The sequence below is a fragment of the Betta splendens genome, chromosome 2 (assembly GCF_900634795.4).
Source record: "Betta splendens chromosome 2, fBetSpl5.4, whole genome shotgun sequence".
Classification (NCBI taxonomy): Eukaryota; Metazoa; Chordata; class Actinopteri; order Anabantiformes; family Osphronemidae; genus Betta; species Betta splendens.
The window spans coordinates 11,413,032-11,689,344 of NC_040882.2; the positions used below are offsets into that span (position 1 = coordinate 11,413,032).

Sequence of the window (276,313 nt, forward strand, 5' to 3'; positions counted from 1 at the left end):
ACTGTGCCTACACACATTTTCAGATGACAATGTAGAGACTTAGACTCACATCCCAGTAGCTGCTACTCAACTGTGTTGTCTAAATGTACACCATGTAAACCTGCATTCGCACCAGAACCAACATTAATCTATATATTATTCATACAGAAGTAGACTCATCTTCAGAATGTGACTGCCTGATTATGTTACAGCATCTTATAGTGAGCAAGCCTCATCATTATAGTCATATTTGAGGCTTCAAACATTTTGAACATAACTGACTAAATATCAACATATTGTCATTTAACTCAACTAGATAAAGATAACCAAACTAATTAAACAGAAAGTCCAACTAATTCAAGATTCATAATCATTTGAAGGGTTTGAGGTTTTCACTATCATGGTCTAATCTTGATAACACGTTCTTTTAGAAGTGAGTCAAACTCGTACTTTTGCAACGTAACCAGTGAAGGACATTAGAGTTTGGTAGCACGATAATATGCTGTAAGAAGACTAAGTCTCTTCACCTGACAGCTGCTGCTACATTATTAGCACTTGGTAGGTTGCTCTGTTCACTTATGAAAAGACAAAAGGCAACAACAAAGCAGCGAGAATACACAACTGGCTAACTACGAAACACAACTACTTATTGGCTGTTTGTGCTTTAGGTCGTTTACTTGGCTGCAGCCTCATGTACCTTTGATGTCCAGGTGCACTCATGCCTCATGCCATGCATGGAGTCACATGGAAACGGAAATGCAGATCAGAAACTGAGAGCAGTTCAGACCGCTTGACATGACAAGATGCTGCTCATGAGCCGATCAGAATGTAAGGACACGTTGGGAGACTCAATAATGCAGCGGGGCCGTCACAAATGCAGTTTTTGTAAATGGAAAAGCAGATGAAGTGGGTTTATCTAAGTGCTGGCGGTAGAGCAGCAGCCTGATGCGGCTCCTGACTGGTCAGGGATGAGAAGAAGAGTCTCAGTGGTGCTTCTGCGGGTCAGGCTTTAGGGAAAGACTAGATGCTGCTGGTCCAGCAGGGTTCTGGTGAAGTTGTTGATTGGCCCAATGGCGCTGAGCGACATGGCGTTATCTCGTCCCCAGAGCAGGTTGGGTCCAAACACCACAGCCAGGTTACTGTTGGTCATCTTATTCACGCCACTGTTGGCGGACACCTGAACACACACACACAAGCACACAAAGAGTGGTGTAGGTACATGCAGACATAAAGCCTTCTACGTTTTATATGCGTGACAGCTTTACCTTTGCCAGGAATGTGATGAGGTATTGCAGCGATGCGTAGTTTTCTTCTGGCAGTGACTCTACCAGTGACCTCATGACTGATGCTTGGATTTCAGAGGATACAGCTGCAACACACCAAACAACAAGGAAGGTCAGAACTGATTTTAGAAGTAGAATATGTAGATGTAGCACGAGTTCTTTATACTTACTACTTCCTAATTCAGATTATACAGGAACAGAGGTGTTTTTGCATAAGCAGCATCAGCTGGTGTTAGTTCTAACTTACTAGCAAAGTTGACGATGTCATTGTAGAGCTGGTAGGTCAGCAGAGGCTCAGGTAGCTCCCTCAGGAACGTCTTGAGGATCACAGCTGCCAAGTGGACGTCTTCCATTTCTCTGAAATTCACTGGTTCGCCTACGAAACACAATCACAAAGAAACAAAGCTCACTGTAAACTGACACACAGTACAGCATCCTCATTCAAAAACAAACATGTTGCACTGCAAAACATCCAGTACATAAGACACAGAGTTCAAGGAAGGATCAGAATCAGTTATCAGTATTTTAGCCCCTACTGAATACATGGCACCCTGGATGGGTGCTGACATCCTGGATTAGCCCTGAACATTTCTATATATGCTAATGTGAGTCACAGTAATCATCAGAATAGTTTGACATCACTGTTATAGGTCCAATAGTGTATTTAGTGAAGACTAAAGAGTTAGAACTGATGCTGCAAACATTACACTGTACCTGAGTTGTATTTGCGCTGTACCTCCTTCACCAGAGTCACGTTAGCAGACCGTCTGAAGATTCCCTCAATCTCCAAACCTGATACGTGTCAACACATAGAAAAAAAGCACAAGGCTGTTTTTACTGAGACAACAGCTTAGTCAGGGAACAACAGTGAATTTATGTTTGTGCTCGTGATCCTGGCACCAAAAGAGAATCTTTACCTTGATCCAACAGGAAGCTAATGGTGTCGGTCATCACCACAGGAACCAGATCACCATCTGCACTCCTCTGTCTGAGCCTGAAACACACATACAGTGGTTAAGGCAAATACTCAGGATGAGTGAGTACTGATGGTGTGGTCATTAGCAGATACTTACAGAGTCAGGGGGACCCCAAATACCTGGTTGGGGAGGGGAGGGCTGGACGGAGGAGACATGGGAGGCTGGGCAGCAGGTTTCAAGGAGGCTCGCAATTTGTTATCGTACCTGTCAAAAAAAAAGACGTGAGACCCAGATGCAGAGCCACCTACCACAATGTTTCACATCACAACATCACTTTTGGAAAAAATGTGCAGACATGCAGCATCAACTCTTACTCTCTGACACGAGTAGGAATAATCAGCTGATCGCACTTCACCACATCCTCCAGCTCACTCAGATAACTCACGTAGTTGATCTTCCTGCCAAACTTAAAGCTACAGACAGGGGGAGAGATGAGATCAGCCTCAGTCATTGGTTGTCTGGTTATTCCCCATAGACCATGAAACAGTATATTCAAAGTGAAACAAAAAACTGAACAAATACAGATTTAACATTAAGTATGTGTGTATCCATAACAACACATTCTGTTTGTTTTGGAGCATGTGGTCGTGTGTTTCTGTGGCAGTTGATGTGTGGGATTAAAGTAAGCTGTACAGGTGCATCTGACGTAGTGGCCAGTGAAGGTTCCATTCCTTAGAAACCTGAGAAACTTTGATGCAACACAACAAAGTGTTCGCAGTACTGTTCAGATCAGATTATGATCAGATCAGATTGTGTTGGTTGTGTGTTCGTATCAGTGAATCTGACAAGGCTGTTGAATAGCAGAGTTTTAACCTAACAGGAGATGGACATAACAGGGACAAGAGGTGTCTCCTCACACAGCGGTTTCTCTTAAAATACCTGATGATTGGTTTGAAGAGGATCAGCAGAGTCTTGATGAACATGGTGGGGTGGACGATGTACAGAGCTTTGATGTTCTTCTTATACCTGAGAACACACACAGCTGACATACTCTACATGCTACCAGAGATAAAACACTTTATGAATGGTTATTTTGCTGCTTTACAGCTTTGCTCAAATCAAAGGCTGCAGATGTAGCCACACATGAGCAACTGTCTTCAGACGGAAGTAGAGATTATTGAGCTTTGACGTACTTTCTGTCAAATTCCCTGTACGCGTCCCGCAGCCAGCTGAGGGAGGGTTTGTTTTCACTCGTCAGCCCATGGTGGAAGTAGATCAGGGTGTAGTCACTCTCCACATACTGATCCAGAGTGCCCTTAAGATACCTGCAATGAAATGTATTGTACAGTAAATCAAATAAGCAAGTTTATCCTCTTCAGTGTCACCACAGAACCACAATCAAACCAATTTGCTTAGTCATGCTTAGAAAATAACAGACATTGTCAAATTGAGAGGAAAAAAAAGTGAAGTGGCTTTTTTTTCCTTTTATGAAACATGTCGAGTCAAATAACAAACAACAGAAACATGTCCAAAGAGATGAGAACTGGGTGCGGAAACAGCAGTTTATAAACAACCACATCTTCTCTATAGAACAATCCCTCTGTTGGGAAATGTTGGTTTCACTGCAGGTCAAGCTTTGCTACTTACTGCAGCAGCTTGTGATGGTCCAGCTGGTGCTGTGGGGGCATCCTGCAGGCATTGAACACGATCACCTTCCTGCCATAGTTATCATCACCTGCAGGGACGCAGAAAGACAGAGATAAGCCTCCAATATTAGTCCCACACAAATGAATTGCATCGCATTAAGCATGACATATTGGAATAGGCTGTAAATAAGAGACAGTTATAAATATCTCAGATTATTAGATCAGGAGGTTTGTATCTGACCTGCCACTTCAATGATCTGGTGCCTGGCGATGTCATAGAAAGGATGGTCCCAGGGCAGGTGGGGGGAGCTGGCATCAAATTGCTGGGAGACGTCTGTCTCTGTAACAGGCACAGTTCAGACCCCATGTCACCGTCAGCCTGTGAAGCTTTGATGTGCCATGATTCTGTACTATCCTTCATCCCTCACCTGATTTGGTGAGGCCAGACTCATCGGGGAGCCACTGCTGGTCCTCCAAGGTCTCCAGCTTCAGCTGGCCGATGTGCGCCGTGGCATGGTCTTCCAAATCTACCAGCAGCTCTGACGACATCACACCCGATATAGGAGGAAGCTACACGCACGCCTTGAATGCACACTCACTGCCAGACACGCGAAGCCGAGAGCCCCACGCAGAAGCAGCTGGAGCCTGCCAGAGAGGGAGAAACAGAGGCTGTACAGTCAGCGCTACATAACATATCTGTAATCCTGTTCATAACCGTTTGATTCACACAAAAGCCTAGAAACTAAATGCTACAACAGCATTAAAGACTAGACTGGTTCAGAACTGCGTACGCCCCCTCAACTGCCAGGTGAACACTTCCCACAGCCACTGCAGAACCTGTTACATAAACACAAAGCTTGCTCACATTCAAAAGGTTATACTCCACCACACTTCATAGCTAATAAAGCAGCCAAAGACTCTGCATCTTAGACTCATTCGTCTCTGCAGATGCAGCTGACAGAATATGGAAAGGAAAACCTCTAAACTGTAATAAGAGCAGTGGATGTGACGTAAGGAGGGTGGGGGTGGGGGGGGGGGGTCACACATAGCTCAAGGGCATGGTTGACACATGTACAGGCAACATTAAAGCAGCAATGCAGCTGAGCAGCAGTGAAGAGTATAGACACAAACACGCAACTGTGGACAGAAACAAAAAGGAGAAGCAGCGTAAGACAGTTTGATTGACACAGAGAACAAGTGAAGGGACTAAAACCTGCAATGGAACTTTACTGCTTGCACTTTTTAGAAGGCTTCCAGTCAGTGTGAACAATGCTTCGTGGAGGTGTGCGAGAGTCCATGCAGGTCCTGATGAGTTGTGGTTGTGGGGCAGACACCAGAGGACCCACGTGAAGAATGAATTCGCTTTGTTGCTGCAGCGTAGAGGGGAAGACAGGAGCACGCGGCTCCTGACAGCCTGACTAAAGCCCATCTTTATTAACTCTGCCTGTGGTGTGGCGATAAAAACCGTCCTCTCTGCAGCATAATGGGACCGCTTCACCTACCAACCACATCTTCCTCTTCTCATACTCACTCTCTCCTTACGTTCAACACACTCACGCTTCCTCTTTTATCTACCAACCCCCCACTTATTCAGCCGTCTTTCTAGTCCGTTCCCTCTCTCTCTCTCTAATACAGCCTCTTCTCTCGCTACTGTGATGTTATTCTGGCTGACAGCATGTTGCTTTAAATAAATACTGCTACTAACCAGCAGGCACAGTCAGCCTGCTGCTGCAGTGAGATAGGTTAGCGCACCGCCAGCAACCAAGACGCTATCGGAAGCTGAGGGACAGTGGGCAGGATTTTCGATGATGCGGACAGTAAAGGGTTCCTTTTTCCGTGCACTGCGTGTTCCTGAACACAGACCCATTGTGCCAACACAGCTGGTCAGCTAGTTGCTCATGCACACCAGCTGACTGTGAGCTCATCAATACACACGAATTAGCTCGACGGTTACTGTCGAAGACTGGAACAAGGGAGAATCAACAACTCATGGAGAAGACTCAGATTCACTGTTAGTCTGGATGATTCGCATGTGAGTGTGTAAATGAGTTATATTACAATCGTGGTCATGTGACAACATCAGCAGACTGAACCCTGGTGAATCAGCTGTGGAGAGGTCAAAGGTCATGGGTCAGTTGACCCTAACGATTAAGGATTCTTATCTGATACAGAGACCATCTCAGACAAACAGGGTTACAGGTGCCACACACAGAACCACCTTGTCCACACAAGCCACAGCAAGTGGGGGCCACAAAGCAGGATTTGCCTCATAGCGAATAAAAACAACTAACATCCTACAAAACACTGCGCATCCTTAGAACATAAATAACTGACTGTAGAGGAAACAACATCAACATCCGCAGGTTCGACCACTTAAATGTGCCAGGTTGCTGCATGTCTCTGTTTTTTATAAATACAAAATGAATGCTTTGGACAAGTTTCACTGACAGACCTGGTGCCAATTATAATAACAAATAAACACAGATATTATGTTCATTAGAGTGTGAGAAACAGGCCCTATAGCAATGAATATTATGGGCATTACTCATTCTGTTTTTGGTGAGTGAACAATTACTTAATGCAGTGTTAAACTTCACAGGCATAGAGATCCTTTTGGGCTGTTGATTTAGTCAGTCAGTCAGTCATTAATCAGATTGATAATCCACCCACCAACGATAGTTGATACTACATTACATGGTAAATGTTCAATCGGCTAGATAAGACTTTCACTGAGCTGTTCAGCTAGTCAGTCACTGCTACTGCAACAAACCCTAAACAAGTGGACTCATCTCAGCTACAATCTAACGTTTCTCTGAACCTCAATTTAACCTTGATGTGCAGTGAAGCCGCCTGTTCATCGTGAAAACTGTGTTTGCTCAGTTTTGTTTTACAGCACAACGCTGTTCCACATCCGGGTTTTTTTTCCCTCATCCCCACCCAGTGGTAACACCTGTCTACAGGTGTGAGTGTCTAAGGATCGCGTTGTGAAACAGCCCTGCGTGTGCATGTACACACACAAGGCTACTGTGTGTACATATGAACAGTTTACCAAAGGCTCCTTGTTCTCATCCTCTCGATCACAGCACTGCAGAGCAGCGGAGGAAAGCAGCTTAGGCAAAGTCTCCTCCAGAGGCAGGGAAGTGGTTCCCAGCAAAATGAGCTGCAGACAAAACCCTTCACAATCGCTCTGCTCCTGTTACTACAGAGATAAACCATGCACTAAAGCCTATTGCTGCTATCTCTGATCTCAATCTCTGCTCTGAGGACTGTCCTGACACGTGTGCACTACGCTGCTGCTTCAACGCACACCATTAATTCTGTGCCTGTATGTTAATGTTAATGAGCTGGAGGTTTCTGTGTATGATGGCACCGTCAGATAACACGGTTCTGCGTGGTCAGGAGGAAGCGGGGGGAGGAAATAACATGGGTGCATCTGTAAATAAACCTCTAACAATCGACTCGTGCTAACATGACTGTTCAACCACTCATCCTGACAACACACAGCAAAAACATAAAGAAAGTCTTTCCTGGACAGATCACAGGCTAGTAAGTGCTGAGTAACTAGGAACGTTATTCATAAATCAGTCAATTATTCCAATAATCACTACACTTACTTGTGTCGTTATAAATATAATATATTATTATTTATGCATTCCTGTACTTTCATTACATGCATTGGGTTAAACCTTGCAGACATCGTCTTGTCAAGCTTTTTGTGTCTAGTTAATAACTGCTTCCAGTCACAGATGAGGACAGTTTGTCAGGTTGTCCTTCAAGCTTCAAGCGCGCGCGCACGCACGTGCATCACGCCTGTCCTGAAGACAGACGTCCAGGGCTCTGTCGCTCACGTTGAGCTATTAATTGAATTTATTAATAGCCCTGACGTGGCCATAAATTGTATTAGGTGGGCATCAACGATCGTCATGTTATCTGTGTATAACTGTGCACTGTCAATTTTTAATTACTTGTTTAAAATTGGGTGGACGTTTAAAGCTGAACCGTCTGTTTAAAAAAGCCATGACGCAAAATACGTTCAGCTGATCTCACAGGACAAAAATGCATAGATGCGTTAAGAAGAAGTGCAGTTTGGCTTGCCGCCGCCTCACACAGGAGCTCAGCGAACCAACGAGCTACCGATAAAAGCAACAAGTGAGCAGCAGGTAACACTTTAACACACACCGTCCGGCAAAACACCATTTCAGTGGCTTTTTCACAAAAGCTAAAGCTAAAATTAGCTGACAGAGGCTAAAGCAACGTTATCTTACCTTCACTCATTCAGTTTGCTCACGGACACACGGATGTTTATTCACAATGTGTTGACAATTCCTTCTAATTTTAGGTATAAAAATGGAATTTAACATAAAATAAAAATTCATATGATTAAGACAGCAGCGTTGTAACAAATGGATGTTATCACTAAAAACTAGCTTCGTAATACGCGGCCAACAGCGCAACGGAGGACTCACGCATTCACTGAGCTTCCGAGTTAATTTATGACCTTCACACATCAACATGAATGGACAGCTTTATGCAATGTTTATTTACCGTGAGTATCTTTGCTTTGATTCAGCCTTCGCTTCGTGGCGTCTCCGTGCGACTCGCTCAGATCTGTTGACAGCAGCGAATTCGTCAACGCCTCTTCCGGTTGGATGTTTTTTTTTTTTTTTCAAAATAAACGTCACCTCCCCTGGTTGGGTTATACATGTACTATGCACGTCAAAATAAAATCCCTTCCGACTTTGCCATCTAGTGGTTGTTAACTATAACTGCAACAACCTCTTATTCTTTGCTCTTGTTCTTCTCTTTGTACAGATACATGTTTGCATTTTTTTCCAGTGCGCAGACCACAATGGCAAAACAATTCACTATAAAGTTGCAGTAAATCAAACTCCACCACTCAGTAGTAATTACACAGCAGTACTGACATGCATGGCTTCATCCTTCTCGTGGTATGTCGCATGTTGAAAAACTGGAAAAGGGTTTGTTCACCGTGTCTCTGTGTGTAATGGAATTACAGTTGTTGTGAAACTCTGTGGGACTGCAGCCGCTTGGACGTGTGAGAATGTGCTGCTGAGTTACAGTAAGTGATCGAGTTTCAAAAGCAAATGCAAGCGATGGGGCAAAGTGAAAGAGATTGTATAGATAAAGATACACATGTCTCAAATCTCAGTTTCAGTTGGTGATTGATTTAATCAGATAGATCTAATTATGGTTCAGTGAAGACCAGGCCAAGATAGGAACTCATTATGAAACAAATAAAACAGTATGGGCTAAAACTAGCAACGATGTGAATATTTTACTAAGAGCAAACAAATGTGATATAGTGCAAAAAACACTTTCTAAAACTAGTTTTTATTCAAACGTTTCCTAAAGGTGTGCGAGCCTGCAGTAAAATAATAGAACTACAGTGACGGTGTAGCCTGAGGGACAACATCCGTTTGCGGAAGTGCGAAGTTCCTGAAGTAAACCAGTTTCCACTTTGCCGAGGCGAACGCGCGCGTTTCTGACTTATAAAGTCTGTAAAGTCCACGCGTCACGATGCCCGGGGCTGAAACGACGGAGACATAAGGCTGCTGAGGCTCACTGTTCGCCAGAGGAATGGAGAAGCCGGAGAGCGGGTCCGTGAGCGCCGGTGCGCGGGCAGCCGCCGCCGCCGCCGCCGCCGCCGGCCGCTCCGGGATCAGGCCGTGGTCCGCGGCCGCGCTCTCCGTCCTGCTCTCCGCCGCGGCCGTGGTCGCGGTGGGCGGCGTGTGCGCGCTCACCTATCCGATACTTAAAGGTAGGAGCGAGCATGCGCGTTGGCGCACGCCAAGGCGTCTCGTGCGCACCAAGCTGTCTAAACTGTAATAAGTCACTTACGTTACTTGTTTAAAGATCACAGACTGCGATTTGCTGGAGTTTTTATTGTTTGTTAAAGAAGTTGCACTTCACAGCAGAGATTTCCAAAGCCACCCACCACCATCCAGGGCCGTGGAGGCGGGGGTGGAGGCGTGGGGGGGGGCTGCCCTTATTCTAAGCTCATCAAATGTGGGAGGGATTCTATCAATCAATCAATTAAATGTCTGAGTTTTTGTAAAGTAGTCAACATACTGTAACACTGACTGTGCTGTGATTAATCTAGATCTTAACACTACTATTTTTAGTGCAAATTACTCATATGACTGTGTTTGACCTCTTCCCATACTCGCGGTGTTGTCATTTACTTGGCTGTGTGATAGTGATAAGTTGCCAGTTTTGCTCATTAGTCATACTGACTGTTGCAGAGCTGCGAGCAGAGCGAGTGAGAGGGGAGAATGGGGCCGAAGAGAAGGTGCTGGGTGAGTCCTCATCTGTCTGTGCTTTGTGTGTCTGTAATCTATAGGTAACAAGGTAACACTACTGAAACTGGGCCCTGGGTCAGGTTTGTCTGTTTGTGTGCAGGGTTCTGGAGTATCACCATGCTCTCAGTGCTGGTAGGATGCATCTGCTCCATCTTCTCATGGACTCTCACCTACTTTGCCTCTTACAAGCCTGAGACGGTGTTTCCAGCACCACTGGCAACCACCCACTTCAGGTGAGAGTGCATCAGACTATATTGGCATTTACCCTAAGTTAAGTGTGAGTCAGTGTTTTGAATGCAGTGTGTGTGTGTGTGTGTGTGTGTGTGTGTGTGTGTGTGTGTGTGTGTGTGTGTGTGTGTGTGTGTGTGTGTGTGTGTGTGTGTGTGTGTGTGTCTTCATCCAGAGATGGAGCTGCTGGTGGTTTCCACATTGGTTATGGTGTCGCTGTCCTTAATGGCATCATGGCCATGATAACTGTCATCTGGAACCTTAACTGACCTACTCACATACATGTGGATGTTAATAACGACCCATCTACTATCAAGACATTCTTATTGCTGCATTGCCAAAACGTGTCTCTTAAATAAAAATGACATGAATGAATCTATCAATGCACCAATAAATACATTTTAACTGAAAAAAATACACATCATGCATAATTAAAATGTTTGTTGATAAATGGTATTTAGAAATGTATGTATTTAAAATTTATTATAGTTTTTATGTATTTTTTCCTTACCTACTTTTCAAGTTTTCAACACTGTATTTAGAACAGTAAAGACATCCTTAATCACTGATCTGGTTTTTGCTGAGCCTTAAATAAAAACTGATTTAATACTGTAAGCAAAATAAATGATACATTTTACTCCTTTGTGTAGATACTGGCACACCTTATGAAATAACAAAAGCAAATTAACACTATTTACTTTAGCAAATTATATTAAAATAATAAAATTTTCTGACAAAATAATGTGAAACGGTTTATTTCTCTGATGTTCCTAGTCTACTAGTATTTCTTTTAATTACTGTATTACATATTCCACATTTAGCATTTCTACTGAAGATTTAATGTTGAGGCCAGTGGATGTCAGTGTTGTGTCACCAGCCAGAGAATACTCATTTGCTCCAAGGATCTAAACATGTTCAATCATTACTTTTTTTATCCTCATTGGATTATTCAGATGTATTTTATTTGGTCTAAAATTAAACAAAAGTGTTCCCTTAATGTTACATCAACAGAAGCTTCAGTGAAGACATGTCACAGACCAAACACCTCAGAGTCCACAACTTCATCCTTATATCCTACATTTAGACTAAAGTGGATAATCCATCACTAATTACTATAGTGATTGTTCATTTTAGTTTAGCAGCTGTTGCACAAAGCTACTTTGGGTATTTGGAGTATTAATTATATGATTCCTGTAAATGGGAGCAGGTTCTGAAACCAGCATGTAAGAACAAACAAGTACTACATTGTCCACATTCTTGCTAGATACAGAGCTACAGTGTGAGACAGGTATGATGACAGCGTGACTCACTGTGTGCTTTAGCTGTAGTCGAGGGATGAAGATTTAGCTGCACCCTGTTATAAATGCAGTTTGCGGATTTACTCGTTTTCTAACTACCTCTACTTTTGTTTCCAAGACAACCAACACGTTTTTCATTTATCGGACTTGTCCGTTGAGTCACGCAACAATGGAGAGCAGACTTTGCACAGGATATACTAGATACACTGGATTTAACGCTTAAACATAGCTTGATTCTAAAGCCTGTTGTAGAACTGTCACTGTGAACTGTTATCCAGGTGTAAGTAGTGTCTAGGTCAGTATCCATTGTAGAGCATCTTATGGAACAACCTTTGAATGCAATGCATTAAATGTTAACAAAGAGGTCAAACCAAACCAACCGACCAACCGACAATTATAAGCCCACAGCACAGTCTGAAGTAGGAAGAGATGAGGCCAAATCAAGTCAATCAAGTCAAGTCAAATCAACCAATTTAAACGAATCCTATTTGATTTAAGAAAGATGTGTAAACATTTTGTGGTTTTTTTTCTAAGTCAGAAACGCATGCGTTTGTCTCAGCAAAGCCATGAGAGTTTTTTTGGGTCAGCCAACTAAAACTTGAAGAGATTTGAATGTTTTCATTCCTGAACCCAGAACACCTGCTTCTCAGAACAAGCCTCAGTTCATCCCTGAAATTCAAGCTAGATCTCAGTGACCTGAAAAACAAAGCCTGAGCCTTGAACCAGTTGATCTGATTGCAAAACAAAAGACTCAATGTTTAGTAATGCTTAACTCAGCATTTTCATATATTTGTATCTGTAATTAAATAATGTTCTGACGAAAAGACACAAGACGAGGGGTGCTTAAATGTATGTTTAAAAAAAAAGAAACTGTTTTACACATTAAACAGTGACATAAAATAACCTGTCACAATAAAACCACAAAACCATAACATAAAACATAGATAATAGGTTTTGCATAGAGATAGCAAATTTTTCAAGTACAGCAGTTTAATACAGGTTGTGATTGAGCCTGTTTTTCTAGATCATCCCAATATCTGCAGACGTTTGCAGGTAACTTACAGTACGTACACAGAACTTTACATACAGTACAGCTTCTAGGAACCGTGCTGATTTATTAAGGAAGTAACATCTTCTGTGCTGCAGAGTTTGTAAAGCCCCCGAGGCACATTTTGTTATTGCAGTGATACACATCACATGTTGACCATCTCAGAATTCGAACTTTCATGTTTGAGCAAAATTGCCGAGTGAGTTTAAGGCAAATTAAACTATTTTACAAATTTTGACATGATTTGACATGAAGGATGGAATCTTATATTTACTGGTTCATGAACTTATGGATAAAATACATTTAGAACCACATTTTCTCTGTGTACACATGATGTTCATTAAAAACCCAGGTCATGAACTATAAACTAACATTATTTTACTTTAACAATGTTAACTGAAAAGACAATGTGATTACGCTGCAGGACAAATCTTTAACATTAACTTTATTTCAAAACACGGACATGTGAACTTTATGACACTAATAAAACCAGAACCTGCCACAGTTCCTACCTGAATACAGAAACATGTACAGTACATGGATTAATGTTGAGAAGTAAAAGTTCTGTATATTTATAATATTTGGTTGATAAAAAAAAAGACGAACATTAGTTTAAGGTTTTTCACTGCAGCTACATAGTGTATCTATTATTTTTTAATTCCTTCAAAAAAAGATCGGTTTATAAAAAACAATAATTCTCACTACTTCTACACTTAAATGACTATCACAAGTAATGTGACCTCACAATCCAGCAGTGTGTGCATAATCAAAGCTTTTCTGCTGCCATCGATCTACACTGTTGTCCTGCAACTAATAAAAAAAAACACGTCATGAAAAAAGAATCCACCACTAAAAATACTGAACTTAATGCATTAATGCATTACTTTTCATTTGGTGTAAAGGCTGTTAAAAATGTCAGTGAGCAGCTGTTATAGGAAATTACTCAGCCTACTAAAACTATAGATTCTACAACCAGCAGGCGTATAGAATAAACCCAGGGGTTATTTCATACAGTTTTGATATTTGGTTTGGTTCTTTGCTTGAGATTTGACAACTCATTCTTCAGTACTTTAAGAAAGGTATTCAGACCCTTTTAGGCACTTGTTCCTGACACAATTATTCATTATTAATGAATTGCTAACACATAAACAAATGCATGAGGAAACAGCAGAGCAATTACAGTACACACAGGAGGAAATAGTAAAAGTAAAGTAACACAGAAGTAGTGGCACTAATGAGCTGCCATTCTCTGCATTTACTTCACACAAAGCTTAAGGCATCAACTTCAGTTAGCGGGTAAATGGACAGAAGTGAATTCCTGACCATTTGTAACATTGTGCGTCACATAAATCCATTTAACTCTGGTCACCAAAACGTGGCCAGTCAGTGCTGCTCTTTACATATTAAGTTGATCGTTTATTGTACAGTGTCTTTAATGGTACAGTAGTGTATAACACTTGAGTTTGGGCACATTCACACAATGTCCTTATTCTTATATTTGTAAATGGCTATAAAGACTGGAAAATGTTGTCTAATGTCTACTGTATACAGGCCCACAGACGAATCATCGCCTAGTGGCCGACTGTCTTTAGAGAACAGCGAGTAACAGATGACCTACAGTACCTAAACGCCTCACCAGCCCACTTGCTTCAAGCCACATGGTGATTTACTTATGACAGGTAGACAAATATCTGATTCTGCAGATTTAGGGCATCATGTCACCACATTTAAAATAGTGTTTAAACAAAACACTGATTTTTACAGATGAGAAGATTTACTTTTTTAAGCTAGAATATTTAGGGACATTTGAACCTACAATAAACCATGACCCAACTCTACATTTAGAAGTAGCCTTTCAACCTCTTTTCACTGTTGTGGACGCAGTGAACACAGGGTTTTGTTTAAAGAATGTTCTTCTTAAGTGCTTTCTGTTGTAAAAAGAAAAAAAGTCTTCGGAAGATGATTTTAACACATCGGTTTGAGAAGCCTTCCAGTTGCAGCTTAGGTCAAACACATTAGGTGTAATAATGATATAATGTGTCTTCAGTCCCCAATAATGGGGAAAAATATGCTTATGAAACGTAGCTCCCTGCTGAGTCTGAAGCATACCTTCTACTGTATAACATTTATTCTACAGAATAAGCAAACCATGTGAAGCTCACTGTGCTCACTCACCTTTAGTGTGAGGAGCTAATGAATATCACTACGTGCTATCAGTGATCGGAGGAGAGTGTGACGATTCAGATGGGTTGTTGACCAGGGCCTCAGAGCGCCTCCTAGAGGCCAGATTCCAAAGTCCAGCGATGAGGAAGACCACGGAAATGAAAGCAAAGTACCCGCTGTAGATGAAGAACTGTTGGATGGAGACAAGACACATCCAAATACGGAGGGTTAACAGACATTTATATTCACAACACTACTTTTAAAATAACTTTTAGGAGTGGAAAAAGAATATTTAATAGAACATCAATACTAGTGTAAAGAAAAGCCATCATCATCAAAGTCATTGAGCTACGTTTAGTTTCAACCTAAGATGGATACAGCTTGTTGGACATAATCACCTGAGTGAAGACATCGAGGCCGAGGCCTGCTGAGTCCACCACCACCAGAGTGAGCAGACTCTGAGGCAGCAGAGCCACAAAAGTGTTCACTCCAAACACCAAGGCATAACGCTGCACGTCCAGATTGGCTGCAATCTGATATCTGTTGAGTCAGAGGTCAGAGCACAGGAAAACTTCTCAGTCAGTTTAGCAATATGAGAGCCAACCTACTACACGGTGGTAAATCTTAGCCTGGGAGAGAGGTTGTTGAAGCTCAACTAGAGTCAACAAACACAAAGACAACACAAGATTCCCTCATGATCCAGCAGACAGCTTTTCAAACTCATGACTCAGTTCTGTTCCCACACAGGACTGAGTGGGAACAGAATACTTTATTCAGAGGATTTCAACTGTTTTACTTCATGCACTGAAACAAGCTCTAAAGTGTTTACACATCATGGTCAGAGGTTGCTGCAAGTTTAGCTACAGTTACTCAAGTTTCCCCTTTCTTTGCAAAACGAAAAAACCTATTACAAAAAACATTTTGCACACAAATTTTGATTCATTAAATCCATAGTTATACAGATTAAGTCTCTGAAGTTCAGAGGCTGCATTACTAAACCCTATCTACAGAAAGTTAAAGCCACCAGAACAACCTGGTACTTACGTTGCCACAGTGATGAGCAGCATGTAGATGGCTCTAAAGAGGATGTATGAGCTGTAACACAGCCAGATATTGTTCAGTGTGCCCATGACAAACACACACACAGCCATGAGCAGTGAGAAGACAAAAAGCGCCAGCTCCCCCCACAAAGCCCAGGACACAGGCAGGTACCCCACCAGCAGAGCGGCCAGAGCTCCTGTGGACCAGCAGAGTCCAGATCAGTTGTTAGAAATACTGATTATACATGACTGGTATGTAACTCCGCTGATGAAGTGGAAAGCCTCACCTAGCAGCGTGGACAGAGTCTCTACGTAACCATTGTAGATTTCATAGTCCTGGGAAGGACGGACCTTCTCCCACAGAGGTTGAGCGTAGTTGACAATCTGCAGGTAGCCGCAGGTGGCCAGAGCCCACCACAGCGACCAGGCCAGCAGGGGGCGACACCGGTAGCACTTCTTGAAGTCATCAAACAGCAGCCGCAACACCTCCATAAGACTACGTGTACCACTTTCCGTCTCAGGCGACCTCGATGTCTGTAGGTAAAATATAGGGAAGTGTCAGTGATTTAGCAGAAAATCAGACTCCTGGTTCATGAACTCGGCAGCAGGTCACTCACTGTAGAAAAGCCTGAGCTGTTCAGAGGAACTTTGCTCTCAGACTCATCCGCCTTCTCCACATAGGAGGTGCTGCTGTGCCGCCTCGCACCCACTGCACCTCGACTATTGTGGAAGAACAAGCTCCTCTTGGGCATGGGTAGGAACCAGGGAGCAACAAAGGCCACGGCGGCCGATGCCAGAGTGATGATGACCAGGTGGACCAGCTGGACTTTGGCCACAGAAAGCAGGAGCTGACCCATCAGACATCCAAGGGCTGATCCAAAAAGCGTGACGCTGCGGCAGTAACTCGTCACCCTCTGGTAGTGTGATGAATCCACGACGCTGTAGATGTAGGAGTAGTAGGCCACCTCCGACGCCGTGGCCAGGCCGAAGAAAAACTCCAGGAGCTGCATGGCGAGCAGCCCCTGCGCCTTGAGCAGCATCACGTAGGTCACTACCAGGCTGGTGGCCTGCAGGACCAGCACAGGCTTATAACGGAGGAAGTCTGTGGCCAGAAAGACGGGGAACAGCAACACCAGGTAGGAGTACGTCCACACGGGGTAGATTTGATTGACAACCTGCACGAAACAGAGGAACATTTAGAGGCACTGAACCTGAATGTGACGCTGTTTTCTTCCACCCGAAGAGTTGCTTTGTTATTTATTGGTAAAGGTGTAAAAATGCTACAACTCCACAGTTCAGTTCATGTCCGTTTTGTTGAGTTTTAAAAGACGGACGACCACTCTTCACTGTCAGTTAACGCCTCATTACGCATACAGTGTGTCCAGGTATGTTTGTGTGGTTGGTCTTGCAGTTCTGGCTGAGAACAGGCCCTTTCAGCTCATGCGTGCTTCAGACTGAATCATTTCTGCATGAACACAGCTCTACACACCTCTCAGGGTTCACTAGGGCTCCATTATCATCAGCTTTCCCTACAGCATTGTATTCCAATGAATGATCCCAATGTCTTGGAACTATTTGTCTGTCTCACATCTTGGAATAACAGTTAAAATGGTTGAGGAGAGAAAGAATTAACAACTCGACTAAAATCTTCAGCCAAATCCTGTGTCTGTGTGATTGTGTGAATGTGATTGTGTGACACCATGCACAGGACTGAATGTGCTCTGGCCTCTAATTTATAAAGATTTACTGTAACTTAGTTAAGGATTAATCATACAATCCCTGCATTTGACCATTTTTTCCATGGGAGATTAATCTGCATCAAGACAGGAATGTGAATAAAATTAAGAAGAAACAGAGATTAAAGTTGTCACATTTGACAAAAGTGAATTAATGAATCTGAGCCCAGCAGAGCAGCAAACCTCGCCTTTATGTTCAAGTCACTGCACATCAGTGTGAAAGGTTTTGTCACAAACCACAATTACATATTGTGTGTTTTAGTAGAGGAGTGGTTCCTTTGTCTCACTGGGAAGGTTGATAATAGAGTCTAGTCTGGTGTGAGACCTTGGTTCTTCTCACACACTCATGTATTATCAAACTATAGACGGCGCGTTTACGTCACATCTCTCTCTGCATCCGGTTCTCTCAGGGTCATGTGTGCTCATATGTGCTCTGGAGGGATCTCGTTTCTTCACTGAGTAACCACTACATAATAACATGCATGTATGTGTGCAAAATATGTCCATTCAAACATGAGAAAAACATGATGTAACTTTAAGCAGCACGTGAAGCTGAGCAGGTGTTTAAAAGTCATCCAAGAAGGTTAGACACGTTCACTGACTGTGTGTGGAGGTGAAGTTTCATCAGCTACAGAGTCTTGAACACATGATGTCGTAATGTCATAAGACGTCTGACTGTTTGACCGGTTCATTTTAAAATACTATTATTTCAACTACTAGAATAATCTGTTCTTTAAAACGTCGCTTTAAAACGCAGCTAATGAGGAGCTAGCACTGAGTATTAGCCTGGAAAAAGCAACATCGTGATAAAGACACTTAACGTCACGGCGGTTAAACGTTCACATACATCACACTGTGTCACAAGTTCCTGACATGCGGTCAGCGCTAACGCACGGCTTTAGCCGAGCAAGCTAGCTCACCTGGGTCTCCGTCAGGTTCTTGTCCGGTTCCATCAGGTAGGCGGTGAGGAACGGCTCCGACGGACGCATGTTGGAGAAGAAGCCGTAGACGCACAGCAGGAGAGTGGGGCACAGAACTGACATGTTTGGGCCGCGGACGTAGACTGCGCGACCTCCACGCGCGCACCATCTGACAGCATTCCGCCCGCTGATGACGCGCTGATGACGCAACAGACGCTGCCCATTGAGCCGGCGCTCACACAGCGCTGCCACCTAGCGGCCACAGAGCGTAGTATCAGGATCATCATGACATCCTCGTGTTGGAACGAGGAAACGTTCTTAATAAATTAAATTAACTAAAAATACTTAAGTCATGCTCTGAATTGCGGAAATTCAGTGATAGCTGTTGGTATATGCCTCAAGCTGTAACAGTTTTAGCCTTTGTTTTGTCTTCCTAGTTGTACCAGAACACAAACAACTTGGTTTCTTATATTTGGGAATCTCTTTATTGATAAATTTACATTACTTTGAAATTTTCCATGTGTTAACACTGAGCAAGTTACAATAAGAGCAACAGGCGGTACAGAGACAAAGAAATCAGAGCAAGAACCACTGAAGCTTGGTTGAGTTTAGTACGTTCTGGCGGAAACATGATGCTGTAACCAAGTGTGGTTTTTAATGCACAATCTTAAAATCAAAAAGGAAGGCCAGGAATTTATTGAAAGATTTACTGACACTGAAAGTCAAGATTTATCACAAGAAACATCCAGAACACAAAAAAAACATAGTTAGGGTTGAATGACAGATCTGAGCCGTCAACACATTCAGAGAATGAGGTTTTAAGACAAACCGGCACAGAGCTGATTTACAACAGTGCAGTTCAGCCACAGCTCCTGCAAGAGTGGAAGCAATAATAATCACAGCAGCGACGCACAGGAGCAATATTGGTAATAGTCAATAATCTTCTGTCAGAGCTGCTGATTACAATAAGTTCAAAAACATTTTATCAAGTCACGTTAGCAAGAAATGTAGTTCCTATCAGGATCTGTCCACATCAGTTAAATTTAAAACTATTTTCCTTATTTAACTTGTAGTTGTGCAAAGACACTGACGCAGATAGATTAGAGACAGAAAAAGTTCTCAAGGCCCATTGTCCACTGCCTGAACAGCCGAGCCACATATTTCCATAGGAGGTGGTGGAGACCAAACCAGATCTAAAGGGAGAATGAACATTGGACTTACATTCATCAAGTTGTCACAAACAAATGTTAATGTTCAATGTGTGAAAGCATCAATGTGTTGAGTTTCCTGGCTTGTTTTCCAGAGAGCGTCTGATTCTTACCACTTCATCCAGCTCAGACTCTACAATCAGGGTTAACTCCTTTTCACATTTGAAATGCTGGAGCAGTGTGAAATGAAACATCTGTGTTCTGGTTTTACATGTTGATTTAGCTTACGCTCCACTGTTGTTCAAAAACTGTTAAAACCTATATATCGGATCGCTACCTGATCTTCATGCTGTTTGTTTGTACTTCTAATTATTTTTATTTTGTCAACAGGTTCCACAAAACTAGAGTATCCTAATTAAAAGTATTAAAGAAATACTTAAGAGATTTTAGATCAACTTAAAATATTCCTTTTGAATGACACAATATAATTTTGTTAAACGTTAACCCAATAAAGTTAATTAAAATCAAAGTTGGTTTTAGTGCTATATAGCTCAAATAAAAAAATGCCTTTGGATCTGTTAAATAATTACAACTAAATAGTACAGTCACATTTCTCCTAGTGAGGTTTTAACAGATTTAAAGCAACAGTGTCATTTTACAGCATAGATGAAGAAGCTGAATCAGGTTCTGAATGCATAGATGAGCTAACAGACTGGTCACATCCATCTCTGTACTGGACACACAGAGCCCAGTTTTCAGAACCGACTGGGCTTCATGAAAAGCTTAATGGTAGATGTTTTCCTTAACAGACAGCTTTTGTCATAGACTATGAGTATTCCCCATGTTCTGCACCCATGCAAAGAGTCTCAAAGTAGCACACACATACGCACACATACGCGCACACACACTCATCCCTTGTAATTAGAGCTGACCAGATATAATCTCTGATGTGTTAGAGGAGGAAGGTAAAAGGTGATGAAGCTACATGGTGAAGTGTCGTGTGTAGTCATATTCTATAGTGGGGATGACAGCCTGCACAAACTTCAGGAAAATCAGAAGATACCTGAAAATAGGAGTTAAGGAAAAAGTGAATTGAATAATTACCACGTGACGCAGGCAATTACCAGTGTGCGGTTCAGTACCTTAAAAAACAGATGGTTGAACACACTGTAGTGCTGTATTAGTCAAGCAGAGGTCAACCATTAAAGGATACATATGCACTCCGAGCTCTCCGCCTCCTTCTGCCACGGTCTCAATGATCTTTTTCATCACTTCAGCGTGTCTGAAAGGAAACGTAACACTACTATTCAATGACCCCATATTACTTCACTCCACAACACAATCATAATTAGATTCTTATTGCATGTATACAACAGTAACCTCGAAAACTTTCTATCCATCCATTGATTTCACCAAGGTTTAAAATACTTCTTTTCCTATTTTTTTTTTTATATATGGACCCATTATCTTGGCTCTTGACTGAGACAGAGAGCTTGGTGTCCCTTGATCAACCAACAATTAGAAAGAAGACATCATCTGACCAAAACAACTGCTTTTCATGAAATCATTTGAAATGAAGGAGCCTGTCATATTATGGAGCTCTGATATAGGGATGCATGCATATCTTCATACAAAATAAAAGCATGGGAGTCAAGTTTAAAACAGGTGAAGTTGCACTTTTAACAGCTATAGACTGCGTGAACAGGGAAGTTTGTATGCAGTTAACTGTGTAATCATATTAGTGATTTTCTTGTGACTCTCTCACCTGCAGGGGTGGACAGAACACATAGCTGGTGGAGGAAGGTGGGGGTGGTTCTCGATGGTCACAGTTTTCTTCACATGGTCCTGGCTGATGTCTTCATACATCTGTTCTACACTCAGTGGTTGCCTGTCCTGGGAGGCACAACAGGTTCTAGTCTTCTTTCACTAAGTTTGGTTTGTCAGGAATTTCTCAGGAAATACATTGCATGGTAAGTTACACTTTGTCCAGGTACCTACTTCATCATACCCAAACAGCCACAGTCTGGGCGTCTGGTAGTATTTATCATACGTGATGTACAGGTCATATGTTCTTGTCTGAAGAATTGCGTCTTCACTCCCAGGCTCTGCCTTTGCTTTAGTTTCTGCTATTTTGCTGGTGTCCAGAGTGGCCTAAAGACACGGTGAATAATTAATATCATAATGACTGTTATTAGATCCCGACAGAGATTAACCTGCAGTATAGTTTTTTGTTACCTCGTCTGTTTCCAACAGGCCACTTTCCTCATACTCTAAAAAGACAACACAAGAGATGAGATGAGTTCCACTGCAGAGTGTTAAATAAAATCACTGCTTCCTACTAATTGAATATAAATACCTTCCATATCTGCTGCTTCACCATCTTCATCATCGTCGCCATCATCGTCATTGCAACTTGCTGCTGATGTGGCATTCATATTTTTATCCTGAAGGAAATTTATGAAATACGAAATATATTTGTATTATTAATCACACAACATGTTAACCCTGCAAACTCTCAGCCTGCATTGTAAATCCTATTTATTTCCAGGGTATTCTAGCAGTTAGTGTCTCATAGGTTTATTGAATTACACTGCTGACATAATAACGAATGAACTTGACCTCTGAACCCCCACTACCCCTTACAGTACTAGTTTCAGCCAGTTGGGGACAGCAGACACACAATGAATAATTGTTAACAAATCAACATTTTATTTTTTACATTGACAACCTGATATTTATGCTTTAACACTATATTCAACCAGACTAAACCTATAATTATCAGAAAGACAGCATACCTTACTGTTGTCCAGTGAGATTTCTCGTACAGCATCCGTGACTCCTAACACAGCTGCTGAAACACATTCAGCATCAGTGTTACATGCTCTATTTTGCACCTTTAAACTTATACTGTTTAGATAATCAACTGTTCGTATAAAAAGCATATTTCTACTTCCTCTGACTACTGGAAATCTGGGTGTAAATGCATATGCAATACAATGTAAGTGTGATCTGATTTCTCCTTTAACTCAGGGTTATTTGGGAGTTTTTACCTTACAGTTAAGTCATCACATAGATTCAGTTCATTTGCACTCAAGTAACCAGGTTACAATTCCTGAGAACACAAATTTACAGTCTCCAAACCTGAGTTGTGGTAGGTATCTACCCAGCCTCCGTCTCCATCGTCCTCCTCTATGATGGCTTCCAGTTCATCTGAATACTCCATCTGTTTACAGCGCTTGTAACAGGGAACTGCAAGACCACAAACAGAGTAAGTAACACAGAGAGGAAGGCTTACGTTAGCCTGGAATATTTAAATTTCACAGTCATCATTAAAAGCTCAGTTCTTCCTCTTTACAGTTTTTATTGATACTTCTCATGCAGCGTTAAAGGGCCAAATTGAAAGACAATGGAACATTTCATCACTGAGGAATTTCCTTAATTTATGAGGAAGTGGAAGAACCTGTTAACCACATTTTTGAGCGACGGAGTGAGAGGCTGGATCCTTTAAACCCCCTACTTCTTACCATTGCGTGTCAAGAGAAACTGTTTATCCTGGGGTAAGTATGGCTTCACTTTGACCTCTTCTCCTGTGGCCCTGAAAGAGGTCACAAACAACAAACTGATTCAAATTGCCAGTACTAAAAATCGAATCCACATCACCTTATTGGTTTTATAGTTTTACATTATATTTATTTTAAAGGAATGGCTCTAATGACTGTATCTGGTCCCACATGGATCAAATCTCACCATTTCCATGTGGGGCAGTGATGAACCAAGTGATCTCCGGCTGCTGCAAACTAAAACAAAAGGAAAGCAATAAATGACAAATATACTAACAGAGTATTTACATGAAGATGTATAGTTTATAAAACTAAAAGTGTAAAGAAGCAGATGTGCCTCTTTTGAGCATGTGCTCACCTCCTCCGGTGTAATGACCCCAGTCTCTTTGAATTTAGATTCCTACGGTCAAAAACGAAAGCAAAACTGCATGAGCGGAACATCTGGAGTGATTGTATATTTAAAGGCATCAAATGTACAGAGAGGTGCTGCTGCGCATTAAACAGACTGTCAATGCATTCAGGGAGGTTGGATATAAAGAATATGAGCTTGTATCTAGTTAGTTATATCTTCATACCAAAATACCACTAACACTGCATGTTACTGCTGTTACTGCAACAGTACTACTGTGTCCATGTGTCTGTGACATCTCCTGCTAACCAACACCTACCAACAAGCTAACGAGCTTCTGCTGTGCTAAGTTTACCTTGAGCACCGGAGTGAGGAACTCCGCCACGCCGAGCGCCGTGCCCTTCATCGTGTTTATGACGTTCTGCATCGCGTCGACTACTCCGCGGACAAAACCAGGCTTCTGCTAAAAACGGTCCAGTTGAAGCTAAAGCTCGGCTTGATTATTTTGACATAACCACTCCAGCAGAGAGCCAGTGAGAGCACGTCACCTGATGCGCAGGAATACTTCCGGCATGAGAGTCTCGCGAGAAGTGGAGATGATGACGCGAACGTCCGAGAAAGCAGACAGCGAATGGCGAGTAATGTCTAGTTTATTAAACACTCCAGGTTGCTAACTGCTAACATACTACTTTTAGCTTTTATATAAAACAAATGTATGTATGTTTTGAGGGAACCCTAGCAACCAGGCTAAGCTAAGCTAGCGGAGCGCGGGCTGTGAGACGATGTGGGGCTGCAGGTGGAGGTCAGCGCCTCGGACAGTGAAGCTCCTGAGGCGGGTGCTGAGCGCAGCTCCGTCAGTGAGCGGAGCCAGGCGGCGCTGCTCAGGTGGAGCCCGCAGCAGGGACACGGGGAGGGCGTGGAGGAGACCCAGCGGCTTCAACACGGGGGTGCATGTGTTCAACAGCCTGACCAAGCAGAAGGAGCCGCTCATAGTGGCAAGAGACGGGCTAGCCACCTGGTACTGACTCACGAACGTAGCACTGATGCGAACAGCTGAACGATGCGCTCACAGTGTGTGTTGCTACAGGTACAGCTGCGGACCCACCGTGTACGACCATGCTCACCTGGGCCATGCCTGGTAACCATGTCTACTTTGGACAGCTTCTTGTTCATATTTATTCGTATTAGGTGTTTATGTTTCTGTAAAGAAGTTGCCAGAGCTCCACATTTTCATGTGTTTTTCACAGCTCATACGTCAGGTTTGACATCCTGCAGAGGATCCTGTCCAGGCTGTTTGGAGTCACCGTCGTTCATGCCATGGTCATCACTGACATTGATGACAAGATCATCAAAAGAAGCCTGGAGGTATTAAAGCCCACGGAGTGTGTTAAATCAGTGATGTTTTTTTGTCAGGCCTTAAACAATTTTAGTTTGACAGGAAAACGTGTCTACGACAGTCACAGCCAGAATGTACGAGGAGGAGTTCAAGAAGGATATGATGTCATTGAAGGTGTGCATCAAAAATACTGCTCTGATCTGCTTTCTCATGTCGGCATCTGCATCAGCACCAGTTCAGTGGATTCTCTGAAGTTAGTTTATCTATGAGCATGTCTCTGTTTTTGTTTTTTGAGGTGACTCCTCCTGCTGTGTATTTACGAGTCACAGAGAATGTGCATCATATTGTTGGGTTTATTGAGAGGATCATCAACAATGGACACGCTTACGCCACGAAGGATGGTATGGACTATTCAGCAGCTCTTGCTTCTGAATCAGTGGTGTATCGGAAGCTCCCCAGTAAATGAATGAACTGCTCTCCTGCAGGTGATGTGTACTTTGACATTGGGTCCATTGGTGATCGTTATGGCAGGTTTGTGGGAGCTGTTGACACTCAAGCAGAACCGGGTGAGTGTTTGTCTCCACTTAAGTCATTTAATTAAAATTGGATATATTTAGTACTTTACTAACACTGTGGTTCTGCAGACAGGTCAAATAAACGAGATCCAAGAGATTTTGCGCTGTGGAAACCATCCAAACCTCAAGAGCCTTTTTGGGAATCTCCGTGGGGCAGAGGAAGACCCGGCTGGCACATTGAGTGTTCCACAATCGCTAGGTTTGCATTTCCTATCTACCTGCTTCACATAAAACAACTGCCAATTAGTACAAGTTATTAAATGATCAACGTGGGCTATCTCTGTGTTGGTGTCAGCTGTGTGTTTGGGAGTCAGCTGGACATCCACTCTGGAGGTATCGACCTGGCCTTTCCTCACCATGAGAATGAGATCGCTCAGAGTGAAGCTTATCATCAGTGTGGGCAGTGGGCAAACTACTTCCTCCACTCAGGTAAGTCCACAACTGTGGCCTGTTGAGCCACTTCAATTCTCTACTCTGTTGTTTCCCCAACTTAGGCTATGAATTTTCAGATTCGTAGACTAATTCTCAGTTGATTTCATTGATTGTTATTGTTTTTAGGGCACCTACACGCACAGGGCAGTGCAGAGAAGATGTCTAAATCATTGAAGAACTACATCACCATCAAGGTACAGTCATCTTGAAACAGTTTTTTTGAATATTAGAATATGTAACTGAATATACAAATCTTTTTTGTTATCTTCCACTAGGATTTCCTGGAGTCATACTCTTCCAACGAATTTAGGATGTTTTGCCTTTTCACAAAATACAGATCAGGTGAAAAAAATGAAGACACTGTCTTTTTTAATCAACTCATCTTTGTTTGCATCACTGATTTTCTGTGACGTCACAGGTATTGACTACAGTGACAGCAACATGTCTGAGGCTCGGACCTCTCTGAGAGCCATCTCTACCTTTGTCCATGATGCTCAGTCTTACATGAAGGGTCAGCTGCACTGCTCCCCTGTACAAGAAGCTGTTCTCTGGGAGAGGTAGTAACTTTGTTTCTGGGAAGCTTCCTAATTAGATTTTTACCTGTGGAAGTCAAACTACTTCTCAAGTTTGAACCATTTATCAAGCACCTATTTCTTAATAAATTAACTAGCAAGAGAATACAATGTACATTCTACGTTAATACGGACAGGTTGTGTTCTTGTGGCTCTTCCTCAGGTTGGCTGAGACTAAATCAAGTTTGGTAAAAGTGCTGGCAGACGACTTTGACACACCAAAGGCCATCGGTGCCGTAATGAACCTGGTTCATCAGGGAAACTGCCAACTCCAGCCTGTTTCTACGGTAACACAGCTTCATCTTGTACACTGAAGATAGATAAACAAAGTGAAGTTGCTAATGGATTGAACTATCATCAAAATCAAAGGGTTGAATTAACAGTCACATTCACTGGATCATATGTGTTCAGTCTGAGGGAGTGACCCGCAGCCCTGCAGTGTTCGGCGCAATCGTCAGCTACATTCAAGATGTTCTGGATGTTTTTGGGATCAGTCTGATGCACACAAAGGTCAGGACATGTGATAATAGGTGTATATATAAATCTTTCATAATTATCTACAGTGTGCTTTCTCTCTACACGCTCAAGCTTTGTGGGTGGTACAGACTGAACTACTGGTCTTAAACATGTTCTCTATGCCGTCTGCAGGAGGCTGATGCGTTGAGCAGCAGTGGACGTCTGCAGTCTGTTGTGGAACAACTAACTAGTTTCAGAAGTGAAGTTCGAGCATTTGCACTCACCCGCCACAGTGCTGGAAGCACCGGGTCCAACACCAAACCAGGGCTTCACCCAGACAGAATCCCTCTCCTCAAAGCCTGCGACAACCTCAGAAATGACCTGGCACCTTTGGGTGTTTTGATAAAGGTAAAAACAAAATAAAACTGTTACATACAGCAGTTCGCTGCAAGACTGGACTGATGTGGTCTATTTTTCCAGGACAGAGGAGCCTCCTCAACGTGTGAGATAGTGGAGGGGAAGCAGAGTGAGGAAAAGAGAGACTACAATAAAGACCAGGAAACATCCAGCTGAGATCCAGCTCTACCTTTAAGACTTTATTTAGGCTCATGGACTTTATCATGAACTGAGACCTTTAAGTCTTCCACTTCATGTTTCAGTATTAGACTGTGTAATAAAGATCATGTTAATTAGACTATATGTTTCTGTATGGTTGAAGTTTAATGCAGAGAACTGCTTAAACCTTGCCAGCAGCTGGATGATGCACATCACACCTGCAGATCAACCACAGGTTGGTCTGATGGGTTTAATAAGTTAAAATAAAACAGCAACCAGTATCAGATCTGAGATTTCAGATTCAGCTGTCCATCAGGCGTTGCTGCGGCTCTCAGGGTTCAGGTTGATGAGAGAGTTACTGGCTTGGGCCAGCTCTGTGATGGAAACCCTGCCTCTCTGTTTGATGAACCGAGCCACTGAGTCCATCTCCTCTGAAGTGATGGAGATAAACTTTCCTCTGTCATCAATCACTCCTGAAAGACAATAACACAGAAGGACACATTCAATGAAAGAAATAAACAAAAAGAACATTGTTTAAAATTAATTCTCAGAATGAGTGCAATCCATCTGAAGGTGACCCAAACCATAAAACAACTGGTAATGGCATTTTATAGCATGTGTTCAGTGCTAAACACATTTTAGTATTATTTTAATTACAAATAGCATTTCTTTCCTTTTTTCCACAGATACAAAAAGCTTCCTCTATGTAATTGGTTTTGAAACTTAAGCAGACCTAAAGTAAAGTCACAGCTCATATGTTAGCTGATCTAAATTCACCAAAACTAATTAGAATCTCTAAACATTTTTTTCTCATTATTATGAAAGTAGTGGAGCCTTAGTCTCACTAACCAGTAAGGGAACCGTCTGCTAGCAGGTCCTGTAGTCTGGCAATAGCATCCTGTGTCCTCATGCCAAAATGAGAAGCCAGGTCCTCCAAGAGAACCACCTTATTGTTCTGTGGGACAGAGGAGACACTGTTCAATAGACCTCCTTCGACTCCTTTGGTCCAGGACAGAGTGAACTGTAAAGTCAGTTTCACCTGAATGTACTGGATGAATTCTTGCAACAGATTTCGTGACTGAAAGTAAAAAAAAAAAAAGAGACAAATATTACTTCATTTTAAGCCTTATTTTCAAAAACCTCAGCCTTAAAAGGATTATTGTACCGATAGTGAAAACTAACCTGGTCTTCACTGAGCTGCTCCTCCTCTCCCTGGTCCTCTACGATGAAGGAGGCCTTAAGTTTTAGGTACTCCTCCTCCTCTTGTCTCTCCTGTTCTTCTTTGGCCCGACGTTCCATTTCCTCCTAAGAACACAAGAGGACAATGTCTCAGCTGCTTTTTATATTAGCATGCAGTGAGGAGGGGGGGCTTGTGAGAGGCAAGCCAAGCCTTAAACCTGTTTCTGTTCCTGCAGCCGCTCTCTCTCTTCTTCCTGTCGTCTCTCCTGCTCCCTAAGCTCCTGCATCCTCTTCCTCTCCTCCCTCTCTTCCAACTCTGCCTAAAAATGCAAAAACACACTTTTTAATTAAGCAACAACAGGACAGTGACAGTTTACACTGACGTTTAAAACCTTCACCTCTCTCTGGGCTTTCTTAGCCTGTTTCTCCTCCAGCTTCCTCTGCTTCTTGGCTCCTATTTTTGCAGTTGGTTGGAAGTTTTGCTGCTCCTCCTCCCCTGCCTCCTCTTCAGCCACCTGTTCCTCCACTGAAATAAACGCCAACAACAATCATGTTAGGATGTCATACAAGAGAAAATAAATATATTTAAATATAAATATATACAGCTGCTTCAACTACAAGGTCTTTAGTTTGTGAATGAATGCTTAATGTTGACTGTAGCATGTTAATATATACACACACAATATATATGGGTCATACCATGTTCCACAGCCTCTCTTTGTGGTCGCCTGTGAGCCATCGCTGTGGCCATGTTCCTCCTCCTGCGGGGCATGCCTTCTCCTCGCTCCTCTGCTGCTCGCGGAGGAGGACCCGCAGCTCGGACAACATCCCGCTGCTGCTCCTCATCAGCTGAGAAATCCACAAAATGATTAGTCCACTTCTACTACCCTCTATTTAGAAATATCAATATAAATCCAAATAATTTCAAAACACAAGTTGAGGAGATAATATTTGTCAAAACTCTGTGGCAGCTACGCATTTATACAAACTATTCAAGTGAGTCATGTGTCAAAAATCTGAATCTGCAAAATCTGCAGCTACTTCCTGTCCTGATCTTTGTGTGACCCCAATTTGGATCCTGATCTACATTTTCTTCTATATTGAGCTTTAGCACATTCAGACACATGACCAGGTGTATTTTAGAGACATCTTACACTTTTAAATGTCTTGCATGCATTATTAAAGTAGTTAAAAATGTAGTAAATGTATCACAAAATACATTCAATTTTATTATGTCGGTGTGCCAAAAAAGTATTTTATATGTTGTAGTAGGTTTCTTAAATGTTTTATACCACCGCTGCGGCTTCCGTAGTTTGCCAAATGACAGCTATGAGCTGACGTTGCCTAACAAGCAAAGCACTCTCGTGTCTCTGCAGCGTCTCTGCCTACACGTTTAGTAATATGCAAAAATTGCAAAAAATTGTAAAAACGTACAACCTGGGTGGGCTAATCGTATAAAGTACCGCTTCTGATCAACTCTGAGGTAACTGCTAAAATTAGCCAGCTAGCTCTCCTTAGCTACCTACCGTCCTGAGTTTTCCTCCGGACCTTTACCGCGAACGCAATGAGGACAATGAGAATAGCCGCCGCTATCAGATACAGCACTACGTCCATGGCTGCGGTCAAGCTAAGCTTTCACTCTGTGTGAAATATGTTTCAGAGTCTATTCCAGTCTGCCACTCTATACTTCTTCTTCTTCTTCTTCTTCTTGTTTGTGTTTGGCTGTTTCTTCTTCGTTGGTTAGCAGGGAAGTGACGTTTCATTGACACACTGCTGCCCTCTATGTTCTCCACTTTTTCATTAAGCAACAACAGGACATTGACTGCTTCTTTTTTACCAGTTATGCACTGCATTTTGTTTTGAAAGGAAATATTGCGCTAATTATTAATCAGCATACTAATGTTACACTATGTAGAGTAAAAGCTAATCCCCTAATTCCTCTCAGATGTGTGTAAAATCTTACTATTGATTGATTGTTGTCTCTTAATGACAATAATTAAATTAAAATTGCTTGATGGTATTGTCGTCAAATATATTTAGTAAATCCATAAAGCTAAAACGCAGTTCAGTTTGACGCTCACTAGGGGGCGAACACGCTGCCTCTGCAGGTAACTTCTCTACTGCTGACTCACTAATAAGTATGTGTGAAAAGCCTCTGAGAAAACATCATTCTCCCGTCTCCTTCCTTTCTCTCACACACATGCCTCATTTAAATGGAGCAGCTGAACCTCCATTAAGTCAGTAGGCAGGTCACATTCACAGCGCCGCTCCATGCATCACACCTAGTACTAAGCACCGTTACAAACCTGCAGCCATAAATCTAAGGGACAGTGGGGTTCAGGATTGAAGGTTTGACCTCTATGTAGTGAACCTTAAGTCTTTAAACACTTCAACATTGTGGAGACAGCCCAGTAGTTAAGTGAGAGCAGAGGCCGCCTCTGCAGCCTCATATGTGAATCTGGCCATGGTTTTGTCATGATTGAATCATGTGCTCGAGACAAACATGGAACAAAAATGGCATTGTCTTCATACTACTCTAGATACAGGATCCACCAACCTCAAATAATCAGGCTTACTGTACCTAACTTAAACAATTAACAGATGATTAGTTTGCCACTAGATGTCAGTGGAACCAAGCTGTGAACACAACGTGACAACGATCATTAGGTTGAAAGTTATTATGATGAACTGACCGACTAATTTACAGTTATGTTTTACAGTTACGGAGCATCACACGCACGGCACTGTGGGTTAGTGTAGTGCACATTTGCGTCACTTTGTGTGGTCTCTCCTCAGCAGTGGTTCACTGGAGGAGGTCAGACAAACACAGTCCCTCAGAGCTAAACCAGTCTGTCATCTTTTCACAGTTAAAATCGGCCTCTTGGCCAGAAAAACTGGTTGTAGAGTGACGCTAACTCTTGGCCTCATGTGTAAAACTGGGTATGAATTGATTCTATTAGTCACAAGTACCTGATGAAACTAGCACAAAATAAGAAACGTCAGCTCCATTTATTTTCATCTTTTTGAGTATTAATAGAGGCACGGGCACCAGTGAGCTGTTCATCTCAGCTCATCGTGCTTCATAAGACTCAGAAGGAGGCTCTGACCCCGATAATGTCACAGGTTGATGAGCTGCATGATGGGAAGTGTAGGTCTAATGAGTTCATCGTGACACATCATAAGTGAGCGTGTGCAGCGGGAGCCGGGAGAACGTCCCAGTCAGCAGTTTCCTCCGTCGGAGAGCCGAGAATAGAGCATCGCAGTCTCTCCCACAGAAGGATGTGATGCTCCGCCGGCTGTGACCGAGTATTTCCATCAGCGGCGACATGTAGAGGACACGGCGTCTGCAACCTGACTCCGTCCGCTCCTCTGCCTTTATTCATCCATCGCTCTGTTCCTGTGCGTTCCTATGCGTTGCTTGTGAAAACGTGTGCGAGTGTGTCCTCGCACCTACCGCCAGTCTTTGCAGACCTCTGCTCTGCCTTGTGTTTTTATGGAGAGCTGTAAAGGCAGATAAGCGAGAATGTTCCCGGTCACTGAATAATCTGCGTTGCAATCTTGCTGTCAGACGCTGTTTCGTGGTGTAAAGGGAACAAGCCCACAGCCGGGACGGTCTAAAGTTGAAGGTGAGCCGTGGAAGGACACCGCGCGTGCCGCAGTCCTCGCTTCCTGGTGCGGCGTTCAGGTGACCTCGGGGGCGGAGCTTGCCGCGGCTCCTTCACTGCGGGGAACGGAGGCGTGAGAGGATCCGAGCGACGCCCGCGCGTGCGGAGGTCAGCGTGGCCTCGGCGCGCGCGCGCGGGCAGACGAGCCGCTCGGCTGAGCGTGCAGGTGTAGCAGCGTAGCGCGGAGCCCGTCGTGCAGGTGCGAGGGAGCCGTAGTAGAGGAGGCAGGGGGGGGAGGAGGGGGGGGGGCGCGTTGTTCTGCAGGGACAAGGTGACTCCTCTGCAGGAAGAAGAGGAACGTGGGCAAAGTTCACGCGTGGGCAGAGTTAGTGAAAGTCACCGTGTCACACTTCATCAGTCTTTTATACTCAGCTCTTTTCTACCAGCACAGCATTTTGAGGTGAAGCATGAATTATAATAATAAATATTACATTTATTGACTCTCACACTTTATGGTCACGTTATTAGGTACAGCTGCACAGAGGCTCGCAGTGAGAAGTGAAGGTTGTTCTAATGTGTTCAAAAGGAACCAGGGCAACAGAATCATTCCCTAATGTAAAAGCCCTTCACATATTTAACCCCACGTTTACCAAACACTAAACATTGTAGAGATTCTGCTAATTCAGCAATTTCCTCTTCAAACTGTTTTTATGGCAGAAGGTGAATGACGTCATGATCTGTCTCATCTTGACAGAGAGTGATAAACTCCAGAGGCTCCGGCCTTGTCGCTCAAGGACGTACCCGAATTCACAATGTTTAAATTTGAATGGGAACATTGTGATTGTGAAACGCTTTCTTTGAACAGGAGCAATAAAAAACCTTGAAGAAAAGCTTTTAACTGGACTTTAACCGGAGGTCTCAATTATCATTTCTGTGTAGCTGCATTTCTGAGTAGAATCAAGGTGAAATGACTTTATTAGTATCACATTTCACCAGAGTTCACTCACAGGCTGCGGTGCACATACTGTATGATGTAATGACTAACAAGCCTCTGGTGCTCATATCAACTGCCTACAGTGAACGCCTCATTTAATTAGTCTCTTCCCACTGATATTGATCTAAAATAACTTCACTCTGGTTTCTGACAGATCTCTGTGTTGTGTTACATGGGAAAGATTTTATTATAAGTGCTTTGAAACGATCCCAGTGTGTGGTTCTCTGGAGAGCAGGACCCACAAGGCCCAGAAAATATGAACTGAAAGTTTGCTGGAGGGCGATGGAGAATTATTCTGCTTCCTCAGCCTCACCACAAGCATCCATTCAGCACAGATCAACCAGAGCATGCTGGGAGGGTTTCTCCTCACTCTGCACATGGAACACTGGCAGCGTGGAGGGAGCTCGACCTGAGAGCGAGTTGATCTTGGAAATGAGCTACTAGTTATTACATAAAAAGTTCCTAAACTGAGACATCCAGTGATTTTCACTTTGTAAATTTATAGAAGCAGCTGCTTCCAGCATATATTTTGTACTTTGTAACTCCGACTGTAGTTTCCTGATGATGATGTCCAGTCCTGCTCATGCTGCCAGCTTAGACCCTAACCGCTTCCTACAGTCGCCCTCACCTCCAGGCCGTTGCTCAGCAGCCTCATCCCAAGCCACAATCCTGCAGCTCCCACTTCATTGTCAGCTCCACCCAGCGGAATCATCCACATATATTCTTGCATTTAGTGATTCAGGTCAGATTGGCTTTTACTCCAGCGTCATGCTGAGTCAGCATTCAGACAGTGGTGAGGATCTGGACTAGTTTTTGCAAACTTTCCTGCACTATTTGGCGGCATGTTAGTGGTTATTCAGACAGTTTAGCCTGTTCCAGTGTGTGTCTCCACTTAAAATATCTTCCAGGACTTTGCAGACTTGTTACGGGGGATTGTTGTGCTGTGACGCTCTGTTGGGGGATGCGTTGCTTTGACTGGTGAAGTTAATGACAAATTAAAATGTCTAGTCAAACCCGGAACTGACTGGAAAACTTTGAGGTTATGTAGAAACCACAAGGACTGGTTGTTCTTTTTACTATTGTGAGCCTAAGAATCACAGCATTCTGCAAGGATTAATTTACCTGGGATATGAATAAAGAAAATTATACTTCTCTATAGTTTGTTGTTGTGAAAATGTGAAGCACCACACTCTGAGCTTGCATGAATGCATTTAAAAAACACTCACAGTCACACACTCTTCACACATCGACTGCTGTCTAAACATCAGGAAAACAGCAGCACGTATAATTTGCATAATAAAAGGCAGCATCCTGCCTAAATTAATTACATTACATGCGCTTTATTTCTACTGAATGGGCTCAGTGGGGTTTCAGACTTGTCTGGTATCACCAGCACAGAGCAAAAGCGTGTCTACGCTGCTTTACTGAAGATAAAAATCTGATGATGTCAAATCTGTGAAGACAAAAGCACAACGTAAAGACAGAGTGGACACAAAACCAAAACACGGTGCAGGTAGTGATCAGATCAGCTTGTGTGTGTGTGTGTGTGTGTGTGTGTGTGTGTGTGTGTGTGTGTGTGTGTGTGTGTGTGTGTGTGTGTGTTTAGGTTTATCTACAGGTTGTATCTCTGACACCTTTGTCCTCCTTTTCCTGGAAAAGCATCTGCTTGGATCAGACGCACTTTAAATATTCAGTCACTAAATGGGTTTAGAATAGTCACACTATTATGAGTATGTTCATTCTTACAGCTTTTTAGTCTTACTTATATTTTTATTTACTTAATTTCCACCCTTTATCATCTTTTCAGGAGCTGCAAGGATTTTAAGCCAATAAAGTCATTGGCTACTGAGAGTCCATTTAGGTGACTCCGAAAAGCAAAGAAGGGAGTTTTGTTCAGTGGCTAAAGTTTCATCATGTGACATGTCATGTCATGTGACTGAACTTCATCTAGGTTCATTCATGATGAAGCACCAGGACGGGCCCAATCACAGAACAGTGAAATACTAAGCCGCATGGCTTCCTGTTAAAGGAGCTGGTAACGAGGTGAAGGGCGAACCTGACTCAGACTGTCCTCTGAAAACAGCCTCTGTTGACACTGCTCTCAGCTGAGTGATGATCCGAAACAATGCCTTTGTCGTCACAATAGAAGCTGATGACGTCCCCTGATTCATGTACAGCTCCTCTCGTTGGTTTGGGAACAAAAACCCAGATACTCACGGTGAAATTTGACGCTCAGCTAATTCAGCTTTGGTTGTGCTGCTCTGTGATAAACCCCTTCTAACCTGTGTCTTTGTAAACACGGTGAGTCCAGGATTGTACGGCCCATTTTTGTCCTCTCCTTTCTTGCTTTATCAGTTCATCGGCGTCTGTTAATGGTTGTGTGTTTTATATGGCTGAGGCTCTCACCTTGTCCGTCAAGGACGTGGACATGGACTCAGGTGGACGCAATGACTCTCTTGTCTCTCGTGCTCAGCCAGATCCTCTGTTCTGCCTTTCAGCAGCTGTTAATATGAGGTTGGCCTGGCCCAGCTACTCTATGGGGCCAGAGCTTCAATGCAAAAACACACCGCGGACTCTGTGAGGCAGGAAACTCTGAGCAATGTCACAGAGTTAAGGTCAGGACTGTGTGACCCACCCACAGTCGACTTCTGTCCATCTATCGGCTCTTCACCACTCTGATCATCATCGCTTTGAGGATGAACACCTTCAATAGTGTCATTCCTGCTAATTGTCTTCTCGGTGTGGAATCAAAGTGCTAACAAACATGACATTCTGGCCTCACACAGTACAGAAAATGAAAGATTCAAATGCAATGAATTCTGGGTAATGTTTTTTATTGAATTAGTGACATTTGTCTAGTTTTATTTAAACACAAAAATCTCCCCCAAACTAAACTGATGAGTGTAAAATGCACGATTTTGCTGAGCTATAAAAGATTTTTTTTAAATAATAAATGAGTACTTCACTTGTTCAAATACAAGCTGACAACAGAAACCGTGAAGTGAAAGCAGGCGATATTACTGACAGCAACACTGTGTGGATCTGGGTTCAGGCCTCTGGACCCGTCTGCTGCTGCTCAAACCACAAACATCTGACTCTGGCTGAATCCTTCTCAAATCGCTGAAGTGCTCCACTAAAAGAGGAGTTCCCTTTTTGAAACTGGCTCCAGAGCCAGGCCTTCACCTCCAGACGGCCAGTTTCAAAAACCTCTCCAGTGTCAAACAGTTCCCGTTCAAAGAGGCAGAAACTAATTCCGTAGCCCGGGTTATCGGCGCCGCTCAAATATTAACCATTGCATGAATTATTGGGAGGAACGGGCACTAAACTTTGTACTGGGGTTAGCAGAGGCTGAATACTGTAGGAGCGAGACCTGGATTAATCTGTAACCAGTTCGACGTTTCACAAGAGCATATATTTCACCAGGGCTTCAGGAGACGCTCAGTCGGGACCCGGGCTCTGAGGAGGTTCGGAGTCTGGTGACACACGAGAGACAATGAAAGTTTAATAGGCAGGTTTTTATTACACACTGGACACAAGCAGCTGCTTCTATAAACTGGCACGCGACCAGTGTTTGTCCCAGTATAAGAGCAGCCCTACGCTCACTTCCTGCCTACAGTACAGGGGATGGGGCAACAGACGGACGGACGGACGGACACACACCTGGCTGAGCGGTGCAGCGGCGAAGCAAGACAAACACGCAACCAATCAGCGACGCAGCCCTGAAAATAGCTCACATGAAGTTTTTGGCAAAGGATCCCGTTCTGTGTTGTGGTGCCGTGTTTGGTCTGTGGGCTGAGTGATGTATCAGTGAATAACAGTACCTGTATTTTACTGGTTATTTATACTGGTCACTGTTTATATTGATGGTCTTTCTGGTAGTTTTCCTGTTCTTTTACAACAAATGATTTAAAACTTACTTCTGCTCATGTCACTGCATAAAAGAGTCCAGCTGCTGAAGAGGCCTGACTGCATTTCTTACCTGTCATGGGCAGAAAACACCTGGAGCATCATGAAGAACAAATATGAGACAGATAACATCAAACAATAAAGTTTTTTGTCCTTGTTTCATTTTGCTATATAACGTCTGTCAACAAACAAGTTAAACACTTCCTATTAGTCATAATGACTAAACTACACACAGACGACTATAGTAGAAATGTATCAGTAAAAAACAACTGTTCAGAGAATAGTGCAGCAGTATTTCACATTATGATGTAGAATAAACAGGAGAACTCACAACCTAAACCACTGATCCTGAGTTTGTTGACAAAGCAGGTGATGCAACACACACAGCTTCATGTTATTTCTATGTGAATATGGTTTTCCATATTTAACCCATATGTGGTTTAACTCAAACCATAGTTCAGTATGTCAATCAATGAATGGGAACTGATTGAGAGTGTATTACCTTCAGTATTGGTGTGAGTCTGTACGCAAACAGGAAACATGTCTATAAATATGTTTGAGTCACGTTTAGGTTTTATCAGACCTGTGCACTTTGTGCCTTCGGCCCATGGGACGGTGCTGTCAGTCAGGAGCCATTAAACCGTGTGTCAGGGTGAGTTTCTGATGACTTCTAGTGGTTTTGGTGACACTTGATCTGTCGGTTGAACGCTCACTCTGACACACACCACTGGGCAGAGACACACAACGTTGCATTAGCTGCCTTCAAACAGCATGAGGTGAGATAGTTCAGTTCAGGCACACTTCCTTCACTCCCACTACAACAAAATACTACACATGTTCTTTGACCCTCCGCTATTATCAGGGTTTTTACTGCTTCCTTTTCTTCATCCCCACACAACACACTTAGTGAGGTTTGATGCAACCACACATTCTCCTCTACTCATTAACCAGTGCCTTTGGGAGAGGACATTCAAACTTTCCATAATGATCCTCTGTCAATTATTGAACTCTGGGACATTACAATGTGGCCTTGGGTTGCGACTGACTTTACACATCACTGTATGGCACAGTTAAAGACACACAGGCTTTAAAGTGGGAGCGTGATCATCTCCCTCCTTCACTTTCAGTCTGGACGCTGCCATGAGTAGAGCTCTGGCTTCCGTTGTGATTGACAGGAACCCGATTTCAGGAGCAAACCCGGATCAGCTGCTGTGACAGGCAGCAGATAAAGTAATGCTTGAAGTCTGATCGTAAATCTTCCAATTTAGCCACTGCCAGTCAGGCTCATGAAGATGTTTGGTATTTAAGACTAACACTATTAGCAGACGATGTCACCCATTGAAAGAGGGACGCAGACCGAAAGATGGACGTTACCTGAGGGGAGTTTTGTTCATTCACCTCCAATCCGATGTGTCAGAGTATCCATGATCTCCTCTTTAGAGACAGATTAGAGACAGCAGCACAATAATAATCACGTATCACATCAGTCTGGGATATGACATGTTAACACTGATGGGTCGTGTGCTGGGTTTAATGTGGTGGGTGGTTGCCATGGCTACTAGACTAACAATGAAAGGGAAAAAAGCCCTTGACCCAGTGTTGGGTTAATGTAGCACTTACCTAGAACTAGGTTCATTTTACTTTGGGTAAAGATTTACTTAAAAATGTGTTCTTGAGATTAAAAATAACCACTGGGACTCAACAAAACTGGTTTAATTTTAGCCCTTTTTTTTCGATGTATTGCACTATGTCAAAGAAATGTCTGTCCCTGTTCCTTCTGTAGTTTGTTTGCTACACAACCAACCAAATCAGCAGTGTCCTGTAACTGCATGCACCTTGGTTTTTTCTCTCTGTTGAACTTGTAAACAGCTGCACAGTACATTGTGTCATGAGTGCACGACTTAAGGAGGTGTAGCACAGGTCAGACGCACTGGCAGAAAATCTCATGTGCTGAATATGTTAGTAAAATGAGAGCTATTCATTACAACCAAACAGTGTCTGGTTGAAGTTAGCGACATGCTGCACCTTTGTTCACATTTTAGTGTTTTGCTCAATTACTACAAATGTTTTGGAGATAATGTTCCATGAACATCAATCTCAGGTAACAGCAGAATGTGGCCCAGCTCGGCCAGAAGCCTGGAGGCAGGAATTGGTGGTGTGGAGTCATATCGTAGTGACAGCCTACTTTTACCCGTGAATCTAAGAGGAAGTCATAGGAAACAGAATGTTATAATCTGCAGCCCATTTGAATTAATTAGTAATTAACCTCTTTATTCCTAATAGACCCAGCAAAGGGGCCATTTGTACATCCTCATGTGACACAGACAGGTTAGGTTCAGGCTTTACCAACACTACAGTCTGTTGGAATTCAGTAAGAAGCCAATCATCCAATTTTATGCTTGAATATTTAATCCACTGGTTAATTTAACCACAACAACACCATCAATCAGTGAGATCCAGAACTGAATAGATTAGATTAACAAGCTGCCTGCAGGCAACACAATGTGATAATTTACAGCACTTGAATTAATTAGGCGTTATCTCGTTCATTATGTGTATGTGTCCAGGGTCATTATAAGGACCGTCAACCAGCTTCCACTGCACATGGTCTGTTTTGTGGATTCCACATTCCAACTCTGTTTTGTTCTATTGAATAATACATGTGAACCTTTAAATGGAAACCTGATTACAGACTGTTACAGAAGAAAAGGGTCATTAAGGCCTTCGTCGTTTGTCGTCCTACTCTTGTCAGACAGTCAGCTATAACTGTTAAACACTGATAAAAATGTTAACAACACTTTAGATTAAGCCTTAATTCCATTAGTACTGGCTGCCTAATTAAGCTCCCTGTTCACTCAATCTTCACTAAAGTAGATGCTACTCGTATACAGTAACTGTGCTTAACCCAGAACAGTAACGCTGAAAACCAATACATTATAAACCTGAATTCTAATAGTAAGCCATGTTACAACTGGATTAGTGATATTACAGCAGGCCGATACACTTTGGTTTTCATTTGGTTTTCATGGTCCTCAACAGTTTATTTACAATATAAAACACCACCGCTAAATGTATGTGGTAGGAATGTGCACACAATTAGCTCTGGATTACTGGAAACTGTTTGCTCTACTGGAAAGTTTAAAAATAGTCTCTGATAGATCTCTGTTTAAAAGAACATTTCAGAAGTGTAGTGTGTGTGTGTGTGTGTGTGTGTGTGTGTGTGTGTGTGTGTGTGTGTGTGTGTGTGTGTGTGTGTGTGTGTGTGTGTGTGTGTGTGTGTACTACATGTGTGTGTGTTACCACATGAATTAGAGTAAATGGACCAAAAAGCTTGGCAGCCTGTGACCTTTGCAGGCCTCAGACAGGAAGACTCACTTTCACCTTGAGTCCGCCCTCCCCCAGTCACCCTGATACCACACACATGTTTATTGTGTAGACAAGCTGCCTGGGTGTGGCTGCTGTCAGACACCAGGCTGTATCATTAGGAAAATAGCAGTCTTTGTGTCCCTGACTGGGATTCTAGGCTGATGGTTACCTTGACATGAGGCCCGTCACATAAACACAGGAAATGGGCATTGTTGTGTAAATTACAACCAAGACTTTATTTACTGGTGTGACTGTGACGGGAAAGTAATAACAGGAAATGACCGAAACCCCAGGAAAGTTAGGCTCATTGTCACGATTGGCGTTAAGGCCCTTGCTTGTGGCGCCACAGTGGTCCTGGTGAAGGAGGAGCAGGAACCTAATCGCTTCATGTGACCTCACCAGTTTCAATCCTGCCTTTTCAGGAAATTAAACCAGCAACGATGCTGTCACAAGGTCACAGATCAACTTGTGTCTAAAGCAGCATCTGCTAATGTTCCGTTAGCTTCACAAACACCGGTATGTGTACACCAGTGTTTGTGTACGCTCCTGGTTCTGTAAACAGGAAACAAACAAAGGGGCTTGGACCGGGTAGAGGGAGGAGAAGTTAAAAGCTGCTTTATCAGGCCAGCTACAAGTTCTACAGCTCACTTGATGGTTCAGTCTGTCACCTCTGCTGATGCTTGAAGAGTAAAACCTCAACAGGAAATAGCACAGAAAGAGATGAAGAGGCACTTTATCTTGGACAGCGGCTAACTAGGGCTAATTTGCACATGAACGCTGCTGTTAGAGCACTTGAGTTGTGACATGTGGTATGTGTGGTTAGCCAAATACCTTTTATGATTTCCTCTTTTGATAAGTGTGTTCATCAGTAATCTGTCTGTTTGTTAATTGGATTGACACTAATGTTTTGTGTGCTAATGCTCTGTACAGATGCCATGGGATTACGTGCAAATGGAGTTGGAGGACACTCTTTTTCATTGCACTTTTTTTGCTACATGGGCTAGCTTCGTTAGCATGGTGGAAGTTGGGACCAGAGCCACAGGGGGCGTTGCAAAAACAACCAATCAGAGAAATGGCGGCGCTTGCTCAGCTATGTACATGGAAGCGCATTTTCTGTCTGTAAGTATTGCAGTCAAGTGTGCCATGTTTGGTGTCTGGTGAGCTCTTTAAACTCATAAATCACACTGCCTGTGACACAACAAACCTCCACCAACACAAACATGAGTTCACTTAGAGCAGACATATGTGTCATTACAGCCTGATGCTGTAATAGCTAATGCAGGGTTCTCGGCTAGTTGCTGCTTTATATGGGGTTCAATGAAAGCATTAGGTGACACATGCTTATTCACTTTGAACCACATGTTTCTGAATGAGTCATAACAAAACCCATAGTGGGATCTGTGCTTTGTGGTCTGCGCACAACCTCTAGAAACGTTCTAGAAACGGTCTCTAAATTTCCGTCAGGTGAGTATAATTTGTTGTCAAACTCTCCTATCCACAAGTTGCATCGAGACAAATTTTGTGCTATTATTTTTTTTTACTTTTCCCACAAGAATGTTCTAGTGGGTAGCACAGCACTATAGTGGTTAGCCCTGTGTCTTCATACCATGAAGAACCTATGTTAATGTTCTGTGGTTGCCCAGGTTCCTTCCAGTGTGCTGTTTCCATGTCTGGGTTCTTCTCTCTGGGTACTCTTGGTTTCTCCCATAGACATAGACACACATTAATAATTAAAGACTCTGACTATGTGGCCCTGTGATGGACTGGTGACCTGTCTAGGGTGAGGACAACCAGCTTAAATAACAAAGGGCTTCCACTTCTACTGTACAACTGGTTTTAAGACTTTGAGGCAATTAATCTGTTTAGGAAAAAAGGTTATTATCATTATTATTATTATTATTATTATTATTATTATTATTATTATTATTATTATTATTATTATTATTATTATTATTATTATTATTATTATTATTATTATTATTCATAATAGTAATTATAATTATAATAATAATGTTAATAATAATGTTATTATATTTTTAGTTTAGGTAATTGCTCTAATTCAGATTAGGAGCTTTTTCTAACTGTATATCTGTGTTTTAGGATGAGTACTAATAGTAACTGTGGCTATTTTTGGGTTAGATTTGGTGATTTTTACAGTGTTTGATAAGAGTGATTTGACTTGTCCTTGAGTTGTAATTTAAAGGTCAAAACCCACATATGTGTAATTGGCCAATGACACCTACACACGTGTGTTTACATTCAAACAAATGCATGTGGCTCAAGAAATATTCTGATGTGTATGTTAACCAGCATGCATGTGTACAGTATGTTTGAAGGACACGCTGCACAGGCAGAGGTGGTTCTGGGCGGGTTTAGCAAAATTATGAAGCAAACTATGTTCCAACTGAATTTACGTGCAGCATTTAAACGGTCACAGAGAAGATAACAATAGAAATTAAAAGGTTCCTTATTCAGGCTCACATACACAACTGGGTCATGGCTCTGGGTCTGGCAGCAGCAATGTCCCATGGCGCTGGCCCTGGAGGAAGATTCTAGGCTGTAAGAGGCAGGATATATATACAGGTTTTAACTATGTGTATACTTGGCATTGCTGTGTCACTAGAGCTTATTATCCTCCTAGTGTGTGTGTTGGGGGGGGTGAGCAGAGGTCCACTGCACATAACAACACAGGACACCCACCAAGCAAACCTGGGAACCGATACTAGAGGGAGCCAGGCAGGCTTCAGCTATGCAAACTCTATCCTGTTAGTGAAGGGGATGAAATGATTCCATTGCTTATGCCATAATGACTGTTTTAGAGAAAGCGACTTCATTCAGAATTGTAGGTTGGTGAACTGTAATCTGGCGACCTGCGTGTGACTTATTGTAATTGTTGGCATGCAGTGACTTAGCCTCTACCGTCACGCCGAATAATAGGTCTCTAGCTGAAAAACTGAAAACAAACAAGATTGCATTTCACATCAGTTTCACAGGAAATGTCTGTGATATGTGAAACCTTACAAATCAGTATAACGGATGGATGATCCTGGATTATCCCAGGCTGGTGTCGCTGGCCTCATCTGGACCTAATGAGAGGAAGCTGATGGATCACTGGGCCAGGGTGCTGTTGGAGTAGCGTCATGGGGGTGTAATGATTCAGTGGGGGAGTGAGTAAAGAGCTGGAAAAATACTTGCTGTGCATGAGCTATTGTGATATTCAGAACCTATCATAACAGATCAGAATCACCAAGATGACCATAACGAGAAGAGTATCACTGAAAAGACACCATTATATGGCAAATAACACTCACAGAATGACCTGAAGGTGTAAGATAGAACCAAAAGGACACTCAATATAACTACTAAACAACAATAAATGACACACAAACAAATGCAAAACAAGCCAAAGGACACAAAATATGATGAAATTCCCAGGGTTTTAGCTCCTACACCGCTGATTTATTGAGATGAAAGGTCTTGGCCTTACATTAAGTCGCTATGTGTAGTAGCATTAATTCATAAAGCGAGCATTCCACAGAAGCAGCAGACAAAGACTAATTCTTCGCCTACATAGATGTGCAGAGCTCAGCCAGGTTATGTATAGCGCTGTCCTGCCCGTGTTTCTGTCCGTCTTCCTGACGTCACAGCTACGCACAGCTTCCGCGCGCTCTCATTGGCTGCCGCCGCTCCGCCCTCCCACTAGGTGACTTTACGGGGCGCTCCGGGCGGAGCCAGCGGAACTCGCCGGTTATATTGTGACCATTCCGGCGAAGGCGACTGGGTGCCTCTGCGACAGCTCCGGGAGTTGGTTGCCACACTGAGGGAGTCCGCGGACCAACGGCTACGGGAACGTCTGAGGGGGAATTAAAACAATCAACAATTACTAAACATGCCTGCAAACAAAGACGACGGTGGATGGAAAAAGTTCCTGTGGAATTCGGAGAAAGGGGAGCTGCTGGGTCGAACCGGCGGTAGCTGGCGTAAGTATGGCCGCTAACCGGCGCTAACTGCCGGCTGCCCGTGGTCGCCTCGTGCTCCTCACCCACCACCTGTTTGATTTGACTTTGCTGCATTCACGGACAGTCCGGCAACCCGGACGATTGTTGCGTCATTGGACGTTAACGCGCGTATTCGGCGAGTTTGACGCGACTCGCGCTGCCAGAGATAGTCCCCGGTGGTTGAAGTAACGGTCTCAAGTGTCTGTGTGTTGCCGTGAGTTGGGATATAAAGTTCTTATTGTCGATGCGGGCAGCGTAGACGCTGCGGTGCTGCAGAGGCAGCAGCTGATTGGACCCCGGTCGGTGTGTTGGGGTCTGGGACACGAAGTTCACTTAGTAGTTAGTTTTTAGCGGAAAAATGCCAATCAAAGGGTTAAAAATGCATCATAGTCCAAGGTGAGCGAAGGTGAGCCGGCCTGCTAGAGAATAGGAGAAAGGACTATTGATCCGTGTCGGGTTCCCTGATCGGATGTCGCTGTAATCTACCGAACAACACCACTCATTAACTTGTCCGCGTCTCCTGCTCTCCATCCGGCAGCGGCGGCGCCCTCGTCCCGGTGGTTCCTCCTCAATGTCACGCTGCCCTCCACGCGCTCCCCGCGGGGGGCTCGGAGCGGTCCCGGTGACACCGGGTCGGCTGTGCCCCGGTCCGAGCCCGGAGCGGGGGCAGCGGGACCGGGAGCCGCACAGCTGTGGCTGCTGCGGGGGCTCCAGCTGACGGTGACGTGGTGCAGAGGGAGGGCGCGGGGTCGTATTTGTCCTTCTGGGGTCATCCAAAAAATGCTGATGCAACCAGGAGGGCTTGAATACAGTTGAATTGGATTTTTAATCATTTATTAAGCGGGCTTTATTTAGAGTGTAATGCAAAGTGTCCTGCTTAGGCGCTATAGAGTGTCAGGTTTAAAGGGCTTTGTCATTGTTTGTCCAGTGAAGCATCTCGTAATAATGGGTTTGGGTCGTTCTGCCGCCGCCTCCTGCAGCAGCGGCGTCGGCTCCAAGGTTAACTTTTTCCCTGCCGTTTATTGCCTGGCGTCCGATAACAGAACTTTAAACCTTCATCAGGGTGTAAAAATTGATCAGGGCGCGCGATCCCTGTGTTCTCAGGATTTACAGCCGAACTCCGGTGAACCTGTGAAGACAAGGCTGCCTCTGTTGGCCTTTTTTTTTTTTTGTTATGAATGTTGGCTTTGTGGCTCCTTAACGCGGGCCGACAGGAGTAAAGGAGTCGGATCCGACTACGGGATCAGGTGTGGGTGCAGCTGTGTGGGTGCGTTCTCTGCTGACCTTTCCCCGCCGCCACAGCAGCATCCGCACACTTCACGCTGCAGATGCCGCTTCCCCTCATGCGCCAATGTCCAAAAAGGCCTGTGTGACTTGTTCACACGTTTGAATTTTCCTGTCTCGTGAGACCGTATCTCCGACAGCTCCTGGCAGCTGAGCTGTCATGTGAGCCGTGATGGGTCTCCCACCGCCACGGAGCCCTGCAGCTGCTTGGCCCACGAGCGTGTGCGCTGCCCTCGTTTGCTTCCCCGCCGCACGTGGGATCGAATTAAGCTTGTGTTTAATAATGAAGCACCTGTCCACACCTTAATTACATACAGGCGACGTGTCCAGCTTTTATGACCTGCTTTATTCCTGTTTTGTAACTGAACATGCTGGTGCATGCTGAGGTGCCTGCTTATTTGTTTTGGCAAGTTCGGGTGTTGAACCGCGATAAAACACGATTGTTAAGGTCCAGTGTGATGAAAACCTTTTTATAGACGGCGTCGTTACACGATTGCGTTACAGTTATCAGTTGTCATAGTGTTGCTCAATAATAGCGTACATCTCGTGGGGTTGACTTTCCTTTTACCCCCACACCTCCACGTTGTCAAAACTGATGATCCATGCAGTAAAAACATCTAAACTTAGCCTGGCTCGTGGGTTATGGTTCCGCCTTCCACTGCACTGACTGTCAAGCTGATTGGTTTTCTACAGATGCAGAGATATCATCAAGTCATTTTCACTACTAAGTCACATTTCCTTTTTTGTCTTCTACAGTGAAAATTATTCTATTCTACGTCATCTTCTATGGCTGCCTGGCTGCCATCTTCATCGGCACCATCCAGGCCATGCTGCTCACCCTGAGCAACTACAAGCCCACCTGGCAGGACAGAGTCGCACCCCCTGGTAAGTGGTAATACATGGGATGCTAAGTATGGAGAACCAGCCAGAGGCCTTGCTGGGCCTCAGTCTAGGTCATTCAATTAACCTGAAACCAATTACCAATGTGTTACTGTTAACAACCGAGCCTGAATGAATGGAAAAAACACTCAGCAAAGATCGATAAAGGTTCTGGTATTTAATCAAAAGCCATTAGTGGCTGTCGCTGTATCCTACCTTCATTATGTCTGAATACAGTAACTGAGAATCAAATCAATATAAAGTTAAAACTTTAAAGTTAAACTCCAGATGAACGCCTTCAAATAACATTATTCAATATGTTTACTGAACTTGTTATTCATCTTAGGTGACTGTGTCTAGTACACATTATATATAACTGCATATTTTAATGCGTCTGTCATCAGGACTCCTGACATGGAGTCACTGGTTATATAGAAACATACAGACTGATAAGAGCAGTTCAAGTGTTGTGTTCTGCCTCCTGCAGCACCTTCTTTAGGAAACACTTGTGTTGGTACAATAGGTCACTCGGGCCTTGGGTAACATGGCTGCTCATTGTTTTGGCAACAAACTCTTAATATATCTGGACATGATGGTCGCAGCACAGCCTCCCCTGTGTACACAGCACAGCCTGGTTTCCATGGTGAGGGAGGCCAGCTGGAGTTTAGCAGGCCAAACCGGGCATGTGCAAACTGCAGTAAGACGTTTCATGAAGCACTCGTTGGTTCTCACCCAGAGTCACACAAGATCCATGGGTTTAGTCAGAGTCCAGTTCTGAAACAGATGCTTTGGGTGTTCTTTACCCTGGGTTAGCACAAAGACTGCGACCAGGAGGAAAGGGCACCTGAATCCTGATACACCGATATCATGTTGTTCAACTCTGCAGAAACCAGCAAAAATGTGCATTAATGTGCCTTTACAGCAGAGTCAGTGCTCCTCAATGTGTTGCAGTATCTGAACTCGCGTTGTGCATTCTTCTGCTGACTCAATAAGCAGATTTTATTTTCATGGCTTCTTTATTTTCTTCAATCAGAACATTCATACATTTTTTTTCAGTGTGCAAATCTGAAGTCTCCACGTTACAAATCAAAGGTGTAATATGTCTCTGCAGGCCTCTCACACACACCAAAGTCAGAGAAGGCTGAAGTTACCTTCAACCTCAATGATGTGGAGACGTACCTGCCTTACGCCAAGGCTATGAGGGATTTCCTGTCCAACTATGACGAGGACAAACAGAAGGACCAAATGAAGTATGAGGACTGTGGAGGTAACTTTCATCGCAGATCTGATGAAAAGTCATCATGGTGAGACACTCAGTCCTATCCCAGGTTAACGTTTTCCCCCCACCTCCAGACGACCCTGCGGATTACAAGAACCGCGGCGACTTGGAGAGTGACGTGGGCGTTAGGAAGGCCTGCCGTTTCAACAGGAGGCTCCTGGGACCATGTTCCGGCATCGAGGACCGCGAGTTCGGCTACAAGGAGGGAAAGCCCTGCCTGATCGTAAAGCTCAACAGGATCGTCAATTTCCGTCCAAAGGTAAATGTGAATGCCTGTAAATGTTTAGGGAAAAACGAGGTGTACAGCTGTCGGAAGAAGTTGAGCTGCAGCCTGAAAATGTCCACTGCTACAGCTCCACCTGATGAGAACGCACATAGTTAATGATGCAGGGACTGAGCTAATGTTAAACTAGACACTGGCCGGACCTTTGCCTCACTAACGGCAGAGGATGGCTCCTCTCCATTACAGTGCAATCTCCTGCCTGGGCTTGTTACCTGGATCCAGGCATGAGATCAGAGCTCTGCCCTGTGATCAGGTCTCAGTATGTGGTAGGCTTGGATGGCAGCCCGTGTTACAGGGACATGTTGAGGTGCTATTTTACTGAAACAGGTGGAACTCTAGGCTACTTTGTTTTCACTCCACCTCCTAACGTCTGTTCTTTGCGCAGCCTCCTAGCAGTAATGAAAGCATCCCTGAGGATGCTCAGCCCAAGGTTCAGCCCAACCTCATCCCTCTGTACTGCACAAACAAGGTATGCACTTGTTACGGAGAAGTCTTCACTCTCTTCACTTGTTCATGAATGTGTCATTGATGAGTCCATGCTTCTGTGGTTCTTGCAGAAAGAGGAGGACGCTGGTAAAATCGGGGAGATTAAGTACTACGGCATTGGCGGCGGTTTCCCCCTGCAGTATTACCCGTACTACGGCAAGCTGCTCCACGACCATTACCTGCAGCCGCTGGTGGCGCTGCAGTTCACCAACCTGACCATGAACACTGAGCTGCGCATCGAGTGCAAGGTGTTTGGGGACAACATCGGCTATAGCGAAAAGGACCGCTACCAGGGACGCTTTGATATCAAAATCCAGATTAACGATTTATGACCGACATCAGGACCATAGCACTTTCACCTGATTGCCCCTTCCCCATCCTCCTCTTTTGCTCTTAACTGAGTCCCAACCAACGTAGGAGATCATAAGCGAGGGGGGTTAAACTGTAGCGGTCAGTCAATCAACATTAGTCTTGAATGAATGAATAATGAAGGAATAGACCAGATAGGGGACCCTTGTGTAATCGCTCATCTCTTGCTTCTCCACCTCTGTCTAGAATCTAATTTAGGGAATGACTAGCAATAGGCCTAATGTATTTATTCAGCTGTAAATGAGACTTTCCCACAAGCCATGGGACAGTGTAATTCCATCTCCGACGCGTAGCGAGCCGTGTTCATGCCCTCCGCATTTCGCTGCCTTGTGTGGTTTCACTAGTTTTGGAGTGTCCTTCTGGTCCTTCTTCTCGTTTTTTCTTTTGAGAGCGAGCTTTAGCAACACGGTTAGATGCGTGTGTGTCAGACAGCATACATGCAACCATTTACTGAATGCAACCGTTTGATATGGTACACTCTTCTGATCTGTTTAAGGAAAAGGCTGCACTCCAGGAAACTTCTTTCCACTTTTTTTATTTGTCTTTTACATCTGATCACTGGAGACTCTTTTTACTTTGCCTTCTTATTGTGCTTTATTAAATCATGTGTGAAGGGGTTTTATTACTTTGTATGACTTGGTTTCATGCCTTTTGCCTTTGATTTATTTTTTGCCTTGAATGTAGAGTTGTGTCCGGCCTGTTAGACACTCTGGCCTGCTGCAAGGGCGGTGGTGCTAACTTGAGTTTTTAAACCTCCTTGTTTTTGCTGGATTCATCACAGCATTGTGGTGTACGTTTCTGAATGTTTCAGCCACTAAACACGGTGGAAGAAGTTTATATTTATGCAGTTGTACATTTTGTTTCATTGCAGGATATTGTAATGTATAAATGCAAAACCAAAGTGAAGAGTGAAGAGAGTCATTATCAGAAGCAATGCAGTACTCCTTGTTACGATCATGTGCTAAAGTCAGTGGCCCGCCTTGCAACCTTTTCATAGACGACTTGATTTGTGCTCTGGCCATGGATGTAGTTATTTGTAGAGTGAACAGGTAACCAGCTGTTTTATTTCCAGTGACCTCATGTTCATGCGTTTCAAAAGAAAAAGACAAGTTCTTACAGAACTTGAGGCTTTAGATGATTAATGATGTTGGCTTTAATATTCCGTAGGATCTCATGTTAATGAGTCGACTTTAACGTGAGTCAGCCGTTCATCAGTTCATCCACGTTGGCATTTAATCAAAGATAGAAACTAATAAAGTCCTACTGGATCTTTCTCTGTGCCTCTGGTGTCTGCTTTTTCTTTTACATTGTTTTCCAACCATGTAGGAAAACGGTCAAATCTGAAAATAACACGAGCTTCTGATTCATTTTTCCCAAAGTTCTTTCAAAACCTTGTTTATATGTATATAAAACTAGTAGTGGAATTAGCAACAAGAGAATAGTTTGCAAATGTAGGTTTATCTGAGATACAGAAATTATGGTTAATATATTTGTGAGAATGAAAAAAGGCCACTGATGAATTTAGAAGCATCTCTCTTTTAGCTGCAAAACCAGTTCAAAAACCAAATGTGATAATGGAGATGAGCTGTGAATCTTGTTACATCCTGTACCCTGTGAGGTGGAGGCCTGTGCATGAGCTTCATTAGCCTTGGAGCCAAGCATAGTCTGAGTGGAGACAAGTCATCGCAAGGAGGTTGTGTGATTGGCGATGTAGATACTTTGATCTTTGAAAAGTATGTGCACAGAATATGACTATATGAATTAATACAACTTTGTTTTGGACAGTCTTTTATTTGGTCAAAATGCTGCCACACATCTTAAAGTCCTGAATCTGGAACAAGACATGAAAATGAATCAAATATCAGAGTAAGAAATCATTCATAACTGACCGGAAATTCTCAGTTACACGCTTTTGGTGATTAGGGACTAGAAGTTGGAGCAGTTAATTAAGATTCTTGACACTCCCGACTCCACTAAATGTGGGCGAGTTCTGAAGTAAGAACACTGAACCCATTACATAGAGACTGAAAAGACAAATCTCCTCTAGCAACCAGCAGAACGCATGCTGCCCACAGAGACCGCCGCCATGAACGGATGATTAGCTTTTATGATGAACGCTGCAGCTGCTTGGGGTTTGTCACAGCAGACGGATAAGACATACAAATCCAGCTCTGATGGAACCGATAATACACAGATTCATTCATTTCATTTGACTCAGCATGAACCCAACGACAAACAAGCTGCGTTTATGCAAATGCTTGATTTCCCTGGAGCTGCTGGAGTCATCAGTGGCACATACTGTATATAACACACTCAGGTGACCCTGAGACGCTGTCACAAAGGTGACACTCCAGTGGTTATGGGACACAACAGACTCCACCTGCTGTTTGAAAAATCACTTAATGAACTAATTGAATCACTAAGCTGTATTGTTGTGAAGCTTTTACGTCAGTCATTACGGAAAATACTGTGTAGTCATTCACATGCTAATTTACCTCTGACCCGTCCTGACCCAGCAAACCTAATACTGACCGACCGCCTTGCCTTCAGTCCAGCAGTCCTTTAACAAGGCATCGATTTCTTCTTTACTGTGTTAATCAGCCTTTGGCTGATGGGTCTGTTGGGAAACACTGTGGCAGGTGTCCATACATCCGTCTTGTCCCTATCTGGCATTGATCCACATTTGCAAAGCAGATGCACAAGGCTAACAAATGCAACCTAGACTTTTCCTAAACAGGTGGTTCTAGACTAGATTGAATATATAGTAATCAGCATATGCAAATGTCAGCATATCCTGGGGCTACCCTGGGGTCCTGTAACAGCTGGACCCAGACAGAAAACCTGCAATGAAATGTGTTCTGTAGCAACCTAACATGAAGCCTACATGAATATCTGAGCAGCCCTGTGTCTTGTTAGTGTTATTTGACAAGAAGAGCAGTTGAGAAAGGCTGTTACTATTGGTGTCTAACTGTTCACATGCAGACTGCAGATAGAGAGGGCGATAGAAGGAGCTGGACACAGGCAGGAGTCTGTGTGCAGAACCTCAGATAACATTAATGGAGCAGAGAGATACCATCACACTACCAGGACACAGTGTCTCCATTGAATCCTGCTGAACACGTTTAAGGAGGACACGGGGAATGACTTCATCTTACCGCCACCACCTCCAGCCCCCTGGGAACCCGATGCCTCTGCGAGCTGTGATGAATAATTCATCCTCTCCGCACATCACAGTGCGATGTTGGATTGATTTCATTGTTAGGCTTAATTAGCCACAGATTTAGGTTAAAGTCGGGGCAGATGTGGAGTAAAGGCGTGGCGACAGTACACGTTCGCCGCTTTAACCTGAGCTGCAGGCATGGTTTTAGCTTCCTGCCGCCACAGAATCACAGCATCTGGGACAGTACTGAGGGGGCATTAATGCATGCGGCTCAAGGAATGACGACTTTGAAGGTAACATGATGCATTCACCGGCATCCCGTCCTATTAAAGCCAGGACAGCCTGCAGCTCATTTGGACCTGGATTCCACCTGGTGATGACGTCACAGCCCAGGAAGGCGATCGAAGCAGAGCTAAAAATACTCTAATACAACACCCTGAACCATAAATCACCCGGAGAGAGAGGACACACACACACACACACACACACACACACACACACACACACACACACACACACACACACACACACACAGCGTTCTAAAGCGTCACCTCGGCAAACGAGTGATTGAATTCCCAAGCTCAGGGTGATCACCCAAATGCACCGTGAACTGAACTGACCCAGAATCTGTGGAGGCAGTGGAGGGGGGGCTGGACGGTTCTGGATGATGACGTGCTGCTCCTGTGGGACGACATAGAGAGCTGGTCCTGATGCTGTGATGAATTTAATTGGCGAGTCGGATCAGCGGCAGCTGTCAACAGCTCGTTAACACATCAGCAGCCCTGGGAGCTGCTCACAGCAGTTTCATCTCCTGAGACTGAACCTGATTTATCCCCTGGAGTTTCAGCTACACCCTATAAATCGATAGCTGCATATATGAGGCAGGGGTGAATTTTTGTGATACTTAAAAATGTTGTTTGCCAGAAAACATGGACTTTTCCATTCTGTAATCGAATGATAGCAAATAATCTCATTTTGTCTTATTCTAGAAACAAATAGCAGAAAATATTAACATATATATATGAAATTAATGTATGATCAAAAATAAATTATTATTAGCCATATTAGTGATTAATCTCAGACAAAAATGTGATTAATTCTCTTCACACTAAAGCTTCTGTATTAAAGATTGTAGTGCAGCTGGAGGGAGGGATGTTTTCAAGTGGAAAAGTGAGAATTCTTTTCTAGCCATAAATCTACTCTCCATGAGCTCAAGATCTCTAATATGTATTAATATTATTTTTATAATAATAATCTGCTGGGACAGATGTGCCTTCACTGGTCTAACAGCTTCTGACCAACAACCAACCATGTCTGTAGTTATGCTCAGTTTTAGTTTTCTCTCTTTGTTTATGACACCACTGTAATTAACATCCCCATTCAACATGACCACGCCATGTGCAAGCGATGCATCCTGGGAGACATTAAACACAACAGTAATCAAGCACACCTCAGCAGGTGGAAAGGCACACGAGACCAGAAATCATCGCTGGATGAACGGCGGCACGTCGCACGCCGGCAGCAGTCGACCAGGACAAAACGAAGCTCATCAGCTCTCAGAGAAAAGGATTTGTGTTCGGGTCGATGTGTGTGATACCATCACTCCTTCTCCATCCGCTCACGAGGACGCAGCGAGAGATTAACTCTAATCTCACTTACAACTGCTTATCGTGCTGCGCGGCTGCAGTCCAGCCTCAGCAGGAAACACTCGGCGTCAGTTGCCGTTACACTTATGATACAGCAGCAACTTAATGTGTCTGTAGGTGAATTATTTTTAAGTTGTGGAAGATTTTGGTTTTACATACAGTTACATACATACACACTTTTCACTGTATTCTCTGGGTCTTTACAGTAAACACTGAGAAAAGGCCATTATACAAACACACACTTCATATTAATAAACCCTGCACAGCTGCGCAGATGTTTTAGCTCCTCCAACTGACTTACCCTGGCCTTAAATAGACCTAAATAATGAAAAGCACAGTGGTGGAGCAGGCTGAGATTATGCGAGGTGGCCCCTCTGTGAGAGCTGCAGGTGGAGTCTGATGTCTCATCTTTAGCTGCACACACACTAAGAGGATTTACTCAGACTGGAAGGGATATAAATAAAGACACAGATCTTTGCCCTGAGAGACAGTAAAAGATGGGTTCTGCAGTAATTTGTAGCTTTTAAACTGGTTGGTGCAATAAATGATCTGTTTAAGATAAAACCATTGATCCCTGAATTCATTTGGATCGATTTGTTTTTTGGTTCATGTCATATTTCAAGTTATAATGTACTAGAAACACTACTTAAGTAAGCATTAAACCACTGTACTTGTACATTATAGGAACTAATGTTGAAGTTGAGTTGTTACAAATGTGATTTTATCTCCTTCGTGGATCATAAAGTGGTTTTTGTCATGTTGTTCCCCCTCCTCCTCCCGCCACCCCCTGCTGGGAGGTGCTGCAGGGTGGATCAGCAGCGAGTGCAGACTGAAAATCACGGGCTGTGTTTGCTCCTGCGTTAAATCACTCTGTTGGATCCACACATGCAGAGAAGCACGGGTCCTCAGCTCAGGTCGGACACGATGGAGCGCGAACAAACGACGGGATTCATCTAGAGCCGCCGCTGACGTCTCCTCGTGTTTGGATCAGGTGAGAGCAGCTCTCACACTCAGGTAAAACATGTTTACACAGTAACCACCGACTGTTTGTTGTTAGACTGTGACTGTGTGAAAACCACTCATGTGAAGCCAAGCTCAACAAGTCAAGGCTGAAAATCTAATTTTAGCTTATTTAATCTGGGAAAGAAGGATTTGAGTTTCTAAAGTGGAGCCACGGGGTAAATACATACAGCACATACTCGCATGACGTACCTGCATGATACTGTCAGTCAGCTCTTCAAATGTTCCAGCTTTAAACTTGGCCTCAGCTTGTTTTGCAGGGTAGCTCTGTTTAAGAACACTTATAATTAGACTGTATTTTGAAATTTTACATTTAACTAGAACCTAGATGTAAATGTTCAACGTATGAAGTAGCAGAAGATGCACTTTTGCAAGTAAAGTGTGAATAAAACGTCAGAGCTGGACTGATGTCCTGACACTTTACTTATTGAATGGAATGTTGACTTAGGATAAACATCGGCGCTTCTAATTTGGTGTTTATTCTGAAATTAAGTTTAAATTCTACATTTGCCTCAAAAAATATTTTCTCAATAAAACATGACTTATGAATAATCAGACAGAACATTTGAGCATAAAACAATAAAATCACCTCAGCACCTCGATTTTCTCTCTCTCTCTCCAAGGCCATGGACATAGAGGAGCAGACTTCTTTGTTGGGGACAGGACTGGTGTCCAGGTGAGTCACAATGACCCCTTCATTTCAGGAGCATGTCTCCACTCACATAGTGAACACAGTGTAGTGTCCCTGGTGCATTGGTGATTTATCGGTGTTTCCTCTTCTCCAGGATGTTCCACATGCTACGGTCTGCACGGAGCAGTGTTGCTCCTGCAGAGGACGGCTTGAGGCGCAGAGGAAGGTGAGCTGCACCTAATAAAATGCTCCTCCTCAGCTCATGATGAGTTCTGTCCAGAACCCTCTCACAGGAACAGGTGCGCTTTGTCTTTCAGTGATGCCCAGCGGCTCCTGGCTGCACACAACATGAACAACTGCAACAACAACGATGGGTGAGATCACACGTGGTTGTGTTGCACAATCACAACACTCTTAGTCCGTCAGCTTAGCACTTCAGCAAGATCTGTTCTGGTTCTATTCTATCTATTTTTTATAATATCAACAACTACCCCAAGTTGCACTTTGCTGTGTGTGAAATGCATTTTTTTCAGTGAAGATCAGACGTAGGTCAACATTGGTTGAGCTGAGTTAGAATAAATGTTTCCTTTTAAAAATATCTATGTGACATTTGTTTGTTATTGATGTCAGCAGTGTTTTAGGATGACACGTATAGAATCTACACTCTGTATACATAAACGCAAAGGGTCACTAGTTTTGGTAGAAGAACTTTTATTAGAGTCTGACCTCATCAGGGCAGAACATTCCTTTTCCCAAGCTCTTAAATGCTTGGAAATGATAGCACAAAAAGCTGTTTCCATCGAATACATCATGCTCCTGCTGATGCATCAGTGATGATGCAGTGCTTAGAGAACCGGGACTGCTTCAAGTTGCAACCCCTGCAATATCCTATAACACAACATGTGACGCCCTCTGCAGGATTCCTGAAAGTACTGCAGGGCATCAACATTAAACCTTTTCACCTCATCACATTTGCAGAAAAAAGGATGAGAAAAAGGATGAGAAGAAGGATGAGAAGAAAGATGAGAAGAAAGACGAGAAAAAAGATGAGAAGAAAGACGAGAAGAAAGACGAGAAGAAAGACGAGAAGAAAGACGAGAAGAAGGACGATAAAAAAGACGACAAGAAAGATGACAAGAAAGATGACAAAAAAGACGACAAGAAGGAGGAGCCGTAAGTACCGGTAACTATTTTGAACGACTACATGAGAAGGGAGAATTCTGAGCTGATTCTGTTTCTCTTCCACTCATTCAGAAAGGAAGTGTGGATCATGGACCCTGCCACAGACATGTACTACTACTGGCTGTGCACAATATCCATCCCAGTGTTCTACAACCTGATGTTCCTGGTTGCTAGGTCTGGATCCATGACATGTGGCAGCTGTGCTTAATTTTCATGTTAGAGCCGTTGGTCACGTTTGTGCTTCCCTGTAGGTCCTGCTTCAACCAGCTGCAGGGTGCTAATACAACCATGTGGCTGGTTATGGACTACACTTCAGATATCCTCTACCTCATTGACACCTTTGTCAGAGCCAGGACAGGTAAAATATGGCAAAAGATGGTTGGTGAATATATAATTAGGCTCATTATCTCCTTTCATGCTGCCAGGTTTTCTGGAGCAAGGACTTCTTGTAAAGGACGCAAAGGTCCTGAAAGAGAAGTACATGAAGACGCCCCAGTTCAAGTTAGACATCCTGTCCATGCTCCCCACTGACATTGTCTTCATTGGCATTGGCATCAACAACCCAGAGTGGAGGTTCAACCGCCTCTTCAGGTTGGCCCGGCTGTTTGAGTTCTTCGACCGGACAGAGACGCGAACCAACTTCCCCAACATCTTCCGAATTGCCAATCTCGTACTTTATATCATCATAATCATCCACTGGAACGCCTGCCTTTTCTTCGCCATCTCCAAGACGATAGGCTTTGGCTCAGACACCTGGGTCTACCCCTCCTTCAAGAAGCCCGGTTTTGACACACTCACGAGACAGTACATCTACTGCTTTTACTGGTCTACTCTCACTCTGACCACCATCGGCGAGACGCCTCCACCGGTCCGAGACATTGAGTACTTCTTCGTGGTAGCCGACTTCCTGACTGGGGTTCTGATCTTTGCTACGATCGTAGGCAACGTGGGCGCCATGATTTCCAACATGAGTGCTGCCCGAGTAGAGTTCCAGGCCAAGATCGACTCCATCAAACAGTACATGCATTTCCGAAAGGTCACCAAAGACCTGGAGACGAGGGTGGTGAAGTGGTTCGACTACCTGTGGACAGAGGAGAAGACCTGCGACGAGAGGCAGGTGCTGAAGAACCTGCCGGACAAGTTGAAGGCTGAGATTGCCATCAACGTACACCTGGAGACCCTCAGTAAAGTGCGCATCTTTCAAGACTGCGAGGCAGGTTTGCTGATCGAGTTGGTGCTGAAGCTCCAGCCTCAGGTTTTCAGTCCTGGGGACTACATCTGTAAGAAAGGAGACATTGGTAAGGAAATGTACATCATAAAAGAAGGGAAGCTGGCTGTTGTGGCGGATGACGGGATCACGCAGTTTGTTGTCCTCAGTGACGGAGCCTACTTTGGAGAAATCAGTATCCTTGGTATCAAAGGCAGTAAGGCAGGAAATCGAAGAACAGCCAACATCCGAAGCGTGGGCTACTCCGATCTGTTCGCCCTGTCCAAAGACGATCTGATGGAGGCGCTCATCGAATACCCTGATGCCAAGTATGCGCTGGAGGAGAAGGGAAGGGCCATTCTGATGAAGGATAACCTCATAGACGAGTCCCTGATTGGCATAGTTGACGCCAAAGATCTGGAGGACAAAGTCAACAAGATTGAAGCCAACTACGAGGTGATGGCAGCCAAACTGAGGAAGCTGACAGACAACTATGAGTCCTGCCAGCGCAAACTCAAGCAGCGGCTCACAAATATGTCCAATCAGGTCCGAACCCTTCGAGTCGAAGAGTAGCCATGTTGGGCTTGGCACTGCCAGGCTGAAAGACTCTGTTTCAGGACATCACTGAGGTTGTTCCACGGTTCTCAATGACACCATTCTATAAAGTCACTGTTTGAATAGCTGGTTGACTCAAACCTTCAGAGAATCAGCTGAATTGTTTTCCTACTGAGGAAACAGTCTAGAATACTCTGCCCTTCTAGGATTAACATCATTATTTTATACTATTATAAAGATTCTTGTGTGATGCAACTGAGAAACTGGAGACTAGTATAGCAGAAACACTTTAGTATTATGTACAACATATATAGTGGTCTCAATGTTCTATGAACAAAGTCTTAAGAGTTTACCTGCAGACTGTCAATTAAAAGCAGCAAGTGGAGTAGATTTAATAACAACAGACACATCAACATTTTATTGGTTTAAGTTTTTAATCCGTGTTTAAACCAGCAAAAAGTTAAAGTAATTTCAAGGATGGGAATTAAATGAGGCTCATAAGACGGTGCGAGTTGGAAAAAAGCAGTCATCTTTATTTAGCATGTTTTCACAACACTTGATTCATCAGATTGTATATTTGAGAATGGAACTGTCGAGTCAAAAGCCCATTTATGAAAACTACTTCCCTTTCCAAGATCGGGATGACCTTTCACCTTCGCCAGGCTCTGGAGCCCTTTCACATGTTCAGGTGAGCAGCACGTTTAGCATTAGAAAAACAAGAGGTACAAATTAAAAGTTAAACAGCTGAAAACTAAACAGGGGCTCAAACACAGCTGTACCTTTGCTTCAACTTTCCATATGACTGAGCTTTACTACAGTATAACAATGTCAGCTAGGTTGTTGATCACAAACACACATTATACTGTAGCGACTCCACAACACAGTCCAGTGTTTGTCTAGAATTTCCACACACTGCTAATAATACCCAGAGTCCCTCCACTAGAGACTAATAAAACCAGGTAATGGTTTCACCCCTAACATCATTTGGCCCAGGTCTGAGTGAAAATAAGAGCAGTGGGACAGAAGCAAAATGGCTCAGGGTAGTTATAGTCTGTTCTAGTCTGGGTTAAAGTTAAATATGGGCCATGCTTATCAGGAGCTTTCATCAATATCTCTCTTCTCTATTTTAATCAGTGGAAGAAGACGATTCACCTTAAAGTAGTCTAAAATGTTTTGCAGATGTTCAGTTGGTTTTGGTTCATGACCTCTGACTTCTTAATATCCACTGGGCCTGCTTAGTTATTTAGTGGTCCTTAATGTTAAACTACAACTGGAGCTATCCGACAGAGATGGGTTTCACTGTTTTCCATCCCTGATTAAACCTGAACAGACTTCATGTGATAAAGAACCGAGATGACTGGAAGCTCAGAAGCTAACAAGCTAACATTTCGTATCAACATCTGAAGTTGAGGCTAAACTGTGATGGTAAATACCAGAGAACAAAGTGACAAAAGATGCTACAGTACAGTACAGTAGCAAATCATCAGGTTCAAATTTAGCCTTTTTTGTAAAGTTTTTCAAGGTTTTGCCATTTTGTCACTGCATTTCAGGCCCCTAAGTAACCCTTTTGTGGACCTTTACTTATGTAGTGGCAATTGACTTTTTAGTGGAGAGCTGATTTCAAAATGTACATCCTGTTATTTAGGGTCTCTTCATAAGGTCTATGAATACAGCTAAATGATTGGGTGTAATATTATTGTATTATTGTATATTAGAGTCAATGATGGATAAAATACAGTGAGCCACCATATTAACCACAGAATGAGCACAATGCATCAAACAGAAGTTCAGTCGCCTGTGGCTCATAATGTAATTAAACTGCAGATTGCTTTAAATATCTCGTCATGTGAGGACTCGTGATCCACTGATCCACTCTGTTGACAGTGACATTTATGGGCTTTAACATTAAATGAATCACAGTCAAAATTACAGGTGATGATCCAAGTTGTTAAAATTACGCAGTGACTTATTGACATGACTTAGCTCAACGTAAACAGGTATATTAAAAAATGGAGGAAAAAAAACATGTGCCTGTTCTGTGGGGGGTTGATTTCACAGTTGATACGGAGATCGTTGTTATTCAACAAAGAACAAACTCTACCGTTACCGTTTCCATGGGCAGTGGTTAAACCTGTTTTGTTTTTATATCAGGTCATAGTGGTGTGTCTGAGCTCTGCTTCTCCAGGATATGATCAACCAAGACTCAAGACTGGAAGCAGCAGAGACACAGCTGGGCTCTCCTTTCTGTATCACAGGCTCCTTAAGTGCTGCTTCAGCTGGCAGAAAACCAGTTTGATTCTCATTAGCAAACAGGTTCTATTTAGAGACCACGGAACCAATGACCCCAGCAATGACACTGTAAAACCATTACATCTCTCAGAGTACACAGTATTAGCCAATGTCACCATGATTCCCATTCAGACATGTCCTCAGTATGATTCTTAAAAGCTAATTTTGGTCCAAAGGCTTATACCCTGGTTTGTAAATGAGACTTAAACGGTTTCTGTCAGTAAAAAAGCACTACACTAGAACAAATCACCCTTAGGGTGCTGTCCACACATGTCACCACCTGACGCTGCTGGGATCTGACAAACAGAAATTCAAACGCGTTAAAAACCAGCGTAACTACAACCAGGTTTCAATCCAATGCAAGAACAACAACAAGGTACCAAGGCTTTGTCAGTGATGATGAGAAGGTTTGGAGACACTTTATTTTGTAGTCCACACTGCACTCCTGAATCTACATGTGGAGGTTCCAGGTAAACCGAGTGTGATCTGTCTACTTGCACAAGGCTAAGCCTGAAAATAGACAACACAAAGTGCTTACTGGGGTTTTCACCTACCAACTGACAGTCAGGTTGGCACAAGAAGAGCTCTACGCCTATCTGAGGACATCATCAGTGACTGGTCTACACAAGTACTTCCTCTGAAACGTGCACAATATGATACCGCCATTCCAACCGCACCAATACATAAATACTGTTTTTATTTAGAATCGTCAACAGGAAGACATGGAAATAAAATGCTTCAAACAATCATGGCAACCTGCGGACAGAAAACAAACATTCTGAAAATGTCTAAGTGCACTTACACAGCTCTGACAGATTTGAGTCTAACCCCCCTCCAACGCAAGGAACGCCCCAAAAATAAGAGAAAAATAGCTGTTCGATAATGTGCCATTTCGGGCCCAATGACATCCCAGGTGCTTACCTTGGTCATGTGTGGGCTTAGCAGGAACAATAGGTGATGGCTGGGAGTGGAGTGGACAGCTCTGTTTCAGTAGGGAGTACGATAAGTTGTCTTCAATCTACTCTACATCTAGATTCTCTCTGCCAACCGTTTGTAAATAGTTCAGAGCTACGTTTTGTTCAGTAAATGGGCGTCTTTAATATTAAAGCTCCCTCCTTCCCCAGGTTGGGAAATACACAACAGGCAGGCATGAAAAATAACCCATTTAACCTTAAAATAAATAATAAGGAAAATGATCCTCTCTGTACAAACAAAAACTGAAGACGACAACGGGGAGGCTGCAGCACATTCACATCATGTGGATGTGGGGATTGGTCTCTGTGCTCACACTGACTGACGTGGGATGACGCAGGCACAGTAGAACTACTAGAGTGCTCTGCTGGGACCATTTCTCTTCCATTACTGACCTGCTTTTCCCGCAAACATACTCTGCTCTGTCGTCTGTCACCTTGTGGATTTTGTCTTGTAAAGGAAGGGCGGCGGGCTGGGTTTGATGGGCTTTCTGAGAAGGAGTCTGTTTGCTGTGTGTTTGGAGCAGGGGCTCAGAGCATGCCAAACCCTTTGGCATAGGTGATGGCTTTCAGCAGTCTCTCCCGCAGCTTCTCCTTGTTGCTGTACTCAGGCAGCAGAAGCACGTTAAAGCAAGTGTGAGATGTCGGTAACCTGCAAACAGAAGCACATGGCTGCTCAGTTTTCTGTTCATCCAATGCAGCATTAAACAAAAACCTTTTTTTCACCTAACCAGTTCCAGAACTGGTTCAACAACAACAATGATTGCTTTCTATACGGTTCACTGGAACTCATCAGGCACAACCAACACCTTACCAAAAAACTGTTTCAATCATAGGTACATGACAGGATGAGCCAAGAAGCAACACGGTGATCAAAGAGAGCTCACCTGTCTGTGTCGGGTCCATTCTTAGCAATGATCATCTTCAGCTTGCCGAGCCCACCCACAGGTGCTCTGTCAGTGCCAGTGGTGAACTGTAAAAAGAGGCGCTTCTGCTCCTCACCGAACGAGTGCAATGTCTCCCAAAACTCCCTGCGACACAAACGCACAGCATTCGTTAACATTGTGACATACAAATACATGCAACATATTCAATGGCAAATAAATCAATACTTTATTCATACTTGATGATTCGTGAATCTCTGTTGTAACCGCCGTCGTATTCTGTTGTTTCTTCAAGTGCTAGGAAGTCTAGGTTCTGTGCACAGGTAAAGCCAAAGCCAGAAGAAAAATTGTTATAAAAAAAAAAAATATATAAGCAAATGTCAAGACCTCTTCAACCTTCAAATATGTGCATTCATTCTCACCCTGCTTCCACAAATAAGCAGCTCAATTTCTTCTGGTCTGAACAGGTACTTGAGCGGTGACTCGTTGGTGACCATGTGAAAGCCTCTCCTGAATGCTTTGAACTGCTTCTCCACACTTTTGTTCAGCATGTAGTCTGCATACTGGGCCACAAACTCCTGAACACACACGCACACACAATGTCATGTAGTGAGAAATATAAGAGCCCAAATGAGTATCAGTCTGCAAAAGGTCAGTAGAGTGAACAGGAGGAGTACGCAGCCTTCTCACCTTTCTGTTTTCATTGGTGACTGGAATCTTGTCCCCGTTTTCCCTTAAGTCGTACATAAGTGGGTTTCCGAACAGATCTGTCTGTGAAATCTGGAAAGTGATCATCATGTCCTCCTCCACGCTGCCCTCATACTCCAGCAGCTCCTTCAGACTCTGGTACAAAACCTTCCCAACACAATCAGATGTTTTAATAACACTAAGTTACAAACACTAACCTACCAGCATCAGAATATTCAAAGAAATCTCACAATATCAAATGTAGAAAATTGAAAAAAATGTATCCAGCTGCAGAACAAAGCCAACATTTACTGAGACATGTCTTACTGGGTTGGCGTCGGCCAAGTCCCTGAACGTTCCTTTCTTGCCCATGAGCTTCCTGTAGACAACCATAGGGAAGTGGACATCAAGAATGCAGTTGTTGTAGATGGCCAGACCAAGAACGATGCCAATCAGAGTGTACTGGCCCTCGTTTTCAAACGATGATGGGTTGAACCAGAACAGTTTGGTGCCCTCATCGTATGTGAACATGCCTGAAAGAGAAAAGAAGACATAAAGCTCTAAAATGTGTTAGGTTCGCTGAGAGGGCAGGGATAGTTGAAAAACCTTCAGGGCAGTGATATGCAAGAACTGAGGCCACGATTGTGACACAGTAGACCACAGAACCAGGGAAGCAGCAGATGATGAGGAAGTGAAATTAGCATAGTCGATGCCCCTACGCAGCTTAACAATCTGCCTGGTAGTTTTTTGATAAAAACATGACATGAACATTAACTCAACATTGCAGAAAAATAGAACCATAGACTGTGAATGTTGAGCATGCAGCAACACCAGTCTAATCAAATAAAAAAACTTATTTATACTGTTCTTTCTTTTCAATTTCAATTTGTGAGATTGAGAACTCAGAGGCTCATGCATAGTTAATGCCTGTAAACAGCATCCAGAGAGCAGACTGTTCTGTCCTTCACACACAAACATTTTCTTTTGGTATTCCTTTTGAAAAAAATATATTTCAGTAGTTGAGAATTCATCTGATCTATGCATCATTGATTCACTATTGCCCTCTGCAACTCTGTACCAAAACTGAGAGAGATGGACCATCTGGATTGAAATACATACACATATTTATCAGCCAAATAATCAATCGTGTAAACAAATGCGATTAAGACTCACCCGCTAATGAAACTAACAGGTTGTTATATTTAGCAAACACTCTTATAAAGCTCTAATTCTTTTCAAGGTTTTCTTTGAAAATAACAGGATTCAGGAAGACTTTCGTCATCTTAAAAAACAGCACACCAAATTGAAATATTGGTTGCTTTGAGGGTTTTCTTACCAATATCTGGGTTGAAGATTTCCTCCACCACCAGCTGAAAGAACTCTTTGGAAACACCTCCTTCATCAACACCTTGCTCTCCTTCAAACTCCACATACAGCTGCTTCTTCAGGTCTGCAGGATTCTCCATTGCGATCATTTCCAGCTACAGATGAAGGAGGGAGATAAATGAGTGCAACTACCTACTGCTGGGACTATTTATTTGTTTAAATTGTCCTAGCACAAACATACCCTGACAAGAGCATCATCAATGATGTGGTCTCTGCGCACTTTGAGCCTCAGATAAGGATTCAGCTGCTGACCCTGTACCAAGCTGTAGAGCACAGTGATGCGCCGCTCACTGTACATGCGGATGCGGTTGTCATAGTACAGACCCAGGTTCTTCGTAACAGCATTGAGGATGAAGGGGCAGGTCATGAACGAAAACTTGTTTTCTGTTTCAACCTTAAAGAAAGTGTAGTCCTTGTCCATCTCAAGCACCTCATTCAGAGGCTCATTCACAAATTCCTCGAAGGGAACGAGCGGCCGCCGGCAGTCATTGGTGCGAATTCCCAACTCCGTCTCCAGTGGATCCACCCGAGGCCCCTTCTTGTTCCGCCGCTCTTCCCCCAGCAGCTCCTGCAGGGTGAGCTCGCTGGACTCTGGGATGGGCTCCTCATCTTCTTCCTCGTTGTGCTCAACGTCGAGGTCACCACCCAGCACGTTTGCATAGTAGATGATCTTCAAGCACTTGGTGGCTGCCACCACTGCGTCGTCATCATTGACAAGGTTACGACTGTTAAATTCATTACTGATTACTTTGTAGGTAATAAGCTGCTGGAAAGTCTCGATCATGCGTCTGATCTGCTCGGCGCTGTAGTGTGACCACAAGCGTGCCAACTTGGCCTGAGCTGCCAGTGGTAGTTTGCTCATGGCCTTACAGAACTGTGGGAGTGCAATCTCCAGGTACTCTGGACTGTGGAGGTTGCTGTTTTCCATCACTATTACAAACAGGTTCAGGTAGTTTGGGTCTCGTGAATACACATTATGGTACGTCAGGTCGCACTCTACATTCGGTGAGAGGTAGACCAGGGCATTCAGGAAGGCGGCTTCTATCTTTTCATTGGACAGCAGGCGCTCGTAAACTCGCCGTACAGCTTCAATGTCCACTGACACCTCGTCCGGGGCAAGTTTTGGAACGTCGTTGTCCCCTGAGGAGCCCTCTCCTAGCCTTGATGAAGAGGAAGTGGGGGAGTCCTCCTCCATCGCTGTAGCAGAGCAGACCGCTGTCTCCTTCTCATCCTCGTCCTTGTCCTCATCTTTACCTTGAAGAGACTTGAGCTCCTCCTTGGTGTGAGGCTTGGACTTCCGGAAGCTCTGCACCAGACCTTCGGCACTGGAGAACACCCGACCTATTACCCTGATCAGAGGTGAATAGTCCTCCTTCTCTCCACAGATGTCCAAGATCTCATACACTTTTTCCTCTGTCAAGTAATTTACATCTAAAATGTAGAATTCAAGGTTACATAATTAGAAAAAAAACACACAATATGAGTAGCCACAACAATAAAAACATTGGCTACATAATGTAAGTTGGACATGAACTACCTTTGAAATTGTCCCGCACAGAGTTAACATCTTTGTGGTTGAGCTTCCTGTTGCTGCAGGCTGAGTTGCTACTCTCCAGGTACGCTGAAGCCGTGCCTTTCTTCGACGGGTGCGGGTCACACAACTTAGAGTTGACCTTGTAGAGCTCCAAGGCTTTGACTGCCGCTGCATTGTTATCCATGCGGCTGAAGCCGACCGACGAGGCACACCACGAGTTGGAGCACGACTCATTCCCACAGCCCTCTGTTAACTGGTGGTAATAGCGTTCTATTAGATGTTTGGCAGCTGCTCGCTTCCTGTTTTAAAAAGTAAGACAAAACCAAAATGGTAAGTTCTGCATGAATCCAACGTGTTCATCAAAGCCCTTGTACTACATAGCTCAACTAGACGCACTTTTGGAAACCAGCGTTTTATTTTCTATGGCCAATAGTATAACATTAGTGTAGCTAGACATCATAGTAACACAACACAAAACTGTGGAACTACCCAAACTCACAAGAACAATGGGAAGTATTAAAGGAAGGTTGTTGGGTATGCTTTGTTGAATTAATGCGCCAGAGTTCAGGTATCAAAAATGGGACCAAGGTCAATCAATATAGAAAAAAAAGGTACAAGGTACCATTTGGCTAAGGAAAAATGTTGACTCCAATAAAGGCACCACGATAGAAAAACACTCAATATATACAACACAATTCTTTTAGCATGCAGAAATATTACATGTAAAAACCCTGCAAATATCAGATTGACTAAATAGTAAAGGCTCCACAACTTATAACCAGATCTGTCAGTTTGCTTCACTATTAAAAAACAGTTTAATAGCAAATGGATCCACACTGCTCCAGGACTGTGATTGTCTTCAAACGAAGCACTGCCAAAAGGAGCAGTGTGTTAATGTGAATACATTTTCACACCTCAGTCATTTACTTTGGCTTCAGTTTTAACCCCAGCACTAAAATGCAACATAAACATGAACAGATCACTGCTGTAACAACTGCAGTAAACAGGGCTATAAAGACAGCAAACTGAAACAAGAAGTGAGAACTGACACAATGTTGTGAAGCAGAGGAGCAGCCTTAAAAACTTGCTAACAGCCACGTCTGTGACATGGAGCTCCTACTTGGGTTCATACTTACATTCGGCTTGCTTCTGGGTTTTCTATTTCAGGCTCCTCGTATTCTCTAACAGAACAACAAACAGCGATGAGAACCACAGCAGAGCGAACGGTGTGCAGCACTCACAAGTTCTACAACTAACACGAACCACTGAGTGCTGGCTGGAGAGTATTAGAACATATTTGATGCATGGAATGAGGAGAAAGTAACATCCCAAATACGATACAGCATCCGAGTGTCTTGTGGTTAAAGGAAACCTGCTTTAGCGTTATCAAGGTGACGGACAGTGGGTTTTAACCGTGCAACGTTACCTGTAGCAATTATTAATCACAGTATATAACATAAGCATTAAACCGCACCTTAGAAGGGTAATATAGCTTTGCAAGCAGGATAAAGGTCAGAAGCCTTCACATCCTGACACTGCTTTAGCAAGCTAATATGGCACTGCTAGCTAGCTACTGGCCTTATTTCAAGTACTACACATGCAAAGTCGCGTTTTCGAAGCTCGTAACAATAATGAGGGTTTATAAGTCAATGCGTTTTATAAATCTCGCCTAAATATATTTTGGAAACAGCACTAGCATCCACGCGGCTACTAGCATCGGCTATGTCTGTCAGTGTTTCCCTGGCATCCCCGAGTCTTTCCTCTAGGCGTCCCCACCTATCGGATCCTCCTGCTGGGCTAGTCTCGGCCTGTGGTGGCGCACACTCACAGTCCTCCTTCTCGTCGGAATTCATACGAGACTTTATCCTCAGTTGTTTGTTATCCTGCTGCTGTTGGTGAATTTATCAAGTCGTCCGCGGGTTAATTACAACCTCTGTAGCAAGATGGGTTGAGCCTAGACGGGTAGCCACGAAAGATTTCCTATTCCAAACTTCATTCACGGCCTTGGTACTGCGGGATCCTGCCTCTGCCTGTGGTTCGCCGCCATCTTGACTTCACCATTAGCCCAGGACCCACAATGCACTGCGCTCTAGCTGCTAGACCCGCTGGAATGGATCAGAACGCTACAAGGACCTGGACTCGTGATCGTATTCATTATGCACTTCAGCAATAAATATTATTATTGGATTTTAATTACTGAATTGTTCAATTCTGCGTGTAATTGTATGGTTTATTAAATTGCAGCCAGCAGTGTTTTTAATGTGGTATATGAATGTAGTAACGTTTTAAGTACGTTACGCTGCTAAGTAGATTTTAACGGGAAACAACCAAGTTTCATTTTCAGTTGTAAAAGTAATACTATTCATTTTTAGAAAAAGGAATGATACAAAAGTACAGAATTTACTTCTGGAATTAAGTGGAGTTAAAGTATGAATAAGCAGAAAATTAAATTCAAGGAAAGCAAACTCCTGGATAACAGCTTCACATGTTCACTTCTAACAAGGTTGTGAAACTCAACATAGTTTAGATTTACTGACCTTTCTGGTAAATACTTTGGTTTTTATAACAACCCTTGAAAGAACTATAAGCTTTTGGGGTTCATTTCTTTTAAAATGAATTAAAGATTATATTCTGTAAATATTTTGGCCTGATGCTGTCATGGTGGCAGTTGAATGACTCCACAGATGTTTAACGTTTGGGGCTCCTGACACTAAAAAAGAAAGATTATATTCCCACTCAGGGACCAAGACCTTGATTTTTGGGGACAAAGTATTGATCTTAATCCTATATACCATTATGTTTTCCACAATGTGTATTCATGGGTGCTCAATGAAATACTGTAAGTTTTGTGCTTTTATGGTACAGTAACACATCTGCAAGTGAGAAAGGAAAATATATAGATATAATCTAATAGCATTCTATTTTTGTGTGTTATTAAGAAATTTGCGTGTGGCGACTGTGAAAGCACAATTCAAGTACAGCAATTACGCGGCTTTTTAATCGACCTTAACGCAAAGTGCGGTTGTTAAAAATAAAAAAAAACTGCTTTAAGAATCTATAATACGTATAATGTTGTGAGCAAAAGAATATGTTTTTATGTTAATTTAACGGCATTTTAAAATATTCTCTCTGGGCGGGAAATTAGCGGGACTGGCAACCTTAGGTAGTAGTTCGAGTGCACACGACCCTGAGTAGTCAGTTTGCACAGAACGAGTCCTAACTGAGTCGACGTCGTCGCTTAAAGACTGTCTTGGAAAAAAGTAAGGCTGAACAAATATTTGATAAATAATTCAGCTATAAGTTTATAGCCCGATATATTAAACAGTATTTCCTTTACACTAACATTGTTTTATTCCATGTTGCCAATTTAAGGCGAATTAGCTACCGTTAGCTGATTTAAGCTAGCGTCAATGACCGTCAAGTTCACAAAGTACATACAGTCATATTTTAGTTTACCTTAAAATAAATTCCAAAGCGCATTTTGTGAGTTTATGTACGGACCACTTAGTTGATAGCTTATTTTAGTAGCATAATTATGTCCGTAATGAATGATTTGGTGTTTTTATTCGACTAAATGCCATCATCCACTGTGCTATCCCAACAATTCTGTAGCATTGTGTTAGTTTTAAAATAGGTGGTTAACTTAACTTTAAAGTAGACGATTTAAATATTATTAGTAAAGGCCGATGTCTAAGCGCCTTGCTACATTTTTATTTGTCCGAGTAGCTTTCCCACCTGTTTTAGCTAATCTAGCAGCGCACCGCAGTCTGCACAAGCACGTGCAGACGCATGTCACGTGGCAGCGCTTTGCCAGCGTCCCACACCACGTGAAACGACATACCATTTCCAAAGACACCCATCACTCATGTACGATGAATTTATCCACCCTGACTATAATATGCTCATTGTTTATATATTATTTTCCAGTTAAAACAAAATGGATGACTGGGAAGAAGAGGTAAGAGAGTTTAGTCTATTTGCAATTTATGTACATTTTTGCCGTTTTAATTACAGAGCCGATAGGTCAGCGTCTTATTTACTTTTGGTTACAGGAAACGACCACTACTAGTGCTATCACTCTAACCAGTCACAGCTTCAATGAAGGTATGAACCAATCTTGATGTTGTCTATCTAAATTCCTGCTACATGTAAAGCTTTAAAAATTGCTTGACATCCACTTTTAACAGTCTTAATTGTGCTGTTTAGTATATCCTGAAAAAGGGCTGTAACTAACTAAACTAACAAAAAACTTGATAATTGATGAAAATAAATAATAATTGTCATGACGGAAAGGACAAGATCTCTGATACAAGCAGGCGAAATGAGTTTCGTCTGCAGGGAGGCTTTGTGCACACTTACAGGGAGAGGAGACCCGTCACCCAGGAGAAGCTCGGAGTAGAGTTGCTGCTCCTCCACGTCGAGAGGAGCCAGTTGAGGTGGCTCGGGCATCTGTTATGAATGCCTCCTGGATGCCTCACTAGGGAGGTGTTCCGGGCATGTCCCAATGGTAGGAGGCCCCGAGGAAGACCCAGGACACGCTGGAGGGACTATGTCTCTCAGCTGGCCTGGGAGTACCTTAAGGTCCCACCGGAAGAGCTAAAGGAAGTGTCCAGGGAGAGCGAAGTCTGGAGCTCTCTGCTCAGACTGCTGCCACCACGACTCGGCCCTGGATAAAAGATGGATGGATTATGAATCTGTTATATACTTTTGACTAAATCCTATTATAGAAGTGTTTCAGAACAGTAAAAGCTGCAGTTAAAAACTTTTTTTTTTTTAAATTATGCATTACTAAACACGTACCATATTTTTAGGCAAAGAAAACGATTTCTGGAACACGGACAGTTGTGAATTTGGGAGCGGTAGGTAGAGAAACAATACTGATGGATTGATCTCCACTGTTGAGGGTACTGAATATAAATGTCTTTCTTCTCCAGGTTGTGGAGGCAGAGGAAGATTTAAGTTTTCTTCAGGTGCACATTCATCTCTGATAAGAGTTTCAAATTTGGAAATGATTTTGGAACGTTTCTTTGGGCAGCATAAAAAAAAGTCAGTGATGAGACAGATGCTCCTAATAAAGTTACATACACCGTGGATTCACGTTTAATATAGATTTTAGAAAATCGCATTTAAATTCATCCCGGTTGTATCATTTTATTTTTTTATATTTCTGCCACATGATAAAGTCTAGTCCATATTTGTATTGTGTGACATTAAACTTGTCAATAGCACAAAAGGTTGGGGATTGCTGCTCCAGAGGATTGTTTTCTGCTAAAATTACTTTTAGCCAGCAAAAGCTTGTTCCATATTGAGTGCTGCAGAGCAGATTTTAAATGAGCTGCTGTTTTGCAGGTGGTGAGAAGACCAGAGATGGTGAGTACTTGCAGTACCTGGTGTCTCTCTGCAGGTGGTCAGTCATTGTATTACTCCTCCTCCATTTTGTTTTCTCTAGATGGAAACAACTGGAACACCACATCACAAGAAAGATGTGGTTTTAGAGGCAGAGGTAAAACAATAAACCATAGATTTGTCTCGAATACTTATAGTGAGTAAATGTAATAGTTAACTAAAACATTTATATTTAGTTGGGGTTTCAAATTCAAAAATAAAACTTCCTAAAGTTCTTATTAGTTTTGAATATGAGATTCCCGCCCTCTGTAAATTAAAATGCTTGTAGTTTTCTTTTTGCAAGAAGGAAACAGTTAAGAGCTCACACAGTTAAGGAGTAAGCCATATTTAAATTTCTAGAAAGGGTAACATTATAAATATGTTGAAATGCATCTTGATTGAAGAAACTCTGCACATTTAGCAGATTCATAAACTTTTTATCTGTTTTTGTTTTACCAGGACGTGGCAAAGGCTATGGTGAAAAGGGTCAAAGTGAATTCAATGGTAATATTTTCATCAGTTTAGTTATTAAACAGCTGAAATCAGATCAAATCTTAGTGATCCCAAAACAGTTTAAATGGTTTGATTTTCTTCTGTCCCAGGAAACAATAATGGAATCAGTGACAGGGGTATGGTTTTGAAACAAAAAACACTTCATAGTGTTTCTATTGTTTTCAAATATTTTTAATTTTGTTTGAATACATGCTGGATCTATTCTGTGCAAATGTATTTTAATATTGTATTGTGAACAGGGTTCAGAGGAGAAAGAGAAAATAGAAGAGGAGGCTTCAAAAAAGGTATTTGATTTTTTTGTTACATTGAAGCAAGACAACTTGTACTTTGAAGCTGTAAATTTAGGAAAATTCACAGAATGTTGCTATTTGGGTTATTCATTCTTGATGTTTTGTAGGTGGTGAACAGGGTGGCAGAGGAGGCTTCGGGGGAGGTGATTCTTTTGCTTAAGGACTGTCCTTTAAATAAATAAATTGATTTTCAGGGAAATAATACTGTTTCTCACTGCAGGCTACCGTGGTAAAGATGAAGATATCTTTACTCAAGGTTTAATTTCTTTTCTCTTGCATAATTATTCACAAATTTAATTTCTTTATTTAATTAGCATTTTGTACTTGACACAGGGGAAAATAAAGATCCAGAAAAAGCTGGGGACAATGCTGACAGTAAGTTATTAAATGGTTCAGTCTTGCAGTATAACAGCTTCTCCCACTGTTTCATCAACAAATCTCTGCTGTGACCTATAGAACCAAAGGTCACGTACATACCTCCAACCCCATCAGAAGATGAGGATTCCGTCTTTGCCCACTACAAGACAGGAATCAACTTTGACAAGTACGATGACATATTGGTGGATGTTAGTGGAACCAACCCACCACAAGCTATCTTGGTAAGAACTGCTGACCTGTAAGGGAAACTACATCCATTTAACACTTCAAATTTTGACTGAATAAAACTGAGCTGTGAAAATGTAAAAACAAAAAAATTCTCACTGAAGCTTTCATAGCATTCGATGGAAATAAATGTGCACTGCTCCCTGCCCCTTTAACCTTGTGCATCTTTTGTTGACCCTATTCAGACCTCTTTTTTTTTGTCTTTTTTCTTTCTATTCAGACTTTTGATGAGGCGGCATTGTGTGAAACTCTAAGAAAAAATGTCAACAAGTCTGGCTATGTGAAGCCCACCCCTGTGCAGAAGCATGGCATTCCTATCATCTCTGCTGGCAGAGATCTGATGGCCTGCGCCCAGACTGGATCTGGCAAAACGGTAAGATAAAAGACTGGAGACTAGACTTTAGGATTTGTATAGACAGGGCTTAAATGTGTATTCCCTTTACCAGGCGGCGTTCCTGCTGCCCATCCTGCAGCAGTTGATGGCAGACGGTGTGGCAGCCAGTAGCTTCAGTGAGCTTCAGGAGCCAGAAGCCATCATTGTGGCACCAACCAGGGAGCTCATCAATCAGATTTACCTGGAGGCCCGAAAGTTCTCATATGGGTATTTTAACCCCTTAACCGGACACCATTATGTTAAATACTCTGTTCTGCTTCTCATTTTTGTCTTTGACTATTGTAGGACATGTGTGCGCCCTGTAGTTGTTTATGGTGGAGTCAGCACTGCATACCAAATGAGAGAAATCTCAAGAGGATGCAGTGTTTTGTGTGGAACACCAGGGCGTATGTTGGACGTGATTGGAAGAGGAAAGGTAAATATTTAACAAGTTTGATTTGGGGTGTTAATAGCTGACCCATGGCTAAGGAAGGAAACCAACACAAATGTAAAATGTTCTACTGTCTGTGTGCTGCAGATTGGGTTGACTAAGCTGAGGTACCTAGTGTTGGATGAGGCCGACAGGATGTTGGATATGGGTTTTGAACCAGACATGCGACGCTTGGTGGGGTCTCCTGGAATGCCACCTAAAGAGAACCGTCATACCCTGATGTTCAGCGCCACTTTCCCTGAGGAAATTCAAAGGTCTGCTCCTACATCATCCACAGCATTTAAAACAAAAATGGCACAGCATTTATTGTTGCTGCCTACTACTGTTGAACTTTCTCATGTATACTTGCAGGTTGGCGGCAGACTTCCTGAAGACAGATTATTTGTTCTTGGCTGTGGGTGTGGTGGGTGGAGCCTGCACCGATGTAGAGCAGACATTTCTCTCAGTGACCAAATTCTCTAAGAGGAATCAGCTCCTTGATCTTTTGAAAACCACAGGTATTTTTTATTATCAGGTTTTCCTGAGGGAGATGTTGGATTGGCACCAACTGTAGGATTATTCTCATCAATGTAGGGCTAAGAAGCATGTGACTTGTTTGTTCATCCCAGATTCAAGCCTCAATTAATGTTTTAGAGAAGACCTGTATACAGAACCCTTTCTGTCTAAATAATGCTTACAATCAGGACAGTGTGAACCACAATGCAACACAAGCCGTTTGTGTTGGTTGCAGGTAAAGAGCGCACCATGGTGTTTGTGGAGACCAAGAGACAAGCTGATTTCATTGCCACGTTCTTATGCCAGGAGAATGTTCCAACAACCAGCATTCATGGGTAAGTTGTTTTTAGAAGGAATCAGTCTGTGCACCTTCATGCAGTACAGACTGTTTCAATTAGGGATGCTCCAAACTGATTTTCATATTGGAAATCCACATCGATATTGAATAATAATTCTAGATCAGGTATCTGTAGCAAATGGCCTTATTTGACATAGAAAATTTTTATGGAGATGCTGGCTCTTTAATGCAGTCTGTGACATCACGTGCATGCTGCGTGCTCTGTCCCCAGGTAATCGAGCATAGAGTGAGCTAGAACATCCGCGGTTTTGAGATACTAGATAGTCAACAAAAAGTCCCTGCGCTATTTGCAGTATACGGCAAGATGACGCTCTGAGGGGTTGTGGTAAAATGTTGAATTATAACACTACAAATTTACTTAATACATGATGGTAAGCAGAAATATTTGAAACCGCTCTACCTGAATTTTACCGAAAACCGTGTGTGCGATTGCATTTGTCATAAATCCAGCTTGAGATGAAAGTGAAAACTAAACGCCTCAAGCAAGATGTTAGAACCAGGTGGTCCTTAGCAATTTTGTTAAATGATCGAACAGAACGTTCAATTACTACTAAAGAATCACAGTGCCCACAAAGTATTTTGTCCACATAATTTGCAATATAAATACTATTATAAAATATTTAGTTTTTATTTCTTTGCACATGTTTATCAAGCTTGTAAATCAGTTTTTACTGGATGTAAAATTCCTGATTGCACTTTAGCTTGTGCCTTTGTGGCTTTCACAGTTCGTGAAGCTTTTGTTATTGTGCTGCTTTTAAATGTCAGATTCCTATTTACACTGTTTTTGTGTTTCTACAATTTTTTAACTAGTGATGTAATAAATCACTAATGACATGTAAGTTTATTTAGTTTGAAAAGGTAAAGAAAAGGATTCAGGGATTCATACAGTTAATTAGGTAATTCAGCACTTTTAAAATGTTTTACTTTGGTATCAGATCAGTACTCTGTATCGGCCAATACTTAATCTCAGGTATCTGTTTTGGAAGCAAAAAAAGCAGATCGGAGCATCCCTAGTTTCAAATTCAATCAAAGACAGATAATTAATATGGCACCAACTGACTACAAAGGGCATCTCCAGGCACTTTCCAGCAGAACTAACTACTTAACTAAGACCTCAGAATACACAAAAGTAGACATGTATAGAAAGCAAATCACAGTTGGGTAACAGTTGAGAGAGCAAGTAAAAATTGGCTGCAACAGAAAAACAAAACACACAACATACATATCTAATAACATCTGTAGAAGGGTACTGAGGGTAGTGGAATAGTAATGTGCGTTGTTGCTGTGTGCCAGTGACCGTGAGCAGCGGGAGCGAGAGCAGGCTCTGTCAGACTTCCGTTCTGGTAAATGCCCTGTCCTGGTGGCGACATCTGTGGCTGCGCGTGGTCTGGATATTCCTGATGTTCAACATGTGATAAACTTTGACCTCCCCAACAACATTGATGAATATGTCCACCGCATTGGGAGAACTGGCCGCTGTGGGAACACTGGGAGAGCCGTGTCTTTCTATGAACCAGAAACTGATGTCCAGTTGGCTCGTTCTCTGGTCACAATCCTGTCCAAGGTGAGCAGTGTTGGTGGACTATAGCTGAGTAGTAGTCACACTCAGTGTCATATTTTTTTTTTAAAAATATTGCTTGTGTGTGGACCTGACTGAAAGGCCCAGCAGGAGGTGCCCTCGTGGTTGGAGGAGGCTGCGTTCAGTGGTCCTGGTTCTACTGGCTTCAACGCACCCAGGAACTTTGCCTCCACAGACAACAGAAGGGTAACTTAACTACTACATTCTGTTACAGCAGCATTGTCAGTGTAACGTTCTGTCCTCAGGGTCCTGTTTTCTTATGTCTGCAGGGAGTGTCCTGTGGAGACAGTGGTGCAATAAGCCAGATGGCTGCTCAGCCTGCAGCTGATGAAGATAATTGGGAGTAGAGACTTGAGTCACAGATGCACTAACGGGAGTTGTTTGTTTTTTGTAATTGTTCGGCTTGGTTTTGTGTTTTTGTTAAGAATACAGTAAAGATGGTAAATGATGTCCAGTTCAACAAGGAAACCAAATATTGGTTATAATATAATGTGAGATGTTTTTTATTCTTTATTCCTTTATCTCTTGCATTTAACAAAGTAGATGTCCCTGTAAAGTAACAGGAAAGAATGATGTGTATTTGTTTTTTTCTATTAACAATACAATAACGCGTCACAATAAATACATCTATTCAAACCAAAGCTTTTTTTATTTTGACATGTCAAGATGAGGTGAGACCAGTAGAGTTCACCTCAGTCATCCAGTGTGTCGTTAAATGGTGACTGTCTTAACACTACATTTTAATTCTTTGAATTTAATTATTTTTTAAATGATTGAAACAGAAGAAGCCTTTACAGGAGGAGTGTCACTGAGCAACAGGTTACTGGTTATTCTTCCATATCTTAGCCAGAAAACATGGTTTCTGTGGTGACTGAAAGCTAGGTGCATTGGAACCATAATTCAAAATGATGAATAATAAACTGTGGTATGAGGTGAAATTGCTATCAGGATTTTTAATACAACAAGAGGACTTATCATATGGTACTAATCTCAACAATTATTACATGGGCAACTTAGATTCTGAAACCTGAGATACAGTGAACTTTATTTTACTTCTGTGCAAATATCACATTCACACATGTAGATTGAATGGTTGCGCTTCCTTCCTTGTTCCAAATTACTTTAAATACCTGAAAGTTATTTTTAAACTTAACGAAAAGGGAAAACTACTGGATTAATGTGCTATTTTAGTGCTCAAATAGTTGTTTTTCTGCGCTCATTATTTAGTTACGGTAGCTGTTTTGTTTTATGTCATTTTCCCTTTATCTGTATTGTCACCTTTATTTTCTGTGCTTAAATGTTGTTTCCTACGACCCTGAACATCCGGGTCGCCTGACGCACGTCACGTGACGTTAGGACTTGTTTGATTGGTTGTTGCATCTTTTAAACGTCTGTCCCGCCTACAGGACAGGAAACAGTCAAATCAGAGAGCGTCCACAACACCGACCAAACGAGTAAGTGGGGCGGACTGAACTCAGGCTCGATCTGTCGTTGACGGAGTGTTGGAAGCCATGAAGGGAGCAGCCAGACGCAAGGTGAGACCGGCTGGAGTTAAGTTGAGCGGCTTGCCTGCGTTAGCCGTCAGGGGAAAGGGCTGAAGGGCTGTAACTTACACAACAGGCATCAAATATTAAATTAGATTAGATTCAGCTTTATTGTCATTACACATGTACAAGTGCAGGGCAATGAAATGAAGTTTAGGTCTAACCAGACTTTAAATAAGCAGTTAGTGCAGGATATAGTCTTATATCACTTTCTCACACCAAGCTGTCATTGGTGTGCAGTCGTTCTTCTTATTGTTATTATTTACAAGGACATTTGCAATGATGATCCAGATGTTTTATGCTCTAACTCATTGTGTCTGGCAGGTGGTGACATCAGGGAGACTGACCGGAGGAGCCAAAGTACAGATGGGCAGGAAACCGTGAGCACACCTGCCTTCATTCGCTCTTATTGTTAACAGCTTCTCAGCTCCCTTTCATCAATCACACGCTGCATCCTCTAAACTGTGTTGACAGGGTGGCTTCAAATCCTGCCCCGGCAGCCACCCTTGAGCCAGCATACTCTCTGTACTCCACTGACTCTGAGGACCAGGTAGTGAAGCAGGCTGCATCATCATCTTTATTATTATCACTTTACTATGGCACCGCTTGTAGGAAACCTGTGGTTTTTACTTAGGTGTGTAAGTGATAGTCACAGCTGTATTCTGTCCTTTCAGGTCACCACTCTGCATAAGGGGTTGGATCGCTGTGCTGCCCTGCTCAGTGGCATCCTTCAGGCTGAGGCCACAGGTCAGTTTTCTAATATAAAGATCATGTTTTGCACGTCACAATAAATCAGTGATGGAATTAATCAGAACGTCAGACTTTCTGTGGATGTTCCCCTTTTTGAAATCATAGTGTATAATAATGATGTTTTTGTCTGTGTGTAAGCCACACAAAGCTTTCCTAAAGCAGCGACTGCTGGAGTTGCCAAATCAAAAACATCCACCTCACTGGGGAAGAGGTCCATCAAGAAACTACCCATAAAGGCAGCAGGTGTGTGTGTCCAAGATGATGACAGTTTAGAGGTTCGGTTGGTCTTTAAGGATACTTGGATGTTGTTTAGGACTTGTGGATTAGGAACCAAATTTAGGTCCAGTTTCTTTAATAGTCGCACGATTGGGAAATTTTGTCTCACAACAGCACAAAATGTGATACATAGAAGAAAAAAATACAGCAGCAAGAAAAAAAAAAACAGCAACAAATCAATCACACAGGTAATTTTTTACAATTCTTTTCTTCTTTTTATCTTATATCTGTCTCTAGTCCTGGTCAAGAGTTGTCAGGCAGGCCAGTGTGGACCCAGAACCTTAACTCCCAAACCATCCCACCACTCACCTGCTCCAGCTGCACACACGGGGGTGAAGCTGCCTTCACCACGGAAACGGCTTCACAGGCAGCTGCAGTCTCATCATGCACGTCCTCCGTCCAGTAAAACACTGTCCCCCACCAACCCCCTACCCAAAACTCAGTCCCAGCCCTCCGTTCTTTTGTCTGTTGTACAGTCATCCTCTCAGCTCAGCCCGTTGTCTGAACAAGACTCTGTGAGGCCCTGTAATGCAGAGTGTGACTTTGTCCCTGTGAGAGACACAAACGCTCAGAGCAGAGGCTCAAGTCCACATATGCAGAGCTGTACCATTAGGATGTCAGACATGCAGTTGGAGCCTGGACATGGCGACAAGCTCTCCCAGGATGGAGACGACCAGAGGAACTGCAGCACAGAGAAGGAGGCCAAGGTGAAGACGATTCAGTATCTGCTGGAAGAACTCAAGACTCTGATTGCTGGACAAGGTAAAAACCTGTCTGTCCTCTAGTGGCAAGTACAGAAAGAACTGATGATGGAACTGTAATTCACTGTTTGTGTATGTAGGCAATGCAGCAGAGATGCTGCTCGGTTACCTGGAGCAGGCTGTTTTCCTGCCACAGGTGAATGATGGGAGTCCGACCATCCAGGCTGGACCAGAGCTGTCCTCGGCACACAGTCAGAACACTCAGCTCCGCAGGTACAACACATGCCTGTAGTTGAGGAGTGTAGGACTCCTCAATAACTTGTATCTTTGAAGTGCCTTCAGACGTAGGTAAGGACGTGACTGCACTGTCTGTGACTGTGTGTTTCAGGTGTATGAGGACTCTGGAACAGCAGTTAAAAGAGAAAGCAGAGACTCAGCAGAACGCGGAGACACTGTGTAATTCAGATGGTGAGAAACGACTGCGATGTTGACATCCAGGACTGATGGGATGTAAACAAGCCGTGTTGCCCGTGTTGTGTGTTTCGCAGTGTCAGCCCTGCAGGAGGAGCTGTCCACCGCCCATTCCCGTCTGCAGCGTCTCCAGGACGACCTCGTAGAGCTGCGCCAAGCTCTTCAGGACACCCAGAGGCGGCTGAGCGTCAGCGAGGAGGAGAATAGAGCCTTAAAGACGGGTCCTCAGTCTCAAACCTACTGACCTAACGCTACCCACAGAGCTCTGTGTGCCTCAGCATGCAATGTATTGGTGTTTGTGTTGTGTGTGCAGAGCTGGAGACCGGCAGCAGCAGGTTGATGGAGAGTGAGCGAGAGAGGAGTGAGCTGGCTGCACTCGCACAACAAAGGCTGGAAGAGATAGAAAACCTTAACAGGTCAATTTTAGCTGGTCATTCTGCATCACTGGTGAACTGAATTGTTTAGACACGGGTTACTGTAAATTCCCTTAAATAAGCATGACATGCGGGGAACCTCAGACCTTCAGCGTATGGTTTAGATTAATTTAAATTACTCAGATAAACATGGATTGCACATTTTCATCACCTTTTGTGTTGCATTTGCTCACAGCAGAAACCCAATGTAAACTTTCTTCTGTTTCAGGATCCTTCAGAGCCGGGAGGCATTGAACTGTGCCACAGTGGCCCCCTCATTGTCAGGCACTTGCTTGACAGCGCAACAGCAGCACAGGCAGCATCCAGCCAGGCCTCTCACTGACCACATCGCCCAGTACCTGATGTCTCTGGAGCAGCTGGATCCCACTGAGCACGTGCAGCTGGCGCCAGAAAGGGAGGGAAGCGCGGAGGGCGTGCGAAGGAGACTGTCGGACCTGATGCCGTCCCACCTCGATGTGGAGTCTGTGCAATGCGACTGGAGCGTGAGGTCGGAGTCGACCTTTCACACCAAGGACGAGGCAGCGTTCAGGGACGGGCTGGCAGCGCTGGACGCCAGCATCGCCAGCCTGCAGAAGACCATTCAGCTGGACCTGAGGAGGTGATGCACCTGCACACTCCTTTTCAAACACCGTGTTAGCACCTGAGCAGCACTGACGGCGCTCATGCTGCATCCTGCACTTTTAATGTTATTTTTTGATATTTACCAACAGAAATAAAGCATTTTATATTTAATATCTTTTTAGTTTTTATAAATTCTTATTCAGATCTCTTCTTTTGATTGTTCGCTTTAATACATCTTCTGCTTCACTACAGCAGGGAAACAGTAAGGACCAATACTTTACCCTGTATATTGTGTGAGCGTTAATTCATCCTGGCATAAAAACAGGAAGAGACTCATTGCTTTTTGTAGAATTTTTATAAAACTGCAAAATAGACTTTTTTAGGAAAAGCGACAAAACCTGAATGAGTATAAAACGGTTGTGGTTCGCAGCGGTGCCTGGTCATTGTAGTCAGCATTAGGCACAGTCCCACACACCTGACCTAGTGTTTACAAAAAGGAATGTCACATCTCCAGCATGCTGTCTACTGTATGCTACAAAAATCAGAGGAGAGAGAGCGAGCCCCAAATAAGCTGACGGCACGCTTTGAAAACAGCTCCACCACATACACAACAAAGGACTCCGATGTCCCACCATCAAACACATGAGCCAACGTTTCCCTTTGGTAGATTCAAGGCTTGTTTCTGTGCAGATGTTTGATCCCGCTGAAGGCCGGCACATTGGGAGGGGACGTCCTCCACACAAGTACAAAATTACCCATCAGCCCTTTATAGTGCAAAATCAGTTCAGCAAAGTGTGATGGCAACGATCCAAAACACCTGAATGTTACATTACTGAACGGCCTTAAAGGAGCAGTCTGGCATTCAGGGAACTGTTGGACACAATCTGTACCTGTACCCATCTGTAATTTACAGACACCATGCAGCTCCACTAGGAGGACGGATGGGTCTTTGATCTTGATCAGTCAATAATTTCCTCTGCAAATAAGGTTTTCCCAAGAATGAAATGTGTACTAGAAAATTATTGATACATTAGCATACAGCATGTGGTGCATAATAACACTATGTGAATTATAGTTTGAGTTCTTTAATCTGAGGTAATAAGAAGTGATGGGAATATTTTATCCAAGCTTAACTTGGTCTGGATATTTCCAGTGGTGCCTCTAGTTTTGGCAACAGGTGATTAATTCCCTGAATGTCAGCGGCCCTTTAAAGCAGAGCTAAAGCTTATTGAGTATTAATGCCCTGCCCTGGGTGTTTATGAGCCGTGGTACAGGTGGATGCCGCTGCCAGCAGCCTGCTGGTATCTGTGCTCCGCTGGGATGCTGCTGCTGTCGCCCAGTTCTTCGGCTGTGTCTCCAAATCCGTGGTAGTGTCCGTATAGCAGGAAGCTCCCACAGTCTGCTCCCGTAGACCCCCAACAGTCCGGCTGGTGGGACACGCAGCTGCCCGGGCTGCCGGCCAGGTGCAAGGAGCCGCACATGTCGGCCGGAGGGGGGGACCAGGAGGAGAGGCTTCTGACGGGCTCCTGGTCAGTGTAAGGCAGAATGGGTGATGGACGATGGCTGCTGGTGGTGGGTTTGGTTTCCCTATCTGATTTAAAAACAAAAAATTTGGAGCAAATTTCCTCCTGAGCAACTCAACTTTGACTTTAACGACTATGCTCTTGTCTCACCTGAGCTGAGGTCCTGTTCAGACTCCATATTCATGCTCTCCACCACCTCACCTCCGCTGCTGTGTATATGTACACCTGCAGAAGCAGATGACAATTATGCTAACATAAGTAGCTACATTGAAGATACAGTGTAAATATGTATAAACACACAAATGGACTGTAGCCGTTACAAACTGACACTCACTCTCTGCTGTCCTGGTCTTTTTGGCGTGTCCACCGTCTAGAGCAGAAAACAGCCTCTTTCTGCTGTGCAGGGCCTGACCACACACGGGGTCTCCCTTCATCTCTCCACTCTTGTTGAGCCCACTGGGCTGCAGCTTACAGTCGTCAGCAATTAGATGGGAACAGCCGAGGAAGCCGTGAGCGTGAGCCAGGTCTGCGGCCGTCTGCCCACTGGCATTTCTTAAACTAAACAAGAAGATTGACGAGTGAGACAAACTGCTTCCCATTAGACGCCACACTGTCATCTATAACAGTCTACTTCCTGCACTCATTAACTGAGTCAGTCTGGTCAAACACAAAGCTGAAGCTAAAAAGGTCTCACGTTTTGCAGAGAGAGATGATGAGGAGCCTTTAAAATAAGCAGCCACCAGGGACAGCTGAGAATAATATAGCAAAACTGAAATTTGTTCTGCTTCTGATCATCTCTTCCTGCAACATTCATTCAACTAGATACAGCCTCAGAAAAAAACAACATAATAGTACAATTCATTTTAATTCATGCTACCTAAACCCTCAATAATCAAAATATCTCTACCCACACTAGGATATATTAGATTATATATATCTAAGTATATATAGATATTAGTGAAAATATTCCCTATAAATCACAGACATAAAATGAAATGTCTCCTAACCCGGCTCTGATATGATTACATTTAAACACCGTTTATCTTCTTCAATACCAGACAAAGTCATTAGCTAACCTTAATTAATATAGACCAACAGATGTATATTAGTGGTTAAATAGTTTGTGAAACTTTTACAATTTTCACACCTGGTTCATGTATTAAACAATGGGAAAACGGGTGTTTGAAGACCAGGTTTTTGAACCCCTGCTCTAAGGTTTGTCATTTAAGGGGGGTGTTAGAGTTAGTGTCTAAAGCTACTGCCTCATTAAAGAGTCCCATAATATCAACATTGTTTAGGGAAGATTAGTGTAGATGTGCACCATGATGACAGCCTGCTAAGGATGTAGAAATGGAAGGAGTAAGGTTGGTAAAAAGGTTTATGTGTACGTTTTTGTCAAAGTAAAGTAAGACAACTCATTTTGTTTAGGGCCTATTTTATTTGGACATGTATCTGGTGTTGAGAGATGCTTCACAGCCACTCAGAGTTTAAGGCTGCTTCAGTAGCTTCTACTGAGCTTTCAGGTGCACCTCATGGCTGTCAACTAGAGTTTGTTCAGCTGTCAGAAAGATAGCTTAGTTATCATCACATTATGCAGTCAACGCGCTTCAATGTGACCACACTAATTAAAACAGACGAGCTCTTTCACACACTCGCCACACAGTGTGTTACAGCTATTGTAGCTATGTTTAATACAGCTATGTATTAACAGTCAAATCATGAAACCGTTGTAGGAAGCATTTCATTTTATACATCACGTCATATTTGACCTGCTCCTCATCTGTTTCACATTAGCACTCCTGCTAACACTGAGCTTCCTGCGATGTCTGCTCTGAGTCCTGAAGTGTGTGCCATAAGCTCACAGTTTGTTAGTGTTAAGCTAAGCATGCAAGTCTACACATGAACTATCATCATTAGTGCTTTTCTTAGCATTGAAACCAATCACTGCAGGAAATACCTCGCCAGTTTGCCAGCTGCAGAAACTGTAGGAAGCGATAGAGAACACGCATTGCCACAACTGTAAGATGCTCGCTGATGCGCGTGTGCCAGATTCTGCAGTGCCTATTTGGACTGCTCCCTCTTTCTGGGATTACGTGAGAAAATCGTGTTCAAATTGAATAGCTGGAAAACATGAGAACGTGCAGGGTGTTTGTCTCGCCAGCACAGCTCGACAATGAAACTCATGGTTATCCTGTCTATACAGAACATGGTCCACAAGCAAATCAATAAAACATACAGCATGTTAGGACCAATCACAGTCTTTCTATAAACTATTGTCACTGCTGTCATAGTGACTCAAGCAGAAAAGCTCATGGTGTCCATTTACTGACACTGATTCTGTGTCTCAGTCTACCATCACCGATGTGGTTATTTTCCAATCCTTTGTGCAAAACACATACGCAGAATTCAAAGAGTTTTTTGGCCCCTTAAGAGGAAGCACTGAAAACAGATCTGACCAAATTACTTTGGTGAAATGTGAGTTAATATGTTGCTGTTTTGGCTTATTCTACTAGAGTAATGGTTCTACACATCTGAACGGAGTGGCCTTCATGAGCACCATTAATTAAATTAACAATTCATTTTGTGCTTTAAAAAATATATATATATATACATATCTGACAAAGCTTAAAATTCTATTCTTATGAAGTTACCTCGAGATGTTTTGGTCAGTAAACAATGTATAAATAGAAACACATGAGCTTTACTGCTGTTGCATAACATCAACATTACTACTAAAAATGTATTATATTGACATTTTACTTTGCAGCCGATGAAAGAACAAACATAGACACAATAACTTTACTATAATTATAATTGAATCTATTTATATAGATTGTTTAAATTAGCTGAATTGGAAGCAAACAAACAATTAACCATCGTAACATTTCTATGCTGTCTTCCTTTACAAAAATAACTGGCACCAGGAAGCATCAGAACCTTCCTGAATAAGCAGACAACAGATGCTTAGAACACTAACATTAGTGTCTTCAGTTCCATTTCCTGCTGTAGTCTGGTTGGCTACTTCTAGAATATGACTCCTAGCTACACTTTGGTCCTGCATTTGTAGCACAGATCTGTAGGTGGAATCACAGTGAGAACTACAGCCACCATATTGGATTGAGGACCAATTATCTTAACATTTCTTGGTCACAATTTGTTTTGAAATAAGTGATATGGTGCTATAAGCTCATTATGAGCAGTCCTTACCAACTTGGTGATTATAAAACATAAACATTATCCACTGTAACCAAACAGCTGATGTGACATTCGTATTGCTCTGCAATTTATCTCCTGCTGCGTTACTGCACGCGGGTCAGACTGCGGGATACTTACTGGGGATGAGCACCTGCTATCAAGAGGACCTGGATACACTCCATGCTACCTGAACGGGCCGCCTTGTGAATGGGCGCCTCGCCTACAAAGTCCTGAAAACACAATGTTCAACGGTATAGATATCTGTTAGACTGATTTTAATAGGACATTAGCATCACAGCATTTGTGCACATGCACGACTGAGACAAAACAACAGACAGATGCTAAATGACAAACTGATGTACGGCAGCAAAGATGCTAGGTGAGCACCGGACTCACCTGCCTGTTGACATCGGCTCCAGCCTGAGTGAGCCACACCACGCAGTGGCGGTGGCCGCCGAACGCTGCGATGTGCGTCGGCGTCTGGTTGAAGCGGCTGGTCACAGAGTTCACCTCACAGCCCATCTGCACCAGGCGCACCACACACTCCAGCTGTGCAGGGAGACAGGCCAATGGTGGAACTGGCAAAACATCTGTTGTTCACCGAGTACGTCTAGAGATATCTGTTAGATCTGTTAAAGTGAGAGTAAAGCAAATGTGGGCGAACACTAAGTCTATATTGAAAAGTGTAGCTGAGAGTTTTAAATTATACAGTAGTTTCCTATCTGCTTGTATGTATATTTATTTCTAAAATATGTGTTGAAGGTAAGGTATTTTTTTAGGTATTACGGTATTTTTATATGCAGAAAGCATTAAAATATTTAGTTGAGTGTTGCTTCAAATGCAGTGTGTGTGTAATCAACTGTGCTATAAAATAAAGACTTCCTACGTGTTTAAGGTCGTTTTCGCGCCTCACCAGCCATTGGGTAAACTTGAACCAATAGAATCTCTGGACCGAAATTAACAGTTTTTTTTGACAGAGGAAACCTTTATTGTCCATCAGATTTAACTGTATTATGGCAGCAAGATAATACATTACAATACTTTTAATGCGCTTCCCTAACAGCACAATTCCGTTAAATAAACTTTTCAATTGTTTTTATACTAGTTTACTAGTATTGGTTATTTATGACACATGTGGAAAAGCAGGGACTTAATTATACTTAGGCGTTATAATACTATTAGCGTAAATATTTTAACAAAAAGAAAAAACAGGCACGCGCCCATGACGGGGCGTTTAGCGTTTAGCTCCTAACATAAAAGCGACCTGTGTCCAGATTAAAGCCTTTATGGAGGGGCTGCATATCCTACCTGTCCGCAGTGAGCAGCCCAGTGTAAAGGCGTCCATCCGTAGCAGGAGTCCTCGGCTGTAAGGTGAGCTTGGTTCGAAAGCTGCTGTAACAGTGACACCAGAGCTCCAACGTCTCCGTCCCGACAGGCGCGGTGGACGGGGAACCGCTTGACGAACACCTCATCCCTGAACGAATCTGGTTCTAGTCCCACAGACATGAGTGGCCTGTCGCAGAGCTACTCCCCCGGTGCTCCCGGTCCCACTGAGCTACAGAACGGGCGCTCAAACACAAAGGAAGAGGAGACTGGCGAACGGTAAAACCCGGAGCGGACGAGAACGCGACGCGGCCTTGTAGTTCGCGGGTTGTACTTTCAAACGGCTCGGAAACAGCTTCGGCTGTAGCGCCCTCCAGAGGTCGGGGGAGAGTTTGGACCGACCTGCGCTACGTACTGTAAGTAAGGAGCACCACACCAGTAGAGTCATTAACTATGTATAAAATATTCTGAGTGGTTTCTAGAAGAATTTATTGCATTCAATTTTACACATTTCCTATCTTACACATTTATCATGAACTCCGTTATTAAATTTATGCTAGTGCTAGTGTAGCTGTAGCTAACTAACATAATGCCAAAATTCAGTGACAAAAGCGAAATTTATTGATTTAACCACTAAATGACACTTTGACAGGACAAGAAGAGGTAGAACAAGACTATAAAGGAGGACGAGGACGTTAATGGCGGTTTCATACTCTCTGGGCGGGAAACCTTGCACTTTGAGCCTTGCAGTAAAGGTACAGAAACAGTTGAACACCATATGATTAAGCAGTATGACGTCACTGCCCAGGTCTTAATAACCAACCATATCTAAATGTGTGTTGATGCTTATGAGCCATAGTAGGTAAATAAGTGTAAAAGGGACCAAACGCTGACGCTTACATTTATGTTTGTGTTTAGAATTCTGAAGGCTAAAACTTGGTGAATAGTTAGTTATGAAATATGATCTCTAGATGCAATGCATTGCACTGATGATCTTTGCGTTGCAGGATGACTTAGTCACAGTGAGGAAAAGCGATCTAGAGAAGTTAACCACAGAAGTGATGCAGCTAAAAGAGTTCCTGCCCAGAGTTCTGAGTGGAGACCTGATTCAGATGCTGCACAAAGCCAGAAGTGCTCAGACAGGTATGCTTTTGTTCAGAGACTGGTCACAGTAGATGAATGCTGGTGTAGGTGGAGTGTGTTTCGTGTAGCCATGCTGGAACTGGGTGTGTATTGTCCTGCAGCAGAATTCATCATTTAACTCAAGTGAGCTTTTTAACACCTGTCCATATGAACCCTGTGCGTAGTGAAGGAGCAGCTTGTGCAGGAGCAGAAGCAGTTACGACAGGAGTGTCTGCACCTCCAGTCCCGGCTGGAGGCGGTGCAGACTGAATGTCAGAAAGAAAGGGAGGTGAGAGAGGTCAGGTCTGGCAACGTGATGTCTGAGGATGATAGAGGAGGTTCACATTGTTTTTTTAGGGCCTTGAACTTTGACAATGATTTTTTTCTCACATCAGTTAGCTCACTATTTTAATTCATCATACCTAGCCAGTTTGCTGACCACTTGTGTGTGTCTGTGTAGGAGAAGCTGCTGCTACGTGAGCAGCTGTGGCAGAGCGGAGCAGAGCTGCAGCAGCAGGCAGAATTCTGCTCTGGTCTTGGGTCTGCAGCTTGCGGTCTATTGTGGAGTTGCTCAGCCAAAGAGGATGCAGTGACACAGTGGTTGGCCGATGTGAGTCGTCATGTCCAAGTTTGTGTGTGTGTGTGTGTGTGTGTGTGTGTGTGTGTGTGTTATGCTTATCCCAGTGAGAACTGTCGTATAAACTCTGTATGTGTATGTGCAGGGGAAACTCCAGTCTTTCTTTTGTGTAGCTGCTCAAACTCTGGAGAGCTTTGTCGGGTCTCTGGATGAGGAGGTGAAAGCTGAGGACCACAACTCCCAGGAGCACCAGTTTGTGTTGGCTCTGGCTGGAACAATCACTAGTGAGTTCACATTCTGACTTGATAATGCAACCTGGAACTGCTGTCGGATACAGTTTTAAATTATTCTAGTTAACCTACCTGCGTGTTGCGAGTCATAGTTTGAGCCTTCAGCATTACAGTAGCAAACGAGGTAGTTGTTTTCTTACAATGTTATTATCCATGCTTATGCTAATACCAGAAAAATACCACATTGATCTACGGTAATTTGTGAAATTCCTCCTGAATCCGATCATATCACAAACCGAAAATGTGAGTGTAAACTTAATGTTGCCTGATCACACACCTTTTATTTATCAACCCCCATACAGACATAGCAGCTGCTTCATGTGGCCGTGACTTCCTTTCTAGCGAGGCTCATGTTCTACTGGACACTCTCTTGAAGCTTCTGGGGCAGATGAAACACGGTTTCTTCCCCAAACTGAAAGTGTACGTGGAGCTGTGATTTATGTTTTTTTTTCTGGGATGACATAACTTTTTCATTATTTGCTAACCCCCTTTAGAAGTTCTTATGAGATTCTTGTTCTTCAGTGTTGGCAAATAACTAACAATTGAAAGTTGATCACTTATTGAACTATACAGTGTTGACCATGTATTTATTGCGTCCATATGCATCACTCAGGTTTATTTAATACTTGACTCTTCAGATTGTTCCCAAGTGGGCAGAAGGTGTCACTGCTGTGCTTCAGCAGTGCATTAAAGTTTCAGTTGAACTAACTGCTGTGTGTTTTGCTGAAGGTTGATGCTGATGGCACTGTATAATGTCAGCATCAGTGTTAAAGGGTTGAAGTATATCAGTGAGAACCCAGGACTCCTGCCTCTCATCTGGACTCTGTTGGATGGTAAGATAATCCATTATGTCAGCAAAATGTAAAGCACAAACACATACACAATGTTGCCACCTCTGGTCTGTGGTTGTCTGACAGATGGAGACTGGGAGGTGTGTCTCCACACTTTGCGTCTTCTACAGTCAGTGTTGTTGGAGGAGGATGTGCTGCTGCTACTGGACTTTCCTCTGCTGGCTCCACAGCTTCAGGCTTGTGTCAGCAAGCACACATCTAGTATTCAACCAAGTCTGCGACAGGCTGCTCAGCAGACCCTGGAGGATCTAGAGGCCCTGCAACAGGTATGTCACAGTTCAAACTACTGAAATTAGGATCAACCACTTGTTCAAGTTCATGCAGTATGTCATCCTTGGTCCAATTTATAACCAATCCCTGATTCTGATTCTGTTGCCAGAGCTACAGATAACAATTCATTTAGGTTTTTCTAGCATTTCACCTCTGAGCATCCCCATATCTGATGTTCACAGAGCTCTGTTCATGGGTGTACAGGGTAAACAATCTTGTTTGGGAGATTGTAAAGAGGCCAACGTTTAAGGTGAGTGTATGGAACCTTCCCTCTTCATTGAGAAGACTATTGGTAACTGCTAACAATGGGGTCTTGCAATTTAAAATAATACTCCAACTATATTAAATATTTGTAATATCTGGATAGATACTTTTGAAAAGCTTCTTAAATTCATGAGCAACTTCAAGTTGTTGGTGTGATTTGTGTGTTTTTAGGGTTGGGAATATAAAAAAACAGACTTTGTTATAGACTCAGGGTCTTCAGTCCGGTTCTTCCACTTCATGTCTTCAGGTCATCTTACATCTGTTTGTTTCTCTGGGCTGATACCAGCACTTCAAAATGCCCATTTAGTTCATTCTGTGTCAATGCTTTGTTTTAAATTGAACTGATAACTATTACTATTAAACTCCAGTGACTGTTAAGGTTTTAGATTTGTTCATCTTAATCTGTCTTAGGTGGTTACTTGGTTAATGTGAATATGATAATGTAAGTTTGTAGAAGACACATTAAAGATGGTTGTTTGTATACTGTCCTCTCTGGACTTTTCTCTCATGTACATGTCTTACCATATTAAAGTAAATCTTGTTTGAGGTTTTATTAAGTTTTAGATCTAGAAACCATGAGCACACATCCATGCATCATCTTGCATTCTCTTCACACTTCTACACTTCTGCACACTTTGCATAAAGACCTTTATTTACAAGAAAGAAGCAGCCTAGTATAGTAAGCACAATTGTTTTCAGGTGTGACTTATGATTGCCAACTTCTTAGCTCTCATCACCCAACCAGATTTGTTACATGTTTATGCATGTACGTAGTCCCAGAAATTGGGCTCCATCCAGGTACAGAAGCTTTATTTGTGTGTATCCATGTGCCAGCCACCACTCCTTCCAGTAGATTGAAAAAAAAAACACAGAAGTTGTCTTTGGTTAATTTAACAGCTTTTATTATGTGTTTATTTAGTATGGACTTATCAGTAATGAACTGAAAAAGGCCTAGACTACAGTGCAGGATATAATTAAGACAAAAGAGGAGGAGATCAAAGAGTCAGCACAAGAACTACAGCAGCCAGGACCTCAGAGAACTTCACTGATGGAACAGGCGTGTGACGTTTTACCTCTAAGCCTAAACTCCGACCATCTTTACTGTCAGAGGGTTCCCTCGGAAACGAATCAACAACATTAAGCAAAGTGTCGGGTTTGGTGAATGTTTTGTCCTCAGTTGTGTTTTTTTCCTTAAAAAGTCCAGCTTAACCACCTTCAATGGGAGGTTTTTTTAATCTCAAAACAATGATACTAATAATACTGAAGGAATATAATAAGAATCTACAGAGGAGAAAGTGAAGCATTGAGGACACATATATATATCCTCTTAGAGAGATATTGGTCAACCTCCACCTCTCCCCCTCTAGGAGGAGGCAGCGGCGTTGGGCTTGTCATCGCGGGTCACAGGGATGTTGCGCTCGCTGTGGCTGGATTCAGTTCCCCCGGTGAGCTTTGGCCCGGTCAGAGTCAGCAGACCATCAGCTGAGAGAGAGCAGGTGATTGCTGACTTGTCAACGCTGGAGGGGAGGCGGTAGCGGCGATGAAACTCACGGGAGATGTATCCATGGTCGTCCTGACGAAACAAGGTTATTGAAGTAATTTCACAGTTTATCTGTCCACTAAAACTTGTTGCTAGATCACATAGCTATTTGTCTAAGCACATGGTAGCACAGTTATTCGTAAGGTTGGCACTCTTCAGAGTTGCCAACAGACGTAGACTTATAATATGTGTACATCAAAATGCTACTGCTGCAACAGTTTCACCAAAAACTGAAACATGGAATACAAGCTGTGGTACCAATAGAGGTCAAAGGGCATTTAATAATGTCATTAACCCCCCTTCAGAACAGCACATGTAGCTTCTTGTTTTTCTGGTTGCCATTATATTGTGCAATTGGGAATTACACATTCTTTTGTGAGCAACACGTACATAGGAAACGCTGATGCTTTATTTCCTTCTGTGGCTTTATTTACACATTAAACATATTAGGCCTGTATTTATACAATATCCTGATGTGAAACATTAAATAAAAAACTTAAACTTAACAGACTCCCAGTTCACTTGGAACATAAAACAAAATCTACAAAAACAGTAATTGCTCTGCTTTTTGACCTTCACATGACCTTGCCACGGAACCTTGGTTTGGCACAGTCACAGCTGTATTTAAGCACTAATTGTTTAGACTTATAGAAGTGCAGTGATTTCCATCCCTGTTTACCTGAATTCACCTACGCGTTTTGCCGATTTGCTCAGTAACATGAGTTTTCCTACCTGTCTTTCCCCATGCTTGCCCTGGATCTCCACGTAGTTGTCAGTGACCTTCACACTGAGCTCATCAGGAGAGAAGTGCTTGGTGTCCAGGTAGACTGTGAACTTATCTCGGTCAGACCTCACCTGGGGAACACGCACAGAGCAAGACTGTTTACTATGACAATATTGAGATCTTCATAAAATGTTAATCATTACGTACATTATTAATGGTTCTGACCCAGTTCAACAAGTTTCAAGATTAATAATTCTGTTAGGTAGGCGTGTTTCTTAGTGCGGAGTGAAAATTACAAAGCACATACTCTGTTTCTTGTTTCAATATGGAGGTTAAACCACAAAAAACATTACTTCGGAAAGTCACAATTTGAGTCTGATCACGTTACCTCAGAGATGCCAGAGTTGGAATAATCCAAAAAGCTGCGGAACAGCGACTGTCTGTAAAAGGGACTAATGGTGGAGGCAGTGTATGGAAAGAGGTCATAGTCAAACATGCCCTCGCCAAAAAACTGGTCAAAGACTCGAGCAGGGTAGGCTGAGCTCAGGGCACGTCTGAACCAGGGGTGCTGGATGGCAATATCCATAGTGACCGGAGACAAGTTGGTCTAGCTTGGCTCGATTCAGATTGGCAAGATGAACCTGCAAGATGAGTCCAGCAGTAGGAAAAGAGATGGAGTAAACAAAACGATGATCAAAAGCAGTGGTTGAAGGATGTTTCCAGAGGGCTTGGTGCTCTGCTCTCCAGCTGTGTCGTCTTTATATACCTGAGAGCCAGAAAGAGAGGCTTAAACCACAATCCCCCTGGAATGGCATTATCTCATGGTGGGTTGGGCCCCGTCAGCAGAATCATGGCTGAGAATGGGGAGGCACTGCTAGGTCCGGACCCTGGTGCAACCCAGTGCCATCCACACATCAGACACAGAGGGATGCCAAAACAAACCCTGCCAGACAGACAGGAGGGGTGGGGTCAGGAAGCCGACTAAAGACACACAGGAACTCTACCTGTGCAGTAATGTATCAGAGATACACGCATATCTATTTCGTTGTCACTGACCAGTCCGTCAGTGACATAATACTGCATTGTTCTGCCCATGTGGCAGGGTGGACAGCAGATTTAGAAACAATGAACAGTGTCAGTGGAGCAACAACAACTGGCATGCACAGATCAGATGTTTTGGTGACAGACAAAGCTACGGATGTGATGTTGAACTAGAATTTAATTCAGTTTAGAGGCAAATCACATCAAAATCATCATCAGTCGTTTTCCATAATAAGGTCAAGGCCTCGTGGACGAACTGGAGCTCAGAAACCAACCGAAAAGGCTGTCAAGGCTGTCACGGAAAACAGGTGGATCTGAAACCAGGGGAAGAGGAAGAGGAGGAAGCACAACTAGGACGAAAAAGTCCGAATGTGTTGATGGCTGGTAATTCTGTATTGTGATAAAGGACTGAATTCTGATGTCAAGGTAAGGGTTACTTCCCAAGCCTGTTGTTTCACCACCAGTGGCTTCCCACTGCCTGCATTAGTCTAATCCCACAGGGCTTTAGCCAGCTAGCACAGGGGCTTAGTCGCTCCATGCACCCACAGGCCAAGAGCAACTGGGCTGGAGTTGGGGCTGTTTTTAGGGATGATTTGGAGAGGTTGTTGGGGTTCGAGGTACTTAGCTGCTGCAGACCGGACATAGATGCATTGAGACTGGCCCGGGTTCCGCAGAGTCAGCGTTCTGATTTCCTATCAATGGGTCAGACAATAGCCTTGTGTTTTGTCTTTCTACAGCCCTGGAAAGCTGTTTTCCCAGCTACCTGGCAACCTGCAGGGTGCACACGTCCATTTCCATTCACTGGATTTGTCTCGTCAGATGGAGCAAGGAGAGTTCAGAAGGATGTGGCGAACATGGAGGATGGATAGTGAGAGCAGGTAACGTGACAAAGAAATATTTGGAATTTACTTCACACTCATCTTACATTTGCCTTTTTTCATATATTAAAAACTGTGTCCTGTGAGATTGATCGTTAGCTTGAAAGAAAAAAACAGTGCAGGACTGAAGTTGTTGAAATACGCAGGTGCAGCTATGACATAAATCTTAACGCTGAGTGGTCATAAATACTCATTTTCACAATAAGATCCCATTCGGAGAGGCCTCTGCTGCCTCTTGCTGGACTGACATCATATCACCCTCCAACCTTTAGGTGGGACCACAGACCGAGCAGACTGTAAGTCAGGAAGTCTGTCTGAAATAGTGTAGCAGCACAGACATTTAATAATAAAACCCTGGAACCAGATTAATCTGTTAACCATACGACCACGCGTTGTTCAGAACAACAGGGGCATCACCAGCCTCCACGCTGGCAGGTTTGCCTCTATTTCTCTGTAGTTAGAAACAAACTGCCCACTGTGGTGTTTCCCAGGAAGATCCATAAACACATAACTCCAATATTGACCAGTATAGTATATTTATTTTCAGAATGAAGTCATAGTACAGAAGCAGGTTAGTGACTGATAACACCAAACCCCTGCATTGCATTCCGGCTGCACTTACAGGGCTTTGACATTGTGCATGGATTGGTAAATCAATTAGTTTCATTTGTGCTTGTTTTAGAACTATGAGTTAAAATGCCGGATGCAGTGCAGTCTGTAAACAACATGCTGCTACTTTGATCTGCCATCGACTCAACTCCCTCAACACAACAGCGACTTTGTTTTATGTATCATGATGCGCATGCTTAGCATCTCTTGCTAAGTCGGACCCTGCCGGGCCCACTCGCCCGATGTGCACCCACTCCTCCGCTCACCCGTTCCCCATTTGCTCCTCGGCCTCCTTGTTTTTATACCGACCCACTTCCCCTCTCTGTTCAGATTCTGCTCTGATAAACACACATTTATTGTCATGTTGGGGGTTGCAGCACACGTGTGTGGTCGAGTGGCAGTTCTGCTTTGTCTTCTCTGGTATTGTTTGAAAGCAGAAGGGTGAACAGTCCAGACAATACCGGTGGCTGTGCTGAGTTTCTAGTCCTGAATGTCTGAGAAACAAGACCGGGGACATTGCATTGAGTTGTAGCTTATCAGTATGCTTTCTTTGCAGTGTGGTGACGGTGGGAGGGGGAAGGTCACCTGTCTTTGCAACCTCTGCTGAGTCTTCTTGACTAGAGATGATGGTTTTTAGCATTCATGGCAGCGTCAGCGTCATGTTCACACAAAACACCTGTCGTGTCCTTATGCTTCTTATTTTATTGTCAATTGTTAATTATGTGTGTGTGTGTGTGTGTGTGTGTGTTGGGGGGGGGCTTATGACGTTTAATATACATAAGTGAACACAGACATGAAGATGCAAACAAATGTTTTTTTTGCTTTTTACCTCTGCCTCTTTTCGAAGTAGGAACGTGTTCGAACAACTCTATCCAATGTCTGGGCATGATCCAACACACTGTCATTCTCTTGTGTAAAGACGGTATCGGGGGCGCTTTACCCGTTTGTGCCCCGCAGGTTTTTCCAATTCATCCCCGTATTTTAACTGGTTTTGCTCAAGTTGTGTCAGTGCTCATCAGCAAAACTCTGGATTCACAAGCAGCTTTAATTTAGACAAACACAGCCTGTTAATTACATTTGATGGTAATTGTTCATTTAAATTTCACCCACACTCCTCAAAACGCTTTTAATATTCCAGTCGTGCTCAGCAGCACAGACGGTGAAGGGGGGGGGGGATCTCACAGCTTATTTCCTGCAACATTTAGTTGCGTGACGGAGCTGAACGCGTCTCACCTCCTGCTGACGACAACTTGTCTTGCCTGCGTTCAGATTTCATGGACGCGCGCCCCGTCCACCCCGCCGCGGTTTGTCTCTGTGCTCGGCGGGTCCTGGTCGAACCGGACCTCACCGGTACCGCTCCGGCTTCACAGGTCACCGAGCGGAGCGCGCCGCGCCGCGCGGGGAATGGGACGCGGACGGGCTTCGCTCGCGCACCAGAATAGCAACTTCTAAAGACGCGGCGCCGGCGGACGCGAGCCGAAGCCACGCCACCTGTTCATAGCACAACATCGTTGGTTGCGATCGTCGCGCGGCGACGGGACGGCGACGCCGCAGGGATGATGAGCGAGTCCGCTCCCGCGGTGGTGGAGCGGCCTGGGCTGGAGGACGTGGCCGAGGAGGAGGACGCGTTCGCCGCGGAGCCCGGCAGCTGTCAGGTGCGGGCTGCTCACTGGTCCGTGCTTCCGTCCCCCGCGCGCAGCTCCGCGGAAACCCATCCGGAGCGTGTGTACGTGAAAATGCGCTGAACGCCCGCCCCCCGCGTTGAGCCCCGTAATGCAGCATGTTGGGTTTAGGAGCGGGCGGACGTTGGAATCGGGCCACAGCGACAAAAAAGAAAAACGAACTACGGATGAAAATGTGACTTGTTCTGTGGGTTCGCTGCAGGTGCCGGAGGAGAGCGGCGTGGAGGGGCCGCGGGCCGGTCGGCTGTCGGAGTCCCAGATGGCCGAGGAGTTCGCCCAGCTGAACCTCAGGAAGCAGGTGTCCTACAGGTAGGCAGCGAACGCACCGCGGCGCCTCCTGCAAACCTGTTCTGCAGCACCCGTGACCTCCGACCCGTTTCCCACACTCTTCTTACTGCGCGTTGTTTCACGCGTGTCGCCTCACGCTTGTGGTGAACCGTGATCAAATACGTTTATAGGTGCGTGTCTTCAACTCCATTGAGCCAAAGCTAAAGCGGCAGCCGCGTTGACAGCAAGTTGACCGCTGCCTCCCACAGACACGGCCTCTTTCGCTGGGAAGCTCTGATCTTCCTCCATCTGTTCACCGACTCTTCGGACCAGATGTACATTAAATGCATGAGCACTAAACCGGTGCATCGGCACATCCCACGCGCACGCGGGTTTTCCCTATTTTTAAAATGCCGTGCACACCTCATGCAGGATTCAGACAAGGGTACATTCAGTGCTAGAAAACACAGGTGTGAGCAGAAATACATTAGTCCTTTTACTTCTCCTGTATTATTTATAATATAGTCAAAACTAGATCAAGGACACAAAGTTGAGACACAAAATGACAGTCATTTACTGCATGAATGATCCATATTTATGAATCTGTGTTCAGGCTCATAGTGAAAATTACAGTCATGTGTGACGCTGCAGGGTCCTTCTGTTCAGCGGGAAGAGAACTTTTGTTCTTCACCGTCAAAGTCTGATCTCGACAACAGATTTGAAGAAGTGACGCTCGGCTCGAACAAAAGCGGTTTCAGAAAAGCCTGTCGATGCCGAGCAGGCCGGGAAGTGCTATGAAAAGTTGCTACCGCAGTGTGTGTTCTGAGAAGAGAACCAGACCTTCAGTTCTTTTTCCCGTTTGTTCCGCGGATGGGCCTTTGTCTCCGGTGCTCAGAGGGCGGTCATAGTCGGTGTCATCATAACTTACTGTAATATGACAGGTGTCGTGTGTCCTCCTCCACACGCAGCCTCTCTTCATCAGCTCTGCATTATTTATAAACGTCCTGACTGAGTAAGACAGTGAACCTGCATGTAGTGGTTTTGTTTACCAGAAGCTCTGATGTGAAGTCAGTTCTTCCCGGCAGGGACTTGCAGGTAATAATGGAGAATAGATTGCACCAACTGTTCCTGTTGTTTCAAGCCACTTGCACATCAGGGGCCACTTTACTTTCATCACTAACGCTGCAGTTGTTGTCTCTGTGAATGAAATCAGCTTGTCGGTTCCCTTAGAAACAGTCGATATGTGTAAATACCCAGTCTAATCACAGGCGCTCCTTGTAAACACGCATCTCTCTTTATAGCTGCCGCATCACTCCTCCGGACGAGGCTGCTGATTGAACTTTGACCCTCGGCGTCTGAATATTTTCCATCTTGTCACAGGGAAACAAACCTACACAGAGCACAGCAAATTTGCATTTTTATAAACTGTTTTGTTTGAGCATGGCTGTAGAATGAACAATCTGCCAGTACATCATCCATTAGGTGATGTGTGACGCCTCTCCTTTGCAAACAGGGTGAATATTTCCCTATATTTACTGCCACCTGCTGAAGCTCCGTCCTCACAAAGGTCGTGAGACAATAGAAAGCAGATAGTGACTCAGGACACTTGCATTTGTTTGATCCAAATTAGTTGTTTTACTCGAGAACTTGTTGTATTTTTCTCTTGCTACAGTTCCTTTTCTCAAAGGCAATGTCACCGTCTCAGACTTTAGCTTGATGTCACAGATGAAGGTGTAAACGCACCTTTCAGCTCTCCTACTGTCAAGTGACTCTGGTGAAGGTTTTCCCTCCTCAGCTGAGTCACTTCGCTCCTGACATCTCCATTTAGCAGAACCAGCACGATTTATAACACCATAACACATTGGGAGCCAGAGAGTGGAGATGTGAACCAGAACATGGACAACGCGAGTCACAGACATTACTAAAATTACATCCTGGTCGCTATTACTGGACTATGCTCCCAGATTCATTTTCCTCCAGCAACATGTATGTGAAGAGAAGCTGGAGCCAAGTGTTACAGTGTGCAGCTATGGAGTAGGTAGATCAGTCCTGATAGTACACGACCGGCTGAGCTGTGGCACCAAATACACCCACCACCACTACCTACTACCTCCTCTGCACCTGCAGCCGGTAGCATTACGCAACTGTGAAGCGAACACAGTGCGTGATAACTGCACTGGTGTTTGAACCATAATGCATAATGAGCTGGTTTCACCGTGAAGCGTCGCTAAAATCTCACACCCCGCGTCCACCAGACGCCACCGCAGGACAGGGATGCTGCGGTGGGCCGGCTCAGCCTCCGGCGCTACCTGTGGATGGATGGAGTCTGGTAGCAATCAGTAAAAGACCCCGGTTTAATCCTGTCTGATATTGAACTGAACATGACAGACAAACGCATGCCAAGGTCTGCTCATTACATAATGCGCACAGATTTTCTTTCCCGACCTACTTCAGTTGTTTGATTTCTCTTTGTCACTTCAGTCTTTCAAATGTCACCAGAGTCTGATTTCAGGTGTAACATTTTACAAAGGGTGGATGTTTTTCATCGCTGAGCTGAAGGTCGGATAGTGAGACACCACGAAGCCGACTTCTTATGTCACTGCCAGCGTGAGGCATAATCTCAACATTATTTAGTATAATCAGTGAGCCAGATGGGAGTTTGTGAGTGAGCGTGTGGTGGGGGTGGGGAGAGCTGCCATGGCTGTCAATTCTCCTGACTCACCGCAGGACTTATGTAAGGATCAGCTGTATCTGTGGCACTGCAGCACATCGTGTGTGTGTGTGTGTGTGTGTGTGTGTGTGTGTGTGTGTGCGCGTGTGTGTGTACACATTTATGTTCAGTATTCTGTTATGTGGACGTTTCGCTGGTTCTCATAACTTCTAAGTGATGTTGGAGTGTGTCGACTTCATTCAAGGGTTCAGCTTGGGTTGCAGTTACATGTAAATGTCTCCCACTAACTGGAAACTGGACTGCAGCAGCCGCTTGATGAGAACACAGTGACATTTTACCCAGTGTTCTCCTGTGTGAACCAGGGGAAATTAGAGTAGCGGCGATTCCACTCAGATACCGTTAATCTTGTTCACTGCCGATCCTGAGAGGCTTTTAGTGATGAAAGAGGGCTGTGGATTTGAACTATTAGTGAAATAGTGCAGTAAAACATGGCCTCATGCACTTGCTGATCACCCTTCAGTGTCGCGTCACGGCTCATAAAAATGATCATGTCTTGTTTTGTTTGGTGCCAGGCCTGTCCACTCTGCACAGCTTGCAAGTCTTCAATTTGACTGAGTGAAGAAGCCAGCAATAATTTGGTTGACTGGCAGGACACCAGAGCATGAACTGGGTCAGACAGAGGCAAGAGTTTTCCATATACAGTACGTTGACACGGGATTATTATTAAAGTATGGAAAATAAATAGTTGATGTGTATTCATTAACATAATGGGTCCAGTCATAACCAAACATTCATCACAGAAGAAGGCCACTTGTTATTTCTTTGCTCTATATGGACTGATTATGTGGCATACAGCATGTATGATGAGAAAGTACAGGAGGGAAAACCAGACATAGCTGGGTGTCATCATCAGAGTAATCACATATTAGAATAAAGGAGCCAGGAAGTGAACGCTGGGCTGACACAAGACTCCTGCCAAGATGCCAGAGCTGAGGCTCCTACCGTCACTGCTGTTCTGCAGCCAAACTGTCTGATGTCAGGAAGGTTTAGAGGTGGAAAATTGGGTCAAGGCAGCCTTAAGCTCATCAGCGCCATGAGGAAAATAGCTTGTTGTTAGCGATAGGCTAAGGATGAGCGTGAAATTTAAGCGTGCTGTGTAAACAAAGATGGGGAGGAAGGTTGTTTCATTTCATCATTCAACCAAAGCAATACCCACCCGTGATTGTGCCACTCCCACTTACCTTCAGTCACGTGGCTCAAAGAGGAACGATGCCTTCACGGACCAGTTGACAGATTGCACAAGGGAACGCCGCTTGTGAAAGTGACTTTTTGATGTAGCGATACTGGCGTTCGTGGCAGCATACGCGGCGCGCTACACAGTGCAGGTGGTGTTGTCATAAAAGCTCTTCGGAGGTTACCACTGCTTCTGGTGTTTATAATGACACGCTGACAGTAATAGTCGCTGAATGTACATTGTGCAGATGGAGCACAGATTTGTTCCCTTCAGTGAAAACATTGAATTAGCTGAAAGGGGAAAGGCTACATATAGTACACGAAGCCCACGACGAAGGCTGATTTCCTGCCAGCTCTAATTCTAATTGGAACAAGATGCTCATGATTGTCCTGTGTAATTCGATATACGCGCTGCGTGAAGGGTGTTTTGGGGAAATACAACAGACAAGACAAAGCGTAGTAATAAGGACTTGTCCCCAGGGTGAGATCTATCAATTAGGTGATAAAAATAGCCCAGAACAAACATGTGCGCACACAGGACTGTTTACCGGCATACGGTGTCGTTCTCGTCAGCCATGACACTTAGCTACACTGACGTCTTGTTGATGACACAGGTTACTGCCCAGCTAAGCACTTTTAGGGCATATCTTTGTATCTGCTTAGTCAAGAAATTAGCCTGCAGGCAACTTGGAGAGAAGCCCCATCGTAGGCCTTTTGTGTTTTTGTTTTGGGTCTATCCTCTGTGTTCACATCACAACTAATGCGAGTCCTAACAAACCATTTGAACCTCATGCGATGTCCTTGTTTGCCCTCTCATCCCCGGGACTGCGATGATCCCGTTGACGGCCGTGACTGACATTTACAGGTGCGTTCACCGACCGGCGGAGGAAACGGTAGTGGCGTTTAGCCTCAAGCCAACGACTTGCGTAATGTAGTGCAGCAGCACCAGATGGATGCGCACGCAGTTGGCGACGATAACCAGTATAAAGAACAGACAGTAACACCCTGCAAGCAACACCAATACAAAAGTGCCTTCTGCTCAGATATTGTGTTGTTTTCCGTGTGTGTAGTTTAAAAGCAGCAGCAACAGATCTCTAAACCCCCGTATTGCCTTAAGGTTGGAGTTGATGTGTACGTATTAAGCACTCTACTAATAAAAGTAAAAGTGAACAGTAGACCGTGTGAACGTTTGAACCCTGTGTTCTTTTCTGGTATTTCGTTCCATCCAGTTTTTCCAGACCATGTATCTCCATGACTGATAGAGGTCATGCTGTGTTGACGCTGACAATAGCAAACGCTGCTGCTGATTAACTGCCATGTTTTAATAGACCGGATGGGCCGGTTATATTTTCTTCCAGCCGTTGTCACATTGTCCATGCAGACGGCACGTTCGTGTAGTTCATCTCCATCCTTACCGTGGTGTCACTGCTATAGTTACTCTGACGTTCGGCCGGAGAGAAGCTACCGGCTGGCGCTAGCCGTCTGTCTGCAGGGTCAGATGGAGTAAGTGGGTTAATCAATTGCACTGATCGCTGCTGCCCTTCCACTATAATGGACAGTAGACGGTTACTAAAACACAGCTTTTGCTGTTGTACTGCAGAACCTGGGTAAAAGTTTGCAACCTTAAATACACTAGTACTCAATGAAAAGGTTTTGCTGTAAATGGAGACTCAGGCCTTTGGGACTTTATAGAGTTTTAGGTGCTCACCAGTGAGTAATGGGAACCTAGCATTAGCATTATGCCTCGATTTGTAGTATTACAAATCTATTGTAGTGTATGATGAGCCTTTTTATGCCCTGGCAGTTTGGCGTAGTGGTTTGTGCGTTACAACAGGTTGTGGGTTCAATCCCCTCACAGAGGGCTTGCGTCAGGAAGGGCATCCGGCGTAAAAACTTGCCACATCAATCATGCGAAGCATTTGCTGTGGTGACCACTGACTGGATGAAGCTGCCTTTTCACCTCTGATGAGCCTCTGCCTGGAGACAGCTTGTTGTACAGTAGTCGATCCCACTGCTGACCCACGTTTCCCACAATTTAGTTCGTTTGAATTTAGGGGCCACAGGATGTGGCTCACAGGATGATTCTGGAATTTTTTTTTTATTGGGGTCAGGTTTAGGATAGAGTTTTTAGTCGGCGCTGTGTTGGAGATGAAGAAAATGGGTCGGCTGTGGGTGCGGGGAACTTTAAAACCCTTCACTGTCTGAATTTTGTGCCATGCTGTCGAGTGTCATTTTATTTGTCATGGAAATACTGAGTGGGCGACGGATGAGAGGGAACAGTGATAGCAGAACAATGAGGAGCAGGTGTGTGTGTTTGTGTGTCTGTGTGTGTGTGCATATGCATAAAAATATTAAGATGTGCTCAGTCTGTCAAAGAGACTGAAGCCATAATCCCATCGCACCATAACAGGACGAGCTGCGTTCTCGCTCCGCTCTGCTCCACATGTAGCAGCTATATAAAATGTGCATATTTATGTAACCCTCGGACGAGGGTACGGTTAAATAACGCTGACGTTGCGAACTCATACTGTTGGACTGAATTCCTGAAGGAAGTGTGTGATGAAACCATCTATTTTTATTAGCTCCTGCATGAATTCTTTATTCTGAGGAATTTAGAAATTCTTCATGCGTTTTCTCCCTTTTTATCTGGAGAAATACTAAAAATTATATCAGTGCAGTTCAGCAAAATCAATTTAGACCTAAACAAAAGCATTTGCTAGAAATCATTTCAAGGACAACGAAGGAACCAAGTGACACCATGTATAAAAATAAGAGCTTATAAATTACAAATAAATAAATAAAATACAAGCATAGAGCACATTACAACATGATTAACACAATACAAAAAATTTGAATTACAGTACAATTTAAAGGCATCACAAGGAAGAAATATTTTAAATTACCATATTAAAATTAATATTGGCAGCAATGCCCTTTTAAGAGATCCTCAATTAAGATGTCCTTATTAGTTAATATTTTCCTTGTGTTTGCTCTTTAACTGAGCCTCTGTTCTAATGCACCTCAGCATGATGATCCGTCAGCACTGTGCCCTCCAGTGGCCGTACGTGTTATCATGGTTCTCCGTCAGCAGAGCGGTGCTGCTGCAGAGCCTGAGCCACAGAGGTGGGAGTTGGATGAACTGCAGGATTCGCCCAAACGTGGGGAGAAATCTGGTGGATGCTCATTGTGCTGGAAACGAAACCAGACTTTACCCACAGATTAGAAGGTTGTAGTGTAGTTCATTCACTGTTGTTGTGTTGTTTATCTGATGAGTCAGCTGTTAAACTAGAACTACCTACACTGACATGTATACTGCACTAATGGCTGTGGTTCTGCCAGATCACCTGGGGATTCACACCTTTAGTTATATCCACTTTAAATATAAAAATTTCAAAACAAAATGTGAGTGTATGAAATGTGACATGTTACAGCTTGAAGATAAATAACTTTACTGACAGCTTTAAAATTCTCTATCTGCTCCTTTTTATAGAAGTTTCTGCTCAGTTCTGCTCAGCGATTCCGTCAGGCAGGACACAGGGCAGCTAAGAGCGAGGTCCTGTCTGTTGTCATTGCCCACTTCCTGGTTTTAGCCGGGCGGGTTGTAGGAGATCAGTGTGTGTGTGTTTACCAAACTGTGTGTAGCTGCGTGCCACTCAGCTGAGTGTGTGTGGCTGTGAGCGTCCGCCTCGCGTGGAGCGTGATTAAAGTCAGAGAAAAGCAGCAGCAGGAGGAGGAGGAGGCGACCTGAAGCGAGGGCAGAGAAGAAGAAGAAGAAAAAGAAGAAGGGAGGAAAGAGGAAGTCGCGAGGGAGAAGAAGAAACAGAAGAGTGTGACAGAACAGCGGACGGTGCTGTTCTTACGCTGATCTTGCTAATACTGCCGTGCTCGGAGTCGTTCTGACGTGACGAGGAGCGCTGGGATGGATTATCTGTCCCTCAGGACGCTGCATTAATCCCTCTGCACACACACACACACACACACACACACACACACACACACACACACAGTTTGTGTGACCTTTGGCACGTGGATTATTGACTTTGTAGTCTTTGCACTGTAGCCATATTTGTAAGTTTTTACATAAAGTCATACTTGTGGTAGACTTCCTGAGCCTTTTAGAGTTGAAGTTTGTTAATTGTGATACTGCCTTCAACACAAACTGGGTGGACAGTGAATCATATCGTAATGCTTTACAGTGCTGTTGTTGCTGTACCTGAGAACAATTACTTTTTCTCCCATTTAACTGTGCAGTACTTATTGTTCTACTGTACTGGTACATTCGTTTGGGCCTAAAGTCAAGGGACCTTTCTTGTGCCTCAGTCCTCGAGGGAATTTTGATTTGCATGTCCAGGCTCCAGGAAGATTAGGCAAATTAGAGGGGGTGGCACTTTTACGTCTGTATTTCCTCCCTCAGGCTTCTCCATCCAAAACACTGGTGTCGTCCATTCAGACTCTTTTAGGTGGACAGAACTAAACCCCTGGAGCTAAATTTGGACTGGTCTTATTCTAGTGGAAGCAGTTGTTGAGTAAATGTCGCGCCAGTATTTCCCACCACATGATTTAACGCGTGCTCTTCGTGGACATATTTAAATCACCAAACTTCCCCGTGGAATATTTGTAACCACCATAACATTAGAAGCCTTCTTCTGGAGCTGCTCGGACTTCACTGAGGACATTCGTTTAAGGGCATGTTTGCAGTGTTCTGTCCAGGAACGCTGCAAATTTTTCACGGACTGCTGAAAATTCCAGTGCCAGTAGGTCGTCGTACCAAAATGTGACCGGGGCCGGACGTCATGGATCCAAACGGAGGCACAGACATTGATCTGAGAACAGGAGCGCTCGTGGAGGCCTGTGCTGAATCACCTGAGGAGAAAGGAACAGCGACGTTAAAGGGAAGCGATGGCGACTTCAGCTCCGCGTCCTCGTCCTCTCATTCCTCGCTGCCCTCGTCAGCCATGCTCCACTCGTCCTTGTTGTCCCCCCCGATCTGTGTGGCGGAAGAGAAGGAGACCGGCTGCGCCAAGTCCTTCACCGGGCTCAAGCTCTTCGGCAGGAGGTAAGACGGACAGCGTGAGCGCTGGTGGGGAAACGGAGCAACAGTTGGGTGTGATGCCCGGCGCGGGCCACCAGGGGGCGCCGTTGCCTGAGACGCATCCATCCTCATTAGGGAGGATGTGCACAATCACGCGTTCAGCGTTCATCACGCAGCTTGTATTTCTAATACAAGTCTTGTTTGTTTGTCCTTTTTAAAATTTAATATGCACTTTGTGTTGCTGCTGATGTGGGACACCGTTATACAGTAAGTGTGAGTTCCCACAGCAGCGAGGACCGCGTTCTGTGCCTCCAGAAGCGTGTGGCTCAGCACCGGGACTTGGTTTGTGTGGTTTGGACTGTGGGTGTAGTGACTGCTCTCTCATTGTCCTGAACCCGGTCTTGGTCTGTCCCTAAACGGCCAACTGCTGGCTGGATCATTTTGTTGGGGTGGGGGATATTTCTGACTGACAGCTGCTGTCTGATTGGTCTGACTCAGAAAAGTAAAAGGAACGTTTTCCAGCATATTTGCAGTCAGATGAACTGCTTTTGACCTTCGTTCTCTGCAGCTGATGTACTGGATGCACCTGGTCGGTCTTCAGTCCTCCGCCTGCAATTGTTTTTAATATTTTCCCTCAACTTTCCAACCATCTGTGTGCATTAATAGACAGGGGGTCAACAAGGAAGGCCAATAATCAATTAGCAGGCTTATGTTAGTAGCACATTGTAGAAGAACTGGCACATTCATGTTCAATGTTCATCCCTCAAATGTTGTTTAGTTGAGTATGTGAGAGGAGCTTGCATCTTAAAGACTGGTGTATTTGGGAGTTCCCGGTATGGAGTCTCCTGTGGGTCATTGACTGACTTGGACATGTTGTGCGTTTCCACATTAAGTCTCGCACTTAATGTGCCTGTAAAACCTCCCGGGGAGGGATGTAGGTTTGTTTTGTACGTGACTGATGGCCTTTGTGAGCCTTGAACCAGCGTATTGTCGCCCGTCCACACACACCATGCAACATGACCCACAGGTGGTTTCAGTGATACTTAAGATCATGGACCTGATGAGGTTCTCGGACGAGGGATTAGATCAGATCGGATACAATGTCCAAGTCCAGTTTCCTCTGAACAGAGAGTCTCCACAGACGTTAGAAAGACATAAAAACCATTTTAATAAATAATTTAAAGTTTAAAACCAGTCCTAGACATGTTCAGCGTTAGCCCAGTGTTAACACAATGTCACTGTGCTTCACACTTGTGCTGCTGCAAAACGAGAACATGGCTCGTCTCGGTGTGTAACATCGCTCTGTTCTAGTTCGATTTCCTTTTTTCTCGCGGCGCGCTTTGCGTTCGCGCACGTGCGCTAACATCTATCTGACAGTTCAGCCCTCGGCTCGTCAAGGAAGTCGGTTATTTCAGTCGCCTGCGGGCCACGCCCACCGTCCCCCCCCCTCCCCCTGTTTTCTCTCCCCCTGCGCTCCCTGCGGCGACGCTTCACACCGGGGTTTAGTCTGAGCTCCACTCGTAGACACACGGATGAGAACGAGGAGTGGAAGCGTGGATGGATAGTTCTCTCCTCCCTCGTCAGGTTGGCTCCACGTTTTCTACACTATTCATTAGGATGCAGACTTTAGCCAGGACTCATTGCAAACAGTTGTAAAAATAAGGATTGGTAGCGATTTCTTTGTGTTAAGACATATATAAGAAAAAAAAAATGTAACAGTGTAGTTTGCATCTGAGAGTAAACAGCAGAAATGTGATGTCAGCGGCTGTGGTGTTGTTAATGAGCTGATCCAGTGCTGTGGTCAGTCAACTCATACATAGAAGGGAGGGGGGGCACCGTTTGTGAAGAACCTATGGAGTAAATTGAAATATGTGATGGATGACAGTGGTCCTGATTCCATTTCTCACACACCATCAGTCCTGTTTAGTTTATATCAGAACAAACTGTACTGTTACCGGATCAGCAGCTTCAGTTCAGTGTACGTTTCTCTACAACTGCTCCAGCGCTGCACTCGGGCACACTTTCCCTCCTAAACCTACACCAGCGTTCTGCGGTGCAGCATATTGACGGTGATGAGTATTATGCTGCAAATACAGGATGGGTCCACATGTGTTCTATAGTAATTCTAGTGTAAACAGCCCATAAACACGCTGCAGGGAACAGTGATTTGCATGGACTCGCCTAAACCTCATTTAGCTTTTTCAGCTGTGCCACAGAGCTTCATTGTTTTCAAACAATGTTGCAATGACGCCTTTTTCATTATGAAAATTGTGGTCAGGGCATAAATAAGATCAAACGTAGTTTTACTCACTTTAGGTCGGGTTTGGCTCAGTGAAATGAGCACACTTCTGCTGTTGTTTATTTTCTGGGCTCAGGCTCTGTGTTACTGTCGAGCTTTCATAACTGGTCTTACCTGTGGATCAAGTGACATTAAACTGTTTATTATTAAACTAGAGGTTTAATTATGCGTCTCTCATACTTTCATATACTTAAATTCTGCGTGCATATTCGGTTTTAGAAAATAGAAACGTGGTGTTCTGTGTTATTAAATTCCACTTACATTTAAAAAGCGCTTATAAGAATAACAAAACATTTATTTCCCCTCAGTGGGGAAATTGTGTCTTACAACAGCTGAGTGCAGGACAGAGTTGAGTACAGTATCTAAGACCAGTTTGGCCAAAGTAACTAAGTGAAAGAAAGGCAGACACAGGTTTGCACAATACAAAACTATAGATTATGTTCCCAGCATGCATCTTGTCTCTGTTCTGTTTCAGATGAAAGGAAAAAGACTGATGATAAAACAAAGTTTTAGTACTGAATCAAGTCCAAACTCTCAGAACAGATTCTATCTGGTATATTTGTTGAGACTGTTATCGGCCGATATCTAAAGCTACGATGTGCAACGGTAATCGTTCTGTTCTGCTACACCCAGATTTACTCTCTGTCATTGGGCTTTGCAAAACATGAAAACGCCTCAAACTCACTAATCCAGAGAGAATCCTCAGACGAGTTTCGCTCATTAATACACACCTACAGTAACTATAAGCTTGAAGCCATTAGTGATGACACGTGTCCCCTGGTTTAAATAACTTGTGCGACTGATTTGTTCAACAGTAACGAGTGCTTTTAACATCTCCCGCTGTCGTGCAGGTCTTTCAAAGTAATTCACCACAGATGAATTAGCTTTTAATAGCCACTTGGAAAATCTGAAACCTTGAATATTCAATTTGCATCGAGTTCCAGAAACCGGGGGAACAGAGGGTAGACAGGAAGTGATGTCATGACCTCAGCCACCAACGGGCGATGAAGCCACAGCAAACGATCACCTGCCTGTGTGATTCCACTCAGTTCTCGGCGTAAGCGCCGTTCTGGCGAGATTCCAGGCAGCAGCAGGCGTTTGTGAAACCCACAGTACACGACCTGTCCACAACCTGAAAGCAACAAGCTACACACAGCCTTTATGGAGACTTGAAACAGAGACTGGGTCTCTGCACTTGTCATGGGTTTATCTTGGAGGGAGCCCAATAGAAACAAACTACCGGCAGCAGCTGCTTACTCGCTTTATGAAGCTGCATTTCCTGTGTTCCTCCTTTTGTTCTGAGACTCTTTCACTTCATGTTAATCATTATTTATTTGTATTTGTAAACCTCACTTTATGGGATAAAACGGTGTCCTCAGCTTTATACTGTGACTGTTTCTGCCTTAGTTTTATAGCGTAAAAGCTCCTATTGGAGCAGACGCGTCTTCAGGCCTGAGTGGAAACAGAAAGCCTTGATGAGTGTGAGACACCGTTGAGCCTGAAAGCACAGCGAGAGCTTTTATGTGCATTATAGACTCGAATCAAACACTGTACACAAACCTGACGATGTAAAGATTAGACCGTGTTCTCCCTGGACCATGAGCTCCACAAAACCAAACATCCAGAGTTGGGTCTGGTTTTTGTTTTCTTGCTCCGGCTCGTTCTCCGTCCAGCTCACTGTTTTTTTTAAAGGTCGACTGTTACCAGTGCTGACTTTTAATGCTGTTAACGAGCTGAAGCTTCTCTGCTGCTCATTCAAACTAGTCCTTAAGTCCTCAGTCCATGCCGTTAATGCTCTAAAAATGATGCTTACCTCCAAACTTCAGTTAAGGTCAGGGAAAAACCGTGGAAGATATTTTTAAAATGAACATGATTCATGCTTCAGCTCACTTTTGACTTGGATATTTACCCAAGGCATTCCTGAACAGACTAAATGTAAGAGTTTGGCAGGAGACCTTAGTGTAACATTTTGGGGAGACATAGCATATGATCATGTGTTTTTCTTCTTCTCTATTAATTTATTAGGAATCAGGGCTGTATGTGTAAAATGATGGGCCTGGTCCTGATACTGGGCTTGTTAGAGCCAGTACGACCTTGACGACCTGTAGCTACTGAATGTTTTTGACTAAAGTCTTTTACTTTCAATCCCGCATTTGCGACTGTAAACTTTTATTCTCTGCTACAAACTGAGCTGCCACCGAAAAGGTCATTCCACCGTCTGACTCTTGTGTTTGTCTCCATCGCTTGACGGTGATGGCATTTTTAATTTCGCTGCATGGTCTGTGGTATAATCTGTAAAGCGCAAAGTGTTGGGTGTTATGTTATACCCCAATGTTGTTCGTGCAAAAGAAGTAGCCTCTCTAACTTGTTTGACATTTACGCTGTGGTTCAACCCGAGTATCTAATCGATAAACATAACCATAATAACCACGTGTAGGAGTTTTTGTATCGTGTGAAAACCGAGTGCTTGTTCATCTGGTCCTGCTTCGTCGCTGCGTGGCCTGCTGCACGGTCAGACTTTACTCTGAAAGGGCATCGCACACACAAAAATAGCCCGGCTGCCGGAGGTTTTTACAAATAACAAACGGTCATGGTTTAAACATTGATGCTGAGTCTCGACGTTGGTGTTATTTACGTAAGCTGTCATCACCACCCTTTTGCTCCAAACGGCTGTTTCTTGCCAAAATAATAGTCGGTGATTGACAGAGAAGCCAATGACTCTGTATCCAGCTGTGTTAATCCGTCCACCATGTGTCTGGCCTGCCAAAAGTGGTATTTGCATAGTGCACCACTGTCTTTCATGTAAATATTTAACCCTCCAGCTCAGAGCTCTGGATGACCTCACACATTCACTCTCTCACACACACACACACACAACACACACTCTCTCACACACACACACACACAACACACACTCTCACACACACACACACACACACACACCCCTCTTTATTTTTTCCGTGAAGTGCAGTGAAGCAGTCCCAAGCTGACCTGGTTGCTCATTCAACAACAGTCCTTTTGTGAGAAGGAAGTGTTCCTGTGAATCCAGAATTTCCTTTTCACTCCCTGGTACATGGACGACGTCCAGTATACAGTATGTTACTGTAGGTCAGCTGTATGAATTCACGTTGGTCAGATATTGACAGTAAGTCGACACTTAATCTAGAGTTTCTCCTCGCAGAGCTACCGGAGCCTGTCCCAGCTGTCGTTGGGCGAGAAGTGGGGCGATGCAGTCGGATGTTTTGGAATTAAAGCAGGTTATGTTCATATATCGGATTGCGATTCAAAGAACCAGACAGCTCGAAAAATAAAATTGTAGAAGCCCTAACTTTTCAGGAGACAGCGGTGTAAATGAAAGCGATGCATTCAGGTGCTCCGAGTGCTTTTGCTGGGGTGACGGGCAGACACAGACCCTCAGAATCTGCCGTGTGCTGGACTAGGTGTTTAGTGAGTGGACTGATGGCGAAGCCATAGCAAAATGTTGAGCTATAAAACCAAACAAAGATAGTTTCAATGATTGTGTTTCAAATCTTGTCGTCCACTGTTTTTTGTAAATCGCATATTTACTAAGTGTTGTTGTAACCGGTGTGTTCGCTGATGATCGAGGACAGTAGGACTGTGAGGCATCACCCTGCTACGGCAGCTTTGGCGGGGCCTCTCCTTTCCTCGGTGGCTAGACTTTGTTTCCAACAACAGATGCAAAATGCTTTTTTGCCTGCCTCCATATGGAGACTGAACAAAGCGCATTAGTCTGTGTGGACACGCAAATCCACAGGTGGGTAACGTTCTATTACTCCCATCGCACCGCTGCCCCGCTCTCCCCCGTTATGGTAGGAGATTATCATCATAGAAGGCAGCGGTTGCATAACAGCAACGCACGCTCGCGCAGTGAGGAAAAACACAGTCATAATAGAGCTGTTCAGAGGAAGAGCGCGGGGACGGGATAGAGGAAAGGATCAGAGCAAAGCTGTTTCTAACTGTAACGGAAGAAAGTCTACTTTGTTTACGCGATGCACACGAGCGCGCAGCGCACAAACAGATCAGATGTTTCGGCCGATATGAACTCCGACAGTTTGTGGCGCACGCACTCGGTCTCGTCGAGCAGTCGGTGGAAAAAGCCGTTTACTTCCTGTAGATTAAAACAACAGGAAGAAAGAACGGCTCCAGCAGCTTCGACACGTACGCCCGGCCACCGGCCAAGTACACGCCTAGTGTGCCACCAGCTGGAGGGGGTCAACAGAGCGGGGGGAAGACGCTGTGTTTGCCTCTGATCTATTTTGGAAAGTCTGGGATTCGCGGCCTGTGCACTGTTAAAGGAAACGCACCTGAGCGTCAGACTGTGGAGGAACACTCTGGTCTCCGGGGGCGACTCCCACACGACGGGAACCTTTTCCATCGTACCAATCCCACGGTCCATTGCACGCTGCTCGCAGTAACAGTCGCATTTCATTAGTGTGCGGGTTAATGAGTGTCTCACCTCAGCGCTGCTAAAGAATCACAGTGCTCAGAGTTAGCGCAGACCTAAAGCAGGTGTAATGTATGTGTTGAGAGGAAATTATAAAACTTGGTCAGATGGAGTTAAAGGCACCTGCTCCACAGTACAAAAATGACAAATGTGATGCTAATGAAGACCCTGATCAACAGTAACCTGATGTAGTTAAAATCATACAGAGACAGGTCTAAATAATCTAGTTTTGCTCATTGTCATTATAAAACTCATTTTAAAACTGTTCTAATTTAAAATGAGAAACTAGAAAAGTTTGCTTGTTCAAATGAGAGTTTAGGGAAGTAAGGCTGGGTCACCTGCAGGTCCTGGGCCTGCGTGACGTGGAGAAGAGCGGAGGCTGTGGGAAGGGTGGAGGTGGTCGTGGAGAGGGTTAGTGAGGCGGCGTACGTGGGATCAGGACTGGGCAGCAGCAGGAGCCGGCGAGGACGTGGAGAGGAGTGAGCGCTGTGGGTGAAGTGCACAGTCGAGCATGGGCGCGACAAGGCATGAAAGCTGACCAGAAAACGGAGGGTGGAGTCTGGATGCATGGAGAAACTGGGAGGAGATCTATACAGTATTGTGGGTGTGCTTTCATCTAATTTCACGTTCTTGTCCTTTAGTGGAGAATATTCCAGAGGCCCGAGCACCAAGGGCTGTGTTTGGCTTCAGGCACATCACTTCCTGCTTCACGAACACGTTTTTACTGGTAACCCTTCACTGACCATGCGTCCTCGGCTTTTGCCTCGATTTTATCCCATGAATAGACTAGAAGAAAAGTCAGGTTTCTTTCTGTCGTGTTATTTTTTATCAAATGTTACTTTTCCTTTTCAGGATGATTTTGGAATTTAGGTGAAAATCAAATTGCGTCCGCAGTTTTGCATGTCAGTCGTCCTTTTAAATAGAGAAAGCACAAGTATCATAGTTTCATCTGAAGAAAATACTCTTCATGGCTTCTCTGCGCGGCTCAATAACAGCCAGTCATCGCTGTGAAGACCCCTGACCTTTACGAGGGCGCGTTCTGCGCCAGGCGGGTCGCCTGCGCAGCGTCGGCGGTGGGATCAGGTGAACAGCGGAGGTTTCGTTGCGCTCAGGGCTCTGTGATGTGACTTCCTGTCAGAACGTGGGGTGGTTTTAGTGACAGAGCCCGGGCTGTGAACGCTTTAATGTTTGCCCCGTTCTCGTCTAACTATTAGCGCCGTGGCAGCATCTGTCACGGCCCGTGCCATGCGTTCTGCCTCGTCACTCTTGCCGCCGTCTTGTTTTTTTTTTTGTACTTAGCTGGGTCACTGTGTGGCTCTGTGGTCTGCAGCAGTGTGATGTGACCTTCACTCGCGTCGCGCTCTTAAACGTTCAGCAGTGCAACTAAACAAACAATAAAGGTTGGAGCAGAAAGGATTTCACAGTTTGTTCGTATTTCGCTTTCGGGCTGTGACTCGATGTGTCATATGCAAAACCTGCGTATGTTGTGGGATCATGAGTCATTTTGAACTACTGATTCAAGGAGTACTGATTCAAGGGTTTTTAATTTCCCCAAGTACTGACACTTTTTTAACACTTCTTAACATCTGAGCTGCTCAGTGCTCATTTGCATGTCTTGGCACTGCGTTATGCAACACTTGTGCGATAGCTTATATGATAGAATATGATAGCTTCCTTTTTTAGATTCTCTACTCCCCCAAGAAAACAGTCAAGGTCAGTGGCCAAAAGCAGGACAGTGGACGTCCCAGAGCCCAGTGCAAAAGACCCCCTTATTTCATTTCTGCCACATCTTCTATTGTACCTCCCAGTAAGACTAGTTTCACTACACCCCAGTAAATCAGCGGGTTCAGGTGGGAGTGATGCAACGCTTCAGTGACTGTAAGTCTGTGGCCTTGGCTCAGCGTGAAGCTGTGAAGTTGAGATTAGTGTCATGATGGGCTCGGTCTGCTCGCTCAGTTTACCTTTACGCTCCTCAAGCTTTAAGTGATGCTTTATGTGCAGTGGGGCTTTAGTGTGTGAACCATTTGGAATACTCATTATTGAAGGATGAATGTGACTTATTATACATTTGTAATGTGTATTGTAAAAAAAGCATTAATATGATCAAATGATTGTGGGTTCGGAGGAACAGATTTGAAGAGAGGCCTTAACACCTTAATTCAGATCCCCGTGTTGGTTAGTGCGTGTGATTTGTAACTAGGTGCTGTGGTTTTATATAGAGACACAACTTTGTTAATCGATTACTGCTGCATCATCTGCTGAGCTGTTGGGAACCTGATATTATGGGATGAAATGGAAGATTGTACAGTACATGTAGTGAGGATCTTTCAGTCTTTGTAGATTTTGTTCATGACTTTGAATGACTTTTACTTTGGGGGAAATTTCAGAAAAATTGCATCATTGTCCCTAATCACTTAAAACAAGAAGTAGTCAATTCATTAATCATAGATAATAATCGAGAGTTGAGCGGACGCGGTGAAGAAGTTGCAGGCTGGCACCTGCTTCCATTACTTGAGTGACTTTGAACACAGCAGCACTGCATCAGTGATCATCTAACCACAGCGTAGCCAAACTGACATCAGATCAGCAACGCTATTCAATTTGTTTAGACAGAAAACTTAATTTCATTTTTGTACTAGCTATAATTTATACACTAGAATGAACTAATTGATACATAAAAGAGGTGTGTTCGAATGATTTTGTTGGCTTATGTCACCATCAGAACAGCACAGATTAAATGTATTTGCCCCTTCAAGGAACGTCACAGAGAAGGAGAGACGGTGGTCTAGTCAGTGACCAGCAGATACGTCATCATACACTGGCTTTGTGGAGGAGGCAGCTAAACTATGATGGAAACCATTCCCTGTTGCAAGTTTGTCAATCAGGACCAGACATCTGCTTGACATGAGGACCTTCCACAGCCTATCAGAGGGATCAGAACCGGGCACTACACCGCGATGCTTCGCATAGATCTACGCAGATGACACATGCTTTTAGTTCTCTACCTGCTGCTCTGAGACACGATGGAGTTCTTCTTCCAGCGCCATTTCGGTCGTCGCCAGAAAGTCCAGAAGCACCCTGCGGGCCCGGCGGTCCAGGCCAGTAAAGCCAGGCGGCGCTCTAGCGTGGGTCTGCCCTCCGTGGCGCTGGTTCAGTCCAGACGCTCCTCTCTGGGTTTGCCCCCGGTCCCCGCTGACGGGCGGAGGCGAGCCAGCGTCGGCTTGCTGGTGGCCAGCGGGCAGAAGCGACAGTCCATCATAGAGTTGGGATTAACCCCCGCAGGTGAACCCGGAAGAGGATCTGATGGCGTCGTCAAGAGAGACGCTCAGTACACACCGCACCACCCCCGCAGCGCCCCCGGGACCGTCTCCACTGTGCAGCGCAGGCTGGCCGTGCGCTATCGACGACCTTCTAAAGTGAAGTCCATTGAACCTCATTTGCTCGGATCCTCTATGTTACTCGCGAGCGTGGTCCAGATGGGGAGAGAGCTGACAGATGCTGAGAGTGCAGATCCAGATGTGCCCCCGTGCTCCTGTTCTGAGTCAGATGGAGAGGACGGGAGCGGCGCCGAAGAAGAGAACCACAGCGGAGGAATGAAACACTCAGCTCAGATGCACTTGACCCAGGCCGTCATCATAGATAACATTAAGCTCCGCCCACTGCTCCGCCCTCCTCGCTGTCTGAGGCGAAACTCATCTCATCTCCTTCCGTCAGAGTCGGTGCTTCAGAGCAGGGAGCTGGGTTGTGGCGTTTATGGTCGATATAACCAACAGGGTCCCAGTGAGGCTCAGTGGCCGCCATCTAATACCATCCCGACATCCATGACCAGCCCCAGTCTGGGTCAGCTGGCCTCAGCAGGCCCCGGCTCCTCTCCTGGTGCCCAAACAGATGGGTCCTCCTCAGGGTCTGAGCTGCACAAAAGCATCTCTTCACCGCATGAGGGACCAGGGGGATCCATTTACTATGATCCTTATCTGGACACATGGGACAACTTCCTGTCGTATGTAACTCGTGCAAACACACATACACACATAGTAATTCTGTGTTAACACTAATTTCTTGTATGAGTATCAGTAGTTGTACGACCTGTGCTTAATGATGGATACCTCCTGGTTTGATACATTTGGCCAACCTCATGATCCCGTGATACCAGATCTACAGTCGGTACATTAGACTTAATATAAGTCTGAGTGGGAGTTGAGAGGAAGAATAATGGATGCCCCCTAAATGAATGCGTGTCAGTGTGTTCTTGATGGTGGCCTTCACATCAGCCATAGCTCAACCCTATAGTTAGGGCAGAGAACAGTAATCACATTACACTGACTGTTCCTGTACCAGCCTTTTTGTGGTCATCTGCTCAGAGACCGCGTCAGCCTGCAGCCTTTCCTTCAGGGCAGGTGTGTCCGATCCTGGCTCTCTCTGTACACCGGGATCGGGTGTGTGACGGTCTAGAAAATGAAAAAGCAGGAATGGTTGGAGAGCAAAACAATAGCCCTCGATATAACCTTTCCTGGAACCAACTATGATGCGGCACGGTTTGTGTCGCGTTACACATCCTGATACATGCTTTAGTCTTAAGGGAAGCTACACTGATGTGGTTATTTCTCTAGCAGGAAATGTACGCCATCATAGGAGGAAGTATGTGCGCACCAGTATGTGCTAAGCTTTTGAAGCCTTGGTCACCGGTGTTTTTCCAGCTAGACTGAATTTCCTGGCGACAAAATGTTGATTTATATTTATATTTATATTAGATCAGAGCGGACTGGGTGCTACTGTGTCATGGATTTGTTAGACAATGGTAAACTTCCTCCAACTAGCGGCCGGCAGCATTAGGATAAGTGCGTCGTATTGTGATGCAGTACTTGTATGACAACTACTACCAATAGACCAATAGATCAGCTCAGATTTGTCAAGGGTCAGTCTATAGACCATTCAAGTCTGGAGCAGGAAGCTTAGAAACATGGATGGCTCTGACATCTGTCATTACCTGGACGTGAACTGTTTACCATCCATGATAATTGTGTGTTCGCCTTTTTGTGTATCTAACTTTGTATTGTAGCAGCCTGTTATTCTTTAATTACTAGTACTAATTATTCGTTCATTTGTTCACGTGAAGCCCTGTATGGGCCTTAGGAGGACGAATGTCACTCTCTGATACATTGCCCAGTCTCCTGTTGGTGTAAGATGCTGACTTCCCCTCCAGAAACTGTAGAACTGAAGCGCTTGTGTTTGTGTGTGTGTGTGTGTGTGTGTGTGTGTGTGTGTGTGTGTGTGTGTGTGTGTGTGTGTGTGTGTGTGTGTGTGTGTGTGTGTGTGTGTGTGTGTGTGTGTGTGTGTGTGTGTGTGTGTGTGTGTGTGTGTGTGTGTGTGTGTTACTATTTTGTTACAGATCTATTTAGAGCTTTTGTTCTCATTTCTAAAATATGTTATACCAATATTTATGATGGCGGGATGACCAGAACTACTGTACACATGAACTTTAGTTTCATTTACAAACTTTGACTGAATGTCTGATCAGGGCATTACCCAGGTGTACGTGTGGGGAAATAGCTTCAGCTTTCATTTCTCTACTTACGTACTTCTGATGCTCTTTAAATGCTCTTGTTGTATATCTGTCCATTCTGAGCATCTTTTAATAACTTTATTTATTAAAATCTCTCTGTTTCCAGGAAAGCGATAGCCAAGTCCAGCCTGCACCACCTGTCCTGTCAGCCCAGTACATCAGCGCTGAACAGGACGGACCCAGAAGCAAATATCCGAAGCACTTTGGACTGGACTGTGAGTCTGTGTGTCAGTGCGATACTGACAGACATGTTAGATTACACAGGTCAACTTCATGCCTGTAACAGCGTCTGAGCTGCTCTGATATCACTTTGTTAGGTCCAAGTTTTGCCCTTTACAAAGCACGTTTTTGAGCGGTGTCCTCCTCTGCGTGTCTGTAGGAGTCAGCTGTTTATGGGGATCATATCTGGTTCGAGACCAACGTGTCTGGAGATTACTGCTATGTGGGAGAACAACACTGCATTGCCCGAGGGCCGGTTAGTATCTGCCTCCCCTTTATGTCCCCCCTTTCTCACTGATTTTCTGGTTTTCAGAGGGATTGTGGGTAAAAGCATATTTTATCCATCACTTAGGATTTTTATTCAGTTCGTCAGGCCAAATGTTTACATGTTGTGCTCGCGCATGTTTACGAGTCCGATAAATCCACCATCTGCACCAAGTAAACAGCTGATGTCCCACAGCTGCAAAATTCAGATCTTTGCAGCTGTAGTAACAATAGAGTGGTATTATCAATGAGTCCATGTCATCAGTCAGTCCTGCTTCTTCTCTAAGGTTCAGACTTTGCTATAAAGCTGCAGTAACAGAGCTGCATCATACACCTGCATCAGAGGCTGTTACTAATTTTGTACATATAAGTTTTGAGGTATTTATACTTTAAGCTATTTTGCTTACTTCTGCTTTTAGGTAAGCCTTTGCACATTTACTTGAACACTGACTTAACTGGCTGCTTCTGATGATGCTTTACATCATCTCATACCAGATAGTTAAGGCTGCAAAGCATTGTAGTTTGTGTTTGTGTGTGGTCACTATTATGCTATTAGGACTGACCCCCAGTGGTCAGAGGTGGTATTACTGCCTTGGTGTCATACAAGGCTGTAGAGCAGGTTGCAAACCTGCATAGTGTAAAAAAAAAATGTCAGCCACGTGTTTGTCTCTACTCTAATGAGCTCTAATTCTTTTTCTTCTTCTTTTCAGCAAAAGTCTGTCAGTCGAAGGAAATGTGCTGCCTGTAAGATAGTTGCCCACACCGTCTGCATAGAGCACCTGGATAAGGTAACGTCTCTGTCTCACTCTCGCTCCACTGTTACTCCCTGAAATGACTGACGCAGTACAGATGCTCATCTTTTACATCAACTTCATAGAGGAAGAAAATAATTGAGTCAGACTAAAACAGAGCAGTTCAAGCATTTCTTAGTGGAAACTAAGAAGCACTTAATCTTCAAGAATGAGTTTAACACCAAAGAAGAAGAATTAGTGATTAATGTAAAGCCTTAATTATCATAAGAATGATTACTTTTTAGCTGATTATTCATTGATCAAGTATTATAATTACCGTTACTTGTAAAGCAGCTTAACTGTCCCTCCTGTCTAACCTGCAGCTGCAAAGATCTAGGTCCTGTCTGTTGGAAGACCCCCTGCCCCTCAATGATCCCAACCTTAGAGTGAGATACACTAAAACCTCCTTTTCTCTCTTCTCTCCTCATCTGTGACCCCTCAGTCTGACAAAATGATCACAGGTCAGGGGTGGTGTCTCCACAAACATTCAATTCATTCATAACAAGCCAGTGAACAAAATTGTACTAGTATTTTCCTGAGCGTGAGAATTTAGTTGGGGCATCTACCCACATAAAACCTCTGCCCCCTGAAGGAAAATAGATTTCAAAGGCAACAGCTACTGGTTTATCCATTTAAAATGAATCAATTGAATGAATCGAATCTCAGTCAAACACTCATCCTCTGAATAAAATCACCACCTTTGTTCTTGCATCTTCATAATACGGGCCTTTGCTCCTCATTTCCATAGAATGTGCTGTCTCTTCATCTCTTGGTTTCCTGAATCTGAGGGGTTTAATAACAGGCTTAAGGAGGTTTCTGTCTGGAAGGGGTATCATTTGCTTCAGACACTGGGCTCCCCACAAAGTCAAGATGGACAAATCAGCGCGAGTGTCGACTGAGACCATGTATATACTGCATCTGCGTCTGACTAAATAATTTGTGTCCACTTCAGATCCTTCCGAAAGTTTTGAGACCCTTAAGACCTTTTCTTTCACATACTATATGACCAGTCTCTTGAAACCGTAACCTTCGTACAGAATTCAGTGATGGAAAATATTGTAATTATTGTATGTGGCTTTTTATAGCTGAGGTGTTTTTATCTGGTCACTTTGGTCAACATGGCCATTTATAAGAAGGTAAATAAGTGGATCACATTAATCCAGTGTAGCTCATGTCTGTTAATGATGGATCTATGCACACATGGATGCATCAGTAACAAAGGAACCAAATAATCCAGAGTCCTAATAAACATGCATTTCTTCAACCTCTCTTCATGTCACCAATAATATGTCACGTATGGTGTCAAACTAACCGGCATCCACCGATGGAGACTTTATTGTGTATGAGATGGTGGAGGTCTGTGATGTGCGAGGCTGAACAGTGTCATCACCCTGAACCCGAACTAATGAACTCAGCCCGTTCAGCCTGGCGCACACAGATGTCTAGTGGTGTCTCTGCTCTGCTTTTGATTTTCTCCGCCCACTTCATTACGGGGAGTCACGGTGGTTTCCCCCGGAGGCAGAGCCCACTTTCACTGCCGCAGAGTCACTCGTCTCCTGTTTTTCTCCTAACCACTTCTTTGTCCTACCTGCCGACCTGATCATTGGAAATCATTACAGTCATGGCCCTACAGGTGTGACCATGTGCTGGAGCTCCATACTTTCTCCTTAAATACCTTCTCCCAGTAATCACTGTGGTCTGTGCATCAGATTTAGAGGAACTGTTATGTCTTTTACACTTGCATCTCTCTGCTCTTCTCCAGATTAATTTCAGGTGTAAACCGTCTTTTAGAGAATCGGGCTCTAGGAATTTTCGAGAGGTGAGTTCTGAATGTTTGCTTCTACAGGGAATAGATGAGAAATCGCAAATCAGGATTGGGATTTGTGATTGATGATGAGTTTGTGTCATTTGTGCATGTTCAGCCTGCTGTGGTGCATCATCACTGGGTCCATAGGAGACGCCAGGAAGGCAAATGTAAACAGTGTGGCAAGGTGAGTGGTGCTTTTCTATATATATATGACTAATTTCCTCAACGTCTTTCTCAGCCATCCTTCCCTTAGCTAAATAATGTCCATGAATATTATAATATAAGTATTATGTTCTGTGCAGGGCTTCCAGCAGAAGTTTGCTTTTCACAGCAAAGAGATTGTTGCTATCAGCTGCTCCTGGTGCAAACAGGCTGTGAGTTTGTTTTCCAGAGAACAATCTTTTGTTCAGGAAACCCTACTTGGATCACTAAGAGTATTGTGTTTCTCTCTCTGTAGTACCACAACAAGGTTTCCTGCTTCATGCTGCAGCAGATTGAGGAGGCCTGTCAACTAGGAGCTCACGCTGCCCTCATCGTTCCGCCCACATGGATATTTCGGGTCCGTCGACACCAGGTAAGATTTCTCTGTGCTGCTCAGCTAAAGGGATGTACATTAATACACTTGTACAGTACTTTAACAAAGGTAGATTCCTCCATCTGTGCGTAGAACAATAGTTTTGCTGTATTAGGAAACTTCACATTCAGGGTTAGAGTCTGACCTGAATTAGTTTGATTAAATGGAGCAGCTGTTATTAGCCTGTGACAACAAGTCTGTTCGCATCGTCAGCCTCTGTCTCTGCTCCGTGTTTCTAACAGTCGTCTATGAAATCGAGCAAAAAGAAGAAGCGAACATCATTCAAGAGGAAAAGCAGCAAGAAAGGAGCAGAGGTCAGTTTTACAACGTCATATTTGACCCTCTAGAAGCAGAACATCCTACTGTATTGTCCCACATGGTCAGGTTACAAATAATAATATCAGAATCAAGTGTCTGAGTAGTGGGTCTGATTCTTCTCTAACAGGAAGGAAGGCTGTGGAAGCCGTTTATAATCCGACCTATTCCCTCACCTCTGATGAAACCACTTCTGGTGTTTGTGAACCCAAAGAGCGGAGGAAACCAGGTATTTATGAGCAAATGAGTCAGGCTGTAGTAGTGGGTCTTGTGCAGTAAGTGAGTCTGTGCCACAGTCTTTAGGATGCAGACCTTTATCCAACTTCTGTGACATTGACCCCTATTAAATATGAGTTACTATGTGATTTTCTGACATTTTGGTTATTTCTCCAACAGGGGGCTAAGATCCTGCAGTCCTTCATGTGGTACCTGAACCCCAGGCAGGTGTTTGACCTGACCCAGGGAGGACCAAAGGAGGGGTAGGTCATGTGTTTATGAAGAGTCAACCTCTTACGTTCTCATATATTAACCAAAACCAGCACAAGCAAGCATTTAATCCCAAACCTGACCCTAAACCTGAACTAAACCCGGTTTTAACCTGAATCCCTTTAATTTACCATAACCCAGCCCAGGATGAAAACCCACACCCCGAACACATAAACATGGTCAGATCAAGCACTAACTGCTATAAATCTTCCAGCCTGGAGCTGTATCGCAAAGTCCACAACCTGAGGATCCTGGCCTGTGGAGGAGACGGCACTGTGAGGAGAAACACACACACGCACTAAGACAGACATACACGTTAGTTTAGAAATAAACAAAGTATTAAAAACATATTTAACATCTGTAAAATTGTTTTAATCAAGGTTAGATCTGAAGTAAAGGTAAAACATCCCCAGAAGATATGCTTGTTTCAGTAACTGCATGCTGGTGTGTGTGATGAACCAGGTGGGCTGGATCCTGTCTTGCCTCGATGAGCTGTCGTTAAACCCTCAACCTGCTGTTGCCGTGCTGCCGCTGGGGACAGGAAACGATCTCGCCAGGACCCTCAACTGGGGAGGGGTGCGTACAAATGCTACAAACGCCCCCCGCACACAAATGAAGAATGTGAACTGTACGTTATCCGTGCGCGTTCCAGGGCTACACAGATGAACCTCTGTCCAAGATCCTGTCCCATGTTGAGGATGGAGCCGTCGTCCAGCTGGACCGATGGAACCTGCATGTGGAGCCAAATTACATTCCAGGGGCTGAACCAGATGAACAACAAGCTGATAAGGTCAGAGCACAAACATGTTCCTGCTCTATTACCAATGAACTGGATGAGAGGAAGGAAAATTCATCATTTTCCGCAGTCTAGTGTGACCTGTTTGTTCTCTCTCAGCTTCCTCTAGATGTTTTCAACAATTACTTCAGTCTTGGATTCGACGCCCATGTTACTCTTGGCTTTCATGAATCCAGAGGTAATTATTTTTTTTCGCCCATTAGTCAGACAAGAATAAATAAAATGTTGATTTACTGTCTCCCTGACCTTGTGTCTTTGTTTCAGAGGCAAATCCAGAGAAGTTTAACAGTCGGTTTAGGAACAAGATGTTCTATGCTGGGGTGAGTTAAACTCTGTCTGGGCCCGGAACATAGATGAAGGAAGAAACCATTAGACATGACATGAAGGACCGGCTTCGCTCTCGTGTTACATAGTGTGCGTCATAGCAGCAACAGGGTCTCTAATGTGTCCACTGGGCTCTTAGTTGTTCTCTGACCTATGGTCAAACATAACTGTTATCTCACTAGTGTTTGTCTTAGGGTGGGGTTTTACGGACATGTGGTGAAATGGATCATATTCAGTGATGCTGTGATTAGTGTGAGCATAGTTTGTAGTTTCCTGAAAACTCCACCCTGCTGTGGGTTTCATGCTGACGTCCTCTGAGAGAAGTCTGTCTGTCTGTCTGTCTGATTGCGATGTCTCTCGTGTCTCCCTTGCAGACAGCTTTTTCTGATTTCCTGATGAGAAGCTCCAAAGACCTGTCTAAGCACATCAAAGTGGTGGTGAGTAGCTGTCCATCAAACATTCAAGGATTTGTGTGGAAACACTGAGTCACTCCGTCTCCGCCTTCCTGTCACTGTCTCTTCCTCTGTCCCCAGTGTGATGGGACAGATTTAACATCAAAGGTTCAGGACTTGAAGCTGCAGTGCCTGGTCTTCCTCAACATCCCCAGGTTAGTGTCTTCTATAGCAGGTAAAGCTGCTTCCTGTATTACAGCGCCTTGTGCCACTGTTCTTGGTGAAAGGTTTGTAAGACCTTCAGCCAATGACACATCTGACAAAAGCAACTGATTTGTGTCACATTTTTTCATTTGTGAGTGATTTCAGGAATTTTCTTCTGAAGTCACTGAGGCATCTTTTGATTTACGTTGATGATAAGGACAGGGATCATTCTTAGTATTAACACTACTACAAATTCTCACAGCTATGTCTATGTTGTGTACTTTAGGTACTGTGCAGGCACTACACCCTGGGGAAACCCTGGTGAACATCACGACTTTGAACCTCAGCGCCATGATGATGGATACATCGAGGTCATAGGATTCACCATGACTTCACTGGTAGGAAGCTTTTAGCTGGTAATCACTGCATATTCTCATGTTGTTATGTTTTTTTGTTGAAAGCAGTGGAGTGTGTCATTTGAGTCACAGCACAGGAGTTTGAATAGCAGTGACGACTTTGCTTATACACTATGAAATATGTCACAAATAGACTTGATTCCTCACTTCTCAGCGCCTCATCTCACAAACGTGTGTCTGTGTGTGTGTGTGTGTGTGTGTGTGTGTGTGTGTGTGTGTGTGTGTGTGTGTGTGTGTGTGTGTGTGTGTGTGTGTGTGTGTGTGTGTGTGTGTGTGTGTGTAGGCTACCCTCCAGGTCGGAGGTCACGGTGAGAGGTTGAACCAGTGTAGAGAAGTGACCCTCACCACTACGAAGCCTCTCCCAGTCCAGGCACGTACTTTATGTTACACTGGTTTTTGTTCTGCTTCACTCAACTTCAGTCGCGTTCGTAGCATTTCCTGATTTTTAATAACTATGGTTTCATAATTGAATGGGTTGACTGGTTTCATTGTCAGGTGGACGGTGAACCGTGTAGACTTGCTCCGTCTGTCATCCGCATCAGCCTTAGGAACCAGGCCAACATGGTTCAGAAAACCAAACGGCGGACCTCCCTGCCACACCTCAACGAGTACGTTCACATACACACACCACTAGGAGCTTACGTCCACAGCAACTCCTGAAAAATCCTGTTCGTCTTTTATCTGCGTCTCAGTCAGCAGCCAATCCCTGAGAAGCTCCGGATCCGAGTCAGCAGGATCAGTATGACCGACTACGAGGCTCTGAACTATGACAAGGACAAACTACGTCAAGCGTGTAAGGGCACAGTCACACTCGTATTCCTTTTTTGAAATGATGGAGCAATGATCTGATGTACAGTATAGGTCAACTGTAAACGTCCATCGTCCAGTAGCTGCTTTATCATCAGCTTGTGCAGTGTGTTCAGCATGAAGTGGAAATGAATCCACTCTGTAATTAGAATGAGAAGGTCAGAAGAGATAGTTAGCAGCTGTATCTCTGTCCTGCATCTTGGTCTTCATCATCATCATCCTCATCTTTCGTGTTCAGGGGAAGTCTGATTCAGTTACTGCATGCAGCTATCTCCCTATCTCTCTGCTCATTAGCTTATCTCTTACTCTAATTCTAACCTCAACATCTCGTGTCTCACTCTCATTAGGAACATGACACTCCGTTGTGCAGCATGTGACACATACAATCAGTGAATTCATGCTGGTTCTGAGTGATTCCACTGGGTGGCGCTCTTACATTTTCTAACATTGCGTTGTCTCTGATTGGTACTGTATGATTTCAGCGAGTGGGAAGATACTGTGCTTGCATGTGCGTGTGTGTTTGTGCGTGTGTGTGTAATGTTCCTTTTTTTTATATTTCTCACAAATTCTTATTTATTTAGTATAATCCATTATCCATAAATATTTTGTCTGTTGGTTTTATTTGACCTTTTGATCTTCATCTTTTTTCATACCTTATTGTTTATTCTTACTTTGTGAAGTTTGTGTTGTGTCCTCATTAAGCTGCCTGCTCTTAGCTGGTGGATGTGTCAGACTGAGGAAGATGCTGGAGAATGGGATGATACCCAGAGGCGGAAAGTTTATGATAAAAATAAAAGTAGTGTTAAATTTACAGTAACAAACCCATCAACTAACCTGGAGGAAAGAGCTGGATGTTTATAGTTTGGTGTCACAAGGCTGTGGACTAGTTGCGTACATGTTGGCCCTTTTGGGTAACGTACACATCCTCCGCTACAGTAGCAGCACTCTGTGGTTCTAATGTTGGGGTAGCTTGCAGTATCTAATGCTTTCTGTGGTCGTCAGGTGCCAGAACAGGCAGAACTTCACAGCGAGCTGCAGGTGCAGCTGTATGACATTTAAAAACAACCAGATGCTAATGTGAAACCATCGGTGTGTTGCTTTAAAACACAGTATGATGTGATTGGACTTTACAAAACCCAGACAGCTGGTTCCAGTGAGGCTGGAAAGACAGGATGAACCTCCTGTATGAGACTAGACTGATTGACTCTACTGGCTCTAGCTCCTTTACACTTGTCATTCTGTTTAATCCAGCCTTTGGAGGTGAGTTTATCGTCCTGCAGAAAGAAACAATAACCTTTGGCTCAAATCAAATGAAGCGTCTGATCCAAGTCTGTAGGAACTGTTCGGCCCGCTCATTCACGTTTGGTGGTATTCTTATTGAAATCCTTCCTCTCTTCCTCTGAAAAGGTCACTTAAAAAGGAGCGTCCTCAAACAGAGTGTGTGAGAAACTATGTAGCTGCTGTCACTGAAAGTTCAACACTCACATAAATAATAAACTGTCTCTGTGGCGAATAACTGGGGAGAAATGATTAGAAAACATTATTTTTGCCCAAATTTGACTGGAATTCTGTGCGGGAAGTTCCCAGCGTAGTATTTGTCCTCACTAAGCTTTAGTATCAATGAGATGTGCGCGTGTGGGTTATTCAAGTCCGCGTTCGCTCACGCGGCTCCTCCAGCAGCACCGGGATCCGTGTGATACTCAGCCAGCAGCGCAGTGATGCTGAGCTGTGGGTGTTCTGCCCCGCGCTTCCTCAAGGAGCATCTTTATTGTCTCAACAGCCCGCGTTGGCTCTCAGACGAGGAGTTGGCTCGGCCTCGCTCCTTTTAATGAAATAAAACGCGCCAGCGCCAGCGTTAACCCGAGCCCGGTCATAAATCATCCGATGAGGAGTTGCTCTGTCGCCCTGTTCCTGGAGGTTCTGGCTGAACTGTCCCACATCATCGGGCTGTGTTGTTTCATTTACAGTTCCCACGGTGAATTATCCTCACACTTTTTCATTTTCAGTGAGATCGAACAAGCGCAGGCCGAGCTGCATGTGAACCACTGGTTCCCGTTTCTACTGTAGTCGTTTAATCTCTGCAAGAATTGCAGCAGAAATCATGTCATGTATTGTACTGTGACTTAGAGCAGTGATGGTGGTGAATGCAACTGTATTAGTAGGAAAGAGTCTTCAGCTTCACAATCACAACAATCTGTTACTACAATCTGTACTAATATTTTATTATAATGACATATTTGTTTTTGTAAACCACTTAACTGCATCGTGGGTATAAGTTTTTCTTTTTTGATGAGTTGTTAAAAGTGGACTTGCTTATTGTTAGTTTCTAAAGGGCATAATTGTACACTTGAATACTAGTAGTATTATTGTGGAGGTGGTTGGTTCCCTATCACCATATATTTAGTTCCCGTCATGTGAAACCACCTTCACATCAGTCTTTGCTGCATAGCCGGGATCGAACCCAGCAGTACTCGCAGGGTCCTGAGGGCTGGAGCTGAGCACCGCTGCTGGAGCCGGTATCAAAGTGCTGCTGGATAATTGTCTTGTTCCTCTGTATCTCCAGCGATTCCTCTGGGACTGATCGTGGTTCCCGGTGACAGCGACTTGGAAACCTGCCGAGAACACATCCAGCGTTTGCAGGAGGTAAGAGAGAGGAGGAGAAAGAGGAGGGATTTGGAGATGAAAAGGTCACGGTCCTGTGTGAGAGGAGAATGAAGACGAGAGGGAGCAGAAAACCATTTTCAAAATCTGGAAGCTAATTAAGCACTGTTCGTGTGTGTGTGTGTGTGTGTGTGTGTGTGTGTGTGTGTGTGTGTGTGTGTGTGTGTGTGTGTGTGTGTGTGTGTGTGTGTGTGTGTGTGTGTGTGTGTGTGTGTGTGTGTGTGTGTGTGTGTGTGTGTGTGTGTGTGTGTGTGTATTTCTTCACGTCTGGACTACTCTTCTCCTACCCCCCCCTAGGATTTCTGCTGTGTTCAGCCACCCTATCCATGCATGGGAAAGCAGGTTGGTAGTTAGATGTTGGACTCATTGGTGTGGTTTGGCTCAGAGGCACATGGGAAACTAACAGATGCAACATTCAAATAAATATTTGGAGTATATAAAAAATATCGACTGAATCCTGCACAGGTCCACAACCAAAAAGGTCTACACTCGAACTCACCTATTAAAGTCAAATTCTATGAACCCTACTGGCCTTAGAATGAGGTGTATAAGGCAAGAGCTGCTTATGAGTAGCTCTTAAGCAAACTTAATTCAAAAAACAACAAACATTTCAAAATGGCTGCAGCAGTTCAGAAAACAAATCCTGGCGAGCCTGCGACTCGACCGCACCTGAACCTGAGTTAAATGCATAGACTAATAACTGTAGTCAGTGACTTCTCTGAGGATGCTGCCTCATCCAGATGGGCCAGAGACCGGCTCACTCGGCTCAAGCTGCATTTTAATGCCATGCGAAGTGATTGACCGCTGCAGGCTTTATTAAGGCTGCTGATTCTAAACTCCTGAGCGAAGCTTCTCCTCTGAATCCAGCGGTGGATTTGGTTGAGTGTGCAGCTGATACCGGTGCTGCTAATGTGCCAGTGAATGACAGCTGAGAAGCAACTGTGGGCCGTAAATGTTCTACTATATGATATGACACACACACACACACACACACACACACGGCTGGAAACAAACAAACGCCCACACACACACAAACAGAACAGATTCTGTGCTTTCAGGGTTACAGAGCACAGAGTTTGGTCAGGAAAGCATTACACAACACACAGATACGCAAATGAAGCATCGCCGTGGGGATCGGGGAAACAGCATCCTCTTAGTCATTTTAAATTCTCCTTGGAGTGATGTAATCATAACTTTGTAGTCACCGTGGCTGCATAGAGGGAGACGGTTCAGGTGCGCTCGGTTTAGAGCCATTACACCCAAGGCTCAGTATTTCAGCGTGTTTCATTCACACTGAACCGCTCGGTGTTTTTCCCTTTGATGAGTCTTTTTCATCAGCTGTATTGTCACTGAAGCAGCCTCCGTTCCCCCACCTCTTTGATTTAGATTACATTTTGTTCACACTTGAGAAATCGCTGCGACGAGTGCATAAAAACAAAAATTCTCGAGCCTAAGCAGATTTAAAACAAACTGGAGAGCCAGCAGTTTCCCTCACGTGTCTCGGTGTCATGGCTTGATGCATGCTCTGCTGTCGCCACATGCCTGCATGGGTTTGTGCGTGTGTGTGTGACCTTTGCTAAGTGAATCGATCCGTATTGTGTCCGTCAGTGAGCTTATGGCGTCTATATTCTGCTCTGTGAGGCGTCTGTGCAAATAGTGAGGAGCTGTTGAAGTTGCTCTGTTCTGTTCTGTCAGTTAAAATTTAAAAAAAATTCAGTGGCTTTTATGTTTAACTGTGTTGTAATTGAATCACAGGGTTAATTAGGCATCAGGCCCAAGTGTTTGGTTTCGTTGTCTTTGTCTCTGATTGTTTTTTCTCTCATTCCTCCCTTTTTTTCGGAGTTTTCTGATGCCTGTAGTTGCCTTGGGTTTATTTCTCATTGAGGAAACGGTTCCTGTCACTCAGTCAGCAGACGAGAGAGGAAACCTAATTATAAATGTGGAAATTCAGAGCGCTTGTTATTGTTAAATTTTAGTCCTGCTGACATGTATAAATGTCAGCTCCACTACAGTGTTTGCATTCACGCAGCCCTGTCAGCACGCTGCCGCCTCCTCGCTTGACAGCTGACACGGTGCAGCGGTGGGACCCCGTCGGAGCCCGACTCTGGCGTTCTAATCGCATCAGGTGGACTCCGATGACTCATCCGAGCGCCAGGACCTAAAGATAATTCTGTTTTTCAGTCTAAATGCGATGCCGGGCTCTGTCCGGTTCACTGTAGCCTATTAAACCTGTGTGTTTTAACTATACTTGAGCCTGTCTAGCTCTTCATCCTGAGGAGCTTGTGTGGTCTGGGGAAGAGGCCGGCCTCTTTTCTCCCTTCTTGTTCCTGTTGCTTCCTGTTCTATTCATTCTTCTATCCCCTCCCCTCACCCAGTGGAGGCAGATGGCCTCCCACCCTGAGCCTGATACTGGCAGAGTTTCTCCTCTCCACAGTCCTCGTGCTTCTCAGTGGCGTGTTGAGTCTCCTCCTCACCTTAAAGTTTAAGGATTTCTGTTTAAAATCAACATTAGATGAGCTTTAAACTAACAATTTATAAATCTTCATGTGGCTGTGGTGTGTTTAATTATCTATTTAAAATAACAAGTATGCTTATATACTACACAGAATATAACCCAGTAGTTGTGTGAACAGGGGAAATCTGCGAAGCATCACTGCACATGTTTCTATCTGCATGGCCAACCATTGTGCTGTGACCCATCACTGCAGCATACAGTATACAACTATATAAATAAATATGGTCCCAGAGGAGAACAAGGCTCCCAACATCCAGTTACAGAAGAAAGAACAAAGAGCGCTTCTTTGCGAGCCTTGACCTCTTAACACCAACATGTGCACTACCATAAAGGAAGACTTTGCAACAGAAAGTTAAAGGTTCGGAATTGAAGATTGCTGCAAGTGCGGACATCTTGTAGGCAGCCTGGATCAAGCTGTCAGCAGAGACACCCCAAGGTCAGCCAATACATCTCCACTCCCACACTCCTGTCTCCAGGGGACCTCAGAGACACCACTGCAACTCCTCCTCTTCAGAGATCATTTGTAGAACAGTGGAGGCTCATAAATCCAGACAGAGTTTGGAAAAACAGCTCGGCACTGCGGACGGATTCCTGCAGCTTGTCGGTGTTGCCCGTCCTCCTTTTTTTTTTTTTAAACATTATTCACTTGCTATGAAGTGTGGGTCAGTGCAAACCAAACGCATCTGAGAAGTACAGTGCTGCAGCAGGAGCGAGGAAAGGGACTCACCTGCTCGCTGCTGCTGTGAGCCAGGCTGGAGAATAGGCTTCTCCCCCTCCTGTCTGCCTCTCGTCTCTCCTCCTCCTCCTCATCCTCCTCCTCCTCCTCCTCGTTGACCAGGGGGGTTTCGCTCCTGGGATGCCATACTGTCATGCTCTGTCACCCTCACATGTGGTGTGGCGCAGGGAATGAGGTTGCTGTGCTGCCGAGAGCTCACCCGCCTGTGTAACCTGAATTATATTCATCACTATTGTGCTCCTCTGTTGTTTTGATTGCGATGAAGACAAACTGTGAGACCTGCATATACACTGATCGGGCTTAACTTCGTGACGAGGTCCAGTTCTGATGCTCCCATGCCCATTGTTGGCGCTCTTTGTGGTGGACAGGGCTCTGCATGGCCCTCTTTCTTGGACGCCTCTTGGTAGACGCTGACCACTGCAGTTCAAGCTGCAGGTTTGGGGATGTTCTGACCCAGTCATCTTGCCGTTATAATTTAGTGTTTGTCACGTTTGCTCATGACCTGACATTTCCCCATTTTCCCTGCTCCTAACATCACTTTGAGGACAAAAGAATTGATTGCTGACTGATGTATCACCCCTGCTGCACTAACAGCTGCCAAGATGAAGAGATAATCTGTGTTATGCAATTCACCTGGCTGTGAACAGAGTGTTTTGCCTGATCAGTGTAATTGTGTTAAAAATCTGAAGTTTATTATTATCGTCTCACAAATTGAAAATTGGTACAATGAAACTGACATCTCTGCGGCTCTGAAACACATTCGAGTTCAGAAACAGTGCACTAAAAGCGGAGAACGGCGAGTGAGTAGCAGGGGAACATCAGATCAGTCATTAAAGCAATTCTGAAAAGGTGAATGTTGAGTAGGTGTTTAAGCGGTCACAGGCTGGCACAGTCACAGATGTGTTCTGGGAACGGGTTTGCGAGGGTCAGGGCGGCAGTGGGCCACGCGTGGCATCAATAAAAGCCCGGCTTGAGTTGGAACAGGAACTTTCGGGAGGAGCGTGGCAGCGGAGAAGGGTCCAGGGAGGCGCAGAGGGAATTGCGAGTAATGAGAAGCAGCTTGACTGCTGCTTTTTGGTTCTTCGAGACAGGTGTGACGCGGCGACGGGCGTGGGAGTGGGTCAGGAGTGGGCGCTGGAGTCCAGGATGCGGCGGGTTCCGCAGATGGAGGGAGCATGAAGAGTGGATGCTGCAGTGCAGGGGTTGTGGCTGGATGCGGCGCGAAGCGTTTTCTCATCATCTGATGAGAAAAGCCCTCAGCTTTTCTCATCAGATGAAGGGAGAGATGAGCCTGGGTGACCCGCTGCATGTAGTCGGCCTTCATTGGGTGACAGCGGGAGGGGGCGTGTCTCATGTACTGCTGATGGAGCTGCTGGGCCTCATGGTGGCCTGGGTGGAACGCGTCAAAGCTAACGGCTGCAGGAACGGTGCAGATCGGTGATTTAAACACTATAAACGCCTCCTCTGTAAACATGACTGTAATCAGGTTCAACTCAGCACAGCTCTTTTCACTATTTGTCTTCATTACCAAAGTTCCAAGAGAAAAACATCATTTGCGCGATGCTTGTTTACTATATTAGCATCGTGAGGCGAGCCAGAGATTATCCCGCTACTTAAGTGCAGGCAGTGAGTGTGAACGTGTGGCTTTCTGGCAGACGCTGTGGACCGGACGAAACTCTGTCATGTTCTCGCATCAGATTATTTCCAAATGAGCGTTTAATCTCCCTCTTGAAGGGCAAGTGGAGCAGTTCTAACCCCTGTCAGTGTTATTTTTAACAACGCGGCTCTGTTTCTGTTTACTGCGGGTCAGGTCACTGATACTGAGAAGATCAGCTCATGACTCGTTGTCAGACGCTGAGTTGCCTGGTAACCAACATGATGTAACCTTTTTTTTTTTCTCATCCTGTTTTTGATCTGCTCTTTGTTGGTGAGTGATGATGCTTCATGTCGTGTTGGAGCTTCAACAGTCACTGGAAACATTTCTGGCCTTTTAGCAAAAGTCACTTATCGAGATGGGAAGAGGCTTTAAAGAAGAGGCTCTGTTGTGTGTTTCAGCGTCTCTGATTGTTCTGATCAACATAACTCTGGAAAACTGATGGACTGAAGAGCTGGACTAATAAACAAATAAATGAGCCAATGTTTTACCTGCAATTATCTCTGAATCAATCCCATGTGGACTTCATATTTCCATACTGGTGAGTGGGCAGAAATAATCATAATCATAATTTCAGTGATTTCTGTCGGTCCTCTCTGAACTAAACCCAAGGGAATTGAAACAAATGAGTGTGTTACTCATTTGCACATGTTGTGCAGCCCTGTTAATTTTCTACTCACTGACCCCTCGCTCAAGACTGTTGGCTAATACTTTTTGCTTTGTGGTGCATGGAACCACCATCTGTGGTGTTTGGGAAGGGGCAGTAGGGTTGAGCAGCATCGCAGACCTGGATGAGAGCGTTGGAGCAGGAACTAGTCTGAGTGCTAGTGTTTTAAAGAGTTGAGTCACAGAGGAGACGCTGGAAAACCTGCAAAGCAGAGCTCCCGCAGATCCAAATAGTGGTTTTAATATCACTCATCCTACAGAAGGCACGTTCTCACTCTTCTCATAAAAATGGAGACTGGAAGTGTCATTTCCTATGATAATATGGTAAATTCTATGCTTCCAGGAGTGATCTGGATTGTGTGTGTCTATGAGGATTCAGAAAACTTTGTTGAGTTTCTGCAGAGTCAGTGCTTGTCTTTCCTGGCTATATATTATTCTACCAGTTTAATATGAATTACAGTTTTGTCATTTGCTATTTAAACCTTTAATAGCTGCTTTTTGGGATCCGGAGTGCATCTCCCTGTCGAGACCTGCACTGACACATGAACTCCTCTGCCGGGTCGATAAACCGCACGCTCAACTGCGGGCGCGGAGTGAATGAGAAACCGGGCCCGAAAGGCTCACTAAATCTGAGCGTAACAGAGAAGGAAGTCGGCGAGCGGCGGTGAATGGAGACGAGACGGGAGAAGAAAGGAGGTGAAAAAGAGAGGAGTCAGTCAGACGAGTTCAGCTTCTGATTCAGTGTTTGTAGGTTTGCTGTAAAAGCCTGAGGGCGTTTTACTGGGGCCGAGTCCGCTGCCGAACCTGACAGCGGGATTAGATAAGTACAGACAAACACAGAGGAGGAGAGGTGTTTATGTCTGCATGAAAGGTTTGCCGTTTGAAAGGAGGAGAGCTCCTCTGGCTCGGGCTTGTTTTGCTGCTGTGTCACGGAGGTGAAGTGACTTTTTTTTTTTTTTTTTTTTTTTTTTAAACTGTGTCCCTTCTGTGAATTGATAATATTTCTGGAAATAGTTTTAGACTCAGTAGCGGTTATTCGCCGTAGGAGTGTTTGTGTTTTGTACCTCCAAATAAACCAAGTATACTGTTGCCATGGTTACATGTACGCTCTTAATGCAGTAGAGCTCGGATCATCTGGACTTGAGATCAGTTTAGCGCCTGGCAGAACAGTCCAGACTGGAACCACCCACCCCCGCCCGTGTCCCAGTTCTCATCTGGTGTCCACCTTTCTGTCCTGGGAGCAGGACGTTCCCCTGACTGCGTTTCACCTGTCAGTGAGCCTGTTGTAATGCGCATGCTGGCATTTGCATGGACTGACATTTGAAAGGAGCGTCTCTCGGATACTCGTTTAGCGGCTGCAACTTTATTAACAGTAAGTGAGTGAAATTGAAACCATGTCAACGTAAGTAACAGAAATCCATCGCACAGCGCGTGCGATCATTAGTTTGGCAGCGTGACTGATTTCACCGCGGTCGACTTAATGACGCTGACTTTTAAAAGTCATTGACGCCGCAGCGCTAGCGATAGCATGAGACCTGAAATCAATCCAGGCCTTTGTCTCCCTGTTGTGCTACTTTCTGCCACACCCTGCTTAACCCTTCAGGTGTTCCCCATCATCATCACACAATAAAAAATATAATAATCAATAATGAAATATTAATACTAATTTAATTAATATTAAAATAAACAAACAAAAACCTCAGCATATATGGAGTTTTATAGGAAACTGAGCAGCAGCAGGAGACAGTGGAGAGGGAAAACCCACAGCAGATCCACACTCATGGTGGGCGTCCATCTGCCTCGACTGGTTTGGAGTGAGCGGATAGAAAACAGGCAAAAGGACAACAACCAGAAGAACCAGTTTGAAGCCTGCTCTCAAAGCAGCGAGTGTGTCTGCCTTCAGACATTGCCCTGTAACTTCTGTGCAACGCCGAGATTACCACACACTGCTCAAACATAGTTGAATAAAAAACCAGAACCCACCGAAAGTTGCTCCGCTAATAACATGAATGATGTAATGTGACAATCTGTGGGACATCTGCTGAGAACGCACGGCCGCAACATTCAGCTCTTGATCTGTGGACAGACAGGAGTCTTTGGCTGCGAGATCTGAGGTGTCTGACAGTGTGGTACGGGGGCAGGAATTCACAGGCACAGCCGCTCCGGCCGTTTAGTTCTGTGTAAACAAAGAGCATGATTCGAAACTTGAGTCTGTAGTTAACAGGGTGCCGGTGCAGGGAGGCAGGAGTCTTAGTAATCTGCTGTCTGTTTCTTGATCTTGTTAAAAGTCTCACTGCAGCTTTCTGAGCTAATTGGAGACTGGATGAGGAAAAAACGTCTGAGTGATGCCCGAATGAAAAAAAAAAAACAAAAAAACCTGCGGTAATGAGGCGGGCGGATGTGATGGTGTTGACAACTTTCCGAAGGTCACAGACGCAGAATGCTCTTTCGAACATTACAAAGCCTGTCTGAATAACTTTAACGCACGATGAACATGTCCGGGCTTTGGCTGCAAGTGAGCTGTAGTAGAAATGTTTCTTAAGCTCGGTGTTTTATTGAGTAATCAGAGAAGAGTAAACGGAGATTTCAAGTTTAGACGCCTGTGGAGGAAACCTGGGGTTGTCGTTGCTGCTGGAGATTTAATTAGAGCTCAGCTCTAGCAGAGCTGAGTCTGGACAAACCGTCATCGGAGTTTTGCTCAGTTTCTCGCTTGTGAACATTTAAATTAAAACCAGTCAGTTCTTGTACTCATAGGTCGGGTTGGGATAATAATAATTGCAAATGTAACCAAACCCTGTACTGTATCTTGCACGCTGCACCGTCCCTGAACGCCTCATAGCCATCCCATCAGAGCTGTGGAGCAGTAAACCCTGCACTCAGAGGTCGCCTTTCAATAAGGACAGATGAAATATCAGATTTCGCTATGCCGTATGTTGTGTATTGGTGCAGGAGGCTCCTTGAAAGCTGCAGAAGAGCTTGCGTGTCTGCAGAGATTGTCACTAAAGATGCATTGCAAGTGAAAGAATCAAGGTGAGACGTGCCTCGGGACACTTACTTAAAGCTGAGACCGGCTAAAGGCTCCGAACCGAGGACGTCCAATGCATTTCTTCTTCATCTTATCTGATGGCGGTTTGTCTGTTCTGTAGAGAGGCCTGTGAACAGGAGGCTTCATCCTCAGGTCAGCTGAGCTCCCGTTCCCCTGGCAGCCAGTTATTACCTGCTGTGACACGTAGCTGTTGTCTGTGTCTGTCATTCAGGAGGAAGCAGCTGAACCACAGATCATTTCTTCACAGAGACTTTCTCCCAAGTGGTGTTTCCTGGACTGTAAGTATAAAGTCTTATCAAATGTAAATTAAAAGTAAAGTGAAATGAACTCATAATAACATTTTAGTGCAGGATGATCCAGTGGGTATTTATATACAACTGCACCTTTACATGAACACAGGTATAAACTGTGAGTGTGTGTTTAACAGTCAGCTCCATTCGTTGTAGCATGTTTGGCCGCTCTGCATCTGTTTACACCGCTGCCATTGGAGACTCACGCTGGTGGTTTCTCTTCCCCCGTCACACATTACAATTAAGCGATTTTACACAACTTTTCTGCATTAGCTCCAACAGAAACACTACACCCATCCAAGTAGCTCCTTTGTTCCCGCGTTAATCTTTAGCTGCTCATACACAAATAATCTACAGTAGTTACAAATGATAAATTAAAGCCGTAACAGTACATTTAACACAAGCTCCAGGGATACCAGAATTATTCTACCTAATTCCTAACTCCATCAGTCACGGTGGGCTCAGTATAAATGTATAGTAGAGTTATCACCTATGTGACATCTTGCAGTGACCATAGAATCAATGGCAGAGCTGCTGTATTGGAATGTTTGGCTTTTGATTATAATAACTTCTAACAGAAGTTAGACAAATAAACTCTGTTTTTTTTGCCCCCACGTCTTTGACTGGACGACCTGGAAGCTGTTTGTTAGTGGAGCAATGATTACAGCCAGTGTGAGCATCTCATTATTGCTGTGATGATTGTGACGCTCTAAAATCAAATCAGCAGCCTGCGGCGACGGCTCATCAGAGGGCGTCGACGCGGCGACAAAGAGCTGCCCGCACGAAGCCGCCGCTCCGTTCATCTCCCTCGGCGCCCCGTTCGTCGGCCACCTCGCCTCGGAGCCCGAGGAGCGCGGCGATAGACTCCCGACTGCGCTGATAAACGGCGGCGGGCGTCATGATATCGTGATCTGACAGCCCGCACGGGGAGAACTCACTCCTGCCTCCACAATCTCACCGCCGCCAGATTTGCACACACACCAGCAGCATTGTTCCTTCTGTCAGCACAAACTGCAGCGAAACTCCTGATACTGACAAACACACACCCACACACGCACACGCGCGCGCACACATTGTTAAGCATATTCGGAGCTGCAGTCAAAGCCGTCATTGTGGTTTTGATGTGATGGTTGAATGAGGCTTTGTTTAAAACCTGTCAGATCATTGAAGTGTGTGCCAAATGTTTTCTTCTGGAAGGCTTCATCAAACAGTGGATCACCCTCAGGACTAAACAGTGTTACAATAACCTGTAGCACTGCAGAATAATAGTAATAACAGACTAGATTAGAACATTGTTTCTTTACCATTACAAAACAGGTTTCTGTGCATGAATTCTCCAAAAATAACAAAGCTGAGTTTTATCAGATCATAGTTTTGCTCCATGTCATGAATATTAATTTCATACTGAAATATCACGGGGGGGAAAAAAGGCATCTTACACGATGTTAAACACACACACCACACACAAACACACAAGCACCTCTGCCTGGATCGACTCCTGGTGGAATTTATCAGGGAGCTGGAAACAAAAAAAAAAAAAAGACGAAGCGCTAGATGAAAGCCAGACGGAGCGTTTGAGGAGGATTTAAAGGGAAAATTCATTCATTATCGGAGCCGCAACAGGCTTTTAAGTAACGTCTGTAAACATCCAGCGCGTGGCCGTACCCGCTGCAATAAAAGCCCTCCACGGCGTTCTGCCACCACCAGGCCTCATCTGACGGCTTTACTTTCAGCGTCTGAAGCCGTAGCTGCTTCCTTGCTCCACACCTGATTGGAGATCAGTAATCACGCTGGGAAATGGCCTATTTTTAGTCGACTGTCTTGGCTGCGTGGCACAATTGTTGCGCCGAGAAAACAAGCTTGCATAATGTGCTGCTCGCTCCGCGTCTTTGTGAAAGGCATCCGCCGGCTCCGCTGCGCTGCAGCTCCGCATCACCTGCGATTTGTTTGTGCAAAAGTCTGCATCGTTAGGAGGAAACAATGGCGTCACATTAACCCGGCGCCTTTTAATTGTTCCAGCATCTTACTGGGGGGAAACTGGGAAATACCATTAGTGGCAGTAATGATGTAGTCTCCATAAATAAACAAACTGAATCAAAACAACAGTAAGGATAGTTTTGGATGCAACTTACCAAACATTTAAAAGCTAGAAAAAGAATCAAGCTGAAGTTCAGTAATCAGACAGGAATAGTCGAATAGCAGTGATGGAAAGTACTTTACGAGCTGATGGGTTTTTCTACAACAAATATTTCTTTGATTGATTGTGTTTCTCTTTGTCTCCTCAGCTACGACGGCGGATCGTTTCTACAGGATAGACAGAGCGCAGGTACGTTCATCCGTCTTTCCTCTTTAGGAAGCTTATCTGCATGATGCATTCAGATGGAGGCCAGGCTTCCACACTGCTTGGAATGATTGATGGCGGTTAGGTGAGAAACCCAGCTGCTAAACTTCCCGTGAGTTGCTTTGAAAGCTTTTGGTTTCTGAACTGAGAACGAATCACGAGCCGAGACGTGAGCGTATTAGCATTCTCCGCAGCTCAGAGCTTTTCCTGTTTAGCTGTTGGCGCTTTGACAGTGAGCGTAAACCACGCGAGGGTCCCTAAGTTAGTGAATCAAACTCGAGAGTCCCTCGTTTCCGACGTTGCCCTCGGCTGAAGTCTTTCCAGCCTCCTCTGGCGGAGTCTGTCCTGCAGACTTCGCTCGTCTCGAGGAGTGTGCGAGCGCGGCGGTGGAAGCTGCTGCTTCGCCTCTACGGCTGCTTCCTTTTGTTAATGAGGCTGTGGGAACTCTGAGACCATTAAAAAATGTAATCACTGAGCGCAGGAGCTGGACGAATCCACCTCACACTCCTGTAACTCTGCTCCCAGCTGCATGCGGGTTGTGTAACCGAGCGAGGCCTCATTTTTGTGTCTCTTGTTGTTTTTCTTTTCATTGAGGCTTAAAGTCCATGTGTTGTTTCAGGAGCATCTCAACTATGTATCAGAAATCTCCCAGGAAGAGATTTTCATCCTGGACCCTGAACTGGTTGTGAAGACCTCAGTAGGCACCTCCCCCTCAGCCATGCCCGACCTGGTCAACCCAGCACCCGGCCTGGAGCAAAGCAGGTGGGTCCATCGCCATCAGCAAGCTGAAAACGTTCTGATGCCAATTGAATGGAACCAACTCACAGCCAGTGACTTACGGATCAGATCTTACAGAGGAAATCTGGGATCGCTTTTCTGTGGAGCTGCACGTGGTAGTCTAAGCACACGTGACCTCGTTTCACAGCCTGCACATGTGTTTGACACATACCTGCAGAAAAGTAGGCCACATGCGGCAACACTGGAAGCAACCGGAGGAAAAACATTAATGAACTGAATAATAAATGACGTACAAATAAAGCACGCAAGGACAATAATAGAACGGGCCTGAGAGACCTGGACGTAGGAGGGGAGCTGGACTGGAGCTCACTGGTTGCACTGGTCAGGATTTCTAGAGCTGCTGTTTCACTACAGCAGGGAGGAGGTTTTGGTGTGAGCATGGCTCACAGGAACAAACGCCTCGATGCTGCTCGCGGCTGCTGGAAAACGCTGTTGTGCGTTTCATACGTCTGTGTCGATCAGAGGGTGCTTGTTTTCACTGCTCCCCCGTGTTTTCCTCTCACTTAGGGAAAGCTCCTCCAATCAGACCCCCAGCGAAGGCGAGGCCGGCGTCCGCGCTGTCGCTTCCCCTGACTTCTCCTCACTTCCCAGGTAAAAACACCCACTCAAACATCACACCGCTGCTCTCCGTGTTGTGGTCGTGTCAAATCGCGTCTCGTCTCCCGACCCCGAGCGCAACAGACCCGAGTCTCTCGACGCGGCCCAGAAACCGCGCGTGCGCGACCCTGCGATCCCCTGACGACTGGCTGTAGCGAGGGGAGTTTGGATGTTTCGCTAAACTTCTCTGATTACGCCAAGATTTTAGGGTTTCAGTCACAGTGGTGGATGTCAAGTCGCATTAAGACATCCTCAGACGTGGCTGCTGCTGCTGGAGGGGCTCTGCTCGCTCCGACTGGCCCAACAAGCGCATGCAAATTTGCCTGCATTGCTGTACTGTTTGAGTTATCGAAGCCTCAGAGCCTGTTGGAGGATGATGCGCGCGCGTGTGTGTGTGTGTGTGTGTGTGTGTGTGTGTGTGTGTGTGTGTGTGTGTGTGTGTGTGTGTGTGTGTGTGTGTGTGTGTGTGTGTGTGTGTGTGTGTGTGCGCGTGTGCGCGTGTGTGCGTGTGTGTGCGCGCGTGTGCGCGCGTGTGCGTGTGTGTGCGTGCGTGTGCGCGTGGATACACTGTAGAATAATATTTTCTATCAGCGCTTGCCACCGTTTCTGTTCAGCCAAGTGTTACTATTGTATAACCTGATCTGTGTGTGCGTTCTCACATTAGTTCCGCTTGCTCTCGTTCCATACGCGATCCTTTTAATCATATTTACACTCGCACAGATTAAATTCTCACCTACATGAACCTGTTAGAGCAGCTGATGCTGTGTAAACACCAGGCACAGGCGACAGTACAGAACAAACAGATCCACAGAGACTTGTTCGTCTCTACTGTGTGGGGCTTGATGTTTGCATTGGGCAAAGCATGATGGGACCTGTGCAGTGTAATGTATTATTTCAGGTTATGTTAACAACTATAATAATTGTTGTTAAAAATATTAGCTCTCCCTGGTTAGAAAATCATGAACTTCGTCTGCCACCATCTCAAAAAAGAGATTTATATTTTTTAAACTGCTATTTTAACTTCTGATTTAACAGTCAAACGCTTCCCCAGGAGGTTTTGTGCCGTCGAACCACCGCAGCAGATCATTCACACGACCCGGAGCTCCTCGTCCGTCATTATCTGCTAAACATAGCACGCGTTAGGCTTTTGAGCGGCGATGAGGAGGTGAGTGCCTCTCCTCCTGCTGAGGGTCTCCGCATCGGGGGACAGTTTTAAGCGTGAAGCTCTGTTTACGGTGAACTGAGGTTCGAACTCACAACGGAGAGCGTCACGTCCGCTCAGCGGGAACGCGTCGCGACGCTCCATTAGCCGCTCCGAACGTGTTAATGTGACCTGATCACATAATGCGTCTGCTCATTAGCATCCGTGCTCTGTAGTAGCACTTGAGCAATGAATGGCAGTTATCAGTAACAAACACGAGTGGGCACGCGGCGTCACTCTCTGTCATCTCCGTTTGCTTTTCTGTCTTCACTTATCAGCAGTCGCTCCGATGATGCGGCCGATGTGACTTAGCTCAGTTTCGTGACCGCGTTTAAAAAATATTGTCAAGCTGCTGATGTCAAGAGTGAAACGCGAACATGCGAAGATTAGCATAAAGAGTAGAAGGGAGGTTGTGAATACAGTAACAGGTGCAATGAGAGTATAGTCAGAACAACACAACCTGCTGATCCTGACAACACTTCCCTTCGGCGCCGAGCGCGCTCGCCCGTGTTCGTGCGCACACGCGTGTGCACTTGCGTGTGCACTTGCGTGTGTGTGTTGGCGGCTGATTTGCAATGCTGAGTGCACCGAGTGGGAGGATGAGGAGGAGAGATGAGACCGAGAGGCAGGGGTAGAGCGAGGGAGAGAGATGGGTTTAGGAGGAAGATGGATAGAGTCAGAGGAAAAAAAAACTGTGGCTGGAGAGAGAAATGGAAAGCATGTCAGAGGACTGGAGAGAGAGAGAGACACACACACACACACACACACACACACACACACACACACCCTCTCTCTAGCACACAGCGTAGCAGTTTGCCCACGCAGGGTGAGAGTTGAACATTATTCCTCCCACCATAATTACCCCTCTCTCTCTTTCGCTTCCCTCTGTACCTCTGTCTCTCTGACAAACGCGCTGAAAGACACCTACACACTAAGCATTTTGGTTTTTCCAAACGATTTCTGAGCCGATAAGTTCACACGCCGTCGCTTTGCACTCGGGCAGCGGGCAAACATCTGAGCAGGCGCAATCGGGCCCGTCGCGGGGTCAGCGCGGGTTATTATAAGGGGGGGGGGGGGGGCTTCGGGTTGATGTCGCGGTCACAAACGTGTTGGCAGCGCTGAAAGCGAGCGTTACAGTGTGAAGTGAGTGGATCCGGGTGAGGTCCGTGTGCACTGGAGAGCTGTCCTCATCAGAAAGGATTCTTCAAAACGCTATGTGTGCTGATATTTTGCTTATGATCTAATAGTAATGCATCATCTGGTCTGACCGCTCAGTTACATTATTATTATTATTAATATTATTAGACCTTTTATCTCCAGCTTTCCCACAAAAGCAGACCAATATTAACTGTATGATGCCGTTACGTGGTTTTCAGTGTGTTTGACACTTGAGCAGCCAACCTTAGCCCCTTAGGCTCCACACCTGGATGACTCAGTCCTCAGGCCTGCTGTTTACTGGTCTACACGCCTCTGCCTTCTGTCTCCCTCCTCGTGAAGCCTCGTGAAGCCTCGCGCGCCGCCGTCGCCCCGGTGACGGCTGCTGGCGCTGTTGGGTTCTGCCTCCCGCGCTCTCTCGCTGGCCGCGGTCCTCGCCGGCCGACCCGTTGTGCGTACTGTGTGTTGCTTACAGTAAATTGGATTTTTTTTTTTTAAAAAAAACAAAATTGACTGAAATGTCGTTTGACATCCGGCGCTGCCGCCGTGTTTGTCGTGATCTTTTTTTTGCAGGGTTCCTGTGCGGCCTCGTGGGTGGTGGGTGTGTAACACAACAGAGAAAGGCTAGAGCGAAGTCATTCGGCCGCCGGTGCTCAGTTTGAACATACAAACAGAAAACCCAGAGTGAAACTCCACAGGTCGCCGTGAAACACTGTCTTTTATCCGTGCGCGGCCTCACGCGCGTTGGGCCACGGGCTCGGAGTTGACCGCACCTCCACAGAAATGACATTGATTATTCAGCTCCTCACCAGAGGCTCCTTCACAGGGAAACATGAGCAGAGGCTCCTGAAAGGTTCAGAAGGTCTTTAAAAGTCCTTCTCCAGCGGAGACCTCCCCATCGCCCGTTGGACCCCGCTCACACTGGCTTTGTGCTTCTCTGCTAAAGCAGAAATACTCAAAGTCGTCTAGATCTCATTTTCTCTCCAGCCCTTTCGTTTTTGGGACTTTATACTGAACTTATTACTTTTTAGCAAAGTCTTGGCTGGTACTTTCTTCACTTATTGAAAGTTCACAGAGAATTTCACATACTGCTGCTCTCCGTCTGCCTTCAACACCCTTTAAAATACTTTTCCCTTCTTTCTGCTTCCTGCCCAGTAGGATTCCTACTTACCACAGGACTTTATGCAAAGATATATATTCAGTTTCAACTCCTAAAGGCCGACAATCGTCTCTAACAAACAAACTTTCATTGTATTCCTTTAAAAATGCTCAGTTTACCTTTAGAAATGTGACGGTATCAGACGACGTGACACCTTTCTGTTGCGGCCCCCGTTCCTGCCTCTCGGAGCTGTGTGGAAGCTCGGCGCAGGAAAACCTCCAGTCCTGACTGCGAGCCGTCTCCGGCCGACTTGTTCGATGACTTTATTTTCTCTTTGTTCTGCTCCAGTTCTTCCCAGAGGCAGCGAGTGAACAGTGACAGCTCAGCCTCCGAAGCTCTAACGCATGATGCGACACCTGCGCCCAGCAAACTCAGCAGGTTGGTGCACCGTGTAGACGCGCGCGCTCTCATTGTGCTCTCTGCGGAATTATAATGTTAAGCCGTAACAGGTGATTTGTGCTGACGTGACGAGAGCCAACGTGCGTAATTAGAGACAAATTACGTTTATGTAGTGACTGCGTGAGACTTGTACTGTATGTAGTAAACCTTGAATGGAGCCTTGGCTGCTAGGACTCGTCTGTTTTAAGATACTAAACCAACCCAAGTCACAAAATATGTCATATATTACATCTTGTTTTATTAACTGCTCCAACAAAGCTATCGTTTTCATTGGGAGTGCAGTGCATTCTGGGTAAACGTTGTACTCTTTCATTTATCAGCAAAAAAAAGCTGATGCAGACAGTCACTGGTAATGAGGGTTGGCTTCAGCATGTGGTGACATAAACTGTGTTTGTATAACAGCATTCATAAATGTGTTTGTGCAGTAACCGCGGTTCAGTTGTGAAATGTATCGTAGGAAATGTGATATGCAGCTTTTTACGTCCAGTAACACAATAAGCAGCAGCAAAACATCCGCGTGCAGCAGTTTTATTGTTGTCACCATATCTGTTGTACAACACCCAGTTTTTTGACTATGATGTGATATTGATTGTGATCTGTTTCCTTTTTTTGCTTAAACAGACTTTAAATCTGATCTGAGCTATTATAACATTTTTAAGTGGAGGTCCTTTATATTTAAATAGCATTTTCAGCATTTTCAGTGTGTGTATTAAACACACATATTAAATGATCTGCCTTCAGCTACTGTATAAACTCCCACCACAGGTGGGATTTTGTAGGAACTACAGGAAGCTGCAGCCAAACCAACGCTTGTATGAGAGTTATGACGGACCAACACCAGGCGAAATATCAAGTCTACTTGTTTCAGATCGTTGTTTTGGTTTGCTAAATACATAAACTTTTAATGACAGCCTTTACAGAACTACCTGATAATTTGAATGTGCTGGGTTTGTTCTTCCCTTTTCAGGGCAGGCTGCATCCATCGCTCCAACACCACCGGTGCTGACTTTAAACCCAGAGTGAGGTCAGTACACTGCCAGTACACAGACATACATGCTAAGGTGTGCAGTGCCTTGGGGCCCATGTCCCTGTCGCCGCTAACCTGTAACATGGCTCAAGCTACCGCAGATCTCATCAGGCATGTTGGAGGCCGAGGTGTGAGACAGCTGCAGCAAGAGCTGAGACAGTGTGGCGTTGGCTGTTTGATGAGGACATGCGACTGTGTGTGTGTGTGTGTGTGTTCTGCTTAAATATTTTACTCATTAATAAACCTGTATGTAACTGTCAGTCGGAGTCTGGAGAGTACAGTATGTCACAAAGCACAGCAGTACTCATTAAAGCCAAACAGTACTGCCCTCATTAAAACACCGCTGTACTGACGAATGGGAGCATGTACTGTGTGTGTGTGTGTGTGTGTGTGTGTGTGTGCGTGTGTGCGTGTGTGTGTGTGTGTGTGTGCGTGCGCGTGTGCGTGTGTGCGTGCGTGCGTGTGTGCGTGCGCGTGTGTGTGCGTGTGTGTGTGTGTGTGTGTGCGTGTGTGTGCGTGTGAGCTCAGCCCTTGTCCTGTTAGATCAGTGTTGGATTCACACGTTTTCACCAAAGCCGTGCAACAAGTCATGTTAATGTAGCTCTGACACGTTTTCTTCAAGAGTTGGGAGCGAAAACGTGGAATATTGAGATAGTTCTTGTACCTCCGTGTCGGTGGAAGATGTAGCCTGAGGACATGTGTTCAGACCGTGCGTTTATGCGGTTCGGTCTCAGATTTCTCAGGGAAAACTGCAGGGAAGTTTTCTTTTTTAATCCACTTGGACCTGAGCTGATTAGTGGAGTCTGGTAGTTGCCAGGTTACATCTAAACCATCAGTATGTTTAATCACCAGAGCTGGACTGAATGAATTACTTTTAATCCTTTTACTTTACGCTTATTCCAGACATTTTGCTGTTTTATTGGTTGTTAATTGATGTAGAATGAACAAATTAACATCTGTTTGATTTGTTTTGGTACTTAACCGAGAGGCTGCTCCATTGAATACATTAGAGGTCTGAGGTTCACTGAACCATCACCTTTCTTTCTACTGTTACTCAGACAGACTCACCTTTAGTTTATCTCCCACAACTTGTTACTCTAGTACTTTACTTCTGCCTGTGTCCTTCTCCTTTCATACTTTATCATCACATATACCGTGTTGCATTGTGGCCAGATCCACATTATAGTCATTTGCATTTGCATATTTTCTGCTTCTGTTGTCAGACCTTGGGAGTAGTGTGAAATTTGAATCAAATCAGAGCTCATAAATACTAGCTTAACCAGCAGTCATTACCAGGCTGCATAATTCCACCGTCGCCGCACTGCCAGAATGAATAAATCATTCAACAGGCCCATTTGTACGTTTGGTTGCGTCTCACCCCTCTGTGCGATGTCAGCCTTTCCACGCTGCCTTCAGACGGAGTCATTTGGATTATCTGGAATAAACATTTCTTGCCTTTAGAAGTGTTTGAAGGATGCTTTAAACTTTGTGCCCTTCTGCTGGAATCTGGTCGTCCGTCCCTTCCAGCGTCTTGTCTTCCTGATGCAGATGGGGTTTTTCAAACCGGTCTGATAAACCTCACACAAACACAGAATTTGACTCAGTTAGGGTTCATTTATGCAGCATCAAATCACAAAAGAACCATCTCAGGGCGCTGCGCAACTGAAGGATCAGAAACCCAACAGTCCTCCCTGATCAGCACTGGGTGAGGGTGGAGAGGAGAGGCCAGGAGTGCGGGCACGCTGCCTCGACCAGTTAATCAGGAGGAAAAGAGGAAAGAAAAGCAAACAGGCAACTACAATACGTTCAGGGAGAGCGATGATGAGGGAAGAGACAAAGAGGCACATAGTCTGTGTGTTAATGTGCTTGGGAGGAAGGATACATGGTCACACAATGTAGTGATTACTCAGTACATTAACCAAATAGCAGAATGAAATGATTAGCATGGAAAATGATGGGAATGCTAACTAAACAACACATTGTGGCCTGGTTGATTGGACTGCATGGACTGTAAAACACTGGGTTTGTTAATTCGGTCATGACTGAAACTGACCCAGCAGTTAACTAAGGCTGAACAATGTGTGAGGCTCACTTACTGCACTACAGTATGTACCGCATGCTATAATGTACAGTCAGTGGCAGCGTCAGATTTAAAGCTCCATAGAGAGTCAGTGTTGGCAGGTAGAGTATTGGGAAGTTATATTAGATGAGTATGATGGAGAATCCTACATCAATCATCAGAGGCACTTTAAAGTCTGATGTCACTTCAGATCTCGCACACAACTCAACTGCTCAATGTCCTGAACTGCAGAGGCTTAGTGGTGTTCGAATGAATCATCCAGTTTGTTTAAATGAAGCATTATATCTAAGTTGTAGTTTCAGAGAGTTAAGTAGTGACAGTTGAAGTAGACACTAGTATTTGTCACCTGGAGCTGACTAGTCTGGTTGGTCCTCGTCCTTTAGAGCCATAGTTGTGCTTGTTTTCTGCATCAGGTGTGTCCAGTCTCTGGTTAAGACCCCAGACAACATGTAAAGCAGGATGTCAGCAAACAGAAGAATGGCTCAGCAACCAGGACTTTACCTCAGGAAGCCTTGTTTCTAGTGTGACCAGCTTCTGCTTCAGATCAATATGCTGCAGATTGTGTGTGATTGTAAGACTGGAAATCGCAGGCACGATTGAAAATGTACAGTAAAATGATGCAAACTAGACCTTTTATTTGTTTGTCTCCATGTTCAGGCAGGAAACCAACCTGAAGATGAGCCAGGCGGAAAGGGAAAGAGCAAAGGGTAAGACACACACACACACACACACACACACACACACACACACACACACACACACACACACACACACACACTAATTCCAGCCTGAATCTTTAATCCGGGTCTAGACCCTCAAACAGCGCTGCTAATGTGTCATCATGACACAGACGTGACAGTTTAAAAGTGAATCAGGTCCTCACTAAGGTGGAAGCAGCAGCTGACAGGTGTGTGTGTGTGTGTGTGTGTGCAAATAAGACGGGGAAGTGAGACGGCTCCGGCGTCTGCAGACAGACACGCCGCCTCGTCCTCGCTCGGCATGCTGGGAGGTGTTTGGGACTTTTCTGTTCTGTCAGCTTCACTGTGGTTTTAGTCTCTTCGGGAACTTGCGTGTTTTCACTTCATGATCTGCTTCGGTTTCTGTCCCAGGGCTGAGTTCGCGGCTCGGCTGTGTTTTATTCCACTTTTGGTGTTTTATATTTTGACGTGAACACAACCCAGTTCTCGCTGTCAGTGATTAAAGCCGCTATGGAAATGAGTCCCATCCTGCGACGGCAGCAGCTGATAGAGAACCGCTGGCATCGGTGACAGCGGCTGAGCCACACACACTGTCTGTGCATAAAACTCACACCTGTGAAGCATAATTATGGTTCATCACAAGGTTTATCGTTATTTACCGCCTGATACATAGGGTGTCACTCAAAGGGGAATAGAGCATAAGCAGTCAGCTCGACACCAGACCCAGCGAGCGATTGGAGCGGGTGTTGATGCCCAGCACTGAGCTCAGCTGGAGGCAGCAGCACAAACAGATGGGAGGTTCAGTCAAAGAGGGGCGTTGGTGGTATTTTGGATGTTACAGAAGCACATCTGTTTCTGGAGCACTTTCAATCTGCTGCCAATCAGAGGCTTTAGCTCCAAAGGGGGGACAAAATGTAATACTGCAGCAATAAAACAATGGAAATGAACAAGTGTGTCATTAGGCTGCCAACAGGGCATGAGTGTTATGGCTGCACCCGTCACAGAGGCTGCCACAGAACAAAACACTCCATAATAAAAATCATGCTTCTGCACCACGACACAGAATTATGTTGATTATTGGGTAATATTCCAATATTCACTTTTACCACCTGCTTATTAATTCACTGTGTTGCATAAAACTGAACAATGGTATTGGTGATCAGTGGAGCTTTTGTGTTAGTTTCCCTGTTTAGTTCAGCTTGGAGGAGGAGGAAAAAGATGAAGCTGGGACGTTTCTATTCAAATGTAGAGAGAATCTGAACATTTGAGGATTTAGACACGATGAGTCATGAAATTTAGGTAAAGGTGAACTTAAGATTTTATTACAGAAGGTCAAGAATCGGATCGAAGCTGTCGTCAGCTGTTCCGTACAAAGGTCAGGTCTCGGAGATGAGGCAGATCAACAGTGACCCGGCGAACGTGCTCAGGAAAACAAGGTTTGATTACTGGGAGCTGGAAAAAAAACAAATTATTTACTTTACTTACACTTATTGAGGAGCCTAATTAGCAACAATTAAGCAGCAGTGGACTGGACCAGCAGCTCTGAGAGCTCATCTCCAGTGTTTGTGGAGAGTTGGCTGCTCATCCCACTGAGTCAGACTCACCGTTCAGTCATTACTGGGCTTTGAATTGTGAGATAAAAGCACTAGACTTTTTCATTATTTACCTCCGTCTTGAAATACCAATTTCCATGCACGCCGTCCGCACCTGGCACAGCGAAGACCGATTCTGACAACAGACACGGATCAAGGCACACGCTCAGTTCTTCGAGATAATCCTAAAACAATAAAATGTCACCGTTATAGAGACACTGAAAGAGATTAGCTCACTGATTGTCACTACTTGTCGGACCCATCTCTGTTTACCGTGAAATATCCGCCGTCCTGTTCTGGGGAGGTTCCGGACGTCCCAGTTTCATGGAACGCACCACACACAGGCTGCTGCCTGCTACAGTAGAGGTGCAGATGGTTCCTGAACATAAGACGCCTCCAGATCTGTGATGTCTGCTGTCAGGACTCTGCGTTGCTATGAAGCACATGGTTGTGTCACTCAACGCAACATAAACCAGGTGTGTGGTCCAAGTAGAGGCGAGGACTGCAGACAGACGTTGAGCTGGAGGAGGAAGTGTTTTACAGTATCTGCTAGACAGATATCGACGCCTTAGTGTCAGTAGAAGGAGCCAAAGATTCCACAAAGTGTCTGGCTGGAAAGCCGTGGGAGGAGCCATTGTGGAATCAGACTGTGGGCAGAAGGAGCAGACACTATCTGAAGCAGCCTCCTCTGTTTCTGGCTGGCGACAGATAATGGCCGTGTGTGTGTGTGTGTGTGTGTGTGTGTGTGTGTGTGTGTGTGTGTGTGTGTGTGTGTTCATCTTGCTGAAGGCTCACTTGCATCATGTGCTCCACTATATTTGTGTCATTGGAATGAATGAATGAATGAATAAAGAGGTGCTGTCAGCCACTCACAGCCGACTGTAGCTGAGTCTGGGCGCTGGGGCGACTGGCGTATCGGCGGCCAGGTCCACCTTTTAAAGCAATTTGCATAATTAGCTTTGAAACGAAGCCGATGGAGTCATGAGGTCATGTGAATTTGGTTTCTGTTTCTCCTCGTCTCGTCTCACACGCACGAGTCGCCCCGCGCAGACGGACAGACGGCTCCCGTGTGGGTCGGACAGTCAGAGTGCATCAGACTGAGGAGTTCAATGGTGCAAGTGACGTGTGTGTGTGTGTGTGTGTGTGTGTGTGTGTGTGTGTGTGTGTGTGTGTGTGTGTGTCACATAGACAGAGGGAAAGATGTGCTCGATTCCTGACGGGGGGGTGCAGGTCCTGCATTGCCCGTTTGGTTACATAAATCTCCTCTCCTGCCTCTCATCTTCTCTGGTTTACTTAATTCCCTCCCTGGGCGAATTATTTAATTCCTACATTCTGAGTGTGTGTTGGGTTTTGTGGTGTGTGTGTTGTTTTTGGTTTGTCTTGAAGGCACAAAAGCTCTTAGAGGTTTTTTTTTGAAGTCTGCACTCTCTCTCTCCCTCTCTCTCCCCTCCTCTCTTTCTCACACTAAGCCCAACATAACTGGATTAGGACTCAGCTATTTAGAGAGAGGAGGAGTGAGAGCGAGTATTGAGGTCAACCTAATAAACATTCATCTCATATCTCAGCCTGGCTTCAGTCGTACACTCAGCGTGAGCTTCAACCACGAACCAATAAAGAGATTTAGGTGAGGATGTGTTTTATTGGCCTTGTCTAATCCACTGGCTCTCTCACTTCCACATGTGTGACCGTATGACCTCCCGGCGTTCCTATGACTTATTATGTGACTAACATTGCAACCACAGCCACAAGTTAAGTACTTGTGTCACACGTCCTAGAATTGTCATCAATAATAAGCATGTTTGCCAAATAATTCCTTCATTATCCAGATCTACTGTTTATTAAAATGGACAGCTCTGCTTGCAACAGCAGGAGACAGAATCCAAAAGCTCTTATTATTCAGACATTGTTGTAATTGTTTAAATCTATCCAGTCTTTTTTTCATTTTTCTGTATTATTTTTTTTACAAACTATAATTGTCACATTAAATCCACCCCTTGCAGTTTTACAGCGGTAGTAACAGTGTTCCGTCACGGCCCGACTGGGCTCCTGTTCCTTTTGACATTGGTGGGACTTCCCACTGCTTTGCCGGCACCATTCGGCAGAACTTGTCAGGACCTGTTCCTGTTTTTCCCTTTGTGGGCTGGAACCTGTTCCTTGCTGTCAGAAACAGAAGCAGGCTGCTGCTGCTGCTGCTGCTGTGCAGTCAGAGCGCAGGGATGACTGTGAATGACCTTCATAACCTGTGGGACTCTGGAGGAAGCTGCCTAAGTGTAGGTAGACGGTACCAACAGGTTGGGGCGAGCAAACGTCCTGGCCCCCGCTGGTATCGGGCTTATAAATAACTTTTGCTATTGTTTCTTCTTGCTTGCTGTTATTTATTATCGTTGTGGTGGAGTGTGTTACTTCTGGCTGTGTAAAAATATCCCCTCTTTTGGGATATTAATAAAACATCATGATAGTGAGGCTCTGTGGTCGTCCGCCTCGACTGGGTGGGATTTTAATAATTTTGATGAAAATTTTTTTATTTCCTGTATTTGTTTTTACCATTAACATGGCCAGTTTACACCGGCACAGTCATTCCAATGCAGCAGCAGATATTGGTCAAACTCTTGAGATACATCTAAACATGCGTGATCAACAGCGTGATCGATTTCTATAAAAACATCACAGAACACACCAGCACCACCAGCCTTCGATTTGAAGCATTAGTTTGGTTGTAACTCAGTATTTGGTCCACAATGCGGCAGACAGCGGATTAGCACAGCTCATTAATCCCGTGTGTCACTGCCTCCTTTGCGACCTCTCTTCTCTTAAAGCCGCTGGTTCATGTTTTATTCCAAAAAATGTGCTGCACTGCGGATTCCTCGGGGTCGCAGGCGGCGGGACGCCCCGCGAACCCAAAATCGGGGGCGAGTCAGCTGCGTCTGCGAACAATAAATTATTAGATTGTGCTAATTGACAATCAAACAAACCCACACCATCTGCCTCTGGCTACAGATCTGAGTCGGTGCCATGCTGCTCTGCACCGCAGCGACAGAGAGCGGACTTGTTGAGTTGACGGCGTTGCAGGAGTTTGAACTGACGCCTTCTTTTTTTCCCCCATGTTAGAAAAGTTGATCGAGTGTGTGAAGAAGAATGACGGGAAGAAGGTGGGTAGCAGTTTATTTCATTGACCCAACTCATCATCTGTTTTTATTTTCGTCTGTGACTGTGGATATTTTCTGACAGAGACCAGATGGTCCACATGCTGTCCTGTAGCTTAGCTCCTTTAGAAGGTGGTGGGGACCCAAAACAGAGCCAAAGTGACTTTACTTTTACTCTGATGTCTAAATAATCATATCAGAAGATGTAAATGTCCCCACAAATTCCATTTTGTCTCCATTTCGTAGCGCTCTGACCTGTTTGATGCACTTTTCTGTAAAAGCTGCAGGAGCTGCACAAGAAGGGGGCGGACCTTACAGCTCTGGACCAATCAGGCTGCAGCCTGCTACACCATGCTGTCAGTGCAGGAAACAAAGACATAGTCCGCTACATTCTAGACAATGGTAACTAGTCAACAACAATCATTATGTTATATTGAAATTATATTACATGGTATTCAGTATATAGTATATGTCATAATAAATACTATAAAGAAAACGTGATTTTGATTTTTAGTTGCTGCTACTTTTGTTTGGCAGACTCCTTGTTTTTGCATCTGAGAAGTGTAATTTGACCTTAACTGCAGTTGGACGGTTCTGCTCACAGCTGTGTTGTTTTAATTGAACTGAACTAAAGTGAAAAGTTAGGGTTCATGAGGCATATGGACATTTGAAGCGAGTGAACACTGATCTCTTCTCGTCTGTGTCCTCCAGCTCCCGGTGACCTGCTTGATGTCACAGAAAAACAACAGTAAGTCCCGTCATGTGACTGCTCTGCCCATATTTAATGGACGCGCCGTAGCCTCTCGTGGCTGCAGGAGCAGCTCTGACAGTGTTCCCCCGTGGCTCTGCTGCGCTACTGTATATGTACTGTGCCTCGTTAGAAAGGGAATAAACATGAGACAGCAAATAGAAGCAGCAGGGGCCCGATCATCAATAGTGCTGGACTCCCAGGAGCTGTGAACCGCTCCGGCCTCATTCTGTGTCTCCCTGTGTTTGAACCCTGGACCAGAGGGGAGACGGCGCTGCATCGGGCTGCGTCGCTGTGCCAGAGGAGCATCTGTCATTATCTGGTAGAAGCAGGAGCCTCGCTGATGAAAACAGACCTACAGGTACTGTAGGTTCCACATCTGCGTCTTTACCTGCACTGCTTGGGTGCTTCATTCATACAAACAAATGTTTTCGGACACGTTCCTTCTTTTTTTAATGAAGCGGCGCTGACTATTTTAGGAAAACAGCTGAGCGTCCTTCATTTTGTCATCCCACCCACCACCTCCTCCTCGTCCTCCCGTCACACCCTGTCACTCTGGTTTTACCAAACCATTGACTGTGACCTTCTCTCCTGCTCTAATTACTCCCGTCCCTGGAGGTCACCTAATTTTAACATGTATCAACAATAGAAAGCTGTTGGTAAGGGCAGTCTGCTCCAAGTGCAGCGTAAATAAAGAGGTGATACCATTTTAAGCACCTGTTCTGTGTGGACACGGAATTATTACAACCCTTTGTGTCCGTTGACTCTTAGTCCTGTGCAGCGGAGCAACAAGCCATCGACATACTGTAAATACGCCCATGTTAAGAAAAACACATTCAGGGAATGGAAATCTCATGTTTTGCAGCCTGGGTTATTCCTGCTGCAGCTGTTGTCATCTCTGCCTGGGAGAATCACAGTGTGTAAAATGGCACGTCGGGCTCCTATAAGTGAAGGTTGTGGTTTCTGGAGCCTGACATTATGACTGTGTGTGTGTCAGATGCATCTTTTTTTCCCCCTGTTGTTCAGTTTCCTCATCTTGATTTCAAAAGCTCAAACTGTCTGGACTCAGCAATGACCTAGTTACAAAGAGAGAGGGAGAGAGAAATGACTTGAGACTATGGAGACTATGATTTTGACTGTTTCATCTCGTCATCTCTCTCTCTCTCTCTCTCTCTCTCTCTCTCTCTGTCTGATGTTAACTGGAGGCTTTAGGAACAGATGTGTTACTCGCTGGTCTTGAAATAAAGCTCAGCTCCCTTTCCTCTCACCTCTCCTTGTTCATCTGTCTCTGGGAATGTTTCCAAATCTGGAAGAAGCCCAGAGACAAATGCAACACACACACACACACACACACACACACACACACACACACACACACACTCTAGATCCAGTTAATTAGAGTCTGTAGAAGTGATTTAGTGGCCTCTCCTCCATAAGCAACCACTCCGATTACGTGGTGTGCGTGCGTTCCTCTCCTCAAGGACACGTGTTGTTTGTGTCGCTGCAAATTCACTTATTTCCTGTGATCTCGAACGCAGCGCTGCTTCAACAGTGACCTTTTTTTTAAAAATTGCAATTAGGGAGAAAGCGATGGACACAGACATCAGCCGGTCCGTAAACCCACTAACAGACTCTTTATATTCACTGCAGCCGGAGCCTAATGAAACGGCAGCAGGCAGGAGAGGCCGGTCGCTGCGGAATAAAAGTTTCAACAAATTGCCTGGCGTGTTGAACTTTCTGGCAGCCTGCTGTTCATCATGCAGTCAGGTTGGACAGAGCTAACAGCAGTGCAGTTTCTGTCAGAGCCTGACCACATTAAGGGTGGAGGTGACATAATGTGTCCATTAAGCTCCAATATATTGACATGTTCTGTGTAAATTGGTCGGCAGCTATGTTTAGGATTAATATGGGGAGAAGCAGCAAACTGCAGCAGGAGACGGCCAGTCTGTCCCCTGGTTAAGCCCCGGGTGCTGCTTGGTGGCGGCTGGACTGGTTCTAATGGACTGGTTCAGAGCCCTGGGTATTTAGGCTCTGGGGCATCCGTGTTCTGCAGAGCCACGGACGCCAGAGGGGTCCGGTCCCCCGGACTGAAAGCTTCACTATCTCCTTCTCCTGCTTGTCTCCACCCAGGGGGACACTCCCAAGAACAGGGCTGAGAAGGCCCACGACTCCGAGCTGGCGGGTTACCTGGAGACCCGACAGCACTACCAGATGATCCAGAGGGAGGACCAGGAGACGGCCGTGTGAGCGGATGAAGGAGCTGCTGCGTGGATGCCTGTGTGACAGGAGGTCCGGTTTCCTGCTGATGTGTCTGCGCGGCCTGAGAGCGAAGCTGTGCCAACGCGCGTTTACTAACGGTCGCGCCTGAGAATGTAACGGTGGAGACGACGGCCGCAAAGAAGATTATAAGATGTCATTTTTCTATTTTGAACAGCTCAGCCATTAAAGTGTCAGCGAAGCGAAGACGCCAGAAGCACCTGTCTGACTGAATAACAATGGGATGAGTTCTTACCAATCTCCTTCATATCGCCTAAATTCCAAGGACCAATGTTTTTATTAAGTCACGTGTGTGGGATCCAATGTTTAGTTTGAATTCTCTGCTGTCAGATATATGAAAATGGAACGTGATGTTGATTTCGTAGATACAACCACAGAGGGAGCAGCATCTAAGAAGCTCCCCGTGAGGCCCAGTTACAGGAGACTGCAGCGTTCAACCTTATGCTTTTCCTTGAGGAGAGATTATATGTGTGTAGGTAAAATTTGACACCATTTTTAGTTTAAAGTTGACAAATAAAAGGTCTGAGTCAAAACGATTCCCGTTTATCCTCTGAGGACCCTGAACAGCTCAACTAATAGCATTATAATGAGACTATTGCCCTCTGAAACCTTGTTATAGACCAAAGTGATAAAGGACACATCCGCTATTTTTAAACAGTGTCTGTCATCAGCTGTGATCAGTCTCCTGTTCGTACTGGCCTTTAAAACTTGTCTCCTGAAGGTGCTTCTCATGTAAGTGATGGGGCCAAACTATATCTGAGAATATAGGTCTCTGAGCAGATTAGTCACGTTGGTGAGTGGAAGCCTTGCAACTCTTTGATTCCATCTTTTGTTATTTTCTTTCCTGCAGAGAAACACAAGCAGCGAATGTGTTAATATAAAGGCTTAAATTGATTGGTTTATTAAAACCTTATTATTTATTACATATATTAGTGTTCTATATACTTGCTAATATGCGCTTGTCTTCCGTCACCTTGTTTGGGTTTTCAGAGGGGCTCCATTAGAACCGGGCTGACCCAGTTCCAGGCCTCACAGGAGCTTGGCTGCTGTTTGTGGCTGTGATCATCATTCCCTACTGTACATTATGTTAGGACGAAGCTAAATCTATGGATTCGGTACCAAACTACAGTAAATGAGCCCTGAATACATTAAAGTCCCGTCCCCTGAACAGAACCATCAGTCTCCACTTCGCATTTCAGTGGCTCGTACTTGTGTTATATGTGTTGGCGTATATCAATATCATCTACTCATCATTTAGATTTCTGTGAAGTAGGTGAGAACTGTCCGGTGCCTCGACGAAACAACTGAATGTGTGAGTGTAAGTCCGTTTCAAGTAGAATTACCAGGAAATGACCCAAACCAAATTCCACTGGACCTACGCGTGCAGTTGAGCAGCGCTTCGGTGTGAGGAGGCTACAGCTGAACCCAAAGTCACATCTCAACCCGCGTAATGGGGACTGTTAACGGCCACTCTGTGCAGCTAAACTGCAAAGAAACAGGTTCAGAGACGCATCATTGGATTTTTGTCCATGCCTAAAGTTTACTTAGGATCCAATTGAAGTAAATAAACCCAGAAATACATTCCGTTAGAACAAAGGCTTTGCCTTCTTTGCACATCGATGCATTTGCAGTTTAGCTGAATGGAAGCATCCTTTTCGTTGGTGCAGTACTTGGTTTAAAAGACACACAACAGCGGTGCCCGTGTGAACGCCTGGCCTGATTGTCACGTGTGGGATATTTTGTGAGTCTGCAGCTTCTTTGACTCCAGGCATCTTTCATTTCCTCTGCTCACAGTCACATTGTGTCAGCTTTTAATGACCTGACTTATTCTAACTGGTTTTGAGCGAAGACCAGTTCATTCCCAGTATGTGTTGGCCACATTTGGACCCCGGGACCTTCACACCTCTCCTCCGTGCCCGGCTCCACCTCTGAGCTGTGTCACGGGCGTCTGTACTCTGCTTTGATGAAAAGCAACTGAACTCCAGCCCGCTGTTATTCGCGGCTCCTGAGCTGCAGGAGATTCGGGGTTTTCACCGTTCCTCCCAGAGCTGCAGTGAATTATTGAACAGACCAAACAAACGAAACCCGCTAACTTCAGCTGCTTTGCATGTGAGTGTTAACATTGGCAGCAGATTAGCTTTGGGTCAAAGGGGACGTTCCTAAACAGGTTTTCTTTTTCTGAGAATTTACATTTGTGGCCAATTTGTGAAATATTTTTTTTTCTGTATTTTAAGTTTAAATTGTTTGATATTTGTATAATTTGTTTTTGAGATAAAAGTTAAAATAATAAAAGAATGTTGCATATTTGACCAAACATGATTCTTTTGTAAAACAATGAATTAGTAGCTTGGTTTTGTTTTCATCATCCTCTGTGTGTCCAGTCATTTAGTCAGTCAGTCTCAGTTTAAGTGTCTTTAGAGTCTTGGGCCCAATGTAACAAACCCCTGCGACCCTTTCTCCTCTCAGCCCGTGTTGCTTTGCTCCCAGAACTTAGCCCAAGCCCGACACTTCCTGCTGCACCTGCCCCACGGTCTCCCTGCAGGACCGCCTCCCTCGGGTTCTGCTTCCACCCTGCAGCGCCTGCAGCCGCCGGAGCCGTCGCTTCTCGTTTGGCCTTCGCACCGCGCCGTCTCTTCAGCCACCTCCTCGCATGAAACGCCAAACGTCCCCTCCGACTCCTCCACCGAGGAACAGGTACATCGTTGGCTGTCAGTTGCCATAACGATGGAGGCAGCAGATTGCTATGGGCCCTGAAGGCAGCACCGCTCACCTGCGCTCTCACAGCTGTCCACTGCCTGTCTGCGCGTCTGGATCCACACGCTTCCGCCTGTCATTAGACAAACTACCTCATTTTAAACATTACATCATTTTTTGTGGATAGAAGACTTTTACTATTAAATTACATTACGTATGTGTGTACACGTTCCTAAGCGTTTGTGCTTCTTCCCCTTGTTTTGGGGGTTGGTAGCAGGAATTTAATGGCGGTGTTCGTGCAGAGTGGGCCCAGGCTGTGACGAGGACCCACGGCCTTCCTGAGGCTGTGGGGGATGTCATGATCCGTGTCTTTGTTTCTAGTTGTTCCCTGTTTTCACGTCATGTCCTGCTTGTCTTATTTCACGCCATGTCCTGTGTAATACTACTTCCTGTTTTATTTTGATAGGCTCCTGGTTTCTGTTCCTGCTTTAGTTTGACTTCCGGGTTTTGTCTTGTCACAGCTGTTCCTGCTCCACCTGATCGTTACCCTCACCTGCACTGTATCAGTTAATCACTCACCCGTGTATTTAGTCACCTCCTGTTCCCGTAGTCAGTTGCCAGATTGTCGTATTCGAGTCCCATGAGTGTTCGTGTTTCTTGTGAATCCCTGAGCTGAGCGTCCCTAGTTTCCGGAGTCCCCGTGTTTCATGTTTCCCGTGTTTTGTTCCTGTCTGCATCGTGTATCCTGCCCGACCCTGGATTATCTACTTACCGTGAGTTTTGCCTGTTCCCTGCCTGTACTGTTGCCGAGCCATCTTGTGTATGACCTGGACCGTCTGACCGTGCCTTTGGATAATAAACTTTTTGTTGATTATACTCTCGCCTCCGTGCTGTGCATGTGGGTTCGCCGCCTGCCCGAGTCCCTGACAGAACAATCTGGCCACACTTGGACCCAGCCAGCACTTAGCCTCCGGTCAGGTCAGTGACTGTTTTTCCCTTGTTTTTTTACGGCAAATATAACTCTCCCGCGGAAGTATGGAGTTTACCTGCGCCGAGCTACCCAGCGACCTACATAAGTATTTCAAGATCCTTGCGGAGGATTACCGACGGGCTAGTAACTCGGAGGATCAGCGCAGCGCCGTAGAGGTGGCAATAGTGACGCTGGAGGACGATGACACCGCGTTAGATCACCCCAGCGTTCATCGCCTCTACGAGCGACTGTGCGCGAAGTTTGACGAGTTAAGCGACGCGCTCTGTACCACGCCAGCGCCAGTCGCACCGCCGATGGTTTCGGTTTCCTTCTCCCCGCCCCGTCGGATCGTCGTGCCTACACCAACCTGCCCAGCTCCATGGTTGTTTCCCTGGGAGGATTTCCTGCTCTCACGCGGCCCTCAGTCTCCAGTTCAGCCGCGCGCTGCTCGGTCTCCAGTTCAGCCGCGCGCTGCTCAGTCTCCAAGTCAGCCGCGCGCTGCTCAGTTTCCAGTTCAGCCGCGCGCTGCTCAGTTTCCAGTTCAGCCGCGCGCTGCTCAGTCTCCAAGTCAGCCGCGCGCTGCTCCGCCTCCAAGTCAGCCGCGCGCTGCTCCGCCTCCAAGTCAGCCGCGCGCTGCTCAGTCTCCAGTTCAGCCGCGCGCTGCTCAGTCTCCAGTTCAGCCGCGCGCTGCTCAGTCTCCAGATCAGCCGCGCGCTGCTCAGTCTCCAGATCAGCCGCGCGCTGCCCAGACCCCAGTTCAGCCGTGTGTTACTCATGCCCCGGTGCAGCCCTGTCGTCTCCAGGCCCCAGCCCAGTCGAACCTAGTCCAGACCCCAGATCAGCCGTGTGTCGCCCAGACCCCAGATCAGCCGTGTGTCGCCCAGACCCCAGATCAGCCGTGTGTCGCCCAGACCCCAGATCAGCCGTGTGTCGCCCAGACCCCAGATCAGCCGTGTGTCGCCCAGACCCCAGTTCCGTCCTTGTCCCCGTCAGAGGGCACCGCCCGTCTGACGATTGTTAACCCCACCCAATCAGGCCCGTCGTCTTCCCCGTCGAGCTCGGCAGCCGTAAGTTGTCATGCCAGCTCCGGAGTTGACGCCGTTCCAGTCCCTGTCGGCCATGTTGCGGCCGTTCCAGTCCCTGTCGGCCATGTTGCGGCCGTTCTAGTTCCTGTCGGCTCCTCAGAGGAGGACGCCGTTCTAGTTCCTGTCGGCTCCTCAGAGGAGGACGCCGTTCCTGTTCCCGTCGGCCATATTGAGGCCATTCTAGTTCCAGTTCCTGTCGGCTCCTCAGAGGAGGACGCCGTTCTAGTTCCTGTCGGCCAAGCAGAGGCCGTTCCAGTTCCTGTCGGCCATGTTGAGGTCGTTCCAGTTCCTGTCGGCCATGTTGCGGTCGTTCCAGTTCCTGTCGGCCATGTTGAGGTCGTTCCAGTTCCTGTCGGCCATGTTGAGGTCGTTCCAGTTCCTGTCGGCCATGTTGAGGTCGTTCCAGTTCTTGTCGACCAAGTTGAGGTCGTTCCAGTTCCTGTTCCTGTCGGCCATGTTGAGGTCGTTCCAGTTCCTGTCCCTGTCGACCAAGTTGAGGTCGTTCCAGTTCCTGTTCCTGTCGGCCATGTTGAGGTCGTTCCAGTTCCTGTCCCTGTCGACCAAGTTGAGGTCGTTCCAGTTCCTGTTCCTGTCGGCCATGTTGAGGTCGTTCCAGTTCCTGTCCCTGTCGACCAAGTTGAGGTCGTTCCAGTTCCTGTCCCTGTCGACCAAGTTGAGGTCGTTCCAGTTCCTGTCCCTGTCGACCAAGTTGAGGTCGTTCCAGCTCCTGTCCCTGTCGACCAAGTTGAGGGCGTTCCCGTAGGCCAAGTAGAGGGCGTTCCCGTAGGCCAAGTAGAGGGCGTTCCCGTAGGCCAAGTAGAGGGCGTTCCCGTAGGCCAAGTAGAGGGCGTTCCCGTAGGCCAAGTTGAGGGCGTTCCCGTAGGCCAAGTAGAGGTCACCCCTGTCTCTGACCCCGTTCCTGTCGGCCCTGTAGCGGTCGTTCCATTCCCCGTTCCCGTCGGCCCTGTAGCGGTCGTTCCAGTCCCCGTCACCCTTGGAGCCGCAGCGCCCGCCGGCCTCCAGGAGGAGGCAGCACCTGCAGTTCCTGCGCACCTCCAGGAGGAGGTCGCGCCAGTGGCAGTTCCTGCGCACCTCCAGGAGGAGGTCGCGCTAGCCGTAGTTCCTGCGCACCTCCAGGAGGAGGTCGCGTCAGCCGCAGTTCCTGCGCACCTCCAGGAGGAGGTCGCGTCAGCCGCAGTTCCTGCGCGCCTCCAGGAGGAGGTCGCGTCAGCCGCAGTTCCTGCGCGCCTCCAGGAGGAGGTCGCGTCAGCCGCAGTTCCTGCGCGCCTCCAGGAGGAGGTCGCGCCAGCCGCAGTTCCTGCGCGCCTCCAGGAGGAGGTCGCGTCAGCCGCAGTTCCTGCGCGCCTCCAGGAGGAGGTCGCGCCAGCCGCAGTTCCTGCGCGCCTCCAGGAGGAGGTCGCGCCAGCCGCAGTTCCTGCGCGCCTCCAGGAGGAGGTCGCGCCAGCCGCAGTTCCTGCGCGCCTCCAGGAGGAGGTCGCGCCAGCCGCAGTTCCTGCGCGCCTCCAGGAGGAGGTCGCGCCAGCCGCAGTTCCTGCGCGCCTCCAGGAGGAGGTCGCGCCAGCCGCAGTTCCTGCGCGCCTCCAGGAGGAGGTCGCGCCAGCCGCAGTTCCTGCGCGCCTCCAGGAGGAGGTCGCGCCAGCCGCAGTTCCTGCGCGCCTCCAGGAGGAGGTCGCGCCAGCCGCAGTTCCTGCGCGCCTCCAGGAGGAGGTCGCGCCAGCCGCAGTTCCTGCGCGCCTCCAGGAGGAGGTCGCGCCAGCCGCAGTTCCTGCGCGCCTCCAGGAGGAGGTCGCGCCAGCCGCAGTTCCTGCGCGCCTCCAGGAGGAGGTCGCGCCAGCCGCAGTTCCTGCGCGCCTCCAGGAGGAGGTCGCGCCAGCCGCAGTTCCTGCGCGCCTCCAGGAGGAGGTCGCGCCAGCCGCAGTTCCTGCGCGCCTCCAGGAGGAGGTCGCGCCAGCCGCAGTTCCTGCGCGCCTCCAGGAGGAGGTCGCGCCAGCCGCAGTTCCTGCGCGCCTCCAGGAGGAGGTCGCGCCAGCCGCAGTTCCTGCGCGCCTCCAGGAGGAGGTCGCGCCAGCCGCAGTTCCTGCGCGCCTCCAGGAGGAGGTCGCGCCACGCTCCAGGAGGAGGTCGCGCCAGCCGCAGTTCCTGCGCGCCTCCAGGAGGAGGTCGCGCCAGCCGCAGTTCCTGCGCGCCTCCAGGAGGGGGTCGCGCCAGCCGCAGTTCCTGCGCGCCTCCAGGAGGGGGTCGCGCCCGTCGCAGTCCCGGCGGACCCCCAGGAGGGGGTCGCGCCCGTCGCAGTCCCGGCGGACCCCCAGGAGGGGGTCGCGCCCGTCGCAGTTCCTGTCGACCCCCAGGAGGGGGTCGCGCCCGTCGTAGTTCCTGCCGACCTCCAGGAGGGGGTCGCTCCCGTCGTAGTTCCTGCCGACCTCCAGGAGGGGGTCGCTCCCGCCGTAGTTCCTGCCGACCTCCAGGAGGGGGTCGCTCCCGTCGTAGTTCCTGCCGACCTCCAGGAGGGGGTCGCTCCCGCCGTAGTCCCTGCCGACCTCCAGGAGGGGGTCGCTCCCGTCGTAGTCCCGGCGGACCTCCAGGAGGGGGTCGCGCCCGTCCCGGCTCCGGCCGCACCAGCATCGGTTCCTGGCGGCCCGGCTCCGGCCGCACCTGCATCGGTTCCTGGCGGCCCGGCTCCGGCCGCACCTGCATCGGTTCCTGGCGGCCCGGCTCCGGCCGCACCTGCATCGGTTCCTGGCGGCCCGGCTCCGGCCGCACCTGCATCGGTTCCTGTTTCTCGTCGCGGTGGTCCAAGGAGGACGCCGCTGGTTCCCGGCTCTCGTCGCGGTGGTCCAAGGAGGACGCCGCTGGTTCCCGCCTCTCGTCGCGGTGGTCCAAGGAGGACGCCGCTGGTCCCTGCCTCGTCCTTGTCTCGGCCGCCGGACTGGTGGCCTTGCCCTCGGCGCCTCCTGCTGCCCGGATGGCGCTGCCTCCTGCGGCGACGCCCGCCTCGACTCCTCAGCCCTTCGGATCAGCGTCCGCCTGGAGGACGTTGCCATTCGGGGTGGTCCCCGGGGACATCGGTCCAGCCCAAGGGCACTAAGAGTGCCACCCTGGCTCAGCGGCTGCTGAGCAGGATCTCGCCACGCCGTCACCCTCCGTGACGGAATCCCTGGACTTTTTTTTGTTTTCCTGTTCGTGGACTTTGGGGTTTTCGTGTGGACTCTTGTTTTGGCCCTCCTCCGGTCCTCCCTCCACCCACCCTGCTCATGTACCTTGAGGGGTAGGGATTCGGTCCCTCCGCCTGGGACCACCCTCCGCCCGCCCTGGTTTGGGGGGGGAGGCTTCCGTAGGCGCCGTGGAAGGCGCCATAGGGGGGGGGGGTACTGTCATGATCCGTGTCTTTGTTTCTAGTTGTTCCCTGTTTTCACGTCATGTCCTGCTTGTCTTATTTCACGCCATGTCCTGTGTAATACTACTTCCTGTTTTATTTTGATAGGCTCCTGGTTTCTGTTCCTGCTTTAGTTTGACTTCCGGGTTTTGTCTTGTCACAGCTGTTCCTGCTCCACCTGATCGTTACCCTCACCTGCACTGTATCAGTTAATCACTCACCCGTGTATTTAGTCACCTCCTGTTCCCGTAGTCAGTTGCCAGATTGTCGTATTCGAGTCCCATGAGTGTTCGTGTTTCTTGTGAATCCCTGAGCTGAGCGTCCCTAGTTTCCGGAGTCCCCGTGTTTCATGTTTCCCGTGTTTTGTTCCTGTCTGCATCGTGTATCCTGCCCGACCCTGGATTATCTACTTACCGTGAGTTTTGCCTGTTCCCTGCCTGTACTGTTGCCGAGCCATCTTGTGTATGACCTGGACCGTCTGACCGTGCCTTTGGATAATAAACTTTTTGTTGATTATACTCTCGCCTCCGTGCTGTGCATGTGGGTTCGCCGCCTGCCCGAGTCCCTGACAGGGGACGAGGAGGAAGCGTCCTCAGGACCTTTTCATTCAGAAAGGGCTCGTTCAGGTGATGTGGGACCTGAACGGCTGTCTTCCCCCTCACCAGTTGCTCCACAACTCTGAAACAAGGAGTCTTATATATAACAGGCTGCAATCAAAACCTTTACATTGTGTTTTACTGTAGCAACAGCAATGCAGAGGCATGACAGAATGTGAAGCAGTGCAGTGTGAACTCAGCTGTTCACCACCACATGGGCGTGTCTGACGATGAAGCCCTTCATCGGGGCCCTGAACGCCTCCTTCCAGGAGGCCGTCTAGTGGACCACCGACCAGCGCCAGCTCCCGCTTTATGGACTCCTGCTACTGGCGGCGCTGCAGGCGGTCGTTAGCAGCAGCTCCTCCCGAGGTTCCAGCTGGAATTGAATTCCCTCAGTCCACACGATCCGGCGTCGGACCCCGGCGTCGGACCCCGGCTTCGGAGCGGGCCGGGAGGAGGTCACGGCACCGCTCCTCGCTGTCAGAGTGGAGGTGGAGAGCGTTGAAGCGCTTCGCGTGTCTCCCAACGAGTCTTAACGAGCGCGGAGAGCCTCATTAAGCGTCCGTAACGAAGGCCGCGTTCAAAGTGGCTCAGAAGATCTCCCTTCAACTGGATCCTCGCAGAGCACGCGACTGAGAGCACTTCAGGTTCAAGAGTTCAACATGAAGACATTTGGGGGAAGACTTTTTCCCAGAGGATCGTTGCGAGACAGAAACACATTTTAATTTGTGCAGGAAAACGTGCGCTCACGTGTTTTAGTCACGCGTAGTCTAAGTGTGGCCGCCGTCTGTTTATGATGCAGTATTAGCTTGGTTCTACACCAAACATTTCCTGAATAAAGCGTCCCTTCTCTTTAAAGGCCCCTCGTTTCCTGCGTGGAGCCAGGGAGCGAACGCTGCTCCTGCTCCTTCAGTCGCTCCCTCATTCCTCTCTGTCATCTCGCCCCCCCTCGAACCCGAACCTGTTGGCTAAAAGAGCAGCGTTAATAATTCACGCGCCAACTATAAAGCCCTCATCCTCCCTGTCGCCCCGTGGACAATCACCTTCGGAAGCAATGGCTTTAATTACCACTTGTCAACATTTATAATGGAGCACCTACTGGCGCTCGCCCCGCGCGGCCAATCAGTTTGATATTTCAGCCGCTCCGTCCGGATCGAAGGCATCGACCGCTTCGTCTTGTTGTTGATGTCCGTAATGAGCCGCCGCATTGTTTCTCGGGACTAAGTGGTCTGTATGGCTGATTTTCCCGCCCCATCGATTGCTCGGGAGCTGCCGTCATGGAGTAGTATTACTCCGTACTGGTAAACGCTTGGCTTCAGGTTTCACTCTTTGTGTCGGCGACTAATTGCCAGAGAAAATGTGCAGCCTTCCACGCGTGGCGTGCGATCGCCATTCAGGGTGATGTTTTTGTGAGAAGTGTCACTTTGTCACTTCAGGATTCTGAAGCTTATTATCCACAGCGTGGGGCTATTGATCACAACAATCAATGGCTGTTGGAATGGATCAAGTGTGTCTGGCATTTCCTCTCCTGCAATTATGCCACTGAACAAAGCAGTTAAATACTCGTCGGCCACTTTACGCAGACGATGGGAAAGCGGGGAGTAAACCTTGGACTTGGAAGTCGTGACATTGTCCCAAATTCTAAATGTTGACCATTACAAACATTCAAAAGCTTAAAAAATAGCCCTTGAATTGAAATTGTCCCATGTGTGTAAATAAACCTTCTACAGGTTTGTCCTCAATCGGTTAGAATTTATGGGCAATTTCATGTCCCTCGTTTGAAAGAAGGAACGACTCAAACAGTTGCGCGACCAGGTTTGAAAAAAAAGCCCGAAAAGTCCCGTAAGAAGCTGATCCAGACAATGGAACCATGATTAAGCTCTTCCAGAACCACGGGAGAACGGAGCCACGCGCAACCATCATCATCACCATCATCATCACCATCATCATCATCATCATCGCGCTCTGTCCCGGTGACGGAACCAGTCTGTGGGAGCCGCGCGCTCCCGACGCCGAGCTTCACGCTGAGCGCCCGCTGGATTTGTGAGAAGTAAAAGATAGAGGAGAATCCACGCTGCTGAATTCATTACTGTGAAATCTTTATTCATCTCTCCATTGACAAGTGCAATCTAATTTCCTATGAATAATTAAAGCGTTAGTTCAGGGTTATTTCGGTGTCTTTGATCAGGCCTGTGACACGCTGCCAACTGCTCTTATGCTCATTTACAAAGCTTAATCAAACCGTATTATCTGCTGCGCGGCGCGTGCACAACAGCACCTTGTTGTCTCCCACTGTCCCACATTCTCTGGTGCGGCGGAGGGGGGGGGGTCCTTTCAGCTGCCTTTTAGTGCCTGAGCGCCATCCAGCAGTTTTATATAAATGTTTTATTTGTCTTTCCAGTCAGAGGCCCTGCCTCACCTCCAAATTGCGGGTGCGAGATGAAAGCGGAGACAATCCTCAAAAGAAACAAGAAAAGCTGAGGGGGAAAAAAGGGGGGCTCGAGCGCAATTGCATGACTCAGCGCGCTGGATGTGCGCGCGCTTCGGGGTTGAGGGGTGAACGGGGCTGAACGCAGCCAGAATGAACTGGTTGGGGCGCGGACAAAGGGGCCGCGGCGGTAGAAATACGAGGCGGGAGCCGCGCGGAAGCCTTTCCCCCGCTGCGGCCGGCTGCGACACGAGTAAGTAGGCGCCGCATCACATCGCACCGGGGCCGCCGCGTTCGGACGCTCGCTAGCATAATGCGCGGCAGGATTAGCACCTCTCCGACGCGTACCTTCTCCCTCGTCTGCCTCAGTAGCCGCTTATCGGCTGCCCACTGGGCCTTTTTTTATTAGTCTTTATGTAACTGTCCCATTTCCAAATCCCGGCTCTTTTCCCCGCGTCTCGCCTTTAAAATACTGCAAGTCAAGCTCTTCTCGGAGAGACTCCGCAGCACTTCGGCGGCCGCGTGCGCCCGCGCCTGCGCACGGAGGGACGCGGATGCGCGGGAGCAGGTTTTTCGCACGTTTCGGGCTGCGGCTCATATAAGAACAGCCTGGTTCCATGTGGAACGTGTGGCTCCACAGTAGGTGTCGTTCCAAGGACACCGCTGTATCTGATTAGGAAGACTTTGAAAGCTGCAGATAATTAATAAAACAACTCAGTTCAGTCCAAAACTACAAATGTTTCGTGTTGTCAACCGGTCACGGACGCTTTGTGGCGCGTGGATGAAGTACCTGCGAGTTCATTGCTTTGCTGAGTGAACCCTGGGGTCGTTTCAGCAGCGATCGCTGGGGTCAGGTGAGGTCAGGGGGAATCCATTGTGTGACAATGTCAATGGGGGGGGGGGTATGGGGGCAGGAACGGGGTTGGGAAAACTGCACATCAGTAGTTTGGCAGGAGAGAAGAGTGGACGAGCCTGGACGGGGAGAGAGCGAGGCCTATTTAAACTTTATTCAAAAGGAGCTGATCACCTTTTAAAATGCCTTTTCCATATCCATCTGTTAACTCAGCTACTGTACGCTCACTTGTGCATCGGTCGGCGCTGCAGGCGCTGACTCGGCGTCAGGTGATAGAGCGGGAGCCGCCTCGGGCTCGTATCGGCCGGCGACGCGGCGCTTTAGTGGATCGACCCCGGTTCACTCACGTCTGTCCATCTGATTGGAGGGAGAGGGGCCGTGAGCCTCCCACACCAGAAGGAAGTGGCTGGCGACACACACACACACACACACACACACACACACACACACACACACACACACACACACACACACACACACACACACACAACTCGCCTTGTTCTAGTCACAGTATTCTAGTTGTGCTGTGGGATTAAAAACATTTCCATTAGGCATAAATTCACAGTCAGGCTCTTTTGAGGCGTGCGTGTGCACGTCTGCACTCGGCTTCTAATCAGCCGTGACTCCCGTCAGAGAGGGGCCGTGAATGCCAAGCGCCGGCTTTGCAGCATTCGTTGTAATCCGAGGCCTCCACTGTGGGCAACGCGCTCCACAGACGAGCGGCACAAAGGAGGAGGAGAGGAAAACTGCCAGCGGTGACCCTCCTCCTCGCGAGGAGACGACGGCATCGGGCCGTCGCCATGGAAACCATTGTACATCATAAAGGCACGTTCGGAAGGAACACAAAGTGAATTTGTCTTATTTGCACAAACAGTCATTTCATGTTTGTGTGATTCTGAATTAAATTCTGACACGTGGCACCAAACTGTCACGCTCCCGAACTCCTCCGCCCTCACTCCCAGCGTTTCCATTATTGTGTCCACTGAGCTGAATCAGCACAGTCACTTTAAAATAGATTGAATTATGCGCCGCTGCAGCGCGGCGCTCGCCCTCCGTCTGGTTAACCCAACAGGTGACGTCTCTGGCGTCCGGCTGCAGATCGCTGCCTTCCTGCCCCGGCTCGGTGTCGTGCCTCCGCTCATGCAGATGTGCTCGTCGGTCCCGGACTCGCACGTGACCCCTGTCATAATGGAGGACTCGGTGTTTGTCACAGCGCCGTTGTCCCTTTTCTGTCCCTGACTCACTCATTCCACCGGAAATAACTCCTCATACCATCAGGCCCCCGAGAAATGTTTTCCGTCTGCTTTCATGTGCTTTCATGTTCATAAAATAGTCAGGATGTGGCTTGAGATTAGACTTTTTTTTTTCTGCTGTTGTCGCATGGCAGATGGACCTCCGGGCGCTGATGGGGGTTTGTGGAGCGGAGAGACAAATGTCACTTGCGGGAGTTTTGAGCTTTTCTACCTGATGACCAAGGTTATTCTCTCCCCGTCCCCAGAGCGGCTGCAGCGGCTGGATGCACACAAACGTCGGATATTTAACGGGCTAAACGCCGAGGAGCGCTCCACGCCGATCCGAGGTTCGGATCCCGAGCCGTGCAGTAGACAATGAACTCGTTAACTCCTCGATGGAGTCACCAGAGGCCTGAGTGCTTCACACGCGCAGTGCACCGTCTACATGAAGGCGAAGTGTAATCTGTTTGTAAACGAGGCGTTCAGGGACCCTGTAATTGTCTCGGTTATCCGTATTTCACAAGGAGCCTGCCTTTCTTAATTGGTCACTCCAGCCTTGTCTGCGGTTTAAACTCACTTGTCAGAGTGCTGGCTTCGTCTCCAGCCTGTTGTCTGGAGCCCTGTCACGGAACGACGTCCTGTTATCACATGTAAACACGTGTACGCATGAAAAATTCATTGTGTGATATAATTGGACAGATAAATAACAGCAGGGCCGTGTTTTATGGTGTGTGCATTGTGTAGCATGACTCCCCAGCAGGGAGCCGCCAGCCCCGGCGTCTAAACGACCCCCCAGACAAATGCACGCCTCATGTATACTTAATGACAAGTTGTGCATGGATTAGCAGCTCGGGTCGGAGGAGCTGGCTGCACAGCGGCATGTGGCCTCCCCCGAGTCGGCGCCGCTGCTGTCAAAGAGCCGCACAAGCACCGATGGAGGGCCGCCATGACGGGACGGGCCGATGATGCGGCCGTTGGGAGGAGATGTGCGGCGGTTGCATCACTCGTCTCCTGGCTTGGATTCCAGCTGGTAAACAAACAGCTTCTTAAAAAGGACTATAATTAAAAGCGATTGGACCCAAACTCTCCCGCATGATCCAGTGTTTATTTGCAGTGTGTGTCAGTCACAGATGATCCCACTGCTCTGTATGAGAGTCACGCTTCCAGACAGCTAACGTCAAACCGATCGCGCTTTTGTAGCGGCTGGACTCAGTTTTTATTAACATAAGTCTGATGCGCTGCAGAACTGGAAACGTATCAAACCAGGGGTAAAGCAGTGCCAGTGGTGCTGACTGGGTGAACTGGTGTGACTGGCCTGGCTGATGGTAGTTTAACACCAGCTGGTCCTGCCTTTACTCTATCTATCCCTCATAACGGCCTGAGCTGCAGCTCCATCTTGGCTCCTCACCTGTGTCACCACTCCAATGGAGCCCAGCAGCCGAGCTGCTTCCAGAAGAAACCCCCAGAGGCCCACTGTCCAGCACCTGCTCAGCACTGACCCAGTCAGAGAGCAGGCTGGGAGCAGAGAGCAGCATTTAGCAGCTAATGAAGCACATCCAGCGTCTCCCCTGGAAGCCGGCACGCGTCCACTCAACTGGATTTCCAGATCTTTAACGCGGTGGACAGGGTCCATGTCAGGGATCCACTTCATCCTCCAGCGGTCCGGTGGTTTTCTGATGTGTTACAAGTGTTTAGCTAAAGTCTGACCCACCAATGTTTCAGGCTTGTCATGCATTAATAACCAGATTCCACTTATTTCATCGCATTGAAAACAGCCGCAACACTTTAGAAGCACTTTGACGTCTGAGCCTCATCCTGGTGATGAATTCATCTGTATTTGCATAAACATGTTCACACCTTCCCCGCTGCTCCGACTGGTCCTGGAAGCGCTTGGAGCTGCTCCCTCGTGGGACTCTGCTGCAGAGCTGTTCAACTCCAGTCCCTGGACAAGCTATTAGAGCAGCAGAGCATAATTGGTGTGTGAAAGCTGCACTTCACCGCGCTCCAGCAGCGTCACGCGGCCTCAGCCCAGAGATGGAGGCCGTCTGAAGTCTGAAGTATGTAGAATCAGCAGGGTAGCAGGTTGGAGGTTTAATCCCGGCCTTCACAATAGCTTGGTGAAACATTCCAGGCCTCTTGGTGCAAAGTTGTTCGAAATTGCTGAGTCATGCTATAAAAACTTTCTTGGCATGTCGATGGGATCAACGTGGGATCCAACATGGCTGCTCCCGCTAATGAATCGAAGCGAATGATCTTTAGGAGGCTGGAGATGAAAGGACTGTTTGTGATCATATAGTTTTATCACATGTCTGAGTAAATAGTCCTCGAAGTGTGTCAGAATATGCCCGACCTAATATAATATAGAAAGCTAGAGTCAAACACATGCTTGTGAGCTCACAACAGGTGGCAGCACCTGAAGTGGTCGCAGTTCAATTTCATGTGTTGGATAACATCTCTAATGTGCTTCCCTCATCACTTCCTCGTGCTCCGAGATTCTTTATTAAGCAGCAAATCCTACTTTAAAGTTTTTTCTCCCTACATACAGACAATCATAGTTAATATTATTATAGTTTTGGCACTGATTTACAGAAAAAAAGGTGCTTTGATGTTACAGCTAATGAAAAGGCTCATTTTCAGACAGATGTTGCAGATGTGTTCTTGGTCCTTGACAAACGGAGCTTTACATTTCGTTGAATGGCTGTTGGAGGCCACAGCATTCAGCGGTTCTCACCATTCACACCGCGACATTCCACACATTCCTTCCACATTCAAATGAACCATAAACGGTTTGATTGAGAAATCTTCTTATCTCTGATTCAGGTCACCTGTTGTAATCTGTGGATTTTCACCACTCAGTGTAAAAACACTGAGCTTGAATATTTCATGAGCTTCTTACTCTCATTTTGCTTTTGTTGCAGCATCAAGCTCAGAATTAGCCCATGTTTACGAAACAAAACTTTAGATGATAAAGGTTCTGGAAGTTTCCTTCCTCCTTTAACGTTGATCACGTTTGTATTGGTCGCTGCTGCTCTCACCTCCTTTAAATCACGACTGGTGCGGCCGATAAGGAGCCGCCAGGGACTTGTTACTGTAGCTACGTCTGCTCTGAAGGACTTCACCAGCTCGTGCAGCTGAACGGGAGAAACCACACCAACGTCCAATATTCCTATTTCTCCCGCCTTGAAGCAGCCGGTGCCGTGGGGTTGTGTGTCTGTGGGTGAAGCAGTTAATGATTTCACGCTCAGTAGTTCTGGGTGGAGGGTCAGCACTTTAACCAGCTCCCATGTATGCAAACCGAGCCTGTCTGTGTGGATGCTGTGTCTTCACAGGATGAGGGCCGCGCTGCTGCTGCTGCTGCTGCTCGCACTCATCGGCATCGAAAGAGTAGCTGGAGGGAAAAACAAAAAAGGTGAGATGCTCTCAACGTGTTTATACAAATGCTGCTGAAGTGGCAGCAGGAGCCAAAGTTTCCGAATGCTGTGATTTTTAGCTTCAAGGATCTGGAGCCTTAACATTTGTTTGATGTGTGAGGTGCAGCAAGATCATTTTCACAAATGAACGTCAGTCTTGACTTTTGCAGTCAGTCCCTGTCAGACTTTATTTGATGGCAATGGTGCACGCGGGTGTGTGTGTGTGTGTGTGTGTGTGTGTGTGTGTGTGTGTGTGTGTGTGTGTGTGTGTGTGTGTGTGTGTGTGTACTCAAACTATCCACGTAAAACGTTTGATAAAATCTTTATTCTCTTGTCAGAGAGAAGCAAACCCTCTCAGTCTGGGTCAGAATGCACCGACTGGCGCTATGGAAACTGTGTCCCTAGCAACGGGGACTGTGGGCCAGGGTTTAGAGAGGGGTCATGTGACCAGCAGACCATGAAGATGAAATGCAAAGTGCCGTGCAAGTGGAGGCGTCAGCTGTTTAGAGGAGATGATGGCATCCGCCACAGCGGTGCAGGTGAGGCTCCGTCTACAGGAACGTCTGCATCAAATATGAACATTTGCATTTTCCCCAAAGCCTGACTCTTTATGGTGAAACATCCCAGGTGCCTGTAACATGTAAGACATGAGCTCTGCGCGCTGACGCTATGATACGATCGGAGTTGACAGCGTCACTGAGCCTTTGACTTTAATCAGTTTAGCTGTAAATGTGTGACAGTGACGCGGCGCCTGAAGCTCACATGTGGCTACAGGTCGGTCTGAGCACAGCTGCAGCCACTGCAGGGGTGATGGAGCTTTAAGAAGTGGTACTGGTTCTATAGTTAAGCTTAACAATCTACCAACCTGCAGCATGTGTGAAACATTTACCCAGAAAACAGCCGCGACTTGAGGAGCTCATGCGTTTGCAGCTCCTCAGCAAGCTCTCCGAGGTTTGACACATTAGAGCGAGAAGATCATTGGGTGTTCAGTCATGGGAACATGGCAGGAGTTCGGCGGCTACAATAAGTCTGGCTCAGCAGAACTGGTTTAAGAGAACTGATCCTGGTTCAGAGACGCATCTTCACCTTCTGGGATGTAAACATACCACCGCTGAACCTCATGGACAGAGCGTGAAGGATGACTCAGGACCCTCTCTCTCTCTATCTCAGCTGACTGCAGGTATCGATTTGGTAGCTGGGGAGAGTGTGATCAAAGCACTGGCGCGAGGACCCGGATAGGGACACTGAGGAGAGCTCTCAACAACGCGGAGTGTCAGCAGACGGTGTCTTTATCCAAACCCTGTTCTAAATCAAGGCGGAAACCAGGTAAGACGAGGAGCCCACTGCTGGAAGCGTCTGAGAAGACGGAGCCATAACTGATGCATTTAATTCCTGGCAACGAATGGATGGAATTAATAATTATTGCACATTATTTTCTGGGCGTTGCTTTCATCAGCCCTTCCAGCTTGGACTTTATTGGGGATTGTTGCAGCTTAAAAATAACAGATTGTGTGGCAGCTTCTCAAAATAACTAGGATGCTTCTTGCAATGGGCCGCTTTTGTTTGGCAATGAAATCGTGGCATCAAGCGAACGTTGCAAAAATAGTTTTCACACCACGTGTGGACATTTTGAGACCTGAGTTGCTCGTCACTCACCACACGATTCACTGTAGACCAGCGTTCCCATTAACGCCCCCCAGAACATCCAGCTGCTACACAAACAACCTGTGGTGTTTGAGGCATCCCAGGTGTTTTGTGGTAGAAACAGTAGTTCTTGTCTAGTTGCCTAGGTGTCTAACACGATCTTTTCATAGCTAAAAGGAAGTCAATCACCTGCTGTGTGAGGTGTTTTAGACAGTTCAGCATGTACGTGTACTCTGGGTAAAATTTGAAGAAAAGGCTGCATTTGAATTTCAAGGACGCCCAGAATTCATGGGAACTGAATTAGCTTCAGTCTCACTGTTGGATTTTTTCTTTTTACTCTTGAGCTGTTGAGCTAAACTGCAATTTTATTTTGACAATTGAATGTCACAGTCTTGTTCAGGTCACATTCGGTACTTGAGTTCTTTGTGGGAATAAAATGTTTGTGTTTTCCAGGAAAGAAGAGAAAAGGCAAAGGCAACTAGAAAGAGTGAGGAACGTCAGAGAGCCTTCAGCTTCTCATCCAGTCAGACCATCCTCTGTGGCCCCGGAACTCATGTCTGTAGATGCATGAACCCATTTAACATTTCAACAATGACAAACGTGGAACTTTCATTTTAGGCTGTAAATCTGTAGATCGGGACTAATAAAAACCTCGCAGCAGGTTCAGAGCCAGTGATTTTCAAACATGTCTTCATTAGATGTTCAGACCACCAGGTCTCAGTAATTCCAGTCACCACAGGAGGTGACGCTTGCCACCAAATTCCCCCAATACTTATCTGATTATGACTGCTCATTCCTCCATTTCCAATTATTTTTCCTATTAAACTCTATGAACAAACTCACGCTTGCGTCTTTTGTATTATCCCAAACTCTTAAACTTCCCGTTGGGCTGCCAACCTGTAACTGTCCTGCACAGATGAGATGCTGAACAAATGGTTCATGAAATGTGATCCGATCTCCACCAGAGTCACAAATAACAAAGAATATTTCAGAGCTGCTAAGGCAGTTATGATCTTTCATGTCTTATTAAGCACACAGAGAATGATTGGGTAAAAAGTTTAGTCCTATTTTAAGGCTGTTAGAACCTTAGGGTGCCTGTGTGTGTGTGTGTGTGTGTGTGTGTGTGTGTGTGTGTGTGTGTGTGTGTGTGTGTGTGTGTGTGTGTGTGTGTGTGTGTGTGTGTGTGTGTGGTTAGCGGCGCGTCCCAGTTTTACTGATAGTGGGATTAGTGGCCGTCATGTCATGCATGGACAGATCTCATCGAATGAAGGTTAAGTCGGAACAAAAGGCCCGCGCTCGACTGGACACTTGCGCCGTGACCTTCTTGAATATTAAAGAAATGAGGCTCTGAACTGTGGCTCTACAGCAGTGGGGCGGACAATGAGACGTCTCGGCGTCTGGGACACGTCCAGGAGAAACCGGTCCCACACGTGGGCCTTTGTCTGACAGCGGAGTGAATTTAAAGATGATAATGTGACCAAACAAATGATATTTATCCACATGGCCAGGATTAGAGGAAAATGACTGTAATTACACATTTATGGGGGTCTGATCTCCATTCTTCATGATGTATTGTCACAATAACTAATTAAAATGATAATGCACTCTCTGCTAATGCAGGTCTCAGTTTCCCTCCAACGTCTGCGTGCGCTGATTGAACGTATCAGAAAAGCCCTTAGCGAGCGATGAGGCTAATGAAGCTTCATTCTGGGACTCAAAACCGGAGGGATGAGAACGGATCCATCACGTGAGACAGCGAGTCATTGGAGAGGAACGGCCTCATCTCAACTGGTACGTGGGTCAAAATGAAGCAGGCCTGTGGCATCGTCAGGTGGTGGAGGATGTGTTAGATGGAGCGAAATCTGGGTCGTATGATCTCGAAGCGAGTCGTGTTCGAACAGGACGGACCTTTAAGTCGATCGTGTCGCGCAAAGTCACGTAAAGAGGCAGCTGCTGCTGCTGCAAATGTGTTTGTAGTGAAGTTTCATGTTGACACTTTTCACCTGGCTAATGAGAAATAAAACACCCCTCGGCCTATCTGATCTGTCCTTTATTGGTTTGATGTTCCTCCATCGTTAAATGATTTGTTCCAAAGTTTTTGAAACCATTTGTGCGTTTTCGATTTCTCTCTTCATTGTTTCGTTGAGAGCTTCTTCTCTCTCTCTAAAAGGGTTGAAAACCTTTGGGAGACAATGACAGTTGGCTTCCTGAACAGATCATGTGACCTGCGGCTCTGAAGCTGTACGTGAACACGTGACAGCTTCTAGTAAATGTTTCCCTGCTTTGTGTTTAAAGTTGCGAGGCTCGCGTGAAGCCTTTTTCCAAGTGAGCTCGAGCCGACGCGATGCACCCGGCTGCTGTAATTGTTGCTTCCGTGCGCGTGAGCGGATGACGCCGGGGCTGTTGTGCAGGTCGGGATCTCGGTGATACGCTGTAATGGCACTTTGATCTTATTTTAATAACCTGAATTGGCTGTGACTGTAAAACACATCCATCATCAGCCTCCCTGTATCTCTCGCCTCACACGCACCTACTGTAGCGCGTGGCGCTGCCTTTGAAGTGCGTCGGAGAAGAAAGCTTTTATCAATAAATAAACAGCTGCCTCCAGCAATGACTTATTCCCACTGTCTTCATTTCATCCCCTGGTTCACGTTTGGCTCAGCCTCCCGACGTCAGTGAAGTCTGAATAACTTCACGTTGGTTGAAGAAATCTTTTATATGATGAACAACCAGAAGCCTTGTCTGTGGCTTAATTTTGTTTTAGTTTTGACAGTCAGGTCTGTATTTTTATTAAGTATGGAGACAATGGAGCATTTGTCTGTCTCTGATTGGTCAAACGTTTTCTTTTTATTAATTAAAAGTCTCACTGTCCCTGAACTACGAGACGCATTTTCCACAGAGATTAGGTCAAAACTTTAAAAAAATACAATCAAAAAACCTATTTGATAATTGTAGCAAATGTTATAAAAGCCTCACTTTTAATCTTATTTTATCTGGCTCTTATTATTTGTTAAGAAAAAAAAAATCATGACTGGTAAAACATGATGTAATTGGATTTAAGCCGAATCCGTGACAACAGAGCTCAAAGCTTTGTGAAAATACCTGTTGGAAATAAAAAGGAATTGAGGACAGAGCGAAAGAAGATCAAAACCAAAATAATGGCGCTGAGGAAGCCTTCAGGGATGAGACGGTCGCCGCTGAAGAGGAGCGCGGAGAGAAGCCCTGGCAGCGCTCGCAGACGGAGACAGGACACAAACCCAAAGGACAATTTATCTCATTTACTAATGAGCAGGACCTTGTCAATTATTCAAAGCCTTTGTTGCCGATTCCACACAGAGACGTTTACACTAGAGCGCGAGGAAGGAAAAAGACGCGGCTCCTCTGGAGAAAACACTTCTCAGGCGCCGGCGAGCTGGTTCTGAAGGTTCTGCGGGTCCGGGCCCGGGTCTCAGCCCGTGGCCTCTCAGCAACGCGTCGACCAATCAAATCCACTCGCACGCTGATTATAGGGCTGATTTACAATCGTATGATTAGAATTGTTGAGTAAATTATAGATGAGGACAATGATTCAGAGTTTGGAAGTCAGGTGGCTGATACCCTGCAGTTATACATGAGTCTATAATAATTGCCCCTGTGATTAGGTTCTGCAGCTGTTTAGGTTCCACCTGGCGCTGAAATAAACCTTTTGGACCTTCTGGTAGTTTCATTCAAGTCAAAGTGATTTAAGGACTATATGTGATTTAAGTGACCCTGATCACAGTACCTTCGCCTCGCTCTGACAGGGAGCCGGACCCACGTGTGGGGGGGGAGCTCATCAGGTGAGCAGGTCTGGAACACGAGCCGAATGGAGCCAGGCTTTGGGTCCAGCTGCTCCTGCAGAGCGTCTGCTGGAAGCTCCGTCTCTGATCTGCACACGTGCTGGTTCCAAATGGGCACGGCTTTCTTCAAAACGTCTGGGCCGTGTGAGTGGGTGAGAGTCGAGGTGTTAACTGGTGTTTCCTGGAACCAGTGACTGGCCCACGACAGACAAACCGTAAAAATAAAAGTAAAGTCACGTAAAAGTCGTAAGACATGAATCAAGGTTGCTGCATTTTTACAAACTGCAGTGGATGAATGTTCCTGGTTACAGTTAAAGGAGCTTCACTTCCTCAGCGAGGCTGGAACCGCATCCTTGGAGAAGCAGGTGGAGAGAAGCTCCAGCCACAGTTTCTCAGGTTTCATGTTTGCACAGCAGGGGTGTTGACAACACGAGAGGTGTCTGTTTTCTGCTCTATGGATTAGTGTGAAGCTGCAGCATCCACTGACTGGACCAACGGACGACAGCGAAGTAACAGTGGCTTCAGCTTCAATAAGGTGAACGTGGACGCAATAGAAAAGCTGCTGCTCTCTGTGACGACGAGGATCCAGAGAAGAACACGAGAACGAGGCGGACGAGGGTCCCGGCTGCTCACAGCAGGTCAGACGATGGAGCCGAGTCATTTTGAGACTATACTTTGTGTGCAGTTTGGACGAGCTGCTTGTAACAGGAGTCCAACTACAGCATCGTTTCACTGCAAACAGCAGAAAGTTTGTTCGCTTTTCCACAAAACCCAATTCACAACAGGAGGGAATAATTCTGAGTGCCTTTATTTTCGTGCCTGCTGCTGCCTGCTCATTAGCACAAAGTCTGTTAACTTAGGGGGAAAAAACATTGATTGAGTGCGAGGTGAATCCATGTACAGTGTGTGTCCTCATTACGAAGCTCCCTCTAAGCTGGAAACACAGAAATGAATCACAGCACATTTCACACTAAGCAACAAGCTGTGACAGTTTTTAGAAACATGGCACTCGTGTGAAGGAGTAAACAAGCAAATGTGGGTCCAGGAGAGGAACCGTGTGTGTGTGTGTGTGTGTGTGTGTGTGTGTGTGTGTCCAGGTTTGAATCAGGTGAACGTCCAGCATGGCCGTACTTGGTGAAGACGAGTCCCATGTCTGCTGGTGATAATTCATTCACATAACGAGACGGAGTTACGCCGCTGACTGCGATGATCACACCTTCACCATGGCAACACGCCGCCCCTCCGCTTTGCTCCGTGTGAGCGCCTGTTAAACACCAGCGGCTGCCGTCGCCTCCGCCCGCGTGGCTCCGCTTCGGCCTCAGTCTGAGACGAAGGAGTAGCGGTGTCAGCGGCACGTGCTGCCTTCACTGCCCCGCTTCCCCTCCACACAGAGGTTAAACGGTGTCAGGACTGTCTGTTCTCTGTAGGTTACTGCATGTATCGCTCTCCACAAGTCTTTTGTTCCTGGATTCTGACTCTTAACACTCTGCTCCTTCCAATCTAGGTCAACTCCCATGTCCCGATCTCTGTTTTCTATTTCTTTGGAATCAATGCTGGAATAAATTATGTGTAGTTTCTGTCTGTGTTGCCATGGTTACAGCGTGACGTTGGCATTCCGTGCCAGCGCCGGCGGAGCGGGGGGGATCTCTGGTGTCCGACGGTGCCGCTTGCTTAAATAGATGAGATAATAATTAAACAAATGGTCCGTGCGCTGAGGCCCCGCGCCCGGTGAGACGCGTGATGTGGAACCAGGAAGCCTCCAGAGCCGCGATGGGTCCGCGTGAGAGAGACGAGGCAGGCGGCAACGTTTTCAACGGCAGGTGTTTATTAGCATTACAGTTTAGCATCAACACAAGTTGCTTCTGATATATGTTCAGTACATGTCGTCATACTAGGTGATGGCTCGGCCGCTTGAACGTGATGCGTCTATTTAAGCACAGCTCGACATTAAAATAAGGTAAGTGAGAGGTACAAACAGCCATGAAGCGTTACGCAGGCGGCCCAGGGGGTTCAACAGCGCTCGGGGGTTTAAAGGGTAAATCAACCAGGGGTTGGGAGGGTTAGCATCCTGCTGCGCGACTGCTACCGTATCGTTAGCGTGTCCTCACCGGCGGCCGCTTTAATCAGCTCTTTGTGAGTCAAAATGCTGAATAGGCAGGAAGACTCTGTTTAACTTTCACTATATAAGCGTCAGATTAGGACACGGGAGTAATGATGACAACTTGCAAAAAGGCTCCAAGTATCAGCTTAGTATCAGCTCAGATGAGCTACCGGCAGAGTTCCAGTATTACAGCACTGGGACGTCCCAGCTTTGAGGCCCAGAGCATAGACTCTGCTCCTGCCGGCGACGACATGCCGAATATTTCTGATCAGACCATCATTGCCCGGAGATTCCTACGGCCGCTTGTCTCACACTCTGCCCGGCAGGTGAGAGCACGTCTGACGCAGGCGGCCTCATGTTGTCGGCCACGCGGGTCCCTGAAGAGGAAACAGCTTCTCGCTGAGCTTCAGCTGTCACATCCAGGTGTGAGGAGCCTCTTGAGTTTTCTTGGGCAACTGTTTTTGACTGTTTGATTTTCCTGAATTTAGAAACAATTTAAAACTTGTAGAAGGAAATCAGGAAAGCTCTGACACCCGTTCTCCGTTACGCCCTGTGACACCTAATCGCGCAGAGGGAAGGGGGGTTTTGGTGGGAAACGTTCAGCGTGCACCTGCTACATCGAGTGTTGATTTACCCTTTAAAGCGTCCTTCTGCTGGCGTCATGTGCTGAGGGTTAAAGCATATACCGAACATTTACAGATGGTCGCCAAAGCAAAGGAACCTTCTCCTTCAGCTCGGCCTCTATATTACAGATTCCCACACTTTGATATAAAACGTGTCATTGATGCGGGGAGAAGCTCAACATGGACATGAAGTCATCAGTCGCGTCTTTAATATAGAGAAAATGTTTCGTGTTCACGTAACTGATGCCACTGAGTTGAACTTTTAATATTTAATATTCTGACAAAAAAGTGACTACAACTCACTAGAAAGTACATGCTCTGTACACCGAGAGGTCAATGGATGTCATATAGTTGGAGCGAACACATGGGTCGTACCTCCTCACGTCTGTCGCTGGGATGGTTCGGAACGTGACAGTAGCTAAGATGTTTAGATTCAGTGTGTATTTACAGCAATGCACTTTAAAATTGACATTTGAACACAGTGGTGTATTTTGCACCGGTGGCCAGCTCCAGCCTTCGTATCATACATTACACTGAGCTTTACTTACAGTACAGACCTTCACAGCGTTTCCTCATGTGTTAATTGAAAACCTTCTGATGGGAGGATGAGACCCGTTGTCAGCATTGTTTAGATCAGGCCTGTCAGTGTCGTCAGGCAGTTTACAGGCTTCCAGACCTCACAGGCCACAGATCACCTCATGTAACACTGATGTTTGAGATTCTTCATGACGATCGTGTTGCTGGTACAGGTGGGGCAAACTGCATGTGGACACACAGCTCCTGAACTCCACTTGTTTGACACTTTTAACGTTGTGTCATCTTTATTGACTGACATGTGAGTGAGAGGTGAAAGGTCATTATCATCATCACTTAACCATCAGTGAGCCCCGTTGCCCTTTAGAATGAACATGACCTGGATGTCTGAGCACTGGTGAAAGCTTAACGCTCCTTCAGCACCACGGACAGCGTCTCTCTGGGCCTGTTCCCTCAGTACCGTGTTTGGATTTCATAGTGTTCACGTCAGTTCTGTCTGCTGCGATAATTCATGGCTGATATTTACTTTTTGTCTACTTTGGCAGCTTTGCCTTAGACAAAGCAGCATTGTTAAACACAGCTACAGCAAACAGAGATAGAGGAGCAGCCAGATTATGGAGGCAGACAGAGCCAAAGCTGAGGGACACGTTGTTCCACTGTGAGACTTCTACCCAGGTTCCCCAAGCACTTCACGGCCCCTCTGGGTCAGACCCTGACCTGCTCCACCAGAATCTGAGCTTAACATAGCCCCCACTGAGCAGACTTCAAGTCAGAAAGGTGTAAGGTTCAAGTGTCTCTGGATATTACTTAGCAGGAAATGTGAACTGGACTGTGAGACACACGACGTTGTCCCATTTTCCATACGTTTCCTGCAGCTACACCTACTGTATGCGGTGAAATATGGTAAATGTTTGGCGCTCGTCTCAGTTGCTGCCCGCTTTTATAATTTAGGTTAAAAAGATGAATGAACTGCCTCATAATTCGGTGCCTAGTGAAGCCTTCACTGTCTCACTCAGTAACGCAGTCAGGCAGTCAGGCCAATTTCCCTCAACTGTACTCTCACCATTTTTCTGCACATCTTGCCAATTAAGTGTGTCAGCTAATGTGCAACCGGTGAGTCTCCCTGTCAATCATTTCCTGTGCAGTGGCTGCATATTGAAGCACCAGCGCTCGTCTCGGTGTTTTCCTTCTCTCCTGTGCTTTCGCGCTGCTCTGGGAAGCTGCTACAGAGCTATAACTGCTCTCAAGTCATTACAGCGTTGTTATCAACGCGCAGACACAAATGCAGATGGATTCTGTAAAACTAAGCACTGCAACACGTCCAGGCCGCTACGGAGAAATGTGAAGTCAAAGTGAAAAAATGAAACACGGGACGTTGGATGAGGCGTAAACAAATCGAAGCATGGGAAACATGGTGAAATCATGGTGAGAGAAGCACAGTTCCCTGAATTTATTCTAATTAGGCCATCAAAATGTGACGCTATCATGTTTTTGTAGGGTCTAACAGCTCAAGGTCAAAGGTCGGGGTCTGACATTTCTTCAGGCAGAGTTTTGAAGAGAAACAGGCTTCAGGAAGGTAAATATTCTTTATTAAATGATCTAAATGTCCTGCTTTTCAAGTAGCGTTAGAGAATCAGATTTTGATCTGCCGAGTCATTCAGATGATGCATGGACGTTTTTGCTTTGCGCAAAATCCTTGATATTTTCCACATTTTGAAAACTAAAATCATTTGCAAGACAAATACGTGAACCCGGGAAGCGCAATGAAAATCAAAGTGGGAAAATGAGATTAGGTGAAGGAAAGCATGAAGTAAACGAAGAGCTACTGTGGGGCAGAGAGCTGAATGAATTACCAGACGCCTGTAAAACGCTCCCGCGCCGTCGCCGGCGCCGCTCACCGACGGCGCGCGCCGATAAAAGGGAGCGTTTCCACTTCACAGTGCCTCTCTGGGACTCGCTCGTCTGCTCTTCCTACACGCGGCGGCGATCGCACACTGATATTCTAAATTACAGCCTTAATCTAAATGACGAGCAAAACAATTTGCGCTAGCGGCGCAATCACCGAGTCTGGATGTGTCCAACAGAGTCGGTAGACGGGGGCTGACAACAGTCCACGGCGTTTCCAAACCTCGCGCTTATTAATAATAAATGCACAAAGCCGTAATTATCTCCCTGCGAGCTGTAAACAGAGAACTTCAGCCTCCTGCTTCAACCCTCGTTCCGCCTTAACTAGCAGAATTAGACACAAAGTGGCTCACCTGAAGCTACAAGCAAAAATGACTAAATGTCTAATTCATTTCTGATTGTTGGTGTCACAACCACGCTGTGTAATATAATATAATATCACTGCAGCGCATAACCCGTAACTCTCCCACAGACGCCAATGAATGAAAACCAACCAAGAGGAAATGAGTTGACTTGTATTAGAGGCTCAACTGTGGAAAGAATGGCTGAGATGTTGATTTACAGATCTGATTATTAAACCCCAATGTGTTGAACACTATAGTGTCCCTGTAAAATAAGCGCTGCGTTGAACGTGCTGTGCGTCGGCCCATCGCGCCCGCCTGCGAGCTCTGCAGGAGCGGCTGTGACAGAGCCCCGCCGCGCTGTTTGTGTTGTCGCTTGGCATAAACACCGTTGCATTCCCATAAGAGCATTATTCCGCTTTAATGTATTCAAGTCCTTGTTCCCTTTCTCTTGATGTGAAGCAGCATGCGAGGGGGCGGAGGTGGAGGCCAGCAGTCCTCTGCGGCTCCGCACGGAGCCAAGCCGAGCCGGCGCCGCGCCGTGCGGCGAGGGCGGCCGCGTCATGACGCCGTTCATGTTCCCGGGCGGCACTTAATCACCGGTGGAACAATGCTAACAGGCGTTTACAACCACCCGGAGCCGTTACTCGCCCTTCGGCAGGAATGGCGGTACAGGATCGCGGACTCGAGCGCGTTGGCTCCAGCGGGAACGTCTTGTCTTCCAGCAGGGCCTTACTGTATTTCGTTTGCTGCCTATTGTTCCTTTCTCTATCCCCTCACCCACCAGTTGCGGCAGCTGGCCGCCCACTCTGATCCTGGTTCTCCTGGAGCCCGTCTTTGGGTAAAGGATTGCCTTTCATATAGGTATACAGCTTAGGAAATTTTTCAAGCTGAACGAACTGCATGTCCCATAATTCACCTCAATCTCTGGACTGAGAATCTTCATTGACATGATCCAAACCCATGGGATTTAGTTTGCTCCATTCAAACTCAGGCCTGTTTCCTGTGTTGATGGGGTTCATTTCATGTTGTGGGAACACTGCTCCAGCCGGGGAGGTGGGATGACTGGGCTTACTGGGTTATATGGGTGATTACAGCCTTAGTCGACTCCAGACCCCATGACTAACAGCGTACAGTACCTCTACTACATTACTGTGTTAATTATTGTGTTGCGCTGGTTGGACCCACCCACTGAGGCTGAGAGTCCACCACACACAGCAGCGACACACTCATCGCTTTCTCCTCAGTCCTTGACTTTCCTCCCGTCTTCAGCGTGAGCAATAGGTGTGTGACTGGGCCTTGACAAGCTTCTGAGCCGCACTAAGCCGACACAGTCACATTATAAGTAGACAGAAACCCGGCCCAAGTCCTGCTGAGCCGTGAAAGATGTTTTAGTGCTCCGGCTGACTAGAAGACATTTCACTTCCACGAAGGGACAGCTACACTTTAAATGGGCCTGCTACAAATCTGTACCAGGCCCATTTACTTGTTGGGCATGAATAATTCCCGTGTCCTTAAAAAACCTCAAGTCTGCACAAAAATTCTGACCAAACTGCCATTTATCAGACCAACGAGGAACTAACAGCTGTCGCCTGCTCATCATTCACTGGAAATATTAGAAATATTAAAAGGGCAGCAGCTCTTTAACTAATAAGCTCATTAACTGTTAACGAACAATGTAGAATTAATGAGCATATTTTAACCTGCTTCCCCGTATTTGAGTGTCAGCGATGGGAAGCCGGCACTAAATGAGGATTTCCTGTTCTTCCTACTCTCCTGTCTTTGTGTCCTACTTCTCCTCCACAAGCTCATTATTCTTTCTCCACGTTTCCCTCTTCCCCCTTTGCTTCTGCCGTCTCCCTCTGCAATTTGCTTCCACCCAGATGTTTCTCTTAAGCGTGTCTTTTCTGTCTCCACCTGTACTCCATTTTCTCTCCCCCATCACCTCCGCTTCATTTTCTCTACACAAACACGCTCAGTCGCGGCCCTAAAAAGGTACGTCTGCTAACGATGAGATACACGAACCTCTCCGTTAATCCTGCGCTTTTGCAAATTACAAATCTGCCGTCGGTGGCGTTGGAAGATGGACTCCATTGTTCAGTCAGCTGGAAAGTCATTCATTCAGAACAAACCAGCGCAGCTACTTTGAAAGATTAGCTCGCAGCCTGCAACGGCGTTCACGCCTCTGCTGTGTGAACGTGTAGCGGGGCGGAGGTCCGTTACTGAGCACGTCCGATCACAGGTCGAAGAAGCAGGAGACTCAAAGTGATGCTGCTGTGATGGAAAAGTGCCACAGCTTCAACTGTGATGCTGGTAAACAAATAAATAAATGAACAAATGCCTTTTTTTCTATACGGCAGCAGCTGCTGTGACACAAACCTACTTACTAGACTCAGAAAATAAACTGTCATCTGCCTCCATTTATCGCCACGCGCGTGGAACTGAAAAAGGTCGCCTGATATTTTCTTTTTATAACTAGAGAAATATTAGAGTGTCAAATATCAAGGCCCTGATTGCGTAGAGCTCCTTTTCTTTACACACCCACGAGCTTTAATTGTAAGGAGAAAGAGCCGGAGCTGCAGCGCAGTCATTGACTGGAGCAGCTTTGGCCGCGTTGTGAGCTGCACGTCAGCCTCCGTCCACCTGGTTCTGCTTCATTACTGCTGGACTTGAGGACGGTGTTAAGTGTAACATCTTCATGTTGGAGAGTGTGAGGTCTGCTACAGCTTTCCAACCCAGCTGGTGCGGCTGTAATTATGTCGGCGGCTATAATTAAAACTTTAAACGAGCTGTTAGTGGACCGACTTAAACACCTGACCTCAACACTCGCTTTAATAGGAAAAGCCGCTTCCCACTCCATTTGAAATTGCCACTTTGTATGAAGCTGTAAAATTAGGAGCACAATTACCTGCCGAGCAAACAACAAGCAATTATTTCTAATTGTCCCACCAGCCTCCAACATGGCTGCCGCCGCGCGGGGGTCGCGCCTCTTCCCCGCCGCGCGCTGCTGCTGCTGCTGCCTTCGCCTTCGGCGCTTCCACGAAGTCCCTGCGATGCCGTTACCCCGACGAGAACACAGCGACGCGGAGCCGCGAGCGCTCCGCGATCACACGGCGGAACGCTGGAAACCGTGAAAAAGCCCCACGAGCGAGAGCAAAGCGCGATGGACGGACTAACACACAACGAATGAAGCCAAGGGACAGAATGTTAGCGCAGGGAAACGGCTCCGACTGCAACACAGGCTTGTGTGGAAAACCATCCGCACACCGTGTCGGACTCTGCAAAGGATTCTGGGTGGAGGAGCGTTAGCAAACGGCGGCTCCTGGTTGCGATCGCCATGGCGATGGCAGCCGAGGCTGGTTGAAGAGGCTCACTGAGCTAATGCTAATGCACCGCAGGAGAAAGTCTGTCCACATGGTTTTGTGTGCTGATGTAGTTGTGTTTTACTTGCGTTTAAGGTGTTGTGTACATGTGATTCACTGCAGCGTGACAACGGGTCTGATCCTCCCCGCTTTAGGGAACGGTCATCACCGCGCGAGCCCGTCAGCCCGCGCCAGCGTCCAATTCATCACCACCGGCGTCTCTGCTGACGCCGCCGCTTCCGCGCGTCTATTATTCGTTTTTTTCCTCCAGGGTGCGACTCGCTTCGTGTCAGGGGAGAGCGGGCCGGCGACGGAATCCCCGGTCCACGCTCACACTTCAGCTTTCAGTCCACACGTACGAACAGGGACGACTGGCGACCGGTTACAACATGACACCACAGCTGCTCACGCCCCGAAGATGTCTCCTCTCAGCTCCCTTAGACTCACCTTTAAACATCTCCTCTCCGTCACTCCATCACCCCCATCACACCCCCTCCCGCCGCGCCCTCCCTCGCTCGTCCTCCCCCTCCTCATCTCGTGCCGATGTTCTTGTACTGGCACAGGAGCAGGTTCTTGAAGGTCTTTTTGAAGGTGGCGTTGCACAGCGCGTAGCACGCCGGGTTGACGGTGGAGTTGACGTAGCACAGCCAGTAGCCGATGGCCCACACGGTGTCGGGGACGCAGGACTGGCAGAAGGTGGAGATGAGCACCATGACGTTGTAGGGCGTCCACGTGATGATGAAGGCCAGCAGGATGGCGAAGATGGTCTTGGTCACCTGCAGGAACGGGGAGGAAATGATGAAGGCGTCCATTTTGGTTTACTGCTCAAACTACAGCCACGTGCGCTATGTACTTGATACGCTAATCTTCACTCCTCTTTTTGTGCGTTGACTCAGAAGTTGTGCTTCTAGGCTGCGACTGATCTTCTAGGCTCTGGGATATCAGCCAAGCTGCAGAGGATCTGAGCCCTGTTTGATTTGATTTGTTTTCCCTTTATTGTCAAGATTTGTCTTGTTCTCCGCGGCACAAGCTGTTTCAAACACGACTGAGCGAGCGGACAAATACCACCAACGTCAGACATTACAAACAATTAACTGCGGTGAAATCAATGCCGCCGCTTATTTTGTCCCTCGGTGCTTAGATACACTGACGCCTGCTCGCCAGCTGTAAAGCAGCGTCTACAGCAGCGCTAATTTGACACTTTTTCTGCATTTCTACTTCTTCTGATGCTCTCGACCATCGGCCCCGTTGTAATTGAAGGTCGGTCAGTGTGAAAACCTGTCCTTTGACGCTTCCTGAAGGTGAAGAACGGGGCAGGAGATGCGAGGGCGGTTTCGCTGGACACCGCGAGGAGCCTCGTCTCAGCCGCCCAGGAATTCATCAACGGCACATCATCCCAGCGGGTTTGCACCATCATTAGTTTACAACAGGACAATGGAGCCAGACACACGCCGAGGGCCCGTAGGAGCTATTTGTACGGCAGCGCTCGTAGTGTCTGGACTCTACTGTGGCGCTCGTTGCCTTTTGCTGCACAAAAGCCAAATTACATGGAGGTTGAAATGATAGTGACACGTAGAATTGAGCAGGCCGGGCAGCAACAGGGTGTGAAACCACTGCAGCCTCTACACCAGCTGCATTCAGTCTAGTATTATCTAAATAATAACTTATTTTCTTTCCAGTCGGCTGCAGGCTGGAAAAGACGAGCCTGCAGACGAGACACTCCAGACAAAGAGCAGACGTGTGTACTATGGACCCGCACGTATTCATATGAAGCCTCCTAGACATTCAAATATATGCAGTTACTCTTAGCAGCACAATCATGCATTAATAAGACCCTTAACACTGTGTCAGTACTTGATTTAAAGTGCTTTACTTAAGTAGAAACACGAGAGGAAACAAGTCCAGTGGACGTCCACATCAAGCATTAGACTGGATTCTGATTCTTTGGTAATTTTTAATTAGGTGTTTAATTAGGTATCGGTGGTTGCTTTTGATTTTGTTAAATGGAAAATTCTCAGGAAACACCCAGTTAGCGCCGCACAGCCCATGTGTGAATTTCAAGTGTTTGGTGACTTTTAAAAGATCATCTGTGGTTTTAAGTAGCGGACTGTGTCATTTTAAAAGCTCAGAGGAACATTTGCATTCGCCATCTGTCGTCTTAACCGCTCAACGCAGTGACTGCAGCGCAACAGCTGCAGCAAAGCATTCACACACTGGTGGACCTGGACTCCCACCTGGACTCCAGCAGGGACTCCAGTTCCCTCCACTGTCACGTTAAAGGTAAAGACGGCTCCTTCCTGTATGTGTCTGATCAGTGAATACGGAGCCGGCCTCGTATCTCATGTTGACTGGGTGCTTGTGCTCATTGGAGCACACGCCTCGCTGGCACGAGCTCTGATTGAGGTACTGACCTTGACTCACCAACGGCTGGCTGACGGCCAGCGGGAGTCTGTCAACCTAGATTTAGCGTCGTGTCCTACAACGTTCAGCCAAGTCAAAATGCTAAATTGGACCCGGTGGTTTGGGAACTCGCTCTGATTGGCTGTGGAGCCAATTACAGCGCATCCAATGGGTCCCGGCGCCATTTATAGCCTCTGACTAGAGAGAGTTAAAAACACCCATGATGTGGAAACAAGGACAGACACACGGGTGCTGTTCTGTTTAGTGTTTATCAGTAAACCTTTCTGCCTTTAATCTGACACATAAGGTAAATAGTTAGTAACTACAGGCTTGTCAGGTCCAGCCAATTTCTCATTAAGTAACGTACAGTAGTTTTGCATAAACTACCAGAATAATCCCAACGGAGGTCGACACAACACATACCTTCTTCTCTCTGGCAGCCATTTGCCGTTTCCTCTTCACTTGGCTCCGAGCAATGCTTGCAAACTTCCGGGCCACGGTCCGGGGGCGGCTGATGGGGATGGAGTGGCGCTCAGCTCCCTCCACCGGTGGCACGATCTCGATGGCTGTGATGCACTCGTCGCCGGTTTGCTTCGTGACAATCTTTATCTTGGACCACCTGGAGGTGGGGTTGACCTTGGTCATGGGAGGGCTGCTTGTTGTGGTGGCGACTGGGATGGGGTTTGTTGCAACCTGTAATGAAACCACGGAAAGGTTATCCTGCATTGCCTCAATACTCTTTAAAGCCTTTCATGTAAAAGTGGCAGTTTTTAATCATATATGTACGGTAAACTACATTTAATGCTTTTAAAGGTTTGATGAGGTTTTTTCAGAGGTTTAGTCTAAACATGAACAGATAGCGCTGCCCTGTTTTGCTTTCATCCATACATGTAAGGAAACTATAAGGTTTACTTCACTAGGGAAATACACTGCAGTTTGTGAGGACTTTCAGGCCTTTTGATGTTCGCCATCATCAGTGGATTCTTTCTTCAAAGATTGACCAAATAGTTGATGATGCTTTTGAGTTCTCACTGTGATGTGATGTATTTGCTTTCTCAGAAGGATTTGTTAGTTTTCCAGTTGAAGGGTTGGTGCGAGCATTTTGGTTCCTTTCAGATGAAATGATCAAAAACAGACGCCCAAAAACTGTAATTCTGTCTATCCAAGACAAGGCGTCTTTGACAGCTCCATATTAATAAAACATCTTCTCCTACAGTTTACAGGTATGCTTGTTTAATATTTTGGCAGTGAGCATTCAAACAAACACATCATTGAAACTGAAATTACCAGTTTGCTTCACTTTACACTTTCTACAGTTTAAAAACAAGAATTTCATGAATTGTTGCAAAGAAAAGATATGACTTGACAATTACAGATGCGTTTTGAGAGCAATCTGTCAAAGTATCTGAGCAAAAACTATTTTCCAAGATTAATCCATACATGAACGTGTGGATTAAAAACAAAACACTAATGTATTTTATTATATCTGAGTGTCAGTATTTCACTGATAACGTGTTTTCACGGCTGCTGAGTCAGTCGCGTTGGCTCTTTCTGCGGCTAAATCCGGAGCAATGCATCTCGTCTAACTGCATGAGATTAATGCTTCTGTGCCTGATAAATAAATGTAATAATAACCATTCATCATACCCACCACAGACAGTTTAATGGGACAAAAAGTTCAGCTCGGCTTCTTCTGAGAGCTCTAATAAAGGAGTGTAAGACTCTGAGGTCTATGATGTACTGTATATGCTCTAATACACCCCCCCCCCCCCCCCCTTGATTCCACCCAGACTATTATAGCAGCTGTTGTGTCAAGTGCATGATGCTAAGCTTCACTAATGATAGCATTGGGTTATAACTATCGCATAAAGTTAGTAGGCGAACTAACAGCCATGACACCAGACACACTGTCAGAGGGCAAGAACATGCTCAAAGCTCAGCTACAGCCAGAGCTGCATCCTTATCCACATTTGTCATAGTTTCCCTGCTCCAGTGAGAAAAGACGGCCCCTTCGATCTTAATTCCATCCACTGAGGTCTGATGAACAGCTGGCAAACAACCCATCAACGCAGAGGCCAGCAGAATCAGCCTAGTTGGGCTTTAGCTGCCACTAACAGCTCAATAAACGCAGCCAATTGACAAAGCAGATGATCCTTTATCTCCACGGCCACCTTGTTTCCACGTTCGTCACAGGTACACGATAAGACGCCTAAACTCCACTTTCTCTGAGCAGGCAGGCAAAACACAGCGGCGCCTGGTCTCCAGTGTGAAATGAAAAATATCAACAAAACAACATCTTTATCAGAAATGTGCTTGTCCTTATCCTGAACACTGACCTCGGATATTGTCTTGTTGTTGGTGTTGTCCTTTGGTTCAGTGGGAGGAATAAAGGCTGTGGATGAATCGTTGGAGCTCTCCTTTTCCTCCTGCGGGGAAAAAGAAAAAGACAGATTCACTAAATGTACAGTAACTGCAATGCTGTGATTAGCACAGAGTGAATGGCATTGTGATAGCATTAATTAGCGGGACGGTACCTGTGTGAGTGCAGGACTGGGCTGTGCTGCAGGCTGCAGCTGGGCCGGCTTTGGTTCCTCCACGCGGCCGTTCTTCACTGCCTCCAGCGCCGTGGTGGTGGAGTCCACGCTGAGTTTGGGAGTCGAGCGAGGACTGGCCTGAGGACTGGCCTCGTTGTTGTTGTTCTGCTTTAACAGATGACTCTTCATCAAGCTCGGAGTTCTGGAAAAACAGAGTTTTGCTCATCCTTAATTGTCTCTGTGCATTTAGGAATTAAAGTAAATCTAATTGTGCATTTCATAAAATCCACACAAGAAAAAAATAATTCATTGTGCAGCAAGTAGTGTATGATTAATTCATGTTAATAGCCTGAGCTACGCGCACCTGATGCCACTGTGTGATTTCTGACCCACTTATTAACTCCTGCGTCTGAAGACATAAATCTTCTCAGGATGTTGTCAAGTTTTAGCTAAGAAGAGATATAATAAATCCCATGAAAGTACAAAGTGCATAATATGTACAGGCGTAGGAAGTTAAGCGGGTCACCTGTGCAGTGTACTGTAACCGTTCTTGGTTTAAGGTGACGCGCCACGCTAATTGGCTGCCAACAATGGCACCAAGCATTGGCTGCTGCATTACACAAAGTCATAATTATGTCTTTAATATTTGAATACATTATTGTAAATGGTAACAATTTGTCTTTAAATGTGTTTTCATAAAATATTCAAACACTTGAAAAGAAAAATAAACCTTTTATCAGCATTTCGATTTTTTGGATAAAGAAACAATTAAAACATATTTTAGATGAGATACTGTAAAAGATACAAAAAACGCAACGAAAAGTGAAAATTATTCATTGTTAACTGTTTAGTGTTAACTGTTAAGCTGGTCTGAAACTGATTTGCAAATCCTTGTTTGGGTTAAGGATTTACTGTATGAATGTGGGATGACCTACCCTTCTGAGTCAAGCACAAGAGAGATGCAGCTAAAAACAAAGGCCAGTGATGGGCTCCGCTAATATATGTAATTGAGCATGGTATTGAATTTGTGGGCATCAAGGAGCCAGTAGAAACCACAAAGACATGAGGGAATGTCTACAGAAAAGGGTTGAGTGGATGGGTCAGGGATACAGTCTATTACCAACAGTAGCTGTTCCAGTCACCACCAAGAAACAGTATTATTATATTTGGACCTCTTACTTTATTCCCTTCTTCTCTTTCTTCTCTGGTTTGTGTTTGGACACTCTGCTCCTGGAGGCCAAGGAGATGTGGATGTACAGGACAGTCATAATAACTACAGGAAGATAGAAGGCTGCTATAGCCGTTCCGAACGTCACTGCCGGGTTGGAAAGGAACTGCAGACACAAAACAACAACAGAAGACATGCCTGAGTCGGCTGAGGTGTTGGGTTGCAAAATGTTGGGTTACAGGTGAACTATTGTACCTGGATGTAACACTCTCCAGGGGGCACGGTCCGCTGTCCAACAATGAACTGCCAGAACAAGATGGCAGGAGCCCACAAAATGAATGACAGGATCCATGCGGCTGCGATCATTAAGCCTGCCATCTTAGTGGTCCTCCGCGTCGGGTACGTGAGGGGTTTGGTCACGCAGAAGTAGCGATCGAAGCTAATGATCAGTAGATTCATCACTGAGGCATTCGAGACCACGTAGTCTAAAGCTAACCACAGGTCGCACACCACCGGCCCCAGCGGCCAGTAGCCAACGATGATGTAGACTGTGTACAGGTTCATGCTGAACACACCAATGATCAAGTCCGCGCACGCTAGCGAGAATAAGAAGTAGTTGTTAACAGTCTGTAGGTGGCGGTTCACTTTGATGGAGAGCATGACTAGAATGTTCCCTGTCACAGTCACAAAGCTCAGGGATCCCGTAACCAAGGCAATGAAAAACATCTCCAAAGCTTTGTAGGGACTTCCCGCCCCCGCGCCATCATCCACAGGGGAGCAGGAGGTTGAATCATTGGTGGACAAGTTGCAGGTGGTGTTGGAGAACAGGTCGGTTGACTGGTTGAACGATGAGCCTGGAAGAAAGAGTAAGAGGTAAAAAGCTTGAAGGATATTCAGAATGGCTGAAATAACAAAGGCAGGAAGATGTACTGTATTCACTTGATTAATTAAAGATCTCACTTCTCAGAAAGCAAAGTTGGTTTTCCCTGGTTGTTTTCTGCTCCCTCTGGATTTTTAACTGTAAGGTATGACAACCTTGTTAGACTGTGACTCTCTAGACTCATTGCTACAGGAGGGTTTTAGAAATCGTGTGGACTCAGGCAGAGGTCGGTCAGGCGCATCCTTAGACGAGACGGCAGAACAGGAATCTCAGCTTTCCTCAAACTCATCGTTCCAGAAAATCCCCAAACAGGCTCACAGGCAGGTTTGATTCTGTTTCCGCCATGATGCATAATATTCACGTTCATGTTGGTCCACACCGGTCAGACTACTGTAATACCACAGCTCTTACTATGTTGCTACGTGCCATCGGCGCCTTGTTAATCTTATAGTAACTCTGCTCTGCCGAGGAACTTGAAGTAGGTTAAACTAAAACAAAAAGCCAGAGTCAGACGTGAATATGTGAACTGGTCTGTGGCTAAAATTAAACACGCAAACCTTCCAGTGTATTAATAGAGAACGGCAACACATGTGTATGTGTGTTTGTTGCTGCTGACTTCAAAGCGCGGCGCGTATTGAAAATTAATGTGAACCCTTTAACCAGATGACGCTGCAAAATTCATTTAGGCCACGGTTTAAAAAATACATTGTATTGTTCTTTTTAAAACGACTCCCGAGTCAACAGCATTATGGTGATATTCAAAGTCATTTAATAGAGACTGGCTGCCTCTGATAACATTCAGCGGATGTATTAAGTGCTGCAGGAAACAAATGCCGGAGAACCCTAAACCATGAGACGAAGTGCAGCGGGAATAAGGGAGCTTCATTTTTAAAACATTAAGGCGAGTCGTCTCCCGCCTCCCTACATTATTCTTGCATGCGTGGTTTTCAACAGACTGATGGGGATTCTGGGAAATTGTTAAGACTCTCATCTACAGGTTTCGCTTCATAATACTTCATAACCACTGCTCATCCTACTAAATGAAATCTAAACAACGTCCGAGGCTCAACAGTTCGCTTGTGTTGGCGCACGCTGCTCCCGACACAGTGAGGAGGATCTGGTGGTTCCTGCATCTACAGAGGCTCCCCTGGTCTTCACATGGAAAACAGGTCCAAGTGTTACCTACATATAATGTTCACAAACAATTAGGAAGTATGCTTAGATTTAGATTTTTCCGATTACTTGAGTCTTCTCACAAATAACTCCCAGATAATCCTGGAGATTGGACGCGACCCTACTTAGGACTGAATCGCACGGGAGGAAGTGCACTGCTTTGTCTGGTTGTTTACCTTGATTGTTGTTAGCCAGTACTCTATGGTTTAACTGGACATTTACGCAGAAACACAGGCACACTGCATGAATCCGTATGTAATGAACTGGGAAATTGAGGAGAGTAAATCACTCGAGCAGACGGTTATTACTTCTTTATCTGCGTTGGTCTGCAGCTCCTCTAAGGAGTAAAAAAAACACAGTTCATTTATTTAGACCCTGTTATTAGGACATTGCTTTGATTGCACCGAATTAGCTCCATTTTAAAGCGAGACCCGTCTATTGAGAAATGATTTATATTATATCGTGGCTTTTTGATTAAATCTTAAAGTGGACACAGGCTGCTCGTACAAAAGGGAAGACAAAGGCAGAGGGAAAGCTGCTTTAAGGGTCTTGAATGTGGGCTGAGAACAATGAAAAGGAATAATGTGACTGGAGCCTGACTATAAAAGCCAGGCTTAGGTATAGCAGCGGAACTGTACGACTGTCACCATTGACAGATTGTAGGGAAATAGTGCTTGTGTAGATGGGTTTACTGAAGCTGGTGCTGTCTCTCTCTCTCTCACTCGTCCCTTCTCAGTTCTCCTCGCCTCTCTCGCAGCTGGTGAGCAGGTGAGAGTGTTTGAGGCAGGAGCTCAGGTAAAGCTCAGCTATTAGCTGCTGCGTTGAGGGTCATCGTCCGATCTCTCCACGCGGCCTCCGGAGAGTTCGGTGTGGGAGGAGAAGCAGTCAGAACAGGTGGGAGCAGGTGGCTCGCGCCCGTGTTTCAAACAGACTTCATCGACCCGCTTCCCCCCAATCTAGCGGCGCCCTCCTGTTTCTGTTCAGTTACACAGCTCCTCGTTCCGGTAACGCTCTAACTAGTGCTGTCACCACTCAGCTACTGTTGACTCCGTGCTCCTGCAGTAAGTTCTCACTGCTCCTAGCATCACAATGATTAGTTGGCATCAGCTGCTATTCATTCTGTTGCTGCTGTTTGTAATATGCTCTCGTGCATTGTTCTCCCTGTCGCAGGATCTGTTACTGGTTCACTGTCATCTCTAAACCACATGGTTCCACTTTGGTCTTGTCTCGTTTGGCTGTTGTCCCAGATTCCTCCCCCTCCCCCCACAACCTTGGCGTGTTCCCGTGCAGCGTTTTGAATGGACATCAGTCAAACTCACCCGTCTCATCGCTCCAGCGTTTTAAAACGTTACCTTATTTCTGGTGAGCGCCTTGATTGCTTGCCAAAGAAGTCAACTAAATCTGAGATCTGAGAGATCGGTTTCTGTGGGACTAGAAAACCAGCGACTCTGCTGTGAACATCTAAGATACCACTTAAAAACACAAGCTCTCAACACACAGCAGTAAAACACCTGGAAGATGAAGTCATCCACCAAAAAAACCAAACAATAGACAATTGTCACTAATAATAGAAACACTCCCAGACTATACTGCAGGGGTTGGCCCCTTTTTTCCTATCTTTTAGTTGTTTTGCCCTGATCACATTGTCTTGATACATGATCATTTAATTGACAAGCCCCTCAGTGTAAGACACTAAATGTCTGTCTCAGTGAGTGAGGCTGAACCTTGACCACAGGTGCTCATGTCCTTCATTTGACTGAAGAAAGCTTGAGGGTAGCAGGAGGAAGAGTCTGTTCAGAAAATAGGCCAAATCTTTCCCCAGTCCCAGAAGAACCATTTACACGGTATGCGCGATGTACAGGAGATGTTCATTACCCTTCAGACACAAGGTCTACTCTGTTACATTGACCTACATTGGTGTCTGCTGCTAATAGACATCCCAGAAGTTGTAGGAAAACCCCAAGCTTGACTCTAACAGATGAGAACTGAATCTAATCTTTTTTAAATGCCTTTGCATTGGATTTCTCCATGCCATGATGGTGAACAGGGGAGTAGCACATTGATTTCCCATAAGACGCCCTGAAGCTTTCATTTAGACAGCGAGACTGTCCAGGAGGCTTCACCCTCAAATCGACAAATCTCTGGACACCTGGACATTGGTTGTCCACCCAAGCGGATCAGTACTGACTGCACCTAAAAGTCCAGAAACCAGAGCTGGCTGCAGTTACATGATGTCATTGTTTGACAGCTTTTTGAAAAGCCCGGCTGTAAGAATACATTTTTGGGACTCGTTTGGATTGTGTCCAACTAAGCCTGCTTTAAAACCCGTTGGCTTTCCCAGTTTCTACTGGAACTTTGCCCAAGACTTTACCAAAACCTCTTCAGCAAATGGGTCAAAGTTTTATGGGATAACTTTGGGTCTACTTTGTTCTAAAAGCCAGTCAGAGCCATCCATCTAAAGTTTCTTTATGCATCATTCATTTGGGCCAAGAGGAGGTAACTCTGGGTACAAAAAATAGACTAACATTGAACTGCACGTATGCTTATGTCTGCGTTATTAATAACAAAGTGTATCTAGACTGAGGTCTAATTCACTTCACTGACTTTTAGAGTGTCCATGAGTAAATCTGAGGGGACAGCATCTGGGCCACAGCTGGCCAGTCTGCAGCTGCAGATAGGTATAATAACACAATGGAAGACAAAGCATGCGTACACTGGCAGTGCTGTCCTGGATATAATGACTCTGAGCCCAAATATACAACATTATCCTCAATCAACTGACAACAACTTCTAACACTTCTTTATGTTTTGCTTTTGAATCAACACTTTCAATGAAATAAAAAGGACTAAAACATGATATTTAAATTCGATCTCAGGGACACACCCATGAGCTCTGAAGAACTGGCCTAGATCTTCTATGAAATATACAACACAGAGAAGTAGCGGCACGTTGCCATTGATTTCATCACTCACACCCTCCTACACGCAAGACCATCATTTAACAAGGCTCCATTCAGAACGCGGATGCAACATTTACTGTATATCTGTCCAACGAGGCCGTAAACACGGCCGCTCCACGTACAGTAGACACAAGGCCAGCGCTCATTCAAAATGGAAACTCTTCTCAATTATATAACTGTGGATGTTGGCCTCTTTCATTCTTCATGTACCTATTACACATTTAAGTCAGAACAGCAGCATGACCTGCTTTCAAAGTGAATGTTTCAAACTACAGTAGAACTCGTGTTGCATTGCATCATAAACGAGCTTTTAATTTTTAATATGCTTTAAAACTGTAAATGGATTTACCTGCTGTGGAATGTCTTGTGGTTTGTGTTTCCACATATATTCTGTTACAGTACACAGTGTGTATCTGTGCCCGGTCATTACAGTATATCTAGTGTATGCGAGTGTTGAAAGTGAAATGCTCTATTAGTGATACAATTTGAAAACAAAGGTCAGAAAGAGAAAGACATACTAAACGGTCCTAAGGGACGGAGGCAGGTCCAACAGTTTTCCAGCAAACAAGCCCCTATGGGGCCATTGTTGTCTTTTGTTGAAGTGTGGACGAGAGCAAACCCACACTAAGCCCAAGTCTGTGCAATTATCCTAATTATAGGCCCAATTTGTTTTTATTTTGTGTTGGTGCACAGTGCATGCGCCTCAGTAGCTAGATTGAGCATTATAGAACCTGGACTTGAACTACATTTGTGTATAACTGTCAAAATAAAAAGGGTTTATGAGCCGGTAACCAAAGGTTAAATGCAAACTAATGAAAAGTAAAATACGGTTGAGACCAATAAACTAAATAATATGCAGCCAGTGTTTAAACCCCAGCATTTGCTGTATCTACACAGCTGAAGATGCTCGTGCTGACTGAGCAGACTGTACTTATCTGTTCCACATCCCTGCCTGTCTCCCTGCACTGTCTGTGAGGAAAACTAGCAATTAATCTGGAGGAATTCAAACTTAGAGGAATCTGAAAGATCGCGCAGAGATCCTGCTTTATTGCTTTGACTCATGCGAACTGTCTCCAGCAGATGACACTTCAGCAGGATTCGATGTCTAGTTCTACTCGGCTGTTCTGCTTCTGGTTTGGACGCAGTGTCAGTACGTGTCAGCCCTGCGTGGATTGATGTCCAGCCTCAGCTGTGTCAAAAGTCAAAAAGGTCACAATTTGTGTATTTTTTCTTGCCGCTGGGTATTTTTCTTCTTAAATGTAGTATTAGTGTAGAGTTGTGAGGCGTTCGGGGAGGCTTCAGAGTGTAGGACATTTGGGTTTTATGGAAACCATCAAAAGATCTCAAATTAAGAGTATGAACTAAAACTAAACTTGTGGAACTCTTACAGCCTGATGCAACTGTAGCTCAACATTTAACCAAAGGTCCATTAATCATAATTACTGGGCTTCTCATTTTCTCGCGGGTCAAACTCGATGTAGAACCGGAGCACACAGATATGTGCCACTGGGACAAGCACCTTTCTGCTGATACCACCACTTTATCTGCACCATCACCAGGAAAAGTTGCAAGTGAGTGAATATGGATGCGTTTAAAGGAACTGAGGTGCACCTCAGGCAAGGAGCGTAGTACCGCCAGAGGTAAATGCTAAGATAATCCCTGAAGGCAAGAATGGCAGAAAAGCAAATCCTGCAGAACAGGGGACACTCGAAGACATTTAGAGTTGAAAACACTATGCTGTACAAAAATTTAGCTTGCCATAACATTCTGTCAAGCGGGGATTTAAAAAGGGTTTGCACAGGAAGGGGTTGTGATTAGATTTGCCGTGCTTTGTCAGGTGTCAAAAAATGCAATATGCATTTTGGGCGTGAAGCGTGCAGAAAATGTGGGCGAAATAAATGAGAATCCCAGCAAATGACTGGCGACACTGACTTGTTATTGCTGACTGACCACTGCGGCAGAGGCCAGGGTGGCTGCGATTAGAAGCATGGACGAGGCAGATGATGATGCTGGACGAAGGTGGAGCTACTGCCACAGAGAAGGGAGGGAGCTGAGCCGCTTCATCAAACCTCTGTAGGAGCTGAAACGGGGACAAACTGTATGCAACGCGTCTGCAGGGAGTGTTCGAAGTGGAGCAGTGTGCAAAACCACACAGGTATCCACAGGCGGTAAGTGTGAAGATACCAAGAACTGTATATAAAGTTAATGATACAGTAATGAGCAGCCACCTGCGTCCTAAAGTTTTGAATCCCAGACGACACGCTCGATAGGTCGAGTCCATAACAGCGTCACAAATGTATCTGATCCTGTTGCATCTGTTTCTATTCGTCGAGAAGAAATTATTTTCCAGTTAGTATTTGGGAATTATATTAGTATTTAGACAAGTGTATTCACCAAACTCCCACTGGTCACTGGACATTTTTAAATGTCCTATGAGGAGGGAACTGTATTCAGCATCTCCACTGTTCCAGGGAATGTGGACCATATCTTAGTTTCATTAGTTTGTTGACAGTGAAACTCAATAAATGCACAACAAGAACGCACCCAAGCCAGAAATGCAATTACATTCAACTGTACTTTTCACGCTGGTTTTATTACGTTGCCGCTTCCTACAGCTTTTCATTGCTCATGGCAAATACACTCAAGAGCATTATGATTGAAGCAACCAATTATGTACAGTAGGCCTATTGAATTCTAAATCTGTTTGCTGCAATAATCCTGTCAAAGGAGTTTGTTTTAAAGCTGCAATAATGAAGTTTTGTATTAAAAGCAGGCCAAACAGCAACAGGCAGGAGAAAAGCGTCACCTATAGTGACAGCCCAACTAAAAATGGCTGCCTGAAGACGGTTTGCGTCTGTTTACGGTCCACAAGTGAAATTTCTTTTATTTTCATTTTTACTTTCATTTCAGAGGAAAATATGAAACGTTTTCATCACATTTTAGTTGTATTTCGTATTTATGAAGGATGTGAAACGAGGCCTGAACATTACGGCACTTATCTTCCCACGTTATTCCTCCCTCTGTCCCTTTTCATATACAGTAGATACCAAACATTTCAGAGTTATTTAATAATTCTGTCAATTTCAGAATAGTGCTTTGTGCCTGGTAGGATGTGCTTGACTGTCCTGACATCTCTAATCCCTGAATGTGCGAACTGCTCAGCGGTGCAGCTGGTACCGCCAGGGAATCTCTGCAGGATTATCCACAGATGCCGGGATTCAGCTGGGCGACGTTGGGTCACTGTGATGCGAGAAGAGGGAGGAAAACCTAAAGACAAGGTGGAAACCGAAGGGGCACCAAAGGAGCCATTTGCTCAGTAATTACATCATTAAAATATACAATATCACACACTTAGTGAGATATAGAACACTGATACTTGTGTAACTGTAGCAGCATCTTGGTTTCTCTCTCTCCACCCTCCTCCTCTGCCTTTGCGCTCCCCGAGCCTTCATCTCCTGCCACGTCTTTGTTCTCTGGTCAAGCCACTGGTCCTTCTTCCACTGAACACAGCGACAGAGCGAGGCGGCGGGAGCCTCATGGCAGCGCAGCCAATTCCTGTTCCATAGCGCTCTGTTGACTGTATGTACAGCACCCGCAGCATTAGTGAGTCTAGTTGACACGTTCAAGCATGCTCCTCCACTTCAGCCTTCATTATTTTGCCATCTTTGCCTCCATGGCGTTCAGCGCGGGCACACGCGTATATGTGTATGTGATTTCCCTCCGGTCGAAGGCACGGCGTCGACCCACGATGCTTTGCAGGATCTCACTGCTACAAATGCTCCACTCTTTTCCAACAGAACCCAGTCAATCAGCACCAAAGTGGGAAGCGTCCAAAAACCCACCAACTAAGTGTGGCAAGAACTCTTAATTTGAAGCTGCTTTGGTCATGTATCCTGACAGACTGAAGCCTCTGGAGGGTTTAAGTGTGACGCCGCTGCCCTTTAACTTCAGGCCGGGCTGCTTTTTTCTGTCTAAACTGAGTCTGACACGGCGCCGGCCTCATTTTTCCCGAGCCAGCATATTGTGTCTAGAGTATGTTTAGCAGGAATCATTCTCATCACCCTATCGTCACGTCGCAAACCGTGCTGTCTCAAAGTGGAACAGGCCCAGGTCGTCTCGGTCCAATAGGAGATACGGTCTCGCCTTCACTGAAGGCGTCAGCAGGTTAGTCAACCACCACATTAAGCGAAGCGCTGCCATCAGGCTTTTTTTTTACATTATTCCAGTGGCTGAGTCATCATCAATTAAACAATCAGTTTAGAGAGTGTTTCTGAAAGGGCCCCGGAATGAAGACATTTCAAAATATTATCTCGCTTCTGCCTCATCAGATCGCCCTCCCTGCGCCACCGGCTCCCCAACGCGAGCGTCCTCGCCGCACGGCAGCGTCCGTCCATCAGGATCAACCGCTGCACAGCTCACTGGAACTCATTCTGTCCTGCCTCCTGCTGAAGATATTGACAGGCATGCATTGTTAATGTGTTCAATATGAGCTCGGTATTGTGTTGCTGCTGTGTGTGTGTGTGTGTGTGTGTGTGTGTGTGTGTGTGTGTGTGTGCGTGTGTGTGTGTGTGTAGTCAAGTGTTTTGGTTACATGATGCATCTCAACACAATGGTTCTTACTGTATGCAGCAGCTGTACAGGATGACTCACTGATGCCAACAGTTTTGTTCTAAAGGCACCTGCGTGAAGTGAAATTCAGGAATTTCCATAAAGGGAAGGTTTCAAAGTGCGATTTCAAAAGGCAAAACACTTCTATTTCATGATGGACTATAGAATTTTACTCAAATCAGACTACATTCTTTGCTGTTCATTTGTATGACAGAGAAAACAAATGAAAACAATGATTTCTCCTGTTTTATTCACATATCAGCCTGGGCAGATAAACTGGGGACACGATCAGTTTAGAGCTTGAAACCTCGACGTGGTGAATTTCAGCTGCCCGTGTTTTGCCATGGGAGGATGAGCCTGCAGCTGCTGGCACCAGAATGAAACAGAATCAACCCCCAGTCCAGATTACTGAAATTAGCATATCAGTATAACATTGATTAGCCTCCGTCCAAGCCTCCTAATGCACCAGGAATCGCTGCTAATGAAAGGGTTTTGCATAAAAGCTAACGCAGCTGATGTTTGATATTTACTGTTTCAGTCTAACTCGCTCATTTCCTTTAGTGCTGCTCTCAGACCCCGGTGCTTTGGTCATCCTGCCCCCCGGATGTCGAGCCCTTGGCTTCAGACAGTCATAATTAAACTCTGGACATCAACGCGTGGCTGCATCAAACACTGTGCATCCAAGCCGTCTTAATAACCACGTTTCAGTAAAGGCTCTAACCTCCTCAAGCTCTTCCCACTGCTTCATTATAGCACAAAGAGTCCTGATTAGCACAGAGGCTCCATTACTCGAAATCACAGTCTGTGCACAAAGATGTCAGACATCTATGAGTAAATTGAATAAATGATGTCCAAGTTGGGTTTCTTGGCCACTCTGAGGACCATTTGTCCAGTATGGAACATCACAGTGCATTTGAAGGTTTATATTCTTTTTACCATTAGTTTGGCATCATTAGGACAAATATTGTACAAAACCCATTTGCAAATCTTTTGAAGTTTTGATTGTAAATATTACAAACACAACATTTTATTCTTGGGGCTGAATATTTACCCTATGTGGTGCATAATATCCTTAAACCCTGTCTGTGCACTCCCACTAGTGCACAGACATTTAGTGCCTATAGAAATATTTTTAGTTTGCCAGGTTATAGCTTCACTCTCCTCCTGCTTTGATCGCGCTCCGTCTCTGCCTACTACCTCTTTGGATTTGTGAACTACTTGGATCTGGGGCCTCTTTCTTAGGGTCCTTTCACACCCGCAGGCTTCAGTTGATCTAAATCAAACCTTAAGTCTTCCCTCTGTTAGTGCGGTTCGTCTGGTGAGAACAAAGTAATCAGATGTAAAGAGGACGTCTCCGTCTGGGTCGTTTCTTGAACTGCTGGTGACAAAGTGCACTGAGCCAAAACAGGACAAGAAGCTATGAATAGGGTTGTTAGATTATTGGATGTGGAGATTGTCATGTCTCTGGTTTGTTCAGCCAGAACATGTTGCAAGAGAGTTCACACACCAGTGTGGGGCCGTGAGGAGGGACAGAGCCTCACAGACATTTGGTTGACGACCGTGTATTGAATATTCTGGGGCGACTAATTGTATTGACCATAATTTGTATCCACTCTTATATTGATCACCTTGGACTTTGAGTTCGTACGCTGCTCTTTCAACAGCTCGGTGCTGAGTTAGAAGTGGATTGCCATATTATTGGATTTCTTATGGATTTACTCTGCTGTTGAGGATCCCTGCTGTGGGGTTGTACTATTATTCCCCTGCGACCTCATCCGATCGGGCACTTATGTTTCATCAAGAGCGATTGATTGGTTTTGATGATCGCGTTTCCTCTGCCGCCTGTGCAGAGTCTGGAGCAGCGCGGCTGCGTCACATCATCGCTTGGTCGTAAAGAGAGAGTTCACATGGTTCCAGGCATTTGATCAGAACCGGGAAGCCCCCTGGCCCCCTTTCATTAGAGGTTTTCCTGACACACTGAACTGAAAGAAGACCCAGAATACGCGGAGGGGATTATATATCTCATCTGGCCTTTGAACGCCTCAGGATTTCCCAGGAGGAGCCAGAGAAAACATCTTGAGACACTGATGTCTGGGTTACCTCACTGAACCTGCTTCCAGAAACATACACGAGAGGACCATGAGCTGCACTGTGGACAAATTAGAGCGCAGCATTTTGATCCAAAATATAATCACAGCCTACACTTCAAAATGCATGAGTTAATGTGGATAGAAATGTCAAGTTATGCCATTTATCCCAATCTAAAAAAGCCTTCATTCATCTTTGTAATCTTCTATTCTCACATCCTTTGGAGCCATTTCTGCAGAATGCACTTAACGCTATCAAAGTGCTGATTTCTGATTAACGTCAGTACAACAATTACAGAATCATCCGGCTTCTGTGGCACAATTTCCTCCAGTGCCTCATCTCAGTGTCACATCATAGTCGTTTCCACTGAAGTTGACTTATCAGGATTTCATCACCGTGGCGCTGAGTGTTACAGTACATGTCTGTGTCCTCAACACACGCCAGGATTCTGACTGCATTCCAAGCATTATATACTAATAATACTCCTGTAAATCGTGACTAAAACACCAAATATGTTGCATTAGTAAATGCTTAGAGCAGCTGTTCCATGATAAAGCCAGGTTTCAGCTGCAGACATCAAAAGATGCCAAACGTGCATGTTCTGCTGTATTTAGAAATGTTAATCGCAAACACTAAGCGAGCCTGAAACAAACAAAAGTGGATTTTACATGTAAACAGTTTACACAAAACCCTGCTGTGAATAACAGACAGCACTTAGCATCATGTGTGTGATGAGCAGTCAAGGGTTTGTAATTTAAAGGTCAAACAAGGTTGTGGTTTACTATTATCAAACGACGGCAATGACATCAGGTAGGATCTGTTCACAGAGTAAACTGATACATAAATGAATACGTGAATAATCCTCCAAATATTTATAGATAATACAGATCACGGGTTGCTTTCATGCAGCCAGACATATCTAATATCTACTGTAGACTGGCATATTATAGCAGTCTGAATATAATATATATATTATGAGTGCACAGGCTGAAATGACACCTGACTTCCCCAACTTTCCCAACTGTGGATCAAGTAAATCATGTAAGTCACTGTAAACATTACTAAAAATCAATGCAAGGCGTTTCTAAATTAATCAAGGGCAAATGAATTAAATATAATGTTGGTAATGTTAGTACAAGCAGCCCTAATCCTACCAGACTAGCTGTCCTCTCCAGCTTTGAACAGTTGGCGTAAGTCCTCATCAGCCTCTTGTCAAAGCCCATCCCCTAATTCCTCTATCGCCCCTCTGCATTCTCCACTGTCTCTGCACTGCTACATCCCTCTGTGCCCATTTTGATGCCAGCTCACAGGCAACATGGCAACTGCAGCATCCTCGAGAAACTAGGCCATTACAGGCAGGAAGCCGCAGACGATGACGGCGAAACTACAGGTTGTGAAGGATGCTGGTGACAAGTAAGAGCCCATGTCATGGAGCTGAGCTGTTTCTACGTACGGGGCTCAACACGACCGGGCGCCAGGTTGTCTCTGCCTCGCAATCACTTAAAACGATTCTTTTGAAATGAAAAATACAGAGCTAGATAATAAAATAATCACGTTTTAAAAGGTATTAACAAACGACGCATGAGAAGAGTCCTTGGTGATTATGGGCCATCATATTTCTATAACTACTCCCCGTTTGAAGTCTTCTTACCAGCAGCTGATTTCAGATAAAAGGCAGCAACAACACAATGAAACAAAATGATGCTTAACATTACGCCTTCACTAGTTACATGCATGATTTGCTGTGAGACATTTCTGATTTGAGAGGACCTCATGTAGGAGGTGTAGGCACAGGATGAGTAGTTGCCCTCTGGATAAAGGATGAAATAAATGCTTCGGATGTTGCAGAATATCCTGACTAGTACTGAGAAAAAAGACTTTGTTCTAAGTCAGGGTTGACTCTGGATTCTGGACCTTTAAGAACATGTTTATAGTGAGATTAGAAAACAGAGAGGCAGAGTGATTTGATTACCACCATGGAGCTCGACCTGGAGGAGAAGGAACCTTGGCGTCTGGACAGTATCTGGAAACTAAATCAGCTAATATGTTCCATGGTTGTCTGGCACGTGACGGCCAGTGATGATGATGATGGTGATGATGATGATGATGCATGCGAAGGCTCTGAAAAGGCTCAGGGCTCTGTTTTCTGTAGACTCTACACCAGCTCTACGGGAACCACAGTTTCCTCAGGCGTGCGTTGTTTCTTAGCCAAGATTTTTCAGTTCAGCCATTCTCATTTGTTACTTCTCCTCCGTAGCCTGCACAGATGTTAACAGCAGCTTTTTTCCTTTTTGAGCAGCATTGATTTTGACATGAGACTTTCGTGAGCTTCATTTCTCCGGCTGTCGGTACATTTTGTTTGGTAGCAGCTGGTGATGGTTCAAATGTGACAGAAGTAGGAAAGAATTAGACTGAGGCAGAGGGAACTTGACTAGTGATGGAATATAAAACCACAGTTGTTGAAAGTCTATTTTATCCTTTTATCCTCGCTGTGGGTGCCTGTTAATTATTTACAGTGTTGAGGCACCAGGACATTATAGTGGCATTCTCTCATGGCTGTAAACAGTAACTAGCAGGAGTTTAAACTGGCCACTTCATTTCTTTATTCTCTAGAAGTGTTCATTATGTTTGTGGAAACGAACAGATTCTCTAAAAGAGAAGCTCCTGCCTATTTGCTGCTCTAATATAAATTAAGAGGGGTTGATGTGATTGGCCGTGACTTACTGGGGACCCACCCTGAATCCACCCTATAGTGAATAGCAAACCACTGGCTTGGACAAACAGAATCCAGGATGGCCTTTATTAAATCCAAGGACTAAACCTGCTGACATGTGGACTCCTGTATTAGAAGATCACTCCCTGTGCTTCCACCAGTGCCACCAGGATGGTTGACTGGAAATTAGTATCAGTAGCGAGTTCAAATGTATAATTGATGTTTTGTCAGCACAGCTTTGAATCATATCTGTTTCCATGATCTCTTGCTTCCTGTAGATAAATCTAGGATGGAGTTAAGCTAGCGTGTGACGCAGAGATAACCATCAGCATCATCCTCAAACAATAGCACTAATGTACTTTCACTATATCTAAATGATTTAAAAGCCACGTGGGAGCAGACTAGAACCTTATCATCACTGACACACATTCTTGTGAACCTCTACTTTTTAGTTCTTGTACACAATTACAGCAAACACATTAGGGATCAGAGATAATCTAAAAAAATAATCGAATTGACCTTTAACATTCAATGACCGACTACTCTACAGACCACTCTACAACCCCAGCCAACCGCTAATAACGCTCGCGTGCGGTGAGTACATCACATCTAATGATCATTTAATGAGCCTACTACAGAAAAACAAAGCAACAGCGTGTTTGATTTCCCCTCAGGCTGCAGCAGCAACTAGGTTGACCAGACACCGGGTGAGGGAGGGGCAGCACAACCAGGTGGGTGTCCCTATAGTGGAGTCCATGCAGTAGGGAAAAGCTTCTACTGTAAAACAAGCTACTGCGCTGTAGTGGGGTCAGACACAATCTAATGATGCTACAGAAAACCTAGCAAAGAGATTAAAACAGTAATGTTGAAGGATAAGAAGTGCTTTAAACGAAGGATCATCCACATGCACGAATCCAAGCATCACTGAAAGCTATAATTCATAGTTGGGCCAATGCAGAGAGCAACACCTCAGCGTCCCAGCGTGTAGCGAGCAGACACTTACTCGTGTTTTCCATCAATAATGTCTTCTAAGACAGGAGAACAGCGATATGCTTTCAAACATCATTAATGTTTGAGGTTTTAGACGTGAACGTAGGCCATACAACACACTTCTCCTGCTACCACTGCGAAATACAGTGGATTTAGATCAGCTGCGCGGTTTGAAATCGAACGCAAGGAGTCAAGAGACTGTTTAAATATATCATATTAACAGGAAACAACCCCAAAGCCAAAACCCAAATATGCCTTTTGTGGCTCACAGACACCAACACACTGGCTTTACATCAGCGAGGGGCTCCGCTCTGACACCTTGTGTCGTAGAACCATGCCTCCATACAGCTACGCCGCAGCAGCCCATGCATTTTGTAAATGGATGATGTATGCGCTTAACGCGGCGAGGACGTATCCACAAACACGTCGGTGCCAAGCGCTCCCACGCGAGCCTCACCGTTTTCCCTCTAACGCGTGTGCAGCTGTGTGTGCAGCTCGCTGCAGCTGGAGGTTTAATGAAACGGAGGAAGTACCGTATGAAGTCTATGCACACCCCCCCCCCCCCCCCCCCCCCCATTCACCGGCTTCCTATTCATGTCAGGGCTGATTTCGAGGGGAACGATGCACGAGATCCCAGACGCGTCCGTGCTCTCGCACCTTCGCAGCCTGTTAAAAGTCTCTGCCTCTTGTTGGGCCCTCGCTGTCAAAAACGCGAGGCTACCAATTAGCAGAGACTCCTCCCGTCGTGATCCTCTGACACCCGGCGCCGTGGCTGTGTGCTAACACTCCCCAGTAAACACAGCAGAGCCTCTGGAGCCGCTACGGTAGATTAGCTGGAGCGCAGGGACCCACACACTGGCTCTCACAGGGCTCGTAGCCGCTCCCTGTGTCTCCGGTGGGCAAACGTCCAACGGCAGCTCCTCGGCGGCGCTGAACCCTCCGAAACACACGGCACAGCCACAAGCCACACTTCCTGTGGTCATTTCCCGGCTCCGCCGGCTTTTTTTAATAAGGTCAATGCATTTGACAGCGCTTACCCTTTAACAGAGCTTTTTAATCACGGCTGCATTCAGTGGGTTTATGCCTACCGCAGCAAGAGCGGAACCGAGGTCCGGAAAAGGCAGCGGCTCCGGGTGGGACGACAAAGCTGCACAATGTGCAGGACAAGCGTGCACCTGGGCTGTATTCAAAACAGACGCCGCCGAGCTGAGCGCTGACCTCTGGAATGTGACAGCTGTCGGCGGGATCATTCAGAGCGGAGCCGGCGCCGAACCCCCGGCGCGGTGACAGAAAGGGAAGGTTTAGGCAGAAAGTGTGATGAGGAGCGGGAAGACAGGCGCCGCTTTGACTGGCGTTCGTCTCGTTCTGCCACCCTGACTGGAAAAACGCCGCCACCAGCTGTTTCCCTTCATCGCCCAGCTCCTAATATACAGCAACCAGCACTACAGGTTGTTAGAGACTACTCAATTTTAATAAGGCAAAATTTAAAGAAAGAGACACTGGTCTGTTCTGATCCAGAGGGATGGAGGACTCCAGCCTGGACTCCCACTGACAAATGGACAATCTCTGGAGCGGTCCAGGAGCGATGCCATTTTGTGGTCCAGCCTGAATGTTGGACCCATTCATCACGGGAGACGTCCAAGACATGCACACACGCTCACTGTTCTGGATGGATCCAAATTAGCTGACTGCATAATAGGTCTGATTTTCATCTACATCGTATAGACAGACGTGATGTGCTTCAGCTAATAAGATGGTACTGATGTAAGTGAGTCCTTGGTTGAGCTTCATCAGCTTGAGCTCAGACATGACAAACTGTGGTGTGAATGTCTCTCGAGGTCATTCGTCATCACCATTATTGGGTGGAGGCATGGGCTGTGCACAGCTGGAGGTTGCTGGATCGTCTGACTCCTGCTGAGGTCCACAAGTACCTTTAAGATGTGGTTCCAGCTCCATCCTGTCATAACATGGCTTTTACATTCAGCCGATATGGAACTTTGGCCCATTGTTACACGAAGTGTACTTTTTTCTGTATTCACATTCAAACGTTCACAGACATAATAACCCACAGCTTTTCACAAACCCTGTGTCTGTTACATCACGTCATGCAGCTCTGAGTCTCCACCTGCTCCACTAAGTAGGCCCATCACAAGCAGAATCAGCGTTCTTGGGCACGTGCATCAGTGGGTGAACGGCTCATCCCCGGGGCGCATAAATAAAGGCCTGCGCGTCGTTGGCAGCGCTCGGGTTCCAGGCAGAACCCGTTTTAACCGTTTCACTTCACAGCGGCGGCGACAGCTCCGCTTTATCGAGCGAGCACAGGGGAAAAATCACTTCTGTAGCGCACATCAAACGTCGGCGCTCTCTCCTCTCCCGGCCCCGCGCGGCTCGCACGCCGCGGTTGCCACGGCAACCCGCCTAAACAACAGCGGCGTCCGCCGGCACCATTTGGCGGAGCGCTCCGCCGCCTCAAACGCCGGGCGCTCCGCTGTTCGCTCCCCGCCGAGGGCTCCGACGGAGCGCTGGGCGCGGCGCCGCGGGCGCGGGTCGGCCGACGCAGGGTCCTCCCGACGCCGCATGCCGCACGCGGGCTCGACGCGTATTCAGCTTTATTCATGAGCCCTTCAAAGCTTCAGGCGGAAGGAAAATCGAATACGCACCTCTGAAGGTGAAGTCATCCTCCTCTTGATGGTTTAATTGGTTTGGACGCAGAGGAAAACGCTCGTGTGAAGTTGTTTATCCGGTAGTTGGCTTCCTTAAATTGTCACGACAAATTACGAAATGCGATACCGCCTAATTTACACTGGACATAGTTATGAGAGTTTAAAAATAAAATAAAAATTTTCATCCCGAGTCCAAGACAGATTCATTGGCACATCGTGCTGCCTTCAGGTGGCTGCAGGGATTCAAGCAGAACGAGGAGCAGCCAGGGTGTTCAGCGCGTCGGAGATTTGAATTGATTAGACTGTAAGTCATCAGGGCCAAAATGGTTTCCACAATCACCCCGGGCTCGTTTCAAATATTAAGCCTCTTCAAGCTGAATCAAGTCCCAGCCACAATTATTTAACATTCCTGACTCTGTTGGCTGCAACTTTTTACCCACGCTACAGTCAGTCCGACTCTTTAGGTTGGATTGGGGTTTTCAAGGACAATAAAACAACAGCGTTAATGCATATAAACGTTTGTATCAGCCACAGTGTCGACACCACCTGGTGGCTTGACCCTGTGTTCACACCACCAGCGACAGCTCTGACCTGCGTTGGAGGCTCATGCGTTTGGATGCTGAGCTACGGCTGCACAGGCAAACACGCCATCTACAATAACAAGCAGCGCATCCTCCTGCTTTTGCTTCAACTCACGACTGCGTAGCATCACACAGCGTGAGAACGACCAGGAACAGTTAGAGGGAAAATGTGGCTTCCTCTGGAATCGAGTGGATCCTGATTGGATCCCGGCTTAAAGCTGAGCTTTAAGTGTGTGTGTGTGTGTGTGTGTGTGTGTGTGTGTGTGTGTGTGTGTGTGTGTGTGTGTGTGTGTGTGATGATCAGTGGTCTGTTGTTGTTAGTGTGAACGGCCTGCTACTCTTGTGCCGTGCGGGGGTCACGGCGAGAAGCGTGCGGTGACGGTCGGACCACGGAGCACGGCCGTCTGCCGTGTTCCAGGCTGTGTAGGCACAGACCGGCCGTTGAATCACAGCTATAAATAACTGGTATTAGATCGGGATTAAATTAGCAGAAAATGATTATTTATAAAACTGTAAACAGAATCTGTTTAATTCATCACAATACAAACACACTGAGGCAGATGCCCGCTACAGTAGCAGCTAATCATGTATATACGCCCACATGCAAAATCCTCCATCCGCACAGATACGCACATAAGCAAACAGTTTAATGCCACCGGCATCTGTTCTCGGCGGGAGTAAAGACGCACAAAGGGGAGAATCGGCAGCGAAGGAGGAACGAGGAGAACAGACGCGCGCGGCTGATGGAGGGAGGAGACGGGGCAGGAATCAGAGAGGATGGGGGAGACGGGGGAGGTAACATCCACCCCAGCGATGTTTTATCCAAGGCTCGGAGCTGTCAATCATCCCGTGGTACAGAGCTTTGACTCCAGAGGAAACAAGAGATCAGACCAAACATACTGGGACGAGCGCTGATGGGAACCGCTGGAACAGGTGATCGATACACCTGATGAAGCGCATGATGTCACTGAAGGTGCCTTCAGTTTGGGGCGTGTCTAATAAACGAGCAATGAAATGTTACAGTATCCTGCAGTTTAGCGCAGGATTAAACCAGATGCTAGACCTGAGACATCACCACACACACGCACGCACGCACACGCACACACACACAGAGCAGCAGCATCACAACCTGCCAATCAACGGCTGCATTGAGCCAAAGAAACACAATGCATTTACATTTTTTATATTTCCAGAGACAATTTCTCCATTTCTCCTTTTTCATTACTTCATCCTATTCATTGCTGCTCCTATTGTTTGGATTCACAAATAAATGAACAACCAAACAAAGCAAAAAAAAGGCTGAATTCCAGGATTTTGTAGGCTCTTAAATATAACAAATTCAGACTTACCTGAACATTTTATGGGAAAATCATCATTAGCAGCAACAATGGAAACACTACTGGCTTCATCGTTGCTCTCATTATTCGTCTGTGACGACTGGCTGCGATGTTATTTGCTTTTATAGTTTCACATTTGATTTGACGTTTATTCGTACGTATTTGCATTTTGGGGGAATTGAATGCATTCTGAACCTACTCTGGACTTCACACTTCGCCGAACTACGGCGCATCCTGGTTCTGGTTCCGTCTGAGCAGCGTAGGAGCCGGTTCAACTCACTTTACGCGCAATTCCACGAGGAACAAAGCCCAGAAGAACAAATTCTTCCGCCACACTCAGGGTGACGGCTCTCAGCCCGAATGTGCCGGTTCTGCTTCTGTTCACAAGTACCCTGCGTTGCATTATGTAACAGCACAGCTGCGTTGACGGGTCCGAACCCGAGCCGGTCACTCACCATTGAAGTTCCAGAGGGGCTGGAGGACCCCAACTCCGTTACTGTCGTTACTCATGTTGCATGGCGGTGCGCACCCGTCGCTCCGTTCCTCTCGTTCCTCGCACCACTTTCTTCTCCCTTTCTCCACAAGTTTCCCGCCGAAATCCCCGCCGCTTTCCGCGCTCGTGCGTTCTTTCCAAATCCTCCTGTGGCTCGCGCCGGAGCGGAGTGTTCACTGTGGCTCTTCTTGACAGTAGCGCATTTCTCCACTCTGGGGGAGAAGCTGTGATCACACACCAGACCAACAGCAGCTCATCACACGCGCTCTGCTCAATTATTCATCGATTCTCCCCAAAATATAAACCTGCCCGTTCAGCGCCCGGCGCGCGCGCGCTGCTTTCAGGCTGGGAGAGAGAGAGAGAGAGAGAGAGAGAGAGAGAGAGAGAGAGAGAGAGAGAGTCGCTTTCTTCACATAATCCGCGGTCGCTGAACCTGTAATTTCTGCTTTTATTTATAAATAGTGCCATAATTCAGACTTTATGGTTCAGGCGTGATGTCACTAACATTAAAGGAATCGGCAGGTTGACAGCGTTTCCACTGTGTCTTAACAAAAACACGCTCCTGAGCCAGGGGCGGACTGAGGCGTAATTCAACCCAGTACATGGCTCCATCCCAGGCCACCTCACTGAATACAGGTGCCTTGACTGGCTAACGCAGATTACTTCATCTAAAACCCAGATTACCTCATTCAAAACCCAGATTACTTCATCCAGACCCAGATCACTTCATTCTTTTTTTTTTTTTTTTTTTTTTTTTTTTTTTTTTTTTTTTTTTTTTTTTTTTTTTTTTTGTTCTGTCCAGCAGTTAAGCAAGCAGCATATATTACGCTGAATGCCATATTGTGATGGACAGCTTTGCTTTAACAAGAAGAGTATATATAGAATATATATACTCTTCCTGATTTATGGTTTATTTAATGGTTTATTTAGCTAATCCAAAATGTGTGTGATGTTGCTGTGTTGGTGGACAGGTTAGGTTTCTGCTTTAGGGTGTGTATGCGGGAGGGTGGGGGGGGGGGGGGGGGGGGGGGGTAAGGGGTGCAACCAGCTGCTGAAACCAAGCAAATCTGTTAAGTAAACAATCGGAGCAAAAAAAAAAAAAAAATAAAATAAATAAAATAAATAAGAAGCATGGATGTACCTTAGGCTAACATATTCATAACTAAACAATTTTTGTGCTGTGGTTTACCTTGGAGATTAATACTAATACCAATAATAGTGCTAAGGTATGTGCACATACTAATACAAACGAATACATACAATATACATACATATGTGCATTATTATACATATCCCATACTACTTAATAAAAGTCATGACATACAACACCACAAATTCCATATTCACACATTATTCATGTTGGTAGTGATAAGTATCAATAATACTTACAGTTGGATTTGGAAAGTGTCCCACTACAAGGTTAGTAAGGCTGTAGCTTAACATTATTCACCCAAAGGGTGAGGCAGACGTTGGTGCATGAACAATGCCACTTGTGGAAGCCAGGGTGATGTGAGGGGCTCCGCCACTACGCCCATCCAGCAAGCAGAGGAAGGAATCCTAGCAGCCAGGGAGCACACACACCTTCAGTTCCAGGAGGGCAGGTGTTGCGACCCAAGCCGCCCACACAGAGCCCCCCAGGCAGAGCTGCAGCAGCCACAGAGACAGCACCCGAGGCCAGAGTGGGCCACCGGGGGTCAACGCTGTCCGCCCCATGAGAACCAGGGGCAAACACTCCCCCCGGCGGGAGGGTCGGCCTGAAAGAGTAGAGCCCGAGGACCCACGGTCCGTAGGGAGCCCGCCAGAAGATGCCCCCGCGCCCAGAGTGGGGCCCGCCCCCAGTCCACCACCCCCACACGGGCGGAGCGGGGCCTACCCCATCGGCCCGACCTCATCCCCTGGCGCTACAGCGGCCTGCAGCACAAGGCCAGCAATTGGTGGGGTCAGCAGAAAAGAGACCACCCAGGCAGACGATCATCGTACCCCGGGCGAAAAACCGGACCCCCCACACTTCAACCGCACCACACGCATACCAACTCACACAAACACAGATGCATACACCCACCCACATGTGCAACACACATCATCACATCAACACACACACACACCATAGACTCTCTCATAACAAACTAGTCAATCATACGTGAACCAATGCACTCTCAGATACATTCTCCCACCCACACCATTCGCTTGATCACATTCGTGGGGAGGGTAGGTCTCCGGCCTGCCGTCCATGTGGCCCCAGGCAGGGACCGCAGCTCCTCCCGAGCCCCGACCAACCCCCCCAACCCGGAGGGGGCAGAGGGCAGCAGAAAAAGGCACCCCAGAACCCTGCAACCCAGCTTGGACGTGAGTGTGTGGAACTAAAGTGCACTGAAGGTGGGTGACACCTCCAGGAGCACAACCGCTGGCTGACGGTGTGTCCCCCGGACAGTGCCCCCCCGCGCCCTAAATGTCTTTTTGCAGTTAAAACTGGGTGGTGATCTCTCCATCAGGGCCAGTGGCCGAGGCCACAACTGGCCTCAGCCCCAGGCCCCAGTGAAAGAGCCCACCCCCGGCCCTAAATGTATGTGTATGTAGCTAAGTATGAGGAACTTTGGGAGATACCCAATTCTCCGGGGGGTCCAGCAGACAAAGCCATCAATGGGAAGTCTACTGGCCCCCCCGGAAGGAGCCCCCAGATTCCTGGACAAGTGTGTATGACTAATGCAATTAAAACTGCAGAGCATCCCACTTGGAAGGGACGGAACCACTTCCCAGTAGCCCTGGTCCCTCCATCAGCAGGACGCCCCTTGCAGACCTAAGTGGATGAATGCGGAGAAATGTAGTTGGGAAGCAGAGCTCCAGGGTCCGCAGAGCCAGGTTCCCGACTGGCTCTGCTACCTATCCCACCACCCCCCACAACCCCCAGCCACGAAGGGACAGCCGAGACCCAGGGACCGCAGTACTACTGCCCAGGCGCCACACGCAGCACAGCCAGAGCCATCCTCACCCTTCTTTCACACTTACCCATTCTCTCGCTCAAGTATTCACAGATCACTTCATTCAAACCCCAGATTACTTCACCTAAAACCCAGAGCAATAATTACTATAATTATTGTTTGTGATCCATCCTTTTGTCCCACCTCCTGGGTCTGTAGTGATAGGTATTAAAAATAGCCTATACTTAACATACCCTTTGACATCTTAAATAATAAAAAAATTAAATTAATTGATTATTTGTCACAGGTGTTATGACTTGTTGTGCTTTGGTGTTCGGGTCTTTTAATGGGATGAGTTTCTGTCTCAGTGTTTGCGGGTTTAAGTGGTGTTCTTCTTTGTCTAAGTAATGTAAGGAATAACCAGGTTTATCTGTTGAATCAGAATGAGAGCCAATCAGCCAATACTGGTGGTTTCTCATAGATTCCTATTTCTGCTCTGCCGTCATTCCCTCTGATGACAGCGTTTATGTGGTCTGGTAGTCGGTGCCCTCTCTGTGAACGAGCTGTGGGTTTTCTCCTCCACTTCCTCCATATACTGTAAAAATTAGCTATGAACGTGAGGATGTCGACGGCTTGCGTGAACAGGGCCAACCTGGCAACACGAACCGCCCGATGTGACGAAACATCCACGTGCCATCGGTTTAACATGAACGAACGTACGGGAGGAAACGCTGAGTCCGGTGCGCGCGCAGGACGGGACAAGGACAAACGGAGAGTGCGTCAAGCTCCGGGTTCAGCGGAGGTTTGCGCCGCTTTGTCGTTGTCGCTGGCTATTTTAAACTTTGTGTATCAGCAGGTGCAGCGTTCGCATAAAAGCTCCGTGGGAATGGAGGAAACGACCTGTGTGCACTTTTCTCAGCTCAAAAATTAGGAGCAACTGCTGAGCAGGAGGAAGCCGAGTGACTAGACCAATGAGAGCAGCATGATGGGAGCGTGTTAGTGTGAAGTGGAGGCTCCCTGAGAAATGGACGTATAGATTAAAAAAAAATATTTCATAAGATCATATTGGACTGGACTCAGCAGGAATGAGACAGATGTCCGCTTTGCTCCAGGTCCGCTGTTCACGCTCTCTCCTGTCATTTCTTCTTCGTGTGAAGTGCTGCTTCACTTACCTGGCTACAGGTGTGACCTGCTGGAGAACGCACGTGTCTCCGTCCCACTTCCTGAAGCTGCTCGCCAGGAGGGGAGGAGGTGACGACGGGCAGACCCCCACACAGGTTAACGCTTCTGGACTTTTAACGCGTCTAAAGGAGCCTGCGGATCAGAGACGGGGCGCCTTCAAGGACCTTCGAAGCGGTTGCCATCGAGTGGGTCCATTAGGATGCTCCAAAGCACTTGTGACACCATTAAAAGGCCTGTACGCACAGTACAGAGTGCGTGGACACACTCCCACCCTCCCGCCCGGTGCGTTTACTGTACCGGTGCGGTGACAGTGGGGGGTGGGGGGCGGTGACGTGACGATGCGTCTGTTTGCCGACAAGCTTACATAAGAATTCCTGTGCTCCGCTCACCTCTGACACGCACACGATCACTCGGCGCGCGTGTCATTATGGGCTGAAGTGGGCCGATTTTGGCTCAGCCATTATCTTCTTACACAACCCACTACAGTGAAGAGAGAGTCTGCGTGTGTGTGTGTGCGCGCGCGCTCGCATTACTCATGTGCTTATGTGTCATTTCAAGTCATTTCCAAAAATGCGCGCCATCAGCCCCCTGCTCCCCCCCCCCGCTTCAGCCGCCGCTGCTGAGCTTTATCATCAAACGGGAAAAGGCGGAAACACACAATCGATGCAATTACCGTCACTTTAAAACCTGAAAGGTTCTCCAGAAAAATGCGTTTCCCAAACCTGGCGCCAGGACTCACTCTGACTCTTGTCTTAAAAGAACCCCCAGCCCGTCAGATCAAGTGTAACAAACCATTTAATAAATGTTACCAGGATGAAGTTAGTTTATTCTTAAATTAATAATGCAGATCAGAGCAGAGCCGGGGCGTTTTATTTGTCGCTGTGTGTAGTTCAGGCCAATCGCCACACGGGGGCGCAAGAACATAAGCAACTGTTTTAAACGTGAGTGAAGCAGGAGAGGGGTTGGAGCAGGTACACTGAGGTGTTAAAGAAACGATCAACTGGGTAAAAATTAAAATGATGTTGCATGATAAGTGGGGTATGGACAATAGAGCTAATTTCAGTAATTTTAATGCATTTGTCTTTGTAAATGTGTAAATTAAATGTTTGTGTTTTATCTCCATGCATCACTCTTCCTGCCTTTAGAGCTTCCCACTGTTCTCTTATATATGTTTGCTGATGGAGGGTTTGCATGCATCTCTGGAAGCCGCCGGTGGCTTCAGCCGTTCTGCTTGTCCCAGCTGTTCAGTGCACGCTGCTCAGCGCGCCGCTGGTTTCGTTCCTTCACGAGACGATGGAAGTTGCAGCACTGCTCGCGCCCGTGTTCGTGCGGTGCCTGTGATCGTCCTTCACACAAGCCAGCGCCGCGTAAACGTGTCACATCTGGGCTGCTGTCACGCAGTCGTCACATTTCTGCTCGGGCGGCTGTCTGGGGGTTTTCGCCCGGAAGCCGAGTGACGGGCTGCGTATGAAGGCAGCGAGAGGCAGTGACAGGCTGACTCAAGATGTATTTTTAGTTTCCCAGACAGAGACAAACAAACCACAAGCTAACGATGAGCTATCGCTTCCATCTCTCTGTCAACTCTGACAAGTACAGCTGCACAAGGGATGACCTGTTACTACCAGCCTAATGGAAGCACTCACCTGGACCTGGAGCTGTTCTCTGTGCTAATGAGAACGTATTATATCATGAAGAAGGAACATAAAATCAGTCGTTAATTTTTACAATCAACAATTCAGTCTATGTTAATTTGAAACTATTAAAAATGGCAATAAACTAGAATATTTAGCAGTTTTTAAGCGTCCGTTCTAATAAATCTTCGCTTTACGAGAACCTTTTCCTCCCAACTCTGGCTTCTCATTATCATCTAGATTATGATGTTCTGACCCAAACGGGCCCGCTGAATCCATCGCATGGTTCCACACAGCTCGGCCCACCACCGCTGACAGAGACACAAAACAAGCCCAAACGACGAGGCTGCACTCAACTTTGAAGTCACTTCAAACAGACGCTCTGGCCCTGAGCCTCCGTAAACCCTTGGGCTCCTGGTTCTTGGCTCCGTAGGCCCTGTCAGTGATCCGTCCATGATCCTCATGACAATGTGAGTCCAGTACACAATCAAAGCAAAGGCAAACGCGGAAATATCAGGACCCCACTAGACCTGTTACTAATAAAACCTAGTAAGCAGAAATTATATCGGTTACACATTAGACATTTCATTTGTTAATGAGACCTCTATATTTAACCAAGTGCATTAATTCTCGTTAAATCTTCATTAAATATTCTAACTGGGTGATTTGTGCTACCTGACGTGATACATCTAAGCTGACAGACTGTGGATCAGCTGCCTGGGGAGCAGAGCGTCTCTCCGTCAGAGCAGGACACACAACGAGCTCCGGGGCTCGTTTGAAGGTCCGATGCGGCCGCTGGTGCTGCTCTCGTGTGGCGGCGCGGTTCTGTCCAGGCACCCGGGGTCCGGAGCGGCGCCTTTATCCGAGAGCGCGTCCCGGTGGCCTGGTTCAGGCCTCACAGCCTCTAAACGACATGAAGCAAGGTTTCACCATCATCTACAGCTTCGTGTATTCGTCCGCTGCTTCGCTTTCACCTTTGCTGCTCTGCCGGCGAAGCCCGTCCCCGTACAGGCGGGTCTCCGCGGCCTCTTTTCCCATGATGCCGTCCTCCGACACCAGCAGGTTCCCCAACAGGAAGTACGTGGTCATTAGGCCCTTGCCCTTCACCTCGATCTCTCCGCGCTCCTGCATGTGGAACCCGGCGTCCTTCAGCTCCCTAGAGACATTTAGGTTCAGTACAAACAGCTCGACCCGGTTCGCTCGGCCCAGATGGGGGGGGGGGGCACCTGTACGTGGAGCCGCTGAGGTGAATGTGGTCAGGCACGGAGTGACTCTCCATCCTGGAGGCGGTGTTGACCGTGTCTCCAAAGAGGCAGTAGCGCGGCATCTTCTCCCCCACCACCCCGGCCAGCACCGGGCCCGTGTGAAGGCCCACGCGGATCTGGAACACAGAGGTCGGCCCGAATCCAAGGAGAGCTCCTCGGACCCAGCGTCGTCCTGCTGGAACGGGCCTCAGCCCTCGGGGAACGAGCCCTCACCTGTATGGGCTGTCCCGTCACAGGGTTGGGGACCTCTTTGGCAGCTATCCTCATGCCCAGGGCGAAGTTGGCCACCCTGTGGGCGTGGCTGTCTGTGGGGACGGGAACGCCCCCCACCACCATGTACGCGTCACCGATCGTCTCGACCTTCAGGAACCCAGTAAAACCCGAAACAGAAGGCGAAAACAGGGAGAAGTCTGAGTATTTGATTACGTAGGACGTTATTATATAGTTCTATATTTTGATATTTAATAATCTCATCCTAAAATATTAGCTGCAGCGACCGCATTCTTCCTAATGAACCGCTTGTGGGTTCATACAGGACCTTGTAGATGTCGTGCACGCTGGTGAGTCGGTCGAACTTGGAGTACATGAGGTTGAGCATGCGCACGATGTCGATGGGCTCGCAGGCGGCGCAGATGCTCGTGAACGCGACGACGTCGCTGAACAAGACGGTGCAAACGTCGAAGTCCCCTAAAAGGCGGCAGACGGTCAGACGGGGGCGCGCACGGGTCCGGGCGGGCGGCCGCGCGCCCGCCTGCCCGGGCGCGTGACGCTCACCTGCGCGGACGCTCCGCCCGTCTTTGAGCTGGTTGGCCACGTGACGCGGAAGCATGGCGTAGAGCAGGGCCTCCGTCTTCTCCTTCTCGGCCTCCAGGTGCCGCGACAGGATCTTCAGCTCCTCCTGTGAACACGCGCGCACACGCGCCCCCGCGTCCGCGCTCACGGTGAAAGTCGATATGAAGCGAAATGGAAGCGACGGTTCGAAAACACAAACGTTCCAGTCGATACAGTGAGAGAGGCATGTTTTTCTGTTTGCATTGTTGTCATTGTTATGTTGAATGGTATTTTAAAATTGTTTGGAGCTTCTGAAAGAAAATTGGACTACAGCTCAATTAGGCTACAGGCTGAATGAGTGACGTCAACACTGAGTCTGTTCATTTAAAGAAAAAGTTGTAGATGTTAGATGATTGTGTTAGTAGATTTTAGTAGATGTTGATGAAATATTGAGCCATAAAACTAACTGGAGTCTTAATGGTAGTAATAAATAAGCAAAATATCCTCAAAATTCAATGACAGGTGGTTGATTAGCTGTTATGAATCTAAATAATGAAATGTCTCTGTACCCCTGAAAAGTGTAATATGAAAGCGCTGAGTTGAGCGTTCCTCCGACCTTCTTGCGCTCCAGCTGGTTGCTGAGCTCCATCTCAGCCAGCCGCTGCTGGTTGAGCAGAACCAGGTCGCGGGTGGCGTCGTGCTGGGCCAGGTCGGCCAGGTGGAGGCCCGCGTCCCGCAGCTCCTGGAGGCTCCGCAGCTTCGGACTGCACAGGTACAACATGCAGCCCAGAGAACCCATCCACAGCATCTGGCCTGCAGGCAGAGCAGGCACGGGCTCAGTGCTCCACACTGGAACCGTGAGAACAAGAACCCACCTCTGAGCTTCAGCGTCGGCGGCGTCTCCCTGAAGCTCTTTAGGACGAACTGGCTGTTGATGAACTTCCTCATGCTGTCAATGGTGAAAGTCACCTGGAAGACAGAGGGGAGGAGCCTCAGTGCCACCGCCAGGTCTGCACACGCCTCACGTCATGAGTGGGAACCTGTGGGTGGATGATGGTGAAGAACTGGCTCAGTTTGGCCTCTCGGCCCCGGAGACCCGGAACGAACCTCTGGATGTTCACTCCTGCCTGTCTCACCTTCAGCTGTTAGACGGACAGACAGACAGAAACAGGGCCAGTATTAAGGAACGCTCCACCCTCACGCAGCGACCGACAGACGGAGGCTCACGTTTTCGTCAAAGACGATGTGGAAGGGAAAGGCCTGACAGAAGGTCCTCTGTTCCACCCACAGCTGGTCTGCGTAACGTGGACTGAAGCTGCTGGGGCCCACTTGGCTGCACTGGTCCCGCTCCTGGTTCTGGTCCCGGTCCTGGTCCCGGTCCTGGTCCCGGTCCCGGTCCTGGTTCTGGTCCCGGTCCTGGTCCCGGTCCTGGTTCTGGTCCCGGTCCTGGTCCCGGTCCTGGTCCCGGTCCTGGTTCCGGTCCCGGTCGCCTGCCTCACCCACCTGTTCAATCTGTCTGACCAGAAACACAACGTGCTCCTTCTTCCCCGTTCGCTCGTCTTCCTCCTCTCGGTTCAGAACCACCAGCGACACCCCGGTGCCAAAGAACTCGCTGGCCACGGCTTCGATGATCCCTGCGGCAGTGAAATGACCGTAAAGGAACTTCCCCGGTCCCAGGAGCCCCGGGCATCGTCCCGGTGCGTGCTGCTGTACCGGGGACGATGTGGTGCAGGCCCTTCCTGTCAGAGTAGTAGTGCAGCAGCATGTTCCCACCGTGCGCCGCCTCCACGCGGAAAGATGGTGCGTTCATTTCCTTGACACACACACACACACACACAGAGCAGGAGAGGCTCAGCAGCAGTGAGACGCGTGTGCGCCTCCTCCCCGTTGCCGTGTCAACCCATCCTCTCTCCATCAACCTGATAAATGCTCAGCAAACAAAGGCTCGGGGGGCGCGGCGGCGCCGCCAGGACGTGACCTTTACCAGCTGGCAGAACCCCGTCACGGTACCTGATAGGACAGGGCCAGGTAGCTGTGGAGGGCGTCCAGATTCCCAATGAACTCCGCCAGGCTTCCTCCCAGCGTCCGCAGCATGGCGTCGTAGCCCGCCTGCTTGCAGAAGTCGAAGAAGTGGGCCCCGAAGAGCTTCAGCAAGACGTCAGCTGGCACGTCTGAAGCGAAACACACGCACAATCACAGGTGTGACGTCACGGTATTGTCCCTGTTTGTCAGACTTCACAGTCTGCTCTGGGGCCTCAGCAGCAAACACATGTTCAGTTGTGGCCCATTCCACAGTCTGGATAATGAGACCTGGCATTTACGGTGTAGATTGTGTTCCTAGTGTCAGTGCTTCGATCCAGATGTGCACACATATGGGATCCCTTCATGGGATGGAATCTACTCTGGCAACAGGTGATAATGCTGTTTCTTTAATGTTAATTATTAATTTAGAATTAGTAGAAAACACAGGGATTATCCCTGCACCCGCGCTGTGGTGCTCACTCCCACTGGCAGAAGCCTGAGCTCATCAGGGACGTTGTTAACACCTGCACCCGGGTGGAGGCTCACACCTCACACACCTTGATTATTTTTCTGCAGGTGATCAACGATCACATTTGTACATGCACACAAAACAAGCTTCTCAGCGAGCGTGGAGGCAGGTGAAGTGCTCACCCAGCAGCGAACAGGCCTCCTGCACCAGGCGCAGCGTCAGCGCGTCGTCGTACACCGTGTACGTCATGAACGAGTCCTGGACGCCCGCACGGGAGCTACGCGAACACACAGACAGCGGTTCTGGACTCAGAGTGTGTGTGTGTGTGTGTGTGTGTGTGTGTGTGTGTGTGTGTGTGTGTGTGTGTGTGTGTGAGAGAACCTCAGTTGGTCCCAGGTCTCTGGACCAAACCTCTCCATCACCAGGGACCGAAGGCAGCTGTTGATGAAGCCGTACTACAAACACACAAGCACTTTACAGTAAAGAGAAAAATGCAGCTGAACGGGTTAAACATGGGCCATTTTATAGCTTCTGACACACGCAGCTCTAGTTTCAGATCATTTAACAAACTTCTCCTCAGTAACTGAAGGAGTGGCAGCTACTGTAACTGCTGGCATGCATGTCTCATGCTAGACCAGGTTGATGGTTGATGCTAAATCTGGGCTTTCTTAGGTTCACATGTTAAAGCTCTGGAGTAATATTGGATCCCACTCCTGCTGCAGAACCATAAAAGCACTATACATAATGAAAACACTGTTCTGTTCTGTTATGAATATATGCGGTGCCAAAAAGGTCAGAGCCCAGTGTATGTTGAATTAACCACACTATTAGTTATAAGAAGACCAATTAAATCTGCACTAACTGAAAAACAATTCTCATCCCATCAGGGTTCTTTTCATTAGTCATACATATATTAGTACTGAATGGAAAGATCAGTTATTCGTATTGTTAGATGTTGATTTTACCTTTGACGGCTTTTACTGAAGGTTTGTTTGCCAGAATCTACAGAGAAAACACAAAACCACACTCACCATGTTATCCTGCTGTGTTCTTCATCCACTGTGATGCTTTCACACTCTGCCTTTCACCCCCCGTCTCTCACTTGTGCACGTCTGTAGAGAGTCAGTTTCCCACCCCTTCTCGCCTCCATCCACGTTTCTTTAGTTACAGCAGGATGCACACAAATATCAATTCTTATAATTGTGCTTGAATAAAGAACTTTAAACGGTCCTTTTCAATTTTTGTGGTTTGCAAACGCAAAAAAAAAAATGTTTGCAAAACAACTGAAAGCAACTTTGTTCATTATAAGTTTGTTTTTATTGTTAACTGCCTTTTGCCTTTTGTTTTGTCAGCCCAGAGTGAATTATGTTAATTCATGGCGTTTTGTTTTTTCAGTCAGTAAAGAAAAAGCGCCTTCTTAGACCTACAGTAATTCCCCATCTGTCACACTCGTTATGCACTTAAACAGCTTGCATCTTTTTAAACCTAGCAGTACAAATATATATTCCTATGTAATGCATGAACATATTCTTCACTGACGAGTAACTGACACCATTAGACTGAGTGACAGATGCAATAATTATATGCATAGACTCCTGCACTACTCCTGTTTTGCCTGGTTGCAGACACATGGTCAATGTTTGCAGATGAAGTGGGAAACGATGCCCCCTGCTGGTCACACCCTGTACTTGTACTGTACCCTGACAAACTCGTTAGGAAAAAAATAATGCTTTACTACAAACCATAAATATATTCTTTATTTTGTCTTTACACATTTAAGAACGAAGGTTCCACCAGCAGCATCGCTTTAAGGAAACACTTGGTTAGAAACAATTAATGTGATATCAGCACTAAGAGAAAAGCTCATAACCATCACAACAGTCACTTTCTGTAACTGTAACATGTAGTCAGGCTACAGCTTTGAAAGCTTTGTTCTGCTGTTTTGTGCCAAAATGTAAATCAGTTAATATATAGCACACTGAAATGCTACTATATCACACAGGTCACTGTACTGTACATACATGCCATTTACTTTTAACACAGGATGGGCTCTTCCCCCAAAACACTGGCAAAATATATTTGCAAACGTGTCATAAACACCATTAACGATTAAACAAGAGAATGTTACAGGTACAGTAGAAAATTGGTCATTAGTAGCTTTGAGTCAAAGACGCTCTACATGCTTCACAGTGCGTTCTCTGTGGAGGCTCCGCTTTCAGTTCTCAGAACTTGGATGTGGCTGTTGGGTGGAAAACATAAACACTAGATTTGTAATCCTATGTGGAGAACAGGGGCCCAGTGGAAGCAGCAGTGAAGACGGGGCCAGTGTAGAGTCCTGGTCCATCAGCAGGAACCTGGGAACCAAACAAAACAGACTAATATTAAGAGTAGATCATTAGTCCACTGACGAAGTGCTTAGAGTTAGGTAGGTAGGTGTGGAAGCATAAATGCTCATTTCAATTACACTGCTGGCCTGTTGTGTGTGATCTAAATGTGCTAGTTCCAATATTACCTCTCCCAGAGCCTGCAGGGCAACGGTAGCTGCCATGGCCTTGGCGTGTTTCTTATTGGGACTTGCTGTCTGCGGCTGGTAGTCGATGCCATTCACTGTAACCTGAGGACAAGCAGGAATGCAAACGCAGCGTTTTAAGTCTGGTCCAATGTGTAAGTAGCGAACGGTAAGAAGATAGATTAAAGGACTTACCTTGAAGAGGAAATTCTTGCGGTGGTCAGGGCCGCTGTGATGCACCATGACGAAGTCCGGTTGCATTATTCGTCTCTTGTTACACAACTCAATGAGGGCAGACACTGGGTGTTTTCCTGTCCACGGACAAAAGGCAGAATAAGGCTTTAAAAAACTAAATACTTCCTTACTTGCTACTGATGTTTGCTACTGATCACATTGTGCACATATCACAAACATCTGTTTCCAGTCACTCAGTACAACAGGAGCAGTATTAAAAACTTTAAAGTTGTAGTTTGTTTAAAAAAAAACTGTAAAGAGAACAATATCAGGACTTTGGAATGTAGTACACTTACAATACATATTGTAGATATACATGAATAGTGTTTGATGTGTGTACGTGTTTGATGTGTTTTAGGTTTCATCTAATGCAGTGCTTGTGTAGTTTTCTGTATATGCTTTATAAACAGATATAAGAGCTAAGTTCTTGCACAATAATATTCAGATTTGACTTCAGTCTACATGCTGTTACTGCTGGTCACGTATGTTACCCATTAGATCCTTGGTTACCACCAATCCTCCTGTCTGCTTCTGTGGCTTCTCTCCTTCAGCAACTAGACCTAAAACACAACAATGACCTCATCAACAGCGTCACGGTGTGTAGTAGTACAATGAATGATGTGATGTACATGTGGGTGACATCTCCTGTGGGCTCAGACCTTTGCGGTCAACCTTGAAGTCGATGATGATGGGCTCGATGGTACCCTCGCGGTTCCTCCCCAGGCCCTCTCCCGTCCTCCAGCCCATCTTTCTCATCAGGAACTCCCCGACACCTCCTGACACCGGAGCCGCTCTGAGGAACTGGTCCTGGCAGAGGCACGGACGATCACAATAAACTGACAGCGGCTCTTTGCAAACGTTATCAAGCTCCTCCCTCCTGCAGATCACTCTAGTTTAGCATTAGCTCAGACGTTGGTATCTTACTTTCTTCAACCAGGCTTGAGGTCCACTGTTGGAGAGCTCCTCTGAGCTGAGAACCTGGGCTCCAGTTGAACCAGTGAAGAGGCCAGGGACAGTGTTGGACTGGGCCCACGCGTCCACCTATTAAAACCAGACATTCTTCGTTTGTTTATGCTTCTGTTAAGGAGAACAGCACCCAAAAGCACAAGTCATGAGAGCGATGACGTTTGCAAGAATTCACACACTTTTGCCGGCTCACAACAGATATTACGTGTCCTCTATCAATGACATTCAGCATTACCGATAGCCATCAATCATCTACCTTGCAGAAGAGACCACCAATGTATGTCACCGTCTGCCAGTGCGTGGTTCTTATCCATGTTTGAGTCTACCTTGGAAAAGTAGTCACAGCGGGCAAAAACTCATTCCCATGAAGTGCTGTGAAAAAGATATTTAAGATTTCTTCTGTTTTTGTGTCTCATAATAGACAGTTTCAGATTTTCAAACAAAAATCTAACACAGAACAAAGGCAACGTGGGAAATCTGAAAGGTTTCTGAGGTTTAGTGACTGCCTAAATCCACAATGTGGAAAATGTAAACGTCCTGTGAATCCAAGAAACATTTCAGTTACAGACTATGAAGATGCTTCCCCAAACCTCTGACGTCCTCTTACGCTTGGGACACACATATTTTAAATTGGTTGATGCCAAATAGGGCCCATGTCTAGTCAGTCCCAGTTTAGTTACTTGGAACATTTGGTTTAGGCATCATTAAGGTGTTTTGAAGTCTTGACACTGTTGTACATTAGTCGTGCTTCTCACCCTGCCACTCTCCATTCTACCCTGTGTTTATCTGATGGTGGCGTCATGAAAACTGACCTTTACTGTGAGAAAGGCTGGCGCTTTTCTTCGTGTTCCTTGGATGAGCTGTGGCTTCCTCTCAGAGTTTCTATTGTGCACTTGGACTAATTTTGAAAAGTTAAAACTGCACTCCCTATTTGTAAATGATGTCTGAATGACGTGCAAGTGCGATTCTAGAACCCTGATATCAATACCTTTGTCACTCAATGTAGTAACCAGGAGGATGAAACCTTTTCCTATAGGCCGAGTTGGTATGACACCATCTTTTCACTTCAGTAACACAGGTACTTCAGTCTTGGGTGCTTTTCTCAGGTTGCTTTTGTTACATGGTAGATTTCGTTAGATCTGAAACAGTTTAGTCTGTGACACACACGCAAAGAAATGTCCTGAACAACTTTACACCAAAGGCCACAATCAGCAGCACTGTGTCAAACAGCAGTGGACAGCGTCAAAGCTTTAGGGCGCGTATTCAGAGAACAACAGACACAATGATGGAGCCAGGAACCGCATGTTAGACTGGAACTAACATGGAAATAACAGTGACCCACACAGAAATCAATAGTTCTGAGGAAAAACAAAAACAAACCAAAAACACAGGGAGCAGGAGAACCTCAGATGCATGTTACCTAGGCTGCATCTTATGAAAGGTAGTGTGCTGTATTAAAATACCAGTCTGACACAATTAGACTGACCAACCAATTGTAAATTCTTTCAAACAACTAGTTTGCATTGCAGGTGTGCAAAGAACTGTACCTAAAGAGAGAATGTTAGCATTTCACTATTTTCACTAATAATCTACGATGTGACGTGTTTATCACCTGCTCCTGCGCCCGGCTCAGCATGCAGATAGCACTGACATCGTAGGGGTTTTCAGCCAGTCTCCTCTGAGCTTTGATCCGCTCAGTCACAGCCTGAGAGATATCTACTGGCTGCAACGACGGAGGGACAAAGACAGGGATGGAGAGTCATAAAACATCTCAGAATAGAGCATAGAAAAGCATGTATGTGATTCTGAATCTTAGTAAATGCAGGTGAATCCACGCATGCCTCTTGTTGTTTTCTGCCACAGCATGTCCAGCTCTGACAAAGTGAACCCGGGCTTCTCACCTGCTGCGGCGGGTCTGGAAACACGCTGTCGTTGTCCCCCACAACCGCCGGCTGCTCGCCGACCTCCGGCAACGTTTCGCCTGATGTGGAGGTGGCCTTTGCTGAGGCACCAGAGGTCAGAGAAGCTTTGGAGCTTGATGGAGGTTTCTCTGCTTTATCAACCGGGACCCATTCACCATAGGCCCCCAAGAGCTCGCCCTCCTGGACAATCAAACACATTTTATTACAAGGCCTTAACAAACAACTGTTTGTACACGCTTTTAAATATATCTATATATTGTGCTATGTGACGTGCTGATAGAGTTTTTCTCAAAAGATACAAACCCAATGTGAATCTATTCTGACCTTTTTACGATGTTGGCATCCAGAAGACACAGGAAACTCCTTGGCCATGCCTGCATCGCTGCGCACTGCTGGACGCACTGACGTGTTCTGGGGAGGAATAAGGCGCATTTCATCATCGGATGTCCTCTAATGATTCGTATGCGTTCTTAAAGCTACAGCCAGCAAGAAGCAGCACAAATATGTAAATGTGTACATGATTCAGTTCTGTTAGCTCCTCTAACGGTTAGAACATACAGTGCGGTCTGTTACATTGATACTGAAGCTGATGGCTTTTTGCTCCTTCAGAGCTGATCCTCCGAACGGCTTCCCGTCGTCCTCTTCGTCTGAAACATGAGGCAGGGCCACGGGCAGCTCTCCTTTACTGTCCACAATCATCTTACATTTCTACAAACAAACATATGTTACAATATTATTTTACCTTTATTGCCATCACAGAGTAAACAGAACGCTAGAGTGGTGGAGCCTTACGTCAGTGAACTCCTTTATGCTGATGCTGTTGGCCTGCTTTGCTACTTTCCTCTTCAGCTCCTCCAGAGAAACACTGTTGGGCTGGGAGGGAGCAGGTGGAGGCTTGTTGGTAATGGATGGCAGTGGGAGCAGTGACGACAGAGCACTCATGTTCGATAAGGCAGCCGTCATCGTGGCTGCGAAAAACGGACATGAGATGATATTCATACTGAGTCACCAGAAAATACAGCAGAAGAAAACAGAAACAGCCTTTAACGGAGACAGGACAATGAGCAAAGATTCTGCTAAGATAAAGTTAGAATTCAAAAACAAACATCAAACGACTTTTTGAAGGTTAAAAGAAATAATCCCCCTGAAACAACAACATCAAAGCTTTCACAGATGCTTGAAGGAATAATATCAAGATAGATGGAGAACACAGTTAATGAGTACATGTAAGTATTAGAAAAGAAACATGCTGAAAAATGGGAGGCAAATCATACCAGCAGTCATACTGGCCACCGCAGCGTTCATGGCCATACTGGGCAGAGCCAGAGGCAGCACCGTGGTCCTCAGAGCGGCAGGGATGGGCATACCCGCTTTGGCACACATGGCAGCTGCATTGGCCTTAGCGATCTCCAACAACTGCTCTTTATCTGAGGAAACACAAAGAACACGAATTCAGGTTTGTTAAACAAAAATAGAAACTCTATGCACCTCTGCTGCAATAAATCCAAAGAAATAGAGCAGATTTGACACAGGACTATGTATTAAAGGTATAGAATGTGGTTAAAGGCAATGGCTGATCTGCATGCTGATAAGTCTGTGAAACACGTTATATGCTGCTGAGCATAGGTGTACACTCCACAAATTTAGCACACAGTGATGTCGTGTTATCTGACCCAGTTCGCTGATGCGCTGAGGGCTGTTGCTTGAGCTGCAGTGTTTACGGGTGGGGGATCTATTTTTGCGGAGGATGAGCACGGGGGAGTGACTTGGCTCTCGTTTCCAGCGGTCCCTCTGGCTGTATGTCGCCCTTCTCCGACTACGCGATGCGGATCGCGAACGCGATCGCGACCTCCGTGACCTTCGGCCCCTTGACCTGCACAGATTTAATGTTATATTTTACTTGCAGTTAAGTGAACTCAATTGCAACATAAAGGAATAACCTACCTAGACCGTGATCTCCTTTTCCTTGAACTGCTCCTGGATCCGGATCGCTTCCTGGGGCTGGTACACGGAGACTTGGAACGTTTATGCCTCTTTAATGACCTTCCGTCCTTGCTCCTCTGGGGAGACTTGGATGACTTCCCCCTCTTCTTCGCTGGTGATTTCACCTTGGCTGCAGAGGAACTGTGCTGTTGATGTGTGCTTGATGCTCTGAGCTGAGGGGAGCTGGACTCAGTGGTGTGACTGGGGTCAGATGTGGACTGGTTCAGCATGGACTGGCAGGTGGTGCAACCTGCAGAGTTACCATGACTGGCATTACGTTCTTGCTTCTCTTGATTTAGACTTTATTTTGACTATTGGTCTTTTGTATGTTTGCTAAAAATGAATGAACTAGTTTGATATTTGTATGTTTGATGAAGCATAACATGGAATAACATGCTAAATATGAGCCACGGTCCTACCTTGTTTTTGCTGTGTGGTTGTGTCCTTTGAATTCTCTTCTTCTTTCTTTGCTGACTTCACACACTGGTTGGGAAGCGGCAGTAACATTGTGCTTGAGTCTCTCGGCTCCTCTTTGTGGTTTATTCCGGTAGAACTGGAAGCGAGCTGGGGTGGCTGAGGGCTTTCTACGGGACCTTGATTAGACCGTTTGGTTTTCTCGAGTGCTCTTCTTTTTTGGGAGGAGCTTCTAGCAGTCACATCAGTCACATTAGGGGAGAATAAAACAGCATCATAACATGGATTAGAAACAGTGTTACAGTACATACAGGTTTCATGTTTAGGACAGTGGCATGATTACAGCAGTGTGTGATCTGTTAATCTGTTACTGCGGCAAACACAGGTCACATCACCCAGCTCCACAAACTGTGTTTTGATGGATGGTTACTACTTAAACTCAGCAGTTGTGACAACTAATACAAGGGAGAAGTCAGCGTTAGAAGCTGGGCCACATTTGCGAAAGGATTATTCTACCTTGTGTCAGTCTTGCTCTGTTTTTTCTGTAGTTCAACTTCTGCCTTTAATTTTGTTATTTCTATGTTATAATGTCTGCAAACAATGAGCATAAGCTTAGAACTTTGTACCATAGTGTTTAGTATATTTGTTTACTGCTAACCTCTGATATGACAATACTTCTAGAGTATGTTCAGAACTGGTCCCACACTACAGAACCAGCTGGTTCACTGATGGTTCTTGTCATACCTGGAGCGAGAGCGAGATCTCGTCCTCACAGAGGATGAATGTACGTGGAAACGATTATGGGAACGGGAGCGGGAACGACAACTCCTGCTGCCATGTCTTTCCTCGTCTCCTCTTGCCTTACTGGAGCTGTCCTGTTGATTCATGACATTTCATCAGTGTAAGGTGATGTTTCACTTCTCCAGCTTCATCATTTTTCTCTTAATTGATTCCAGTGTGTTTACCTGTTTTGGGATGATATCCGGCAGCTCCTCTCGTCTCCTTGGTGATGAGCTTTGTACACATTTGCCCTCCTTCTGCTTTGACACATACTCTGAGTCTGAGCCTGATGAGTCGTCTTTCCTCCTTTTTTTCTTCTTCCTCCTTTTTTCAGTTGAATGCCGCTTATGACTTTTGGACTTACTTTCCTTATCCCTACCTGGGCAAACATTCAGTCACTCAGCACCAGGTAAGCATGTTTTATACATCAGAAATACATTTTCTATGTCTTATTATCGATTGAGGGGTTTCAGGGTGTATTGTTGTTAGCATCCAGTTACATGATGCAGGGGTTATGACACTATACACAGCAACATATTCATTCTTGACTGTTTAATACTGTCATCTAGAGGGCAGAGTACAAGACGACACTAGTACGTTATAAAATTGAAAACACATGTTTAAAAGACACTTACTTTGCTTACTTTGCTCCTTCTTTGCCTCTGGTGGTGTGATTTTTCTGTGAAGCAAAGAAGAACATGCGAAACCTGTTAAGTTGTGTAGTGTTTAAATGTATTATGATCAAAGTTTTGGACGACTGAAAGCATCAGTGCCAGTTTCATATTATTCTTGAGCTGAACAGAACTAAACTAGAAACAAATATATATATATATATATATATATATATATATATATATATATATATATATATATATATATATATATATATATATATATATATATAGATAGATAGATAGATAGATAGATAGATAGATAGATAGATAGATAGATAGATAGATAGATAGATAGATAGATAGATAGATAGATAGATAGATAGATAGATAGATAGATAGATAGATAGATAGATAGATATAGATAGATAGATATAGATAGATATAGATAGATATAGATAGATAGATAGATAGATAGATAGATAGATAGATAGATAGTCTGGCACATTTCAAACACAATCAGTGAGTACATTTCTCAAGACTGAACATCATTGAGGAGTCTTCTAAAAGTCAAAGGTAATGAAGGACTAAATGGATAATTTTGGACTAGATCAGAGGTTCAATTTTCTTGCTTTTCTCATTTACATGTTCTTTTTAAATCTAAATTCTGTGAATATCTCTAATTCCACATATCCTTGACATCAATCTTTCTTATTCTACCTCAGTTTAATAACACACTCACATTTATTGCTGCATCAGAGAGCAGTGGATATGCTTTCTGGAAATAAATAACTCTCTAAGTTCTTCCACAACATCACTCTGGGAGATAATTAAGGAGGTAATTAGGTGGAAAATCATTCCACACTCATTTTGTATCAAAACAGAAAAAACCTGCAAAGCAAATGATGAAACAAAATGAAAAAACTAATGTAACAATAAAGCACAAAGATGAGACACTGAATGAAATTGTAACACTGGATAATATGCATACAAAAAGGCCAAACTGTACAAGCACGAACACATGCAACCAATTCTTGTGACACTGTGCTGACACAATACACACACTCATGTTTATGGATAAAAACCTCAAGACAATGATATTATATACATCTTTTATAACATTATATAACAGTAATACATATGTATAAGTGCTTCACCAAACCAAAATGATGTGACCCTCCCGACTTAAAATTATCAATACTACACTATAAAGTTTCATTACAAGTAAACCACATGCAGTAACCACAGAGGCCAAGAGGGACAGGGGGTAAAAAAAATACCGGCTCACAACAATCAACACTTTATAGCTAGTGGTGTGACACTCCTTCATTAATTTTCCTCTTGTGAGAAGAGTTAAGAACTTGAAGTGGGAGAAAAGCTACAAGACTAATTCTTAACTTAGATTCTACTGATGGTAGAATTGCAGAGTTGCAGACTCTCTTTCTGCTTCAATCTCTGCCCCAAACCCTATAGTGAGTCTGGATTCCTAAAGAAGCTCCAGAAAGCTGAAGCTCAGTCATCCGTGCTGTCTGCTTTCAGACACAGCTCTTCCTCACGTCCCCATTGAATGGCTCCACTGTCACAACACACCTGCATGCCTTTATGGCTTTCAAAATGACATTCATTCTTTCAAAAACATATCTCCAACTGCATCCCTCCAAGAAGGACTCTCTTCCTATGCAGACCTCGCATACATCACAGCATCAGTATCAGTATCAGTATCAACTTGGCATCTTCAGCAGTAGTTCCAAAAAAGTGATCGCCGCTTCACAACCACAAAAAAGGAAGCAGTTTTGTCTCCTACAATATCAGAAAAATCAAATCCTACCGCTCAATCAAAAAGGATTAATCACACCAATATACATGTGAGAGCTTCTAATGATATACTGTATACTGTATATGACAAACACGCTGAGCAGCAATAAGTACAGTCATTGACAAAGCATCACCTCGTCTGATGTCTGCTTCCTCCCTCCTGCTCTGGGCCGGACTCTGAGCTGCTCTCCTTGTCTTTGTTCCTTTTCTTCTTCTTGCTTTTATGCTTTTTCTTCTTCTTGTGTTTCTTCTGTGAGCTGCTGCGCCTGACGTCTCTTTCTTTCTCTGAAGGAGCCTTGTCCGCTCCATGCTTGTCACTACCAGCTCCCACTCCTTCACCAGCGCTGGGACACACAGAGGCACAACACATGTCACTGTTTGGTCGCCACATAGCTCTGCTAGACGGTCAGTCTTATTTGGATCTCTCTGGTCTTCAACTGAGCAGGACCAACATAAAACTAAGCGGTTCTAGGGTTGTGGGTTTAACAAACTGGGCCAGACTTTACCAAGCCAATGCATCTTTACGCACCATTTGTAATCCTATCTTCTGTACTAGCATAGTGAAAGATTTAAGATAAACAAACCCAATTTCGTTCGGTTAGTTAACTGTTATTCGCTATTGGGTTTTTTCACCGTACATATATTAACGAACTGCACTCTTAATTCTTGACGATCTCATTTTATCCGGCTTTTTATCCACACATCGTCACTCCCACTAGTGTCGTTGCTACTCGTCTTCCAGCTACGCTTCACTGTGTAAATGTGCGGCTAACGTTCGCTTGTATCGTTGTTAAAATTGTCAACCGGGTCGCTGTAGTTATAAAACATCACATTTCCTCTGTTCGCCCACTAACGTGATTCGGCCTGTCGCTTATAACGGTCAAAAAACCCAGTAGAAACGCTGACATACGGTGTGTCTTCATTCTGGTCCTCAATTTCTCTGATTTTATTCAATATAAAATCTTGAAAGATTTCCTCTATGTTGGCCGCCATTTTTTATTGTGCATCACTGCTGATCCGGACAGGAAGTGTTGCGGATTGCCCTTCGTTCCGGGTGTTCCGGTCCGGGCGCGTTTCTAAATTAAGTAAAAAGAAAAAAAATCAAACAGTATTCTTAAACCAAAATCAGCATCCGTGCCTCACATTTATTGGCGTTCGTTTGCTCTGACACGGGTTGATTTCTGTAAATGCATTTATCTATTACATTTGTCAGCTGTTGCGACATCGTGTTAATGTTGTGTCATAAACCGTTCTGACACTAGATGGCAGAAGAGCACCGTGCCCAACACTATAAACCAACCCTGGCCACAGCAACATGTGAATTCTAAAGAGCATTATTTAAAGCATAATGACTCTCTGTGACATTTTGATATCGGTGGTTTGATGCTGCTTCTCCTCACATGATGAATTCGAATGACAAATGGTGATGCTTATCATTTATTGATGGAAAGTCACATCACCTGCCCGAGAGAAATGGGAATAGCTATTGAGCAGAGCGCATGCAGAAGCACAGTGGCAGCTATAGATCAGCAGATAGAGGCACAGATGTGCTCTGCTTTGTGTTGGCTGCTTTACGAGTTGATGACTTTTATGAGTTGTGTGACCTTTGCAGGGACATCTAGGATCTAAGATAAATACCTGACTGAACTGTTTGTATATGCAAGTAGACACAGTGCTTATTCTTTAACAGACACTCGCTTTAATGCAGCACTGATTAAAAACGCTGTTTAATGTCAAGCATGTCTTATTAGGTGATGTTATATACAATACATCTTAACTCTATGTTTTAATGAATTTTAGATGAGAGAAGCACTCTGTGATAGAGACAAATGGGCTAAATCAAGGCTTCTTTCCACATATGTTAGCGTGAGTTGACAAAGTTGATTTCCTGTTAAATGTAAGGGAAAACAAACAGTTGCTGGAGGAGGAGCCACGTTTCTCAGCCAGAGAACCTTGAACAACTTATCTGTAATTCCACAATAAATAATAACCCGCAGCAGTTTCTTCATGTGCAACCATTTAAGCACATACATGCAAACAGGTAATTTGACAGTACAAACGCTTCCACCGGGACTGTTGCTAGAGAGACGCACACACTCAGTAAAACCACAGGAAGCGATGAACATCCCGGTTTACGAGGTGCACCCCGTTAAACTGGGGCTTCCCTTCCATAACAAGGGCCTGCGAGCGGTGTGGAAACACCATTCAGCTGTCCGCGTGGAGCCCGAGGACCCCACACCGAAGAGTGGGATTCCTCCACAGCACACACGCAGAGCGGATGACACGCACACAAACAAACAATGGAAAACACGGGATGAGGAATCACCGGGGCTTCACTACCTGTGAGAGGCGATGACACGAAGCCAGATTGCGCGGGTTCGTCCTTGTCTCACGGCTGAAATCAGCGCTCGGCAGTGTGCGGGTCAGTGAGACCAGACAACTGTCAGTGCACCTACTGTAAAGACTGCATCAGCTACGAAACCCACATGGTTGATGAGTTTTTACCAGTTAGACCAATACGTGTCCAGTTTCAACACAAGGCTCCACATTTACACATTCACCTGCTACCTGCGGCTGCACCTCTTCATTAAATGCTGGTCCTGCGATCCAGTGTTGTCTTTCCCGACTGAACTGTGCTTGACATTTTGAACAAAGGCCAGCGTTGCTCCAGGAAACACTGGCATCTGCAACTGCACACACCATGAGTCAATTATGTCGTCATAGCGTGTTGGTTTTATGTGTGAGGCAGCAAGTGGAGCCCTCGGCGGTGGAGCTCAGAGGGATTTTCTCCTTCCTGTTGTGGCCGGACCACCAGAGCACCGGCTCCACAGCGACGCGGAGACACTCGCAGCTATTACAGGAGCTGAGCAGAACCGAAAGCACGGCACAGATCTGGTCACGGGCTCGGGTCGGACGCGTGACACGCGGCCGCGAACCGATTCATCTTTAAAGGTGAACTGACCCTGACGCTCCATCCGAGTCGCTCTCAGCCGTAGAGGCTCGTTAGAGCAAACGCAGAGGGATCAGCGTCTCGTTAACACTGCAGGATGCTCCAGCGCGGCCTCTCGGTGCCAGGCATGAGGGAACCGGCAACCCGAGGAGGATCTCCTCAGAGTTTCCGAAACGTCATGCTCCCTCCGTTCCCTGGGCGAGGAAAACCCTGCCCGCCTGCCCGCGAGAGCCATGTTTGCGGTCGGTTTAATAGAAGAGCCGTAAAAATGCTGTTGTTTCGCAGCTACCAGTGAACGCTCCATCTGGGACGTCACCTGTGACCACGTGAAAGTGGACGCGCTGAGAAAGAAAGCACTCCTTGGCCTCTCCTGGAAACGGTTCCGCTGTGTATAAAAGTTTCCTCTGCACCGATAGAACAGCGAGAGGCATGAGGAGTCCTGGGCCTCGGGCTGCAACATCTGGACTCACCACCGAACACAAGCCCTTAAAAAGGCCATAAAGCGTGAACCTCTCTAATACAACTACAAATATGTTAATGTGCTGTTCATTTGTTATTTATGTACTGCATCACCTAAAAGTTGGCTCCCGTCGGCTTCCATGTGTGAAGCAACCTGTCAGGCAAAAAATTAAATTACAGTAAATGTCATCCACATTGTGATGGATATGGAAAGATGTGATCATGTCTGTGAACAATGTCTGCTCTATGTGGCTCTATGCGGTCAGCTGCCTGCATTCACCAGGCCTTTTTGCTCTATATGCGGCCCCCAATCTGCAGTCCAACTTCACGACTACTGTGTGATTCGGGTTCTTCAGTACTCACTAACAACACACACTGAACCTAAGATGCAGCAGTCTTCGTCTGCTCCGGCCTCAGTGTTTTTGTTCAGTCACACTCAAAGTTGAGACGAAGACAAACTGCAACTACAAATTACACAATACGATTTTCCAGGACTGGATGATTCTGCAATGAGCAGGATCATTGGAAACGGCTGAGGGGACGATGGCTGGGAGCTCAGTGTCCGCAGGCGAAGACGGGTCGTGGTTCACTACTTGTCAGGGACTGTTTCTCAACACATGATTGTGAGGAATCCAGGTCCTTCATCAACTGAAGTTTATAATACTGTGAAAGAATTCAAGGAATCTGGAGACCGCTGCTGGACGCGAGTGACATTTGAGCCTTTGGGCGGTCCCGCCGTGATGAATACGGCCACAAGTACTCGGGAGAACTCTGGAAAAGTAGTGTCGCTGCATCCAGAAGTGCAACCCAACACGCTGTTGTGCAAGGATGGAGCCATTCTTCAGCTCTGAGTTCTCTGGGCCCGAGCTCACACCAGATGGCCTGAAAGACAATCTGTGGTCGGACGAGTTGTGTTCCTGCTTGTTTTGGGTAAAAGCTGCCAAAGACAAAAAGAAACGTCCAAACTGTTATCAGCACAAACTGCACTGTACTGTATGAGTGCTGTGTGAGAATGCAGGGCCAAGTCGGCCCAGACGTCCTTGTGCCCAATTCCCCGAGAATGGCTTCGTTTGACCTTTGACCTCTCAGCCTATCTGGCCCCCGCAGCGCTCTGATGGTCTCATTCCTATTAGCCCGGGCTCTGCCGCACGGCGCTGTCAGCTGATCCGGCACCGATTGTTTTTGGCGCCGGTCTCAACATGTGTTTTCCCGTCACCCCGTCAACCTTGACAGCGACTCCCAGGACCCGTTCTGTGTGAGGAGCGCCGCTTCGTTCAGAGCCGCTGCCCCCGCCCTCGGGCTGGTGCCAGAACCTGGCTCTCAGCTGGCTCTCCATGTGGTGACATCATCGTGCCCCGCCGTTCCTGACCCAACAGCAACACACAGATGTGTGGGACACGATGTTTGCTCTGCTGTTTGACCGACTCCAACCGGTTCCTCAGCGCTCTCAACGGGGATATTTGTGTTGGGAGCGGGAGCCGGACCTCTGAGGCCGGGCTTCGGGTCGGCTGCCTGCGGGTTCTGTCCCTCTGGCTGTCTCAGATTTGTAGCGTTTGGAGAAGACGCATCCTGTTTCCTACGCTCACACACGGCGTTTTAAAGGAGAGACGGAAACCGTCCACTCTGCGTGAGCTGAGTGTGCGTTCGCTCCCGGTGGATTTGGGTCAACAACGTGCTCAAAGCTGCTTCTCATTACAACATATATGGTTTAACAACATGGAACATTAACTCTGCTATTGACACATTATTGAATCCAGTCTGACTCACGTTGGGTCTGTGTTTTAGCTTTAAATGCACCTTTTATACCTACACTGACAGCGGGTCAGGTTTGAATGTTTAAAAGTGCAACAATAAATAAATAAGGCCCGATTCAGGTTAATAAATAGTTGCTTTCATCATATACTGTACGTGATGCCTTTTGAAGGAAATGTCAAGAGGTCGTCTACACAAATGTGCACCAACGTTAAAACTCCAGAAAGCTCCTAAGTACATCACTTTTTATCCTTGCACTTCACAGGGCAATCACTGGAAATGCTTTTCAGTCATGATAACATTATTATATGTAATATAAAAAGCTGAAGACACTTAAGTTTGGTTTGCTCTCATTCAAAGCAGACAGAAGGACCAGGAGCTTCTTTATAACACTACCAGACCACGTGGTGGGTAAAAGAGTCAGTACTGTATGTTGGAGACGTGACGTTGGCCTTATGTTCAAAACCGTGATAACCCAAATAAAATGTACTTGGTGCAGCAGGAGACAGTCAAAGGTCCACATCTGAACATGCTTTTCCTTCATGTACGGGTGCATGAAGGTACGACCCATCGGGGATCTGCTGCAAACTGCAGGATGTTTGGGGAATGTGAGGATTTGTGCATGGGATTGGAGGCCAGGAACCACGTTAAAGCACAGGGGAAGGGCAGGCGTTTCTGTCCAACCTTGGTCCCGGTCCAACCCGTCCTTGGCTGAACTGCAGCTCAGGACAACTCAGCTGCTGTGTCTTTTTATTTTATCCGACTTTTGGACTGGAACCGTGCAAAGGTAGCTGCGAGTGCCAGCGGGGAGCACAGCGAATAGGTCCTTCGCCACTCGCCCCCACCCTCCGATAAGTGTCTCATCACTTCCCTCCAGACTGACAAGATACGCGCGGCAGCGACGGGAGGCCCAGAAAGTTTAACAGCAGACAAACGCGCCTACTGGAGAACTGGGAAATCCACTTTAGACAGAGGAAAGCGAGACGGCGGATTTCGCTTGCAGCACATTTTCTTTGTAAAAAGCGGCGAAGAGACAGGAGAGTTGAAATCAATAGCAGAAGTTAAGAGAAGCAAGAGAACGGGGAAAAAACATCACGGTGAACAAAGTGGCAGCAACCTTAAGAAAACAGCAGCTGACTCAGGTAAAGACAACAGAGAACGAGGATGGGACGACTGGATAACGTTTTGTCTCGTTTATTTCTACTACAAATGACCGTCAGGTTCAAAGTGGAGGGTGCAGCTTGGCCTCCAGTGCACTAGGGGGCGGTCTTACAGGTGGGAGAAGACTCTCCTGGTGTGGACGAGGACCCAAAGCCAGGATTGACTGTACAGTGGGTCAGGTACTGTAGTGAAGGCAGTGGATGACAACATCTGCCCAATGTCCCCGCAGAACAGAGAACAAATGAAGACGGGACGAGGAACAGTTACACAACCACAAAAGCATCAGAGGTGAGGGGTGATAGAAACCACCAAGTCCACACAGCTGCAGTCCAGTGAACACAGCCAGCATCACAAAGACGATGAATGATCCAAAATCCAATATTTGAAATGGACAGCGCTTGTTGAGAAGCCAGAGGACAGAGAATTCATGGAGCGACGGCGCTAGAGACAGAAAACAGAGTTAATGGACCCAAAGGACAAATATTTCCCCTCAACTGTGGTAAAGTGCCAGTAAAGTAAAAGGAAATGAAAACGATGCTAGAACTTTGGTTATTTACCACCACTGGTTCCTGCACTACTCGACTTAACATGATACTCAAGTCATATACAATAAATAAATAAATCGTGATAAAACCCCGTTCTTCTAAATGCATAATGAAGGAGGCCCTGATGAACTAGGTTCCTGAAAGGTTCGGTCCTCTCATCGTTTTAAAACACCAACAGCGGCTTCTTCTAGTCCAGGTTTGTGGTTCAGGTGCCCCCCCCCCCCCCCCCCCCACCCCCCAGCGTCCCTGACCCCGACCGCGTACGCCTCGGTCTCCTGGCTCCTCCCTTGGCTATATAATTTGAAGTGGAGCCGGGCGTCCGTCAGACGAGTCCCCGCTGCACGCGCCCGCTCCTCCGCCAGCCTCCCGGAGACGAGGGAGAGGAAGATGCCGTCCGCCAGCCTGCCCCCGTGGATTATCCTGCTCCTGCTCGGCGGCGCCGCGTGCGCCGGGAGCCAGCGCGCCGACGGCCGTGACGGCGGCGGCGGTGATGATGATGATGATGGTGATGATGCCGCCGTGGCCCGGGCGCGGTGCGCGTCGCGCTGCCTCAGCCTGCACAGCGTCGCCGCGCTCTCCACGCGGCTGCAGGTAAGCGCGAGCCGAGCGTCCCGCGACCCGCTGCGCGCGCGCGCGTGCGCGCGCTACAGACGGCGGGATCGGCAGGTGGACGAAGGGCGACGGGAGCACGAGGCAAAGTTAGATCCACTTGCAGAAATGTTAACGGTCGCGTCTGTTGAACTTGTTTGAAACTCCATTATTTCCTTTACGTCGGTGCGTTCTCATAACAGATAGAATCTATTGACGTGATGCGAAGTGAACGTGATATTGTTATTATCTGCGTGGCTGTGACGTAAGAGCTGAACCGAGAGTTGCGTTAAAGCGTTCTGACAGAGGGACCAGAACAGGCCACGGCCGTTATAGTGATTATGTTATTCGTACAGATCCTCTGTCACACGACTCGGTCGGCGCCGCTTTGATCCGGGCGCCGGGTTGAAGCGGACCAGTGCTGCGGACGGGCCGAGTCAGACGTCAGAACCTCTGTGGCGCTGTCGCACACCTGGCACCGGATCCGCACACGCGTAGCCTCCGACGCGACAGCGCCGACGCGCGTCTCCCAGCATGCAGCGGGAGACGCGACGCGGCCCCAGTTCGCGGCGCTCTGATGTCGGATCGCTCACGGGTGAAGCGTGAACGTGGGCGGGCGGCGCCGCTCCCCGGCCTCCGGCTGATGGGACGGGACGGGGTCAGCGCAGACGTAGACGCTGAGTCCTGACGATGAGGAGGAGGAGCGCCTCCGCTCAGGAGCAGGCCGTTCGTACCCGTCCTCCATCAGTGGGGCTCCGTTTGTTTGTGGGCGGAGGCCGCGCCGCCATCGCCGTCGCCCGCGACCCCCACAGCGCGTCCCCTCCACCAGCGTTCACCCTAGAGGTCCATAACCTCCTGTGTTTGTCTGAGAACAGGAATCCATGAAGGGCAGAATCCAACCCTTGTACTAGAGTGAACTATAATATAACTATAACTATAATTCAGTTGAAGCGTTTCAACCGGTCCGACGCTCTCATTCGTGCCTCTGTCTGTTCTTCACAGTCTCCCCCTCAGAACAACGGGTCCTTGGGCTGGTGCCGCGGCCACAAACAGTGTGCGAAGGTAGGTCACCGCTGATTACGGCGATATTTAGTCTAGCGATACTTTACAAACTGTAACTTACATTAACCCTGAGCGCTAAATACCTGCTCTGGCTCCACAGAAACTCATTTTTAATCCTTTGGCAGGAGCACGTTTGTTATATTGCGATCTATCGATCGGACCGCGATCCAGCTGGACGTGCGTTCGGCTCAGTCAGACCTGCGTTGGCCTTTTTACTTTAATATGAAATTAAATATGTTATCACTTTCAATATGAGTGGATCAATTAGCAGGTCTCGCTCTCACACTGGGTTGATTTGCATTCGTTAGCCTCAAGTCATTTCCTCCGGCTCACGTTCACCAGCATCTTTACTGCAGCTTCACGTCGTCTCCAGCCTCGTCTCACTTGTTGAATTAACGATATGTGATAATCCAGTGTGTTCCTCTCTCCCCTTGTTTCATGAAGCACGTGGTACGACCCGCGGGCGCCCCGAGGCGCTGCAGCGGCGCTCGCGTTGTTCACCCCCACATCACACGCGCTCTAAATGCACGTGTTGATACCGTCCGTGGTCGCGTGAATGATATCAACAAGGCTGCTGGCGTTTCCTCCTGTGATAAATCAATCTACCTGTGTGTGTGTGTGTGTGTGTGTGTGTGTGTGTGTGTGTGTGTGTGTGTGTGTGTGTGTGTGTGTGTGTGGTGGTTATTAGCCATTTCCCAGCTCCACCATTCATCACCAAACCTCCTTTATTCTCTGACGTCCTATACATCACCGCGGTTTCCCGGCTCATACATCAGCAGCCGACGAAAATAGATGGAACTCACACTTGGCAAACTCCCCCACAATATTATGTTTGTCGTAAAACTTCCCCAGGTAACTTTTATGAAATCGTGCCCAGATAACGCGATCTTTCCGCGCGCGGCGCGCTGAATTCGAGGCGATTTCGGCTGAATGGAATTGAATGGAGCCGTCCGCAGACCAAACGCAGGCTTTCGATCGGCGAGCGGCAGACGAGCCGGAAGCGGAGGCGCTTCAGAGAGCGCCTGTCGTCACGCTTCCACCACGTCTCCATTTAAAGCGGCTGATGAAACGCTGAGAGCCCAGCGGAGCTCACAGTGAGATCCTTCAGAGGAATGCATTGATTTGGCGTTAAACTGCAAGAGGCCCTCATTTCACAATTAACCGCTATCAAACAGGAAACTAAAAGCCACTTAAGGGTCGCACTGGTTTATGCACAAAACACAGAGCAAGTTCTGTTCTCAGGATGAAAGGTTTTAACCTGGAAACAGCTGAGCTCGAACCAGACGCACTGACCATTCACTCATTCACTCAACAGGCTCCATTGGTCCTAAAGGTGAAGTGAAAGCAATGCCCAGAGCTTTTAGGTTATAGTTTATTATATTTATTATTGGATCTGCTGCATGAATCAATTTCTGCAGGAGCTTTTTACTTGCTAATGTAATTTAGTTGGAAACAGCACAGATGAAATGAAAGATGTGAGTGATATCATGTAAAGGCCTGTGTGTGTGTGTGTGTGTGTGTGTGCGTGTGTGTCTGTGTGTTATATTATATTTATTTATTTAATATTCTGACTCTGCCCGGCTCAGTCATCCCAGATATGATGTGCTGCAGGTGAATGAGCCCCGTTGCCACGGTGACCATATGGCGTTTTACGTTGCGATGCGGCAGCCGTGGTGAGGGCTTCATTTTCTCACCCTGACGTCTCGCCTCACACCTCCCACCTGCGTGACCCGGCACCGGCCCGGTCCGGCTCTGCGGCCCGGCCCGGCCCGACGGGAACTTGTTGCAGCTCGTTAGGCGCTCCTTCACTTTGGCTCGTGACCATTTGGCCTCGGCCGCTCCCTCGCGGACCCCGGTGCTAATGAGCGCTTGTTAATCCTTCCGCCACTATCTCCTCCAGGCAGACGGCCATTTGCGAGTGTTGATTAGCAACACACTCCCACGCAGTCCGCTTTGATTCGGCGGCGTGAGATGGCAGCGCCGCAGCAGCGGACGCGCTGACGCTCGCGTCTCAACGCGACACCCGGACAATTGGCGACCTGGTTTCAGCGGCTCTTGGCGGTGTTCGGTCCCCGCGGCCTCGTTGTGGTGCCGCCTGTGAGCCAGGCACCCTCTCTCCTCACCTCAAACTCATGTTCCCAAATGCGTAGAGGCACTCGTGAGGTGATGTGCTCTGCGGAAGGCGCTGGGGTCCTGTCTGCGGATGCACAAAGGCCTGGAACGCTTTCAAAGGCGAGTTGTGGAAGCAGGAAGGCCGAGACGAACGCCGGCTCTGTTTCCTCTCCGAGGGCTTCGTCTGGGCAGCGAACCAAGCGGCGCCGAGCGCCGGCACAACAGCGTTCTGCACGCTCAGCAGAGGAGTTACTCGCTCCATTATCTCGGGCCGGTCATGGAGGACACACACGCACGCACGCACGCACGCACACACACACACACACACACACTCCTCACCTCAGCAAAACAAACACTTGCGAGGCTTTGTGACCTAACGCAGCCGCTCAGATTCCAAATTGGTATTAAACTCTGCAGCCAAGACAAAAATATCTGTCTTCGCCGCTCGCGGGGGCCGCTCAACCACATCACAAAGCCCCCCCTGCCCCAGCCAGCTTTATTTGCGGCGCGCTGGAAGGAGGAGGACGCTTGATTGAAGCTTGAAATGGGGCGGAAAACGAAGCGACGCGGTACGCCGGGAAAAGGCAGGAGAGTGGGAACGTCAGTCTGGATTATGAGACGAGAGGGGGTGGGGGTGGAGCAAGGCGGGCGAGGGGCTCAGACATGCTTCGAGACGCTCGTTACGGAGCCCATTGGTCGGAGGCCTCCGTCCTCCTCCTCCTCCTGACGCTCACGTTTCTGGTCCTGAGGAGATGGCAGGAAGCGCGGGTGAAGGTTTCCAGCGTGCCCGGTTCTGGACCTGCTACGGGACCGGCTCCTCTGCGGGTCCAAACTCTCCGCTGACTCGGTGGACTCGGGTCCTCTCAGAGTCCAACTGTGACCTCGTCCCCACTGTTTCTCACTACAGCATGAAATTAGGCCCAGCTACGCCTCCTCCCCCCGGAGCCCGCGTACGGATCTGCCTGCGCGGTTTAGAGGACGCCGCCGCTAATTAGCGCCATGCTCCAGAACACAGGACACGGTCAGAGGACCGGAGGACACGGGCCGGGGTTCAGGTTTATGTGGTTAGACACCAGCTCTGCTTCCATTCGCCTTCACGCTGCATTCAAATATCAGACTCGTAGTAGAATGGATCGCCGTCAGGATTAATAATAATATTCCTTTGAAATCTTGATATTTCACAAAAGCAAACTTTGATCTGACAGCTAGACGGCAAACAATCAGACAGGCAGAGCTTATCTGTGGTGATAACAGAGCGGTCAGCGCTGCGGGCTCTAATAAGAAAACCCACAGTCTGAATAATTCATATGAACATGAAAAGTTCCTGTGCGAAAACGCTTTCAGATTTTAGCTCCAGATTCACCTCCAAATATTCGCATTTGACTCTAATCTGCGCCTTAACGCTGTCGCTGTCACTCCCACAGTGCCTGGAGCCCTGCAAGGACTCATGGGAAACGGAGAGACGGAGCAGTTGCAGGGAGCTGTGTGAGGTAACGCCGGATGCTTGGCAGCGCCGCGGCCCGAGGTCCCCGCGACGAGCCGTCCATTGAAGCCCGAATCAGTCAAACGAGAGCCGGTGACGCGCACTTAATGAGCCGAGCCGCGGAAGCGGGCAGAACTTTATTAGGATCAGACGGGAAATGCAGATTAGGCTGGAAATGAAGGAGGCGCAGGCACTTCAAGAAGGAATGTTCACTTAAAGTCTTATTTAATTAACCACACACCATTTGCAACTTTATTTCATTCCACTTTGAATATTGACTCAAAACACGTGAAACGCTGAACTTTACAACTTTCTGTTTACCTCATCAAGGGCATCATTTTAAAAATGTGCTATAAACACTCACTGACCCGCTAGTTACACCTGTACTCGTCTAAGATCCACCTTCTAATGTGCTGCTTCCCGGTGACTCAATTAAAACATACGGTACAATCATCAGCTTTCTGAGGAATAATCACCTCATTGAAAGACAACTAATGGTAGAGTTAGTGTGTATGAGCGCCTGAAATGTGTTAGCCAGTGGGTGAACTATTACAGCTTCTTAATTCACCAGATTAAATAAGAGAAATGAGAGCTCACAGTGACCTTTAACCTGTTGACCGCCGCGGTCCGATCGCCTCGTCCACGTGACGCGCGTGTCCCCGTTCCTCCAGCGGGCGTTTCCCAGGAAGCACTGGGAGTGCGTGGCCAGCTGCGAGTTCCTGCAGTCGGCGCTGGCGGCGAAGCAGGGCGCCTGTCCGGCCCCGGAGAAGGCCCGGGGCTTCGCGGCCGCCTGCGTGGAGAGCTGCGACCGCGACCGCGACTGCTCGGCTCGGAAGAAATGCTGCTCCAACGGCTGCGGCCACACCTGCCAGGCCCCCAGGGACCCCTACAGAGGTGAGACGCAGACGGGACGCTGCGGCCTAGAACCGGAGGCAGCGGAGGCTCCGTCACCTCCGATCGAACGGGTGGAGCCTATTCACGCGGGTGAAGCCTGCTAACGGGGTGACGCCCGTGTTCCAGGGGCCCCGCTGAAGCCGAGGCAGGAGCTGGGCTTCCAGGAGCTGGCCTCCGGGCAGATGGAGGTGCGCTGGTCCTCCCGCTTCAACGTCTCGGCGGAGCCCGTGGTCTACGTCCTGCAGAGGAGGTGGAACTTCGGCATCCAGCCCAGCGAGGACAGCGCCACCTCCTGGCAGCCGGTGGCACAGGTGGGTCGGCGACAGAGCCACGTAGGGCTGGGACCAGTCCGTCGAGCATCCACGTGTAGCTTGCTGTTTCCCTGTACTTCCCTGTTGAGTTTCCACGTTCAGCTCCCGCCTGTTCTGGCCACAAGGTGTCGCAGCTCTGCTCCGTCACCGCTGCCCCGTTTGTGGCTGCAGCGAGGGAACGGCAGAGCCCGAGTCTCTGAGGGTTCAAACCAATGCGACTCGCAGTCATACATGAGCGATCTGTCTCTCCAGCCTCGGCCTCCCACGCTTAAGGGGACCGGAGGGGAGAGGGATGGAGAAACCACTCGCTGTCACTCATCGGGATTTAGTGAGGAAGAGGAGGAGCGCCTCCTTCCTCCTGGAGCTGCTCCTGGGAGCGTGGCCAGTCGGAAAGTTTTCCACAAATGAAGTTATTTTTCATACCTGTCACGTTGTATCTATTACATGGTTAACATGTGATATTTATGAGCCTCAAACACATCACAGATTTATACTTGTCCCGTTGTCATGGCAGCAGGAACTGTAAATATGTGAAAACAACAACACTGTGATCTGATCTGTAAATAAAACAGGCCAGATGTGGGTTAAACAGGTGAAACCCAGGGGCTCAGGAGTCGGTAAACGACCTTTTTCCCGATCCGCAGACCACGGAGCAGAGAGCGAGGCTCTCAGACGTCCGGCCGGGACGCTGGTACCAGTTCAGGGTGGCAGCGGTCAACACGCACGGGACCCGCGGCTTCACGACGCCCAGCAAACACATCCACTCCAACAGAGGTGCGTCCCCTCCCCTCCACGCGCTCCTGTTGCCCGTGGCGGGTGTTAACAGCCTCCTCTCACCCTCAGACCCGGCCAGTCCTCCGGCTCCCGCTGAGCTCAGAGTGTCCAGCATGAGCTTCGGGCCCGGCAGGGCGGCGGCGGCCCGCCTCCAGTGGAGCATGCCCGCCGACCCGGACGTCCCCGTGCACCACTACAAGGTCACCTGGAGCTGGAGCTCGGGCCGACGGGCCTCGCTGGGCCGGAGGAGGAAGGTGGTGAGAGAGGTGAGGAACCGGCAGGTGCTCGGCGCCGCCGTCGACCCGAGGGTGTTCACGTGCGTGCGTGTGTGTGTGTGTGTGTGTGTGTGTGTGTGTCTGTGTGCGTCCAGAGCCACGTGGAGCTGGACAGCATGCGGTCCAACAGGAGCTACAGCGTGGAGGTCCAAGCCGTGTCCTACTGGGGACAGAGTCAACTCAAGGGCCCGCGAGCGGTCCTGCACTTCAGCACCCAGCACAGTACGTGTTCACGGCGCTCAGCGGAGACGGCGGCATTTACATTTTCAGCCCGATAACCTTTAGACCATGTTTGGCCGTTCCGCAGCCGCCGGCGCCGCTCCGTCGGACCCGACCGGCGACATGCTGGACGTGGGGACGCCGTTCTACCAGGACGGGGAGCTGCGGGTTCACGTGTACTGGCAGAGCAGCGCAGGTACGAGCATCACGCGGCCGCGCCGTGGCGTCCGCCCGCCGCTGCCCGTCGTCACGGTAACCTCTCCCTGTGCAGATCCCTCGGTTGAACGCTACAGAGTCCAGTGGGGGCCGGAGTACTGCAGGAACAACCAGACCCGACCCGCGCAGAAGACCAGCACCCAGGTAACCCCTCGCAGCCCCGGCGGGTGCCGGTTGCCAGGTTCGGGTTGCCAGGTTCGGCTTTAGGGCGGAGCCTCAGCCGGCGTCTCTTTCTGTTGCTGCTCCAGGAGAACTTCGTCAGCCTGCGCGGCCTCCTCTTCTCCTGCAAGTACAAAGTCCTGCTGCAGCCGATCAGCAGGAAGACGCGGCCTCCGGCGGAGAGCGCCGCCTTCCTCACTCCGTCCTGCGCCAGCATCCAGGCCAAGGATCCCAAACCCATCGCGTGTCCCGGAGCCGCAGGTCAGAACGCCTGGCGCGCGCCGCGCTGCGCTGGGATCCGCACACGCTCCAAACTGGTTGAGCAACTTTCAGAGTGTTCCAGTTTGCCTTTTCCCCGCTCCGTCGGGGAATTCCCTGGCAGTTTGCTCAATCGTACAGGCCCCTCCCAGCACCTGTTTTATTTAACCCCTCGACTGCCTCTCCCCCCGGCAGCGTCGCCCCAGGCGGTCCCGGCGAGGGCGGCCAACCTGACGGCGTCCTTCCAGGTGCGGAGCGGCAACGTGACGGCCGCCTTCAGCTGGGATGCGTCCCCAGCCGGGCCCCGGCAGAGGCTGAGCGGCTACCGGGTCACCTGGACCGAGATCCTCCCCGCCGGCCAGCCCAGCGGCAACAAGCTGCCCCACAGCCTCGTCTCCCAGTCCCAGATCCTCCCTCCGGTCCGTGTGAAGGAACCCCCGGTCCTGTTGCGGTACTGGATTTGGATCGCGGCTCACGCTGACCTTTGCCCCCTCTCCGTCTCTCAGGACGCCCGTGTCCTGGTGGTGCCGGGCCTGCGCCCGGCCAGCGTCTACACGCTGGAGGTCCGGGCCGTCACAGCAGGGGGCGAGGGCGCCACCGCCAGGCGAACGTTCCAGACCCCCGGATCCCAAAGCGCCGCGAGGCACGGCGGGGAACGTGAGTGAGGCCGTTTTCCTGTGTTCAGCGCTGACAGTTCCTTCACTGCTCCACTGTCATGTCCTCCTCGAACAGCTCCCAAGCTGAGGATGCAGCTCCACCAACAGCCGGTCGTGGAGAGGCACTGAGGCCTGCATGAACCCCCCCCCACCCTCAGCGCGGTCAGGGATCTACAGAGCTCCACGTCCAGCCTCGTGATCAGTGAATCCCCTTCAACTACCGGAAACCATCCAATCAAATCTCTCCGGGCCACAGTGGACGGTTCTGCGCCGAGGAGTCAGATCTGTGTCCTCCACCCTCTGATGGACGGAACCACCCGATGCAGGGGCTTCTCACCCGGAGACCGGAGGTGTGGCCTTCCTTCCAGTTTCAACCCGACGCGGCGCTTTGCTGCTCACCTGCTCTGCAACCCCAGTCCCGAGTTCTGGTACCGGGGCCTGGTTCCCCCCCTGTCGCATGCGAACACGTGTATCTTGGTGTTGTCAGTGTCACTGAGTGGTGCAGTGCTGTACGTAGCTGAAGCCGAACGCCCCACAGCTGGTCTGTCTGTGAGGTGGAGCTCCCTGTGTAAATGCTGTACATACTGTTTGTCTGTATTTATTAGCCGTGGTGTTCAGTGTCTCCAGTAAACGTGAGCGTCGTCTCCGGAGCCCCGGCACAAAGTGCTTCGGGTTCAGCTAAGCCTGTATTCCATGAGTTCCTGGCAGTTTGCACAGACTGTGTGTGTTTCACAAATAGACTTTACACAACTCCAACCTAAGTGTTTTGACTCATAGCTAAACTAAAAAAAAATAGACAAGAACCAACATAAGACACTATTTTACTGGTTGAAACGATGTGGTGCTACACTGGAATTCGCAGACAATAAAAACACAGCGTGCAGTTCAGCTGGTGTCTCTCCTTCAGTTGCTTCTGCCTCTTATCTTCACTCAAATTGAGTCGTTCTCATTCCCTTTAATTTCCTCTGTCTTGTTGGCGCGTTGTGGGAGTCAGCGCCGCCTTGTTTCGTTCCTTATGATTTCATCGTGTTTTCAGCTCCTCCGCGCGGCTTTCTTTTTTTTTCCAGCATCCAGCGGTGACCTTTGTCCGTTGAGAGAATTTATAATGAAGGCGTAGCCGAGTCTGTATTCCTGCGGGGCAGACTCATGCAAAAACAAAGCTCTGAACTCTAATTCTACCTCCATTAGTCTTGAATTGGTGTGCAAACAAAAGGTTGGAAGCAGCCCCTGGAGAAACAGCATGTGGTAACGAGTGCTGCCTCTCTCTCTCTCTGTCTCTCTGTCTCTGTCTCTCTCTCTCTCTCTCTCTCTCTCTCAAGGTCCAGCAATAATTGCATCATGCCACATTCCCATGCATGTCCACACGCGGAGGCTCAGGTAGTGAAAATGAACACTTTCGCAAAACACACACGCAGGTTCCGAATCCAGCGGCTCGCCGCCGCACGTGTTCGGAGCGCGTTCGCGTATGTTAATGGGAGTCAGATGCGGCGCATCTCCGTGATGAACTATCATCTGAAACAAGAGCGGAGCCGTCGCTGGAGGCGGCGCACGGGCGCGCGGCGCGGGGAGTCCATTTGGATAAGGAATAGCAGGGCCCGGAGCGTAAAACATGTTTACTAAAGATTTATGAGCGTTTCAAGGTTCTTCCCCCAGAGGTTCTCCGAGGAAGGAGAACAAATCAGTACAGTAGGAGAAGTAATGATAATGTTGCTTTCTTTGTTCATAGGAATATATCAAACAGGTGCATAGTCGATTATTACAAATATTACGTTTGTGAAATTAATTCAGTGTAATTTATTAAAAATATAAAAGCCTTTTAATTAATGAAATATTGAAAAGATCAACTTTTGCTCTTCTTATATTATCGTATGTTTATTACTATTATTTAATCTTTGATGATCAATTGTGGTTGTGATTCATGGGAATATATGTAAATAAAAGTACCGTATATTTTCAACCTGCACGCGACTGCAGGCGTTTTCACCACCCGCACCGAGACTGAGGCGGCTCTGAAGGTCACCTGGGAGACAAACTCATCATCGGTGTGCGATACATATAATCAGCCACGTCCACTGTATAAACTCCGCATCTGATCTGTCAGTCACCTGGACACGTTTGATTTCCTCTGCTTCACTGACTGACAGCTGATGTGTCCTCACTGTCAGGGGCCTAATCACCGCAGCAACACTGCAGGTTGATCCCATCGAAATTATTACTATTTGGTCTGGCTGTAATAAAGGAGCCCAAAACGGGGACTGGCGTTGGAGCGTGACGTGCTGACGTGTGACGCTGTGTGACACACTGGGTCAATCACAAACAGATGATAACTCGCTCCAAACAATCTCTGGCAGTGATTTTCAAAAAAGTTCAGGTCAGTCCTGGAAAAGTCCAAACTAAATGAGAACTGGAAACAGGCTAAACCGGTCTGTTGATCAGCTGGTTGCACCGTTGGCTCGAAGCATCGCGCAGACGGAAACTAACGTCACAGAATCACAGACGCGCAAAGTAAGAGAAACGAAGTGAGTTTTAATTATGATTAAGTCTATTCTGCGTTTCCTCAGTCTGACGCGTGTCAGATTAGAGCTGAGTGTGATTCTCCTCCGCAGACGAGGCCGTTGTCCTCTGCATCGCACACTTTTATGACCCATGGGCACAAAGACACACAGGCTGATTAAATCGAACTCTCTCACTTTTAATCTCGACAAAGCGGACACACATCAACGCTCCGGTGACACCCGCGGGTCTCGCGTTGTTTGTCGTTGCGTCTGGGTCGCCCGCAAAACGTGGATCTCATTTGCCGCGTGCTTAAGTCATCGTGAGACGCTGCAGATCCTCCGCCCGGTCCTCGTCGCACGCGGCTCCGGTCGCGCGCGGCGCGGCGCGGCGCGGCGCGAGCTCCGAGCGCCCCGTCCCTCCCGGAGCAGCAGACGCCGGCCTCGGTCGAGAGGACTCCTTCAGGAGGAAAACCAAATTGCTCCCTTGATGTGTTCGACATCAAACGCCGCGTGTTATTTTCTCCTTGAAATGGAGCGTGTGGAACGTGCATTTGAAGGCGTCGGAATGAGCCGGAGACCCACTGAGCGCGAGCCAGCGTGGGGCCTGGGCCCAGTCTATATGTTGGTCTCAAACGCGTCGTCTGATCGCGAACATCTGTCGGGGCCTCAGTTGTTTAGCGTTTTTATGATCACATCAAATGCAATAATTAATCGGAACAACATGCATAATCAAGGTCCGGGCGTCGGAACGCGCAGGGGCGGAGTGTTAGCGGTGCACAGATCGTGACCGTCTTTATTTATTCTCCGAGCGATCATTGTTCATGATGTGAACAAGGACACGACAGGACAGAGACATCTGATAATGAATTTCTGGCTCCAAGTGAGGAGGAAGGACCTTGAAATGGAAATGTAATTTTGCTTTTAATTTGCCGGGACGTGCCCGGAGGTAACGGGCGTCCGAGGCCGAGCACGAGCCCATTAAAGCGCAGCTCGGCGTCGCGCGAGGCACAAACACGCGCGTTCAGGTTTACGGCTGATGCCACGGCAGCGTTTGAGCTACAGGCTTTATTACTGTTTAATTCGACCAGTTGCATGCTGGGAATTAGAGATAGACGACGTGGTGTCAGTAAAGCTTCAGCCGTGAGCTTTGGGTAGATTAAATGCTGCTGTTATTATCAAGGCTGGACAGGAAATAAACACAACTGGACTGCAGGTGTGCTTTATACAGTGTTTTACACCCGGGTGTCTACTAGTAGTTGGCAAATGTGTAAATATAATAACCATATACTCATATGCAGCGAAGCATCGCATTCGATTCCTGGTTCCATTTGGAGAAGCTTTACGCTTGACTCCCACTGCTCGACGCTCGCCTCTCTCGCTGTCGCAGATGGAACCTGGGGGAACCTCCTGCTGTTTCTGACCAGCAGACGCTCCGGCTCCGCGTGAGGCCTCCATTCCTGCAGGTGGAAGGGTTCAAAATGCGGCGCGCTGCGTGGCCCACGCGGCGTCTGCCGGTGACCGCGAGCAGCTCGCGCCCCCCGTCCTCAGGGCGGCGGCGGCTGCTCGAGCAGGAAGGCTGCTCCTCATCCCGCCGGATCACTCGCTGAGCACCAGGCCCGGCGGACGCGACAGACGGAGCCGGTTCTGCTCTGACTTCAGCGTTGACAGTAAATCAAATCCATGTTGATGTATTTCTGGTTTATGGTGGAAGTGAAACAAATTTAAAACATATCAACACCTTGAGAGGCCGTTACCACCGGGGGTGGGGGTGTGTGGGCGGGGGGTCGGCCGCCAGAACCTGGTTCAGCTTTGAGTTTGTGATTAGTCACAGTTCTCCTCGGACGGGACCCGGCGTCCTGGATGGAGGTGGATCCTGCAGAAGGAGGCCGGAGGGTGCGGAGAGAGGAGCTCTGAAGCTGCTGTTGTTGTCTGAAAGCCACAAACAACCCACTAAACAGAGAGGCCGAGGTGCGAGATGCCTGTGAGCACGAAGGTGAGCTCATCACCTGCACCAGACAGGTTCAGTCCTACAGTAGGTGCCAACACCTGGTTGACAGCTGTATGTTTGAAGGTCCAGTGCCGTTTCCTCAAAGGTGCAGCTCGTGGTTCTCTGTTCTCCATTTGGAACCGTGGTTCCCAGAGAATACAGATGCCAGATGGATGTACAGTAAATGTGAATGAGACACCTGCGCTGTTCCTACAGTTACAAAAGGTTCTACTTATCAAACGCGTTTCACTCTATTGCCCCCTATACTGGTTCAAACGTCCCCCTCTGGACTCACAGGATGCTTCGATGAGAGAATGATCAGCTCCGAAGAGGTTAAAGACTTGGAGTTTGCCACCAGTCATTCGCAGGTCCAGCTGCTCGTCAACAACACCTCTGGGACTTCAACATCTCTGGCATCGTGCTTTACGCCCTCTCACCCTCACTGTACACACACATACGCACGCACGCACGCACACACACACACACACACCATGCAGTAATTCCCTCCCAAGATCCAAATGATGGCTCTGTGAAAAACGGCTGTCTGGCAGCTTCTCCCGATGCTGATTTGTGTTGCGCCGCTGATCCAACATGGTTTAAAGTCCTCTGGGATGGACAGATTCACTGTCCAGCGCTGAGGAGTGTGTGTGTGTGTGTGTGTGTGTGTGTGTGGGGGGGGGGGGGTCTCACTCTGAAATCAATCCTCCTCAGGCAGATTTTTGCAGTCACCTCTGAAAACGCTCCAAGCGCTGCAGTATTTCAGGACGAGCGGCCGCATCTGTTGATCGGATGAATCCAACGCCGTTCACCTCCACCGCGACGCTGACGTCCGTCAAATAATTAGGACACATAAAAAACACAACTGCTGTTTTGGGCCAATTGCGTAGCACAAAGTCAGGTTTGTCTCCGGCTTCTTGCTTCAGTCGAAGCCTGTCATATGTTATTATGCCACTGGTGTCACACAAGCGTCATAGGTTTCTGTGATTGTCAGAACCCGCACATCTGGAATTCAGCCCAATTCAAACAATCGGCTTCACGTCGGGTCGCTGTCTGTGACACCCCCTCGGTCAGCCATGATGGCACAACAGATTTCATCAGCTCTTATCATGACTAATAAAATCCCCATCAAACGTGAGCTGCCTGACGCCGCTGATTAAGGCCCGCCGGCTCCTCGGCGCCGCCGACGGCCCGTGATTATGAGTTATTGATATTTCTGACACCCCGCTAACAACATGCGTCAGCTCCGCTTGCAGTCAAGTGTCTGTTGATACATGATGTGACGGCGGCGCTTCATAATCAGCTGTAGATATTAGTGCAACCTTTAATCACGGCCAGGCAGCCGGAGCTGCTCCACAGCGATTCATCAACGCAGCGCAGAGCGACGACTTTGCCCATTGGAGCTGCTGGCGACAGAGGAGGTTTGACCGAACGTTACATGACTGAAGAAGAAGCGCTACTTTTACCTATTGCTATTGTGTTTGTGCACCAGATTCCAGTTCAGACGCTCTCATCGCAGGCGCAGGTCAGCGAAGGTCAGATGTTCGCTGTTCAGACGTGAGGTTGATTAGCGCCGCCGCCGAGAGAGAGAGAGAGAGAGAGAGAGAGAGAGAGAGAGAGAGAGAGAGAGGGAGGGGGGGGGGGGTCGGGGTGAGGTCAGCTGCAATGCTTGGAATATAGCATGGGTCTCACACACACACATACACACACACACACACACACACACACACACACACACACACACACACACACACACACTGTCCCCACAGCTGACTCTGAGTTGAAGGAGTCCTTCCTCTGAACGCTCAGTCGCCGCTGCCGGGCAGGTAAACATCACGATCAGCAGGTCGGCCTCTTCGCTTTCCACGAAGCCTCAGGCTAATTGAGGTAAAATGACACATCAGCAAGGTGTGAGATTGATTTTCTATCCCGCAACAGGCTCTGACGGGGAATAGAGCGGTTGATATGAGGACACGTAGGTGGGAAAGAAAAGTCCAGTGTAGTTAATCCCCAGAGATGCATTTTAAGGGTGTGTTGTATTATGTTATTATTTCTTCGGTTTTGGCTGTTGAAATACAATCAGACCCACCATTGTGGTATAGTCACGATTCAAACCTCCATGTTTCTGTCTGACAGCACTGACAACTTCTCCACAGACTGATTAATAGGGAGCAACACTGTGCAACAGTTGCTGCTCAATCACCTGAAAATCCTGGTGCTACTGATGATTCAGTGGTTTAGTTTTCCACCTCCTGAGGAAACGGAAACAATTCAAAAGGAAGTAAAATCAAGTGAGTGGGAAAAGAACAAAATAAAATGTGACGAATGAATGGACTTTGTCCGACAAGCGGAGCAGGTGGCGCCGAGCGTCACCTCCATCCACACCTGAGCCGCCCGTTCAGCGATGTGAATAAACTCTCACACAGACCAAAGGTGTGAAGCTTTTCCTCAGAACCGGAGGTGACGCTCTGTGCAGCGCCTTAATTAGTCTGATCTCGTCCGTCTCCTGAGATCTGAGCAATCAACAAAAGCACACAAAGACAAAATGGATGAAATGCAAACAGGCGTGCCGTAAACATGATCAGAGGAAGCGGGCGATGGCGAGCAGCGGCTTCGCTTCTGAGGCGTGAGAGAGAGAGAGACATTTCCACTGCTATTACATCTGAAGTTTCTTTGTGAGTCAAAACTCTAACTGTTTCTCTCCACATGAGTGAAAGCCCAGAGGGCTGGGGAGGTTTGATGGAGTCTCTTTTATTTTTTTTTTGTTTGTTGCAGTATTGGCTCACGTGTGCCTGCATCTGCATCTTCCCACTGCCTCATGCTCGCATTCTGCTGTCAGAGCTGTGTGTGTGTGTGTGTGTGTGTGTGTGTGTGTGTGTGTGTGTGTGTGTGTGTGTGTGTGTACAGCAGATATCGCCCTGGAAATAAAAGCTTTTCGTGACACACACACACACACACACACACACACTGGTCTAACTTCAGCAGTGACCGACCCAATCTTGGCTGGAATGCCGTCCCATAATTCCACTTGGCCTTTATAGAGTGTTTGATGAAGTTGTGCGAGGAACCAAAGCACTCAGACATTTGCTGTGGTTCATTGTCCACTACCAAGAGTGAAAACAACCAATCCACGCTTCACGTTCACAGCCTGTGAAAGTGTCAAGAGACATTTAAAAGGATGATGTTCTCAGCTGAGGTCTCACAGGTCGAATCACTTCTCCTTGAGCATCTTTGTCAGAACCACGGAGCGTCTGGTGAGTCTGTGGTACTAAAGATGTCAGGACCAGGGGCTCCTGGCAGCTCCTAATCTGACGGGATCTTTTCTCTTCTTCTCTCATAAATGTGTTTCATTGAGGAGCTACTTAATGATGGTGAGGAAGTAGCTTCTTACAAAAACAGCTAAAATTAGACAGAGCCGGTCTGAGGAAAGGAATAAGATGAGCTGCTGTGACAAATGCGCATTGTCCTGAGTCAGCTTCAGAATAAAAGTCACTATGAGTTTGTAGCCGGATGCTTTTAATGTGAAGCAGCAGCAGCAGTAGATCATAGCTTAGCATTAGCTTTAACTTAATCCAGCTTACATACGTCTGCGGGAGAGAAAACAGAAAACTGAGAGGCTGATATTAAAGAAACCAAATCACGCAGTAACATTAGATTCGGCATCGTTACCTGTCAGCGCCTCATACATTGTGTATAAAGGCCTTTAAATCATGAGCAGCAATGAAAAAAATGTCATCTTGAACTAGTATCAAACACCAGCTTCGGTTTCATAAAAATAAATAACAAATAAATGAGACCTTATTAAAGCCTCAGCTGTTGTTGTTGTTGTTGTCATTGTTGCCGTTGTGTGTTGGCTCAACTCTCACCATGTGGTTTAGGGTTCAAACAGGGACTCATCACTGAGCCGTCTCATTTACATTAAAGGTGTTGTTCTTGCAGTGCAGCGTGACCTTTGGGAAGACGCGCTAAATGCCCTTTGGGATTGCTGAACAACACTGCTCCCTGCTGGTGACACGGCAGTACCCAGCAGCCCCAAGGCCCCAAACACCACAGCACTGATCCAGCGCCTGTCCAGACTGGCCATGTCCCTTTCACCTCGAGGGGAGGATCTCCCACGGTGTTAATAAGTTAATATCTCACATATTAATGTTATTATGTCTGTGTAGTGGTGGAAAAGTGAAAACGTTCCAAAGAGGGATGTGTGAAACACAAAACAACAGTTAGCTAAGTAATAAAGTATGACTGCAAATAGTAAAATGTTGAAACTGTTATACAGTTACAATCCGCTGGTCTTTAATCACCTTTTTTGTGGCAGCATCAGGAACGGAGGAACCATCTGCCTCATTGATCCCACAGTGGGGAAATTCCAGTGTTATGGCAATGACAGGAAATAAAATATATGCAAAGAACGATCTAAGACAAAGTTATGTGCTGTTTGTACATGAGTTTAACTCAAAGCGTTTTTATTCGGATCCAGGTTCTCAGTGTTGGGTTTCACTCTTCAGATTTCCCGGATTCTCTGAATTATTTCATGAATTGTTATGAATCATGGATGATGAAATCCCCAACGCCGTTGAACTATTTGCTCAGAGTCTTTCACAGAGCTGAACGTTGCTCCGTCGTTACTTCAGAAAGACCCAGATTCTCCGAGAATCTCTTTCATCTCCAGTCTGGGTGCTGACCTGCTACTTATTAACCTCATTAGTTGTGTCTTTGACATTACACAACTTCTCCAGTCTGTTGTTGACCCTGTTCCAACTTTCCTGTAATGTGTTGCGTATATCACATTTAAAATTAGCGTAACACAATTCAAGACCATCAGATTCCTCAGCTGCATCATTTCACACATTGTCTTTGTGCTATATTAATAAATTATGCTAAATATTCTTGAATCAGTTTATATTAGGACACTGTTTGCATTGTTTGTGCAGAGTCGGACTGACAGTAAACGCATCATGGCTCTATGTGCATACTGACCAGTGTAATCAATATCCCATCAACAAACAAGCCTTAATTAAAGCCTAATGTATAAAGTTATTATTTCACTAAGTGCAGTATTTATTGGAGGACTGAGGCAGGAACACGTCCCCACAAAATCATCTGTCTTGTCTTTTATTCAAAATATAAGATGCTCAGAAGTTTGTCGTGAAATATTGAACCCGTGTTGAAAGCCTGAAGGTGTTTTTCTCGCCACCTCCTGAAGAATTTACAGCTGCGACAGCTTCAACCAGTTTAAATGCTGCTTGCTCATTTTTCTCGTGTCCTGTTTACGGCAACTTAAACAGAAAAAAAAATTCAGTTCAGAAACTTTAGCTCATATTTCTTTCTGACCTTTCCGCGGAAAGTATTAAAGCACCATAAGCCACAGGCAGCATTAAAACATCAGGACACTCATACTGTCTGACTCGTAAACTCAGACACAGAATATCTCCACTTTCCTGTGTGTTTGATCAGGTTCCAGCACGAGATCCACGAGTTTCGTAGAAACTGGAACCTCCGCGGTTTAGCATCGAGACGGGCTGGAGTGCAACGATAGCAGTGTTGGAGTGTGAGTCGGAGTCAATTAATAATTCAGCAAGTGATAAAACGCTCTCGCTGTGATTAAACTGGGACGGATTCTCGCGACGCCGGCATCCGTTTCCCCAGAAGCTTCTTTATAGGCCAGCAGATGGAGCCGCGTTACGGCTGCGTAGCTGCTTTCAAACATGAGCTAAGAACCCATAAGTGCTGCGAAAACGTCATATGTGCGTCTTCGGATGACAAGAAAAAGTACAAGTCACAGACAAACAACTGAAGTATTAATACAACTGAGAATTAATAAGTGAGGGGGTGTATTTTATGGAGACTAGCTCGCTGGCACACAAGCATTAGGATTAGAGAGTTGTGATACTGGATGTCCCAACCTTCACCACCTTCAAACACACTTAGTGGAAACCCTGCAACAAACAGGCACTCATTTAAAACTGTATTTATCGTGTGAGTGGGTCAGTTCCTCAGGTCTCAGTCCGCTGCTATGCTGATGATGTTCAATTATACAATTATGTATCAAATGTCAGTCACACCTCAAAAGTAGTGGGTGGCTCCTGATAAACTGTTGTAGAGTGTGTAGCTGTGATGGGAGGAACACATGTCTCTGAGCGGACGCTTTTTACCCTCCGACCAAAGGTCATTAAAAGCTCTGATCAGTTCTGTGGGTGAGACGAACCAGCAGGTCCAGCTGCTACTGAATAGAACCTTTGGGATGAATGAGCAGCTTCACAGACCTTTGCTAGAATTATAATTATTTTTTCTAATTTCAATTTTTTCTGTCCCTCACCCCAACGGGTCGAGACAAAAAGCCGGGGCTCATCACCAAGTTAATTACTGAGGTCTGGAAACACAATGTAGCTGCTGCTCTTGATGCCCGAGTTGCTGTGATGCGGGTTCAGCCTCGCGGCATCACGTTGTCTTTGCTCACCAGCTCAAGTGTCTCCCGTAACCGTTTCCTTTTAATCCAGAGTGCTTCACAGCAAAAGGCGTTTATCATCACACACCTGGCGCCTGCGTCTTCTGGCGGGTGTGGAGGCGACCCAACCTGCAGGAAGCCTGTGTTCCCCAGCCTTTGTGTGAGACTCTGAAGAGGCGTCTGTAAGAGGCAACGGCGGCTTTAATGCATCAGATAGCGCAGACAACAGAGCCGTGTTCCTGGGAGCGTGCGCGCAGCCGGAGCTGCAGGAACCTGCGGGGATGTGACGAGACGGTCGGGTTCGGAGCAGACGGACGGCGCCGCGGGCCACCGAGTGGTCATCGTCACGACGGTGCCCTCATTTAAGAAACAGATGCACGCGCACATGCGATTACCGGCCATGACGTACAGGACGGCGCTGGGTTTCAGCCTCAGACAGAGGATTCAAAGGCTTTCTGTGATGGCTGCTTCATTGTGCTGTGATAAAAAAGGAAAACCACGGTGATCGTTAGCATAAAACGGGCAGTTATACCACAGACAGGCTCTACCTGCTCTAACTGACACTTGAAGGTGGGGCAGAGGGAAATAATGGCTCTGGTTGCTGCTGCATTCCATGCTCACGTGAAAACCTGAGCACAGAAGTGTGTTTAACAACTGTGGTCCACGTTGCAGCTGTTCTGGAGAGAGAAGACAAACACGGTAACAGTTGGATGGTGTTTCATTAATTAGACCAATTAATGAGCAGCAGCTGTGGATAAAACGCAATATGAAGTTAGTGGTGTCCTCAAAAGGAAAGCAACGCCTCAATGATCTACGATATAAATAACGGATCTACATCAGCCTGACCTCCCTCGCCGTGCTTCTGTTCAAATGACAAAGAAAAGGCCAAACAGTGACATGTTTGTGCCGCTCTTTTTTATGTGTAGGACAAGAAAAGGGGCAAAATAGGTTGTGTTGGCTGCATCGAAGGGCTGGTGTTTAATAAATCCAGAGGATTGATTTCAGTACAGTCAATCTGATTAGGATGGAACATAGATATATGTAAAAAAATATTCTTTGTAATCAAACCTTTAATTGTATTCACACTAACCCTTTGTAATTAGGTCTAATTGATCTTCTTCCCTGAGCAGCCCTGAACCGCAGGCCTCTGAGGAGCTCCTCAGTGCTCAGCTGTTCTCTCTGCAATGTCGGACTCAGACAACAGATGCCAGTGTTTCTCCACTTCTTCCAAAAGTCACCAGAACACATCAGGTGCAGAGCCGACCCGGCCTCAAAAGGATTTGAATAGCAAGGACACCTGCCATTTGTGTGCACTGGAAACACGGTGGGGGTTAACGTGACCATGAATCAGTAAGTGATTGCTGTGATGATGGCTCTGAGACAAGAGCTGCCAAGAGTGATTCAACACGTTAAAACATTACACAACATTTATTATGTCAGTGAGAGAAACAACACATCAAACCACAAATGGTGGCTTATATAAACATATGTAATTGTTTCAGTACATGTTCATAGTAGTAGTAGTTGTAGTAAAATAAGACAGAATGTGATGTTGCATAATGTCTGGGCTTAAACCGACTCCTGTGTGTGTCTGAACATTTTAATGTGCGGTGCAAAGGACCGACTGATGTAGAGATGTTCAGTTACTGCACGAATGATGACTGCGATCATGCACTCAAATGCTACTTGTGTTATTTCAGTATGTTGTCGCCAGTATTACTACACAACCACCCAGATATTCAGGAAGCAATCATTTACATACAGTTTACAAGAATCTAGTGGGAGTTCCAGCGTACTTTGACCTCTGGTCCATGAACGCAACACACTATTCAGCGTGAAACTGTAAAAAGTTGGCTCCTCCCAGGTTTTACAGTTAAAAGTACACTCGGTTTAAACGTAGAGGTTCCATAACGTCCAAAAAGAGTACCAAGCTTTGTTTTTAAAGGTCCAGAGCAGAAGTGCTGCTTCCGGGTTCGCCCGGCTTCTGTTCTGCACGGTTTAACCCGGTATCGTATTAGTAGTCGGTAGCAGAGCGGCAGAAGGTAAGTGTTACACATAACAGTGTTACAGGTGTTACACAACACACTTTACAGTGAGACCGACGCAAACTGCACCGGAACCACGTAACGCACTTGTTGTGGTTCAAGCTAACACTAGCACACGGCTCGCCGTGCACTGATGTGTGTCGGTCTTCTGTGTGCCTGTTTGTGCACAGTTATGTTAAACCTATATTAAATATTTACTGTATTAAAACTGTTAATGTTAAATATTTTATTAGTACAACCCAATTTCAAATTAAACTGAACTCCTTCAAAATAAAAGCGTCTTAAGCGCAATGCACATGGTTTATTATTTTTTTCTGATAAGAGATTATTATTGATGTAAATTAAATACTGTATCAGCTGCGTTAGTTGAGGTTTCAGAGTAGTGGGGATGTTGGTTAGTTTTAATTGGTAGCAGTCTTGCAAATACCTTTGCTGTACAATTCTCCAATTGTTGTCGTTATAACCAGTCTTTGTTGTTTAAATCAGTTTAGCAGCTATTAAACGGTAAAAAATATTATTATTATTATCTCATTCTCGAATATTGCTTCAAAACTTTTATTGTATTGTACTGCCACACTTCATAAACGTTCACTCATTCACTCACTCGTTCATTCATTTTTATTTCTGTTGTACTGTATAACTGTATTTTATATTTTTAGGTACCGTGTGCTTAGTTCTTTTCTTGCGTGATCTTCACAAACTGCACATGAATATTAGTCGTGCATTGCATTTTCATGCACACATATAGTTAAGCGCATGCAACTTATGAATAATGGAAACACCTGAATGCACCCGATTAACTGAATAAAGCAGAACAAATAGTTTAGACGTGTTTGATGTGCATGGGTCGTATCTGTCAGATCTGCTTTATAATATCAGGTACCGTATGTGTCTCATTCAAAGGATTTATTTTGTCAGGGTGGTTGATCATTAATTATCTGGAATGAAAATCTAGAATGCATAGCTTCCATAAAAGCAATGATTTCTCTTCCAGCGTTTCTGCTCTGACACCATGAAGGGCTCATGCCTCCCATTCTTTGTGCTGCTGCTGCTGCTGGAGATGAGCTGTGGGTCTCCCCAAAAAAGCAGCAAGCCCAATTTTGTCCTCATAATGGTGGATGATCTGGGAATTGGAGACCTGGGCTGCTATGGCAATAAAACCCTGAGGTAAACCATGTTGTTACTTTATTCTGTGGTGCTGAGCAACTAGTTTACTGCTGTGGTGAGGGCAGCTGATTCTCGTGGGAGAGGCCGGCTGGGTGCTACTCTACGGCTGTGAACTCCTAAATGTGACTTGGATTCTGGTCAATTGGTATGTCCTGTCACCACTCCGTGAGGAACACATGCTCGTTTTTTACTGATCTGCTGTAACAGCATCAGATGAAGCAAAGACAACAAAATTGTAAATCACGCTGAGCCAGTTTTAGGCAGATGTGACATGCATCATGTCTTTCTGGGCTCCCGCTGGTTCATCAATTGGGTTGATATAGTTTCCACAGACTAATAAGCTGTGTCCAGACCCCATTGTTATGGCAAAGGAAGGCGATTGTGTCCGATAAAAGTAATTACCTCTCAGCTCCTGTGGTTCTGTAGAAAATGGCATTGGATCAGTAAAAATATATTCACGTGGCTCGTTGGAGACGTGTGTTCCTCCGTTCAGTGACTGGTGATGAATGTCGGCCTTTCAGGACGCCTCATATCGACAGGCTGGCTGAGGAAGGGGTGCGGCTGACCCACCACATCGCTGCAGCCTGCGTCTGCAGCCCCAGCAGGGCGGCCTTTCTCACCGGACGCTACCCCGTTCGCTCAGGCAAGTTTGAAAGCGCCGCCAGCTGCAGGCGATGGCCACGAGAACAGTTAAACAGGCCCGTTCATTTAGCCACTGAATTATTAATCACAACGCGTTCACTGGTCATTTTGAATTCACACAGATGTGCACGTCCCCCCCCCCCCCTTCCACAGGTATGACTGGTCAGGCCAGAAGCGGGGTCTTTCTGTTCACGGCTGCGTCTGGAGGCCTTCCCAGCCAGGAGGTCACCTTTGCCAAGCTCGCCCAACAACAAGGCTACGAGACGGCTCTCATAGGTGAGTTATTATAGTTACTGATCATGATCATTGGTGCACAGCACATTTTGTACTCGTCACGGTACAAGAATTTGATCCGTTTGTACCTTAGCTGTTTTTTCTGCCCCTCCAGGTAAGTGGCACCTTGGTCTTAACTGCAACCACAGCGAGGATCACTGCCACCACCCCAGCAGCCACGGCTTCAGCTATTTCTTCGGCATCCCGTCGACCCACCTGCGGGACTGCCAGCCCGGACACGGCACCATCTTCCAACTGCACAAATACCTGCCATTCAGGACCATCGCGCTGGTCCTGCTCACGGCAGCGTTCCTGCACTGGGTCGGCGTTATGGTGATCAGGAGAGGGCTGCTCCTGGGTCTGCTGGCTCTGTTGACCCTGGTCATCGGGGTCGTAGCGGCCCTGATCGCGACGTTCCCGTACTTGAACTGCCTCCTCATCAGGAATCACGACGTCGTGGAGCAGCCGTACGCGTCTGAGAACCTGACGCAGAGGATGACTGATGAAGCGGTGGGATTCATAGAGAGGTGCGCGTCAATTGTCTTATCCAACAGCCGCAGTGTGATTTCTTCTTCTCACATGTTATGTAATGCAGTGCTAATAATAGCATCGTAAGAGCAGGTGGTTTATCCCGTCTTTCTTCGGGATTTTGATTTGAAGCAATTCTGTTCTGCTGCGTTCATTTTGAGCCTGAGAACCGAATCGCGTTCGCTGTTCCCGCAGGAGCTCGGCGGCGCCGTTCCTGCTCTTCTTCTCCTTCGTCCAGGTGCACACAGCTTTGTTTGCTTCCGCCGCCTTCCGAGGAACGAGCCGCCACGGCGTCTACGGCGACGCCGTCCACGAGGTGGACTGGAGCGTGGGTACGGACGGGAACATATGGGTTGCGTGCTGCAGCTGTGATGACAGTGAATGTGTGGAAGCGCCTTTTGCTTGTACATTTGCAGGCGTGTTCTCGTTCAAGTGCGTCTGATTTCTTTTAGCGCCGCTTGCTGCTCATTCGCGGAGCTCGGCCTCCACACAGCCGCCGCCCACCACGGCCGCGTGTGTGGGGCTCCGCTCCTAATGAATGTGTAACTACCCCAATTACTCTAGCTTAAGCAGTACTGTGTCAGCACAAAGGAGGAGGCAATCGTTGCTTTGCATTTTCTCGCTGAGCACGGAGGGAATTGCTGCTTCCTCACCTTCCTTCCTTCTTCGCTTCAAGGCAAACTCAGAGCTTCGTATATTTATTTCCTTGATGAAAGAGAGGCTCTGTTATCTTATCAATACATCTGTAGAGAATCTATAAAGTGCGTACAGCAGTTTTCGCTGCCACGGCAACGCTGTGGACTCCACAAGGCCTTTTAGTGTATCCTCTAAAGGAGGGCTGTCAGTCATCGGATCGTGTTTATACCAACGATACTGTGGCAACTCCACCTGTGTTTGATGCTTAAAGACAGTTCATCCTTCATCCAAAATGCGACGTGGATCGTTTCTTAACATCTTAACATCTCATGCTTCACTTGACGGAGACCTGGGGCTGGTTGGTCACTTTTCTACTGTATTTCAGACTGGTGTGTTTTGATGATTTGTTTTGTTGTGCGTCCGTTCCTTTGATCGCTAAATGCCTCAGCGGACTTGTTATTGTGAAGGTTTTGTGACCAGGCTGTTGGCTGAAAACAGAGTTTGGTCCTTGTCAAAGTGGTTTTAAAGGATGAATGTTCCCTCGCTGCACAAACCGACAGGTGCCTCTGTAACTAGATAATGTTCTCCTGTCCTTCGAACCAACGGTGAAAACAACAGACTGCGCTGTGTATTGTTTCTGTTGACAGGTCAGATCGTGCAGACTCTGCACAGACTGCACCTGACGGACAACACTCTGGTTTACCTGACTTCAGACCATGGGGCTCACCTGGAGGAGATCTCAGCAAGAGGAGAGGTCCATGGAGGCTGGAATGGGATTTATAAAGGTACAGTATGAAAAGTAATGAGATTAACAGCCCACACCCACATATGCTTATAGGCTGCACACGCTCCTCCATACATATTCTACCAGCGCAGCGAAACATGTACGGCGTCGATAAGTCGTCCCGCTTTTCATTTTCTTTCCCCGCTGTGAATCGTGGCTCATTTAATTTGTCTTTTCTCACACTGATCAGCAGGAAACGAGCCTCTGATGCCGAAATTAAATCGCGGCTCGGCAAACGCAACTAAATGAATTAAAATTACAGAATAGAAAATAGGTGATTGCGGAATTGTTCGCCCTCTTCAAGTCAATGGCGGCACAGACTGTGTGTGTGTGAATGGGTATCAATCAACTTTGCTTTGTTCCTTATTCTAACCGCTCAGGCTGCACCAGGGTCATGAATGGAGGAAGAATAAAGATGCCATTGGCCTGTACACAGAAAGTTCAAATGTTTGACTATGGTTGTATTTACACGTTCACGGCGGGCTTACTCTGAACCGCAGCCATGTCCCTGAACAGGACAAACAGAACCTTGTCAGCAAAGCTGTACAAAGCCACACTCAGATTCACAGTGTGGACTCAATGGTCTGACCCCGAATCAGAGATCAGAGGTTCAGCAAAGCAGCCACTGTCATCGATGCTGTTTTGTCTCTGCTGGATGTATGTGAGGGAGCAAGTCGTTCCTCTAGTTACCAGCCCCTCACTGTTTCCGGGCCTGACATTCTGGCTTATAGTACAGTAGCTGCATGGCAACTTTTCTGTTCCTCTCCTGAGCAGCAGGGAAGTCCACAAATTGGGAAGGAGGCATCCGGGTCCCGGGCATCCTGCGTTGGCCTGGCAGAATCCCCAGTGGCGCACAGGTAGACCAGCCCACCAGCAACATGGACGTGTTTCCCACCGTGGTGCGGCTGAGCGGCGCGTCGATCCCGCAGGACAGGTGAGACCACGCGCCTGCGCTCCCCTGGACTCGCAGGCGCTCGCCTCTGCTGACGCCCGTGGCTCCGCAGGGTCATCGACGGCCACGACCTGATGGATCTGCTGCAGGGGAGAGCCGACCGGTCCGAGCACGAGTTCCTGTTCCATTACTGCAACTCCTACCTGAACGCGGTCAGGTGGCAGCCGAGGAACAGTAGGTCGCACTCTAAAGCCTGAGTCTCTTGTTAAAGAGGATGACGTGCGGCGTCGGCGCCCAGCTTCATGTCACGCTTCATGTGTGCTCCCTCAGGTTCCTCGGTGTGGAAGGCGTTCTACTTCACGCCGAACTTCCACCCAGAGAACGGGACGGGCTGTTTCCACACGCACATCTGCTTCTGCAGCGCGGCCTACGTGACCCACCACGACCCCCCGCTGCTCTTCGATCTCACCAGGGACCCGTCGGAGAGCGCGCCGCTGAGCCCCGCCACCGAGCCGGCCTTTCACGCCATCCTGGGCGCGATGGCGGAGGCGGCCGAGAGGCACCGGCGCTCGGTGGAGCCTGTGCAGAGCCAGCTGTCCCCGTGGAACGTGCTGTGGAAGCCCTGGCTGCAGCCCTGCTGCTCGTCGCTCGCCCGGCTCTGCCAGTGCCCGCGGGAACAGTAGCGTCACATCACGTCACGGCTTCCGTGCGACGGTGAAACGGCCGCGCGTCTTTTATTGCACCTGTTGTTTATTAGCAGGCTGAGTCGCTATTTGAACTAAAGCAAGAGTCAGATTGAAGGTGCACAGCGTTATCAGAAGTTTTGTTTTTTGGGCAGAGCAGGGTGTCCACGCACGCCGGCCGTGGAACGCAGCCAACGTCCTGAAACGGTGTGGAGCCTCTAAACAGATACCTAATAGATTTTGGTAACATTCATACATAACATTCAAGTGTGAAATTTTGAAATAACTACATTTTTAATCTGGAATTCTGTCCATAGTTCTAATAACGTTCTCTTCTTGTGAAGCAAAGCACATTAATTAACAAGAATGAGTCACCATAACTGTTTTACTCTAAGATCAACATCATATGTTAACAATGTAACATAATGACATTAAAATGACATTGGAAATTTACTTTAAATATTTAAATGAGGTAGAAACAATTTCAAAATTTTTTTTGAACTTAATGCTTGATTTTCTAGGTTAAGTCTTTGTTGTACAGACTGTTTTTCATTACAGATTTTAAACAACTAATTATATTGTCATTGGTTGCAGCTTGATTCAAATGGTGGAGATGTGTGAATGCTACGTAATTAGCATTTAATTAGTGAACATTTTTCGGGTGCTGTGATGAATGTTTGTGTTACTGGGGATGATTGTGTGATCGTTGCTTATAGTGATGAGCCTACTAAGAATTCTCACCATCCAGTCAGTTACGCAGAGCTTTTACCAGCTTTCAGCTCATTAAAGTCAGTCATACAGCAGCTACCCAACCTGTTCACGGTGGTTTCTAAGCTTAGAAAGCAGCATTTTTAGTAACATACCACATGTTTCATTTACTGTATATTGTTTGGATTTGTTAACAGAGCTGCTCATTGATGTGTGTTGGGTCACTTTGATCAGGACAAACAAACTACTCATATTACTACTAACTACTAATATTTTAGATTGTGCGATATTTTGGGAAAGGTGATTTTTACTTTATGTACATAGGCTTCATTCTGATACTGTAAAGTACCTGTTTACATCACAAAAGGCGTGAGAATAAAAGAAACACATGAATCTGGTGCATTTGCTGCTGTATTTTATGCTTGGCAATTTTATTAGCTGCCGGAGCATCAACGCCTTTATTATTATTATTGTCTATAAAATGTTTCATTTTATATCTCTGTTGCTTGTAAAGCACGGTGCGACATCAGCCTGTGCAGTTATGCTCCAGCCTGCCCTCGCGAAAGCAGCCCACCTACAGCTGATCCACTGTGGGCTGTTATTAATGACTGTGTCAATGGTCACTGACAGACATGCAGCAACACTATAATCAAAGCAGTCACTCGGCGGCAGTGAATTGGCAGCTGGCTCCGTGCCAGCGACTTTGACCACTGAACCAATGACTCCCACCTCCAACCTTTGTGTGTGGCGTCTGCACAGATTGCACTGAATAGTGGCGGCGCTCACCTGCTTGTCTGATCTCAGCAGCCGTGTCCACCGTCCACACCACATTTCCATAAGTGACTTCAGACTTGGGCAGAACTCAACTTGTGCCAGTCCCTGCAGCTCATAGTTGCTGGGTTTCGGCGCGTTGATCAGAGCGGCTGAACGCTAGCGGTCCTGTTTCCAGTACCTCTTTAGTAAAAAGAGAATGTCCTCGCGAGACGAGTGAAGCGGAATCTAACATCCAGAATCCATCTGTGGAGACTGTAAGTTCAGACGAGCCTTAATTGAGCCTGGTGATGAGAAGCAGCAGGTGGGCTTCACAGCACAGCAGGGGTCCGTCTGTGTGTTTAGGCTTTATTACTAACAGTTACTTCACTCAGTGTAGATGTTTGTATTCATATGTTAATCATATACAGTGTTTAATGCTTAAGAACACTTGTTCTTGTGCATCTTAACAATACAATAAAATCATTTTTATTCACAGTAAGTAAGCATAAACATCTTCTGTAAGCTTTTTTTTACCAGAGGGATAGTTTTGTAATTTTTTTCATTCAGGATTTCAGCTGCTCACTTTGTGGCCTCCTTTATCTTATTTTCTCCCCATAATGCACCAGATATTTTTTAATGACAGGCCTGGACGGCACACAGACCAGTGGAGCACCTGGAGCCATGCTGCTGTGCTGCTCTGATGCTGCTCTTGTACAATGATCTTTGGCGCTGTCTCGCCGGAGCAGTCAAGGTGTTTTCAGAGAAATGCGTGGCCGTGAGGACAGATTACTTTCCCCCCAAATCTCATTTCAGTTTGAGCATTTATCGTAGGGGTCGTGGTTATGAAGCTGGCCCTACAGCTGCCTTCCCAATAAAGCCCAGTCTGCCTCTTTCAGGCGAGTGCTTTTAGATTTCAACGAGGCAGAGACGAGCACAAAAAAGTCCCTAAATTACGAGACTGTTAATTAGACGCTATTGTCGTGTCACCGTTCGGGTGTGAATATTGGCCCAGTCAGACTCCAGCAGCTACTGTAGCGGCGACGAAGGGGCCCGAGAGTGATGCTGCAGATGGATGTGCTGTGGAGCCGGACATGACATTAATTCAGATAAAAGCTGGAGGTGAACAAGGTGCAGGAGCTCTGTGAAACGACAGCTGACAGCGGCAGAGAAGGCAGCGGTTCAGATCTGACAGCAACAAGATGACTGGCTCCAGGAGGCAGTGCACAAAGTGTGGGGAAACTCAGGAAAGGGTCTGCACGGGGAACAGTCAGGCCTCTGAAGCCTCCTGCTGCGTCACATTTGAATAATCCTGCAGGTTTTACCCCAGCTACTGTCCGACATGGACCCGAAACAATGCATTCAGTGTAAGAAAGGCCTCATTTAATGTCTGAGCCTTTCACGTATTAATAGCTGAACTGTGCGGATCTATATGCTTCAGTTCAAACACCCTTGAACGAAGCGGCGGGCTGTGATGGAGAACCTGCTCACTCATCAACCCACAGCCCAGCGGCTGCGGCGGCGCCGTCCTCAGGGAGCTCCTCGTCCCGTGAAGAGCTGCCACGTCCGGCGCTCATCCCTCCGCTCCAGGCGGAGAGGAATTAAACGCGTCCTTGGAAAACTGCTGAAGAGTCACAAGGGGCTTCTCTTTTACATTCAGCCACGGCCAGTGATTTAATTTGAGGATCACAATGATGCGCTTGCTCTCGTGCTCGGCCGATGCCTTGATCCTTAAAAAAAAAAAAAAATACACCTCTGCTAAACAAACCGACGCAGGTGGAGCTCAGTCCACACACAGGTTCTGGATCAATGCGTTTGAAGTTTCTCCACAACACCACCGCCCTGGAAAACTGTTTTGATATATTTTTTATTTCCTTTAGAAATACTAAAACCACACATAAAATGAATCCAGTGAAATCGATCCATTTGTTCCCGTTGCTGCGCTTCAGCTCGCGCCTGCTCTCGACCCGGGCGTCACCTCGTCCAGCCCTCCCGCCTCAGGAACCTCATGGCGTCCGCGAAGCCGTCTTCACACAGGGCCCGCATGCTGCTGCTGGGTGGAGGGAACAGGGCCTGGTTCAGGCGTCTGAGGTTCTCCACAGACAGCTGAGGAGATCAAACGCAGCACGCAGGGATTCAAAACAGGCCGCGTTTTCGAGCCAGAACCTTTTCGAAAATGCAGTAAATAGTGATCAGAAAACGCAACTATCTCAAATTGAACTTTAAGTTGCGGCGCCGCAGAAAAAGGAATAACTTCGGGAAAGACTTGCATCACATCACATTGATACCTGCGTTCCGCCAGCAGCTGACTGGTCCCTTAAACCTTCAGCCAGTTGGTTCTGGAGTTTAGTTTGTGGATTCAGTGGGTTCAGATGTCGAGGGCTGACATGTCAGCATGTCTTTACCGTGTGAAAGCCTTTCTGCTCTGACGGTCACCATTGTTCTCCCCTGAGCTCCAGGAAGCTGTACTGTTACCATGACAACCAGGAGAAGTGAGCCGTGTCCTTTGCTGTGGCAAATTCTATACATATATTATAGGGAGCTGATTCTGATCAATATTATACTGTTTTCAGTTCAGCTCATCACAGCGGTGGTGATTGTTTTGATCGGATTTGATGTATCCGGTTCCCCAGCTCAGCCTCACTTGAGGAGAGGGTCCCATCCTCACCATTATGTTCATGTTGGCCAGTCTGAGTTGCGTGTTGAAGGGCCCCTTGTGTTCGGGACACACGTCCTGCAGTCCGGCAAAGGGCGACACCGCGATGGTTCGTCCCACAGGTAGAACCGGCAGGCTGTCGGAGAAGCCTCCGTCCATCCATTTCTGGTGGAAGCAAACGCACATTTAGATTGAATAACTTTAAATATCGGTCGATTTCCAGTGTGTTTAAGTTCATCTTTTACTTTGAAAGTCATTTTGAATGCCCCAAATGATTGATTCTGTGTTCTCCAAACTTCCTCACCACAAATTCATTAGTATTGATTTATTAATTACAATGCACTGTTGTGTTTTCACTGTGCAACAAATTTGAGTCAAGGCATTTTCTGACTTTAATTTTGAAATCACCTGTCCTCTGAACTCCACTGGTCTGAGTCCCGCATAGACAGGCACAAAGCTGCTGGCCAGCAGAGCCTGGAGAAGCGATGAGAGGACAGTTCATCAGAGTCACGTGAAACCAGGGCATGTCAGATTTACTTCATGTACACACAGCCTTTACACAAGCTATCGACTTTCTTATTATCGCTTTCTGGTCAAAGCCATAAAAAAGCAGCCATCAGGCCGCAGAGCTCGGGATGTAAAACAATATTTATGAGCGTGAGTAAAAGTGAAAGCGCGATGTTTAAATAGTGTAGAGGGGGGTCACCTTTATGAGCTCCTCCCTGGAGGCGAACCTGGACACGATGTGGTTCTTGCCACTTCTGGAGTGTGTTATTGAGACGTGGAGGCGGTCGGTGGCCAGGTTGTGAGCGTCGCCAGGCAGAACCTCCTCCATCCCCTCCCTGGAGACCAACCACACACAGATGCTCATTTGTCTGCTTTTTAATAATAACATCCCCGCAGGGCGTCATAAACACAGCAACATGTAGTTAATACTCAATCTGTTGCATTCCAGAGTCACTGAAGCATACTAATGAAGGAATGAACAGTATAATCAGCTTAATGCACGACACACAGACTCAGGCTTTATTTAATGTAAGGTGTTAATAGGTTTTAGTGCTAAATCAATATAAACATAACCAGATTAACCAACTAGCTGACATCGGAATGAAATGCTCTTCGTCACCAGGGGACAACGTGAAGCTGCGTTCAGGTGATAATGAACAGATGAGTAAAATGGTACCTGTTAACTTGTGTCTTTGCTGCCATGACGCATTACAGCGTGATGCTTGTGTTCGGGTTAGAACAACAGCTACAGCATCACCTGTGGCTCTGTCTACTGCCAGTGGGTAAAACACACCCCCCAGCATCATCATCAGCGTCAGCTTTCTGGACCTCACCATGTTGAGTAAGAAGCTATTAATACAGAGCTACTGTAGCCTCCTCCTATAGTCACACAGCCTCTCATAGCTTTGATGTACTGTAATAGTATGAGGACGTGGTTACACACTGGTAGTTACAGTTTACCAACAGACTGAGCCACCAAAATGATTCTCCAGCTGTTGTTTACATCTCAAATGTTCAAATGAGAGCTTTTGCTGCCTCAGTCTAAGCACACGCAGACGCACACGATAACGTTTGGACTATCGTTTCGTATTTGGATTTTACGTAGATCATAAGCATGGTGACCTACGTGACCCTGTTATTTTCCATGTGTGGTAATGTGCCAAAGCTTCTCTGGAACTTGAGCTGTGGCCAGGCGTAAAATATCAAGACGATCCCATCAAAGGTTTAAGCAATTTGGTGGTGATCATAAGCGAGATGATTGGACTCGTTACCCACTTTTACACTCGTTAGTCTGCAAACATGGATTTTATTAGTTTAAAAGGAGGAAATCTCCAGTGCAGCTGAAATCTGCATGTAAACATGTAGTTCAACCAGAAAACAATATACAAATCAGTTGAATTTTATACGTTTCATAAACATACAATATAGTCCATTTTGTACTTTTGTGTTTTT

At 46.5% G+C, this 276,313-nt stretch overlaps 22 protein-coding genes across 46 annotated transcripts in view; 11 read left to right on the plus strand and 11 right to left on the minus strand.

The window, feature by feature from the left end:
• Positions 1 to 365: 365 nt before the first annotated feature.
• Positions 366 to 8,492, minus strand: arhgap1 (Rho GTPase activating protein 1). The gene is made up of 13 exons (XM_029174176.3): positions 8,371 to 8,492; positions 4,254 to 4,470; positions 4,067 to 4,165; positions 3,827 to 3,914; positions 3,373 to 3,504; positions 3,119 to 3,205; positions 2,554 to 2,652; positions 2,336 to 2,443; positions 2,180 to 2,256; positions 1,977 to 2,054; positions 1,510 to 1,638; positions 1,245 to 1,348; positions 366 to 1,156 (listed from the first exon to the last, which is right to left on the minus strand). Exons 2-13 carry the CDS (start codon positions 4,372 to 4,374, stop codon positions 989 to 991), a joined length of 1,290 nt encoding a protein of 429 aa, XP_029030009.1. The 5' UTR covers positions 4,375 to 4,470; positions 8,371 to 8,492; the 3' UTR covers positions 366 to 988.
• Positions 8,493 to 8,958: 466 nt separating this feature from the next.
• On the plus strand, positions 8,959 to 11,011 carry arl6ip6 (ADP-ribosylation factor-like 6 interacting protein 6). Its single transcript, XM_029174237.3, has 4 exons — positions 8,959 to 9,604; positions 10,089 to 10,142; positions 10,246 to 10,378; positions 10,549 to 11,011. The coding sequence occupies exons 1-4, from the start codon at positions 9,424 to 9,426 to the stop codon at positions 10,640 to 10,642; spliced, it is 462 nt and encodes a 153-aa protein (XP_029030070.1). The 5' UTR covers positions 8,959 to 9,423; the 3' UTR covers positions 10,643 to 11,011.
• A 2,136-nt stretch (positions 11,012 to 13,147) lies between these two features.
• Positions 13,148 to 18,771, minus strand: slc19a2 (solute carrier family 19 member 2). The gene is made up of 6 exons (XM_029174163.2): positions 18,579 to 18,771; positions 16,540 to 17,097; positions 16,210 to 16,456; positions 15,927 to 16,119; positions 15,281 to 15,422; positions 13,148 to 15,072 (listed from the first exon to the last, which is right to left on the minus strand). Exons 1-6 carry the CDS (start codon positions 18,699 to 18,701, stop codon positions 14,923 to 14,925), a joined length of 1,413 nt encoding a protein of 470 aa, XP_029029996.1. The 5' UTR covers positions 18,702 to 18,771; the 3' UTR covers positions 13,148 to 14,922.
• Positions 18,772 to 19,040: 269 nt separating this feature from the next.
• On the minus strand, positions 19,041 to 24,203 carry atg3 (autophagy related 3). 4 transcript variants are annotated; one of them, XM_029174199.3, is made up of 13 exons: positions 23,991 to 24,203; positions 23,645 to 23,686; positions 23,474 to 23,523; positions 23,251 to 23,321; positions 22,868 to 22,975; positions 22,522 to 22,577; positions 22,083 to 22,170; positions 21,962 to 21,996; positions 21,725 to 21,877; positions 21,492 to 21,619; positions 20,940 to 21,008; positions 20,659 to 20,789; positions 19,041 to 19,771 (listed from the first exon to the last, which is right to left on the minus strand). In XM_029174199.3, the coding sequence occupies exons 1-12, from the start codon at positions 24,060 to 24,062 to the stop codon at positions 20,708 to 20,710; spliced, it is 954 nt and encodes a 317-aa protein (XP_029030032.1). In that variant the 5' UTR covers positions 24,063 to 24,203; the 3' UTR covers positions 19,041 to 19,771; positions 20,659 to 20,707. The 4 variants fall into 4 exon arrangements, with proteins under 4 accessions (XP_029030032.1, XP_029030040.1, XP_029030022.1 ...); XM_029174207.3 differs by having other exon boundaries at positions 19,041 to 20,789; positions 22,522 to 22,574; XM_029174189.3 differs by having other exon boundaries at positions 19,041 to 20,789.
• Positions 24,204 to 24,262: 59 nt separating this feature from the next.
• On the plus strand, positions 24,263 to 27,700 carry cars2 (cysteinyl-tRNA synthetase 2, mitochondrial). The gene is made up of 15 exons (XM_029174150.3): positions 24,263 to 24,653; positions 24,723 to 24,773; positions 24,883 to 25,000; positions 25,074 to 25,145; positions 25,267 to 25,372; positions 25,457 to 25,537; positions 25,616 to 25,745; positions 25,842 to 25,975; positions 26,105 to 26,172; positions 26,254 to 26,320; positions 26,397 to 26,535; positions 26,714 to 26,837; positions 26,962 to 27,060; positions 27,199 to 27,414; positions 27,487 to 27,700. The coding sequence occupies exons 1-15, from the start codon at positions 24,418 to 24,420 to the stop codon at positions 27,577 to 27,579; spliced, it is 1,734 nt and encodes a 577-aa protein (XP_029029983.1). The 5' UTR covers positions 24,263 to 24,417; the 3' UTR covers positions 27,580 to 27,700.
• Positions 27,577 to 30,476, minus strand: LOC114869751 (DDRGK domain-containing protein 1-like). Its single transcript, XM_029174227.2, has 8 exons — positions 30,267 to 30,476; positions 29,440 to 29,589; positions 29,139 to 29,266; positions 28,959 to 29,060; positions 28,744 to 28,866; positions 28,601 to 28,639; positions 28,411 to 28,516; positions 27,577 to 28,034 (listed from the first exon to the last, which is right to left on the minus strand). The coding sequence occupies exons 1-8, from the start codon at positions 30,352 to 30,354 to the stop codon at positions 27,874 to 27,876; spliced, it is 897 nt and encodes a 298-aa protein (XP_029030060.1). The 5' UTR covers positions 30,355 to 30,476; the 3' UTR covers positions 27,577 to 27,873.
• Positions 30,477 to 41,262: 10,786 nt separating this feature from the next.
• On the plus strand, positions 41,263 to 50,463 carry atp1b1b (ATPase Na+/K+ transporting subunit beta 1b). 2 transcript variants are annotated; one of them, XM_029139120.3, is made up of 7 exons: positions 41,263 to 41,420; positions 41,542 to 41,730; positions 46,650 to 46,778; positions 47,884 to 48,039; positions 48,126 to 48,310; positions 48,720 to 48,803; positions 48,892 to 50,463. In XM_029139120.3, the coding sequence occupies exons 3-7, from the start codon at positions 46,721 to 46,723 to the stop codon at positions 49,150 to 49,152; spliced, it is 744 nt and encodes a 247-aa protein (XP_028994953.1). In that variant the 5' UTR covers positions 41,263 to 41,420; positions 41,542 to 41,730; positions 46,650 to 46,720; the 3' UTR covers positions 49,153 to 50,463. The 2 variants fall into 2 exon arrangements, with proteins under 2 accessions (XP_028994953.1, XP_028994942.1); XM_029139109.3 differs by lacking the exons at positions 41,263 to 41,420; positions 41,542 to 41,730 and adding an exon at positions 44,059 to 44,591.
• Positions 50,464 to 54,756: 4,293 nt separating this feature from the next.
• Positions 54,757 to 58,959, plus strand: LOC114844386 (cyclic nucleotide-gated channel cone photoreceptor subunit alpha-like). Of its 2 annotated transcripts, none has more exons than XM_055506904.1 (8): positions 54,757 to 55,009; positions 55,639 to 55,691; positions 55,801 to 55,872; positions 55,964 to 56,020; positions 56,625 to 56,819; positions 56,901 to 57,002; positions 57,080 to 57,186; positions 57,254 to 58,959. In XM_055506904.1, the coding sequence occupies exons 2-8, from the start codon at positions 55,642 to 55,644 to the stop codon at positions 58,606 to 58,608; spliced, it is 1,938 nt and encodes a 645-aa protein (XP_055362879.1). In that variant the 5' UTR covers positions 54,757 to 55,009; positions 55,639 to 55,641; the 3' UTR covers positions 58,609 to 58,959. The 2 variants fall into 2 exon arrangements, with proteins under 2 accessions (XP_055362879.1, XP_028987579.1); XM_029131746.3 differs by having other exon boundaries at positions 54,757 to 54,986.
• A 139-nt stretch (positions 58,960 to 59,098) lies between these two features.
• Positions 59,099 to 68,431, minus strand: LOC114844375 (ubiquitin-protein ligase E3A). Of its 3 annotated transcripts, none has more exons than XM_029131718.3 (11): positions 68,170 to 68,431; positions 67,478 to 67,522; positions 66,345 to 66,640; positions 64,989 to 66,238; positions 64,758 to 64,902; positions 63,749 to 63,954; positions 63,425 to 63,589; positions 63,157 to 63,312; positions 62,974 to 63,047; positions 62,738 to 62,881; positions 59,099 to 62,502 (listed from the first exon to the last, which is right to left on the minus strand). In XM_029131718.3, coding segments are annotated over exons 2-11 (2,559 nt in total). In that variant the 5' UTR covers positions 67,480 to 67,522; positions 68,170 to 68,431; the 3' UTR covers positions 59,099 to 62,381. The 3 variants fall into 3 exon arrangements, with proteins under 3 accessions (XP_028987551.1, XP_028987540.1, XP_028987561.1); XM_029131707.3 differs by having other exon boundaries at positions 68,118 to 68,431; XM_029131728.3 differs by having other exon boundaries at positions 68,273 to 68,429.
• A 1,052-nt stretch (positions 68,432 to 69,483) lies between these two features.
• On the plus strand, positions 69,484 to 77,029 carry ddx4 (DEAD (Asp-Glu-Ala-Asp) box polypeptide 4). Of its 2 annotated transcripts, XM_029142512.2 has the most exons (23): positions 69,485 to 69,601; positions 70,269 to 70,299; positions 70,394 to 70,445; positions 71,153 to 71,200; positions 71,276 to 71,311; positions 71,691 to 71,711; positions 71,791 to 71,844; positions 72,186 to 72,230; positions 72,329 to 72,355; positions 72,479 to 72,523; positions 72,637 to 72,672; positions 72,750 to 72,785; positions 72,863 to 72,904; positions 72,986 to 73,128; positions 73,353 to 73,505; positions 73,579 to 73,733; positions 73,812 to 73,941; positions 74,044 to 74,210; positions 74,308 to 74,453; positions 74,687 to 74,786; positions 76,103 to 76,373; positions 76,470 to 76,574; positions 76,658 to 77,029. In XM_029142512.2, the coding sequence occupies exons 2-23, from the start codon at positions 70,279 to 70,281 to the stop codon at positions 76,733 to 76,735; spliced, it is 1,911 nt and encodes a 636-aa protein (XP_028998345.1). In that variant the 5' UTR covers positions 69,485 to 69,601; positions 70,269 to 70,278; the 3' UTR covers positions 76,736 to 77,029. The 2 variants fall into 2 exon arrangements, with proteins under 2 accessions (XP_055362880.1, XP_028998345.1); XM_055506905.1 differs by lacking the exons at positions 71,153 to 71,200; positions 71,276 to 71,311 and having other exon boundaries at positions 69,484 to 69,601.
• A 737-nt stretch (positions 77,030 to 77,766) lies between these two features.
• On the plus strand, positions 77,767 to 81,296 carry ccdc14 (coiled-coil domain containing 14). Of its 2 annotated transcripts, none has more exons than XM_055506906.1 (11): positions 77,767 to 77,923; positions 78,257 to 78,312; positions 78,407 to 78,482; positions 78,607 to 78,679; positions 78,821 to 78,925; positions 79,196 to 79,720; positions 79,800 to 79,932; positions 80,048 to 80,127; positions 80,214 to 80,351; positions 80,444 to 80,546; positions 80,773 to 81,296. In XM_055506906.1, the coding sequence occupies exons 1-11, from the start codon at positions 77,900 to 77,902 to the stop codon at positions 81,164 to 81,166; spliced, it is 1,707 nt and encodes a 568-aa protein (XP_055362881.1). In that variant the 5' UTR covers positions 77,767 to 77,899; the 3' UTR covers positions 81,167 to 81,296. The 2 variants fall into 2 exon arrangements, with proteins under 2 accessions (XP_055362881.1, XP_028998336.1); XM_029142503.3 differs by having other exon boundaries at positions 77,768 to 77,923; positions 80,208 to 80,351.
• Positions 81,297 to 81,461: 165 nt separating this feature from the next.
• On the minus strand, positions 81,462 to 87,349 carry LOC114851014 (ankyrin repeat domain-containing protein 10-like). The gene is made up of 6 exons (XM_029142504.3): positions 87,152 to 87,349; positions 86,240 to 86,392; positions 85,982 to 86,073; positions 82,983 to 83,206; positions 82,799 to 82,873; positions 81,462 to 82,716 (listed from the first exon to the last, which is right to left on the minus strand). Exons 1-6 carry the CDS (start codon positions 87,347 to 87,349, stop codon positions 82,382 to 82,384), a joined length of 1,077 nt encoding a protein of 358 aa, XP_028998337.1. The 3' UTR covers positions 81,462 to 82,381.
• Positions 87,350 to 87,442: 93 nt separating this feature from the next.
• hsf2bp (heat shock transcription factor 2 binding protein) lies at positions 87,443 to 91,596 on the plus strand. 4 transcript variants are annotated; one of them, XM_055506907.1, is made up of 11 exons: positions 87,443 to 87,582; positions 87,819 to 87,921; positions 88,174 to 88,309; positions 88,474 to 88,577; positions 88,749 to 88,898; positions 89,011 to 89,149; positions 89,458 to 89,575; positions 89,885 to 89,988; positions 90,073 to 90,272; positions 90,459 to 90,526; positions 91,460 to 91,596. In XM_055506907.1, the coding sequence occupies exons 2-10, from the start codon at positions 87,865 to 87,867 to the stop codon at positions 90,483 to 90,485; spliced, it is 1,035 nt and encodes a 344-aa protein (XP_055362882.1). In that variant the 5' UTR covers positions 87,443 to 87,582; positions 87,819 to 87,864; the 3' UTR covers positions 90,486 to 90,526; positions 91,460 to 91,596. The 4 variants fall into 4 exon arrangements, with proteins under 4 accessions (XP_055362882.1, XP_028998338.1, XP_028998340.1 ...); XM_029142505.3 differs by lacking the exon at positions 91,460 to 91,596 and adding an exon at positions 90,712 to 91,028; XM_029142507.3 differs by lacking the exon at positions 91,460 to 91,596 and adding an exon at positions 90,788 to 91,028.
• On the minus strand, positions 91,172 to 93,550 carry cryaa (crystallin, alpha A). The gene is made up of 3 exons (XM_029142509.3): positions 93,193 to 93,550; positions 92,813 to 92,935; positions 91,172 to 92,113 (listed from the first exon to the last, which is right to left on the minus strand). The coding sequence occupies exons 1-3, from the start codon at positions 93,388 to 93,390 to the stop codon at positions 91,904 to 91,906; spliced, it is 531 nt and encodes a 176-aa protein (XP_028998342.1). The 5' UTR covers positions 93,391 to 93,550; the 3' UTR covers positions 91,172 to 91,903.
• A 2,961-nt stretch (positions 93,551 to 96,511) lies between these two features.
• On the plus strand, positions 96,512 to 159,036 carry dgkza (diacylglycerol kinase, zeta a). 8 transcript variants are annotated; one of them, XM_029142501.3, is made up of 38 exons: positions 96,512 to 96,987; positions 97,217 to 97,323; positions 118,651 to 118,759; positions 118,924 to 119,019; positions 119,738 to 119,815; positions 120,142 to 120,204; positions 121,581 to 121,637; positions 121,741 to 121,809; positions 121,928 to 121,999; positions 122,083 to 122,199; positions 122,442 to 122,513; positions 122,645 to 122,743; positions 122,911 to 122,993; positions 123,215 to 123,275; positions 123,463 to 123,576; positions 123,653 to 123,790; positions 123,896 to 123,974; positions 124,061 to 124,116; positions 124,495 to 124,557; positions 124,654 to 124,727; positions 125,003 to 125,114; positions 125,416 to 125,502; positions 125,628 to 125,740; positions 125,825 to 125,925; positions 128,503 to 128,582; positions 128,898 to 128,942; positions 137,429 to 137,495; positions 139,793 to 139,833; positions 140,468 to 140,610; positions 141,154 to 141,237; positions 145,047 to 145,136; positions 146,125 to 146,181; positions 148,922 to 148,971; positions 153,663 to 153,703; positions 153,979 to 154,099; positions 154,409 to 154,445; positions 154,707 to 154,806; positions 156,576 to 159,036. In XM_029142501.3, exons 1-38 carry the CDS (start codon positions 96,889 to 96,891, stop codon positions 156,690 to 156,692), a joined length of 3,192 nt encoding a protein of 1,063 aa, XP_028998334.1. In that variant the 5' UTR covers positions 96,512 to 96,888; the 3' UTR covers positions 156,693 to 159,036. The 8 variants fall into 8 exon arrangements, with proteins under 8 accessions (XP_028998334.1, XP_028998333.1, XP_028998335.1 ...); XM_029142494.3 differs by lacking the exons at positions 96,512 to 96,987; positions 97,217 to 97,323 and adding exons at positions 107,665 to 107,801; positions 115,738 to 116,981; XM_029142497.3 differs by lacking the exons at positions 96,512 to 96,987; positions 97,217 to 97,323 and adding exons at positions 107,665 to 107,801; positions 115,738 to 116,981 and having other exon boundaries at positions 153,985 to 154,099.
• Positions 159,037 to 167,975: 8,939 nt separating this feature from the next.
• Positions 167,976 to 175,870, plus strand: LOC114851143 (midkine-B-like). Of its 2 annotated transcripts, none has more exons than XM_029142739.3 (5): positions 167,976 to 168,142; positions 173,304 to 173,383; positions 173,723 to 173,923; positions 174,555 to 174,710; positions 175,482 to 175,870. In XM_029142739.3, the coding sequence occupies exons 2-5, from the start codon at positions 173,305 to 173,307 to the stop codon at positions 175,508 to 175,510; spliced, it is 465 nt and encodes a 154-aa protein (XP_028998572.1). In that variant the 5' UTR covers positions 167,976 to 168,142; position 173,304; the 3' UTR covers positions 175,511 to 175,870. The 2 variants fall into 2 exon arrangements, with proteins under 2 accessions (XP_028998572.1, XP_040925797.1); XM_041069863.2 differs by lacking the exon at positions 167,976 to 168,142 and adding an exon at positions 169,254 to 171,004.
• Positions 175,871 to 180,653: 4,783 nt separating this feature from the next.
• Positions 180,654 to 214,643, minus strand: LOC114843475 (muscarinic acetylcholine receptor M4-like). The gene is made up of 7 exons (XM_029130058.2): positions 214,263 to 214,643; positions 194,070 to 194,668; positions 193,826 to 193,980; positions 192,647 to 192,848; positions 192,449 to 192,538; positions 190,536 to 190,805; positions 180,654 to 188,488 (listed from the first exon to the last, which is right to left on the minus strand). The coding sequence occupies exons 1-7, from the start codon at positions 214,315 to 214,317 to the stop codon at positions 188,243 to 188,245; spliced, it is 1,617 nt and encodes a 538-aa protein (XP_028985891.1). The 5' UTR covers positions 214,318 to 214,643; the 3' UTR covers positions 180,654 to 188,242.
• Positions 214,644 to 219,889: 5,246 nt separating this feature from the next.
• Positions 219,890 to 225,708, minus strand: gucy1b2 (guanylate cyclase 1, soluble, beta 2). Its single transcript, XM_055502274.1, has 16 exons — positions 225,661 to 225,708; positions 224,940 to 225,013; positions 224,741 to 224,835; positions 224,078 to 224,238; positions 223,781 to 223,880; positions 223,295 to 223,701; positions 223,108 to 223,209; positions 222,943 to 223,036; positions 222,684 to 222,880; positions 222,071 to 222,194; positions 221,835 to 221,983; positions 221,510 to 221,656; positions 221,258 to 221,412; positions 221,006 to 221,187; positions 220,707 to 220,935; positions 219,890 to 220,577 (listed from the first exon to the last, which is right to left on the minus strand). The coding sequence occupies exons 1-15, from the start codon at positions 225,706 to 225,708 to the stop codon at positions 220,772 to 220,774; spliced, it is 2,199 nt and encodes a 732-aa protein (XP_055358249.1). The 3' UTR covers positions 219,890 to 220,577; positions 220,707 to 220,771.
• A 592-nt stretch (positions 225,709 to 226,300) lies between these two features.
• LOC114849615 (protein SON) lies at positions 226,301 to 236,857 on the minus strand. 3 transcript variants are annotated; one of them, XM_029141236.2, is made up of 20 exons: positions 236,703 to 236,857; positions 235,927 to 236,136; positions 234,002 to 234,045; positions 233,552 to 233,745; positions 233,331 to 233,461; positions 232,592 to 232,815; positions 232,134 to 232,422; positions 231,863 to 232,062; positions 231,464 to 231,616; positions 230,982 to 231,157; positions 230,748 to 230,897; positions 230,514 to 230,600; positions 230,169 to 230,369; positions 229,880 to 229,990; positions 228,226 to 228,342; positions 227,961 to 228,108; positions 227,793 to 227,861; positions 227,263 to 227,378; positions 227,071 to 227,172; positions 226,301 to 226,912 (listed from the first exon to the last, which is right to left on the minus strand). In XM_029141236.2, the coding sequence occupies exons 1-20, from the start codon at positions 236,783 to 236,785 to the stop codon at positions 226,835 to 226,837; spliced, it is 2,883 nt and encodes a 960-aa protein (XP_028997069.1). In that variant the 5' UTR covers positions 236,786 to 236,857; the 3' UTR covers positions 226,301 to 226,834. The 3 variants fall into 3 exon arrangements, with proteins under 3 accessions (XP_028997069.1, XP_028997078.1, XP_028997061.1); XM_029141245.2 differs by having other exon boundaries at positions 230,763 to 230,897; positions 232,592 to 232,818; XM_029141228.2 differs by having other exon boundaries at positions 232,592 to 232,818.
• Positions 236,858 to 242,963: 6,106 nt separating this feature from the next.
• anos1a (anosmin 1a) lies at positions 242,964 to 252,554 on the plus strand. 2 transcript variants are annotated; one of them, XM_029142697.3, is made up of 14 exons: positions 242,964 to 243,250; positions 244,250 to 244,309; positions 247,846 to 247,911; positions 248,576 to 248,798; positions 248,925 to 249,109; positions 249,754 to 249,883; positions 249,953 to 250,149; positions 250,254 to 250,380; positions 250,466 to 250,573; positions 250,649 to 250,737; positions 250,842 to 251,013; positions 251,206 to 251,429; positions 251,517 to 251,667; positions 251,743 to 252,554. In XM_029142697.3, the coding sequence occupies exons 1-14, from the start codon at positions 243,047 to 243,049 to the stop codon at positions 251,793 to 251,795; spliced, it is 1,989 nt and encodes a 662-aa protein (XP_028998530.1). In that variant the 5' UTR covers positions 242,964 to 243,046; the 3' UTR covers positions 251,796 to 252,554. The 2 variants fall into 2 exon arrangements, with proteins under 2 accessions (XP_028998530.1, XP_055370270.1); XM_055514295.1 differs by lacking the exon at positions 242,964 to 243,250 and adding an exon at positions 243,793 to 244,090.
• Positions 252,555 to 263,805: 11,251 nt separating this feature from the next.
• On the plus strand, positions 263,806 to 271,350 carry sts (steroid sulfatase (microsomal), isozyme S). 2 transcript variants are annotated; one of them, XM_055514300.1, is made up of 10 exons: positions 263,806 to 263,940; positions 265,630 to 265,802; positions 266,324 to 266,445; positions 266,598 to 266,720; positions 266,833 to 267,244; positions 267,441 to 267,577; positions 268,529 to 268,666; positions 269,440 to 269,599; positions 269,670 to 269,791; positions 269,888 to 271,350. In XM_055514300.1, the coding sequence occupies exons 2-10, from the start codon at positions 265,648 to 265,650 to the stop codon at positions 270,238 to 270,240; spliced, it is 1,722 nt and encodes a 573-aa protein (XP_055370275.1). In that variant the 5' UTR covers positions 263,806 to 263,940; positions 265,630 to 265,647; the 3' UTR covers positions 270,241 to 271,350. The 2 variants fall into 2 exon arrangements, with proteins under 2 accessions (XP_055370275.1, XP_028998698.1); XM_029142865.2 differs by lacking the exon at positions 263,806 to 263,940 and adding an exon at positions 264,295 to 264,632.
• Positions 271,351 to 273,547: 2,197 nt separating this feature from the next.
• Positions 273,548 to 276,313, minus strand: part of pnpla4 (patatin-like phospholipase domain containing 4) — a 4,439-nt gene continuing 1,673 nt past the window's right edge. Inside the window, exons 4-7 of the mRNA XM_029143103.3 lie at positions 275,061 to 275,196; positions 274,763 to 274,828; positions 274,367 to 274,519; positions 273,548 to 273,804 (exon numbers count right to left, since the gene is read on the minus strand). Of these exons, the coding sequence (XP_028998936.1) occupies positions 273,673 to 273,804; positions 274,367 to 274,519; positions 274,763 to 274,828; positions 275,061 to 275,196 (487 nt within the window). The 3' untranslated portion in view covers positions 273,548 to 273,672. The remainder of the gene's footprint in view (positions 273,805 to 274,366; positions 274,520 to 274,762; positions 274,829 to 275,060; positions 275,197 to 276,313) is intronic.

Bases quoted from the DNA above. Each gene is read 5' to 3' on its own strand.
- cryaa (XM_029142509.3), bottom strand. From the start codon at position 93,390: ATGGATATTGCCATCCAGCACCCCTGGTTCAGACGTGCCCTGAGCTCA. The intron at 92,936-93,192 runs GTAACGTGATCA...CGTGTTCCCCAG, and splicing joins CCAACTCTGGCATCTCTGAG to GTGAGGTCTGACCGAGATAA. The intron at 92,114-92,812 runs GTAGGAAAACTC...TTGTTTCGTCAG, and splicing joins GCAAGCATGGGGAAAGACAG to GACGACCATGGATACATCTC.
- atp1b1b (XM_029139109.3), top strand. From the start codon at position 44,501: ATGCCTGCAAACAAAGACGACGGTGGATGGAAAAAGTTCCTGTGGAAT. The intron at 46,779-47,883 runs GTAAGTGGTAAT...ATGTCTCTGCAG, and splicing joins GGACAGAGTCGCACCCCCTG to GCCTCTCACACACACCAAAG. The intron at 48,804-48,891 runs GTATGCACTTGT...TGGTTCTTGCAG, and splicing joins CTCTGTACTGCACAAACAAG to AAAGAGGAGGACGCTGGTAA.
- hsf2bp (XM_055506907.1), top strand. From the start codon at position 87,865: ATGGCGGTTTCATACTCTCTGGGCGGGAAACCTTGCACTTTGAGCCTT. The intron at 87,922-88,173 runs GTACAGAAACAG...TTTGCGTTGCAG, and splicing joins CTTTGAGCCTTGCAGTAAAG to GATGACTTAGTCACAGTGAG. The intron at 88,310-88,473 runs GTATGCTTTTGT...CCCTGTGCGTAG, and splicing joins AGCCAGAAGTGCTCAGACAG to TGAAGGAGCAGCTTGTGCAG.
- slc19a2 (XM_029174163.2), bottom strand. From the start codon at position 18,701: ATGTCAGTTCTGTGCCCCACTCTCCTGCTGTGCGTCTACGGCTTCTTC. The intron at 17,098-18,578 runs GTGAGCTAGCTT...TGTTTCGTGCAG, and splicing joins AGAACCTGACGGAGACCCAG to GTTGTCAATCAAATCTACCC. The intron at 16,120-16,209 runs GTGAGGCTTTCC...GCTGGTCCACAG, and splicing joins GACTCTGTCCACGCTGCTAG to GAGCTCTGGCCGCTCTGCTG.
- ccdc14 (XM_029142503.3), top strand. From the start codon at position 77,900: ATGAAGGGAGCAGCCAGACGCAAG. The intron at 80,352-80,443 runs GTCCTCAGTCTC...TTGTGTGTGCAG, and splicing joins GAATAGAGCCTTAAAGACGG to AGCTGGAGACCGGCAGCAGC. The intron at 80,547-80,772 runs GTCAATTTTAGC...CTTCTGTTTCAG, and splicing joins GAGATAGAAAACCTTAACAG to GATCCTTCAGAGCCGGGAGG.
- gucy1b2 (XM_055502274.1), bottom strand. From the start codon at position 225,708: ATGGAGGCGAGAAGGGGTGGGAAACTGACTCTCTACAGACGTGCACAA. The intron at 224,836-224,939 runs GTTCTCTCACAC...GTGTTCGCGTAG, and splicing joins GAGACCTGGGACCAACTGAG to CTCCCGTGCGGGCGTCCAGG. The intron at 222,881-222,942 runs GTGGGTTCTTGT...CTCTGCCTGCAG, and splicing joins GCCGACGCTGAAGCTCAGAG to GCCAGATGCTGTGGATGGGT.
- LOC114849615 (XM_029141228.2), bottom strand. From the start codon at position 236,785: ATGGCGGCCAACATAGAGGAAATCTTTCAAGATTTTATATTGAATAAA. The intron at 227,862-227,960 runs GTCTGAGCCCAC...GTTGTGTTTTAG, and splicing joins CTTCAAGGTTGACCGCAAAG to GTCTAGTTGCTGAAGGAGAG. The intron at 227,379-227,792 runs GTAACATACGTG...GTCCGTGGACAG, and splicing joins GGTAACCAAGGATCTAATGG to GAAAACACCCAGTGTCTGCC.
- arhgap1 (XM_029174176.3), bottom strand. From the start codon at position 4,374: ATGTCGTCAGAGCTGCTGGTAGATTTGGAAGACCATGCCACGGCGCAC. The intron at 3,505-3,826 runs GTAAGTAGCAAA...ATTTCATTGCAG, and splicing joins GACCATCACAAGCTGCTGCA to GTATCTTAAGGGCACTCTGG. The intron at 2,444-2,553 runs GTAAGAGTTGAT...TTTTTTTGACAG, and splicing joins ATTCCTACTCGTGTCAGAGA to GTACGATAACAAATTGCGAG.
- ddx4 (XM_029142512.2), top strand. From the start codon at position 70,279: ATGGATGACTGGGAAGAAGAG. The intron at 71,312-71,690 runs GTGCACATTCAT...GCTGTTTTGCAG, and splicing joins AAGATTTAAGTTTTCTTCAG to GTGGTGAGAAGACCAGAGAT. The intron at 73,734-73,811 runs GTATTTTAACCC...TGACTATTGTAG, and splicing joins GCCCGAAAGTTCTCATATGG to GACATGTGTGCGCCCTGTAG.
- atg3 (XM_029174199.3), bottom strand. From the start codon at position 24,062: ATGCAGAACGTCATAAACACGATGAAGGGCACGGCGCTCGGCGTGGCG. The intron at 22,578-22,867 runs GTTTGGAGACTG...AATGTGTTTCAG, and splicing joins AGATACCTACCACAACTCAG to CAGCTGTGTTAGGAGTCACG. The intron at 21,997-22,082 runs GTATTTATATTC...TTGTCTTTTTAG, and splicing joins TGAAGCAGCAGATATGGAAG to AGTATGAGGAAAGTGGCCTG.
- LOC114843475 (XM_029130058.2), bottom strand. From the start codon at position 214,317: ATGAGTAACGACAGTAACGGAGTTGGGGTCCTCCAGCCCCTCTGGAAC. The intron at 192,849-193,825 runs GTAAGAGGTCCA...CTGTTTTTCCAG, and splicing joins AAAGAGAAGAAGGGAATAAA to AACTCCGAGCTTGATGAAGA. The intron at 188,489-190,535 runs GTATGTGTTGTG...CCGTTCCTGCAG, and splicing joins TGGCTGCCAGAGAGAAGAAG to GTGACCAAGACCATCTTCGC.
- LOC114869751 (XM_029174227.2), bottom strand. From the start codon at position 30,354: ATGGACGTAGTGCTGTATCTGATAGCGGCGGCTATTCTCATTGTCCTC. The intron at 29,590-30,266 runs GTAGGTAGCTAA...TGGATTTCTCAG, and splicing joins CCGGAGGAAAACTCAGGACG to CTGATGAGGAGCAGCAGCGG. The intron at 28,640-28,743 runs GTTAGTTTTCAC...TTTTACTTTCAG, and splicing joins AGCAGCTCAGTGAAGACCAG to TCACGAAATCTGTTGCAAGA.
- arl6ip6 (XM_029174237.3), top strand. From the start codon at position 9,424: ATGGAGAAGCCGGAGAGCGGGTCCGTGAGCGCCGGTGCGCGGGCAGCC. The intron at 10,143-10,245 runs GTGAGTCCTCAT...GTTTGTGTGCAG, and splicing joins GGCCGAAGAGAAGGTGCTGG to GGTTCTGGAGTATCACCATG. The intron at 10,379-10,548 runs GTGAGAGTGCAT...GTCTTCATCCAG, and splicing joins CTGGCAACCACCCACTTCAG to AGATGGAGCTGCTGGTGGTT.
- dgkza (XM_029142494.3), top strand. From the start codon at position 116,005: ATGGAGTTCTTCTTCCAGCGCCATTTCGGTCGTCGCCAGAAAGTCCAG. The intron at 123,276-123,462 runs GTGAGGAGAAAC...GTGATGAACCAG, and splicing joins CCTGTGGAGGAGACGGCACT to GTGGGCTGGATCCTGTCTTG. The intron at 124,728-125,002 runs GTTAGTGTCTTC...TGTGTACTTTAG, and splicing joins GTCTTCCTCAACATCCCCAG to GTACTGTGCAGGCACTACAC.
- anos1a (XM_029142697.3), top strand. From the start codon at position 243,047: ATGCCGTCCGCCAGCCTGCCCCCGTGGATTATCCTGCTCCTGCTCGGC. The intron at 243,251-244,249 runs GTAAGCGCGAGC...TGTTCTTCACAG, and splicing joins CGCTCTCCACGCGGCTGCAG to TCTCCCCCTCAGAACAACGG. The intron at 249,884-249,952 runs GTGCGTCCCCTC...TCTCACCCTCAG, and splicing joins ACACATCCACTCCAACAGAG to ACCCGGCCAGTCCTCCGGCT.
- LOC114851014 (XM_029142504.3), bottom strand. From the start codon at position 87,349: ATGTCTGTGGGACTAGAACCAGATTCGTTCAGGGATGAGGTGTTCGTC. The intron at 86,074-86,239 runs GTGAGTCCGGTG...TTGTGTTTTCAG, and splicing joins GAGCCGATGTCAACAGGCAG to GACTTTGTAGGCGAGGCGCC. The intron at 83,207-85,981 runs GTAAGTATCCCG...CTTCTTGTTTAG, and splicing joins ATAGCAGGTGCTCATCCCCA to TTTAAGAAATGCCAGTGGGC.
- sts (XM_055514300.1), top strand. From the start codon at position 265,648: ATGAAGGGCTCATGCCTCCCATTCTTTGTGCTGCTGCTGCTGCTGGAG. The intron at 266,446-266,597 runs GCAAGTTTGAAA...CCCCTTCCACAG, and splicing joins ACGCTACCCCGTTCGCTCAG to GTATGACTGGTCAGGCCAGA. The intron at 269,792-269,887 runs GTAGGTCGCACT...GTGCTCCCTCAG, and splicing joins CAGGTGGCAGCCGAGGAACA to GTTCCTCGGTGTGGAAGGCG.
- cars2 (XM_029174150.3), top strand. From the start codon at position 24,418: ATGTGGGGCTGCAGGTGGAGGTCAGCGCCTCGGACAGTGAAGCTCCTG. The intron at 25,976-26,104 runs GTAAGTCCACAA...TATTGTTTTTAG, and splicing joins AAACTACTTCCTCCACTCAG to GGCACCTACACGCACAGGGC. The intron at 27,061-27,198 runs GTCAGGACATGT...TGCCGTCTGCAG, and splicing joins TCAGTCTGATGCACACAAAG to GAGGCTGATGCGTTGAGCAG.
- LOC114844375 (XM_029131707.3), bottom strand. From the start codon at position 68,194: ATGAATTCCGACGAGAAGGAGGACTGTGAGTGTGCGCCACCACAGGCC. The intron at 63,313-63,424 runs GTGAGAAGGCTG...GTGTGTGTTCAG, and splicing joins TCACCAATGAAAACAGAAAG to GAGTTTGTGGCCCAGTATGC. The intron at 62,503-62,737 runs GTGAGCTCTCTT...TTCTGTTTGCAG, and splicing joins AATGGACCCGACACAGACAG to GTTACCGACATCTCACACTT.
- LOC114844386 (XM_055506904.1), top strand. From the start codon at position 55,642: ATGGACATAGAGGAGCAGACTTCTTTGTTGGGGACAGGACTGGTGTCC. The intron at 55,692-55,800 runs GTGAGTCACAAT...CCTCTTCTCCAG, and splicing joins GGGACAGGACTGGTGTCCAG to GATGTTCCACATGCTACGGT. The intron at 57,187-57,253 runs GTAAAATATGGC...TCATGCTGCCAG, and splicing joins CTTTGTCAGAGCCAGGACAG to GTTTTCTGGAGCAAGGACTT.
- LOC114851143 (XM_041069863.2), top strand. From the start codon at position 170,937: ATGATGCGGCCGTTGGGAGGAGATGTGCGGCGGTTGCATCACTCGTCT. The intron at 173,384-173,722 runs GTGAGATGCTCT...TTCTCTTGTCAG, and splicing joins TGGAGGGAAAAACAAAAAAG to AGAGAAGCAAACCCTCTCAG. The intron at 173,924-174,554 runs GTGAGGCTCCGT...TCTCTATCTCAG, and splicing joins CATCCGCCACAGCGGTGCAG to CTGACTGCAGGTATCGATTT.